General features: G+C 38.4%; 1 protein-coding gene and 1 pseudogene across 2 annotated transcripts; both read left to right on the forward strand.

Moving 5' to 3' along the window:
* The first annotated feature begins 19,875 nt into the window (after positions 1–19,875).
* MAN1A1 (mannosidase alpha class 1A member 1) lies at positions 19,876–188,219 on the forward strand. Of its 2 annotated transcripts, none has more exons than XM_007190772.3 (13): positions 19,876–20,015; positions 20,225–21,069; positions 65,701–65,797; positions 68,131–68,246; positions 80,567–80,647; positions 113,268–113,362; positions 153,992–154,115; positions 156,134–156,227; positions 164,381–164,496; positions 173,760–173,979; positions 174,740–174,912; positions 187,116–187,231; positions 187,632–188,219. In XM_007190772.3, the coding sequence occupies exons 2-13, from the start codon at positions 20,461–20,463 to the stop codon at positions 187,756–187,758; spliced, it is 1,968 nt and encodes a 655-aa protein (XP_007190834.2). In that variant the 5' UTR covers positions 19,876–20,015; positions 20,225–20,460; the 3' UTR covers positions 187,759–188,219. The 2 variants fall into 2 exon arrangements, with proteins under 2 accessions (XP_007190834.2, XP_057384090.1); XM_057528107.1 differs by having other exon boundaries at positions 19,889–20,024.
* A 72,506-nt stretch (positions 188,220–260,725) lies between these two features.
* LOC103005596 (histone deacetylase complex subunit SAP18-like) lies at positions 260,726–261,204 on the forward strand (annotated as a pseudogene).
* The last annotated feature ends 22,887 nt before the right edge of the window (positions 261,205–284,091 follow it).

Consider the following 284,091-nt stretch of genomic DNA (forward strand, 5'->3'; position numbering starts at 1 on the left):
AATGAAAAGTCAGCTGTCTAAAAGCCAGGAAGCAGGCCCTCACCAGAAATAACGTGTAATATGACCATATTTTACATTTAGAAAAAAATGGATTAGAGGAGGAAAAGAAAATTCAAGGAGACCAAAGAGGTTGTTATAGCCTGGGTGAGATATGATGGTGGCTTAGCCTAGGGTGTTGATATTGATGGTGGTAAAGCTGTAGAGAAGTGGACAGACTCAGGGGATATTTAGGAGGAAAAATCGATAAAATTTAGTGATGGATTAAATGTGGAGTTGGGAGACAGGGATTGTCAAGGATGTACCCCTGGCTATTGGCTTGTTCAGCTGGATAAATTATGGTGCCATTCACTGAGACAGGAAATATTAGAAGAGGACCAGGATTATGGAGGAAAGAAATTCCCATTTAAATTCTGTGTCTATTAGGATACATGTAACATACACAAGTAATACAAATGAACTCTATTTAAGCGCAAGAAAATGGAGAAGAAATGTTATCAGGAGCTCACTAAACCAAAAAATGCTGGACCACAAGCCCTGGAGACGAGGCAGGAATCAAAGCAGGTCCAGAAGTCCAAGAATCAGGGGCCATAACAAGTGTCTTTTGACAAGAATCATCTGACCAGAACACCCCGACACTGCAAGAATTATGCCATTATACTACCAAAGATGAATCCTCATCCTATCTTTATTTATGTCCTCTATATTCAAGCTTACAATCCGAGGTATCAGTGTCTAACTGGCTAGGTCATATGCCCAAGCCTGTCTTCCAAGGGCAGACAAAGAGAGGAGCTAGGATCTTCAGTATTAGTAGTGGGAGGTAAAGCACTTATCCTTTCCAAGACTATATTCACTGGGGAATGCCCCAAATAGAAATATGGTTAAATATGAGACAGAAATAAAATGAAAAATGTATGGTCCACACCTTTGGCAGACAAACATTCATTAATATCCTTCTTCCCAAAATTACACTTCCCCCACAATTGTTCTTCCTAATATAATGCGTTACTTGTACCATAAAAACACACTCCTTTTCCAAATGAAGACAGTCCCAAATCTCATGAGTTACTCTATCCAGTCACAAGTCTACAAACTCTGGGTAATGTCCCTTCCTCCTCTAGTTTCATTGTGATATGCATTCTGTAGCCTAAAAGATAAATTTTAGAGTTAACCACCATTAATAAGCCATATGTATTATACCCTAGTGTAGAGTGTAGAGAAAAGAACTCCACCAGACCTGCAGTTTGGGGCTAGAGAAATAAAAAGTGACCTTAACTGGTTATTCTTCTGTTTCAACCCCAAGGATTCCGTGACCAATTAGTCACTGGCAAAGATCCCTACAGTCAGCCCATTTCATTCCCTGCTGCCATTACAGAAACCAGACCCACCATTCCTCCAGTGGTGAGTGCCTATCCGTTTTCTGCCACCTTAGGGACTCAATGTTCCTACTGAAATCGGGAAACCCATTTCTATTTCAGCTTCTGCCACAGCCTCCAGAGAACAACCACTATACCACTTTTGTAATATACCAGAGCTTCAATCACAATGGATGTCTCAAAATCCTAGTGAATAGCATGTCTTCAGGGCCTGCTGAAGGAACATATTTATTGGATGAGTGGACAAGACACCTATAATAAATCAAATCCAGTATTCCAAACTCCCAATTCTTTGTATTATTTTCTTTATATTATTCTAAGACATTTCTGACATCTCAGGTTCATTTGTAAGTCTAGGATAGCGTTAACCAGCCCAGCTTTTTACCCTCACATGCCATCAGGAATCTCTGGCAAGTGAACTCATATCAATAAATTCAGTTTAATCTAAAATATATTTCTCCATCTTTGGTTATATACCTTAAATTTCTATCCTTATATGTGTTTTCCAAATTACTGCTAATATAAATTGGTGAAGTCCCACAATCTTTTGTGTGTGTGTGTGCCTCACACTGTTTGTTTGTTTTAAATTAATTTTTATTGGAGTATAGTTGATTTACAACGTTGTGTTAGTTTCTGCTGTACAGCAAAGTAGATCAGTTATACATATACACATATCCACTCTTTTTTAGATTCTTTCCCCATATAGGTCATTAAAGAGTATTGAATAGAGTTCCCTGTGCTATACAGTAGGTCCTTATTAGTTATCTATTTTATATATATTAGTGTGTATATGTCAATACCAATCTCCCAAATTATCCCTCCCCCTCCCTTCCCCCTTGGTAACCATAAGTTTGTTTTCTACATCTGTGACTCTATTTCTGTTTTGTAAATAAGTTCATGTGTACCATTTTTTTAGATTCCACATATAAACGATATATGACCCACAATCTTTTGATGTCTAAGCCTTCTCCTCCCAGATTTCACTTTTATAACTGGTTCCCTGGGGCTTTCTGGGTTTTAACTCTGGATACAAGTCTGCAAATAATTCTAGTTCCCACTAGCAGTACAACCGCCTCATTTAAGGGCTTAGTAGTCACACATTGATTCCATGAATCCTCTGTATCCTTCTAATAAATCCCTCCACTCTCCTTTATTGTTGGCTGAAGGAAACCAGTATTGCTTTCTGTTATTTGCAATCAAAAGCATCTAAACTAATAAAAGAATTTTGAACCAGGAAGTAGGGTGTTACAGAAAACGATGAAAGCCTTTTTAATATTATAGGAAGATAATCCAGAAGTTCATGGTATACAGTGACCAAAAAGTAATAAATTATCATCTTTGGTCACCTGCAGCAAGTACCCAATAGGGGTAAAGATCTGGGGGACAATGTTGCCACCACCAGTGAAGGATTCAACAAATTCAGCGACCATGGGTGGAAGTTAGTGCTTTTGACAGCATTAGAAGTCGTAAAGAAAGAGATGAGTAAATTCAAATACTTAAAGTTTTGGCTCACAGTATGAATTAAAACCTAGGAAATTCCAGTGACTATTCTGGAAGTGACTATTCTATTTCTGACTAACAAAACCTCTCATCTCTGGCAAAACCTAAGCCAAAATCAGACTTTCACCACTTCCAGCATGAATTCTTTTGGGTTTGCTACATTTCAATGTTAATCTATCCCACTCCAGTGTCAATCTATCTAGGTTTCACATGAAAATAAGAGTTGATTGTTCACAAGTGGTACCAAAAGAACTTGGATTACAACATAGAAAAGGACCTCCCCCAAATGCACCTTTGTCCTCAGAAGTAATCCCTACTTTTCTGACTGATCAGGCTTGGAAAATAGATAAGAACTGAGGTCACTCCAGAGGCCCTAGAACCACAAAGGACCGTAAACAGGAGGAACTATCTGGCCAGACATCAAAACCACTGCAGCAGAATACCATTATTGCCATCTAAGCTAGGGTCTATAAGCCTATTGTTTGAGCAGGGCTCACAGACTTGTGAGTTCATGGTTCTCACCAAACTAGTGTTTGTTTATGTATGTATTTATTATTATTATTATTATATATATTTTTGCCACACCACATGGCATGCAGGATCTTAGTTCCCAGACGAGGGATCAAACCCGTGCCCCCTGCAGTGGAAGCACAGAGTCTTAACCACTGGACCTCCAGGGAAGTCCCCAAACTAGCGTCTATTTAGACAAACTTTGCTGTGGATTCCCTATATAAAAACCAGATGAAGTTTTCCTTTCATCTTGTTCTAAGTGCTGAGAGTGTGGCTCTTTGACCAGTGAGAATATTCTCTCTGGTCTCCACCATTCGGAAGGTCGTGTACCAGTGTGCATCTGGGGGCCGGTTGAATAGACTGGGATTCTGAGACACAAGGTCACAAGCAGCCTTCTCTTTGTCTGGTTATGCTAGCTCTCAGGGGAGTTTGTCATAAGGGGTCCCAGTCCATAAGGGGCATTTGCCATCTCAACATTCGTTGCTTTGTTAGTACTGGAAAAGTCTCATCCCATTAGGACCTGCCTGGTATCAAAGATTAGCCGATGTGTAACTGGAGGTGTTTCCCATTCCCATGAGAGACCGGAGTCACTGTTTTCACTACACGATTCCTACTGCTTCTGACAACAAAGGTCTTTGCTTTCTTAGGCTAAATCTGAGAGTAAACTTTCTGGATGTTGTAAGGGCTGCATTTTTTGCAGCCTCTTTGGGGGCACCTCTTGCATCCTCGGTTAAACTATAAAGAGGCTTATTAGTTTGAGTTGCTATTGAGATTAACATAAGATCCTATTGTCAACGGCCAAATGATGGATCCTTTGATTATATTTGAAAGAGAAAAAGAAATTTTTTAGGGAGCTCTCATCCTAAACAATTGTCTTGATGATACCTGTAGAAAGACCAAGTTGAAAAATGAATACAGAGGAATATAACACTAGCCTGAGGGACTCCCTTAACAAGATGAAATAATAGAAATTAAAATTAAAACAAAATTAAAGTCCACATCCAATGTAAATCCCCCATTTCCTCAACTAATTCCCTTAACTCCCCAAATCTTCCACCTTCCTCAGAAAATTTCTTAAGCATCCAACTACTTATTTTAACTTTCCTTCTCCTGCAAGATTTACAGAGACCATTCTAGTCTCAAGGCCCAGTGTATATAAGTTACTCAGGTAAATGCTGGAAGCCAGTAAGTGAATTTAGCTGAAGCACCCAAGACAGACAATAAAACTTGCTTTGCTGTCTCTTAAAAACTCCTCCTACTTTCCAGGGCTCTATAATCAGGCTCTGCCAGCTTCAGGCCTTCCCAAGCAATGTCCTTCACAGATATGACCTAGATGCCCGCCCCACCCCTGCAAAGAGTTCATGTTGCCTAGACAACAACAAGTCTTTTGAATTATAAAGCCCTTTTACCTCCACTTTCAGAAGATCCTACCAAATTTAAAGAGGAATTAAAAAGATTAATAGCCATTTACAACCCCACGCACAGGGACCTTGTTTGGCTACTAAGGGGTATTCTTCCCACCCATGATTATACTGTAGCTATCAGACAAGCCAGATGGCCCCCTGGAAAAAACCCTCCTCACAGAGGAAACAGATGGCCAAAAATTCTCCCAGGCCCTCCTGCAAATGATCAGGAAATGGCTTAACTGCAAGCTGATATTCAAGGACAAATAGAAACATTGGTAGAGGTTTTCTGCACTAAGGTGAATTGGTTTAAGGTTAAACTGTGCACTCAAAAAGAAGAAGAGCATCCAAATGCCTTTGTTGAATGCTCTGTACAAACTTTTCAAAGACATACTGCGCTAAACCCTAAAGCTCCAGAACATAGAAATCCTCTAATTTCCACCTTGGTAGGAAATTTTCTCCCTGATATAAGATGACAAATTCAAAATAGTGTGGCTGGGTGGGCTAATCAACCTCTAAGTATTGTAATAAAAGCAGCTACCCAGTTCTTTGAAGGTAGATTGCAAGAGTACAACAGAAAAAAAGGGAGTTAAAGTCAATAATTCTTGATTTGACACTTGAATCTTTAGAGAAACAAAGGCATAACTCTGAGAGCAACTCAAACTCCACTCATACCCCTTCCTACTTGCCTTCAGACATTTGCAGATGTAAAAAATTGGGACATTGAAAGTACAATTGTCCCGCACAGAAGAAAAAAAAAGAAAAAATGTAAATAGTAATTGCCCTAGACTTCTGATATAGACAGACTCCAAAACTCCTAGGAAAAAACTTACATTCTTTCCCTATCCCATGAAGTTATAAATCTTACCAAGTCTTTGAAATAGTAACACCTCAGGAAATAAGTAAAACACAGGCTCCACTCGCCAGAGACTGAAAACAGAGGGGAGGCCTTTGAAAATACAGACTGCTGTAGAAGCTCCCTTGCCCAAAATTGAGTCCACAGCCTCCATTAAATTACTTGTCAAGGGCAAATATAAATCTTAAAAGCCTTCTTCCATAAATGTTAATAAAAAGCTTTAGCCATAGCTGATTCACTTCATTGTACAGCAGAAACTAACACAAAATTGTAAAGCAATTTTACTCCAATAAAAAAAAAAGAGGTATAATTTGAATTCAACGGTTATTTATAAACTAGCAAGTTTTATATTGTTATACTTGATTCATGGCTAAAATTTTAGAATAAAATTTTTAGATCTCTGTGTCTGTATGTTTATGCAGGTCTATGTATGTACATTATAGGTATGGTGTTTTTCTACCTCCAGATGATATTGCCAATTAATTTGTAAAACAGCTCTATTTAACTGGCTTAAAATTAAGTGTTTATGAACGAAGTATTTCTAAAACTCAGAAATATAGAAACTAACACAAATGTGTGTGTGTGTGTGTGTGTGTGTTTTAAGTTTCTGTGATCTGGGACAACCTTTAGTAAATAGAAGCTAATTTAAGTTTGTTGGTTTAATTAAAATAGACATGTCTTCAGAGTTATCAACATTAAATATAATGCAGACATACAATTTTTATTCTACCAGAGTTTACTAGTCAAATAAGTTCATGTTATTTTTTACAGAATTTATCAGGAAGGAAAATAGCTTAGGATGATGGCTGACTTTGTCCAATGTCTCAAGAAGTTTTTAAATGTAGTCTAAACATCATTGTTGGGAACAAATGATTTAGATATATGTAAGTGAGATAAAAGTTTATAGGTGAACTTTTCAGCATTAATTATGTTTCCTAAAAATTTGTGGTAACTTGAAGCTTTACTAAGTTAAATGATGGATATTTATTAAATATCTAGATCATTTCCAGATAAGATAAAATACTGAAACATTCATTACTGAATGTTTAACCACTTTTGGCTTCTTATTAAAGAGAAACTAAGATATTTGGATTTGTCAGTAATCATGTTTTGTGCCACATTTTAAAAATATGTACCGTGAGAAAGTATATGCTTCTAGGAATTATGAAATGTATTCATAAATTTGCCAGTTTTAAGAATGCTGATATAACAGTTCGCAATTTCTTACTTCTCAATTTTCACTAGATATTAAGGGTTTTAAGGGTTAAGAATTCTAATGTAATTAAAGCTATTAAAAAATAGTAAGAGAAACAACTCTGTATGCAAAGCAACTTAGTTGTGTTTTTTTGGCTAAGAACAGGTATGAGGTATGGAGATGCTTTTTTTTTTTTTTTAATTTTTGGCTGCACCTGACGGCATGTGGGATCTTAGTTCCCTGACCAGAGATCGAACCCATGCCCCCTGCATTGGAAGGCAGAGTCTTAACCATTGGACCACTGGAGAAGTCCCTGGAGATGCATTTTTTTGTTAAGGGAAAAATAAAGTAATTTTGTCCTAAAGTAAATCTGGTTATTTCAGAATAGGAGAGAGGAGAATAAAGAGGAGAGAGAGAAAAAAAGAGACAGAAAAGAATCTTGTGTGGTCAAGTTGGCTAAAGATTAAATTGTTATTACAAGAGTTTTTAAAATAAGCTTTAATACCAGTAATGTACTTATGCAAAACTAAAAGTTAATTTTTATATGCTAAAAGGATGTAGTTTTATTGAACTATTGGCTTACTCTTGATAAGATATTGTGAAAATTTTCTTAAACCTTTTTAAGTAGTCTTTCTAGAAAGCAAAGTTTTCGCGTTTTATCAAAGTAATCCACTGTGCATCATTATCTTTTATATCAAGTCTTTGATTACTTAGGTAAACCAAGTTTTCTTTTTTTTTTTTTTTTTTTTAATTTTTATTTATTATTTATTTATTATGTTTATTTTTGGCTGTGTTGGGTCTTCGTTTCTGTGTGAGGGCTTTCTCCAGTTGCGGCGAGTGGGGGCCACTCTTCATCGCGGTGCGCGGGCCTCTCACTATCGCGGCCTCTCTTGTTGCGGAGCAGAGGCTCCAGACGCTCAGGCTCAGTAGTTGTGGCTCACGGGCCCAGTTGCTCCGCAGCATGTGGGATCTTCCCAGACCAGGGCTCGAACCCGTGTCCCCTGCATTGGCAGGCAGACTCTCAACCACTGCGCCACCAGGGAAGCCCAACCAAGTTTTCTTGATATTAAAAGACCTAAGTTTGCTCAGGACTATGTAACCTTCTGTATTTGCCTTTGGAATCTTTTATTTTCATTTGGTTAAATGGATAATTATGTGTAGTTTCATAGTGATTTGTCATCCTTTTTAGTCAAATGTCCAAAACTTTTGGTATATTTTTTAACATCTTTATTGGAGTATAATTGCTTTACAATGGGGTGTTAGTTTCTGCTTTATAACAAAGTGCATCAGCTATACATATACATATATCCCTATATCACCTCCCTCTTGGCTCTCCCTCCCACCCTCCCTATCCCACCCCTCTAGGTGGTCACAAAGCACTGAGCTGATCTCCCTGTGCTATGTGGCTGCTTCCCACTAGCTAGCTATTTTACATTTGGTAGCATGTATAAGTCCATGCAACTCTCTCACTTTGTCCCAGCTTACCCTTCCCCCTCCCCGTGTCCTCAAGTCCATTCTCTACATCTGTGTCTTTATTCCTGTCCTGCTCCTAGGTTCTTCAGAACCGTTTTTTTTTTTTTTTTTTTTTTTTAGATTCCATATATATGCATTAGCATACGGTATTTGTTTTTCTCTTTCTCACTTACTTCACTCTGTATGACAGACTAGGTCCAACCACCTCACTACAAATAACTCAATTTTGTTTCTTTTTATGGCAGAGTAATATTCCATTGTATATATGTGTCACATCTTCTTTATCCATTCATCTGTCAATGGACACTTAGGTTGCTTCCATGTCCTGGCTATTGTAAATAGAGCTGCAATGAACATTGTGGTACATGACTCTTTTTGAATTATGGTTTTCTCAGGGTATATGCCCAGTAGTGGAATTGCTGGGTCATATGGTACCAAACTTTTGATATTTTTGACAAACTTCCCAAAATCAAATTCTAAATGAAGTTTTGTGGGTTTTTTGGGGTTTTTTTTTAACCTGGAAGTACCTTGGGATTTTCCAGAGGGATACTGGAACATCTCAAAAGATTTGTTCTCTCTCCTTATGAAAGAGAAATTTAATTTGATTAGTCTTATTTGATATGTTAAATTACATGGGAAACATTGTCAAATAAGAAGATAATACTAAGCCTTCTTTATGTTTTATATGTATAGGTATATGTCATAAGTGCTCCAGAAATTGTACAAAATACTTCAAAATCCAGTATGGGGCTTCCCTGGTGGTGCAGTGGTTGAGAATCTGCCTGCCAATGCAGGGGACACGGGTTCGAGCCCTGGTCTGGGAAGATCCCACATGCCACAGAGCAGGTAGGCCCGTGAGCCACAATTACTGAGCCTGCGCGTCTGGAGCCTGTGCTCTGCAACAAGAGAGGCCACGATAGTGAGAGGCCCACGCACCGCGATGAAGAGTGGCCCCCACTTGCCACAACTAGAGAAAGCCCTTTCACAGAAACGAAGACCCAACACAGCCATAAATAAATAAATAAAAATTTTAAAAAAAAGAAAAAAAAAACTCATTATATAAAAAAAAAAAAATCCAATATGTCCCAGCATGATGTTATCACTTATAACTCTAATTACTATCTTAAAATATATGTCACAGAAATAACTAAAATTTCCTTGTCAAGAACCTTGTGATGAGCTCTCATCAGATCTTTAATCATGGGCATTTTAAAGTCTTCTGCATTTATTATTTTACTCTGATGCTTTTGCAAAAGTGTTTCATCTTCAGAGATATTCATGGAAAGGACTCTGACAAGTACTGATAACTTTCTAATGGAGAAACTAACAGCTTCATAAAGCTGCTAACAAAAGATCAAGATCAACAAGAAATAATTACATGGGACTGAATGAACTGATAAGGATGATTATAATTTTCATGATTTTTTTGTTTGAAAAGTTGTTGGTTCTTTTATGTTTTATTTTTTCCAATTTAAGAAAATATTTTTCTGTTTTCTCTCAAGCTACCCCTAACTTAAAGCAGTTTGGTAAAGCATACCCTGTGAACAAAGATAAAGCAATTACTTTTTCTCCCTATGTGATCCCTCTAGAATTTGAAAACTCTCAGTGAGCATTCTTATTTTCATGGCAATACAGTTATTTGCATAAGTTCAGTAAGAATCTGTTCTCCTTGTAACAGGACAAAATTGAAAACATTAGTTATATTACCGAGGCTTTGACCGGAATGTCATACTTAAGAGAGGTGTGCATAGACTCGAATTTGACCAGACAGCTTTAAGAAACTAAGACTGAGTTTATGGAGTCAATAAACCCACTTGGAAAAACAACCTGGTATCTTGCCTATAGGGTTCCTAGCAGCCTTACCAGGTGAGTAAGGAAGGTCACTTCCCAGCAGTTGCAGGAACCTCAGGATTTGGGGGGACTCAAGAAGAGAGGAATGTACCCAAATCTATAGGTATTGCAGGCAAAGTCTAATGGCAAATTCTTGCCTTGCTTTCCTAGCCTCAAGAGGTTTTTTTAGAGTTCAGTCTGAGTCTTTTTATGAAAAGTTCCAGCAAAGCAGATTTGAAAAAGCCTATATGGTCATTCACCATTCTTGCTGCACGTATGTAAGCAAGCAGGTCAAGTTTATTAAACTAGACTTAATTTGCAAATAAATTAGCCTTATTGTGGTTATCTTTAATAGAAATGGGGGTGATTATATGGAGAAAAAATATGTTTCAGTAATATATCTTTGTGGATATCAAATTTCAGTGCTATTAATTGTCATTGCGGTTTGTTTCCTACCTGCAAACGGGACTGAATCCTGAATTCTAGTTTTCTCCAATATCTGGCTACAACTCTCCAAACTAATATTTCCAATTTTTCTCCCACCCTTCTGACTTGAAATCATTGAGAACTAAAACTGCATTTTTTCCTGATGTCATGCAAGCTAAAATAGGACAACTTGATATAAACTTCAGAGACATCACCACAACAGCTCATATATGGACAGTCTTTGCACCTGCTACTGTGTGGACCACTCAGATCATCAAATATATTCAATCCACAAACCAGGAAAATTTATCAAACTACCACTGCTTGCCCTCATCTATCTGAAGATGCTTCAAGCTTGATATTTAGAAATTCTTCCTTACTGGCTGTCTGCAGAACTCAGAAACTAGATGTATGGTCTACTCCAATCACTAATTATTGTTTTTCTTTTGTTTCCATAGAAATGCCTCTTATCAAATACCTGAGAGCTAGCACAATATAGGCCTAATTTTGGGATCCCATTTGCATCACCAGTTCCTGAAATGAGTTTATCTGAACCAACCTATTGTCAGGAATAGGAGACTGGTTCAATGAGATGGAACAATCTACCAACTCAACTTCTGGAGAGTGAAACTTCTTAGGAAAGTTTCAAAGGCAGGACTGAGGGTGAGCAAAATAGGCTACCTCAGAATATGCCTCTTTGGCACGTTGATTATTTTTAATTTACTGTTTTTTAAATTTACTTAATTTGTAAATTAAGTAAAATTAAATTATTTTTAATTTACTGTTACTTAAGAAACAGCCAGTGCAAGAATAATACTGACCCTCTTTGTCCCCCTGAATGCAGAAAATAAGTCTCCCATATGAAGGTATCCTCCCTATACCAGCATGTAGAAGGCATTCTTACCACCAGAGATAGGAAATTCAAGGCGGAGAAGGCTGTATAAACAAACTTTATTACTTCTTTATTAATTTGCAACCCAAGCCCAAACCCCTTTGTTTTGTCAAATCTTCACGAATAATAGTTTCTTTATCTAGAAGGTATAAAAGCTGCCTGAATTGGTTACTTCTTTGAGTCTCATATTTTTATGAACTCCCATAAATATGAAATTAAATTTGTTTTTCTCCTGTTAATCTTTCTCATGTCAAGTTAGTTATTCAACCAGCCAAAGAACCTAGAAGGGAAAAGTTTTCCTCTTCTACATAGGATATGTACAAAGGCATTATTGTGGTAAAAATTTTAAGATTTTTTTCTTTTCGTTGCCCATATCTTCTAAATTTTCTATAATATATACATATTATGTTTGTGATAAGCTTATAAAACTATAAAAACGCAAAAGGTAAAAAACAAGAGGAGAAAACATAAGGTTAATGTGTATATATGAATACTATATGAAAGCAGAAAAATATAAAATTTCTCAGGATGTCTGGTTTTTATTGTTTATTGAAGGTATGCAAAATATTGTTTTCTATTTTGGTAGAATTAACTGAACATAGAAGAGTCAGATATAGATTCTAGTATAAATTTTATAATATAGTCTATTAAATACTTCTGATTTCTTTAAAAAATAGAATAGTAGTCAATTGTTCAAAATATTTCAACTTTTTGAAATATTAAGTTAATTATCTTGGAGATAGATAGAAGATAGAAAAAAGAAGAAAAGATGAAAGAAAGAAAGAAAGAAATGATATAATAGATATAAAATTTTATCCCTTTAGTCTTATCAAAGATCATTGTGTTGGAATTCTGATGCTAGATTCTCCAAGTGCTTAATAATAATTATTATTGTTATTATTATTAATTAATATTAATATATAATGTTATTGTGTTAATAATATTATTATTAATAGTTATTATAATACCTTATAGTTGTAGAGCATCCTCTGATATATATATACGGTATCTAATTTGATCATCACAACAACCCTTTCAATTAGGAGTCCCCATTATTTCACAGAAAAAAAATGGAAGCTGAGTGTTTGAAAATCCACAGAAATCAGAGCTAGTTTTAAAAACAGGTCTTCTGATTCCTAATCCAACTCTCTTGCCCCTGCATCATTTTGCTTAGTATAAGGTGCTTACTCTAAGCAGTTAACTTCTCCTGGAAACATTTTGGTCACTACAGTTCTGTGAGGTACAGTTAATTTAATAGTCATTTTCCACACACACAAAAATTATGAATGATATTACTTGTCCACGTTTTACTTAATAGGAAAGAGTGTAGAGTGTAGAAGTGATACATAATTTTAAAACATTCCTTTGGTTTGACTACTCAATAAAAATATATATTTCTCAAGCTGAGAATTTGTAGCATTTTCCTCTGTGTTCTTGAAAATCTTTTTTGACTTTATACTCTCTACTTACTACTTTCAGACTTAAATATTTAATAATACCATTTTGTATGTCAACTTCATCTTGTTATTTTTACCATTTTTTGCTTAAGGTATTTCATTGTTCTTAAGAAAGATTCTTATAAATGAGTTCTGAAAGGAAAACATTCTTTTTGTAATAGCTTTACTCAAATATAGTTCACATACCATAAAAACCACCCACTTAGTGTGTACAATTGTAGTACATTCACAGAGTCATGCAACTATCATTACAATCAGTATCATAACATTTTTATTGTACCCCGAAAAGAAACCTTGTATCCTTCAGCAGTGACCCTTCTTTCCCCTAGGACCCCAGACCAAGGCAATCACTAACATACTTTCTGTCCCTATGTATTTACCCATTCTAGACATTTCTATATGTAGTCTTTTGTGACTGGCATCTTTAACTTAGCATAAAGTTTTTAAGCTTTATCCATGTCATAATATGTGTCAGCACTTCATTCCTTTTTATTACTGAATCATATTCCATTGTATGCATATTCCACGTTTTATCAGTTGATGGACATTTATGTTGTTTCCACCTTTGGCTACTGTGAATAATGCTGCTATGTATTATGAATATTGGTATTATGAAAAGTCATATACAGATTTTTATGTACACAGATATTTTCATTTCTCTTGCGTATATACCTAGTACTGGAATTGCTGGCTTATGTTGTAACTCTATATTTACCCTTTTAAAAAACTGCCGAAATGTACTCCAAAGCAGCTGCACTATTTTACATTCCCACCAGCAGTGTATGTGATTTAAAACATTTTTTTTTAAGGAGAGGGAAATAATGAAACTCTACATACAATAAAATGTACTTAATGGCACATTATGTATAGCTTATTAATTAATTGAAAAGTATCACAAATTTACATTTCCTAACTTTCTTCTTATAGTAATTTATTCTATCCTATAAACAGCTGTGGAATAAAAGAAAATAGCTCTACAGTTACTTAAGTAATCTAAATTCTCACTTTTAGAAACACTGAAATTAATTTCTTGATAGAGATATATATGGACTTTAATATTAATATTTTTTTAAATGAATGGCACTTTTAGGCACTTGATATTTTCATATCTTGCTGGGTACTGTTCAAGATATATCATAATAGTCGAATGCATTATACCCATTTAATATTTGGGAGAAACTGGAGAACCTAATGATCTCAGCAGATGCTCAAAAGCTGTTTATAATCTAAGAGCCAGAGTAAGTATCTCAAACTCAACACATTTTAAGCCTAGTTATTTGTAGAAACCCTATATGAGACCCAGCTAGTTCCAGACCATTAAGTCTAATAGATATATGGGTCACTGGTTTGGAATTCTTCCCTTCTCTTTTCCTATGTTAATTTCAGTATGTCCCTCCCATTCCCACAGTCCAGACCAGTATTAATTATACCAAACAATTAGACTACCAGTCACACATTCAGTATATATAATTTGTTCAGGTACTATCTGCAACACAGATCTGCTTTTACCTTAGCCCCTAAATGAAACTATATATTGCAGGGGAATGCTTCAAGTAAACTTGAAAATACGTTCTGTGGACAAAGAACCACAAGTGAATTCCTATTCATTTACAGAGACCCAGGGCTAAGAAAAAGTTGTGCCCTGAAGGACAGTATGAAAGACCAAACCTGTAGTGCAAACAGCACATTTATTCTGCAATAAAGTTGGGAAGCCAAGTGCTATCGTGTCATAGTTGTAGAGAGTTTCTCCAAAATAGGAACAAGCACATGTGGTTTCATTTCACTTTACTTCATGAAAAAATTTTCAATTGGGCAGAATAATGTATCATAATTTTTCTCTTTTTCTGTGTTCGTTTGGTTTTTCTGGAAAAGCATGTGATCTTTATGGGACAGAGAATGGAGAGAAAAAATACTTCTTTTTTTTTAAAAGAAAAGGCTATTTTTAAAAAATGAATCTAATGAATTTAAAATTAAGAAAAATTTTGTCTCTTTCTCTGGTCATAGGGAAAAAACTTTTTCCTTTAGTTTTACTCAGTTGAGATAGTATATTCTCTTCAAGTCATAAAATTCAAACATTTTATATACAAGGGCTCCGAAAGGTCATTGTTGGCATTCTCTGCCCAGCCTTTCTGCCCTGAATCCTTCTTTTCCTGATTCTTCAAGCACTGAGCAGTAAGTAGTATCATTCTCCTCACATGGAGACTTTGCCATCACTCACATTTTCTCAAGGCTTTAGGAAATATAAAGTTGATTGTTTGGTAAACTTTTTGGTCCTATTTATATAAAGAATGGGGAAACATTGTAGGACGCTCTCCCTACCAAACCTGGGGCTCTTTCCCTCACTTTTTCTCTAGTGGATATTATTTAAATAGAAAACAGAAGTTTAAAAGTGACAACCATGTGAAGAACCACGTAATCCAAAATTTCTTTCCTGCCACCCTTTTCTGGTTCTTGCTTATAAGAATCCTATAGACACTGTTCTTTCACCACTAGTGAAACCAGTGACATTAGTTCCCTTTTTAGGGGAGGAGAGAAATTGAATTTCTTGAATGCTGTTGTGCCAGACACATTAGTTATACCATTTAATCTAAGAGCCGCAGCAATGTTATAGATGAAGAATGAGAGATACAGAAGATAGGTGACTTATCACCCATGGTCACACAGCCAAGGACATGCATGTCCTCTATAATAAATTACTCTCTCATTCAAACCCTTGCCCAATTACCTCAGGAAAACCTCTCCAGGAACCTATTTACCTCTTTCAGTTCCTTTGTTAATCAAATCAAAACAAAACAGAAACAAAACACCCTAAGGGTAGCACTAGTGATACACTTGAAACCAAAAGAAATGTATACATGGTGAAGGAAAACTATACCTAAGAACTTCCATAAACCTTACTGACCTTGCAAGTTTGTTTAGAATCTTCCTGAAACAATCATTATATCTCTTCTTCCAAATAAATCTGTTTGTCCTCAGGCTCCACCAATCATGATAAATAAAACACCTACTAATTTAATGCTACTTTGATTACTAGCATTACAACACTATTTTTTTCCAACATTTTATTCTTCCCTAGGGTCTTATATATCTTTGCAGAGCAGACTAGCAACCAAAGCACCGTTTACAACTTTGTTTCTATGGAGAGAAATGCTCTAAAATTTCTGAAGAGCTAATGCACGAATACTTTGTGGATCACAATGTTTTTGGAGACTGCTAATATTTACGAAGTGAACGTTCAGAACAAAAACAGATCTTTCAACAGGCACATGCAGGTACAGAGAGGGCTCCTTGATTCAGTCTCTTACTCCCTGCCCACTGCCCCCAAGCACACACAAAGGTGATTGGAATTCTATAAAAATTATCTGCTACTCAAGCTGTTCCAAAGTAAATTGAGGAGGGGAAAAGAAAGAAGCAGAGATATAACTGTAACCCCTCAAATGACAAAGAATATTATTGATAGCTTATTTTACAACTTTGGTTAATTCTCATCTTAATACATTTCATGTAAAATTCAGCATTGCCCACTGAAGTATTGAAATTTCAAGATTAATGTTCACAATGAACAATTTTTTGCATATTATATTTTGTTTATTTAAAAATAAAAGTAGAAACCTACGCTGATCTGGAATTTAAAGACAATTAGAAAATCAGCTATAGGAAGATTTTTATCAGAAATCTAACTTGTTGGAGCATTTCAGTATTAATTATTACATATATATGTTAATTCTTTCATTAGATTACCTTTTATTTTTAAAGAACAAAGATTATCAAAAGGATTCTTCCATAAACCTAGTACTTTCTAGAAACTTCCTACTAAGAAATGTTTTTTGCAATTTAATTTTTGAGAATGTATAACTTTATAAAAACATTTATTCACCACAGTTTTCATAAAAATATTGTCACTTTTCCTTCTGTAATCCTGTTTATAATTATCATTATATTTAATTTTAGGCACGTCTATGTAAAAGTTAAATCTACCGTTTGTTAAATGTTATTCTAAAAACAGAGAAATTCAAGCAGTCAAATAAATTGGGGATTTCCTTGTACTTTGGTGGAGGGTGGGGAGATATCTCCAACCAAAACCAGGTTTTAAAAAAATTACTTGATTCTAAAGATTGTATCTTGAAACAAAAAATTTACAAATTGTCAAAGAAAGATACAGAGATATAAGCTTTGAAAAAGGAAAAAGTAAGAATTAAGTTGCAAGCAAACTTGCAAGAAGTACAAGGGAGTCGCTTCAGGACTGGCTGGCCACATAAGAAAACACAGCAAGTATTTAAACAGAAAAGCTGCACAGAATTGCTAAGGTTGCTAAGTTTACATTGACTATTCATAATGAGAAAACAGCAGCTTTTCACAATCACGGTAATCCCAAAGATCATGCTATGTCTTCAGGTAGGCAAGGTAGAGAGTCTAGATTTACAGGACATACTCAAGGTTTTATTATTTGGGGACCAGAACCAGTCCCCTTTATTTTTGCTTTATATGAGGATACAAACCGTTGTGTTTCCAACTGTAGAATATGTGCTTATGGAATGGAAATCAGGGCAAAGCCTCAGATTTTGCTTCTACAAAATGCACATTTACTTATTGAACATTCTGTACTCCTTCCTTACCATGAATACACATGGTTAGTTTTAACGGTTTTACGTGGTTAAAACCGTTAGTTGGTTTAATTTAGCTGGTATGTCTCTTCAAATACCTTCTCTGTTAATTTTTTTTAACTTGTTTTAGCCCAAATATGAGCATTCCCACATGTTTTTCATCCTACCTAACACAGACTGGCACCCTTTAATATGTATCCCATAATCAACCACCCATGCTAGCTTCTTGTTTAACAAGTCATTAAAGGCAGGCTTCACTCATAATAAATCTGTTTTATAAGAAAAACAGATAATAAGAAAGCAATCTTAAAATAAGCTACATAAAGGTAAACAGAAATAAACAGAACCGTCCCTTTAAAAGATTTTAACACAATATAGATGAGTCAAATTTGAAGTTTTTAGGAAAAAAAATCATCTTTAAGTCCATATGCTAAATTTTGAATGTTTCCACTACAGGATATAGGTTAAATGCTCAAACTGGTTTGATATCAAAATTAAAGAGTGCCAGAATAGCATTAGGTTTATAACCTCCTTTCATCACCACTCTAACATGCATTTATAAGTAGATTTTATTGCTTTTCTGGAATACTTAGTAATATTAATTTCAACATTTCTAAATATTTTGTGGTTACAAGAAATAATTCCATTCTTAAAACACAGTAGTTGAAATAATCATTCCAAAAGAGATGATCATAAAGCGATTGACCTTAATTCCCAGTGATTCAAACTCTTCAGCCTATCTACAAGTTGCAGTTTGAAACAAAAATTACCCTTCCATCATTAAAAACAAAAATCATTGTTTTCTTTTTCAGTCCTTCTAGACTTTGTTACCCTGCTTGGATATGCTGCACTCTTCTGGGCGTAGAATTTCATAGAAGTTATAAGAAAAAAAGACCAAGCCATACAGTTGGCTTTATCAAACAATTTCCCATTAACAGAAATTTTGGGTGTATGACTCATTTTACACAAAACAAATAATGATGGTTAAAATGAATACTTAAATGAAAACTGTAATAAGGATTTTAAATTTTATTTTATATTTTCTCACACAGTCTAACACCTGAAAACAACTACATTATGGGCACCTTCCTGAAAGGTGTCAGCTGTTTCCTTTTTTTAAAAAAAGACAACAAGCAGAAACAGAGCTCAAATCACGTTTCCAGAGAAAGGTGAGGGATATAGGATAAGGCTGCTACAAACTAGCTTTCAGAAGTGGGAAATGGGAAGTCAGTCAACTCTTTCCTCTCCGATAACCCTTTATTTGCAGAGCAACAGGGGAATTACGAACACATTTTGTAAAATAATGCTGTCTTGAAGACAATCTCTGGTGGACCAAGTCCTTACTTCCCTGGAAGTGGGCAAATCCAAGACTTAATTTCAACAGTGTTGAAATTTATTACTTGAAGCTATGGCAGCACAATACTGTCTTCTTTAAATGGAAAGTATGACCAACTTGCATGAGGTAAATTAATTTTGAAAGGGGGAGTGGGTGGGGGACCTACACAACTTTTTTTTTCTTTTAAAGGGGGTTGAGGATGAACACGAAGACTCCTAAGCAACCACAAAACCATTAAGTCTCCGGATGTAAAGGGATGTTCGACCGGACAGCCCAAAAGCTGAGCTCAAAAGGTCTCCAAATCACAGCTCCTCGCCGAGGGACTTTTGGGTTAACGGCTACCGAGCACTGGGGCAATCCCTGCCTTGGGTAAAAGGAGGATAACTGGAGAAAAGACGCGCGTCATAACAATCTGGCAATTCTCTGCAAGACCCTGTCCTTCTTGGCCCTCCTCCGGGCGGGCCCCGCACGGCCAGGCGCAGGTCCGAGGGGGCGGCGGGGAGGTCCCGCATCAGCCCAGGCGCCTCCCCCAGCAACTCGAGACCAACCGCCCCTGAGACCCGGGCCCGAGGCCGGAGCGGGATAAGCTCCCCAAACCCGGGCCCCGCCCGCCGCCTCCCGCCCTTGGCCTCCGCAGCGGGCTGGCCGCCCTCCCCGCCGCCACTCCCACCCGCCTCGCGCCTCCGGGCCCCGCTACCTCCCAGCCCCCGGCCGGGCCCCTGCGAGGCTGCGCTTCCCGTAAACTCCCCTCCCGGCGCTGCCTCCTCCCCTCTTCGGCCCCGCCCCCGCGGGACCCTGAGCCGCGCGTGATTGGCCCGGCCGCACCATCACTCTCGGGCCGCGTCACCGCCCTCGTTTCCGACCGCCCCGAGACCGGCAGTGGTGTTAGTGCTCGCGGAGCGGCGGCGGAGGGCTTCGTGCTGCCCCGCTCGCTCCTGCTCGCCCGCAGGTCGGCGCGCTAGCCCAGCTGAGCGGCGACCAGCGCTGCGGGGCGGCCGGGCTGCACGCGCACCCGCCAACTGGGAAGCGGAGACACAGCTAGTCCGAGCTTCGGGATGAGGAGCGGGCGAAGTTGACGAGCCCCCCACCCACGCTGCGCCTCTGCGGCGCGGAGGTGCGCTGCCCTCTCCAGGAGGTGCCCGCGCGTGGCTCTGCTCCAGGTGTGCACGGTACAGCCTGCCCCCGAGACCTGCAAACTTCACCCCAAGTCCAAAGTGTGGGCTCCGAGGGCGGTGCCGGGAGCCGGACTCCGGACTCCGTGCAGGGGGAGCTGTCCTGGCGGCTCTCGCGGCCGTCGGAGGGCGGAGACCGGTGGAAACTTTATCACCATCATCGTAGTTACTACGTTTTACTGTTTTTCTCCCCGCAGGGGCTGCAGCGAGCGCACTGTCGCGCCTGTTTGCCAAAGGAGCCGCCCCGGGGAGAAGACTCGGAGGGGAGTTGTCTCCCCAAGGGATACCTGCAGCCCAGGCGGGGGGTTTGGGCGGCCTGGATGCGCAGAACCCAGCCCCGCAGCCGCTGACGCCGGGCGGCGGCGAAGTTTGGCTGCTGAGCGGCGCGGCGCAAGGCCACTGGACAGCGGGCAGCCAGGCGGCAGCGGGAGCGATGCCGGCGGGGGGCCTGTTGCCGCTCTTCAGTAGTCCCGCGGGCAGCGGCCTGGGCGGCGGCCTGGGTGGGGGACTCGGCGGCGGCAGGAAGGGGTCCGGCCCCGCCGCCTTCCGCCTGACGGAGAAGTTCGTGCTGCTGTTGGTGTTCAGCGCCTTCATCACGCTCTGCTTCGGGGCGATCTTCTTCCTGCCCGACTCTTCCAAGCTGCTCAGCGGGGTCCTGTTCCACTCCAGCCCCGCCCTGCAGCCGCCCGCCGACCGCAAGCCCGGGCCCGGGGCGCGCGCCGAGGACGCGGCAGATGGGCGAGCCCGGCGCGGCGAGGAGGGCGCGCCCGGGGACCCCGCGGCCGCCGTGGAGGACAACTTGGCCAGGATCCGTGAAAACCACGAGCGGGCTCTGAGGGAAGCCAAGGAGACCCTGCAGAAGCTGCCCGAGGAGATCCAAAGAGACATCCTGATGGAGAAGGAGAAGGTGGCCCAGGACCAGCTGAGTAACAGGGTGGGGTTCAAGATGCTGCCCCCAGTGGACTTAGCACCCCTCGTTGGGGCGATTGACCGGGAGCCGGCCGACGCCGCCATCCGCGAGAAAAGGGAGAAGATCAAAGAGGTGAGTGCACCCGGCTAGAAATCCCTGCGGGCCCGCGGTGTTTTTCTGGGAGAAACGACAAACCTTTGAAACTCTTTAAGACTTTAACATTACAGTGTAGGGGGACATGACGGTAACATTACAGTGTGGGGAGACATCGTTTTCCACTTAGACCAGGTGCAGTGTCAAAGGCTCTTTGGTTTCCATTTCAGTGTCGAAGTAGATGGGACCAATTATGATGAGGTTGAATCCCGTTGTTCTTAACTTGCATGCTCCGGTGAGCATAAGCCACACGAGGTAGGTATTAAATACATGGGCAGGTGCTGTGCAAACCTCCTCTTTCACTGCCTGATACATGGTTAATCGTCCCTGAGAACAGTGACAGTGAAGGTTCCAAACAGCCTTCTAATGAGGCTTGGACGTGGCTTTGAAATGAAGCTTGCATGTAAACGCGAAGCGTCAATCACGCACGATAGAAATGTTCTAACAGCAAGCCAGCACACCGGGCGTTGGGTCATGTGGCCCCGTTCTGCCAGGTGGCATCCTGTGTGTACTTACAGACTATAAAGGTGAAACTCTAGAACTTCCTATCATAGGGGGCACACTGTTGTTTACTTTTCAAAAAATGAAAAATGTAAAAAGCCAGCCTACCGCCCCTTGCATTTCGGGTGTAGTCAGAAAAAGAGTATTCCATGTGATGCAACAGGTTTTCCTCCACAGCAGCACAATGATGACAAACTTCATCTAGGACAAACATGGACTTTGATAAGTCTTTCATAATTTCTTTCCTGTAATTTTCAGTTAGAACTTGTAACATGTGGTTAGTTCATGCCTAGCTTAAAGCTGAAGAGGACCTTACAAATCATTTAGGACTGTCATTTTAAAGATGAAAGTTGAAGGGCCCAGAGCCCCAGAACCAGTTAGTGATTGAGTCAGGACTTGAAGCCCGGACTTCCTCTTGTCACCAGGCTCTCTGTGGACATGCCTCCTTTTACAGCTACTCTCCCCTGTGAAACTATGCCAGCCTGGTTTTTTACACAATCCAAGAGCTGCAGGAACCATATTAAAAGCATTTCATCTCAAATCTTGATTCCAATTTCTAAAATACATTATGAATGGAAGTAATATATTTGCCATTTTTTAAGGTTCACAGAGTCTCTGAAAATAAATTTTGTGTTTTGACATCGGGCAGGTAATCAGGAAAGGAAGCTTCCTGATCCCCCCAATTTTCAGAGTAAAAAGAATTTTGAGGTTGTGAAGAGGTACTTAGCTTAAGTGCCTCTAGAATGGAGGCAGCTTGGTTGTTGTAGGATTTCTGATTTTAGTATAAAGACCAGATGAATTTGGTTAAGCTGTAATTGAGCAAGTTAAAGTGGATTTGGGTGCCTTTCAGTTTACCCTAGGCAGAATGCCTTGATTCATCCCTCCTGTGCAAGTAGCTTCTTCCACAGCCCATCAGCCTTTCTGCTTTGAGACCCTTCCTCAGGCATAGAACCCTCCTAGACTTCGGTGGTGGGGGGGAGGGTTGGAGTTTACTCCCTGTGACAACTTCTGTCTAGCAGTTTCCCTTCTCCATGGAATCCTGTCAGTGCTGCAAAACCAGGAAGGTGGAAAAAAGGCTCTGCTTTCACCACCCATCTCCCTCTCCTCTTCATCTCTCAGGCTCCTTGAAAATAGCCAACCAAAACCCATAGATAATTTAGCCCCAAATTTGTATCTGCCTATGTTTCTCTTAAGTTTGAAGCAATGTAATTCACACGTTTCATGCCTCTAAATTCCTATGCGCTGCCAGTTAGTGCAGATCACAGCTGTCCCAGGAAATTATTTTAAATGCTAAAGATGCATGAATGTGAAAAAGCTATCGGCACTGACCAGTAGTGATTAAAAGTGCATTTAGAGCAGAAGCACTAAGACAGTAGCAGTCAATTCGGGATAGCATATTGACAGTATGCATATCTGTCCTTATTAGATCCATGTTATCTATATCTCTAGATCAGAAGGTCTTAATTAACCACGTGAAGGAAATTTATGTAGCCTTCTATGTCCATGTGGTGCTAACATCTTCGCACCTAGACGTTTTGAAACTGCCCAGTCTTGCATAAAGTGGTTGAACTAAATGGGTTCTTTAAAATTTCATGTTGCCCTGAGAACCCGGGGGGCGGGGAAGCCAGCATGATTAGCTTCAGTATTTAGTCAAAGGCTAACGGGAAGAAATGGATTATGGATTTTCATCAGATTAGTTCAAGCAGATGTGTTCCTTCGTAAACCAAAAAAAAAAAAAAAAGTTACTCATGCTATTCTGAAAGTACACTGTAAATGTTCAGTTTTAGGGAGGAAAGAGTGGTTGCCTGCTGTGAATAAGGCTCTGGACTTTACACATTTAGATTCAGTTCAGGTACCACCATGTATGCCTTGTCATGGACCAACGGATCTTTGCCTTGATCTTGATTTTTATTGTTCCTGTATTTTCTAGTTCTCTTCATATACTTAGGTTCTCTATCACACCTGAATGTACTAACAGTTTTATGGGTAAAATTTAGAAGGTATAAGCAAGTCTAACGTGTTGGGAGCTTGGACTATAATATTTGAGCCAAACTTTCATTTTGTAAATTTGGTTTAAAGACAGCCAATGCTATTTTTATATTGCCAACACAGCTGTGTTACTGGTACCGTGGTAAATTTTTAACAAATTTGTGCTAAGGGGAAACACTTTCTCATTTCAAATAGGATATTTATTGCCTAGCACCCATCACAAAAAGGTGCTACGTGCTTCCCAGTACTGATATCTGATGGATGGTAAACATTTGATGTAAAACTTAAAGCCGAAATGAAGACAGTCCCCCACCCCATGAATACTTTGTAAATAAATTAACTCTGGGATTTCCCTGAAATTTACAATACACACATAGTGCATATTCTCACGAGATTGATCTTTTAAAAATTGTGCTCAAGTGGTCTTTAACTTTAAAAAACACTGGTAGACAAATGAAGCACAGAAGTTGAAGAGCACCACGGCATTTTTAGAAAAGTAGTCCATTTTTCCTTCTACCCCAACTCTTTTTTAAAATCAGGAAGCTTTTGCTGGGGGGGTCACTACAAAGAGCCTGCGCTGTCCTTTAGGATTAGAGCCCTAATTATCAAATTATCAGTGGGATTCCTCCCTTCTCAGACTGGAACCCCTACCAGTCTACATGGGGTGGGAGTGGGGAGGCTGACAGCCAGCTTTGGGCCTATCAGGTAAGGCTCTCAGACCAGTTAGCTGTAGGGTCACAGTTATCTTCCCTAGGTTTCTCCAAACAGGCTTTAGTTTTTATTTCCAGAACTATTTATGTAATAAAAAGTTGAAAGAAAATTTTCATATTGATGGCTAATGGTGAATATATATTTTTATGCCTTACACTACTAGCCTTAGATTGTTCTTGAGTTTATAATTTACGTTAACTACTGACGATTGACCCTTTTATTAAAGCTATTTGCATTTTATTAAAGGTCAGACATAGGAATAATCTACCTTGACATATGAAAACAAAGCATTTTTACTTTGAAACTTAACTTATTTGTGTGGGTAGTAGGGTGGAAAATAATATTTGCAAAATAATAAAGACCACAGTTTGAAGACCTGACTCTGAAGGAGCTTAGATGTCCTTGGGTTACCTTGCCTGTTCTGCTCACCCTGTTCTGAAACACACTGGACATTGAACATGGGCAAATGCAAGATTTCCCCACTTTTCGGACCTTTCCCAGAGCAGGTAGGTCATGGAGAGTTTGTAAAAGGCTTCTCTCTTTAACAAGTAAATAAATAAATTAAGGTTTCAACAGTGTATGTATTAGAGTAGATGCTGACTGTTGAACATTAATATACAAAAGCAGGAGAAGATTGTTAATGGATAATCAGTTATGCTCAACTTAATTTTCTGTAAGCTATTGATAATTTGTCTGGGAGGAGTATTCTGTCTTCCTCATATTGGGTAACTTAACGTTCTTAACATTCATATAAAGGAACTCTATATAGGACCTAGAACCTAGTTTAGGCTGTGGAAAAGAGGTTAAAAAAATGTATTTTTGAGTAAATGCATCTGCATCTCTTAGGTGAGCTAATAATCTAAACCACTTTGAGAAATTTATGCTAATATTTCTCATGTGTAAAAAGTGTCTTTGGATGAGATCTGAATTTGTTGGACTTCAGCTTAGTTAACTTATTTGTATTAAATTATTTAATAAGCTATGGTAATACAAATTCTTTATTAGAGAGCGTTTAAAGCATGTGTCTCAAGGTCAGAGGGGAGGAAACCCAACAGATCAGTGTGAGGGCTAAATATACATGGGTAGATCAGCACTGCACTGGACCCTGCTTATACCTCATAACCCAGTAGAGAACCTGTGGCCTTTTAAGTTCTTTATAACCTACAAAACCACAAAAATGTATGTGTTTGTCAAAGGTAAGTTTTGGTTGGTCAAAATAGGAGCAGCCCCCCTGTGGGCTCCAGGGATACTATGACATGCCTTTTCCCTAAGTAGGCAGAAATGGTACAGGAGAAGCCAGTGTTTGGTAGCTTAAGGAAGAGATTCTTTCTTTGGGGAACCTAAGTCTTGACTTTTCCCTCAGTGTTCTTTGTCTAGTACCTTGTTTAGTGTTAAATAATTGAACTACCTCTAGTCCCCCACCCTTTACTACTAAATATGTTTAAAGATCCTTTATACAAAGTCTGCAAAAATTTTTTTCTGTTACCAAAAATATGCCATAAAAATTATAACTCTCTGATTTTTAAAAGTAAACATATGCTCTAAGCCATAAAATATTGTATCTGAATGACACTTCAGAGATAGCTACAATAGAGGCAACTGAGACAAAGATTGTTCTGGAAATCACTTTGCTAGTTAGCGGTAGAGTTGAGAATAGAAACCCAATCCTGAATGAATGTTGCTTGTTATCCTGACACGGCTTGTCTCCTAAGTAAAATGCCAAAGAGGTATATAAATTGACTGCCTATATTTATTATTTGCAGACACTAATGTCAAGTGAGTACAAAACATGTACAATCCTGCAGTATTATAACTTTGACCTCGTATTAGTTAAGTTACATTAACTGTAGTAATTAAAAAAAAAAAACTAGGGGCATAATTCAGAAGGCCTCTTCTTTTTAAAGTGACCCAGGGAAAATTTGATGACATCTTTTTCTCCTTATAAAGATATCTGCAGGAAACAGAGGCATTAGTAATCATTCAATTGGTCATTCTTTACAAAGAGAGATGGGGGAGAAATAGGGAGAAAAAAAGAAAAGGTGTGGGCCAACGTCGAGGAGCTCTTTCAAACTATAAATGTACATGCTCTTCGGACATTGTGCAATGCGTAACAGAAGAATGGAAAGCTAATCTGAAGGAGTATGTGTTTTTCAAAGTGGACATATATTTAATGATATCACTTATCTGTGGAATCCATGAAATATGACAGACTAGCGAGTATAACAAAAATGAAGCAGACTCAAAGATATAGAGAACAAACTATTGGTTACCAGTGGGGAGAGAGAAAGCGGAGGGGGGCAATATAGGGATAGGGGAATAAGAGGTACAAACCATTAGGTATAAAATAAGCTGCAAGGGGATATTGTGTAACATGGGAATATAGCCAGTATTTTATAATAACAATAAATGGAGTATAACCTTTAATCACTGTACTATACATCTGTAACTTACATAATATGGTACAGCAACTATACTTACATTTAAAAAAAAAAAGCAGACATACATTTAAAAATCACACCAATCTGTGGTCTCTTCATTATAGGAGCACATAGTTCTCTTCACCCAAGTAGGTCCTGGAGATTCTCTGGATGCTTTTACCTGCCCCTGCTCCATTCATTTGTAACAACATGGTGTGGTGAGAAGGGCTTGTTTTGGGAGTCAGGTGACTTGGGTCTGAATGTGGCCTCTTCCATTTACTAGTTTTGTGACCTTAAGCAAATTGCTTAATCTGTCAGAGCTTCAGTTTTGTCATTTGTAAAATGGAGGTAATAAAAGTACCCACTTTGTTGGATTGGAAAGTTTAAATGTGATCATCCACACAAAGCACTTAGAATGGTATCAGGTATGCAGGGAGTGTATAGTAAATGTTGCTTGCTGTTATTACTGTTGCTAATCACTACCTAAAGCCATCAAGCCGAGATTACATTGTTTCAGATACTGTTTAATACATCAGGGAAGTGGGTAATCACGTTTCAAAGAGTTATCAAAAACAGTTTAAATTAGGTTTGCTTAAAGGGATACATTTCCAGTTCAGGATGATCATTCCAGACAGCTATGATTTTACTGTGCTACTGTCAACTCTTGATTTTCTCACATTCCTGCCAAATTCCAAAAAACTTTTGCTATCCTTAAAATTACATACTTTTCCAGCTTCTGTACTTCAAAATATGTGTTAAAGAATTAGTCTCTTTCTCACAGTCAGATGTGCTTGTTCCTGAAGTACCATCTTCTCAGAATGATCACATTTCTTGAGTTACCTCCTTAAGCATTGAAATTGTTCCCCAAAATAGAGAAAAAGAGGGATTAAGTAAAATGCATTTTAACCTGTTTTGTCTTTGGATGAATGTTTTTAAGAAGTGAGAAGAAAATTATTTTAGATTTAGCAAAAATTTATGTAATTGTGATCAATTCTATAATCAGAGCTCAGTCTGTCACCTGGTAGTCAAAATTCACATAAATCAGCTGTACTTCGTAACTCACAGATTTTGGCCTTTTTTGAGAGCTTTGAACTTAGATTTATTAAGGTATCAGGCCCAGAAGGACCTCAGAGATGCTTAACCCCGGTACTCATTTTACATATGAGAAACAGGGCCCTGTGAGCTGTGACTTCCTCCTGAGATTCCCCCAGTGCACTACCTACAGAGCTGGAAACTGCCTCTTAGCTCTCAGGCCCCGGCTTCGCCTGTGACATCTTGTCTCTAATGAGAACATACGCTTTGGAGGCTGGCTGGCCTGGCCCTCTCTCCTCCTCAGCCCTGAGTAGCAGGCCAGCAGCAAGAAGCCCACTGAGACCGTCCTAGAAGGAAAGCAACCCTGGCTAGTTCGTTTGCTCTGCAGAATGCAGCAGCACTACCCGCACCCCCCCCCCCCCCACCGCCCCACACACGGAGTCCTGATAAAGACTTCTGTGATCATTAGGTACTTGAAAGAAAACCAAATGAGATTAAGACTTAAGAGCATTGAAAAGTCACAGCCCTCATTCCTGTCATGAATACTCCGGCAGTTGCTTTAGGTACATTAGAGCCCAGCAGAGCTGCAGATAATCCAGAACAGAGATAATGAAATTAAAAAGCCCACGTAGCCTTTGTTATTTAGTTGACTTTCATAACTGAAATGTCGCCTCACTTCCTTTTTACTGCAGTCCGTTTGTCTCCCTCGCTCTTAAGCTTATCAAAGGCCCAGTCCCTCATTTGCTCCTGTACTCTCTGGTCACTCTTGTTCTACATCCTTTCATACAGTGACACGCAGGTCATATTATATTACCTTTGATTTGTTAATATTATTGACATTTATATTAACTTTCTATTTTTATATTAAGTATTATATAAATACTTTTTTATGTATTTATATATGTGGGTCTCCCATTGGATTGTCCTGTCTCCAGTGCCTAGTGTGAGGGTGCTTAGTATGAGAGAAGGACTGGAAGTGAGGAGATAAAAACCTGGTGCAGGGTGCCGAGCTCTGCAGGGGCGGCTTAATAATACAGCGCACACTACACACTGAAACAATCTTTGTTGCAACACTTGCCTAGGCCAGGAGTTTATGAGAAAAGGTGCAGTAATAATGATGTACATGGGCCTGTGAATGATTGTGGTTGAGACATGAACTTGGGCCATCCAAAGACCATGAGCTATTGCTGGAATCCTCATATCTGCCAAATCCTTTTTCATGGAAAGATCTTTTTGGGGGGCCCAGCTGTGTGGCTTGAGGCATCTTAGTTCCCTGACCAGGGATCGAACCCGCCCCCCTCCCCCCCGGCCCCGCAGTGGAAGCTTGGAGTCTTAACCACTGGACCGCCAGGGAGGTCCTGGAAAGGTCTTTTCAGAGTCCTATGAAGAGCACTTGATTCTTCTAAGGGACAAGAGGGTCCAGAGATAGGAGTCCAGGGCTCATGGTCCACGCTGGGGGTGGCCATGTCCAGCTTCCCTGAGCTGATGTTTGAGCCGTGATTGACTCTCGTTCCTCTTTCACAAGAATACGTGCTGCAACTACTAAAAGGTTGTGTTTCCTCACTGTATGTCTGTCTGTTGGGGCGCAGAACAAAAGGACAGACCTGTGGAAGGATGAAGGCAGCACGGGGTGTGTACCTAGTCTCAAAATCTCATTCCCAGCTGCCTGAAATTTCACCATCAGTGCCTCCCTTTTGTTGATGTATTGCTTCTTAAAGGCTGCTATTAAAACAATATCGCTAAAGTTGCCCAGCAGAAATTATTATACTTTGAGATTTATCTTAACAAGGGCGAGAATGGGTTTGTAAAAGAAGCAAGTATCTTTCACTGTGTTATTTCATTATAAAGTAACACTTGCTTAGGAAAGAACATTTTGAAAGTACACAAGAGTAGAAAAAAGAAAAAAAAAAATCCTTCACAGTTCAATCACTCAGTCACAAGCAGTGTCAACACTTCCTGCCCCAACATATAGGTTATTTTTTCCCCCAGTTATAACCACACTATGTATACATGTTTTTTTTTTTTCATTTTCTTTTAGTGTAATTTTATGGTAGCATAGTATATGAAACAGAAGCATCATAGTTTATTTAACCATCCCCTTGGACCTGAACATTTAGATTATTTCCAGTTTTTTGTTTTTATTTTAAAATGCTGAGATAAACACCTTTGTCCATTAAGATTCCAGCTCATTTTTCATTGCCACCCCCAACCCCATGAGTAGGATTTCCCCTTAAATTCCTAGTAGAGGAAATGAATAAGTCAAAGGATCGTAGTACATTTTGAGGGATGACTTTCCAAAAACAATGTATACTTCCACCTGTAATGTAATGAACCTAGTCTTGACTCTATAAGTTTCATGGGTGATGAAACAGTATCTTGTTTATTTAATTTACCTTTCTTTGAGCAGCATTTTCTCCTGTGTTGGGTGACTAGTTGGATTTCCTCACTCTGAATTGTATAGAACAAGGAGGCTTTTAAAGAAGCAGGATTGGGATGAAGGCAGAGCTTGGAGACTAAGAAGTGGGGTGTCAGAGAAGATGGATCTATCAGGCACATGGCTCCTAAAGGGGGCAAAGTCCTGAAAGGCAGTGGACAGCGTTGTCTACTAAAAACAGCAGCAAAATTTGCCTCTTCCCTGGGCTGGACCCCTAGGATTATAAGTGCCCTTTATTGATAGGAGTACCTACCAAGCATGTTGGAACAGCCTGCTTTCCCTCAGCCAAGACGCAGCCCACCAGCTTCCATCAGCTCATCTTCATTGTAAACGTTGGGTTTTTGCATCACATATTTGAGGAAGATGTTGGCCTCTCTGAAGATCTGGGAAAGGAGGGATGGAATCTTCTTTTTTAGAATTCATCAGGATGGCTTCCTAATACTTTAAGATCATAGTTGAAGCTCAGAAATGGTCCAAATAGAATTTCAGAAGTGGTTTTTTTTTGTTTTTTTTTAGTGGTGCCAGAAAATGGCAAGTCTGACAAAGCTGAATTCTTAAAGAAGAAAAATTAACCAAAAGGAAATTGTCAGTAAGGTTTCAAAGCAATATACATGTGTACGTTTGAAGGGGCAGGCTGATCTTTTGTATATTAGAGGCCTTTGGTGTCTTAAATAGGATAAATGTGCATTTTGTCTAAGGTATTTTATTTTAGAATAAAAGAAAAGCATGATTTATTTAGGAAGTTTAGGCTTTTTTTTTTTTTTTTTGGCTAACTCCAAATAAACGTGTTTTCAGTCATGCTTTTTTAAGATAGTGAGGAGCTGCACATTTCAAAATGTATTTATATTCTGACCTTGGTTAGTTCATAAAAGTCTGCCAAATGCCAGAACTGTTTAAATTTGGCTTTGAGACTGCATTAACATGGTGAATAATGATTGACATAAATGTACTATATTATTTTTATAAATTGTGGTTTGAGATGATAGTCATTTTAGAATATTTAGGATGCTGTTCTCTGAGACATGTTATTTTTGTAGTCAACTAGCAGTGTTGATTGTCATAACGTATCTAGTCAACTACAAGTTTTCATCTCATGATTAGAAGTGCCTCACCGTCCATGTTGTGATTTCAGGAGTTAGCCTGAGTCAATTTTATAAGGCATTCTTGGTAAGTGTAAAAGGAACTTTATGTAGTCAAAAACGTATTTTATAATTGGCATGTGTTTCATACATTGTATACGTTCACTCGTATTAAGCATTTTGGTTAGTCTTCATTATTTAATCCTCCTAGGGCTTGCTTAACTCAGAATGTGTGACGAAGAACTTAGCTTAAAAAAAAAAAAAAAAAGCAGGTGGGGTGGGCAGCTAATTGGAGGAGCATAAAAATGAAGATGATTTATTAACTACTGTTGAAAGCTGCTTTAGCAGTTACAGTGAATAAAAATTATGATTTATTAAGTGTTCTATCAGTAATAAGATAAAGCCACAGCAGAGGTAAGAAGTACTTCTGTTTTCGCTTACTCTGAGAGTACAGAATCTCTGTGATGTTGGTTCTTCAGAGTCATGAATCTGTTACAGGACTGTCACGTTAAGAGCAGGAGAAAGAGCTTCCCCTGTATTCGTCCACCGGAGCCGTAGCCCTGGGCCTCACCCATAATAGCACCCAGTAAATATTAGTTGAATGGAAACACCTTTTTAAACAAGCGTACCAGGAGGAATTACTTAGGTTAAGTGTGACACCCTCCCCCCTTTAAATAATCACATATTCCAAAAGTGGTGTCCACTCGTCTTTGGAACCCCTGCTACCTGTCCTCGTGGGCTACGGGCCATTGTCTTGGAGGGGAGACTTGATTTTTTGTTATAACAGTCAAGAGTCATTCAGAACCAGATCTAGTGAATAAAGAGATTCATCAATGTAGGAGACAGCTTTTCTAGTTTTAAAGTTGTTTTTAGAATGATTTATAAAGTGAAAAGCTGTATTCATTTTCTTACATGACTTGTAAACTGGCTGTGAAGGTGGTTCATAAAAAAAATCTTTGGAGCAGACGTAACATCACTGAAATAAATGTGGGTACTTGTGAGATTCTTTTGAAGGTCGACACTTACTTGAATATAAAAAGTCCTGTTTTGCTTAAAAGTAGTCTGCTTTATATTTACAGTCAGCATTTTGTTTTTCAGTTCTGTGATTTTTAAATTAGGTAGAGTCCTCATTCATTTCTGTTCATTATTATCTAGAGTTGTGGACTATATTTAATAAGAGTTGTCATTTTTCTTACATTTCAGTTTTGTACATGGTACACCCTAATTAAAGTTAGTGTGGGTTGTTTGTTTGTTTTTTTTTCCTATCCCAGCAAACATTTTTGGGAGACCGTGGTGTTTTTATAAATAGTGCTTACAATACCACAGTGAAATGAAAAGTCATAGGTTAGGTGTTATTTCCACTAGAGAAATTAGAATTTAATAAAAATTTTCTCTGTAAGAAGGTGTAATATTTTGAGAAAGAACCTTAGTCTTCTGTTTCCCAGTTTAATATTATATCTCTTGAAAAGTGTTGTCTCATATAAATAATTGCATGGTAGAGGCTCTGTGAATTTCATGAATTTGCACATGGTCCCTTTTCCAGTTCATTCTGCAGATTACTATTAGATTAATCTTCCAAAAATATCACTTCTCTCATGTTGCCCAACTCAGGTTTTAGTGGGCCTCGTTTCCTGTGGAGCACTGATTCAAACTTTGGCCAGCTTAAGAGTCACCTGGAGAGCACATTAGCACTCAGGTTGCAAGTTGCTGCTTCCAGAGTTTCTAATTCAGTAGGTCTGGGTGGGCCCCAGAAATTGCATTTTTAACATATTCCTGTGGGTGATGCTGATACCACTGGTCCAGTGACTAAAGTTTAAGAAGCATTGCTCTAGAACGCAGTCCCAACTCCTTAGGCTGCCATTCATTGTCTTGTACAAATCTGCCTCAGTTTGCTGGAGTCACATCCCTTAAATTAGGAAGGACTCTGTGCTTCAGCTAAACTTGCACAGGTACTGTCTCCAACACACACCTTATTTTATTCTTCACAAATGGAGTGTCTTCTCATTTGCTCAAACATCTATGCCTCCTTGAAGCCCTCTCTCACGTTCCCAGCCTTTACTGATCTCTCCCTTCTCCGAAGTCATGTGGCATTGATTGTTTGTGTCTTTGGCCTGTTTGTTGCTAAGTTCATGGGCATGGTTATCTTCCATCTAGAGTTCAGACCTCCTCAGTGTGGAGACACCTTTTTCTACTCCATAGGTTCATGGTCCAGAATTTAACAGTGGAGGGCAGTTTGTCTTAAATACAACCAAAATGAGAAACAATTTAAGTATGTCACCAAAATTCTTTACAACCTACTCAGACGGTGAGACAAGATGGCAGAGTAGAAACCCTCTGAGCCTCCCTTTCCATCTGTGAAATGGGGCTAATAATTCCCTTTTGCAGAGTTCTTGTAAGAATTAAAGTAGAAAATGTATGTGAATCTCTCTGCATGATTCCTGGTACATAGCATTATTCAGTAAATAGTATTTATTAGCAACTAGGGGTTGATTGGAGTAATAGGTTAAGAAAAGGGATTGTTGGTAAGAACTGGTTTTGAGAAGTCACTTCCAGGAAAGAAAAGGAAGTTTGGGCTGCAGTATTGCTGTGTTAACCAATAGTTGTATTTTCTGCTGTTACCTCCCTGCTTAGTTGTTGTTGCCAAAATTGCTGCTTCCTGTGGCAGGAAAGAAAGCATTCTTTTGCCTCTTCAATTGTTATCTCACAGAAGTGATGCTCGTCCTTAGGAAAACCAGGAGAGTGTGTCCATTCATCAGGGGCCAGTTACCTCTGGCTTCCCGGCCTGGTGTCACACAAACACTCAGATATGGGAGGAGGAAAGAAGTCAGAGGAGAAGAATGAAATGTAAAATACCTTAAGGGCATGGAAAGAAATGTTTTGTGAGCCGAAAAAGCTGAATATGTTTCATTCAGAGATAGCTACGGGTATAAATTTAGCTCAATAATTAGGCATACGGTGCTTTCATTTAGGAAGTATCTATACCCTTTGTGATAAGATCCGTTGATTATTAGAGCTGCTGCAGCTTTAACTACATCGGCAGCAGAGATTCCTAGTGCATTTAAAACAAGAATTGAAGAGTGAAATGGAAAACGGAATTAATAATTTGTTCTTGGTTGGTTTTAATCTGTTCTTTATTAACTTTGTAGTTTATGCCTGGAGGATTAGATTTGGAAACAGAACACCAACTAATGTTCTTAAAGTTTAATTTCTTTTATTGGAATATTATATTAAAGACTTTCTGAAGAATATTTTGGCTGAATTTAGTCTTAACATAAGAGGTGATATGTAAGTTCTTATGATTCAACCTAAAACAATAGAAAACTTTTGAGCTATGATATTTTTAATTTTTAAGTTTTTTCATGTTAGGTTTCAAAGTAGAATTTGTTTAATAAAAACCAATTAAGAAGTAAAGGTATTCTTGTTGGCCATGAGTATGTTTCATTTAGTCTCCTTTTGTTCTAGCTTTTTTTTTTTTAATGCCACAGCCCCCCAGCCCCATCTACTTTTTCCAATCTTAGAATTTAAATCTGTTTGCCATTGGTGGAAAGGAAAATAGGAAAAGTTAAAATCAAAGGGTATTTGTATTGCCATGCCTTGTCAAATGCTTCTAAAATTGAAAACAGACAGAGAGTTGTAATTATCTAAATCGGAAAGAGTCCTATTCCAAGATATAGCATGATGTGACAAGCTGAAATACAGAGGTTAAAAAACAGTTGCCCTTAGTGGAGTGGGGAAGAGAGACGCTGTTCATCTATTTCTTTCTTAATGCTTCGTTAATATAGTTTCATTAGAATATGCCTGTAAATCTGGGTTTCAGTGTATGTGTTTCTGTGGTTGTAGTTCTCCATCCACCTGTGATCTGGAGAATTACACTCTAGGTTTTCGTAAGGTAGAGGCACTAGAATTTGGGCATTTAGAAGGGACTTCTTTGGGGACTAGGAAGAAGTTTGATAAACTGTAATACCAGGACTGAGTTAACCAGTTGCAGATTCCTCATCAGGAAAACTATTCTTTGCATGTATGTGTTCTTGATAAGTGAAAGTTTTGACCTAAATACTCTACTTTGACTTGGATGTGGTAATAGAGGTTTAGGATTTTATGGCCAAATGCACCACATGTAATCAGGTATTAGTTTTAGCTGTCTTAATTTAGCTTAATGTAGCTGTATTTTTCTGTCATGCTTTTTACCCATGCTGTTAATCATCTTCCATCCTTTTCTGTTTTCTCTCAGAGAGAGGTGGTGCTGATGACACAAAAGTAGATAGCAGAGGGTAGCACAAGTGGGATTACATATATTACATGTCAGATCACTAGTCTCCTTAATAATCCAGAAGTGACTATACTTATCGGCAAGGACTGAGCAGCACTCTGGTTTCCTGCAACCTTAAGAGGTGGAGTCCAGACATTAGCACTGGCACACAGACAGATCACCTTTTCCCTGACTTGCAGGCACTCGCTGCTAGTTTTTAGAATTCCTGAGGGAGAAAGCTGTCCAGTTACATGATTGGTTAGCATATTTGTGGGCCTTTGGCTCTCAATGGAATTGCTTGAAAGCTATCTCAGAAAGGAATGCCTTTGATTGATTTGAAATCTGAGGCATCGCCATAGTGTTGCTAGGATTTTCCAAAACACTGGAGGATTTTTGAAGACAGCACTTTCAAGAGCTGATCTGAAGGTGTTAAACTAAACTGGCAGGGAGGGAAGCTTCTTTGTCTACCTCTAGGTGAGATTACTGCACCTATACTTCACTCTGGAGTATCCTGTCTTCACAAACCCCAGGGGCACAGAACACATTAGTGATCATAAAAGAGAGTGTCTGGATATAATGCACCCTAGTTTTCTGTCCTTATATAACAAGACCCCAAGTTAGCTATTTCTTTTATGAAACTGAATTTTGCCTTAATATTTAAAATAAGATTTTTATTCCTTAATTGATGCAAACCTTGGCTATTAGTTTCCAGGTATGTTTCATTTATGAATAACAACAACAATGACAACAATGCCTGATAATTTCCACTTTTTCTCTAGATTTAAAATTGCGGTAGCAGTCAAGACTAAATATTTAATTAAAAATACAGCTTCTCGGTTATAGTCTAAAATAGGCTCCCTTCTTTCTCCCAATAGAATGCATGTATTATTTTTCTTTTTCTGAAAATAGTCTCCTTAAGTGATTTTCTGTGTACCTTGACCTATATATAATTAAACAATAACTAGATTTTTACAATCTCATCTTTGTATAGGCTGTGTCCCCTTTATCTGTAATTTTAATTCTAGAGTGGTGAAAAGTATGAAAGTAATTACACCATACCATTTGTGGAGTATTTACTTCTAGTTAGGCACAGTGCTAACCACTCTTCATACATAAACTCATTTAATTCTCAGAATAACCCTGTGATTTGTATTATTTTCCCAGTTTCACACACAGGAAGTTGAGGCAGACAGGGTTCAGGCAAGTTGCCCAAGGTTACAGAGCTCCTGGGTCCTCACCTGGGATTTGACATGAGGTCATCTGGCCCTGGCACACATCCTACTCTCACTGTGCTCACCCCAGTGAATGCCCTTCAGCCTCCCCCCCACATCCATCATGCCTTGGGACCCTTTAGGATCTTACCCACCATGACTAAAGCACTGGGACGCCTGTCACAGAGTCACTCCTTTGCCTGAGAAGTAAAGGGGGGAAGCAGGAGCACAAAGCTTGACACTACTTTCATCTCAGCTTGTGGCAAACAACATGCTGAGGGTTATTTTATTTTGGTTTTTATTTTTACACTTAATTCTGAAAGTAAAACCCATGATCAGTTTGTTTGGAAAAGCTGCTCTTAAGAGAAATCTTGAGAGAAGCAAGAAGAACTACAGTCCTGCAGCCTGTGGAACAAAAACCACATTCACAGAAAGACAGACAAGATGAAAAGGCAGAGGGCTATGTACCAGATGAAGGAACAAGATAAAACCCCAGAAAAACAACTAAATGAAGTGGAGATAGGCAACCTTCCAGAAAAAGAATTCAGAATAATGATAGTGAACATGATCCAGGACCTTGGAAAAAGAATGGAGGCAAAGATAGAGAAGATGCAAGAAATGTTTAACAAAGACCTAGAAGAATTAAAGAACAAACAAAAAGAGATGAACAATACAATAACTGAAATGAAAACTACACTAGAAGGAATCAATAGCAGAATAACTGAGGCAGAAGAACGGATAAGTGACCTGGAAGACAGAATAGTGGAATTCACTGCTGTGGAACAGAATAAAGAAAAAAGGATGAAAAGAAATGAAGACAGCCTAAGAGACCTCTGGGACAACATTAAACACAACAACATTCGCATTATAGGGGTCCCAGAAGGAGAAGAGAGAGAGAAAGGACCAGAGAAAATATATATTTTTTTTTAATTTTATAGCTACTTTATTTATTTATTTATTTATTTATGGCTGTGTTAGGTCTTCGGTTCGTGCGAGGGCTTTCTCCGGTTACGGCAAGTGGGGGCCACTCTTCATCGCGGTGCGGGGACCGCTCTTCATCGCGGTGCGCGGGCCTTTCACTATCGCGGCCCCTCCCGCTGCGGGGCACAGGCTCCAGACGCGCAGGCTCAGCAGTTGTGGCTCACGGGCCCAGCTGCTCCGCGGCATGTGGGATCTTCCCAGACCAGGGCTCGAACCCGTGTCCCCTGCATTAGCAGGCAGATTCTCAACCACTGCGCCACCAGGGAAGCCCCAGAGAAAATATTTGAAGAGATTATAGTCGAAAACTTCCCTAACATGGGAAAGGAAATTGCCACCCAAGTCCAGGAAGCACAGAGAGTCCCATACAGGATAAAACCAAGGAGAAACACGCCGAGACACATAGTAATCAAATTGGCAAAAATTAAAGACAAAGAAAAATTATTGAAAGCAGCAAGGGAAAAATGACAAATAACATACAAGGGAACTCCCATAAGGTTAACAGCTGATTTCTCAGCAGAAACTCTACAAGCCAGAAGGGAGTGGCATGATATACTTAAAGTATATCATGAAAGGGAAGAACCTACAACCAAGATTACTCTACCCAGCAAGGATCTCATTCAGACTCAATGGAGAAATCAAAAGCTTTAGAGACAAGCAAAAGCTAAGAGAATTCAGCACCACCAAACCAGCTCTACAACAAATGCTAACGGAACTTCTCTGAGTGGGAAACACAAGAGAAGAAAAGGACCTACAAAAACAAACCCAAAACAATTAAGAAAATGGTCATAGGAACATACATATCGATAATTACCTTAAACGTGAATGGATTAAATGCTCCAACCAAAAGACACAGGCTTGCTGAATGGATACAAAAACAAGACCCATATATATGCTCTCTACAAAAGACCCACTTCAGATCTAGGGACACATACAGACTGAAAGTGAGGGGATGGAAAAAGATATTCCATGCAAATGGAAATCAAAAGAAAGCTGGAGTAGCAATTCCCATATCAGAAAAAATAGACTTTAAAATAAAGAATGTTACAAGAGACAAGGAAGGACACTACATAATGATCAAGGGATCAATCCAAGAAGAAGATATAGCAATTATAAATATATATGCATCCAACATAGGAGCACCTCAATACATAAGGCAACTGCTAACAGCTATAAAAGAGGAAATTGACAGTAACACAATAATAGTGGGGGACTTTAACACCTCACTTACACCAATGGACAGATCATCCAAAATGAAAATAAATAAGGAAACAGAAGCTTTAAATGACACAATAGACCAGATAGATTTAATTGATATTTATAGGACATTCCATCCAAAAACAGCAGATTACACTTTCTTCTCAAGTGAGCACGGAACATTCTCCAGGATAGATCACATCTTGGGTCACAAATCAAGCCTCAGTAAATTTAAGAAAATTGAAATCATATCAAGCATCTTTTCTGACCACAACACTATGAGATTAGAAATGAATTACAGGAAAAAAACCTAAAAAAGACAAACACATGGAGGCTAAACAATACGTTACTAAATAACCAAGAAATCACTGAAGAAATCAAAGAGGAAATCAAAAAATACCTAGAGACAAATGACAATGAAAACACGACAATCCAAAACCTATGGGATGCAGCAAAAGCAGTTCTGTGAGGGAAGTTTATAGCTATACAAGCCTACCTCAAGAAACAAGAAAAATCTCAAATAAACAATCTAAACTTACACCTAAAGGAGCTAGAGAAAGAAGAACAAACAAAACCCAAAGTTAGCAGAAGGAAAGAAATCATAAAGATCAGAGCAGAAATAAATGAAATAGAAACAAAGAAAACAATAGCAAAGATCAATTAAACTAAAAGCTTATTCTTTGAGAAGATAAACAGAATTGCTAAACCATTAGCCAGACTCATCAAGAAAAAGAGGGAGAGGACTCAAATCAATAAAATTAGAAGTGAAAAAGGAGAAGTTACAACAGACACCGCAGAAATACAAAGCATCCTAAGAGACTACTACAAGCAACTCTATGCCGATAAAATGGACAAGCTGGAAGAAATGGACAAATTCTTAGAAAGGTATACCCTTCCAAGACTGAACCAGGAAGAAATAGAAAATATGAACAGACCAATCACAAGTAATGAAATTGAAACTGTGATTAAAAATCTTCCAACAAAGAAAAGTCCAGGACCAGATGGCTTCACAGGTGAAGTCTATCAAATATTTAGAGAAGAACTAACACCCATCCTTCTCAAACTGTTCCAAAAATTGCAGAGGAAGGAACACTCCCAAACTCATTCTATGAGGCCACCATCACCCTGATACCAAAACCAGACAAAGATACTACAAAAAAGGAAAATTGCAGACCAAGATCACTGATGAACAAAGATGCAAAAATCCTCAACAAAATACTAGCAAACAATCCAACAACACATTAAAAGGATCATACACCATGATCAAGTGAGATTTATCCCAGGGATGCAAGGATTCTTCAATATATGCAAATCAATCAATGTGATACACCATATTAACAAATTGAATAAAAACCATATGATCATCTCAATTGATGCAGAAAAAGCTTTTGACAAAATTCAACACCCATTTATGATAAAAACTCTCCAGAAGGTGGGCATAGAGGGAACCTACCTCAACATAATAAAGGCCATATACGACAAACCCACAGCAAACATCATTCTCAATGGTGAAAGCCTGAAAGCATTTCCTTTAAGATCAGGAACAAGACAAGGATGTCCACTCTCACCACTATTATTCAACATAGTTTTGGAAGTCCTAGCCATAGCAATCAGAGAAGAAAAAGAAATAAAAGGAATACAAATTGGAAAAGAAGTAAAACTGTCACTGTTTGCAGGTGACATGATACTATACATAGAGAATCCTAAAGATGCCACCCAAAAAGTATGAGAGCTAGTCAATGAATTTGGTAAAGTTGCAGGATACAAAATTAATGCACAGAAATCTCTTGCATTCCTATACACTAATGATGAAAAATCTGAAAGAGAAATTAAGGAAACACTCCCATTTACCATTGCAACAAAAAGAATAAAATACCTAGGAATAAACCTACCTAGGGAGACAAAAGACCTGTATGCAGAAAGCTATAAGACACTGATGAAAAAAATTAAAGGTGATACCAACAGATGGAGAGATATACCATGTTCTTGGATTGAAAGATCAATATTGTGAAAATGACTCTACTACCCAAAGCAATCTACAGATTCAATGCAATCCCTATCAAACTACCACTGACATTTTTCACAGAACTAGAACAAAAAATTTCACAATTTGTATGGAGACACGAAAGACCCCAAATACCCAAAGCAGTCTTGAGGGAAAAAAAAACGGAGCTGGAGGAATCAGACTCCCTGACTTCAGACTATACTACAAAGCTACAGTCATCAAGACAATATGGTACTGGCACAAAAACAGAAACAGATCAATGGAACAAGATAGAAAGCCCAGAGATAAACCCATGCACCTATGGTCACCTTATCTTTGACAAAGGAGGCAAGGATATACAATGGAGAAAAGACAGTGTCTTCAATAAGTGGTACTGGGAAAACTGAACAGCTACATGTGAAAGAATGAAATTAGAACACTCCCTAACACCATACTCAAAAATAAACTCAAAATGGATTAGAGACCTAGATGGAAGACTGGACACTATAAAACTGTTAGAGGAAAACATAGGAAGAACACTCTTTGACATAAATCACAGCAAGATCTTTTTTCATCCACCTCCTAGAGTAATGGAAATAAAAACAAAAATAAACAAATGGGACCTAATGAAACTTAAAACCTTTTGCACAGCAAAGAAAACCATAAACAAGACGAAAAGACAGCCCTCAGAATGGGGGAAAATATTTGCAAACGAATCAACGGACAAAGGATTAATCTCAAAATATATAAACAGCTCATGCACCTCAATATTAAAAAAACAAACAACCCAATCCAAAAATGGGCAGAAGACCTAAATAGACATTTCTCCAAAGAAGACATACAGATGACCAAGAGGCACATGAAAAGCTGCTCAAGATCACTAATTATTAGGGAAATGCAAATCAAAACTACAATGAGTTATCACCTCATACCAGTTAGAATGAGTGTCATCAGAAAATCTACAAACAACAAATGCTGGAGAGGGTGTGGAGAAAAGGGAACCCTCTTGCATTGTTGGTGGGAATGTAAATTGATACAGCCACTATGGAGAACAGTATGGAGGTTCCTTAAAAAACTAAAAATAGAATTACCATATGACCCAGCAATCCCACTTCTGGATCTATACCCGGAGAAAACCATAATTAAAAAAGGCACATGTACCCCAATGTTCTTTGCAGAACTATTTACAATAGGCAGGTCATGGAAGCAACTTAAATGCCCATCAACAGATGAATGGATAAAGAAGATGTGGTACATATATGCAATGGAATATTACTCAGCCATAAAAAGGAACAAAATTGGGTCATTTGTAGAGACATGGATGGACCTAGAGACTGTCACACATGGTGAAGTAAATCAGAAAGAGAAAAACAAATATCGTATATTAAGGCATCTATGTGGAATCTAGAAAAATGGTACAGATCAAGTGGTTTGCAAGGCAGAAATAGAGACACAGATGTAGAGAACAAACGTATGGACACCAAGGAGAGAAAGTAGAGTGGGGGGGTGGGTGGGATGAATTGGGAGATTGGGATTGACATATATACACTAATATGTATAAAATAGATAACTAATAAGAACCTGCTGTATAAAAAATAAATAAAATTCAAAAAAAAAGGTGTACAAAGAAAACTAGAGTGTGGCACCCTGGAGCATTTTTGCATTTTTTCTGGTGAGTCTCAGCAGTGTCAAATGTGGCTGAGAGGCAAGAGAAGGACTAAGAACTGGCCTTTGGGTTTGGTAATAAGCAGGTAGAAGGCGACCCCGACTGGAGCATCTTCAGTGGCATATTTGCGGTGAGCGCCATGTTGTAGTGGAGGTAAGGAAGGACCGAGAGAACTCTTTCAAGAAGGCTGCCGTGAATGGGACTAGAGAGATGGGGTAGTAGCTGCAAGATGACAAGGGACAATGGGGAGATTGAACAGAGAAATAAGTAGCCTGCTGGGCCCTGCTGAGCACACATTTGGGGCTGGCGGCCATGGATTTGTGATGGCCCCATCTGCTCACTTGTTTGATTTTTCTCTTTAGCAGCATTCAGCAACTCTGCCATATTTGGAGAAGGCAAAGACTCAACTCCAAATTCCCAGAACAGGGAATCTGACCCAGCAGTAGTTAGGCGTCTAATCAGCTATGGCCAAGGGGTGGAGAATTGGTTTTTAGCACTGGTGCAGCCATGGCACAGAGCCTCCTGACTGTCGGGGAGGAGAGGGTTTCCTGGCTACACAGAGGTCTCCCACCATCTCTGCTGCACCCAGCTGCATTTTTCTTATTGAAAGTTTCTCTGTCGTAGGACTACTTGTTAGAGGCAGATTTTCTGTGGTTCTGCTATATGTTCAGTACAGAAAGTTCTCCTGTCATGAAATTGCAGTTTACCAGCATCAGCATTTTCATATTGTTCCAGTAACTATGATACAGGTTTACCTGAAAAATACCAGTTCATGAACCAAACCTGCCCTGAGATGTTCACTCTTTAAAACCTATCATATTGCTGCTTTGATTCCAAGTTTACGATAACAACAGCAAGTCCTGGCAATCATCATCTTTTGAAATCCTACCTGTCCATCAAAATACAACTTAAATGTTACCAGTTCCACAAATTCTTACCTGTTCCTATCCCCCTTCAGCAGAAAATCATTTGTCTTTCTGTGCTCTTATGGCTTGCTTTGTTTAATCCTCTACAATATATTTATTACAGTTTTACTGTTAAAGGCAGCACATGCAAAGGCAGTGAGATGAAAAAACTCATGGCTTTGTCACTTATGAACAGCCTTACCCTGTGTAAGTACACAATTCTTTGAGCCTTTCTCATCTGTAAAAAGGACAATAATGCTTACCTTTCATGGCTGTTGTTAGGAGCCAGTGAATGAGTGGACGCAAAACTATTTGCTTCCACTATGATGTAGATATCGATTATTTAAGGAAATAGTTTGGAGGTTGAAAGACCAGGTTTCTAAACCCATCTACCACTTGGTAATTTGTGCCATGGCAGTGGGTGAATTACTGTTCTTTCTTGTCTCAGGCATATTGTGTGCTGTTAGTTTTTATAGCTGCTGCAACAAATTATCACAAACATAGTAGCTTAAAACAATACAAATTAACGTCTCACAGTTCTGTAGGTCAGAGTCTGAGTGGGCTTGTTTTTTGGTTTCTCTGCACTGGGTCTCATAAGGCCAAAATCAAGGTGCCAGGCTCTTACCTGCAGGCTCTGGAGGAGGATCCTCTTAGAGTTTCTTTCAAATTGTTGCAAAATTCAGTTCCTTGTAACTGTAGGGCTGGCATCCCCACTTCCTTGCTGGCTGTCAGCCAGGAGGCTCTCAGCTCCTAGAGGCTGCGCGCATTCACGTTCACATAGCCCCTCCATCTTCAAATTGGCAACATAACATTGAGTGTGATGAATCTCTGACTTTCCCCTCTGCTGTATCTCTTCTGCCTCCAGCTAAAGAGTGTTCTCTGCTTCTAAGGGCTCAGGTGACTAGATTAGGTGTGCCTGAATAATACGGGCTTATCTCTGTATTTTAAGGTTGTCTTAATTATCCTCAAGTAACTTTCATTACATCTGCAAACTATCTTTTTCCATGTAAAATAACATATTCACAAGTCCAGGGAGTGGGCCTCTTTGGGGGGATTTCTACTTACCACTTGTGGGTACTATGTGTGATCCAGAATGTGGCACTAAGTGCAGTACAGTCCCTTACATACAAGAGTTACTCAGCAGCTATTGGTGAATTGTGTGGCCTGTTGCTGTGGTTTGTGATCAACCAACCTGTTATGCAGGAGGTATTTTGTACTTCAGATTACGGGTAGGGGAAACCACACCAAAAGAAGCCAGGTTTTATAGTAGTTCCTTTGTGTATAACTGACTCTAATTGCTGTATGCAGGTAAAGAGGAGAAAGAAACCAGAGATATATCCAGATGTAAAGAGTATCACTAAATAAGAAAAATATTCTACTCTTTATTCTTAGAGATTTTCCTGAGGCCTTTGATAAAGTATCTTATTTTAATTTCATTATCATTTTTATTTTACAGTGAGTATTCTGAACTCAGGGGTATGTAAGGCACCCGATGTTATAGACTATTAAAAATCTTGAATGAGAAATAATTCTGATTTGTGTCTATTCTCCATATATCATAGCAAGTGTAGTATAGAAGTTAGGAACACAAACTCTGGAACCAGACTCCTTGGGTTTGACTTCCCTGTTTGCCACTTATATGTCCAGTGACCTTGGGCAACTAACTTAACCTCTCTGTACCTCAGTTTCCTCATCTGTAAAATGGAGGTTAAAATAAGCCCTACTTCATAAAGTTGTCATTGAGCATCAAATTGAATCGTGCCTAGTACATGTGCTGTATAAGTATTAGGATTATTATTCTAATCAAGCAGTTTGTTTTAACCATGGCTTCTCAACCAGGGCTATTTTGCCCCACACCCCCCCACCCCCGAGGACATTTGGAAATGTCTGGAGACATTGGCTGTCACATCTGGGGTTATATGCTCTAAGCATCTAGTGGATAGAAGCCAGGGATCCTATTAAACATCCTGCAATGCACAGAAAATCCCCCTACGGCAAAGAATTATCCACCCAAAATGTCAGTAGTACAGAGGTTGAGAAACCCTGTTTTAAACCAGTGGTTTATGGTTTTAGTAACAACTTCATTTGCAAATAAGATATTCCTGTTTCATTAATGACTTTTAAACACTGAGGCTGTTCATGCTTGACAGCCATGGGGCTCTGAGTTCTACTGTAAAATAATAATAGTAGTAGTAGTAATAATAATTGTTTTCCAGTGTTTAAAAAAATCCTTGTCTATCTATTTATCTATTTTTATATGTAACACAGATTTCACAAGAATGTGCTTAACCTCTAGAATACACAATTAGGTGTTAGAAATACTCTGTTCTTGTGAAGAAATGAGCAGAATTTCTAATTTTCCAGTGAGCTTTCTTCGGGAGATCATAGGCAAGAAATTACTTGAATTTGGGAATTTGCTGTTACTATGTATGTTGAAACAGAGTAACAGTCAAGATAACTACCCACTCTAGTTACCAATTTAGAATTTACCTACATTGTAGTATATGGTCTAGAAAGGCCTGAAACATTTGTGCCAGTGTCATTTTTATTTCTGAATATTATATAAGGCTTGTGTGTTTACTGTCTTCATTCCCTCCCGTCCCTCTTACATGTATCAAATGATTTAGAGTATTCTTCACCCAGTCCTTCCTCTCCATTACCCCTCACCCCTGTTACCTCCACCTCAAGTTTAGCTATTTGAGTTGTCTTTCTCACTATCCAGGACTATATTTATCCATTCTCCCTTTTCATAGAATTTGTCCTTTTGATGATTGGGTCAGTTAGTCATCAATACCTGCACTGCCACTAGGGTGCAGAGAACTGGTTAGACTGTCATCCGGGAGGGAAAGCAAAGAATCTGGATGCATTCCCTTACCTTCCTCTCTGTCATCTCCCTGAAGGAACTGAGAACCACAAGACACAATCTGTAGCTGTAAATTATTATGGATTAAGCAGAACCTGGATATTCTGGGCACCAAGTAGGTGCTGAGAAATACTTGGTAATTGATTACATGATTACATGATACAGTTGCTAAGTATTGGTAAAATATGTGATTGTATATAATGGAAATAGATTTTTCTTGTATTTAACAGATTCTTGGCTTATACAAATATCAGCAAAAGGAGAGTGTTCATTGCAGTGAGGATGACATCCACTCTGTCCTTTTCAGGTCATTATGTACCTATAGAGGTTCAAAGAGAAACCCCCAGGCACTTCATTTAAAAGGAACAAACAAAATGTTTTTGGTAATGCACCATATCTGCCTTACTTTGTCTTCAGGGCCAGAAACTGGGAAAAGCAGTTTACAGTATAATTACATTTTTTAGTGTGGTCTTTTGTTAAGCTTCAAAACTTTGTTTTTGTGACACTCTTTAGAAAAGTGGTAGAACAGTGATAACTACTTCTTCACAGACTTCGTGATTAAGAGGGATTAGTTTTAAGAGTAATTGGCATCTTTCAAGGGTTTGGACAAAGTCCAGTTCATGTCCTGTGATCTCAGGCTGTTACAATGGAGAGTCTTGTCCATCAGCGACCACCTCGATATGGCTTGGTGGCATCTCTGAGCATTAAAAGATCAAGCTACATAGCAGTTGAAAACAAGTTAAGGCCTTCCTTCGATTTTGAAATGACTTACCCAAATTTTATTTTGCCACTTCATAATTTAGAGCCTTGTGATGAAGACTCAGAAAAACTCTTTAACAGCTTTACCAGTGAAACATAGGGAAATGCTTAAGTTTCTCCATCGAGAATAAGTTGATCTGGGAGAGAGGGACCTTGGATTGCAATGAATCGGCAGTTACACATGTTCTGCTATGGAAAGAACTTTGGTAAACAGGCTTAGCTCAGCAGCAATCACAGGACCATGCCTCTTGCCTGTGTAAACGTGTAGGATGGCATTTTTTTTTTTTTTTTTTTTATGGCTGTGTTGGGTCTTCGTTTCTGTGTGAGGGCTCTCTCTAGTTGCGGCGAGCGGGGGCCACTCTTCATCGCGGTGCACGGGCCTCTCACTATCGCGGCCTCTCTTGTTGCGGAGCACAGACTCCAGACGCACAGGCTCAGTAATTGTGGCTCACAGGCCCAGTTGCTCCGCGGCATGTGGACTCTTCCCAGACCAGGGCTCAAACCCGTGTCCCCTGCATTGGCAGGCAGATTCTCAACCACTGCGCCACCAGGGAAGCCCCATAGAATGGCATTTTATTGTGATGGACTGGGGCAGTGACTTGAGGGGACTGGGTTGAAGGTAGAAGTCATGCTAGGAAGACAGTTCCTGTACAAGAGCTGGTTGCCAGTAGTCCTGAGAATGGAGCTGAGGTGTGAGTCTGGGTTCCAAAGAATATCACCAGCAAGGCATATCACAGTAGTCCTGGGTCTAAGCTGAGTAGAGCCCAGGACCCAGAGGTCCAAGTCAGAGAGAGGAGAAAACACTGGAACCAGAATTACAGCACTTAGTAACACTGGTAAGACTTAATCACACAGACATACAGCCGTGCACAGGTTAGCCCCTTGTGGACAGAAAGTGAATGTAGCACAGGCCTTGTAGCTATAGGCACGCACATGTTCGTGAAAGGAATGAACAGTTCAGCCTGGCACAAAGGAACAGGTGGGAGTGAAGTTGGGAGTTGGAGTCCAGAGAGTCCAGTATGAGGACAGCAGAGCAATTGCACCCCACTGCCCCACTGAATCTGTTCTGGAATTTGCTCTCTGCCTGGCTGACAGGTTTCATCTGCTTCCTTCTGTGAGAGCATATCCTCCAGGAGCCGGCCAGTGTGTTGGAGGCTGAGCCTACTGCATCACCCTCATTATTGCCCAGGGTACACATTTGCAGGTTATGTATTTGATCTATTATTACATTTCAGGACCTCAGATCTTTGCCAGTAAAATTTTAAAATGAGTAGTTAGTTCCTGGGAGGATATCCTTCTGAGACAGGACTAAGGAAGCAGGCAGGAGGGACAGATCCCTCATAAATCCTGATAGAGCGTCCTGGGAGAAGGCAGAATATTCTCCTCCTTCTGAGAAGCATTTTAAACAAGGATATTCTAAATCAAGTTAGAGAGTCTTAAGCCAAGGACAGTATTTTATATTCAGGGCTAGGAAGGTATTTTCTGTTGACGGTAGAAGGTCATACTATTTGGAACAACAGTCTTGTGTTCAGAAATGAAGGATGTGGAATTCTAATATTGTTCAAACAATGAGGAGAAAATATGTAGTACAAAACAGTCAGTTTATATGGAAATCAGTAGTTGAAGATCACAAATATACTGACCTATTTTAAACAAGATTTGATGTAGTTATAATAAAACAGCAAAAAGTTGTGTTCTTTCATACATACACAGACACGCATTTTTTTTAACATCTTTATTGGAGCATAATTGCTTTACAATGTTGTGTTAGTATCTGCTGTATAACAAAGTGAATGAACTATGTGTATACATATATCCCCATATCCCCTCCCTCTTGCGTCTCCCTCCCACCCTCCCTATCCCACCCCTCTAGGGGGTCACAAAGCACCGAGCTGATCTCCCTGGGCTATGCAGCTGCTTCCCACTAGCTAGCTGTTTTACATTTGGTAGTGTATATATGTCCATGCCACTCTCTCACTTCATCCCAGCTTACCCTTCCCCCTCCCCGTGTCCTCAAGTCCATTCTTTATGTCTGCGTCTTTATTCCTGTCCTGCCCCTAGGTTCTTCAGAACCGTTTTTTTTTTTAGATTCCATATATATGTGTTAGCATACGGTATTTGTTTTTCTCTTCCTGACTTACTTCACTCTGTGTGACCGACTCTAGGTCCATCCACCTCACTACAAATAACTCAATTTCATTTCTTTTTATGGCTGAGTAATATTCCATTGTATATATGTGCCACATCTTCTTTATCCATTCATCTGTCGATGGACACTTAGGTTGCTTCCATGTCCTGGCTATTGTAAATAGTGCTGCAATGAACATTGTGGTACATGACTCTTTCTGAATTATGCTTTTCTCAGGGTATATGCCCAGTAGTGGGATTGCTGAGTCATATGGTAGTTCTATGTTTAGTTTTTTAAGGAACCTCCATACTGTTCTCCATAGTGGCTGTATCAGTTTACATTCCCACCGACAGTGCAAGAGGGTTCCCTTTTCTCCACACCCTCTCCAGCATTTATTGTTTGTAGATTTTTTGATGATGGCCATTCTGACTGGTGTGAGGTGATACCTCATTGTAGTTTTGATTTGCATTTCTCTAATGATTAGTGATGTTGAGCATCCTTTCATGTGTTTGTTGGCAATCTGTATATCTTCTTTGGAGAAATGTCTATTTAGGTCTCTTGCCCATTTTTTAATTGGGTTTCTTGTTTTTTGATATTGAGCTGCATGAGTTGCTTGTATATTTTGGAGATTAATCCGTTGTCAGTTGCTTCATTTGCAAATATTTTCTCCCATTCGGAGGGTTGTCTTTTCGTCTTGTTTATGGTTTCCTTTGCTGTGCAAAAGCTTTTAAGTTTCGTTAGGTCCCATTTGTTTATTTTTCTTTTTATTTCCATTTCTCTAGGAGGTGGGTCAAAAAGGATCTTGCTGTGACTTATGTCATAGAGTGTTCTGCCTATGTTTTCCTCTAAAAGTTTTATAGTGTCTGGCCTTACATTTAGGTCCTTAATCCATTTTGAGTTTATTTTTGTGTATGGTTTTAGGGAAGTGTTCTAATTTCATTCTTTTACACATAGCTGTTCAGTTTTCCCAGTACCACTTATTGAAGAGGCTGTCTTTTCTCCATTATATATTCTTGCCTCCCTTATCAAAGATAAGGTGACCATATGTGCATGGGTTTATCTCTGGGCTTTCTATCCTGTTACATTGATCTGTATTTCTGTTTTTGTGCCAGTACCACACTGTCTTGATTACTGTAGCTTTGTAGTATAGTCTGAAGTGCAGGAGCCTGATTCCTCCGGCTCTGTTTTTCTTTCTCAAGATTGCTTTGGCTATTCAGGGTCTTTTGTGTTTCCATACACATTGTGAAATTTTTTGTTCAAGTTCTGTGAAAAATGCCATTGGTAGTTTGATAGGGATTGCATTGAATCTGTAGATTGCTTTGAGTAGTATAGTCATTTTCACAATGCTGATTCTTCCAATCCAAGAACATGGTATATCTCTCCATCTGTTTGTATCATGTTTAATTTCTTTCATCGTGTCTTAGAGTTTTCAGCATACAGGTCTTTTGTCTCCTTAGGTAGGTTTATTCCTAGGTATTTTATTCTTTTTGTTACAATGGTAAATGGGACACACACATATTTGAGGGAGATAAATTTTACATTTGAGAGAAAGAAATTATAACTCAGCTATGATGCTCCATAAAAGTACATAAAGGGGCTTCCCTGGTGGCGCAGTGGTTGAGAGTCTGCCTGCCAGTGCAGGGGACATGGGTTCGAGCCCTGGTCTGGGAAGATCCCACATGCCGCGGAGCAGCTGGGCCCGTGAGCCACAGCTACTGAGCCTGTGCGTCTGGAGCCTGTGCTCCGCAACAGGAGAGGCCGCGATGGTGAGAGGCCCGCGTGCCGCGATGAAGAGCGGTCCCCGCTTGCCACAACTAGAGAAAGCCCTCACACAGAAACGAAGACCCAACACAGCCATAAATAAATAAATAAATATTAAAAAAAAAAGTACATAAAGATTAAACATTTCAACTCATATTGTTAGTTTTACTCCCCAGAAGCACAATATTTAGTAAGTACTATTTTATATATTTTTTTACCAGAGCCCTTTTCAGATAGCTTAACAAGAATGGGATGCAACTCTTAGGGTAATTCAGTTTTTACCAGCACTGTGGATAAGTTCTATTATAGAAGATGCCTGAACTAATATTTGAGATTTTCATTCAAAAATATAGCATAGTCTTCTTGTTCGATAACAATATTTACTTGAATATTTTATCCCATTTTGAACAAATATTTTACTTTTTTCAAGCAAGGTGGAGGAAAACAACTCAAATTGTCCCATGAAGTTACTGTTTTCTGGGTGAATCCAGGAATCCTGACTACATACTTTTTCTTTTTTTAATCATTTATGCCCATCCCCCTAACCCACACCGGTCTTTTAAAGCTTGAACAAAGGACTCAGCTACCATAATTTCTTTGATAAATCATACTATTTATTATTATACAACTGTTCTGATCAAACCTTTAGAGTAGTTTCAGCTGCCAAACAGTATTATGAAAAGAAATAATCCAGAGAAAAACTTCCTCTTTCCCCAGATTGGGGTATGGTATAAGTCCAATTTTGATCTGGTCACTCAGGTTTTTAAAAGACAACCAAAGGATAGCTACTCAAATGTTAAATTCATTAGTGACTGGTAATCAATGAGTTAAGTAATAAAATAACTGTAGTTTGAACTTATAACTGGGCAGGCTGTCACAGTCTCCTGCATCAGGATGATGCCTCTGTAGTTCTGGGTTTTCACTCATTTATGGTAGCAGAAGAGCCACTGTGACAGCACATCTACCTGTGTCACACCTCCATTCAAGGAAGAAAGAAGAGGGAGAACAGGGCTGTTGACAGACCTTGACAAACATCTCATTGGCGTGAGCTTTGCCACATAGCTACCTCTAGCTGTAGAGAGATTAGGGAAGCACACATTTGGCTTTTACGGCTTCTCTTCCAAGGACAGGCAAGGCAGAAGGAGATTTGGGTGCGGAGTGAATCAGTCTGCGACAGGTAGAATGTATATTCATAATTTTCCCATTTTTATTATTGTTTTGTAGCTTTATGTAGTCTTTCTGAATAGTGAAATAATTTGACCTCTGCTGATAAACTTGGCACTTTTTTTTCCCTTCTTAAATCTATGAAGGTCTTTGCCCAATTTTTAAGCCATGAAATAGCTGAACAAAACTGGAAGTCATTCCAAAGCTAATACTAAGTAATACCGTCTTCTTTTAACAGGTCACTGAATCTGGCATATATTTAATTCTGTGCACTTGCCATCCAGCAACTGTAGAATGAATGATGATTATCTCTTTCTACCAAAAAAAATCTAGCCTTATCAGAATTTAAAGTTCTAACAGAATGGTTAGAGTAATACATTTTCAAGCCTGGGAAATACTTGCCACCACTTACAAAACATCTCAGATTATCTTCAACCCATAGAAAATATGGCTTATAGGGCGGCAGTGATACAACCATACTAGGTATGATTCCTTGCCTGAACAGTGGTACCACATATAGTCCAAAATAATTGTTTGCCATCTTCAGTAATAACATTAGTAACATAGTAGGAGTCTAGATAAAACTATAGTAGAAAGAGCATTGAAAAATAATCAGTATTGCTATACTTTTTTGGTAGGTATTTAGAAAGAAATCTGATATTATTGCCAATGTTAGGGCAATTTATAGAATGCTGTTGACATTTAAACTCATATTGGCTAAAATGTCTTTTTGCAGTTGCCAAAAAACAAAATTATCGGTGTGTTTTCTTGGTGAAGAAGTGTCATATACTATGAAACCAAGAATAAAGATTATGATCTAACACTGTAGGATGCTCAAATGGAGATGAACTTCACTGGAAGGAAATTTTAGATGTTAAAATGTATGTAAAGCAAAATTCTTTTTCAATGTATGTAAGATATGTTTTTCCACAGGGTACCAGAAGCAAGAGATATTCTCATTTTCATTTTAGTTCCTTAATCTACCAGTATATTTAATGTTTCTCTCCTGTATCAGCAAAGTTTTCAAAAAGGGAAAGATTGGAAGGTGGTTTTGCAGGGCACATTTCTGAAGTCTCACTACTGAAAGTTGAGTTTATCCAAAATAATTAAATAGGTAATAGAAAGCATGCAAATATGTATATCAATAACATGAGTTAACAGTTTGTTTGGAGGCTTATTTGGAAGGCAGGTTCCCCCGATTGCATGGGTCACATCTTTAGCTCAGTACAGTGTACAGGCTTCAGAGTCAGCCTAAATTCAGAGACAACCTCCACCCCTGCTAAAGGGCTGACCTTGGGAAAATTATTTAGCCTCTTGATTTCTTCATCTGTGCAATGGGACTCTCAGTGGGGAGACTACTTTCCTTGTAAGATTGTTGTGAGGGACTGAGAGAATATGTAAATGCTTTACATATTTCCTGACATGTAAGTGTTCAATAAATGCTGGCCCTTTTTTTGTTGTTGTTTAAATTTATTTATTTATTTTTGGCGTGTTGGGTCTTCGTTTCTGTGCGAGGGCTTCCTCTAGTTGCGGCGAGCGGGGGCCACTCTTCATCGCGGTGCACGGGCCTCTCACTGTCGCGGCCTCTCTTGTTGCGGAGCACAGGCTCCAGACGCGCAGGCTCAGTAGTTGTGGCTCACGGGCCTAGTTGCTCCGCGCCATGTGGGATCTTCTCAGACCAGGGCTTGTACCCATGTCCCCTGCATTAGCAGGCAGATTCTCAACCACTGCGCCACCAGGGAAGCCCCTGGCCCTTTCTATTAAGGATAAGAAAGTACCTTTTTTGGGCTTCCCTGGTGGCGCAGTGGTTGAGAAGCTGCCTGCCAATGCAGGGGACACGGGTTCGAGCCCTGGTCTGGGAAGATCCCACATGTCACGGAGCAACTGGGTGCGTGAACCACAACTACTGAGCCTGCGCGTCTGGAGCCTGTGCTCCACAACAAGAGAGGCCGCGATAGTGAGAGGCCCGCGCACCGCGATGAAGAGTGGCCCCCGCTCGCCGCAACTAGAGGAAGCCCTCGCACAGAAACGAAGACCCAACACAGCCAAAAATAAATAAATAAATAAATAAATAAATAAATAAATTTATTAAAAAAAAAAAAAAGTACCTTTTTGTGACACACCAATTATGGATTTTAAGTCTTATAGAAGCACTACTTGCTACTCCAAGTTTATACTTAGGAACTAGCATTTTTGATATTTAGTATGCATAAATATTACATTTCATAGGTAATTTTCAAAATAGTACCTTTTATTAAACATTTTCATTATTGGTATTCTCTGATAATAATGTTTAAAACTGTGATCTGCAGTATACAAAAGGATTACTTTCATAATATAAAATTATGGAATCTCGAATGACAAGGAGTGCCCCAACTATTTACTAATAGTGGACAATTTTACGGGTAATCATTTCAGAAGTTTAAAAAAAATTTCCCTGTAATATGTGACATTTTATAACCAATATATTTTGTATGAATTTTACCTTCAAGAAGTAATAACTTACAAAATTATAATTTGTAACCCTTTAGTTAAGAAAATAGTGATTTCTGGTTTTAATTTGAAAAGGAAACACTCGTCCCTGCAACTCTCCTATTGATAACAGCTTTATTCATAATTGCCAAAACTTGGAAGCCACCAAGATGTCCTTCAGAAGGTAAATGGATAAATAAACTGTGAGACATGCAGACAATGGAATATTATTCAGTGCTAAAAAGAAATGAGCTACTAAGCCGTGAAAATTCAGACATAGAGGAACCTTAAGTACATATTTACTAAGTGAAAGAAGCCAGTCTGAAAAGGCTATGTACTATATGATTTCAACTATATGACATTCTGGACAAGGCAAAACTATGGAGGCAGTAAAAATATCAGTGGTTGTAGGGTGGGGTAGGGGAGAGGGAAGAAAAGAGGGAGCACAGAGGATTTTTAGGGCAGTGAAACTATTCTGTATGTTAATATAATGATGGATACAAGTCATTATACATTCACCAAAACCCATAGAATGTACAATAACAATCTTAATGTAAACTGTGGACTTCTGGTGATGGTGATGTGTCAGTGTAGGCTCACCAGTGTAACAAGTGTATCATTCTGGAACATGATATTAGTAGTAGGGGAGGTGGTACGGTGTGTGGGTAGGGGGTATATGAAAATCTCTGTACTTTCTGCTTAATTTTGCCATGAACCTAAAACTGCTATTAAAAAAAAAATAGAGTCTATTAAAAGAACATACACACAAAAGAAAAAAAGAAAAGAAATGCTGTATCCTGCAGCTCTCCTCTTGATAACTGAAGCAGAACACGTCTTGACTTTCTAGGGCTACTTTGCTTGCTTAAAAAAATAAGAAGAAAAGAACATAATTTTAAAAGGCAAATATCTCTAACTTTTGCTCATTAGCAATTTTTTTTAGAGAATTTTTGCTAATTCTTTTTTCATTTCTCATTAATTATGTTCTAACTTCATAGTATTTGTAATGTTTAAAAAAGGAATATTAAAAGAAAAATTTTAAGTTTATTAGTCTTCGTGAACTTGACAAATCTTATGAACAAATCCCTTAAAGGAGGGCATATTTGTTCTAAAACGTTATTGTGTCACTACTGCAAAAAAGATAAATGTAGTGAAAATTTGAAGCTGTAGAAATGACATGCATGAGTTAAAAGAATGTTTGGACTTGCTTTATTATTACAAATATTAAAACTAAAAAAACTATCTTTTGAGATAAGATACTCACTGATGAGGATAGTATTTGTTTCCTATGTGGATACTTTTTTTAGACTTTCTTCTTAGAGTAAAGGAAGTTTCATGATATCGCAGCAGGGGATATCATTTTCTCTTAACTGCCAGGAAAGATCTGTAGTTGAGGATGTTTCCCAGGTTTGGGAAGGCCCTGCTAAGTCTTTGCCTGGGGACTGGGCAGGGAAGATCAGCTGGCATCTGGCCTGCGAAGGCCCACTTGCTGGCCTGCTAGTTCTTACTTAGCAGGGGTAATCTAACAAAGGCAGTTTTAGATCAATTAAAAATCAACCAAACAAACAACAAAAACCCTGACGTTGAGTGTTTAAACTCGAGTGACAACTTCTGTGGAAAGAGACCACGATCATTAACTACAAGACAGATATTTTTGAGATGTAAATAACAGCAAGTCATAGACCCTTGGCTGATCGAGAGCTTCTCTATGTAAAGAAAACATTCTCACCAACAGTACTTCTTTCCAAAAAAGAAATATACTAGATAGTCACATATGAACAAGTGTTTTTCTAATGGCTAAGTTTTGAGATGTGAAATTACTATCTCTTCGAATATTTTAGAGTTATATACTTACATTTTAGTCAAGTTTTGGGGTTTTGAGGGGTGTCCTCTACCCTCTTCCATTTGGTAATAGCACAGAGTTTTATAAAATAATGTCAGAATTTGGTCACAAAGAACCATTAAATAGCATATAACCCAATTCTCTGAACTAGACCTAGAAAAACTGGCTTTTTCTTAGGAGTGTGAGATGATTCTTAGAAACAGGACAATCTGTCCTCTACAAGTGGCAATTAACTGGAATTCTCATTTTTTAAAACTGGCTTTATCAGGCATTCTGAGTCTTTTTCAAAAGAGATTACTGCTCTAACTGCTCTTTCAATTCATTGGGAACTAATGTTTATTAGCCCATTAGGGGTCATACAATACTAGCATTAAATAATTACTCCTTTATATATCTCCTGCTATCTTTAAAAAGAAAGTATACTAAATTGGCTGTGGGAGAATTCAGGACATCTCAATCTGAAGAAAATATGAATGCGTATCTATCCCCTCCTTGGTTATGAGGCAGCCTGGGGTGCGTGGTAACAAATTGCACACACAGAGACAAGAAAGAAGCAGTAGAGTAGTGGAGAAGAGGAAAGAAAAACTGGCCACCCTTAGCTCTGGTGGTGGTGATAAAGCTCAGGAAATACTGCAGCTGAAGAGAGCAGGTGTCAACACAGTCAGCGGCTTGGTGTGAAGGAGAGGGATTCACAGTTCTCCGTAAATCCAGGGACAGGCAGGGTCGGAGCAAGGCAGAGCCATCTTGTTTGCCCAAGTAGCCTGCACAGCCAGAGGAGAAGAGTTGGGAGACAGAGCTGGAGAGAGAGCTGGATTGGAGGGAAGGAGGGTCCTGAGGGTTAAAGGAGACAATGCAGGCAAGAAAAGCTGGTGCTGCCAGGTCCTGTCCTGGAGCCAGTTTACAAGCCCAACTCGGTGCGTGCCGTTTTGCTGCCAGGCCCAGCCGCGTCTCTTTGTACCCCAGGTAGGGCTGGCCCTGCGCACAGAGCAGCAGAAGAGTTCGGAGGCTGTGGGGGACTGTCTTAAGGTTTGCAAGCAGCAAAAAAGTCAAGGCATCCTAAGTGATGCAGGGAAAAGAATCAGAATGAGAGAGTTTGACGCCTCGCTCTTCCTTTGTGCTACGCTGGGCCTCTGCTCCCTCATCTGTAAAATGGAGTAGTAATACCCCAGAGGTATTAAGGAGGATTAAGTGTGTGGTAAATTGTTATCAGGTTCCCCTCCCAGCACCTTGCAGGTGCTGGACAAAGTTAAGGCACTTCCTCCTTTACAGCTTCTGCAGTTTCACTTGTAGAACAGTGTAGGATTTAGAATTATACATGCTTTCTGAAGTGTGAACCTACCACTCATTCAGCAGGAAGAGAATTGCTGAGAGGTGTGTGCATAATGCTTTGTACATCTCAGGTCTCAAGGACCTCCCTAATTCTTGGTAGAGTCAGCATTGATGTCCTGGCAGGCCCTGGATGGTCAAGAGCGGGCACAGAAGGCAGCCTGGGTCAGAAGTGGGCTGGGCGCTGCTCCCTGAGCTAGGGGAGAGGGCCAGAGGAAAGCGACATGCCCACAGGCCTACTAAGCACAGAGCAGTCAGGTCTAGACATGTGCCCATAAACCAGGGCTTGCAGTGCAGACGGCTGGTCTGTGGGCTATCTGTGGCTCGCGGATGTTTTTTCCCCTTAGCTGGCATACTGTTTTTTTTCTAGACCTCTGGAAAACCTGGCTCAAACCTTGAAAGCAAGCTTAGTATTTTTTTTTTAAGAATATATTTTTTTAAATGGCTTTAGCCAGGGCCTTCAGTCTTGTTTGGCCTCATTCCCCGTCATTTCCAGTTGCCCTAAACCTGGCCATTCTATTTCTGTCTGGCCCCTGAATTTTCAGTCCCTCTTTTGAGCCCAAGGCAGAGCAGGGCACAATCCAGGGAGCTGGCCCTGGACACAGAACCAAGGATTCAGTGTGTCCCATCCCTCTATACTAGGGCTGCTGGATGAAATACAGGACTCTGTTAAACTTGCATGTCAGATAAACATAAATGCTTTTTTAGTATAAGTGTGTCCCACGCAAGGTTTTTATTTCCTAAATCTGGCACCCTTACTCTGTCGTCTTTATAATTCACGCCCTGCCACCAATAAGTACTCAATAAGTAGTAATTGTCCTTGTGACTTTGGGAAAAAGAACCTTGGAAATAGAGTAGCTTAACAGCCTTGGGGAAGGGGAGAGAGAACTAATATATTTCAGCTTTCGAAAGAGATAAATTGAGCAAGGTGCTGAATGAGGGTTTTAATTTGATACGGGGTAAAATTGGAAACTATCACGGCTGGGAGGGGTTTTCTCCATTCTGGGTGAGGACAGATAGAAAGTGGCTGGACTCTGGGCTTGCCCAGGACACTGTGTTAAGGGGATGATCTTCCCAGTACTGTCTTAGGTGGCATCCTAATACCGTTTAGGGTAAGAGGATGCTAAACGCTGTAATTGTGGTAGACTCCAGGCGTGCAGTGTCTGGGAATGCAGGGTTATACCATGCTCTACGTTCTGTCACCTCTCAGTGACATTGACCTCTTTCCTACCCTGTTAATTTCTCTCTCCCTGAATTGCCCTGTCCGCTGTGAGTGTAGCACCGTGTCTGCTTTCCTTTGCGCTGCTCTCCCTTATCTCTGTTTAACTCCTGCACCTGGTGGGGCAGTGAGGTGGAGATGTGCATGAAGGCCAGGAACACTCTTTGGATGTCTCCCTCCAGCCAGACATTTATCAGATTTGATCTCCAGACCATGATGTGAGGAAGACAATGCTATTCTCTCCCTCTCTCTCTTTTTTGTTTTTTTTTTTTTGGATACAGACTTTAATTTTTAGAGCAGTTTTAGGTTCACAGCAAAATTGAGTGGAAAGTATGGAGCGTTCCCATATATCCCTGCCCCAACGCACCCTATCCTCCCCCACTGTTAACATCCTGCACCTCAGCGGGACGTTGGTTTCCTTCAGTTATTGTTTTTAAAGATGAGAAACTGAGAGTCTGAGAGATCAGACCCTTAGGCAGCCGGGCTCCGGCTCCCCCAGCTGAAGCCCACCTGCCTTGCTCCCTGAGATGGCATCCTCAGCACAGGGTCTCCTGCTGGCTCCGTGCTCCTTCTGGTCCTCTCAGTCTTCATTCCCACAGGGAAATATAGGGAGCAGGCCCACACCAGATAAGAGGGAGGGGCGGCAAGATTGTTGTCGCGTGTTCACATATCTAGAAATTTTTTTTCCAGTGGATAAGCGAGGGTTTGGTGAAGCTGTGACTTGATTCCCTGAAAATACTTCTTAATCTTGTTTCCTTTCTTCCATTTCCCTGTTCCACCAAAGATTAAAGGAAAGAAGATTGATACAGTGATCCTAAAAATGTTTTGTGTTGAGATTTTTATCTGGGCGTTTCAGACGTTACTTTCATGGGACAATCAAGTCATGTCAGACAAAGTTTGGTGGAAACTACTGACAGGCATTTCAAATCAGTGTTGTTCCAAGCATCCATTGTAAGTATAATTTTAAGAGCGAAGGCCACCAATCTCCACTTCAACAATCAGGGAGGTAGATTGACCCCTACCCTAGTCCTCGGCTGAACCAGGTACGGCTCCTTCATGTCCTCTAGAACAGCGGGAACGTGAGTGCCACGGGACTGGTAGTTTTATTTATTTACCTTTAATGGGTGTGGGAAGTGGGCTCAGAGAGATTAATTGTCTCACTTAGAGTCACACCGATGATGGCAGAGCTCAGATATGAACCCAGTTTGTTAGATGCCTGCTCCTGTGACCGCTCTTATACATTCCTCCTCAGTAAACAAGAGGATTTTCTATAAGGACACACAGGGAAGTAAGTAAACAGTCTCAGCAGGCAAAGAGCCGTGCCTCATGGAGGAGAGGAAGATAATTCATCAACATTCAGCATTCGGCAGCGTAGTTTGCTGCTGTACAGAGGCTCTACAAGCCTAACGTAATTCCCCTGGGGCACCATGTAAGTAACTGAGCACCCCATGCCCGCTTCCCAGTCCTTGCCTTCCGTCTTCCCTCATGGTTTCAACTGCTTCATGACTCTTTCTCATGGCTTTTTTTCTTTATGTATTTGTACTTCTCTGCTTCTGCATCATTCTCTGGCCTCCGGATTGTCTGTGACTGTCTCCGAGTTATACTCCCCTAGGTAGAGTAGATGATTGGGTTGGTCCATCCGTTGGAGAGAGCGTCACACTGCGGGTGCCTCAGCTCGAAGGCTCCTGGCTAGCCCTCAGTTGTCTCCCTGTGGGTCAGGCACCAGGCCCTGCGTCAGTCAGCTGGGGCCAGGGACCCAGATCACACTGTCAGACTATAGAGATTTTGTATAAGACCCCACAGGATGGCCCTGTAAGTGGGACTTGAACTTGTATGCTTTTTAAAAGAGGCAGTGAAAGCCCAAAATCCTCATCAGACCTGTCTGGGAAAAAAGAGTGAGATTTTCAAAAAAAAATTTTTTTTTTAATTTATTTTTGGCTGCGTTCAGTCCCCATTGCTGCGCGCAAGCCCTCTCTAGTTGCGGAGAGCCGGGGCCACTCCTCGTTGCTGTGCGCGGGCCCCTCACTGCGGTGGCCTCCCTTGCTGCGGGGCACGGGCTCTAGAGCGCAGGCTCAGTAGTTGTGGCTCACGGGCCCAGTTGCTCCGCAGCATATGGGATCTTCCCAGACCAGGGCTCGAACCCATGTCCCCTGCATTGGCAGGCAGATTCCCAACCACTGCGCCACCAGGGAAGTCCCTCAAAAAGATTTTTAATGTGCCTTATGAGTAACTTAAGATCATGTGATTAAAGAATCAGTAAATAAAAACATTTGCTAAGGGTAGTTCTTAGCAACAAAAACGTAGGTTATGAAATCTACACATACCTGGGGAAATTCAAGCATATTTTTCTTTATTCATGGCTTCCCATGCCCTTGATTAGGACATAAAATTGAAACAAACTGTTAGTTACAAATTTTTTTTTAATTGAAGTATATTTGATTTACAGTGTTGTGTTTCAGATGTACAGCAAAGTGATTCAGTTATATCACTTTAACTGAATCTTTTCAGATTCTTTTCCATTATACTTTATTTCAAGATACTGAATATCGTTCCCCGTGCTGTCCAGTAGGTCCTTGTTATCTGTTTTATATATGGTAGTGTGTATCTGTTAAGCCCAAACTCCTAATTTATCCCTGCCCGACCCTTCCCCTTTGGGAACCATAGGTTTGTTCTCAATGTCCATGACTCTGTTTCTGTTTTGTAAATAAGTTCATTTGTATCATTTTTTTAGATTCCATATATAATTGATATCATATGATACTTGTTTTTCTCTGACTTCACTTAGTAGGATAATTTCTGGGTCTATCCATGTTGCTGCAAATGGCATTACTTCTTTCTTAGGACTGAGTAATATTCCATTGTATATAATAACACATCTGCTTTATCTGTTCATCTTTTGATAGACACTTAGGTTTTTCCATGTCTTGGCTATTGTGAACAGTGCCACTGTAAACATTGGGGTTCATATATCTTTTCGAATTAAGAGTTTTCATCTTCCAGATATATGCCCAGGAGTGGGATTGCTAGATCATATGGTAGCTCTATTTTTAGTTTTTTAAGGAACCTCCATACTGTTCTCCATAGTGGTTGTATCAATTTACATTCCTACCAACAGTGCAAGAGGGTTCCCTTTTCTCCACACCCACTCCAGTGTTTATTGTTTATAGACTTTTTAATGATGGCCATTCTGACCAGTGTGAGATGATACCTCATTGTAGTTTTCATTTGCATTTCTCTAATGATTAGTGATGTTGAGCATCCTTTCATGGAGTTATGCACAACATTTAATTGCTTTTCTTATTGTTCTCATATTTATAAACATTTGTGAGTGTGTAAGAAGGGAAAACGTTAAACTTCCATCTTATCTATTAGATTATAAGCATGATAGACTCATGTACATTTTCCTGCTAGTCCTTTAGCATCTTATCACACATAGTGTAGCGGACACTCAATAAGTGGCACTAATTACTCAGCCCTGATGCCAATTGATAACAAAGTGCTAATCCAAGAATCTTTGATAGGCATAGAGTCAAGGAGAAGTCATGTTATTTTTTGGATATTTCGTGCCTAATTCCAGCTTCTCTGGGTCAAAACAAAGGATTACTATTACAAAATCTCATTTATTTCCCTTCACACTGTATGTGAGCTGTGTGACCAATGCAAATATGAATATTCAGGAAAAAATAAAATTCAAACAAAAATCTTTGGTTTGTTTTCAGTTTATCTTTTTTTTTCATTAGGGTTTCAGTATGGAGTTTGAAATCCTAATCAACATGGAATTTAGGCCTGTTTTAATCTTTCTACCTCGGATGTCAGGCTGTCTAACCCTAATTAAAGTGATGAAAGACTACAAAACAAAATGAAGGAGCCTGTGAAGGTGAAGGATTAATCCTATCTGTGCACATCTTTGTAGCTGAATTTTAAAAGTGACCTTCTTGTGCTGTCAGCTCATGAGCATACTGAGTCTGGAAAGAGTAAATGCTTTCATTCTCATGGTCCCTTAGCTGGCTAGTGGCTTAATACTGTAAAATTAGAGGCTAGTAGCATTTTGATGCTTTCAAATATCTGTATGTCGTAAATCTGAGTTACAAAGTTGATTTTATGTATGACCTGTGAATTTAATCTCATTGTTGTTCTACACACACACAGACACAAACACATACATGAAGTCTTATTTGGCTTTAAAGTGGTAAATCATTTCCAGAGGTGACCAACCACTGGAATCCATGAACAACATGGCTGTTCCTCATTTCACAGATTCTTGGAGAAACCACTCTTAGAGCTCCATACAGGGCAGTTTGACCACATTGTTTTCTTTTTCTTTTCTGACTTTGCACATAGAAATCCCGTGGGATGAGGAGCCCATTTTGAGAAATGGGTCACAGCAGCTTTTGAAATGCAGGCAGATAAACAATTGGTGTAAAATTTTCTCTTAGGGGGAAAAAGAGATAAGGAAAGTTAATATATACTACAGTGGTAACTCAGTGAGGTTCTGTTCTAGTGGTATGTTGTATAAATGATAATTTTTGACAACAGTCTTCTATAGGAAAGCTTTATGCTCTCTTTGAGATATTAATAGTACATGGCACTGGTTTCGATTCAGACATGGAGCTGAAACAAATCATCATAACATTTTTTTTTCTGTTCTTGCATCAGGTGTATTCCAAAAGCTTTTGAATTTATCCTTGGAATAGGAATGAAGAGTTTACCAAGTACAGTACATTTAATGGGAAAACCAAGTCAAACTGAGATGTAATCTCAAGGTGTTTTTATACCTAGTGTTCATGCACCTAGTCTTTTCAGAGGCTCATTGGTTTCTGTTTCTGTGATGTGAATTTAATTGATCTCAATATAGGCTTAAAATTCAATAAGCGTGTGATTATTCGCCATGTGTGCCGGGAGCCATCACACAGGCCAAGCTCGTGTAATCCTTACGTGCACCCTGTGAGGAATTATGATCCCAAGTTTTCAGATAAAGTCTCGCAAAACTGTGACTCATCCATGCTTATGAGACTAATTGGTGGTACGATAGGGATTATAAATCAGATTATTTTACCTTCAAACCTTTTATACTTTCCAACGAAATTAATTTATAAGAGAAAATCTCAAAAACATTACGATATACACAGTCTATTGATTGTTAGAAGATCAGCAATCTGATTCATCAAAGGAAGATTCTGTTGCCGACTCATTAAAGGAAGTTGATGCAGTGTATGGTTAATGCCGTTGGCTTTGGAGTCAGGCCAACACAGGGATGAACCCTGGCTCCACAGCTGTGGAGAAATGTCATGACTTTGAGTAAAGCTGTTTGTGTTTTCACTTCTAAAAGTCTCAGTTTCTTCATCTACCAAACAATGATAATACAATACATTTCATAACGTTATGACAAGAATTGAATACAATACTGATTTTAAAGCATTTAGTAGAGTACCCAGCAGATAGTACAGATTTTTTGGTAACTATTATTAGTAGCAGTACTGGTGAGATAGGAAGAAAATATACAAATTGATTAAAGAAAGATGTGCATTATTGTTTTCAGGGACATATGAAGACTTTCTTATTAATAAAATTGTATTGATCTCACTGAAGATTTTTAGTGATAAACAGCCTTTACATAGTATTTATAACTTTATGTGATGCTTTTTAAGATATTTTAAAATATGGAGCCAGATTAGAATATTTCCAGATTATGTCCATATTTTAATTACTGTTGCTAATGGATTGGGAATAGTGGCATGAATAAATTCTAGACAGGTGAGGAGTCCTCGACCCTTTTTAAAGTATGCAAAAATAATTATCTACAGTATATTCTTGGAGTCATTGAAAAAAATTTGTACAACTATTACACAATAGTTATACAAATTTTTGTATAACTTTGATAGGCTCTTAGAGAATAATTTCTCCCCTTGAAAATTATTCACTTTCTGCTAGAGTTAATATCTAGCACAATAGGTCAGAACTTAGTTTATAAGTCAGGAGAAATTGATTGGTTTTCATTATATGTAGATATATTAATTTGTTAAAATTAAAAAAGGTATACAACTAATTTATGGCAGAGAGTTTGGGACTTTAAAAACATTCCTGGTACAAGGAGTCTAGGTTGGGAATATATAGAATTAGTCTTCAGTTACATATGTGTACACAGATATGTATGCAATTAAAGATTAATTATATTAAGCTGAAGTTTTCCAAAATCTATGTATACCTGTAGAGTTTCTTTTTTTCATTTCCTATAGATATTTAAAAGTACTTCTCCATATAGACTTGGTCAAGATACATCAAAGTGTTTAAAGTCATAACTTTTGGATATTTGTCTATATACTAAGTACAGAGAACCTTATGCAAAAATGTGAATTTTAAGTATGCAGTCTTTGCAGATTTAATGCATCATGAGGATGAAATAGATAAATGTAAGAATGGTTCATCCTTTTATGATAAGCTAAGTTTCTGTTGCTGAGAACTGACTTTTGAAAATGATATGTATATGAAATAGGATTAAATGGATTAAAAAAATCTCCATTTGTAAACATAAAGGGATGATGTGTATTTGTGTGTTATGTGTGTGTTCCAGCTTATTCATACCCTTGTCACCCTTTTAATTATCATCCTTTTAACTAAGCAGTGAGTTTTAATGTTTTAACCTTTAGGTCTTCAATATATGATCTGTTTTGAAGCAAAAATATCTCAAATTCAAAATATAATCCCATTTTCATTTCTTTTCTCAGATGATGAAACATGCTTGGAATAATTATAAACGTTATGCCTGGGGAAAAAATGAACTGAAGCCTGTATCAAAAGGAGGCCATTCAAGCAGTTTGTTTGGTGAGTAGAATGTGCTTTGGCTCTTTACTGACAGTAACTTCTCTCCAATTGACTGAACTTGTGGGTGATGGAAAAAGTTTGTGTGATCCTCCAGACTGTGTTGCTAGGAAACTTGCATACCTGATGGAGTTGTCTGCAGGGAATGTGCATAGTGTGTCCTTCAGACAGAGCACTGGCTGCACTTTAGAACCACCTGCATCCCTTGAAAAAATACTGATGCCTGGGGCACACTTTCAGAGATCCTTATTTAATGGATATGGGCACAGTATCATGATTTTCAGCTCCCATGTGGTACCAAGCAGAGGAGCATTTGTTGGCTGCATTAACTGCTTCCTGTCAGGTAAAAGCTGTGTCTTTATCAATAAGCTGGCCAAGGCAGCCAGCCATGGTGACCTTCACTGTATCTCAGTGACTCTCAACTTTGGCTCTAAATTTCTCCTGTTTGTGCAGTGGAAGAGAAAGTGAGGATGGAGTCGTCAGTTATTTAAACTTCCATTTATCCACTTTGGCATCATTTTATTGCTTTTGGTCCTCACAGCATCCCTCTGTGATTAGTACTCTAGGTATTGATAACATTCCCATCGTGCAGGTGCAGAAGCTAGGTAACAGAAGTGTTAGGTAGATTCCTTGGGTCACAGAGCTACCCAGTGCCCTTCTCACTGAACTCAGTTCCTCTTCAGTTCCCACAACTTTATCTATAAGTAACAGGATGAGGAGCAGGGAACCTTGGTCTGATGCTTCTGAATTCACCATAGAAAAGGTGACTTTCTGTACTTTAACTAAAGGTGTTAAATAGTATCAAATCATATAACAACAGTATCAGCTGACACTATGTGCCACGTGCCATTTGTGCATCTTCTCATTTAACCTCATTATTATATGTATTTTATAGATGAGAAATATGAAGCTGAGAGAACAGCTTGCCCAGTGTTAGCCATCTACTAACTGGCTGAGCTGGGACTTGAACCCACATGTGGCCAAGGTCAGAGTCTGCTCCTAATCACCCCATTATGCGTTTCCATTTATTTAGGACCTTCCATGTGTTTGGCTCTCTTTCCAGCACTGGTGTTAATAAACACAATACAAGTCTTTGCAAAGTTCATGACCTAGTGCAGAAGACATATGTGTAGATAGTGAATTATCAAAACACTAGGTGGTTCAATAGATATTCATAGGAAGTTCTGAAGAACCATAGGCTCTCTGGTAGGGAGAAAGGCATTGCAGGAACGGTTAGGGAGAGCTGGAAGAGTGGGGAAAAGGCTGGTCTATCACAGTGACACACTTTAGAGATGAAAAGAGCCATACCTGGAGTCATGGCGGTACAAGTGATTTCAGATGTTACTAGAGTAGTGTTTTTTTTTTTTTTTTTTTTTTTAGGACACGGTGACTAGTTAACATGGGTGATGGGAGGTAGGAATTGAAGAGAGAAACTCAGAAAGTTCATGCAGACTCAAAGGTCTTAATTTTTTATTGTTTACTATAACTTTAAAAAAATTTTAATTCTATTTTTGCTTTTATCTCTATGAAAGTTGTTCATAGTATTAAGAAGTCAGTTTTGTGTAAATTTGCCATAGTCTTTATCAAAGAGATTACTTGGCTCTCTGTTAATACAGTGATGGTTTTTAAATTTATTATTAAGCCTTAAAAACATACTGAGTCTCTTAGTATGGAATGTGGAGGTGAATAAGACATGCCTTCTCTATTCTAAGGAAGTTTACAGACTAAAAGGAGATGCATATAAGTAGTTATAATGGAAGACAGAAAGTGGTGAGTGCAAGAGCAATGTAAAGTCTTCCTGCTGAGGGAGTTCAGAGGAAATAAATGAGAGTCAGGACTGGCTAGGAGGATGGGAGGAGAGGTTAGGATCAGTCAGGGCTGCAAAAAGAGGGGGTAGAATTCCATTTTTGAGTAATGGTTTCTTAGAGCTATCACTAAACAATTTTAGATCTAATTATATTTAAAGAGTTTTGCACAGGTGCACTTTGATGTAATTACATTAAAATTAATAAGTGTGTTGCTCCTTGGTTTCAGGTCTTTTTTTTTTTCTTGCTAGAGAATGAAATCCCAAATGAAATTTCTAAGAGATTTATTTTCTGCAACTCAGAAGAGACTTCAAAGATTAGTGTACCAGTCTATAGCCTGTGATAATTTTTAGTTTGGTTTTGATGCAACTTTTAAATTTTCTTTCACTGAAAGATGTTTAGACTGTGTTCAGTATTCTTGTTTACCAGTAAATTCAGTATTACCCACTTCCTTTCCAAGGTATGGTCAATGTGCATGTATGGATCTGTCAAAGGTGTTTTACTGAGTAAATATTTTTCTGATATTTTCAGGTAATATCCAAGGAGCAACAATAGTAGATGCCCTAGATACACTTTTTATTATGAAAATGAAAGATGAATTTGAAGAGGCAAAAGCATGGGTTGACGAAAATCTAAATTTTAATATGGTAAGTTAAAAACAGCTGCCAATTCAGTTCTTAAATCTCAGTTAACATAAATAAATTCTCTTGTGGGGCAGATTATTGTACTGTACCCTAGCAGAAACAAATAATGCAGTTTTAAGTAGTATCATACTATATTCTTAACTTGCCCTCCCTTACTACACAAATCCATGCCTTTGTTTTTTGGCAAACTAAGAGTAAGAAAAAAGAAATTAATATTTATTAAGACCTACATGTGCCAAGTATTCTTGTTCTAGTCTCACAACAACCCTGTGAGATGGGTATTATTTTCACACCTTTACAGATTAGAAATCGGAGCCTCAGAGGCTTATCTAGACCACACAGCTAGTTGTGTGTCAGGGCTGTGAGCCTAACACAGGTCTGTGTGACTCCAATGCTCATGCTTTTGCACTGCACCATGGTGCGTTATTGTGACTTTGTTAGATGAACATTTGTTAAATGGAGCCCAGGGTGCCATGGTGAGCTGCAGTTCAATGAAAGACCACAAAAGAAATTGAAACAGAGAAGTTTATTACTTAACAGGTCCTGAGAAGGTACATGACTCACCTGCAGGGGCCACACAGGGAGGTCAGTGCAGGGTACAGACAGACAGAAAGACAGGACCTGGGGCACATGCCGTTATTAGGGTGGGTGAAGTGCTTTGGGGTTCCAAAGCTAAGGCCAAATTGGTCAATTCAAACCAATTGGTAAGCTCCACAGTGGTCTTTTCTAAGGGGTGCACAAGTGGAAGGCCCTGGGAGATGGGGGAGACATGATCACAGAGGGAGTCCTATCAGGAACTGACATTTGCTTGGGACCTGGGGCTGTTAATCGAAGGCACACTCTTGCATGAGGGGCTAGTGTCCATTTAAAGCCCCTGCAAGCCACTTGGCCAAACAGAATGGCTGCCGAGGCAGTAATGCCATGAAGTAGCTCCTCTCAACGCTCCACAGGCATCCAGGAGCAGCTGCATCCACTTTCCCATAAATAAGGCTTTAACCTTTGTTGATTGTAGACCCTTATCAGCTTAAACTTTTTTTTTTTCTTTTGGCCACATCATGTGCATGAGGGATCTTAGTTCCCTGACCAGGGATTGAACCCATGCCCCCTGCAGTGGAAGCTCAGAGTCCTAACCACTGGACTGCCAGGGAATTTCCAGTATAACCTTTTGTCAATTTATATATGAAATATTTTTTTAAATTTCATATATGTACTATCATTTTTAACAAACCTCAATACCCACTGTACACCAAGGATAAGGTTCATAATTAAGGACAGTGGACTCTTCTAATACTACTTCTTGATAATTAAGGAGGACTACATCTTGTCAGAGCTAATCTAATTCCACAGTCATTGCTTTACGTTGTAATCAGGTTGACAGAGAGCTTGTTTTAAGAACAGGAAAAATTGACCCTGGTGTTTTTGAGTCATTCACTTATGTTTGCATTATTGGTGTTTTTTTTAAGTTCAGTCTGTGAGTCTATTTCTGTTTCATAAATAAGTTCATTTGTATCATTTTTTTAGATTCCACATATAAATGATATCATGTGATATTTGTCTTTCTCTGCCTCACTTATTTCACTATTGGTATTATTTTTAATCTGAGATTACTTTGCAGAAATTCTTGTAAGCCTCTTGTCTATCTGGTAAGCATTCAATAATATCTGTAAATCTCCATAACCAATCACAACTAACATGCTGTATGTTGAGTTGGACAAAGAAAGGGTGTTTCCCTGCTGACTCCTCTGCTTTGTGGAGCTCTTATTCTCCCACAGACCAAGTGAGAATACCAACATCGTTCAGAGTATAAAGGTAGCATAAAGCTGAGTCTTTTTCCTACCTCTTTGGATTAAAAACGTATATAAATTAAAAGTTTTAATATTTTGTTCCTACTCCTCTAATTAATTGCCATATGTACCCCATTTTGGAGATCACAGACTTAAAGTACAAGCAGATAAGTCTGTGTTTAATCTGCCTTATAATTGAATTTAGAATATAAAGGAGACAGTATTCCAATACAAAGGGACCTTGGAGATTGATGTGTTCAGTCTTTTTATTTTAAATATGAGAAAACAGGCCCAAGGAGCAAGTGATTTTGTAAGGTTCTACACCTCTGTGGTTGAATATGACGTCTGGTAGCTCGGATATTACCAATAGAGCTGAGTGTGAAAAATTAAGGCAATGAACAAAAAATTAGATTTCCTTCTGAGGGTTTATTGTTTCTTAATAATACTTTTTTCCTGCCTTGTTATTTTTGAGTAAGTTCAGCTACCTACCAGTAAATAATAATGAGCTTGTCTTCAGTTTATATATGGAGGAGAGAATGGAGAATGTGTTCCCTCCACCGCCCCTCGCCTCCAGAAAGGTAGGGGAATGAGAACTAGATTCTTCCAGAGTCTAATGGTGGAAGACGGGAAAGTAGACTTTAGTGACACTAGACCCGAATAGTGTCCAGGTCCCTTGTCTGGCACATATAGCATTGCTGCCCCAAACCTCCCCCATATACTGCAGCAGTTCTTTGCTTTCATGCCCAGTGGTAGTCTGAGAAACTCTGGAATCATTTATTTAAAAGGACTAAGCAAAAAGGCCTCTCAAGGTAATAGACAAGGTAACAGAAGGCAGTTGGCTGGCCTCAGACCATGACCGGGTGACATGAATGTATTCCATGGACCGTGGGGACCTATTAGGAAGCAGACGGAATCTAATAGAGGATATCAGAGTATTTATTTATTTATTTATTATAAATTTATTTATTTATTTTTGGCTGCATTGGGTCTTTGTTGCTGTGCGTGGGCTTTCTCTAGTTGCGGCGAGTGGGGGCTACTCTTCGTTGCAGTGCGCGGGCTTCTCATTGCGGTGGCTTTTCTTGTTGTGGAGCATGAGCTCTAGGCACACGGGCTTCAGTAGTTGTGGCACTTGGGCTCAGTAGTTGCGGCTCGCAGGCTCTAGAGTACAGGCTCAGTAGTTGTGGCACATGGGCTTAGTTGCTCTGAGGCATGCGGGATCTTCCTGGACCAGGGCTCAAACCTGTGTCCCCAGCATTGGCAGACGGATTCTTAACCACTGTGCCACCAGGGAAGCCCAGAGTATTTAGAAGAGAAGAAGAGCAAATTCTTTTGCTTCCTTACTTGTAAGATAAAGGGATTAGACTATAGGTTGAGTGATGGCTAAGATACTGAGCTTTGTTTCTTTAAAATTGTATTTTTGTATTTTTATAAGATTTTATTCAATGAGTTGAAAGATTTTTATGTAAAATATCATTTTAAAACTGTTATTGATAGTCTTGGGCTATAACCTTCAAAATATACTTTAAAAATATACTTTTAAAAGTCATAGTCATAGGTCTCGAATTTCTGTTTATTTTACTATTTCTAATTTGAAAGGTCTTGAAACATATTTGTTGCAGTTCTTTCTTTGGGTATTGCCATATTTTCCTTTAAAAATATAAAAGTTTATCAATAATATCCAAATGATAATACTTCCCATATCAAAATTAATAACAAATATAAACTCAGGACAGCTATCTTGATTTACTCTCCTAATCATTTTTTCTTTTTTTTTTTTTTTGGCTGCATTGGGTCTTCGTTGCTGCTCGCGGGCTTTCTCTAGTTGCGGCAAGCGGGCTCAGTAGTTGTGGCTCTTAGTTGCGGGTCGCATGCTTCTCATTGCGGTGGCTTCTCATTTTGGAGCACAGGCCCTAGGTGCGCGGGCTTCAGTAGCTGTGGCACATGGGCTTAGTTGCTCCGTGGCATGTGGGATCTTCCTGGACCAGGGATCAAACCCGTGTCCCCTGCATAGGCAGGCAGATTCTTAACCACTGTGCAACCGGGGAAGTCCCATCTCCTAATCATTTTAAAGTGCTTCAACTTACAGTTTTCTAGTTGGTTTTATTATGTCCCATTAGAGAATTTGTCTTATATTCACTCATTCTACCCACAGATTCAAGTGATTATGTCAACAATTAAACCGTTTTTTTTTGAAAACGTTGAAAATTTTTTCCCATTTATCCAAAGGAAGGAGAAATTGGAAAAGCTTAAACAGAGACAGAGAAAACTTATTTTTATGGATAACGTGTAGTATCATTCCAGCCTGGATAAATTATTGCTTGTTTTCAAATTAACGCTTTTTCCTGATAAAGTATTTTAATTGACAGTAGGAAGGTATTGCAAAAAAAAAAAAAAAAAGTTAATGCATCCAAATTTATTGCAAGGGAAAAAATGAGAACGAAACTGAAAAAGAGCCACTGTTGTTGAGTTGGTTTATCCTGTGGTGCTCCTGAGTATAAACAAATCTTAGAGTCAAGAATAAATTTATTTATATGTGAAATATTCAATTTGCATCACTTAAAGGTGTAAAGTAAATGTTTTTTATTGGTTTATACTGTCATTAACTAAAACTCATTTTCTTTTAATTAAGACATAGCAATTTGATTGAATTTGCATACTTGGTAGTACAGAGTTCAAATGGCTGTAATAGCTGACTTAAAATAGTCACTGGGGATAATATGTAGGAGCAAGGGCTTCAGGTGGAGCTTTGTATTTATTCCAAGTATCTAGAGGCACAGAGGTCTGGGCAGAAAACTCTAAGGGTAGACTCCAGTGGATGAGTTTTCTGGTTTTAATTCAAAGTAATCCTAGGACAAGGAATCTAAAACAGATCCTTGATTACTCATTATTCATTCATTAATTCATGCATGTATTAATTATATACTAAATAACTTTTAATTGTTAGGTACTTATCCTCATGGAGCTTATATAGCAGGAATAGTAGTCAGAATACCGAGCTCAGCCCACGTTTTTTAGGAATGAAGAAAGGACAAAGGAAATGGCTATTTAAAGAGTACTAAGACATACCAAGTATTATGCTAGGTGATTTTTTTCATAGGTTATCTGATTCAGTCTTTGTGACAAATTACAGAGGGTAAGTGGTGTTTTCCCTATTTTTATCAATGAAGAGGTAGTTAATTAATCTGCCCCAAATCATGCAGCAAGTAAGAGCTGTGTTTTGAATAAGGTCTGCCTAAGTCAATGACCCTGTTTTTAATGGAGAGGAAATGCAAAGAGTTGTGAAATATATAGGCAGCCAGAGAATTTGAGTCCCTCAAAGTTAGGCATGTAATCTAATATCTCAGTACTCATTAGGCTATGTTGTTCCATAGGTATTCAATAAAGATTAATTAAATGATTGAGAAGTTGTTATCTTGTCCTACTTCCTGACAAACTGTGCTAGACTCAGCTAGGAGACAAGCTGACAGAGTGCAAGGGTAGCTGCATTGTGTCATATTTTTATGTAGTTAGAAATGATCTGGAGTTCAGGTGCAGTTGATCTGCTTGTTTTCACCTAACCTTCCAGAACAGATATGTGGTAGTTCCTAATACAGGAAGATCACTAACATAAGAGCAAATGATCAAGAGTTTTATATTTGGGCATTTCCAAATTCAGTTCTGAGCTTCCTCCTCTTTACTGTGACTTTAAAGAAGTATTAATTACCTCGATCCTTCCATGAGAAATATTGAAAACTGTCTTCAGTAATGAATTTTATAGAATATATAGACATTTTTTCCAGATAACAATTTCTTACATAAACCTTCAGTAAAAATCAAAGCTATATGAAAATTAAAAAGCATTTTTCTCCATTGAGGTAAAGTGATATCTCTGTATGACAGACTGAGCTTTGAGAATGACAAAGCCTAGATGATTAGCTTGTTCCAGACACTAACTAGCAACACAATGAGACTGATCTTTAACAAGCACCAGGATTGTGCTTTTGATTGTAATGAACACCTTAGTTTTGGATAACAGAGGTATTGGTGGCAACAGTGACTTTATTTTTTAGTTTAAAGATCCAGATTGTTCTCTTATCCAACCAGAATGCCATCCTACTTTTCAGAAAAATAAGCTGTAGGGTTCTCTATCTGAAGGTTGTAAATTGACCTCAAAAAGCAACTTTGGATCTCTTTGAATGCCTGAATGAGTTCTTGGCTTAGGTCCAGAGCTCCATGCCATGGAGCATGAAAGAAGTGACATTTGCCTTAGTATTGCTTTTGTAAAAGCTCTGTTTTAGAGCAGCATTACATCCTAATGGCGCAGATAACTGAGTTAATTATCCTGTCGAATGGAGTTATTTAATATTTTCTATCCGAATGCTAATCAGTGCTGCCAAGGGTGATGATTTGGGTTTTGGCTATAAGGATACTGATCTGTTCCCTCTGACCATAATTAGTGATATATAGATTGAACTGCTACTTGAGGGTCCTTCTGGACCTTCGTGGTAAAACCAATCTACTGACAGAGAGAAGATGTTGATTTTGCCTATCTTTGTGGCCCAAAGAATTTGCACTTTGTTCATCTAAAGAGGTTTATCACGTTACTTAAATATGAAGTTAAAAGCTGCTCAGACATATGTTATACTAAGCTATAAAGTTTAATGTTGCAATTTAATCTGTTAAAAGGAGTTGTAATCCTCAGAATGTTAATACAACACATACTTTAAAGTACCATTTATAAATGAATGTGTATGCTAAGCCTAAACATAGGCAAGGCTTATAGGCAATAACCTGTCTTTAAGCAATGGGTTAGTAAAGTATCATGTTTCCACTGGTTCTCAGTAAGGTGAAGCATAGTTACCATATGTTAGTAGCGGAGCAATCGTTACTAAACAGTCATTGCATTGGTTTGTAGTGGGACAGTTGTTATTAATGCTTGCTTGTTCCTCGCTTATAGTTCATTGAGCAGAAAGCTGACAGGAAGTTTGGAGGAATAGCTAGCAAAGAAGTATTCTCTTATCTTAGGGCTCAGAGAAATACTCTTTAAAAAAAAAAAAACTCTAATAATTGGAACCAAACACTGAGAAGAGAATTAAGATATTTCTGAAAATGAAAGTTCTTTTCCAAGAAGTCTTTTTCAATTTAATGCAATCAATCAGACCTGCCCTGCTGTATGGAATCATAAGTTAAGAATTAAGGAGAATTCCTTAAACGTGATGCAGGTTTGATTCTAAATAATTATCATAAGGCCTGAAGGTGCAAAGAAACAATGTATCTATTCTTCAAGGAAAGTCTGCGCCTCTGTAGTTCTGCAGTCAAAAACTGTGGCTGAATCTGTTCTCCAACCTAAATTTGTTATTCAAATGGTCAAGCCCATTATTTCACTTACTAAAATCTACTAAAATCTATCATTTTATAGATAATTTTGGTAAATAAGTTGCTTATGAAAAATACAACCTAATTTCTCTGAGTTATTTAAAATACTATCTTGTAAGAGGTTGATCTCTTAGGCACTCAGGTTGAAACAGGGATTTTGAAGTGTTCACTTTCCCTCTTGTCCGGATATGGTTAGATTCTTCATGCCTGTGAGCTCCTGATCTGTTTACTTGAAGGACACCTTTCCCAGTAGAGAGATGGAAGATAACGTGAAGGATGGGGGCAGGGAGCCATACAAAATGGTTTATTGAATTAAACTTTTTTCCATTTTAGCAAGCTTTATCACTTTATCTCATAATTTTGCATATACATATAGTAAGCCAGAGGACAGCAATACTAAGGAAAGGGGTAAACTTAAGGTGGAAATTATCAAAGACACCTAAGGCAATATGAGAGATAAGTAGTGAAGCCTAGTTTTTCCATGATTTCACCTCTTGATTTTAGATGTAAACTTAATTATACCATATATTTTATTAAATTTATGTATGATTCTGGTTAAGTGTGTTCTTTGATTCAAAGGCTGTTGGTAGAGGAAACTCAAAGTGAAAGAGCAGTTTCTCCAGTCTGCATGGTTTTGTGGATAGGCCTTAAGCCAAAAATATCCACCTTCTACTTGCTCATCAGTTGTGATATTAACTAGCAGGTGCGTGCAGTTTAAACAAAGACTGGATCTGCTTCTCAAACTGGTGCTTACATACAGCTATGTACTAGACGCCATGGACCACATGGGGCATACTCCTGGAATGTGACCTTACTTAAAGATTTAAGGGATTTAATCTCATTTAAAACAAACACAGATTGAAGGAGACTACAAAATCTACATTGTTAAGATAAATACAAAAGATTTTAGTGTTGCAGGCTGTTTGGGGCTTCCCTCCTTTACATACTGTTCTCTGCCTGCCCTAACCCCTCTCCTGTCATTAGGGTAAGTCACTGGAGAAGTTTTAGAACATCTTAAAAAATGCTGCATGAATGTTAATAGGATGCATATCTTCATTTAGATTTAATACATTTATTTTAATGGAAATCAGAGTCAGAAGTTTATAAAATTGACCTCAAACCCTCAGATTGTAGAAGTTCACTTTTGAAAACCCAGATATCGTATAAATTAAATCAAGCCCTAAAGGAAGCTTGGTCAGGATACTGTATTTCAAAAGAGGATTTGAAACCTGACTCCCATGAGAGTCAGAGAAGGTGTATCAGTTTGCATTCTAGTATTTAGAAGATTGTGATTCTGGAGTTTCTGATTTTCCAAGAGCCCCTGAGGAAGCTAGGCCTTATTTGTTTACTAAAGCTGAGCTTTTGTGCAGTGGTAATGGCACTTATTTTATTGAGTACTTTACCTGTGGCAGGCATTGTGCATGGTGCTTTACATTCATGGACTTGGTAGCGCCTTGTAAGAAATGCACTGTCCCTTTTTACAAATGAGAAAACCAAGGCTCAGAGAGAATATGTGACTTGCCTGGGATCTTGCACTCAGTGGGCTCCTGAACCAACCTTCAGTCCCAGGTCTTTCTGACTCTAAGGTAGTGTTTTGATAGTCTGCTGCCCCCAGTCTAGCCAGCCAATTTATGTTTTTATCTTCTTAGTGTTTTTCATCAAAGGATCTGTAAAGAGTGACCTAAAGTGTATAAATTTCAGTCTTCTGACCTAAAACATAATATAACCCAAAATGTTAAGAGCTCTCAAATTAAGGTTTCTAAATAATTTAGATATAACTTTGAAAAAAAAAAAGTAGAAAAAATTATATGCTGGGAATTCAAATGTAATTTTGGTTTTCAAAAGAAGGTAGGTATGATGACTATTGAATACAACTAATGGTGATATGACTTCCTGAGCGAGATCTTTAAAGACAAGAACACAAGTAACTGGGAACCTGTATGGATTCACTAACAAGCCAGATTTTCTTCTTGGATAGGCTCACCAAACTGTTAGGTCCGAGAAATTCAAAAGACAGAGCACTGAGCTTGAGCGTGGCACTTTGCAAAACCGTCTCTCAATATCTTACAGACAGCGGAAGATAAATAGAATTTAGGTTCTAGAATACATTGCTGGATCAATAACTGGTTGTACCCAGTAGGTGACTGATGTCTTGCTGAAGATGTATTTATGATGGTGTTTGACATGACTCAGTCTTCTACCATGCAATAATTTTCATCAGATGTTTATATAAAAGTCCTGATTGTCCAAAATTTTCATACGAGGAAAAGAGAATGTATATCAAATGAAGCCAAAGCTAGAATAAGAATATAAAATCATCTTAACAGACTTCAGTAGGCAGAAATGTGGAGGACTATTCTTAGGTTTAAAAACTGAAAAACACAAGTACAAATTGAGAGTGATAGGATTTGAGGGTTTTATTTATTAGATTTTATTATTAGACATTGTTACCTTTAGACATAAGAAGTATAGCTGTGTGAGCCAAAACAAATTAACGATTTGCTTCCTCTTTCCTTTTCAGTAATTTTGTGGAATATTAAAGCTTTTACCAATATTTATGTAATACTCATTCAGAGTAATACACATCACAGATAAATTGTTCCCATGTAAAGTACTTTAATCAAATTGTATTAGGTGCATACTACAAATTATGAAATACAATTGAACGAACTCACCAGAGTCTTATATTATGATGCTTTTGCCTAACTCTGGCCTAGTATGTGTCTCTCCCAAGTAATATTCATGACCTTCCTTTTGCAAGAAATTTTTTGAAAATTTTTTTTAACTTAAACAATTATTTAGCTTTAATTTGTTAGATCCTTATACCTTTTTAGAGAGAGCATGTGGAAATTAAAGAAAATATACCTCTTTTTTTTCCTTCTGGAATTGTTTTCGCCCACTAAAATGTAGACTCCATGAGTTTGAGGACCTTATGAGTCTTCATTGCCCTGTCCCTAGAACCTAGGACAGTGCCTGACACATAGTAGTTGCTTAATAAATGTTTGTTAAAGGAAATAATGTCTCAGATGATTGTGACTAAGCTCATCTGCTGGATATGTGACTCCATGTATTAGTTTGCTGTTAGCCCCTGTGATTTCAGCGAATTGTTTGATACCAGGCCAAAGCGAACAGTTACTGGGTAGGCCTAATGAACATGAAAAGAAGCTAACAAACGCTTGAAGCTGAAACCATACACAAGCCCCTGTGTCCCTATCCTCTGAAGCAAAAGGCTTTTTCTTTAGTCTTCTAGGCGTCCCCTGAGCCTCAAAAGGTTGGCTGAAGAGTTAATGATCAGGAAATATGAAGATGTAGAAACAAAGAATAGCTGTTGGGCCAGGAAACTGGTAACAATTTAGACTATAAATCTGCCACATCGCAGAATCACCGAGCTCCCAGTCCCCTGAAAGATATACATAAAGGCCTGGCACACATTCCTATGTTGTTTTTACAGGAAGCAAGCCCACACCAGATGAGAACTGCTGACCACAAGCACATAGACCCTAGACCATTTGAAACCAGAAGGTTGATGACGCTTGAAATTTCACCTTGATGCCAACCAATCCGAGAATGGTGCACGAGCTGATCACACACCCTGCAGCCCCTCCCTCACACTGCCTTTAAAACCCCTCCCCTGAAAGCCATCGAGAATTCCGGTCTTTTGAGCACGCGCTGCTCATTCTTGTTGCTTAGTGCCCTGCAGTAAACGTTGTACTCTCCTTTACCACACACAACATGGTGTCAGTAGATTGGCTTTAGTGTGTGTGGGCAAGCGGACCCAAGTTTGGTTCGGAAACAAAGTGTACCTACCATCTATTGTAGGTTAGCTGTGCTAAATTATCTAGTAATAGAATGTAGGACAGATCCATGTAGTAGTCAAATATTGTAAAATAATAGAAGTATTGGCAATAATTACTAATTACATGCCACAATTATATGACCATTAATAAAGATACTTGATGCATTATCATGTGAGGTGATATAGGAGTCAGGATAACAGAGCCCTAGACCAGGAATCGGAGTAGTCAAGTTTAAATCCTGATTCAACCACTTACTAGTTGTCTGACCTTAAAAAAGTCATAGTAACTGCTGTAAATCTCAGTTTCTCCATTTGTAAAATGGATGTAAGAATAGCAATTATTTCACACGGTTGATATAGGACTAAATGACATATTCCATGTAGAGATTAGCACAGGATATAGAGCTTTGTAAATAATAATAAAAGCAAGCTATTATTGATATATATAAGAGCTGTTTTAACAAGGTACAACATATATTATTATAATCTCCTTTATGCAAAGATGAAATTTCTTCTCAGAGAAATGTGATCATCCCAGACCACAGACAGAAAATTTGGGAACCAGCACTAGAACCCAAGTCACTCCAACTTCAAATCCTATTTGCATTCTAGCTGTGCTACTTTAAAATGATGTGGGAAGAATTCTAGAATAATGTTGAACTACCAGCAAAAGTATAAACTACCAGCAAAAGTATAAAGAGTCTGAATGGTCTTTCGGGAAGAAAAACAGACAAATGAATAAAATAAAAGAACACAGAATAGAAAAGTAGAATGTCCTGGGCCTGTCGCATCTGCACAAAGAATACTGAGTATTGTATCTAGTGTTGAATAGAGGGAGGAAATAACTTCATTTTATAATTTTTTTTTTAATATTTATTTATTTATTTATTTATTTATTTATGGCTGTGTTGGGTCTTCGTTTCTGTGCGAGGGCTTTCTCCAGTTGCGGCAAGTGGGGGCCACTCTTCATCACGGTGCGCGGGCCTCTCACTACCGCGGCCTCTCTTGTTGCGGAGCACAGGCTCCAGACGCGCAGGCTCAGTAATTGTGGCTCACGGGCCCAGTCGCTCGCGGCATGTGGGATCTTCCCAGACCAGGGCTCGAACCCGTGTCCCCTGCATTGGCAGGCAGATTCTCAACCACTGCACCACCAGGGAAGCCCTATAAATATTTTTATAATTGTTATTTTAAGAGTCAAAATTATTTATCTATTTACATGTGTTTTGACACTTAGAAGACAGGGCTATTCCCTCTTGTGTATAAATTTCTCTGGGCAAGCATATAGGATTGAACAAAATTTAAATATTTCATGCACTTTATCATGGTGATATTTTTCTCAATTGTGTACTACCATTTATATATGAACCTCCTTTATTTTGTTTCCACAGAATGCTGAAGTTTCTGTTTTTGAAGTAAATATACGCTTTGTCGGCGGACTAATCTCAGCTTACTACCTGTCTGGAGAAGAGGTAAGATGAAAAGTGACATATAAATGGGAATTATGAAGTGTCTTAAAATGATATTCTGCAAGTAAAGTATGCTTTTTGTGGTATCCATTAAATTTTCACGTTTTGACGGGCCTCTAGCATATACCGAATTTCTTATAATATGTACTAATTAAATGAGCACACTGGGAAAGTCTGACAGAGCATGTTGTCAGGAAATGTTAGGCAATGCCTTTAAAGAAGCCTGGCTCCATTATGTTATGTATGGTGTGATTAAAACTACAAATTATGTGTGCCTGTGGACAAAGGAAAGAGGTTTAGTATCGTGGCAGGTTTGTGGATTTCTTTCTTTAAAAATTATTTTAATGTTAGTATAATATTAGCTTAATAAAAACTTTTTTGAAATAAAGCTTGGCAAATAGATATAAAAATTAGAGTATTTAAGAAATTGAGGGGGTGAGTGAGATACTCAGCTTCCCAGTTAGAAGTCCTGTAGGCCAGTAACCCTACATAAAGTGCTTTGCAGCTCCTCCTAGGTTGGGGCTTAATTAATTATTGCTGCTCAGAACAAAGAAGGCATTTTTAATTTAGCTGCCTTTTATTGATAGATTAAGAAAGGATTTTTGTATCATGCTCATGAAGAGCAGATGCTATTTTCCTGAAAGGTTTTGGACAGCTTTATGAATAACAACGTAAGAGTCCACTAAGAGTCATTAGAATGGACCTCACCTTTAATTTCAACAGTGTTAAAACCTGACATCAGGAAAAACAGTCACGTATTTTAATTGCATATCAATCAGATTTGTGTTAGCCTCAGCAATCTGGCTGGGGGGAAGAGTGGATCTTACCTAGTGTACTAGTTCATGTATTTCTATGCTCCTTCAAACAAATTTAAGCAGAGCAATATATGCTTAATGAGAAAGACTGCTTTACTTTGTTTCTGTCTCTCAGATGCTTTCCTAGTCATAACAAAACACCCTGTACAATCTTAACATTCTCCTTCTTTTTAGGTTTTATTCTACCATAGAGATTTTCAAAGTATATAGATGGCTTCTATATTCCCCTGTATCTGTCCTGTTTGTGATAAACCCTGTTCTTCATTATCCCTCGTCTTCCCTTTTTCCAGTCGCAAATAACTTCATTTGTTCATTTTGGGGTAGGATGTTCTAAACGCTAAGCCTGGGAATCCATATTTTTAAAAACTCATAGCTAAAATTAATTACTGTTTTTTTACTAAAGAAGTTTCTGCTTTTAGAATATTTGTCTTTGTGTATCCAGTGCCTGTGTATTCTCATTGTTTTTGACGTGACATACTTAGGATGACCTTGGTTTTAACTTCCTTCATCATTTCTGTGGCTTGAGACAATTTGGAGGAAATAAGGACTTCTTCATTGTATCTGGGCTCAGATGGGGTAATGGAGCATGCAAAGAGAAACAATTATGTATTTCTTCTAAATATGCATCATGTAGATTAGGATACTTTTTTACTCATAACAGTGTCTTAAGTTTATATGGCTGTGTTTGTTTCTATATGTGTGTATGCTTACTAGAGACATATATGTTTATATACTGATATAAATATAATACAGATATAGCTTGCCTACAGATAAAATCATCTGCCTAAGACATTGTAAGGATATTTTTAAATTCTATACTTAGCTAACTTTAGTCAGCAAAGGACTACAAAGAACACCTCCATTGAAAATAATTATTCTTTTAGTATATATGCTTTGTCCTTATCCCTGTGCAAAACATTCATTGTGTTAATTATATCTATATTTTCTGTATTTTAATTTTATGATAAAAGTTACCGTAGGTATTTCCTTTCTTGTATATCAATACTTTTCTTTGTTTCTATAGAATCCATTTTAATTTTAGTTCTTAAAGATTCATCTTCTCAGCATAGTTTTTGCTAACTATTCCCTAAACATTAGACAGTTGGGTTGTTTCCAATATTCCTATAATTTGAATAACGTAGCTATAATCAACCAATAAATATATTTATCCTCTAAAGTGGGATTGCCAAGTGAGAAGCGATTAGTATAAGACTGTTTTACCATCATCTCCTGTTTCTTCCTCCCAATTATTACCTCATCACTGACGGTTGCCTTTCATTTGACCAATGCACTCAGGAGAATTAGCTGTCAGGAATGTGATCAAGGAAAATTATTTTACCCTAAGTCTGAGCTTGATCTATTTGTCTCCATATCAAAATGAAAAATTGGGCATTCATTTAATAGAAAGAACATCAACATGGCCACATTATGGATTAGTTGGTTTTAGATTGTTGATAAAGTTCTATGCTACACAGTCTTTTATAGATCAAGGTATTACTAAGATAGTATAGGAAAATTCATCTTCTTAAATTATCTCGTAGAGGGACTACTAAATCACCATAATTTAACATTCTCATTTCATCGCTGAGGCTCAGGAGTATTCTGAGAACATCTTATAAATCACCATCAGAAGTATATAGGCCCACATTGATGTAAGTTCAAGATTCTTAAATTTATGTTACAAAAACAGAAGAGGAAATACCACTGACTTGTGTTACCTGCTTCAGGAAAATTACAATTAGAAACACTGAACAATAATTGAGAATGTCAATGGACCTCTAAACCTACGAAAAGAACAATAGGAACATGAAATACCTGTTGACATATACTTTGATTACAGGGACATATTCAAAAACTTGAAATGCCCTAGCTCAGTTAAACTATTTTGTAGTATTATTTTTTTTTAAAAAGCCGAGCCACAAGATTTCCAGAGTCTATATAAGAAATGCAGATAACCACAAGAATTACAAACGGATGGGATAAAAATAAGATGAATACCAAATACTAAATGATCAGTAATAAAAATAAATAAAAGAGATAGCATTGCTCTATTATAAGCTCAACGGAAACTAAAGTCCTCATTGGAGACAGTAAATAGCAGCATCTAGAATATCATTACCCAAATTATGTTCTGCAGACCACTAGTTTCTTTAGATATGGCAGGATAAATCTGTATCTGTATACATACTAAAAATAAATTTGGAAAAAGTTACATCCTATATTCTTTCTTAGAAATTCACAATTCACAGAAAAAGAAACTAATTTTATTTATCCCTGTATTTCCATACTTACTTAACTATAACCCCCCTCTTTTTTTTTTTTTTTTTTTTTTTAATGTAACATCTGCTAACACTGAGTTACAAACATTGTTTCCCAGAACAAATTTTGGGAAATATTACTGTAGAGTAAGAGTAACCAAAGCAAAAGTGATATTGAAAATCGGCAAATGCAAAACAAGACACTTCAAGAGAAGATGGTACACGTAGAAAATAGCATGTATGACTATACCACATATTATTATTTGTTTTACAACAGAAATCAGTGGCTGTATTGAGCAGAAAGTAAACTTAGTGGGATATAGTGATGCCACAGACTCATAGAGAAGGCTGAAGAAATTGGAACTAGCACTCTCAAGTTGCCACAGAGGCTCTCTATGGCTCAACAATCTCTCTGGGTCACCCTAGAATTAATAAACATGCACTAATTTTTTCCTACCCTTGTCAAGACACAAAGTTCCAGAAGAAAGAGGTCAATTGGCAGTTTTATTTAATGTGGTCCCTTAAGGATCTTAGGAAATGAAAGAGAGGATATGATAAAAAGTCTTCCACAGGGTTTGAATTCAGTATCCCATGAGGACCAAGTATAGATAATTCCTGAATAGGAAATTGAAGGCCCTATTGGAAGGGTAGGAAGAAAAGATGTTTGGGAGTCAAAAAAAAGACATAATTCCACTATGATGAATACGGGTGTCAGAGGAAATAGACAAGCTGTATGGAAACTGATAATTTAATAAAATACTACTTAGGAAAGCTTTTCCTGATTTGAAAAACTACTTTATTCTGTAAATTGAGAGAGAACATTTAGAACTGACAAGGTATTTAATCCTCGAAGGAAACATTCAAGTAATATGTTTTAAGTATGTGAACTAGAAAAAGTCAACTCATCAAAGCTAAAAAGATTGAAGAATGAGCTTTCAGTGAATAAAGGCAACAAGGGCATCTGATCCAAGACTGGGGAAACACATATAATAGATTTTTACATTAGATCAGTTTACTCTGCCAAGGTAGCCTTCATTCTGAAGGCAGCAAAAGAACGTTTTCCCAAATTAACCAAAAAAATCCACTGCTCCAGACACACCAGTACAAAAGATTGCCGAAGGACTTACTGAAAAAGAGAAGTAGCTAATACCTCTAATTTTAAAAATATCAAGGGGGAAAACATAACGGAAGGGGGTAGGATTGTGGAGTGGGGAGGAGAGAAATAAGATTGAGAATGTGAGTGTAGTGGTAGAAAGATCTGTTTTTCTCTCATAATAGGATTCAGGCATTTGGGGTGCCAGACATCAATCTTGTAGAGTTTAGTGATGATCCTTATATATACTTTAGATACTAATTTACTGTTTAGCATTCATTATTGAAACTTTTATAAAATAAAGGAATATGGTAAACTGAATAGGTAATATTTTCATTTTAAAAGGTTTAACTTAGCAAAATGATATTAGATTACAGTAATTTTGCTTAAATTTGTAATTGTTTCCATGGTTAATGAGTTAAATTGTCTCATGTTGAATATTTTATTAAGATTGGAAGTTTATTTTGTACTTTAAAAGGGATTTAGGAGTACATGGAATCGATTCTGAAATAATGTACACTTTCGTCAAATGAAAGTGCTACCTTTTTTTGGCCTGCATTGAATTACAGAAGTCATACCTACTCCTTAATTTAGGTTTTCTATGTGTCTCACTCTGTACAAAGCTCTATCTTGTATTTATAATTGTTTTTAGAAGCACAGAAGTTTTATTAGCCATAAGAACTTTATCTCAGTAATTCATGAAAGCAGTTCTACAGTTTGCCAAGAATTTCAGCTCCAAAACCTATTCATGGCTAAGGTGTAAATGGCAGAAGCTGGTATAGATTTGCATCTGATTGATAAATGTGGTAGACCAAATGAGAGGGCTTGGCACCTAAAGGAGAGGGAAACTCAGAAAATTAACTTGTTTCTTAATGAAATATGTGTATCCCTTTTAGTTTAGCACAGTACTTTGCATATAGTAAGTGGACTACAAATTCATATCAGTGAGAATAGACCTATTATGATGAAGTAACAACTTCAAACTCTCAATGGTTTAAGACAATACGCTCTACACACTCTTTGTGTTTTGCCCATGCTGCGTGCTCTGCCCACAACTCTGCTTCTCATCATCCTCCCTCCAGAGCCCAGACCGGTGCAGCAGCTGCCATCGGAGTCATTTCCATTTGCCAAGGCAGGAGGCAGGGTGTTGAGGTGGCAAAAGAAAACCTGGAAAATCACACACTGGCTTTTAAAAATGTCTATCAAAAAGACACCTGTTAACTTGAGCTCTCATCTTATTGGCGAAAGCAAGTCACATGGTCACTGTAACTTAAAGGGTTGTGGGACAGGATGCAATGTTACCACCACATGGCTGGGAGTAAATAGTGTTACTGACTGCCACAGTAGCCACTGATATGGGTTAAACTGTATAGCCTTCCCAGCTGCCAGGAGAAGCAGAAGATAGGAATTTGTGAAAAGAGGGGAATTTTTTCAAGGGTCCCCAAACTGGAATTAGTCTGCACCACAAGGAAAAGACTTCCATCCTGTGGCCCTAGGTTAGTAAGTAGAGAGTCATGCCTTGGGATAGGAAAACATATTCACTGACTTGTCAAGTAAAAGGCTACTCTTCTAGCACTTGTCTACAAAATTCTGTTTCTGCAAGAAACATCTCCTATTTTAGACTTCTCCTCTAACCTTCCAAATTTCAAACAGTAAAGTTGAGAAACCCAGGTAAACTATGCTATAAAAAAGGAATGCCTGTCATCAGTACTGCAGTTGTCTAGTGGGGGAGCTAATCATTGCTCTTTGGCAGCACCGTACTGTGTTGAGCAGACCTTGTGGACCTGGTGCCTTTCCTCCAACCACTTTCTCTTTGATTTAAGTGTTTGCTCAGGCCAGGAACTTGTTGTTTTGCAAAACCTAATGTAAAAGATGAGGTAATATGTTTACATTTAGATTTATGGTGAATCATTTCATAATTTACAATGTCTGTTAAAACCAATATTTAAGTCATTTTTATTGTCTGAATCATATTGGCATAGATTTCTAATACTAAATTTGTGTGCGTATGTATGTGTGTGATTTAAACAAAAGCTGTACTTTTCTAGTAATATTTCTGTATATTTTTTTTCTTTGAAATTATTGCAGTGTCCTTTAGGAAGGTATCATGAGGTACCTATAGCAAGGAATTTAAAATTTAATGGGACTAGTAGAAAATTCCTGAGAATTGTGATAATTTACCATCTGGTAAGTTCATTTATTTAGTGGATCAGCATATGCTTATTGAATACCTGCACTGAAGCACTGACTGCACTTGGTGCTGCAGAAACAATGAACAAGAGAAACAGTCTCCACTGACAAATATTGATTCATTTAGATGTTATAACAACCCTGTAAAGTAGGAGTAGATATTGTTTTTATCCTCATTTTACATAGGGAAAAACAGAGCACTGAGTGTTAAGTAACTTACCCAAGGGCATACAAAGCAGCAGAGCTGGCCTTCAAAGTTGGACAGTCTAGCTACAAGACAGCAAGTAGCAACCAGACATTAGGGATCTCAAACATAGAGGATAGAAGTAGGCTATAGGCTTGAACTTGTGAGTCATCAACAGCTAAATGATAATAGAAGGGATAGAAGAGAATGGGGCTGCTGAGAATGCATATAGATTGAAAAAAGGGAGGCTTAACATTTAGGCTTTGGTGAGAGGAAGGAGCTAGAAAAGGAGACTAAGAAGTGGTAATCCCAGAAGTAAGAGGAAAACCAATAAATGTGATTATCACAGAAGCAAAGGGAAAATAGTATTTTGAAAAATGAGGAAGTATTCAGTTGTGTCAAAGGTTGCTGCTAGGGCAAGATGTTTAAGGACTGAAAATATCTTTGGACGTAGCAATATGGAGGTCACAGATGACTTTACTGAAAGTACTTTTAATAGAATAATAGCATATAATCCAAATTGTTTTTGATTGAAGAGGAGAAGGTCTTTTAGAAGGTAGGGGAGGGTAGGATTCAGAGGACAGATAGCCTTAGGAAGTGGTCCCTCCTCCACTGCAGTATGAGAGAGTAGAGGAGAAAATGGGCACACATGTCAGTGACTTGGTAGATTTAGTGGCAAAGATATGAGATGTTTGCTATGCGATGGCCCCTGTTAACTGTATGAAGAAACATCAGACAAGGACATCTGCTGAGGTTCACGGGGAGAGAATAGACATTTCAGATGAGTGTGTATAATTTGAAATTGTCATTCTAGAGAGGGTTGTGACTAGAGATACATGGTAGAATTTCTGGACAGTATCTACATGGGTGACCATGAATTCATGGTGGCATCAATCCTCAGGTGTATGATATTTCTTTATCCAGTAGTGCTCAGCAGTTCAGATACAAGCATGGAGAAGGTAGTTGGTTTGTTTTCCTTGAGTTTTGCTAGACAGATGAGACAGAGACACCAAAAGCATGGATTTTATGGTATTGGCAAAAAATTTCATTAAAATTATAGACCATAAAGTCCAAGAATGAGTATAAGACAGTATGAAAAAAAACAGGTGAGCAATGGTTAGAGAGAAAATGGACTGGTTAAATTGCCTGATGTTTAGTTGAAGTAGGATAGTAGAAATAGCAGTAATTTAGCAGATGACTAGAAGCTGTGGAAGTTAAGGCTATATAGTGGAATGTATGAATAAGAGATTTAAAAAATAGGGAAGTCTTGAATGATGTCATAATCCAGGATAACATCACAAGACTGAGTGATTAAGGAGGGATTTTGCCAGAAGCTATCTGCATAGCTTACTGTGCAATATATTTTAATTGAAAAAAAAAAAATTTGTCTTAAAAAAAAAAACTTTCAAGCATCAGTGAACTTATTTTTAAATTTGCTAAGATATAAACACTTTACATAATATTCATAAATCCATATGAAAATATGTACGGAACAAAGGTTGCTGCTTAAAAAAGAGAAAAATATTCATGCAGTATGAAATTTAAATATATGATTGTTGGACAAACATTCATGACTCTAGAGCCTTAAGAAGTCAGTACGGATGATTAGAGTTGGCAGTAGAAATGTAAACAAAATGCATATTAACTAATTAGATTAAATGCAACTATGTACCTATGCAGAGCTGTTTCTTTTAAGCTATAACTAGATGAAATTGTATCTACAATAAATTTAGTAAATTTGATGGTAGTAATGTGAATTTGTTTTGAATTCCCTTTAGTCCGTTCAAGCTGCTGTATGCTATAGTAGAATACCATAGACTGGGTGGTTTATAAACAATGAACATTTATTTCTCATAGTTATGGAGGCTGGGAAATCCAAGATTAAGGTGCCAGAAGATTTGGTGTCTCATGAAGGCCAATTTCTTGTTTCATAGATGTCCATCTTTTCTATATGTCCTCACATGGCAGAAGGGGTGAGAGAGCTCTCTAGGGTATCTTTTATAAAGGCACTAATTTCATTCATGGGAGCTCCACCCTCATGACCTAAACACCTCAGAAAGCCTCCACCTCCAAATTATCATCACATTGGGGATTAGCATTTCACATATGAATTTTGGGAGGACAGAAACATTCAGTCTATAGTAGGTGCCTTCTAAAGTATGTCTTCTAAAGATTTCATTTACAAAGCTTTCTTGTGTTACCATTTTATGATGTAGATTTATAGTTTATGTATTTCTTTAAAGTTTTTTTCTTTAAAATGTTTTAGAAGATAATTCATTGACAAATCTTAGGGTTAACTATTCTAGTAACTTAAGCCATTTCTGATACATTATGAAGTGTTTCTCCAAGAGAGATCTGCTGATATATCTGGATATACAACCATTAGTTTTGCATTTGGAAGTTCATCTTATAATTTAGCTGGAAATTCTTTTACATTGATAATAAAGTGGACCTAAGCCTTGAGGGTAATGTTTGTTTTTAACTTAATAATTGATCTTTATTTTAATTTGACGTATCCCATTCCTCTGAAGCAGTACAAATACTGAGTAATTCCAGGGTCCTGCAAAATGAGGAAATCCAAGAGGTTTAATGATATGGGCATAGAACACAAGAATTTTTTCACAGCTCTTTATTATAAACACTTTTGTTTTTCATTCATGCCATTAGATAGAAGGTTAGGGTTAGACCAGATAAGCAAAAGAGATTGTCACGTTTGTCTTATAAGTCCCATTTGGTTGATGCATTTATTTGTTTAATCTTATTTTAACAGATATTTTTAAGTTCTTCATATAATAATCGCCACAATTGCTCTAATTTATAAATTGCTGCTAACTTCTGTGTTTCAATTCTTATAGCTAACTTGGTATTAAAATTATTAAATAGTGGCTTCTTACTTTAGTCTTCTGTCATGCACTTCCTCTAGTCAGGTAGAAAGTAGACTTATTATTCAATTTAGATTTAACTATTAATTCAAATAACAACCGTAGCATGTGTGTTGAGTTTTGTTTTTTTTTAATATCTTTATTGGAGTATAATTGCTTTACAATGTTGTGTTAGTTTCTGCTGTACAACAAACAAAGTAAATCAGCTATATGTATACATATATCCCCATATCCCCTCCCTCTTAAGCCTCCCTCCCACCCTCCCTATCCCACCCCTCTAGGTCATCACAAAGCATCGAGCTGATCTCCCTGTGCTATGCAGCAGCTTCCCACTAGCCATCCATTTTACATTTCGTAGTGTATATATGTCAATGCTACTCTTTCATTTCATCCCAGCTTCCCCTTCCCCCACTGTGTCCTCAAGTCTGTTCTCTACGTCTGTGTCTTTATTCCTGCCCTGCCACTAGGTTCATCAGTACCATTCTTTTAGATTCCATATATGTGCGTTAGCATACGGTATTTGTTTTCCTCTTTCTGACTTCACTCTGTATGACAGTGTGTTGAGTTTCTGCTGTCTAATCTTTATGACTATATAATGCTTTATGACTAGACTTAGAATAATATTAACCAGGAGTTTAACTCTGACGAATTAGGTATAGTGGACCTTAAAGCTCTATCATTTTGTCAGGCTTGCAGTTGTTAACCTGTTTAATTGCTTATGATTCACACCTTTATTCAGCAAATATTATGTGCCAGCTATGATAATTTTGAGCATCTATTATGTGCCAGGCTGTGTTCTTGTCTCTGGAGGATTCAGTGATGAAAAAACTATACGAAGTCTCTGTTCTCATGAAATGTACATGCTAGTGAGATAAAATATTAAAGAAGTTCACAGTATAATTTCAGATAGCAGTAAGTGCTGTGAAGAAAATACAATGCAATCATGTGATAAAGAGTGACAGAGAGAGGGGTAGGAAGAGGGGTAGGAATTCACTACTTTAGGGTGAATTTAGGGAGCTCAGATTGGAATGACACCATTGAAGATTTGGAGAAAATAACATTCTAAACAGAGGAACCCAAGAGTTCTGAGTTTATGGTAGATTTCTTTCTTTTCTTTGGGACAAAGAAGAGGAGGAGGAATGTGATGGTGATGATAATGGTGATAGTAAGACCATTTTTTGAGGGTTTATTGTGTGCCAGGTGTACAGTATTAATACTGGAGAGATTTCATAATTTCCATGTTGTAGTTACACTGAAGCTCGGACTGGCTGATTCCTGAGTCATGTAGGAATTGGTAGAACTGGAATTAGACCCTGCTCTGTCTGCGCCATAACCCTGTCCACATATTATTCCCAAAGCCAACAGGGTTAGTACCACAATCTTTCTTATTTACTTGCTCATCAGTTCAATATCTAACCCTCATGTAATGAGCTAGCTGCAATCTTCTATAACCCATGAAATCTTCCACTTCCTAAGCAACAAAGAATAACTGATATTTGAAAACTAAACTATGATATGTTAACACTTATGAGTTTATAACAGATTTTTATTCCAGTTGTATTTGAAATTATTTATTCATCACATTCATGTCTTTTTCCAAAACAAAGTTTTCCTTGAATTTTTCCAAATTGTTCTTTGAGTTGCAAGCATTCTCATTTTCCTTCTCTGTGTTTTTATTCTTCATTCCCTCACCCTCTTCATCAGAATAAAATGCATATTGAGGACAGTAGTAATTGATAGCACTGAATGATGTAGATGTATGCAATTTAGAAAAAAGAATAGTATTTTCAAGTTTTGAATCATATTTTCTGATAAAGAAATATGAAGGAAAAAGGTAATACATTGTCATTTCAAATGAAATTAAAATAGTTTGGTTTTATTAATAGACATAAATTGTGAAGGTTTACCAATACAATTGGAATGCTTTTATGTAATTAGAGAATTCCAAAAAGAACTTAGAAAAGCTCATAAATCTACCATATGTTGACAGCACTTTAATAAATTTCTCTGACTATGAATAAAAATTTGGAATCCAGTTGCCTACTTGCTTTTTATATTTTATTCACTTAGACAAAGAGAAGGAAAGCTCATATTTATTGTCACGTATCATAGTAGTAACTGCAAAAAAATGATTAAAATATCTACTTCTCATAGTCATTAAAAATTTGCAGTCAACCATTTTCTAGTATGTTTTCCTTCCATTATGTTAACTGTTGTCAAAAGACAAGACTCAAAACCAGGGCCTTGGGTTAAACTAAGATTAGATCCAGTGACCTGGCATTCCTCCAGAAGTTTTTCCATTGTGGAATTTCAAGATGCTACCTAAATAATGGGGTTTAGTTAGTACTCAGATAAATGGGTAGTTGCCACACTTTCAAGGATTACCAGTCTCATGTCACCACTGCCTGGAGTGCACTTCCCACTAGTTTTACTTATCCATTCAATGTATTCGCCTCATCCCCGTGTCCAGACAGATGCAGAATAATCACTGACTCTCCTTATAAATACTCAAAGTTAAATACCAACACTTTGACTTCTTTCTCTCCCTCTTCCCTGTCAAATTAGCAAAGACTAAAAACCATGTTAATACCCAGTTTGGTGAGAGTAGGGCAAAAATTTGCGCAGACATTGCTGAAGGGAATGTAATTCGATACAGTTGCTTCGAAAAGCTATTAAGTACTATATATATAAAAGAAGATCCTTAATAAAGGTATTCATTTAGTTCCAGTTATTCAACACTGGGGAATCTAGCCAAAGGAAATAATCCAAAATGTAATCATATTATGCCTAAAGCAATTAATGAATATATTTTATATACTCAGCAAATAGGAAGAGACATCTCAAATATCCAACAGTAAAAGAATAGTGGAGCAGATCATGGAATGCCCACATAATGGCATGTTGTACAACCATTAAAATTTATGCTTGTTTATTTACTGACATGGGCAAATATTGATAAGTAAAGCAAGATATAAAATTTAATATGTATATGATTATTTTTGACCTCCTTCACCCATTTCTCCCACCCTTGACCCCCCCCCCATTTCTGGCAACTACCATTCTGTTCTCTGTATCTACGAACTTAGTATTTTTGTTTGTTTCTTTGTTTTCAGCTACAGAAAACAGAATAACTACATAGGAAATTATTCTTAAATGTAAGCAATATTTGCTTATAATTGGTATATGATCTTTCCCCTGTCTTTTTATTTCTCTATACTTAGGTTTTTCACAGTGAACTAGTGCTAATCTTATGATCAGAAAAATATTAAAGGAAAAATTGCAAAAAACTTGAAAATAATCCTTACCAAACTTTTGCCCCTAGGCTTCCTGAGGATTTAGTTGTTCTAGCCTTTTTTAAGGTTTGAATTTTTTTAACTTTTCTTACAAGAATCCAGCTTGTGAAGTCTTGAAAGTCAACTTTCTCCCTTTCTCTACTTTATCTGTTTCATAAAGAAAATGGCTTTACTCAGTGATAATTGAATTTCCTTCTTTATAGTCAATTTATAGATTTCCATTTCAGATGGTGGGTTTGTTTACAACAACATCTATTAGATGTTAATATCATCCTCAGTTCACATGGAAATGGAGGTGACACAAAGCTTAAGTAAACAGATTGGTCATAAATCCTTGCAGTCTCAGATCTAACTACTTAGTCTTTGTATTTTCAAGAGCAGTTTAAAAAGACAAAAGCTAATTATAGTAACAAGATTTTTTTGTTACACACACACACCTATCTAAAGTGTGATACAAAACAGTATGTAGAGTATTTCATACCCTTAAAAAAAATATGTTCATTGGAAATCTCTTTGCATTTTCCATCCTCAACCATTTAAAAGCCGAAAGAGTGGAATTATTTGTGATTATTTTTATAGACTTAATAATAAAGTTTATGTCCATTACTAACATAGAAGGAAATCTGGGAGTACTGAGGCATTTGGCACAATCTGTGACTTTGTCTTTCTCTACAGGATCTAATTGAAAGAAGGTATTAGGAAAGACATAGCAGAGAGCCTTTTTCCTGTTGTTACAGCAGTAAATATCCCTTAAGAAACTTCAAAAGCATGCATGCTTGCTTGAAGAAGAAGAGAGTAAGAGAAAAGCTGTTCAGTAATGAGCCAGGGAAAAAAGAAAACCTTGTCTGAGATATAAAGGAGGTAACTATAAAGAGGGGAACATATAGTCTACCAGACACTCGTGAGGCTTCTCAAAGTCTAGATTCGCTTTATGATGGAAACCCAAGGTAATTAGAAACTGTATTTTTAAAAATTTGTAATATTTTCCTTTATATTTTAAAATCTAAAGCAAATATGGCTATATGGCTACATGATATGAATTGCTAGAGCTTGCTTATGGGTACATAGACATTGGAAATTTCTATATTTTGAAATACTTTATTTTTAAAAACTGGGGGAACCCATAGATGTGATGAAAAGCCAAGTGTCTTCTTTCACTGCACTCTCTTCTCACCCTAAAGCTCTGCCTCTCCTTCCATTTATGAGGATTAGCTACTTACCTGTGATCCTGTAATTGGAGTAGATGTCTGTGTAATAATCTGAGGCTCTCACTACTTAAAATTGTATTTCTAAGGAAAGTTGCCATATTTTGGACCTATAGGTAAACCACCTGAAACAGATGTCTACTTGAAATATTCATCATATTGGAGACATCTACCTAGTGAACTTAAGTAGCTCTTATGGAGTAGAAGGAACATTGCTCTTAGAATCTAGAATCCTGGCTTCTCAGACCCTGTTTAGTGGTTGACTCACTGCATTACCTTGAGCGAGCCATTTTATCACTTTTCAGATTTTTTTCATTAAAGTAATGGAATATGAAATAAATGTCTTTTAAGCATCTGCTAAATTCAGTGTTCTAGAGCTATGATACACTGATTTTCAAGTTCACAGAATGTTATAAATTGGAAGAGCAGTGTGTGGGAGAAGTTTCCTCCTCATAACTCAAAACTTCTTAACTTACTTTTGGGTGTAAACACAGTGACTCCTTCTGATGAAATGTAGATTGGTGCTTCATGCTATATGATGTTTAGGTAGCCCAGATACGTAAATACCTGGAGTGAAAATGTAGTAAGAAAGTTGGGCATCTTTATGCTCTGGAAAAACCTTGTGTCCTATGGAAGAGAAATTGGATGGTTGATAGTGGAAGGGAGATGCTAAAAATTAGAGAAACACTGCAAAGAAAACAATAAACTGCTATAGACACAGAAACAATTAGGAACATGCACTGATTCTTTACTTATGAATACCTACAGTCTTAACTCCTTCCTTACCCAAAATGTGAACGCAGATTGCTTCCATTATAATCAGATCTCCCATTTTTTAATGACAAACTCAACAAGAATTTTGGCAGCAGTAGCAAGAATGAAAAACAAGGATTTATATACAGCAAAGCTGGCTTTCAGGTATAAAGGACACAGGCAGACAATTATCTGCATGCAAGAGCTTGGAGAATATTGTTTCCAAGAGCTCTTCCTGATGAATATACCAAGCAACAAGCTTCAGACAACCAGAAGACCCCATATCGTGTGAGTCCATTTTTATGAAACGTCCAAAATAGGCAAATCTATAGAGACAGAAAGTAGATTAGAGGTTGCCTAGTACTGAAGTGATTGGAGGAAATGAGGAGTGACTGCTAATGAACATGGTGTTCCTTTTGGTGGGATGATAAAAATGTTCTAAAATTTATTGTGAGAATCAATTTAGTATGACTATACTAAAACCAGCGAAATGTATACTTATGGGTAAATTGTATGATGAAAGTGTTAAGAAGAAAAACATTGTAGCTCTGAATTTTAATTGAAAATATTAGTAAAAACTTATGAGATATTTTATCTTAAAATATATAAATATGCATGTGTATCTCTGTGTGTGTGTGTGTGTGTGTGTGTGTGTGTGTGTGTGTGTGTGTCTCCCCTGAAAAGGACTAGAAACAATGAAGCATCCCTAGCACCCAGATTGGGTCTTGAATTCCTATTTCTTACTAACCACGGTTTCCTGGAGAAATGGCTGAAATAGAAAATTTACAAGATTATTCAGAAACATCTTATCAAATCAGGTAACAAAGATGCTGACAAAGACTACTAGAGTAATGTAAAAAGGACACAAGGGCCAACTTAAAAGAGCCTTCCTCCAGCAAAAGATGAGCATTTTGAGTTTCAGTAAAAATAAGAAATGTAACAGATTAACACCCATTAAGTATGTTTAAGTTGGTAACTTCTTAATGATATTAAAAAGCAAAAACAATTGGTCACCTTCAAAGAATGACAGGGAAGCAATTTATTACCTTGAAAATTGAATCAAACCTTTGACTATGTGAACTGTATCACTGGAAACCAAGTAATAGATAAGCCAAGTATATGTTAATAAAATTATTTCTGTTAATAAACGAAAGTGAAATGATAAAAGTAGAAGCTCACCCATTTTTACAACCCCTGATGAGTTAATGGATCCAGGCCATGATTATCAAAGCTGCTGACTTCTCAAAAGGAAAGCAAACCGCACGTGTGCCTCCTGATAAAAGAACATATCACCCGGAGTCTTGTCAAAGGGATCAAGTCTCTGGATCCAGCTTCCAATTTGTCAAAAATACGGTGAGAAGAATGTGTTGAACTGCACTACACATGTGCAGAATGAGGCTCCTAAAGTTCAAATGACTTAAATTTGTCCAGATAGATTATAAAGAAATGAAAGGGGAAAAGGGGGAGCCTGTGGTTTAAAAAGGGCTTAGAAGTAGTTTTTGTTGTTGTTATTTTTAAAATGGGCAAGACTATCTGTAGTGTCTAAGGATGTGCTGTTGGTTGATAAAGAAATATAAGAGAATAAATGCCAGGACATGGTTACTTTTGGAGAGAGGGAAGGAGTAACGACTGGGACGAGGCACACAGAGGGCTTCTAGCAGGGCTGATGAAGTCCTGTTTTTTGACCTGGATGGTAATTACTAGGATGTGTGTCTTTACACTAGGCTATGCATTCTGTAAGCATGTGTGTCGTGGGTGAGAGGATCTATATCTCTGTGTGTCTTTAGAATTTAAATATGTTTTTAAATAAATCAGTAATAAAAGTGATTACCCAGAACAACAGTCAAGCTTGGTGAAATGAATTTTGGATCTTGGGATGTATTTTGGATCTCTTTCTCTCTCTAAAAGAATATTTAATGCATTTGCATTGGCGTGATGTGTATAAATTAGAGATCATATTTCACATGTAAAACAAGCATAATATAAAGTACATGTAAATATTCTACATGTCTTAAAGTTCTGGTTGAACAGGTATTTTAACTTACAGCATTCATCTGTTTACTTTATGAAACAGATTACCCAAATAACTTGAAACACATTTACCACTTTTAGTAAATTTTCAAGTCATAGACATACTATATACTTAATAGGATGTACTATGATATGACATATATTTTATAGACAACACTAAACAATTTTTTCATTAATTCATTCTCACTTTACAACAAATGTTACTTTTGTTCAGAGTTGTTCCAAAACTTGGTTTCAGCAGTGTGGAGTAGTGGTCAAGACCACGGACTCTAGCACCAGCCTGTGGCATTCAAATCCCAGCTCTGCTTCTTGGCTGGCATTGTGTGAACATAATTAGGGGTGATAACCTTTCCAACCTCAGAAGCTTGGTAGAAGGATTAAGTGACTTAGTAAATGAAGACAGAAGAGTCACTGGAATATATTGAATGCTATATAAGCATCAGCTATTTATTACTTGGCCAAAGTCATTTATGCATTTCAGTCTTTGGGAAATTATATGGCTGAAAGCCTACTTAAACATTCTCATTCCTAGCATCCCTGAACTTGGGCGTTCTTACTAAATGACTGTGTTTTCTCAGAGGTTCTCATCCTATTTAAGCAGCTTAGTATGGGACAGTAGTATAAACAAAGCACGTTGTTCACATTTTATAGTTTATGTCTGAATATTCGCTTTCAAGTACAGTTAGCTATGTTCTTTTTATCTTGAAATGTTATCAGTTCACGGTATAAGTGTATATTATTGCAAGAGCTATAAAAGAGGAAGATGTTTAGGAAAGGAGGAAGGGAGGCAAGAAAGAAAAGAAAGAAGGAAGGGGGGGAAGAAAGAAAGAAAAAACCTCATGGGGAAAAGGAGTGGCCTTGAAATATTTGATTTGCAATCCAGTTTAACGAGATGCGTGTGGTCTGTGATTATAATTAGCTGTGTGATTATTTTATTCAGCTATATTTGTATTTCTTAGTGAAAAATCTTTATCATGACATTTCAAATGTAAAAAGTTACTCAACCAGCACAAAACCAGTATGTTGATCCCCTCCACCCCAATTCTAGATTCTAACCAATCATTGATAAACAAAGCTTAGCCTGTGTGGAGTTTGGAAAGGCCTTAGGAAACTTAAAAATGTTTATGTATTTAATTTTTCCAAGTTTTCTGAGGAATCTAGACATCAAGAAATATTTACATATATCCACTAGTTTCCATTTCTTTCCTGTTGATTTCCTTATTAAGAACTTTAATGAAAAAAAGCCCAAAATATAGCCTAAGAAAGTTGTACATAAATCTTCTTCACAGTATTAATACAAACCATGCCTCATTTTACAGATATTTCTCAATTACATTATTTCAAATCTACAGTATTGACCTAACTCTCACAGTTGAAAAATAATTGTTTTATTGTTTTTTAATGTGTTTAACCTTGTATGACCAGTCTTATGCTAAAACAGGATAATTTTACCTGTGAACTACCAAAAATAGATACAAGAACTACTTTACATATAAATGGCCCTTTAAAACAATACTATTGTGTGCTGATTTGCCACAGAGTCTGTATGAAGAGAGAAAAAACTAATAAATGTCATGTTGTGCACCAATAATTAGATTCTCAGTGTGGTGTAAAGTACTCACAGGAGGTTCGTTCTTGGCCTCATAAATTTGACTGTATCTTTCCATTCTAATGCTATTAAGTGACTTAGAGACATGACTTAACAGCAAAATCAGCTCCTAAGCCACAGTGGCAAGCACGTAAGACTGAAATTATGCAGTGATGACTGCTACTCATTTAGGAATTGGCTGTCCCACTTGCTCTTAAATATCAGGCGAGCAGCAAATAGAGAGTTGGCGGTTAAACTGCAAATTCAGCATCACGTGGCTTAATACTTCTTGTGCTATTTGTGAAACTTGAAGATTATTAAAGATTTTTTGCTTAGTTCACTACAGAAACAGTATACATTATACCTGTGGCAATAAATATTTTTATTATTCTTTCCAATCAATTTATTTCCCATTCATATTGAATCACCTGAGTTCACCTAGTTCAGTGCTTCTCAAACTGTGATGTGTATCGGATTTCCCGGGAAGGCTTATTAAAACACAGATTTATGGGCCCCACTATCAGGGTTTCTGATTCTGTAGATCTCAATTGGGGCCTGATAATTTGCATTTCTTATTTCTTACAAGTTCCCAGGTGATCTGATGCTGCTGGTTTGAGAACCACTGACCTAATACCATGAGTCCCTCCTCTTGCAATTAACAGGATTCCTTTTTTTAAAAAAGTGAACTAAGAAAATAGACATCCAGATTTGGCTCTCACCATTGTTTGCAAAACCATGTCATAATTTGCTAGATCAAAAATTGAGGGAAACATTTTCTCTATTGGGAATTATAATAAAGCTCTTTAAAATCTGACAAATGTATCAAATTGAGCATAAGCTATTTGGGGTTTCATTTATATGAAGGACAACTCCAGTTAAATAGAGTTGCCCTGCAAATAGAAGAGTCCTGTCATAATCCCTGAGGAATATGTGACACAAACTTCTATCATTACTCTAATATATGATGAAGATTTTTTAAGAGCCTTTTGAAATCTTATTTTCCCAAAGTCCAAGATCCACGCTGGACTTGACCAGAATTTTTGTTTTTCTTTTTCTATCCCTAAAAAAAAAAGAGATAGTTTCTGTTTTCTAACCCTTAAAAAGAGATAGTTGCTTTTTCCCAGGGTCTTCAGTCGTTGTCTTCAACGGTACTGTCTGTAGTGATAAAATGAGGGCCAAAGTAAGAATACCCCACTCTTATTCTATTTTGTTAACAGATGAAATTTTCAGTGTTCATGTCAAGTTTTAATCCAGTGCATTGCTGTTTGTTTATTGTTAAAAGAACTTGACTCCATTTCCTTTGCATCTTGATTCTGTGGGTCTGCTGCCTGGCCCTTCAGCTGGATTATGGGCTGCAGTGCGCCCTCCATTACTTCTGATTACTCCCCTTTTATCCGTGATTGCCATGTCTTCTACTTGTTTTCCAGTTTCTTTGAGATATAACTGACATATAACATTGTGTAAGTTCAAGATGTGCAAAGTGTTGATTTGATCACTTATGTATTGCAAAATTATTACCACAATAGGGTTAGTTAACACCTCCATCACCTCACATAATTATCATTTCTTTTTTGTGGTAAGAATATTTAAGATCTACTCTCTTAGCAACTTTTAAGTATATAATATATTATTGTTAACTATAGTCACCGTGCCATACATTAGATCTCTAGAACTTACTCATCTTCTGTACCCTTTGATCAACATCTTCCCACTTTCCCCATTGTTCGCACCTGCCCCCCTCCTCTGGCAACCATAATTCTACTCTGTTTGTATGAGTTCAGCTTTGTAAAATTCCACATATAAGTGATATCATACAGTATTTGTCTTTCTCTGTCCATGAGTTTTTTTAAAAGACTATTCCAGTGCTTTCTGTTGGAGCTGGTTCTTTTTACAGATCTAATTGGTCAGTTCTTAACTACTGTAGGTGATTCCCATCTGAATGATAACCTTCAAGATGTTGACTAGTCACACACACACACACACACACACACACATACACACGCAAATGTACATTTTATTTACATAAATCATATTAGGGTAAGCCTGCTTGGTCTAAAGTTGAATTTGAGATCTTCAAAAACACCTAAATGATAACTTTCTCTACAGTTTTGTACAATTGTTTTCCCATATATCTGATACCTTTGCCAATTTTACATGGTCAGACTAATGGCAAGGATTTGTCTGATTACCTTGTGAAGTACTACAACATTATTGTATTTGTCTTCATTTTCTTTTTGGAGAAGAAATGGAAGTTATTACCTGAGCCTTCCCTGTATATCATAAAATACTACTCTGTGAATGTTTTTCTGTTGTCACACTTCAAAAATAAGTGTTATTAGGAATCACTGACCACAACTCTCTCGTTTACTTATGTATTCCAGGTGCCTTGTGCAACTTAGCATGTAGTTCATAGGCACTCAATAAATATCTGTTGAATAAATGAATTGACTTCTCTAAAAGGTCAAAATTACAGAACAGTTTCCTTTTTGAAAGCTTATAATTTAGAAAGTTTAAACTATGTTAAGGTGTGTGTGTGTGTGTAAGTGTGTATGTGTGTAATCGCTTTAAAATGCATTCAGATAGTACAAGAGTGGCCACAATTGACAAGATAAACTATGTTTCATATTAGTTATTATTTATGCTCATATTTTCAAGAGGAATTGCCTCCCAAATTATTTCAATTGATATATTCAAAACTCTTCTAATAGGAAAAGTATTGAGTTATGTGACATTTTGTATTCTGATGATGATCATTATTAATAAAAGGCATTGTTCCATTGAATTGCTTATGGTACTGTAAGAATATAACACTTATCTATTAAAAACATAGTAGTGCTATCGTGAAATAGGATATGTGAATATATTTTAAAACCTCTTCATTTAAATGAAAAATATTTAAGATGCTTTCAGTCAAGTTAGTGTAATCCAGGGGTTCGCAAACTACAGATGTGCTCATTCATTTACATTTTGTATGTGGCTGCTTTGACCCTACAACTATAATTAGTGAGTGAGTGAATGAGCGAATGCCCTCTGACCAGAAATTCCACTTTCAAACATTCAACCTGAGGAAATAGTCATGAATACAGATAAGTATGTACAGAGATATTTATTCACTGCTGTTTGCAACATCAACACAGTGGAAACCTAAGTGTCAAATAATAGGGGACTGGTATCTAAGTTCTGACATATCCATACATTGGTATACTATATAGCTGTTTTAAAAAAGATGTTACAGAAATCTATCCATTGACGTAAAACAGGAGTCAACATCCGATAGCACAAATTCAGTCTGAGACCTGTTTTTATACTACCAGAGTTAAGAATGGTTTTACATTTTAAAAGATTATAAAAGAAAATAGTTTTAAAACCATGAAATATAGAGAATGTGCCTGGCAAAGCCTGAGATAATTACTATCTGACCCTCTACAGAAAATGTTTGCTGACCTCTGATGTAGAATGATGTATTTAATGTAGATTAAGTTGCTGGGGATGAATTTAAAACATTACAAAATAGTATATATGGGAAGATGCCATTTTTCAAAAGAAATGCAATCAATACCATTTAGAAGATAGATAATTAAGATATTAACAATAATTGTGTTTGGGTGGATAGGATTGATGGGGCTCTATATTTTTTGTCTATTTGTCTGATTTTATGATTTTTCAATAATGAGAATATATTCATAGTATAATAAGAAAATTAAAATTTTTAATTTTGGCATAGGGAAAAGAGAAATTCTCTGAGTTCTAGAATGCAAAGGTATATTTCTCTATTCTGTAGATGAGGAAGCTGAGGCTGAGAGAGATTAATCAACTTGCTTTGGGGCACACAAACATAAGACAGAAATAGCCCTGCTTCCAAATTTTATGTCCAGCAGCATCACCCTTTGATAACTTAAAATGTTCATCCATCAACTGACATATGAAATTATGAACTCTGTGCCCAGAGGCACTTTGGAGGTATCCATGTATAATAAATAAATAAAGGAGGGTGATGCAGAAATCAAAAAACACCAGTTAAATGGGAATAGATGCACAACCAGATAAGTTTATATTTGCTTAGATAGAATGAAAAAAGAGTGGCTAACATTTTGCATTTTTTTAAAAAACAAACAAAACCTATGTAGACATAGGTATTTAGTTTACTTTGTAAACTTAGAAACTATTACTCCTAAATAACATACTAATTAGTTGCTTTTTCATACCTATAGAGTTAGTAGTTCAAATGTAGTCATCTGACAAAAAAGAGGGCACATTTCCTGAAGCTCACACCCTGCACTGCAAAATAGACACAGAAGAGACATTTGACTTATCCTGAGGCCCTGGTACAGACAACTGTTTACAGAATTAGGCCGCAACTTAGAAGCAGAGCAAATACACTACAGCAATGAGAAGTCTTCATTGTAATTAATGGATAGCTAATAACAGAAGGAAACAGTAGGATTATAGAAAGCAGACGTAAAAGCTCAGCAGTTTCTGGACCATTTAGTGTGTGGACAAAAAGCCTAATATGCTTAAATTATTCCTGACGGAACCAGGATCTTACAGCGAAGAACAATGATCATGATAACTATTATGCTCTTTTAAAAGCACTTGTGCATTTAATCACAATTAATCATCTTGTGATTTGGAAGAATGATCCCTATTCACATATTTAGAAACTGAGGCAAAGAGGGTGTTAAGTGAGTTCTCAAGATTGTACAGCCCAGTCATCTGATGACCAGGAACTAGATCTTCTAGCCTCAACTCAGTGTTGGCATGTGATGCTGATGCTGAGTCATCAAGACAGGATTCATGTAATTGCACTAAATCAAAAGAACAGATAAACATGTTTATAAAACCTAGACAAATAAAAAGGTTAAGCTATAAATATTTTGATGCTCTTTAGAAGTGAGATTCAGTATCTGGAAAAATTCACTAGCAGAGAATGCCTCAAAACTCAAAAATGCCAGAAAATCACAATATATTTGCGTAGATGAGGCTGTTTTCTTTCATTTTCTTCCTCTTTCTTTTGAACAAAGGTTTCTAAGCCTGGATTTTGTATATTTCAAACGATTTGTGATGTTTACCTACAAATGTAATAGTAAACAAAGCAGTCCCCATTTTAACACTATGATATCACATATTAACAACCTTTGTGTGGTAGTTTCCACAAATTCTGTTAGAAATAATAGCCAGATAGGGTACATGTTTTCATAATTCTCTGTCTCTTTAGCAGGCATTATGTTTTCTTAAAAAAAAAAAAAAAAAAGAAGAAGAAAGAAAGATGTTTTCTTTTTGGTGTAAGATGTATGTTCAGGAACTATGTGGCATACGTACCTAATATTAAATATTATTAACAATAGACTGCATATTTTCAAAACATTATGTTGGCAACTTGCCCATTTTTTTAAACTTAAATTGAGGTGGAAAAATCGGCTCAAAAATCCATCTTTAAGCCCTGTGTGATGACTTGAACTATTATGCTGTTATTTACTGTTCTTGGGCCAGTGCTTTAGGAGTTAGAACATCTAAGATAACAGTGTGCAGTACACCTAACGATAATTCTAAGAGTGAGAGCTATCTAGCCATTGGTTTTCCTCTCCTTTTCTGTGCATTTTTAACTTCCATATCGAATGTATGTTAGAAGAAGGACATACAACTTTCTATTACCATACTATTCCTTTTCCCCAGCCCCACCTCTGCCCCATTTATCTCTACAGCACATGTAGAGAAATTTTCTTCTTGAGGAAACATTATTTTAAAGGACCCTAATTATTTCTCAAGGTCTTTCCTTCAGGCAGCCATTGTAATGTTTCTTGGTGTTGTCATTTATGTATCTTTGCCGTTACAACTCAGAAAATTTCCATAACCAATGAGAACCACTGCCTTTCTCCCTGTCCCATCTCTCAGAATCCTGATAATTGAGAAATCCTTCCACTTGTAAATGGGAGGCACCAAGATTGTAAGTGTTGGGACTTTCTTGACCCAACTGATGTGCTCTTTTAACCAACCCTTTAACTTGATAGTTAAGGTCATTAGCTTGCCTTCTTTCCTCTGTTTCTTTCTTATCATTTTCTAGAACCTATTAATCTACCTCTCTCCCCTGCTGTCAGTCAGGCTCCTTCTTCTCCCCTTCTGCTTTATCTCCTGTCCTCCACCACATTAACCCAGAGTGTGCACAAACATCTACATACTCACCCCCAAGTAAACACACATCTGCACCCACAGAAGTTTTGCTCTCCCCTATCACCTAACTCAATCTCTCTTTTTGTTTTATTTCCCTAGTTATAGCCTATATCACTGTTTATTCTCTTCTTATATGTTGCTTCATATTGTTTTTTCTGCTGTATATTTTATGTTTATGTAGTTTTATATGGCTGATTTGCCTTCCTGGTTGTAAGCTCCTTGAGATCAGGGATCTTATTTTTTCTGGTATATCTCCCTTACCACACTGGGAAACATGTAGTTAAGTGCTTCTTAAGTCTGAAAACCACTTCCTATGGAGCAGAAAAGTACCTTAGAAAGTGTCTTATCTAGTGCCCTCATATTACAAGAGAGAAAATGAGACACGTGAAATGACTCATCTTTATTGTGGCAGAACAGGTGAGTAGTAGACCCTGAACTAGAACTCGGGCCCTGTTCTGCGTGTCTGTTACCAAGCCACCTTGACTCTGGCTTACGCTCAGGGAAAGCACTGGACCACTTCCAGGAGTAGGTGGCATTGGCTTCTGCCCACATGGATGCTAGTGATGTCTACCTTGAACAATAGCCTGAAGTTCTTCCCGGTATTTCTCCCCATTTTTCATCTTGTCCTCTTAACTTTATGAAATCTTCCCCACTTGGGAGCTAGAGAATGAAATTGAACCCTCAGGAAAAAAATAGTATCAGGATGCAATTTTATTAATTCATTTATCAACATTTATTCATTTTGACTAGGGGATAGTATAAAAGCAAACTTTAAAAAAGTTTCACTAGCTGTTAATTTTTTTTTTTTTTTTTTTTTTTAACATGGGCTCTAGGCACGCGGGCTCAGTAGTTGTGGCTCAGGGGCTCCAGAGCGCAGGCTCAGCAGTTGTGGCACACGGCCCTAGCCGCTCCGCAGCACGCGGGGTCCTCCCGGACCAAGGCCCGAACCCGCGTCCCCCGCACCGGCAGGCGGATTCCCAACCACTGTGCCACCAGGGAAGCCCACTAGCTGTTAATTTTTTCATGAGAATAAATATCTTTAAAAAGCTAGCTAAGTCTAAAACGCCTGTTCACTAAGAACATTCTACATCTAGATTTTTTGAGTTATATTTATCAGAAGTTTTTTCTTTCACTTAAACTTTGTGCTTTCATACATTAGAAACTCAAGTCTAAGGTACAGTTATATTGATTCTTCTTGGTTATAACCTATGATTACTGGCAGGTTAGCATGCATGTCCTTGTTATTTTGAATAAACAAGTTGGGGAGATTTTAATGCTTTAATTTTTCAGAAAAGTGAAGAATACTCTCTTCATCTAATGGCCTAGAGGCTAAAAATTGAATTGTACTGAATCACAGGGAAGAAAAACAAAACAGCTGACAAAAGTTCTCATCTAATTAAATTTATAAATTTTAAAAATGAAGTTCATAATGCAGTTTGACAAATACAACAAATCATTTAATTTAGAGAAACTTCAGTTTAGGGTTTTGATTAATTAAAGAGAATGCACAAGTTAGAAAGAGGCAGTGAAAGATGTGTACACACTTACATATAAGGGACTCACAGGGGAGATCCCTCCAGATCAAAAGAATTACGTGTATCTGAGATGGTATGAATCTGGCATTCACTTGGCTATAGCTGTCATCAAACCGTCCCACATCAGAGCATTTAATTAGGGGAATAGGGCCTCTCTGAACTTCAGTTTCCTCATCTGTAAACCAAGGTTATATAACTAGATGACCTTTGATGTCCCTTCCAGCTCTAAATTTCTCCTGGATTAACTATTTTTATATCTTTATTCAAATATTTAAAACTTTTAAGGTTCCACTCGAAATTGAAAAGCCAGAGTAGCTCAATAAGTACTTATTGGTTGAGTGATTAAATTTGGCCCATATTACGTGTGTTAATCAACTCAGCTAATGATATGTGGGTTATTTCAGTTATTTTCAGCCAAAGATATTTATCAGATCGACGGCATTTTGTGCTGAAAGCTTTATGTAGCAAAAATGAGTAAAAGGTAAACTCTGCTTGTACTAATGGGGAATTAGTGTTTGATCTTTTAACAGTGAAGTTTTCAGCATGAGCATTTGAAGAAAGGCTTTGATATTAATTGTACATTTCAAACCGAAGCATGTCTGAACTGAAACTGGTTCTTTCCAGAACCATCTGTTCTTATTCATTTCTTCTTTCCTTACTCTTTGCTCTGGTGTGTAAATATTCTTGTACAGTTCTTCGGGGATCTGCAAACTAGAAAGGCAAAGAAAGCCATACATCTTGTTTACAGCCTTGTCTAATCCTATCTGTAAGGGTAAAGTAAAAAGATAAAAGTTTTTATTTGGTAGGTTCTAAAATCTGAAGTTTTTTTAAACTTTTGATCAAAAACAGCAATAAGACTGTGATGATGTTATTTAAGTATAATGAAAAGATACAGTTTAGGTATAGTCATTTTGAAACTCTTAACTTCAGACCATAAAAGTTTTTATTTAAACCTATTTATTCATTACATGCTTGAAAGATTATTTAGAAGCTATTTCATAACATTTTACCACGCTTCTTTCAGCAAATTTTATTAGTTTTGATTTTTTCTGTGAATGTAATCAGAATCTCCATAATGCGGAATCTTTTTGAAGATTCCTTTTGGGTCATTAGATGTCTGCCCATTTCAAACTGATTGGTACAAGTTGCCCAAAAACCCTATTTAGTTTTAATGGTCATTTTTTTAAAAAAAGAGTATGTCTTCTATTATCAGCACAGATTACATTTTATTACCTGTCATTTTTCATCTTGCCCTCTTAACTTTACAAAACCCACCCGCCAAATATAAGTACCAACAAACCCTGGAAACCAAGATTGACTAAGAATTGGGTGGCAAATTAACACTTTCTATCTAAAACATTATGATAGTTTTGCTTTTTTGCCAGTCTCATTTTAGTACTAGCTTTGTGACTTCTGATACTAGTTTTTTCAGGAATAAATCAAAACTAGAAATTATCAGCCCTGCTCTCCCATTTCACTGGGGAAGCTGAGAACCAGAAAAGTTAAGTGATGGTCCCAGGCCTCCCACTGAACTGTAGTAGAGCCAATCCTAGGATCCCAGTGCTGGCCTGGGTCCAGTGCTCCCTCCAGCATGCCTGCCCCATTTGAAGGGGCAGTGAAGTACCATTAGTGTGCTTTTTGTGGTCATTTACTTTTGAGCACATTATCTAAGATGTGCTAGTTAAAACTTAACTGCTCTTTAGAATGATTTGTGACATTTCTCCTTCATTCTTTTAACAATATTAACTTTGTTAGCTAGTTTGGAGTTTTATTACTCACCATTTTGGGTAGAAAGATGTTCTCTTTGAGAATCTGGATTCCTCCTCCAAGTAACTAACCTCTTCGTGTCTCAAGAGGAGGTAACAAATCAAATATTAAGAATTGAAATTGATTTAGGCCAACATATGATTTCATTTAAAGCATCAATAGGTTAATTAATGTTTTCATCCAAAAACTATTTTGTAATTGTGCCCAAGGTTGAGACTGCAGAATACTTGATATATTTATTTGCAGACAATAGAAACTCGTGGAATAGAATAGAACACTTTGCAAATACTAGAATATTAGTGGTTTCTCATTACAGTGCTCCAGATATATTTATTAATATTTGATTGATTCATTCATTTATTAGATGAACATTTATTGAGTACCAGCTACTTTGCTGGATGCTAGAACAAGACAAAATCCTGCCCTCATGAAGCTTACATCTAGTGTGGTTGTCAAACAATCTAACAAGCAAGCAAATAAGATAATTAGGATGTGATAAATAGTGGGATGGAAATAAGCAAGGTGATATATGATAAACAATAAATGAGAATGGCCAACTTTATGTGGGGTTGTTAAGAAAGACCTCTCTTAAAAGGGGACTTTTAAGCGGATTCCTGAAGTTAAGAATGAACCAGGCATGCAAAGAGCTAGGGAAAGGGCATTGTAGCCAGAGGAAACAGCAAAGGCAAAAACCTCAAGATGGAAAGGGTTGCTGTTTCCTTCCTGTCTGTTAACTGAGATTATAAAAACTTCCCACCTACCACTCATAGGAATAATGTGGTGATATCAATAAATTTAATACAAAATGACCAAATTTGGGTTGGATATGTATAATAGACAATGAAGGAGAAATGGAGATTTTTTTCTCTACTTTTAAAGAAAAGAAAATTATTTGAGGATACAAGAGAATAACACGAGAAAACACTGAGAGATTTGGCACTGAGAGATTTGGATCTTGCCTTCTGTAATCAAATGCTGCATTTTGTGATGCCAGTTGTCAGTGTAGAAGTTCACAGAAGATAAAGATCTTGGCCTGGGGTTGGGACTTGACCTGGGCCTTGGAGAATGAGTGAATTTGGATTGGCCAACAGGAGGCAGAACAGCGTGTTTCAGGATGAGAGAACTATGTAAATAAGTATACTAAGATGGCATGATACATGCACACAAAAGATAATTATGCAAGAAGATGGAAGTGTTAACTGACCTTGTTGTGGTAATCATTTCACAATATCTACATGTATCAAATTGTCATGTGTTACACCTTAAACTTACACAATGTTATATGTCAATTATATCTCAATAGATCTGAGGGGAAAAACATTTTTTAACAAAGATACTGCGGTAGACTGAACTTGAATGAGTACTTGAAACCCTGAAGACTCAAGCTTCAGCCAGGATGGTCTTTGAAAAAATAGAAGATAATAGATGGTCTGATTCATAGAGGTCATTGAAAAGTCAGTAGATCATTTTTGACTTGACATTTCATACAACAGAGGGAATTATTATGGTTTCTTGAATAAGAAAGTAGTATGGTAAAAAGAGAAATCAGATAACATAGATACAGATCAATGGAAACAGGAGGGGAAATCCTGGAGAATGGGAAACCAGGTAAGAGGACCTTCTTTGCTGTCATGCCCTTCATTGTACCTGGTGATGAAAATATGAATGGACTATGCTCGTATCACAGAAAGGGAATGGGCTGTATATGCGATGTTGCCAAGAACTTTAATGTTGATGCTTAATAACTGAAGAGAGAAATCAGAAGTCAAAATGCGTGCTCTCTTGAGCCCCAGGGACTGGCTGACCAGTAGTGTCAGTGATGGAACTAGGGACATTTGCCTTGGACATTAAATGATTGATTTCACCTTGGATACCTTAAGTTCCAAAAGACAACAGGGCGCCCAGATTGTGATGTGAGCACAGAAGTAGAAGTGCAGAGCTAGAGTCAAGATGGAAAGTTGAATTTGGGAATGCAGTGATGAGAACTAAAGGCATAGCTCTTGAGAATGAATGCTTTTGATGAAGAGTGTGTGTTTGGGGGTGGGGGAGGCATACATGTGCACGCACACACACACACACACACACACACACACACACACATATGTATTGGGTTGGCCAAAAAGTTCGTTTGGGTTTTTCCAGAACATCTTATGGAAAAATCCGAACGAACTTTTTGGCCAACCCAGTATATTTGTCTATAAAAATATATATTCACGCACACAGAGAACCCAAGTAGAACGTACCAAAACAGCAGTTGGATTAAAGACAAGAAAGAATTTCAGGCAGTAAATAGGGAAAGTTCTTGGGGAAATACCTTTATCATTTTACCATAAAAACTGCCACTAACCTTTTAGAGTGATGACTGTGTGTCCTAAGGTCTTTAAATATAATAGTTCATTCAGTTTCTTTCCACAGCCTTTAAAAGAGCAAATGCTATTGTTATCCCCATTTTATAGTTGAGGAAGTTTAGGCACAGGTAGATTAAGCAATTTGCCCAAGATTATACCCAATTTGAGGAAGTAGAGCTGAGATTCCAATATAGGCATTGTGTTTTCAAAGCCTGAGCCCTTAACTCTCATGCCATATGGCTATAATATTCATGATGGTGTTTTAATTACAAGTCTGACTTCTGTCTTATGTAAGTTTCTTGAAAAGGAGTTAATTAATTAACAGTTTTAAAAGTTGGGTGGAAACTAGAAAGTCAGCAGATGGCTGGGCAGTGATTGGATAATCCCTTATGGCAGAAGAGACCTTGGAATTCTCTAGGGTATGACAGAGACAGGAAAGGAAGAATATACCTTTTGGCTTATTTTCTTTCTCCTCTTCTTCCATTCACCATTTGCTGTTGAAACAGGAAATTGTCCACTTCAAAAAGAGTTATAATAATAATTTGCGGGGAAAAAAATGGTATCTTTATTTTTTAGTGCCTTATATACTACAAATGTCTGTGTCCTCATTTGTATTCCAGGAATGCTAGTTTATCTGAATTGACTGCCAGCCAAATTCTTACATTAAAACTCATTATTTCCTCAACTTTCATTACAAAGTAAGAGTTAGAGTCCAAAAGAGTAGGGTTTCAGAAACAGCGTCAATATCAGTATTACTGAATTCTCCTCAGCCCAGAAGCCCCGTGCCTGGATTTCTCTGTGGGGAGGCTCGGGTCTTAAAGCAGGAGTTAAGGACTGAAACTCCTTCCTCTGGAAAAGCCACACAAGGCTTCTTTGACAGTGGCTTTAATGAATGCTTTCCCTTGCTGGGAGAGGACTTTGCTTTCATTCTCCATGCTTTTCAGGGTTTCCCCAACCTTTCTCACATCTCCCTTGTTAGAGGAAGAGGCAGAGGAAATAGTAAGTTCCCAGCCCACCACGCTCAGTCGTACAGTATGGCAAGGAGAAGGGACAAGGCAACTGCTTGCTGCCATAGCTATAACGGGGAAAGCTGTAGCAGTCCTTCCTTCAATGAGTAAATTAACTTAGTGCTTTTCTTTGGACCTAAAACTGTGAAGGGATGTCATCTAGTTAATCTTCCTAAAGCACAGTTCTGCTCAAGTGAACTGGCTGCTCAAAAACTTTCAATAGGACTTCCCTGGTGGTGCAGTGGTTGAGAGTCTGCCTGCCAGTGCAGGGGACATGGGTTCGAGCCCTGGTCTGGGAAGATCCCACATGCCGCGGAGCAACTGGGCCCGTGAGCCACAACTGCTGAGCCTGCGCGTCTGGAGCCTGTGCTCCGCAACAGGAGAGGCCACGATAGTGAGAGGCACGCGCACCGCGATGAAGAGTGGCCCCCGCTTGTCACAACTAGACAAAGCCCTCGCACAGAAACAAAGACCCAACACGGTCATAAATAAATTAATTAATTAATTAAAAAAAAAAAACTTTCAATATTTTTCCATTTTAACAGGATAAAATTCTTAGCCTTACATTTATGAGCCTTCATGATTTGGGCCTATGCTATGTATACCTGACCTTATTTACCAGTATTCCCCCTTTTTGTGGACAGGGAAGCTGACTTGTTCCATTTTCTTCTGCAGGCCCCCGCTTGCCTGTGTCTGTGCTTACATTGATACCTTCAGGCATGCCCCTCCAGTCCCCCCATCTCAGCCTGTCTCTAGCATCATTAGCCCCCATTACACGCTGCATACGATCCTCATCTAAATGCCATCTCCACCATACAGCCTTACTGAACTCATCTGAACTCCTAGGTGATTTTATGTTATGCAGTCATTTTATCTGTGTTCCAGATATTTATGTGCATATATTGCCTTCTTTACTAAATTATTGGCAGAAATTTGTATCAAATTTAACTTTGTATCTTCCATATCACATAACACTTAACATAAGAGGAAGTTAAAACCGCACAGGGCTGAGAGGATGTATAGATTACTTGTAATAATATGTCTTTTTACAACTTATCCTTTCTCTGTGCCCTAGTAAATAAGTGAAGCCAGAACAGGACCAGAGCTCCTGATTTTCAATCCAAGACTTATTCACCAGCAACAGTGGTTCTCCCCCCTGGCTTGCACATTGGAATCACTTGACACCACCTGTGGTGCTTTAAAAAATTCTCACCTGGGAGCCCCAAGCCATAGAAATTAGAATCGTAAGAGTGCTACCCAGACATCAGTATTATTCAAATCTCCCCACATGATTCTTCGTGCAACCAAGATTGGTAATAAATACTGCACAGCACAATGGCCCCTGTGGACCATTCTTACTTTCCTAGGTAATTCTATTAATTTGGGAAACTTTTATTTTTTCATATCAAAAAAATTTTAAGTAGAAACATGCTCAGTGTGAGATAGTAGAATAACACATTTTGTTTTTCTTTCAACAGTAGCTCACTTAATTGTTTAACTTTTCAGATATTTCGAAAGAAAGCAGTGGAACTTGGGGTAAAATTGCTACCTGCATTTCATACTCCCTCTGGAATACCTTGGGCATTGCTGAATATAAAAAGGTAAAACTCTTCATTTTCGACAACATGTTTTAAGTTGACATATTCAAGATTGTGGTCTAACAGACACCGGATGGATAATTACTTGAATGATGTTGGTGACTAACACCATTGGGAGTCTTGGTGTCTGTCTTTGTGTTGGAAGTTATTAGTGTTTTCCAGTGTTCCGTGGCTTTAGATGGGTTCCCATCATGGGATCGAATGACCTCAAGAGAGTCATGCACACAAGACATGATTCAAGGTTTTCACTGTTTCATGGTGATGTTGCATACTGTCTCCATAAATTCCAAGAGCATCCCATTATCTTTAAAATTGTCATCAAAGCATTTCACTTTCAAAGAAGTCAGTTCCTAAGATCACTTCCCTTCAGTTAAGCTGCTGGTCAGAGATATTGCAGAGATACAACATTTGGACTAATCAGGTCTCCCACACAACAAGTTGGTGTAACTGAGACTGGAGCACCTGACGCTGCTCACCCACAGTTGTAAGGAGGGAAGGGGACTGCTCCATTGGCCCAGATCAACCCATCCTTCTCATCCCATTTGGGTGGAGAACCCCTGGCATGCCAAGTCCATGGCAATGTGGCCCCAAGAAACACCTGGGCCGAATAGACTTTCTGGTATTCTCCCAAGAAGTAGTTTGAATTTTCATGATAGCTTGAGCATTTTGTTAATAAACAATTTTATCTTAAGCTTCCTTCTTAACTCCTTCTTCTCCATAACTAATTATTTGCATATATGTCTCTTTGTGATGATGGTGAGGATGACAATGATGACAGCTATTTTGTCATCATAAAATATGAAGGTTTATTCTAGGTACTTTACCCATATTACCACATTTAATCCTCACAACAACCCAGTAAGGTCAGTACTGCTGTTATCTCTGTTTTACTAATCAGGAACTTGAGTCACAGAGAGACTAAGTCATTTGCCTAAAATCATACCATATGTAAACAGTAGAGCTACAATATGTACTTGGATATTTATACACACATTGATTCATAGGCACAAGTTAAATGGCTTTCTCATTTTAGAAATGGCAAGAGGATGCACAGGGTGACTTGGCAAGATTAATGCACAGTTCTTCCTAATTATTTATTTTAGTGACAGTCCTTCCTAAAATTAATCATGAAAAATCCTGAAATTAATTGGCTAATAAATCAGTTAAATTCATGCTTTGTTTTCATTTGTATGTTACATACCTATACCTTGAAATCACGCTGTACCTGTCTATAATTTTATATATGTATGTGTGTCTCTGTGTGTGTGTGTGTGTGTGTGTGTGTGTGTGTGTGTGTGTGTGGGGCAGAGGCAGGGGTGTTGAGGCAGTGAGCCAGGGAGAGTTCAAACCCCTGGGCCATGTTAAACTGAGGTAGTTCTCTATTGCATAATGTGATAGCTCAGGATCCATTCTTCCCTTTGGACTCCTACGGCTTTCTCTGTCAGCTTGGAGATCAATGGCACGTGCTGTGCTGTCTTAAGGTGAAAGTGGGCATATATGTTTGGCTTGGAGGCAGCACGGTGTTGGGGGATCCATGAGGGTTTTTTTGGGCTCATGTAGATCACCTGTATTGCCTTCCGTATCTTCAGACTTTGTATTTATAGGTAGTATTCTGACCTAGAAACTCCTCTGTTACTTGAGATAAGATCCAGTTACGAAAACACTGTGCATATTTAATACATATTTTTCCTACTTACCCTCTGAGAAGAATGATATGGGCATAATAGTACACTGAGTTAATTGGTTATCAAGAGACCTGGTTCTAGGTATTTTATAGCTATTCTAGGTTTGTCTTTAGAGCAATCATTTTAACTCTCCAGACTTATTTGTAAACTGGAAGTTAGGCTACTTAACTAGTTTTTTTGTACCTTTTCATGTTATAGCCCACTTTGAAATTCTGATGAACCACGGCCTTCTCCTCATAAAATGCATGTTCCTGAGGACACATACTTTTACTCAGTTTCCAAAAGCTAACAGTACCATTGGAGTCCACCTAGGACCTAAGGGCCCCCCCAGGTTTAAAATACTGGAGTGAATGATCACTCCAGCCCTCTACTCTAAAATGCTGTGGAGCTAGTTCTTATTGCTTCCTGGAAGGTAATGGAATTAGATAAAGGCCTCTGAAAACTAATAGAGGTGTGGGCCTACCTCTTTGCAAAAGTTCAGTTAGTTATTGTAAGGTGCTCATATCAATTAATTCTAGCCTCTCTTGAAATCATCATAAGAAATTAGATTGTTTTAAAGCATATTTAACGTAGTGTTTATTTTTTACAGCCAAGAGGATTTTTTCCTTAGTTACATCTATCCTTTGTGTACAGTGGAGATATTTTTCAGTACATAAAGGAATACTTCTAAAAACTATTCAGTATTGAATCTGCTGTTATCTTTTTTATCTGTATCTCCTGAAAATTCATTAACTAGGGCTTTAGCTTTTTCTTAAGACCTTATTTTGGATTTACAGTATAGTATTTTACATTATTTTACATTAGAACTTTTAATTTCAAATATTACAGGAAAATTATTTTGGGTCCAAAATAATGTGCCATTTCATTTATGTATTCTCTGATGTTTTCATGTTAAACTAGAGGAAATTAGGTGACCATTTTACAACTGACAGGAACACTTTTAACTTCTTCCTGGCAACCTGTATGAATTTTTTATTATATATTTTAGCCACTCTCAATTCCATTTACTAAATAGCAGTGGCTTACCCAAATTTATACAATAAACCTTGGCAAAATTAATAGTAATATCAACCCACTAAAATTCATCCTATCCCTTTGCCCAATCAAGTACTCTCATGGAATCCTTTCTTCTTCCATCTGTGAAACTGATTTATCATCTTGAAGAATTTTCTCTAGGGAACAAAAACAGTGTTTCATATTTAACTGCAATAATTGGATTTCAGGATGTGCTGTTGATGTCAGCCTGTACATATATGCTGTTTTCTCTGAATCTCTGTATTTTCACAGTATGGGCCAGGGGACAAGGGACAGCTGGCATAGAGCTTATTTTCTAGTTTTCTGAAGCCTGTCACCAGTAGAAGTTTCAAAGGAGATGGGGAAAAATATGTCTGGCAAAATTATATTTTAATTAACTTCTCAGAATAAGGGAGTATCTATAGAAGGATGCCCAAGAGAAAAAAGTGCTCAAGGGTGCTTTTTAGAATAGCTCCGTATTCACTGTTGACTGGCTTTGAAACTCTTGGCAATAATTATGATGGGGGAGGCAAATATGCTGTGTGTAATATCATAATTCTGCTCTTCCGCCTCAATTTTGAAAATAGTTATGGAGGCTACTCTTTGCCAACACCTATATGTTAACAAAAATGTGAACTTACTGGTATTATCAGTTCACATTCCTCTAGTATTCAGGTTTTTGCCTAAAGATAATTGGTTTCTTTACCTTTTCTTTGTTTAAAAAAAAAAAAAAAAAAGCATTTATTTTAGTCCCTGCTGTGATGAAGTTTCTATGCTAGGTCCAGGTAAGATTTTCTGCTTCTTTTCACTTCATTTAAAAAGATAACAGACATGGTCTTCCTCTCAGGGTATTCATATTTACAGCCTGGTTAGTAAAGCAGAATATATATTTTGTATGTTATACACTCACTCATGTAATTGACAAATGTAAGGTAGTCTGTGCCAAGGAGAGATAATAAGTACTCACCAGGTTGAATTTAAAGCAAGCAGTATTTTGAATTGGGGAGGTTTATGTATTTGGAGCCAAAACACCAATAAGCCAAATTAGATTTCAGTATTTGTGCAAACTGAGAATAGCAGAGAACCTAAATAATTTACTCATATCCTGCATTAGAAAGTCTGTCCCAAAATCTGTTCAGAAAAAAATGTTATAACTATCTCTTCTGCTCCATCTATAGTAAATTCTCAATTCAAGAGATGCTATATTAAGTTGTAAGTTAATTGAAATTATGAGTTGATAACAAGTGGTAATTTGACTGAACAAACACCTGGGTGTTATACACAGTACCTGATTAGAGCAACGTGCTTGCTTCACCAATACGACAGTAGAATGAAGATGCGTAAGTTACGTAACACCTCTGCTAAAAGGAAAACATTGCCTAGATTTAACAGATTAGATTTTGGTAGAACTCAATTTCTCTAATGTGAAAATGTTAAAATTTGATGTCTGATCTTGTTACTACTATTAGCAAGAGACCCTATGCATTTTTATTTCTCCAACCTAAAGAAGAAAAATCACTTCTGTGGTTTGTAAAATCAAACATTTCACCACTTCCATATTTCTAGGTATAATTTAAGCCTAAGTAGAATATATGTACTAATTTGGGGTTTTCTAAAGTATGTTCTTAATTTAAAATAATATGGTTAATATTCCCATTACTCATTTATATCACAGGGCATATAGTCTGGGCATTCCTAGTAATTATTCTGTCTTTACTATGAGTTAGTTTTAGCTTATACTGCTTTATCACTTGTTTCTCTTCGTGTATTTCTCTGAACTGACACCTACCTGGTGGTTATATTAGGTTAGTGGATCTGTCTACAGCACGTGATTTTATTGCACACATCAAGGAACGTGCTGGGAAGTGACTGATCGCTATTCCAGCTCTCATTAGTAAGCAAGGAGATGAATGAACCACAACTCCCTCACCTGTTGTTTTTTTTTTTTTTTTTTTTTTTATGAGGATCTTGAATCAGATGCGTATGTTTGATTGATTGATTGATTGATTGATTTTGGCTGTGTTGGGTCTTCGTTTCTGTGCGAGGGCTTTCTCCAGTTGTGGCAAGCGGGGGCCACTCTTCATCGCGATGCGCGGGCCTCTCTCGTTGCGGAGCACAGGCTCCAGACGCGCAGGCTCAGCAGTTGTGGCTCACGGGCCCAGCCGCTCTGCGGCATGTGGGATCTTCCCAGGCCAGGGCTCGAACCCGTGTCCCCTGCATTAGCAGGCAGATTCTCAACCACTGCGCCACCAGGGAAGCCCCCTCACCTGTTTTTATTTCCTGCTTTGTAAAGCTTTATTTACCGAATACTCTCATTATCCAATGCAAATGCATACTATGTCATTAGTTACTTTGCAGTGTGTATTATTATAATTAAATTGCAAATTGCTTTACTTTATCTGAAATGGGGCCTTAATTAAGAATAGTACACAGCTTAATGTTTTCTAATAGTGAAAGATTATCCTGTATGAAGCATGTAGTATGTATATTGTAACAAACCCCCTTTTTGTGTTTCGTAATACTTTGGTGGTGTAAAATGCTTGACTATTAAATTATAGTTGGAGAGTTTTAATAGACACAAAGTATGAAAGACAGTCTAATTAGGTTAAATTTTTTTAAAAGTATTTTCCATATATCTCCCTGCGTATTTACTTGACAGTTGAAATATAAACTTCTACATTTTTAAATTTGCTGTCTTTTAAAGTACCTGGTTTCAGATTTGAAAGAGGTGTATTATGTTTTAAAATGAAGCAGAATACAGTTCTATACTTTAACATCATAAGAATAATATAAAAATTATCAAGAAACAAATCTTCTGATATGAGCAGATCGAACTTTAATGATTTGCTAATATTCTAAGAAGTAAAATAGTACTTAGTTATCCTAAAAATGTTCTGTAGCAGTTATATAGCCCAAGTATAAAATCAGAGCTGCATCTTACAATTTATCTTTTATTTATATGTTTTATGGCTCTGTTAAGAATTCAAAGATAAGTTCTACCAACTCTAGAAAAGTAAAAAAGAAGTTACAGTCTTTCCAAGTATTTTAAGCGAAACTGCTTTATGTGTTTATTTTTTCTGATTGGATACTTTATTATATTGGGTTTCCCTCTTTTATCTATTTTAATTCATTTGGCCATTTATATTCTTCTGGAAATAAAAATAACCATACTTTGAGGTTTTAAAACTGACATGCACTAAATTACTAATATCAGACATCAAAATATTATTACCACAGTTAAAGCTGCTACTTATTAACATTGTCAGTATAGCTCTTGGCCTTGGATAATTCACTTAATTAAGTTTGTCTTCTCATAAGTAAAACTAAAATAACAACAATGATAGTATCTATTCTGATGACCTCATGAGGCATTTTTGTGGAAATCTAATGAATTAATATGTAAAAGAAGATTAATCATTGCAAAGTGCTATGAAATAAATGTAAATTGGAATTATTATTAATTTATGGTTTTGTGCTCAATTTTCATTATGAAATTGTGTGTGTGTGTGTGTATAAAACAGTAAAATAGGACATAGCTAAAACTGACTTGGTTTTGATACCTTTTTATGGTAATCTTCTGTTTTTAAGCCACTCAGTGCTTCTAATCCATTCTCAAACTCGAGTCCCATTTTCCTCTGTCAGGAAGGAAGATGGTATTAGTAGAACCAGCTAGAAGTGTGGAGAGAATGTATCCCCATAGCCCATATAGGATCGTGGTGGCTTCATGCTCCAACATATATTATTTTTAAAATTATTTTGGAATAAGCCTATAGGATCAAAACTCAGATTCCTCTCTCAAATTATATTTATTGGTGACTTATCTCTTCTAGAAATAAGAACTGTTCAACCCATGAGGTTTAAGGAGAGTATGAGACAATAAAATGTAATGTTATTTTCCCAAGTCCCGCATGCCAGCTAGTGCTTAATTAATATGACACAAACCTAGTCTATGAAAATGTAAATATATATTCTTGCCAGAAACATCCACATAGCCCTGTTTTCTAGTTCCTAGGCTGTCCTACTTCTATTAAGAGTCTGACTGCTGTGGTTATTTTCTATCAGTGATTCTTAGCCTTCCCGGTGCTTTAGAATAACTGGTGCATTTTTAAAATATCATCGCTGCCTCTCTACCCTACGCTCTGTTTCATTTGGCTTGGAGTAAGGTCCTGGTATTTTTTTAAGCCTGTTCAGCCATTCCAGTATTCATCTAGGGTTGAGAATCACTGCTATGAATCTAGTATTTTTATCCTAAGGATAGCTGCATTTCTCTTCTCAGTTACCTTTGAAAACTTTTCACTCCCCATTGATGGTCAGTTTAATTCTTGAAGTATAGAAATATATTAGGCAATTGGTTTGAAAATACCCAGCTTTAATAGAACAGTGGTTCCCAACCTTTTAGAGTATGTAAGAATTGCCTAGAGGGCTTGTTAAAACACTTATTGCTGGGCCCCTCCCACAGAGTTTCTGATTGGGCAGATTTTTGGTCAGCCTTGATAATTTGCATTTCTTACCAGATCCCAGGTGATGCAGAGGCTGATTGATGCTTCTGGTTCAGGGGTCACACTATGAGAACCATTGTAATAGAAGAAATGACTGAGACATCCGAGCTGTTTAGATTCTTAAATCTCGGAGCTGCTCAGAGAGGCAGCCAACTCCAAACATCCATGAGGTGGAGGTGGGGGGTTAGGGGGTCAGTTTCTGTGATTAATTTACTTTTGTTAATAATTACCCAACATTTTCACTTATCCCTAAGCAGTTTGTTGCTTCTTCTAGAAAACAGCTAATTCCAGACCTTGATTACCAAAAAAGAGTTTACATCTCCTTTTTTCCCTTGCAATATGTAGTTTTTAATCTAGTAAGATTAGAAAGCAAGGTTTGGGTCATTTTAGCATAGAAGGAGAAAAAAGGCATTTTTCATTAAGGACTTCGGGGTGACTGTTAAAAAGAAGAGCTATTTCCATAAAGCCATTCTTGTTGCTTCAAGCAAAGCGACTTTATTAACAGCAGCTGGTGACCTGTTTTGTATCTGAGGACATTCCACGGCCCATGAAAAGAGGCTAAGGTTATCCTTCCACCAGAGGAAAAGAGAACCTAAGCTTCTTCAGAATCATTTAATCCTCTCACCAAGCTACTGATCACTGCGTCCATGCCAGGCACTTAGTAGCTTGACCAAACTAAAGGCATTTATTTATTGCAAGTGGACAATAAGGATGGCAACAGTTAATTTAAATGTATTTTGTGTATAGCCTCCTTTATTAAGACTTAAGGGACAAGTAATTCTGACAAAGGATGCTTTGCTGTTTCTTAGTCATGCGTTTTGAGGCAGAAGGAATTTGAAGAGCCTAAGGGCAGATGAACTGTTCCCTTTCTTCCCACTCCTCTGGTCATAATTGAACTTAATACCCAGGTAAATGGGGTTTTCAGTGTCCTTTGTTCCCTGGATGAAGAAGCAGATCTAATCTGTTTCTGAACACAGGCTCTAAGAGTCCTCATAAGTTCTCCACACCACCCACTCTCTTTCTGCATGAATCTCCATCTGCCACAGACCGCTTCTGCTGTGCTTCTGGTAGGGCAGTGGCAGAAAAGTGATGTGTGAATAGAGTAAACTGGTTATTTTACTCAACCATGGATTAGATATTGAAAAATATTTTTTTATATTTTCGTAAGGTCCTGCCTTTATGGCTCAATTACAGCAAATGCGTAATTAAAGTGCAGTAATGTATCAAAGGTGATGTGTAGGCAATTGAGAGACAATCTATCCCAAGACGATTGGTTAAAGCCTTTAAAAAATGACTTGTGGTGTATGGGAAGTCTCTTAAGAGGCCTTCCTCACTCTTCAATTTTTGGCAGATAGATTCTTGGTACAAAATCCATGGGATTGGATTGTTAAATATGACCGTGACTTTCCCCATAGCATCCCCACTGTTTAAGTGGTTAACTCACCAGGAAAATTTTGTTTAAGGACGCGTAGTTATTTGAATGCAACAAACTCAAAGTGCCTTTCATCCCAAGATTTTCAAACGCACAGAACTAATGTTTTACAGATTCAGCTTTGTTCACTGTGTTCACACAGTTGGGGGCAAATCAGCCTTGGCAATTTGAAATGTATTCTGTGTACAGAACTTAGATTAGGAACAAGTCAAAACACATAATTCATACAGTGCCTTTACAGGTCAGCAGTGGAATAATCTTTTCAAGGAGTTACAATCCCAGGTTTTTAATGAAGCAGCAATCAGTTTTCCTGTGATGAATCTCAAGACCAGGCTCACGTTGTTAGTGTGGGGCAGACCTTTCAAATATCTAATAAAGTTTAATCTAAAAGTTATGAAATTGTTTGAATAGGTGTTTGAAAATCAGCCTAGGTCTCAAGGCACTTTCTCAGCCTTTATAATTGTTAATCATTGTAAATATTCAACTAACTACATTGAATCTTTGAGTCGGAATTGGAAGGTCAATATAAAATATTTATGCTACAGCCAATAATTTTTAAAGACCTCACAGTCTCATTGGGTACGTGAACCACTCATGTTTCCTGCTTATGTAGTAATAGCTGTAGTTGAACTGTTCTGAAAGCTGGGATGAACAATTATTGATTGCAGTCTCTTTTATTAACTGGAAAAAGAAAAGTGATGGAGCAGTAGTAAGAATTAATTGTAAATTACTAACCTGGAAATTAATATGCAGCTGGGCATGAGTAGAGGCAGTGCAATCTGGTGATTTAGCAGTCATGACAAATTATCTTCATCTGTAAGATGCAGCGTTGCTAGCTTTCCACTATTTGATTTTTAGTACCAGACCCAGTTTTAGGAAGACTTTATCTGAATGCCCATGTTGCCCTTGTATCCTGGAAATGTCACTTGCAGTTTGGCATTATTAATTAACTCTCACTCTCCCTCTTTGGCATGTCATGCTATAGTTTCTATGGAACATTTGTACAAAACAGTGATTACTGGTAATTGACCTGCATATGTTGAATAATCTTAAGATGCTACTGAGAGTTTAATGTACCTTGTAAATTGAGAGGCTTCCAATTAAGTTGAGTTCTTAAAGATAATCACTTTCAAAACTAATCAAGTAATAGGACATTAGTAAAGCTGTTATTGACTTAATTGTGACAAATTAATAAACAGACCCAATGCAATTACTATAATGGCTTTATCAGTGAGCAGTTTTCCAAAATTTAAGCATGTCTATTCTACTCCCTGGAAGTACAATAAAAGTTGCATAAGCTGTTTTAAGGTGCATATCATTCCTAATGGCTATGTGTGTGTACATTATACAAAGAGCTTGGATTTTTTGTGTTTCTTTCTTTTAAAATATGATTACATTTATTTCAAAGGTCAGTAAATCTACCTGCCAAACCCTTAAAGCATATGATTTTATAAATGATATTCTATGTGGGTTGGACAAAACTATTACACATTCTTGTGTTCTCTTACCTCTGCTTTTCTGTGCCTGTGCCCTTGGGTTGTTGCCCTCTCTCCTCAGGGAGCTACGGAATGTCCTGTCCCACTCTCTCTGTTCCAAACTGCTGTCAGCATAGTGATTTTTTATACCTGGTTGGCATTCTGCAAATGGACTTTGGAAAATAAATGAGTTCTGAATTACAGATTTGCCATAATTTTTTTAATATCCGACAGTGCCAATTCCTATAACTTTGCTGATTGTAAGTATGTAAGAAAATGGCAGCAGAAAGAACAGGAATATAAGTCCTGCTTCCACTACCTTAAGAATAGTGTGACAAATACATATATATTTCTCAAAATACATCAAACCATGTGTTTAAGATGCTGCGTTTTACTGAATATAACAATATTGAAAAATAATATGATCACGTCTCTTCTTTCTCTCAGCCTTGGTTTCCTCGTTTGTTAAAGTGAGATTAATAAATAGTATCAATTTTACAAGGATAAAGTTTATGACAGACCTTTAGAAATTCGAGAAGGTGGGGGTCTTTTAGATGCAAAAGAGCAGATCACTATGGAATTTCAGGAACCCGACATCATTGTGGTAGCCATCCATATCACCTCTGTTTAAGTTAGGAGGGAAGAATGGATTTTCAAGTAAAGAATTGTGTGTGTGTTTATGTGTGTGTGTGTAATATATATACACACATCTGTAATTCTAACAAGCCTCCTATGTGTTCAGTTTATAACTCATAGTCTTCCTCAAACAAGGGAAACATTATAGAGGCCTCAGTAATTGTCATCATCTGGAACAACAAAGGGACGTACACAGTGGAACTGCCCAGCTGAAGAAGGGTTATTTTTAAATTATTGGGATACCATAAAATAAGGACTAAAATTGTGGCAATTTCATTCATTATGAGGTATAAAAATTATGGTTCCTGAACTTAACAGGAAGAATTAATGTTAACACTGTATAAATGCATCACTTTTAGCCATTTATTTACATGCAATTACCATAGCTAGTTGCATGATAGAATTTTGTACTGCACAATTATATCAGGACAAGTCCATGGTTTTTAAGCATTTTTGCTGTCTTATCAGTAAAATATTTTTGAGCACTTACCCCAGAACATGTATTTTTATTAATAAATTATATATATATGTACTACTGTATTAATATGTCATGATCATTTTAAAACACTCAAAAAATTGTAAAAGGATAAGATATAGATGAGGAAATAAAATTTTATTAAGAGTAAATGAATCATATTTTTAGTGTGAGCTGTATTTTTTTTTAATTTCATTTTAATACTTGTGATACAGTAAGTGATTCCAAGGTCTTGTTCTGTGTTTATTTCAAAACTTGGTTTGAATTTTGTCCAGGTGGAAAAGATAAAAAGTTGTGTTGATGAGAGGAGTGTGGTATTGGCTGATCTTCTTAAAACATGATGCTTGCTTTAAATCCTATTCTTTAATTATGCAAAGAATATTCTTGTAACTCTGCTAGAAAATTTCAGTCTTTCCTGATATCATCATTTCTTCTTACAAACTAATAGAAAATAAGAAAAGCCTCTGGAACTCTTCCTTTGGAAGATTTTAAAACAGGATAGAAAATTCCATTCTCAAGTTTGATACAAATATGAATTTTAAAGGTGAACCACATTCATGCATATTTTCATAAACATCCAATTTCAAAACGATCTTTTCTTAGAGTTTCTTTCGAACTCAGATTTTTTTTTTAATTCTTCTTAAATTGTTACCTTTATCTTCAAGTGATGGGTTAAGCATGCTTTCTTTCTATTTCTTTTCTTCTATTTTTCTTTTTTTGAATTATCTGGTAGGTAGCATCGTACAAACAGCCACTTGTACCAGAATACATCAGCAAATAGGGACACGTTTCTTTTGTGAAATGTCAACTCTTAATTAAATACTTTGCCTCAGGACAATCAGAAAAATCTCTGTTCAGTGCAGAATATTTGTGTAGTCACTCTCCATCCCTTTACAAAGTGTTATAATATTGTAATTTTTCTACTGTGTAGAGGTATTGGATTTTTTTTTTAATTTTATTTATTTATTTATGGCTGTGTTGGGTCTTCGTTTCTGTGCGAGGGCTTTCTCCAGTTGCGGCAAGCGGGGGCCACTCTTCATCGCGGTGCGCGGGCCTCTCACTATCGCGGCCTCTCTTGTTGCGGAGCACAGGCTCCAGACGCGCAGGCTCAGTAGTTGTGGCTCACGGGCCTAGTTGCTCCGCGGCATGTGGGATCTTCCCAGACCAGGGCACGAACCCGTGTTCCCTGCATTGGCAGGCAGATTCTCAACCACTGTGCCACCAGGGAAGCCCAAAGTCTTGGATTTTTAAGTTAAGTACATCAGTGACATTCTGTGCTCATAAACCCCAATATATCCGAAGTCGCTGAAAGCTATAGAACAAGTGAGGGTTCCACTGCCGACCTCTCCTCACTGTGTAGTCTCTACAGGAACCTCTGGGTGTGTCATATGAAACGTTTTACATAAGCACCAAGGGAGGGGAGCAGTGTATATCTGAATATTTAATTTAATAAATCTTTTTTCTTTTAGATAAAAAATTTAGAAATAGCAGCTTTGATAGTTTCTTCCTGCACTCTAATTAAGAGTCTTGCATTCTGTCTCAAAGGCTACTGCCATAAACAATAAATATCTAAATGTCATTTGCCTTTATCAAGCCTGGACCAATGTCTTATCATTTGGTAGTTTATAATGGGCATGTTGTCTTATTATATTTAGTGGACTTTGATCCTGTTTAGATTACTCTTGAGAATATTTTTTAAATTGGTTTCGAGGGAAGTTCTAAATTACTTTTAACTAGATATAAATATTATAAGACTACATAATCTTGTGGTATTAATTTTCTCCACTTTAAAGTGGGCCAACTGTGGAAGTTTGCCTAAAAAAGTTGTTAATTAGATCAAGAGCTTTTTTTAGGTGAGTTATTGGTTTTAAGATGAAATAGGTCAGAAAGTGCTTAAAGACATTAATCTTTAATATTGATTGGGTATGCAGTAAAATGGCTGAGGGTGTTAGTCTATACTGGAAGAGTGGTATTTTAAAATGAACACCATATTTGGTGCTAGTATCCTAAATTTTTGCTAGATTCAAAAGACTTCAAATTACAGAATTCGCTAATCTATGTTTCTGAGGCTTATGACAAAGAGATGGTGATTTCATATTTATATTTTAAAAAGAAGTTTCAAAAACTGGAATTTATAGATCTATAAGAATAATAAACTTGCTTTTCAAGTTTTTCTAAAGACAGTAAAACCTAGGGTCTCTTTTCCAACTAAAGATGCTACAAAATACATTTATTATTATGTTGATCCTAAAGGAAAAGATGTAAAGGGGAGGAGATGGGAAGCAAGAGGAATTATGAGTGCACAAGCTACAGGCAGCCAGACAAGTTAATATTAATGCCTTATGCTTCTGCAATTCTCTGTAGTCCACAAAGGAGTTCCAAATATATGTGTATTTCAAATTTTTCATTAATTTGATTTAATCTAGTCTGGCACAGACATAAATATCCAATTCTGTAATTCAGATTTCCTTTTGAAATAGTTTGGAACAGTTGCAATGAAAAGAAATAATTTTATGCTTTAAAATTTTTCTGATCCCTGGCAGAAAAACAGGGAAGAGAAAACTGTCCTAATATTTTACTGCCATTATAGGCTATCACCATGTTTGTCTCTTTGTACTATATCGATCATTCAGCACTTCCAGGTTATTAAAAGTGTTTTAAATGAGTATGGTTGAATTCCACATACCTCCCAGAATGAAATTTCACCAGTACCCTTCGGTTAGAACTATACCTTTTGTTAAACCCACTTTCACTAAAGATAAAAATAAATGTAAACAAATAGACCCTCCTTTCTAAAGGGTTAAAAATGGAAAATTATGTGCATAGCATCTTTCTTATCTGGGTGAAAGAGCTAGGATTATGTATAAATCTTCCCTCTATTCTCTCTTTTAGAATAAAGAACCTGAATTCCTTTTTCTTCTTTGTTTGAAAAAAAAAAAAAAGATTTATTTTGCAAGTAGGATCAAATGAAAAACAGTTACTTTGATAAAAATTACAGATTGTATTTTTAAGCCTTTCATGTAGAACCTGAATTCTTTTAAACCTTTTTTGTTAGAAACAATTTTTCTTCTTTCCTACCATCTTAGTTACTCTTCTACTTCTATATTTTCTCCTCATCTTTGTGATAATGTCAAAGTGATCAAAATTTGAAACTGTATTCATTAAGCGTCTTAGTGGTATAGGAAAGAGTGAAAGCGTTTTTCTGTGGTTCAGTCTCCCCCTGCTTCCTTTAGTACCGTGGCCAAGCCCTCAGTTCAGTGAGAGAGGCCTTTGTATCCTCTCTTGTCTTGTCTTGACTCTTCAAGACATCAGTCCTTCTCTCTTCATCTTTCACACAACCTACTTATCACACCTCATCCTCCCCACTCTGCAGAGATGTTAAGATATTCTCCTATGAGCCTCCTCTAGATAGAAACATCTGGGTATTCTACTGTTAAGTCCTACATTTGTGGCAGTAACCACCCTTTAATCCAAATCTCTAACCCAGTCCTCACTACAGAATGTACTCCCTATATCCTGCTGAGTGCCAGATAGCTCCTAAACTGAACCTGTCAAAAGTCATCTGCATGATTTTAATCCCCAAACCAGTGTCCCTTCCAGACTGACCTTTTGTTACACCAGTAACCTCAGTTCCTCCCAAGGACATTTTGAAATACTTTTCCTGATAGCTAGTCTGTCATCAGATCCTATGTACTTCATTCCCATAATATTTCTGACTCCTCTCACAGCCAGGCTTCTTTCCCATTCTCATTTCATCCCCCGGTTCTAGCCCCTGTCAGTTCAGTTCTGGTCTGGAGCAGTAGCTTTGGAAATAGCCTCCCGGCCGCCAATTTCTCTACCCTCCAATTTGACTACATGCATGTATCTATTATAGCTAGAGTAATCTTCTCAAAACATTATCCTTCTGCTGTCCACACTTTCTCCCCTTAGTCAAGAATCTTTAACAGCTTCCCAAGAGCTATAGGGCTTTTCTTCAAATAGGCACTGTGCTCTCAAACCCCCATGTTCATGCATATTCATTCAGCCCCTGTGCCTGGAAGGGCCCTCTTACCCCCAACAAAACTCTGCCATTTAAAAAAAAAAACTGTATTGAAGTATAGTTGATTAACAACGTTGTGTTAATTTCTGCTGTACAGTGAAGTGACTCAGTTATACACACACATATATATATATTCTTTTTCATATTCTTTTCCATTATGGTTTATTGGAGGATATTGAATATAGTTCCCTGTGCTATACAGTAGGACCTTGTTGTTTATCCATTCTATATATACTAGTTTGCATCTGCTAATCCCAAACTCCCAATTCATCCCTCCCCCACCTCCCCTCCCCCTTGGCAGCAACACATCTGTTCTCTATGTCTGTGAGTCTGTTTCTATTTCATAGATGTGTTCATTTGTGTCGTATTTTAGATTCCACATATAAGTGCTATCATATGGTATTTGTCTTTCTCTTTCTGACTTACTTCGCTTAGTATGATAATCTCTAGGTCCATCCACCTTGCTGCAAATGGCATTATTTCATTCTTTTTTATGGCTGAGTAATATTCCATTGTATATATGTACTGCATCTTCTTTATCCATTCATCTGTTGATGGACATTTAGGTTGTTTCCAAGTCTTGGCTATTGTAAATAGTGCTGCTATGAACATAGGGGCGCATGTATCTTTTTGAATTATAGTTTGTCTAGGTATATGCCCAGGAGTGGGATTGCTGGATCATATGTCTGCAGTTTTTAAAGGTCCAGTTATGTCACCTATTCTGTGAAAGATTTTCTTCAATTCCGTTCTCTCTACCTTGTCCCTTCCCCACCCTAGACAAGTTTAATCACCTTCCTTTCTTTGTTCTCCTAACATTTTGTTTCCTTCTACAAATATAAGCTATACCACTGAGTTGTGGGATTTCTAAAAGTTCTGCATAACTGTGTGCTGAATTCATGGAGATGAAAGCTCCTGAGTGAATTAAGAAGTAATATGATCATTTATTTTTCCCCTCTAAAACAAAAAACGATGCATAGAGGTATAATTAAACTGTCTTTTTGGTCAATCTCTATTGTGTAAATATGACATTAATTTGTAGTGAAAAATAATGTAGGCAGCTTTTTACAAAGTGGTGTTTCTTTTTTTTTTAATTTTTATTGGAATATAGTTGATTTACAATGTTGTGTTAGTTTCAGGTGTACAGCAAAGTAAATCAGTTATACATATACATATATCCACTCTTTTTTAGATTGTTTTCCCATATAGGTCATTACAGAGTATTGAATAGTGTTCCCTGTGCTATACAGTAGGTCCTTATTAGTTATCTGTTTTATATACATTAGAGTGTATATGTCAATCCCAATCTCCCAATTTATCCCTCCCTCCCCCTTTCCCCCCTAGTAACCATAAATTTGTTTTCTACATCTGTGACTCTATTTCTGTTTTGTAAATAAGTTCATTTGTATCATTTTTTTAGATTCCACATAAAAGCAGTATCATATGGTATTTGTCTTTGACTTACTTCACTCAGTATGACAGTCTCTAGGTCCATCCATGTCACTGCAAATGGCATTATTTCATTCTTTTTTTATGGCTGAGTAATATTCCATTGTATATATGTAACAAAGTGGTGTTCCATCTTTTGCTCTTTTTCCTGTTTTACATAGCTAGAGAAGAGATTGAGGCTCCCGCATCATATAAACCTTAAAAACTGGTATACCAAGTCCAGTGATTTATCTAAACAATGTTTAGATTCTTTTATTCTGGCATGATAAGAAAACAAGACTTCCAAATGTGTGAATCATAGGAAGGATTTAAATTATATCTGGATACTTTAAGAAGGATGTAAGAAGAATGGGATAGAAGGTGTTTGGTTCAGGTAGGCTGATTTTAAAAGTAGAGAGACCACTTTGGGAAAACATTTTCATAATTTGCTAGTATGAAAGCATTTTAATTAGAAGATGAGGTAGAAAGTAAGTTCAATTAAGAATATGTAAATGCATGAATCTTTGGTCCGTTGTATCTGGAATGATAAAAGTGGAATATCACAGTGTAGTGTGGCAGATGCTCCCCATTAATCACTGACCTACTGCCCAGACCGTGGCCCAACAGTACATTTCTCTTGCCTTTGCCTTTTTTTTTTTTTTAAATATTTATTTATTTGGCTGCGTCAGGTCTTAGTTGCGGCACACGGGATCTTTCCTTGCAGCACGCAGGCTTCTCTAGTTGTGGCGCACTGGCTCTAGAGTGTGCAGGCTCGGTAGTTGCGGCACACGGGCTTAGTTGCCCCACAGCATGTGGAATCTTAGTTCCCCGACCTGGGATTGAACCCACGTCCCCTGCATTGGAAGGTGGATTCTTAACCACTGGACCACCAGGCAAGTCCCAGCCTTTGCCTTTTAAACTCTGGGTAGATTCCTTTTGTGTGAAAAATTGTTTAAGACTCAAAAATACAGCTTTATTTCTTTACCCAATAAGAGTCTACTTTTCATGAGCATTTTGATAAGCTGTTTCAAGGGTTAATGATAGGGTAAAACAAGTTTCAGTAATGCTTTGGCAAGACAAGAAAGCAAGTAGGCTGGTGTAGAGCAAGCATAGAACTGTACAATCAGCAGAAGGAACATGTGGTCCAAAACATATTCTGTGCTTGTTATCTGAGGTCCAGTTATGTATTTGTCATAGTCGCTGCAGTTATATTAAATAGGGGAAGTGCTGGCACAGAGAAGCTGCTCCGGGAAAGTGGTCTGGGAACTAGACCTGTGCTTCCATTGCAGTGAGTTAAAGGAACCTGTTCACTTATTCAGCAATCATCAGGTGACCACCCTCCTCATTCTAGATCCTGGGCTAGGTGCCGGGGATAAACTGGTAAACACAAACACTTTCTTGGTGACTCTTATGGAATTTACAGTCTATGGGAGAGACAGACATTAATTAATCACAAAAACATATCAAATTTCAGGGAGGTCAGAGACAGCTCTCCTGAAGAAGTGATTTTCAAGGCGAGATCAAGGGGATGTGTAGGTGAGATCTAGGTGAAGAGGAAAGAGTGGACTATCCAGGCATTGGGGCCCATGAAGGAGAATTTCTGTGTCAGAAAGGAGCAGGGTAAGGCTGAGATGCAGAACAAAGGCAAGGCTGCCAGGGGCCCAGAGCAGCATCTGGAGAGGAGCAAGAACAGACTCCTGGTAGGAGTTTCATAGCTCTCTTGACGTCAGTGGGAAGTCATTGACGATTTTAAGCAGCATGAGTAACATGATCGGGCTTCAGTTTAGTTAGGTTTACTGCTCATCCCTGTCTCGAAAGCCAAAAAACATACGACCAAATCATGCCCACTCTCAGGAGCTGATGATTTTAGATCTCTGTATTTTACTTCTTTCATATTTAACTTTTCCCCAGAACACAAGCCTATGAAGTCCTGCATGTGGAAGTTCACAGTGAATTAGGTCATCAAAATGCTGGGTCCAGTTTTAAATTTGGTCTTCTGCCACTGATTTAGCCATCAAGCAGCAATCTCGAAGATTTCCATTCAGCTGAAATGATCTCTGAAATCAGATTGTTTGACAAGGGACTGCTACCAAAAAAAAGACCTAACTTAGGAGAAAAAGCCTGTGATTTATACCAGTAGCAAGTTTGTATTTTTCAGTTTTGTTTACTTGTTTTGGTTAGTCAAAAATGAAGACTGAAAAAAAGGAACCTGATCATTTAATTTGGAGAAGAGAACACCATGTAAAATGGATTCAGGTTCAAAATTGCTACAGCTTGAGATGAGTCCCACCACGAAAATCCTGAACTCAGAAAGTACAGGTATAAAGCCTATCTTTATCAGTTTATTTTATATATGTTTAAAATAGAGAAGAGGGCATTACATTAGTCGAGAATGTGACAGAGGAAGTAGCACTGCAGAAAAACAAGAGAAAGGTTCATGAAAGATGTAGCATTCTACTCTTGTATTGGTAAAGCATTTATCCTCATAGGACGTAAGTGTGTGCCGTTGATTATCAATCAAAAATGCTTGCAACTCAACTGCATGTGTGAAATATATACTTTTTAAACCAGCATAGCAGAATTTATAGATAAGTTATATTTCCCAAGTTGTGTTTCATAGAATATTATGTCCATGAGATATTAATAGGTGATCTATGGAAAGAAAATAGCCCTGTAGGTAAATGTGAACACTGGGTTACAAAGGTTTCCTCACTGTAGGCTTCTCAGAGCAATTAACTGGCCAATGTCAATGTGCAGAGTGCATTGCTAATCTCTGGAATAGAGCTTTTTCACAACATTGTTTTCCAGACTTCTTTCACATGGAACCTCTTTTAGCCAGAACAGCTATTGCCATTTCTTATCTACATTTCTTGTCTCCAGAATACACTTTCATAAATTACTGGTTCAGATGAATGCCGTTACATGTCCTCCAAAGAAGTCATCTTAGTAAATATATCATTATTCTAGTAATAAACTTATTACCCAGAATATATTTGAAAATGAATTGAGCTGTCATGTATTATTCATTTATGTTAGTTACTAATGAGAATACCATGTGTTTCGCAATATGAAATCTTAATCTCAAAAAGTACCCACTGTAGAGAATTAGCATTATTGCTTATTTTTATGATTCTTTTTAATTGAAAAAGAGCGAACTTACATGTTTGCCCTCAGTGAGAGGTTTGAAATCTGAAGTTTAAGTAGCAGGAGTAGTGGTAGAGTTATACATAGTTGCTATGTGATGCTTTGTTATGGGCCAGTATGAGGGCCCACACTTTTTATTTCTATATTTTGTAATTTTTAAAAGGTATAAGATTGACACAAACTATAACTATTCATTTTCATCTATGGACAGGCAAAGCATCTGTATTTCTATTTAGAAAAAATTTAGTATTGCCTCCATGTTTGTTTTTTAAAGTTTTTTAGATTCATTCTCAATTTCCAGTAATCCTGTTACTAAGACATTAGTTTAGCAATTAGTTTCCTAAGAGTCTGAGCTTCCCAAAAAAGTCTGACTTATTTTATTTTGTAAGAAAAAGTTAAGGTGTATAGTTACAGAACTCTTATTTTTCTGAATTACAGGTACCTTTCGTGTGCTAACAATTTATTCCATGATGCATTTTTGAATGGCCAGTCAAGATGGTTGAAGTTTCTCAGCAAAAAAAAAAAAAAATTGTTAAAAGAATCATTAAAAAATGTTTGGGAATTATCAATATATATTAAAGAAAATCCTAAGTCAATATGATAATATCATGATATTTGCAAAGTGTGATCATTTTTATTGACCAAAGCTTTGGATTCATCATAAACACATTAAATACCAGTAGGGTTAGAATGAAGTTAATCAGATTCTTTGCTTCTGGACTAATGGTAAAACTTTCTTCAATTAAGTTATCAAGGAATAAATATGCTGGTGAACATCAATAAATAATTACCACAAAGCTATATTACAAGGGTCTCTCTGAACCACGTCACTTACGCAAGTCTAGTAAGTTTAGTATTCCAGCATTGTTTAGCATTCAGTTGAATATGTTAACCTAAGAGCTAGAAAATCAAGCAGTTTTTTCTTGTCTCCTTTTTCACTCCAGTAGGTATTTTGCATATTTAGAAAATGTTTGGTTTTCTAAGCATCAGTGTAGAGCAATGAAATACTATGGGTGTATTTCTCTCTAGATAACGAATTTTTTAATAATTTTAATGAGTAAAATAGTCTTTGGTAAGCTATTGTTTTTAGTAAAATTTATAGTTTCTTTTTCTCTTATTATAAAAGAAACTATATTGGTAAAAATATGAAAATGTAGAAAACAAAAAGAAGAAAATAATCACTCACAATTTCAATACCGTGTAAACACTTTATATATCATTCAGTGCTCATTTTCAAGGAGTCAACAATGAAATCATATACTTTTTTCCCATGCTTTTTTTTCCTTTTCGTCTACTTTATTGGGATATAATTTACAGGCAAAAATGCACCCATTTTAAATGTAAATTTCAATGAATTTTGACAAATGTATTAATATATACTTTGTAACCACCACAATCAGGTATACAGCATTTCATCACTCACCAAACTTTGCTTGTGACTTTTACAATCATCACTCCCCTTCAGCTGACTCCCAGTGACCACTGATATGTTGCTGTCACCATAGATGACTTTTGCCCTTTCTAGAATTTTATACAAAGGGAATCGTACAGTAAATGTTCTTTTCTGTCTGGTTTCTTTCATACAGCATAGTGTTTGAGGTTCATTAATATTTTTCTGTGTATAATAGTTAATTCCTTCTGATTGCTGAGTAATACTTTATTTTATGGATATACCATGGTTTATCCATTCTTTTGTTTATGGACATTTGTGTTATTTCCAAAATTTGGTCATCATGGATAAAGCTGTTTATGAAAAGTACAAGTTTTTATGTGGACGTGTTATGTATTCGGTTCTCTTAGGGTAAATACCTAGGAGTGAAATTGCTGAATCATACCAGTTTTTGTTCCTGACTCTCTTTTCAAAGATGTTTTAAACAGCCTCTGAAGATAAAATACCTAACATGGCTTCTAGGGCAGTGGGCAGTTCTGTTTTGTATTGTTTTGTTGTGGTTTTTTGCTGTCCAAGATAATAAAGATAATGTCCCATCCTGGAGCAAAAGTTGGGCAAGCTTGTTAGCAGCTCCTTTAAAAGATTAAGGTTCCTCGACTGTAATACAAAGCAACCACATGTGTAGCGTCCACCCAGGTCACTGTAGCTCACCCCTGTGTGATGTGAAGGCAGAGGAACTGATGTACCTATGAAGCTCATGCTGCCTGCTGTTCCTCTTTTTTCTCCTTTCCTGTATTATTAAATAAGAACATATATTTTTACATATTGGTATATAATCTATATATCTAGATATAATGTATAGTTGTTCTAAGGATTACAATCTACTTTGAGTTAATATTCTATTTCAGGTAAAATACAGGAACTTTACAACTGTAAGCAGTCAACCCTTGGTATCCGAGAGGGATATGTTTCAGGACCCCCTCAGATACCAAAATCCAAGGATGCTCAGGTCCCCTATATAAAATAAAATGACATCGTATAGTTGGCCCTTTGTATTTACGGAGTATTAGTATTAGTTTTTTTGTTTGTTTGTTTGCTACTGGTAACAAATAATCTCAGTTTCTTGCTTATCTGAAAATACCTATTTCCCTTTTACCTTTGGAGGAAGGCTTCATCAGATACAGAATTTTTAGCTTTCAGATCTTTTATCAACATTCTGAATATGTCATTCCTTCAGCTTGTGGCCTCCATTGATTCTGATAAGTCAGCTGTTACCTTGTCATTATTTCCCTGTATGTGATTTGCTGTTTATTTTCTGGCTGTTTTCAAATTTTTCTCATTATCTTTGGCTATCAGAAGTTTGACTCTAATATACCTAGCTAGGTGTGGGTGTCTTTGTATTTATCCTGCTTGTGTTTACTGCATTTTTTAGATTAGCAAATTCATGCTTTTCAGAAAAGTTGGGAAGTTTTCAACCATTATTTCTTCAGATATTTTTTCCACCGCTTTCTCCTTCTCTCCTGGAATTTCAGTTACACTTCTGTTGGACCTCTAAATGTTCTCCTCAGGACTCTGAAGCTCTATTCATTATGTTTAAACTGTCTTCTTTCTGTTCTTCAAATGTGATCATTTTTATTAATAGCTTCAAGTTTACTGTTTATTCTGCCCACTTCTTTGGCAAGTTCCTCTTTAATTCTTTGAATGTATTTAAGTAGTTGCTTTGGAGTCATTGCTAAATCCAGCCTCTAGATCCATTCAGAGTCAGTTTCTGTTTAACTGTCCTTCTTCCTGAGTATGAGTCACATTTTCCTGTTTCTTTGCATATCTAGTCATTTTTGGTTAAAAACTAGATACTGTGGATATGTTTGGCAACCTTTGATGTTCTGTGTTCTTCTGAGGATGATTTTGTTGTTTAGTAAGCAGTTCACTCCTTTGGATTCAAACCATAAGCTCTGCCTCCCCTGCAGTGTGTGAAAGCTCCGTTCTTTTAGCTTCCAGCTACTGTTTTTAATCTGGCCTCCTGGGGAACTTTCTCATACCTGTGCAGTTTAGCATTCTGTCAAGGTTTGGGGCAAAGTTTGTGTTAGCATTAGCAAGCTCTGTCCTCTTACACTTGAAATCAGTAAGGCTTTAGCTTTCTGCCTTCTGAGTTAGGCCTGGATTCAGGAGTAACCTGAGTCAGACAAAGCCGCAAACTCACAAATCTCATAGGGTGCAGTTCTGCCTTTCAGAGGTAAGTGTTCCTCTGGTTTCTGTCAGCTGTTTTCCTGGTGACCCAATGGTATCTTATTTAGTGGTCCTCCAGGGATTTGGGCAGAGAGTATACTCAGATTTTTAGTCCCACTCCTTCTATGGCTTCTATGGACTCCCGCCCCCCCCCCCCCCACGTACATTTTCAGCTACTCTGCCAACCTTTAACTCTGGCTAAAGTAAGATTGAAATTTTGTGAGATCAGGGGAAAAGTCACTAACTCGAACTCTTAACTCATTGCAGTGGCTGTCTTTCAGTGGTCAGTGCTTTTTTTTTTAGATTAAGCCTGATTTTGGTCACTTTCTAGTGCTTTTAAAAGATAGATAGATAGATACCTGATATTATAATTGTTACTTACTGGAGGATTTGCCAACCAATTCCCTTCACCATTACTGGAAGCCAGAAGTCCCTTCATTTTTAAAAAAGTATTAGAAAGAATCCTCCATGTTGTTAAACATTTTCTTACAACATGGCTGCATACTATAAGATCTTCTAAATGGGCCAGAATTTTTAAACTTTCTCTTATCGTTAGATAGCCAAGCTCTTTTCAGTCTTACATTATAATACCCTAATGTACAAGTCATTTATTTATACTTGGAAATATAAGTGTTTATACTTGGTAATAGAATTAAATTATTTCTTCAGGATAAATTTCTGGAAAATGGAATTATTAAGTTAGTCTGAATATTATTAATATTTTAGATATATTTTGGCAAACACCCCTGCAGAATGGTTGTACCAGTTGTCAGTGTTACCTATGAAAATGAGGTTACTTATTTCCCTTCAAGTCACATAACTTTAAATTTATTATGAGTTTTTTTTTTACTTAAAGGATTATTTGGTTTTTGTGTTTTTTTGGATTATTTGGTTTTTATAAAGCAAAAAATTATTCCTGACTATACTTTTTAATAAACTGTCTCCACATACTAACATTTGCAAGAGTCACAGTTGTAATATGGTTACATAATCAAAATAGTAGAATAAATAGGAACTTTAGTTCATTTAGTTTAATTATTAGGCTTTTTTTTTTCTTTTTTCAGTGCTAAGAACACATAGAAAATATTTAAATTTCACTTTAGTGAACTAATTCTAAGATATTTTAGAATGAGTTTTATATGTATTCCCTCTCTTTTTAAAACTGCATTATTGAGATATAATTCACATACCATACAATTCACCCATTTAAAGTGTAAAATTCAAAGGTTTTTAGTATATTCACAGAGCTGTGCAGCCATCACCACCACTGATATCCCTTCATTTTAAATAATAAATTGAGAATACTAGATAGAGTCCTGGCAAGGTCAGTGAGTAGAGAGTTTGTGGAACAGAGAGAAGAAAGATTCTGCCACTAGGGGAGCTGGACTTTCTCCTCTCCATTTCCTAACTCTGCTCAGGATGTTAGCTATAATTATATAAATAACACTTTTTGGGCAATTTTGTGCATGTCAAACTGTGGAAAGCTAAACATGGTGAGGAAAGTTTCCTATGCCAATGTCAAAGTAAAGTTTAGACAGTATTTTTTTGATAGAGATGAAAGGTGCTAATAAAAATAACATGACAACAACCAAAATGAAAAATAAGCACTGTAAACTTCTGGTATTAGATGAAGCCTGTACTATTTCTCTTATGCTGGCAGTACTACAGCCAAAAAGAGCTCTGTAAAAAGTAATGGTTCTTTACATTTTAGGGTCAGTTAGTTGATGAGATTGGATAATGACTAGGTATTACATGATTTGAAGAAATTATTAATGTTCTTTGGTACCATATGATATTGTGGTTATATAGGAAAATGTCCCGATTCTTTGGAGATGAATACTGAAATATTTCGTGACTAGATAGCTATAATTTCATTAAAATAATTCCTCAATGGATAAAGAAGATGTGGCACATATATACAATGGAATATTACTCAGCCATAAAAAGAAATGAAATTGAGTTATTTGTAGTGAGGTGGATGGACCTAGAGACTGTCATACAGAGTGAAGTAAGTCAGAAAGAGAAAAACAAATACCATATGCTAACATATGTATGGAATCTTAAAAAAAAAAAAAAACGGTTCTGAAGAACCTAGGGGCAGGACAGGAATAAAGACGCAGAGGTAGAGAATGGACTTGAGGACATGGGGAGGGAGAAGGGTAAGCTGGTACAAAGTGAGAGAGTGACATTGACATATATACACTACCAAATGTAAAATAGGTAGCTAGTGGGAAGCAGCCGCATAGCACAGGGAGATCAGCTCGGTGCTTTGTGACCACCTAGAGGGGTGGGAGGGAGATGCAAGAGGGAGGAGATATGGGGATATATGTATATGTATAGCTGATTCACTTTGTTATACAGCAGAAACTAACACAGCATTGTAAAGCAATTATACTCCAATAAAGATGTTAAAAAAATAATAATGATAATTCCTCAAAAGAATACTAATATGCTTACATATAGGTATGTAGATGAAGCAAATATGGCAATATAAATATTACTAGTTATTAAATCTAAGTGGTGGGTATATGGGTAAATCTAGGTGTTTATTGAACTTTTGCTTTACTTTGTCTATGTATTTGAAATTTTTTATTAAAAATAAAGTTTATAAAAGTGGATCTGTGAATATTCTAAATATGAAACAAGAATATGGTCTTAACAGTGTTTAGTCTGCTATTTATGTAAAAAGGGATGGATATTTATTCATATTTGTTAGCATATGCAAAAAAATTTATCTTTGAAAAGTGATTCAAGAGACAATAATGATTCTCTGTGGGAAGAGGGAATAGGAAAATAGAGGATGAGGTAGAAATTGGAAGTAAAACTTTACTTTTTTAATGCTTTTTAATATTTTGAAACATATCTAACAAAAACATGCATTATAGGAGAATATGGCCCTAAATTACCATTAAGAACTGGATCCTAAAAAAAATAGAAAAATAATTTTTGCATGCCCAAAAGACTTTTCAGATCTTGGTAAAGCATTAGGCTTGTGTGGATCTAGTAACTATTGTTGACCTGGACATTTAGAGTTCATTTTGGGGACACTAAAAAACTGAACTTGCTTTATTTTGTTGCAAGATTTCAGCATCAGTTTTCTTGTTATCTCTATAGCATGTTTGCACTGGGGAGTTTTATTTTTTTAAAAAAGTATGTTATGAGTCAGTCTTATATATATATTATTTTCTTCTTTTTTAAAACACCATCTTGTTTCAAATAATGAATACTGATTGGTCGTATCTAAGTTTTCACTGCTAATAAATTCCTTTTGCTCTCCTAGACTCAGGTAGTTGGCTTATTTTCATGGCCCTACCATATTTAGCAGCATAAAAAGTGGCATGATGTAGTATGTGAAAAGAGTTAGAGCTCACATTCTAGAAATAGACCTAGCATGGAACCCCACCCCATTCCTGCCATTTAACTGAAGACCTTAGGGAAGTCACCTGACCTTGCTAAATCCCAGTTTCCTTTGTTAAATAGTAAGGTAATATTACCTATGCAGTTGTTGTGAAGATTAATTGACTTATATAAACAGCCTCCTACCTGTCATGCTCTCATTTAAAAGAGGCATCCATTGCCTATTTTTAAAGTGTGAATTACCAATAAGTCTGTGAAGGACTATGATTTTTGGCATTGGTTATTACATTGCTTCATTATTTATAGGTAATTCTAACAAGAATGAAATTTAAACTATTTCCCTTGCAAACAAAACCTTATATGAAAGTAAGTTTAGGACTTCCCTGGTAGTCCAGTGGTTAAGAATCCGCCTGCCAATGCAGGGGACAGGGGTTTGAGCCCTGGTCTGGGAAGATCCCACATGCTGGGGGCAACTAAGCCCATGCGCCACAACTACTGAAGCCCACGCACTCTGGGGCCCGCGTGCCGCAGCTACTGAGCCCGTGCTCCACAACAAGAGAAACCACCACAATGAGAAGCCTGCGCACCCCTATGAAGAGTAGCCCCCGCTTGCAGCAACCAGAGAAAGCCCACGCGCAGCGACGAAGACCCAGCAAAGCCAAAAAAAAAAAAGCTTAATTAAATTTAAAATTTAGGTTAATTTCAAGAAATTATTTGCACCAATGTCTACTCAAACTTGCCAAGTAAAATACATTTTTGAGTTATCAACTCTTTACCCTTTAGAATTAAGCTTTAAACTTCCTATTGGGTTTAACCCATTGGTTCACAGTTGATTGGATCAGCAGCTTTGGAAATCATAATGTCCTTTATAAACGTTACATATTTACTATAGTAAAGTAGTTGGCATAATGATCAAGTTTGAGCCTAAGAAAGAGTTCTGTGATAGTCTTTTGGAAATCATTCTAAAATGGATATTGTTGTGTAAGTCCTCTTTCAGCAGGGGATAATTTACGAGAATAATCTTTAATAATTTGCTATGTATATGGATATTTATAAGTATGTGAATTTTTTAAATGATGATTCATTAAAGACTCATAGTTGATTATTTAGCCACCTTGAAGAAAGGATATACTGTACCTGTCCAGAACAAATTAAGATTTCTTACCTCTGGCTAGGATGGGGAGAGGGGGAGGGGAATCCCTGGGCAGGATTTTCATACTCTTCCTAATTAGTATGTCATCAGTCTGTGCAGCTGTCCCTTACTACTAGAATTTTTTTTTAATTTATTTATTTATTTTTGGCTGCCTTGGGTCTTCGTTGCTGCACACGGGCTTTCTCTAGTTGCGTCAAGTGCGGGCTACTCTTCATTGAGGTGCGCGGGCCTCCCATTGTGGTGGCTTCTCTTGTTGCGGAGCATGGGTTCTAGGAGCGTGGGCTTCAGTAGTTGTGGCATGCGGGCTCAGTAGTTGTGGCGCACGGGCTTAGTTGCTCCGCGGCATGTGGGATCTTCCCAGACTGGGGATTGAACCAAACCCGTGTGCCCTGTATTGGCAGGCAGATTCTTAACCACTGCGCCACTAGGGAAGTCCCTAGGAATATTTTTTGAATTACCGTTTTCTAGGGGACTTGCAAGACATATAAGAGCTTTCTTAAAGTGCTGCATATTTGGTAGCTTTACAGCAATTAAATTGCTTTAAGGAAGTTGGCTGTTAATGGTAGCAATTTGTTACATTTTTAAAACTTGGGAATGCCTTACTTTGTTTCCTTATTACTTGTGATATAATTTCTACCTCCAAGTGAACATTTGGTTAATTTATTTTTATTGAGCAGATATCTCTAAAATTGAAGAGAAAAAAACCAAAACCAGATTTCTTTTGGTTAGCTAAATGTCAGTTGCTTAATGCAAAAGATAAAAATACTTTTCTGGACTAAACTCTTTATATTTTCAAAGCACTTTCATGTGTATTATCCCATTTGATCCTGCTAAAATAGTAGGAGGTGGGTTGCATAGGTGTTACTTTGTTTTAAAGATAAGGAGATGGATGCCTTAGAGAGTTTAAAGGACTTGCCCAAGGTCACACCTAAAAATTCTCTAAATGCATAAATAATCTTTAAAGATTATGCAGCCCATTCTCTGATTTACCTGTAGCCTCTCTGTTGTCTTTTTGGATAAAATGTTCTCCATTATTGTTTAAATGCAACTTTTTTTCTCCTCCATTAATGGGGAAGTATTGATGAAACTATTAAATCTCTACAGGGAAGAAATAAATCAGTAAATTTGCAGTAGGATCAAAAAGAAATACTGAGAGAAATTAACTTTAGAATACTTAAATATTCAACAGCTATAATTAGCTAAGCTATTGAACAGGTGCGCTTAATACAGTTTTTTAAAGTGTTACATGGGGGCTTCCCTGGTGGCGCAGTGGTTGAGAATCTGCCTGCCAATGCAGGGGACACGGGTTCGAGCCCTGGTCTGGGAGGATCCCACATGCTGCGGAGCAGCTGGGCCCGTGAGCCACAATTACTGAGCTTGCGCATGTGGAGCCTGTGCTCCGCAACAAGAGAGGCCGCGATAGTGAGAGGCCCGCGCACCGCGATGAAGAGTGGCCCCCGCTTGCCGCAACTAGAGAAAGCCCTCGCACAGAAACGAAGACCCAACACAGCCATAAATAAATAAATAAATAAATAAAAATTAAAAAAATAAATAAAGAAAGAAAATTATCCTGTATTAAAAAAAAAATAATAAAGTGTTACATGACTTGAGAAGCAAAATACTTATAGTTAAAAATGTAAATTTTATGCTTATTATATACAATAATACTTTGATTTTCACTGTTGAATCTAACTTTTAAAAGAAGAAGTTATTGCCCAGATTTTCAGGATTTTTAAAGCATAATCTTGGGTGAGGGGAGAAGACTTTGTAAATAGGACACAGAACCCCGAACATATATAGGGAAAAAATTGTAAATTTTTACCAAATAAAAATTAATATAGCCGCAAAAAATGGCTAAAATCAAATGACAAACAGCAGCTTGGGAAAAAATTGGCAAAACCCATGATGGATAAAAGGCAAGTTTTCTTAATGTATAAAAATCTCTTTCTAAAAGCATTAGTATGAATATGGATGGTTAATATGGCATGACTATAGTATTTAAAAATTAGAAGAGATCTACCTGTTTATCAATAGAGGATTGGCTTAATGAAATGTGATTATCCATTTTATGGAATATTATTATGCAGCTGTTAAAGATGATTATCCTAGAAAGTGTCTCTGATGAGCTGCTAATTGAGAGAGGTACCTTACAAAAGTAATGGATATAATGTAATGTCTTTTGTTGGAAAGAACAAATCCTTGAGATATTTACCTATATAGATATGTATCTGTATGTTTGTATGCATATGGGTGGAAAACATTGGTTAACTAGGATTTACAGATGAGAGACATTACAAGGGGTTAAGGATTCAATATTCAGCTGTTTCTCAGTTCATCTTTACATTGTTTCATTTATAACAATGTGTATACATTACTTATATAATTTTTTTAATTTATAAAAAGTAATAGAAGTGGGAGAGGCAGTAACACCAATACATAAATGAGACGGTTTCATAAACATGTACTTCTCAGAAAAAGATGCACATTGGCCATTGAACATCAGAAGCTCATAAATAAATACAAATTAAAATAGCATTAGGATGTTATTTTTCACCTAGCAAACTCACCAAGTTTTAAAAATTTGATAAATACCCAGAGTTAGTAGCTAGAATGTTCTCATGGACACTCAGTTTGTGTTTGCACACAAACTCCTTAGAAGGTAATTGAGTGGTGTTTATTAAATTTTAAATACATACTTTATGACCTTGAAATTCCACTTGTAGGATTTTATCCTAGAGACCTACTCATGAATGTGCAACATTGTTTATAATAGCAAAACTTGAGAACAGAGATAAATGATTAAGTCAGGGTACACCCACACACTGAACTACTATGCAGCTATAATGCAGTAGAGCACCAAGGTACTTAACTCTTTCATGAAACACAGTATATGGTAATATGTATAGCATACTTCCATTTCTATTTTTAAAAGTTCTGTCTAGTGACCATGTACTAGGAAATTTCAGAAGAGATTTCAGTAAATTATTGATGGTGTTTACTCTGAAAAATATTAGGATCTAGAGTATGAGAAGAAAAAGATTTCTTCAAACTGAAAATTCCCTCAAATTGAATAAATTGATGTTTATTAAAAAAACTAAAAAAGGAAAATTAAAATGATCAAATTTGACTTTGTCCTTGTAATTATAAATGATAGTTATTATAGCAGAATCTGAAAGAGAGAACTCATGCTTTTCTTTATCATGCCTGCTCCTGTGTCAGTCTTTTGCGTCTTCTTAAGTAGCATCAATACCCACCCAGCTGCTAAAGCCAAAAAAACTAGAAATCATCCTTGATTCCGGTCTTCCCTCATCTCCAAATCCGGTTCTTCCTCCAGACCTAGCCTGAATCCCTCCATGTCTGTCCATCTCCACAATTAGCACCTAGTCCAGGCCATCATCTGCCTCTTGCCTAGATACCTGCCTGCTTGCTTACTTCCAGGTCTTGCTCTCACATAGTGCATTCTTACCACAGTGTCCAGAGTGGACTTTCATAAAGCAAATCAGATTTTATCACCTCCTATTTAAAACCCTAGAGTGAGTTCCCGTTGCACTTAGAATAAATCAAATGCTTGCTCTGGCCTACCAGTCCTGGGTGATCTGCCCCTTTATCAGCTCTCCAGTGTCCCTGTCACTACAGCCACACAGCCAGCCTCTGTTTTCACACTTTTCAGAGTCATGACCCCTTAGGGCACTTGCGGGAACCATTCCCAGGTCCTCACTGACGGTTTCATTTTTATCTTGCTTGGCTCAGCTTGAAACTCTCCTCTTTAACATGATCTTCCCAACAAACCCATCTAAAGAAGCTCCCTGTCAGACTCTGTCACATCAGCCTGTTCTAGTCTCTTCTTAGTGCTTAACATTACATGATAATTGTGCCATTTTTCACATTGGCATCCTACTATTAACTGAAGTAGGTAATCTTAAATTCCAAGAAAGCACATTTTCCTCAAGGACCCAAGAGAGCATTTCCATTTTGAATGGGGGAGGGGGAGAGTAGCCCATAAACATTGTTACTGTTCTTAAATTGGCATTCATGGAGCAAGAAGACACTCATCAGAGCTGTAAGATTTATTTTGTACCAAGACTAGCCCCAATCCATGAAACCCTGGAATCCTCCTACTAGTTCATTGCTTTATTTCACAGCAGCTCATTTCAGACCAGATCTTTCTGGAAAGTCTGGTCTTACCTTAGTCTAGTATAGTTTGTCCTAAGCCTAGCCTCTCCCCTTTCATTCCAGATTCCTCTGTCTCTTAGAGATTCTTCTCATAATATCACCAAACTCTATCCTAAGTGGGTTAAGAACAGCAGTGTTCGGGGCCTAATAATTACATAAAATTCTCTGAGCCAGCAAGTTTGCACTGAACCTTAAATGAAATATAAAGCCCAACCTCCGTTAGCAGAGGGTAAAGAAGGAAGGGTTTTTTTTCTCTTCCTTTTCCTTACAGGTAAAATGAGAGTGGTTATTATTTTCTAATTTCAAAATACTATTTTGATGTTTTCATTTTAGCACTTTATAATGTTTTCTAACAAAGTTACCAAAAGCTACATTTTTGTGTCAGCACTCATTTATCTGATTATTTCCTTAAAGGTAAAATAAGTATGATTGTATGGTCTCAAAGTACTATACTCATGTATTCACTTTGGCATTTTACAGCGCTAACACACATTAAATAAAGATTTTTTTAAAGTTAGTTATGTTTGTCAGTGCTCATATTTTGAATATTCTACTAGGAAATAGGTAGTTTTACTATCAAAGTTCCACCAACCATTTTGCTTAGTATTTTGAAACATTTTTCGAATGTTCATATCAGCATTAGGAGGCTACCAAAAGTTCAGACCATGTAAACTACCCATTTTGATTATTCTCACTTTGTGAAAGCTGTTAGGGGGTTAGTTACATTTTTTTTTAGTATTTTTTCCTATAGTATAAAGAATCTTAATTACTGAAAATATATAAACATGTAAGTTAAAGGTAAACAATTGAAAGTGTCTATACATGTAAAATATCTTAACTATAAGTAGTAAACCTTAGACTACTTTCTGAATTTTATAGAAAAAAAATATGATTTACAGTAATATTAGAAATGGATTGGTTGCTGAAATATATAAAATGCATCAGTCATCAACTTATGGCATTTACTATGTGAATATCTATTTTAAGGGGCGGTGGTGGTAAAAGAAACAATTGTATCTCCACCTTTAGGTCTTATTCTCAGGTTACAGAGATGAATTTCAGCATGTGGAAAGATAAATAACAGAGAAGACATCACAAGGCAGCATATAGCTAATTATACACAGATGATCCTTTAGCACTGACTATATTTTATATAAGGATGTCAGTGAGAGCCAAAACAGAACAGTCGTTGATTTCATCATAGTAGCTCAATGTTCTGTTGAGGACACCTGTCTTTATTGTTGAGTTTTCCTCAACAGTTTATTCTTCCTCTCTATTCTTCATTCTCGATTGTCCTCTTTATTCTTGTGTCATGATTTTTCCTAATCTTTATGTTTTTAAAACTTTCGTTGCCACACTGTTTCATAACACAGTTTTCCACAGTCTCGGAACCATACGTTGTAGGCAGAAGGCAGAAAAATGAGAATGCAATAGCTTGGTGGTAGCTTTATTCTCCAGCATCTGTTCAGAGTAATCCCTGAATCTGTTTGTTCTTCCCACAAGCTATGCACACATTTTTGTTTGCATGATCCTTATGTAAAAGTTCAAAACTAATGCTACCATTTCAAATGATAAGGTGGTTTAACTAACCATCTAGTTTCTTTTGGCTGATTAGATGATAAGAGAAATATCTAAATTTACATAACACAGCTTAAAAGAATGCCCTAGTTATTAGCCCTGATTACATATATATATCATCTATTTTCTTGAACTTTCTTGCTGATTCATCATTGGGAATTTGAATAGCATTTAGCTACATTTTCCCACTACAGATTCCTTGATTTAGCATTTATTTTACTGATCTTGCCTTAAAAACAATTTATTGCCCACCCTGAAGTATAATGATAACTAATTTATTAATCATTTGGGAATGTCTAATGCCCTAGACTTTGGGATTACACAGGTGCATAAAGCAGAATCTGTGTCCCTGAGGATCTTAGAATCTAGTGGAAAGGAGAAATCCTGGCCATTCTGGTTGTGGAAAGAGACTATTGTATACCATTTGGAAAATTAAAAGCCTGGGATCTGTACTGATTTCATTTATCTTGATCTGTAGATGAGCCATAGACCCATAGAATGAAAGGCAGAAAAAGAGATGAATAAACATAGCCAAATCTGACTGTAGTCTTGGATCTTAAGTAATGTTTTGGAATGATGTTATGTGTTAAACTCTTACAATAGTGGAATAATTGTATCTAAAAGGAAGGGAAGTTCTGGCAAACTATTATTAGTGAATTACCATTTGGAAGATGGACTATACTATGCTTCTATTCCCTCCTGAGGTTTATTAGAAAAGTGGATATAGATCCTTGTCTGTAACTTCCACCTCTCCAGTTTTAAAGGACTTAATGTGATTTCAACAAATGGATTTGAGCTGTCCCAGGAGTTCTAGAGGCTACCAAATGTGGTGGGATACAATAGGCCCACTTTGTAAAGAGAAATAACTCTGTAAATAGTGGACATTTATGTCTCCAATACACACTCTGAAATCCATCCTCATTATCAGTTTAGACAATTCAACTAACATCTTCCAGCTGGAATCAACGTAGGCATTTTTATTAAGAAATAAGTTAGCTTTATAAAAGGTCCAGACATACCACTAAATTGTTTACAGTGGGGAAAAAAAACTTAAAAATAAAAAATAAATTAGCTTCAGTGTCCATCAGTAGCGGTATGTTTAAGTAAATTAGAATATATCCATTCAGTCAGATACTATGCACTCAACACTCAACAACAACGATGATGTACATTGATTGACATGGGAAATGTCCATGAAAAATGTAATGCATATTTAAAACAACAGGTAGAATATGATTTTTTTTAAGTGCGATAAAGTAAATGTATGTGCATGCCCACACATCCTAAGGGCACTGAAATGCTTTCTCATCAGTACTGCCTTTTGGTGGTGTTCTCTGACCTAATGATAGGCTATCCCAGTTTGCCCAATAACTGGGCAGAAACTACATTCAACTTATTTTCAGTCTGTTGAAAGTGGTTTGGTTAGCAAGGGGGTCTTACCCAAAGGACAGCTGGAAAACAGAATTTTAGCATCTTTGAACCTTAGGAGCAGGTTAGTTATGGAATTAGAGAGGACTTCTCATCATCTCAGTCTTTGTAGCCCCCAGCCTATCCTCCAATCCAAGATAGTCAAATACAAGGACAGCAGTATTGACTGTGAGAATAAACTAAAATAATAAATATTCAGTTTCGATTCTGTCTAAACTAAATACCTACAATGTGGGACAAGATATGGATAATTTTAAAAAATTATTTGGGCCCTTGCTTAAAAAACTTAAGTATGAAAATTCTTTGGAGATATAAACCACATGCTGCTGTTCAGAAGCAGTAAGTATTGGATTATGAATTAATTCAGTCAAGTGGCTACCCTTTATTAGCCAGCTTTCCCTGATAGGATAGCCCTCAGGAGACTAGTGCTCCCCAGTCAAAATTTCTGTGCATGAGCTACAGTAGAATCTTGACTAGTCTTAGAATGCCAGTCCCTGGAATTGTTAGTCCAAGTCTTAATGAGGTCTTAGGCTACAAACTTGAAAGATTGGCACTGTGCAAGCCTTTGCAGGAAGGAAGCATTTGTAATAAGTGAAGCTGAAATTGCTTAATCTCAAAATCAGTTAGCTTTGGGAATACATTTAAACGAAACAATCATCATGAACTTTCCAATTATTTTTTTCCTAATCTATGCTAAAATCCAAAAGGAATATTATTGGATTATCTTCTCTTTTGAATTAAATATCCCTGTGTGCCCCATCATTTGCAAACATAAGTAAAGCTTTACCATGCTATATAGAATGTGGGAAATTTTTTTCTTCCAAAACTTGTTAACTCCATAGCCCCAAGGAATAAGCTGTATTTTGGACTATGAACTTGAGAGGAGTTTGTTTACTGATCAGCTAATCAGAAATTATTCAGACAAGAATCCTCAAGAAATTTCTTTATTGGCCCATTTCCCATTTCGCAGAGAAGAGCAAGCAGCAAGGAAGAGTAAATTGAAAGTCTATAGCTAATCAAGACTTTAGAACTATTTAATGTTTTGCTTACATATTCATCTGGCAATTTTTTAGAATTGTTTCAGTTCTGTAAATTCTTTATTTGTTGCATTTGATTATATTAAGTAAATAAATGTATTTGTTAATATTCCAAATTGTATCTGGGGAGTAACTATAGCATATAACTTCAGGTACCTAGATTTAAGATTATTTTGAAGGCGTATACCATCAATCCAGAGCAATCCTCCAGCTACTTGATTCATTACAAGCTCTGGCAAAAGAGCAGCTCTCCCACAGGATTCCAACATGCGTAGAATAACATCATTAGTACTGTACTTCCTTCCTCTGGAGCTATTAACCATTCCCAGGAGAGAGAAGGGAAAACACATAACACCCATTGCTTATCAGAGTTATGAGTTCAGTAAATAATTATACCTTCTTGCTTTTGAGTGCAGTAGAATGAGGAAGTATATTACGGCTGCTAATAAACCACATTCAAATTACAGTCTCTAGAGCAACAACACAGTAATCCACATTTTCAAAAGAATCATAGCAACTCAATTTTTTAAAAGACATGTTTCTAATTGCAATTGCCATAATCAGTTATTTTCTGATGTGATGTTTTACTTTCAAAGAATTATTACCTTTGTAGAATAGTGAAGTTTTAAATTAAATTAAAAGTTGAGACACATGTATTAAATAATACTCCAATTTAAAATGGAAGAACTGGAGATTGGAGGAAACCGAAATAAATGAAATTAGAATGATAGCAAAGTTTGAAGTTCTATTCCAGGATTCTTTGAACCAAACACTTGACATCTCCCCAGTCATGTTAATTGCCTTTTTGTGTCCGTATATATTTCCATATGCTGAGTCGTCATTTTGGCTTAAAATGCAGTCATTATAACAATATTGGCAATATTTGGCTTAAAATGCAGTCATTATAACAATATTGGCAATATTTAAATGTTCTTCCCTTTCATGCCTGCCTTATGGAACATACAGTTTCTGAACACAAACTGTTATTTTGTCTTTAAAATATTTTTCTAAAATATTATTAGTGCTTGTAAAATAAAGATAGATAAAGAACATGATTGCCTTTAAAATACTGTGATAGCAGAACTAAAGTTAAAGACATTTAAAATCCCTTATTCTCTCACATTAAATTCATTTTGAGCCAGAGGTCTAGAAAGCTTAGCCTTTGGTATCGTGGGATGCCCAGGGCACCCTGACTCCCAGACCAAGGGAGCAGAATCTTTCTTGACTCATTTCCCTTTATCACAAACTCACCATATTCATGTCAAATGCCCACTGTCCATATATATTATTTTAGAAATTACAGCCATGTAAGGGTGGGGGAGGGATAGGTAGGGAGTTTGGGATTGACGTGTACACACTGCTGTATTTAAAATGGATAACCAACAAGAACCTACTGTATAGCACAGGGAACTCTGCTCAATATTATGTAACAATCTAAATGGGAAAAGAATTTGAAAAACAGTAGATGCATGTATATGTATACCTGAATCACTTTGCTGTACACCTGAAACTAACACAACATTGTTAATCAACTATACTGGGATATAAAATAAAAAGTTAAAAAAATTAAAAAATAAAAATACCAAAAAAAAAGAAATTAGAGCCATATAAATATATAGATTTTTCAGTAGACTCGTAGAATTTAGAGACAAAAAAGACTTAGAAATTGTTCTGTGAGTGACCAACACTTGGTTCTGACTCACTACACATTTGCTGTGCAAGGAGGCAGCCGCTTCCCCGACACACAGGTATTGCAGCTGTGATGGCCCATGGCATGTGCCTCATGCTTTCCAGGCCAATCTCCATGTCTTTGCAGCTTTGCCTAAGAAAAGGCAAATGACCTTATTTAATATCTAGATATAATGATGCCCTATCTGATTTCCTGAAACCCTTCCCTGATTTACATTTAAGAGCCAGTGTAACCATTGATCTTATAATTTTACTGAAACACGTTAATTTTGTAGATTGAAAGAATGGCAACCAAAGCTATACTTTCATATAAACATAGGTATTCGAAACCCAGCTTCCTTTCTGTTCACATGACATATCCTTTGCTAGTGCTTTTAATGTTTTGCTCCCTATATAATTAGTGATACAGTGCTGTTTTCCTTCTGATATGAATGTGTGCAAAGACAAAGAGATTATATATATATATATATATATATATATATATATAAACCTTTTTAAATCTTTTTTTTAACATACTGAAATTTTTTCAGTGTATCTCTGATTTTCTCTTGATTAACCACATTAATAGCAGAGAACAAATGCCTGCATACAAAAGTAATTTGAATTTTATTTAGTACATATACTGCTTAAGTTTCACATCTGAGTGTGCTGCCACAGCCTCTAACACCCTGAACTTGAATAGAACCAGTCCCTGAAGATCTGGAAACTGGGTTGGGCTCCTCGGCATGCCATCCTCTTCCTTCTCCCGGATGAAGTCATCATTCCCTCTTGCCCTGATATTGTGGCTTTTATAGTTTCTCTGGAACATAGAAATTTGGAGTTTTGCTAAATAGGTTAATTGACTTTGGTCAGTGATAGAATGATTGGAATAAAAAAATAACATGTCATGGCAGCAAATTAGTGACCAATTACTGTATGCATTTGCCATATGTTAATAAAATTTGAAAGTACCTGTTCATCCTATTTGGATGATTGGATATTCCTTTTATCTAAGCCAACGATGAAAATAAAAACTGACTCTCAGTCCCAGAAGTTAATAAATGTAAGGCATTTTCTAAAATAAATGAATATGTGGTTTTCAGATCTCTGTCTTTTATTTCTGTTTATTTTTTATTAGGTTTACTATAAATCCGTGTTTGGGAGCAAAATCTAGATTTTACTCCAAAAAGAAACAGGGAGTAAGAGGGTGGCAGCCTACAATGTCAGATACCAGATTGTCATCATGTTTTCCTTTTCATCAGCATCCTCAGCATGCCTGTGGCAGAAGCAGTGACAGAACTGGAAGGGTTTACCCAGGGTTGTGAATGCGTAAAATGAAAAACAAAGGGAATAGGAAACTTAGGGGACACTAAGAGCAGTATGTCAATGGGGCCAACTTAGAAAGAGAGGAAAGTGAGAAATCCACAAGCCTGCAAGGTTTGGCTTCAACTGAACCTTGCAGCCTTCTCTTCTGCCACCTTCCCTTCCCTCCACTCACCAGTCTCAGGAGCTACCTCAGGTTCCTGGCTAGCCCTTCTGCTGTGTGTCTCTCTGTGTCCAGATTCTCCTTCTCTCCATTCTTCCCTCACTACTTGTTATTTACCCTTCAAGAATCTACTCAGGACTCGCCTCGAAGAAGCCTTCTGTGATCCCTTCCATGTTGGATTGCATGTCCTGGCCTTAGGTGCTCAGAACACTTCACACATTTAACTTGGCACTTACTCTATGTGATTGGAATTATTTACGCTTAGGTCTTTCTTTCCCATTACGCTATAAGGTCCTTAAGAGTGATTTATTCATTATAAGGATCCTTGTAACCCCGTGCCCTGCATAGTCCCTGGCAAAGTGTAGGCATGCAGAAAACGTGAGTCTGAATGAAAACCAAAATGTGGGTTTTCAGCTTTCTGGAAGAGAATTTATTGGTCAGGAGAATCATTGACTTTATTCTTTATTGGAATTATCACCTGTGTTTGACATTTTAAGTAGCTCTCCAGAAAGAAACTGTACCCAAGGGTATGACCATGTCTCAAGAGCCACTTTATGTGTATTTGTGTCAGTGTATGTTTAGGACTAACTCTTTTTAAAAAGCATTTCACTAAGATGAGCCACAAGGCAATAATTTTTTAAGCTTATTCCTTTGACCTCTTTCAGATTTGAATTACATAATTTTGTTGAAGTTCTTGAGCGTAGATTAAATAGGTCATGGAATACATGAGTGCCTTAGAAAGTAGGTAAAACTGTGTGAAGGGAAACATAAGAAAGGAAGTCTAGTAAATGGGGAGGAAGTTTAAAGCAGGTTGGAATGAGTATATAACTAATAAATCTTTGAAATATATCTTATATCCAAGAAAAATGTTGTATATAATGTGAATGTCTATAAAAGTCCCCGGACTCTCAGACTGAAATTAATTAAAATGGTGAAAATGTTGAAAGGCTTAATATGGGATATGGAGCATGATGGGGGTGTTTTGGTCTGATTTTGTTTTATATTCTACTTGGAATGGGTGTGTATCTCTTTTTGGCACCTGTACCTTCTAAAATATGTGTTCATCAGCAGCAAGCACATAACAACTTCTTTCTGACTTAAGTCAAAAGTAATTTTCCATTTGAAGATAGGAATCAAAGCCTGAAACCCGTAGCCGAAGAAAGCGACACTGGATATTTTAAAATACACAGAGCGAACTATTAGCTGAGGTGCCATTATTCAAAAGCTGTCTCTCTCACTTCTACTACTTAGAGCTGCAAAACAAAACGGAATCATTCTGACCCATAACTCTTCACTCTCTTCTCTTCTTTAGTGGGATTGGAAGGAATTGGCCCTGGGCCTCAGGAGGCAGCAGTATTTTGGCAGAATTTGGAACTCTGCATTTGGAGTTTATACACTTGAGCTACTTATCAGGAAACCCCATCTTTGCTGATAAGGTGAGATTCTCCAATATACCTTGCACTGCAAAAAAAGTACTTGTAGGAAACAATATCCCTCTCTGGGGAGATTTAGTAATACGGAATGTGGAAAAGGACCACCGATTTTAATGTAGCCCTTTATGAAGTTTTGTTACGTGCAGCATCTCATTTAACCGAACTGTAAACCATTCTTTTCACGGCACCGTTCTAACTCAGTGCAAGAGGGCCTCGCTTACATGTCTGATTCTCTACACCTCAAGCAAGTAACTTTACGTCTCTGAATTTTTTCCCTTATCTAAAACTATAATGTTTTGTGGACTCTGTGAACCATATACATGGAAGACATTTTAAACTCAAAGTGTTTTCCAAATGCAAAGTAGCAATTGAATCAATTTCTCATTTTCAAGAAACACACCCATCACCCCACCACTCTGCCCTTAGCTTTCACCCCACTTGTCAGCTCCCCTTTACAGCAGAATTCTTTGGAAGAGTTGTCTGTGTTTGTTATCTTCTCTTCTTGACTCCCACTCCCTTGAATGCTCTCCTGCTGGGCTTTTCCGCCAGCCACACCAGTGAGGCCTGTGTTGCCAGATCCAATGGTCATTCTCACCTCCCCCTCCCTCTCTCCCTCCCTCTCCCTCCCTCTGCCTCCTTCTCCTTCTCCCTCTTCCTCCCCCTCTCAGCATCAGCACACTTGATCACTTCCTTCTCCCTCTCCTTCTCCCTCTCAGCATTGGCACACTAGATCACTTCCTTCTCCATGGGCATTCTCTGCCCCTGGCTTGCCTCTGTCTTTGCCAGGTGCTCCTTCTCAGTCTCCTCTATTGGATCTTCTTCATCACCCCAACCTCTAAACATTGGAAAACCCCAGGACTCAAACCGGGGCCTCTTCTTTTCACATTCACTCTCTCCATTATTTCATTCAATCTCATGACTTTACATAGTATCTGTAGGCTGTTAACTCCACATTTGTAATTCCAATTCCAACCTGTCCCCTGAACTCCAGGCTCTATAGCTAAGTACCTATTCAGCATTTCCACTGAAAGGTCTATCAGCCAACTCCCACTTAAAATGTCTCAGACTCAGCCCCTACACTGGCTTTTACTCTAGTCTTCATTATCTGGGTAAAGACGCCTCAGTTTACCCAATGGCTCAGACCAGAAATCTTGAGGTCGTCCTGGTTCCTCTCTTTTTGGTAAACCTGAGATCCAATCCATCAAGAAATCCTTTGTATCCCGTTACCTGTGCTGCTGCCCTAGTCCAGGGATCCATCATCTCTTACCTGGACTGTGCAGTAGCCATCTGACTACCACTTCCTCCCTTGCCCCCTCAGTCACACTGATCCTGTAAAAACACAAGTTTTCAATAGCTTTGCGTCACACTCAGTAAGATGAGCCCACATTATGGTCTGTGAGGCCTGCAAGATGTGGGCCCTGGCCACCTCTAGGCTCTCTGACATTCTCCCCTTTGCTTCCTCACCTCCACCCTTGGTGGTCTTGCCAGACCCACCCTTTTCTCAGGGCTTTTTTGTACTTGCTCTTCCTTCTGCCCACGTGCTCTTCCTCCATTGCTCTGCATGACTTACTCCTTCATTCCTTTAAATTTCTGCTGAAACACTCTCCCAGTAGCCTCCCCAGACCACCCTGACTAACAGAGTACACCCTCACCACCTCACATCACTCTGTCCCATTAGTCTTTTGTATTGTTTTCATAGCATTTATTACCACCTGATATATTTATTTGTTTGTTAGCTGTCTCACTCCACTGGATGCAAATTCCAAAATGGTAATGACTTCGTTTATCCACTGATACATCCTAGTTCCTTCTATGGTGTCTGCCATATGGTAGATCAGTGTGACTATATTCACTTACAGTTATTATTTTTGTAAGCTGGTGGCAACTCTCTTTGCTCTAATTCTGCCTCATTTAAATCAACTTTTTTTTTTCTAACATGGAAAAATGGAATCAAGAAAGAGAAGAATGGCACCAAACTTGTTCTTCATATGTTCATAGTAACATTCCATTTTCTATTGTAGGTAATGAATATTCGAACAGTACTGAACAACCTGGAAAAACCACAAGGCCTTTATCCTAACTATCTGAATCCCAATAGTGGACAATGGGCTCAATGTAAGTCAAAAGTTAAGCATTGTTGATACAGATGAACTTATTTGCAAAGCAGAAGTAGAGACACAGACGTAGAGGATGGAAGTATGGATACCAGAGGTGGGGGGTGGATGGTGGTGTGATGAACTGGGAGATTGGGATTGACATATATACACTACTATGTATAAAATAGATAACTAATGAGAACCTACTGTATAGCACAGGGAACTCTACTCAGTGCTCTGTGATGACCTAAATGAGAAGGAAATCCAAAAGAGGGGGTATAGCGACTTCCCTGGTGGTTCAGTGGTAAAGAATCCGCCTTCCAATGCAGGGGACCCAGCTTCGATCTCTGGTAGGGGAACTAAGATCCCGCATGGCGTGGGGCAACTAAGCCCATGCGCCGCAACTACTGAGCTCGTGCGCCTCAACTAGAGAGCCCAAGTGCTGCAAACTACAGAGCCCACGCACTCTGGAGCCCCTGTGCCACAACTAGAGAGAGAAAACCCACATGCCACAACTAGAGAGAAGCCTGCACACCACAACTGGAGAGAAGCCCGCGTGCCACAAGGAAAAATCCCAATGCCTCAACGAAGATCCCATGTGCCGCAACTAAGACGCGACACGGCCAAAAAAATATAAATAATTAATTAAATTTAATTTAAATTAAATGAAAAAGAGATGGGATACACATATATGTATAGCTGATTCACTTTTCTGCACAACAGAAACTAACAACATTGTAAAGCAACTATACTCCAATAATTAATAATAAAAAAAAGTTAAGCATTGTTTTAGCTCTTTATGATACCCAGCACTGTTCTAGTAACAGAGAGAAGGAACACCAAGAAAAGCACAAATCTTGTTGGAGAATCTTTAGAAAAGGGGAAAGGGAGCATGGTTCCTTTAATAAATAGGCTTCTGTCATAAGACAGACTGTAAATGTTACCGGGGAGCTAGATTGTTTATTTTTCATGCATAACTGTGAGCATGATGGTCTGTAAGCACATTTAAAGCTGTTAATCAGAAAGGGAATATCTGGTCAGGGTACTGTGGGGATGCTAGCCTATAATAAACTGGTTATATAGATAAGAAAATTGTTCCTTTGTGCTAATGACTAGCAAGGTTTACCCAGACTGACTAGAGTATTCTATTTTGTAACATTTTCTCTTTCTGTTTGGCTACTGGATGGGAGAGGAGCCTGAGTCTTTAAGGGTTGAGAAATTTTAAGAGCAAACAGGGTACTTTAGTCAATTTTAAGCCAGCAGATAAAGGCTTCCTGCCAGGAGAGGTAACTTTACTGTAGAAGAAAGTATTGTGCTAGAAGCCCTCACTTCAGATCCTTAGGGACTTTGGCCAGGCATATAAAGATTCAGAGTAGCTGAGAGAAATGTTCTCAAGCTGATTTGGAAAAACAGTGGTAGATTAAGCAGCACCTGAGAGCAAATGAAAAATCCTAAGTGAGATGTCTAGCTGTGCCGTGGATGTTAGCAACGTCTTGAAATTTTACTCTAATTTGAGTTTTTTTCTTTATATTTAAATATGATATTCCTAGATGATTATGCCTCACTGTTACTTTAGAAGTATTTTTCTTAAAGAATAATGTAGTAGAAAAAATGTGCTAAAATCTATGTCTGTGTTAGTAATGTCTATGGAAGGCCCTAGCATTGAGACCACAACACCATGGTCAAGGTTGCCACTTAACCTAAGTGTGGTCTGCAGATCACTAGATGTCCCTGAAATCTCTCAGGGGATCTACAAAATCAAAGCTATTTTTATAATAACACTAAGACTTTCTGCCTTTTTTACTGTGCTGACAGTTGCAGTTACATTGCAAAAGCAATGGTGGACAAAACTGCTGAAGCCATAGTGATAGCCATGGCAGAGATACTAGATAGTACTAACACCAGGCATACCTCAGAAACATTGTGGGTTCAGTTCCAGGCCACTGCGATAAATCAAATATCACAATAAAGCTAGTCACACATTCTTTTTTATTTCCCAGTGCATATAAAAGTTATGTTTACCCTATACTGTAGTCCATTAAGTATGCAGTAGTAGTATGTCTAAAAAACACTGTATATACTTTAATGTAAAAATACTTTATTGCTAAAAGATGCTAGCCATCTTCTGAGCCTTCAGTAAGTCATAGTAATATCAAAGGTCACTGATCACATATGACCATAAAAAAATAATAGTAATGAAAAAGAAATATCGTGAAAATTTTCAAACTGTGACACAGAGACACAAAGTGAGCAAATTGTGTTGGGAAAATGATGCTGATAGACTTGCTCAATGCAGGGTTGTCACAAACTTTCAATTTTTATAAAACGAAGTATCTGCAAAGGGCAATAAAATGAGATATACCTGTGGTCATATCCTTCACTGCAGATAACAAATAAAAAGATGCCAGTTTCACTCATGAATGCTCTTAATGAAGCAAAAAATTTACTGATTCTAGTAAATCTCAATCATTGAGTGCACATCATTGTAATATTCTGTATGATTAAATGGAAAGGACGCTTAAGGTGTTTCTGCTGCATGATGAAAAATAGTGGTTGCCTCATAGAAAAGCACTCGTGTGATTGAGTTGCAAGCTGAACTAGCCGCATGTTGTTTCACAAATCACCATTTTTACTTGAAAGAACTACCGAAGACAAACTGGTTATTCAGATGGGTAATTGATAGACGTGGTCGCAAAAATGAGCACGTTGCTTCCAGGAAAACTAACAGTATCTGTGCCAAAGGTAAAACTTGAGCTTCTAAATGAAAATTAGAATTTTGAAAAACTTGCACATTGCCACCATAAGCTTAATGTCTTTCACCAACACTAAAAGACTCTTCTGCTGAGATTGGTGATGATATTAACAAATATGGTTTTTCAATGTTGTATAATCAAATGTATCAACATCTGGAAGATGTGCATAATTCAGTGAACCAATATTTTCCAAATGACCAATGCATGCTGCTATAAAATCATGTGTGAGAAAAAGTGCATTCAAAGTGCAAGATGGCCCAGTGGATTTTAATGTAATAGTACAAAAATTAATCGATGTGGTTTCTAACTCCACATTGCAACTGTCAAAAAACTTTGATCACTTGTCAAGTTTTGTTGTAGTACCAAAGAAAAATTACCCACAATTATCTGAAAAGACTATCAGAATACTCTTTGCTTTCCAACTGTATAAATGTGTGAGGCTGAATTTTCTTCATATGTTTCAGCCAGAACAACATATAGCAGCAGATTGAATGTAGAGCAGATATGAAAATCCAATTGTCTTCTAGTACAGCAAACATTAAAGAGATTTGCAAAAATGTAAAATGGTATCAGTCTTCCCACTAATTATTTTTGTTTTGTAAAATGTAACATATTCTTATGAAAAATCTATATATTAATATAATGGGTATATTATTACTTTAAATAAATTAATAAAATATTTTAAATTCTGTTTTAATTTCCAATATGGTAAATATTGATGGATATTACATAAACAAGTTCTTTAGGGTGCTTATTCGTTTTTGAGAGTGTAAAAGGGTGCTGAGGCTAAAAAGTGTGAGGGCCACTATAGTATTTGGGATAAAATAGAACCTGAGTAGCTTTCTGAGTTCAAGATAACTAGATACGATTCTCTGAAAGGACAAGCGTTTTTAGAGTTCTCCTTCTCACGAAAGATTTCAAAAGTTGAAAAAAAGTCTCTATGATTTACTTTTTTCTTCCTGTGATATAGGATTTAGAAGTCACTATGAAGAGGGACAAAAAGAGTCAGTTGTTCTGGAACATGCCAGCTTCACCTTCTGGGTCACCAATACACTACGTATTTGGCCATGCTTCCTGGTACAAAGGGCCCTTTGTAATTGGATTGTTTATGGGCCAATTCCTGATGGAAAAACAAATAGGGTTCATGAGTCCCCCGTCTCTCTTCCCCCACCCCCATCCTGTGTTCCAGCCACAAGGAAGACACACTTTTTTTTATTCTTTAATCAAGGTCTGCTTGGCCATATCCAGGTCTTGGCTTGTGCTGTTTCCTCAGCCCTTTTACTGCACTTCTAACTCTACCAAGAACCAGCTCAATCTCCATTTCTTCTAGGTGGCTTTCTTGAAGACACTGGTTGGAAATTGTTAGCACCCACTCCTCCTCTGCCCGCCCCCTTCTTCCTCTTCTGTCCCAACACTTTGTGTACGTTCCTATCACAGTCTTTTCCTAATGATTCATATACATACCCATCTTCCTATGGATCCAAAACTTTTGAGGACAGTGACTTCGCCATATTTGTTAACTCAGCACATAGTATCTTCCAGCTAGTAGGAGCTTACTTGAATTTTGTGAATACTCATGCAGTCCGTATCCAATCTGACTTTTTCTGCCTCTGCTTTTAATAATGGTTCTGTTTTTCCTCTCTGAACAATTTGTCTCCTGCTCCTCAATTGTGGCTGAGAGGCAACATCCGGTCCTGGTCAATGATAATATCTCTTGACTGTTGAGGCCAAATATGGGGCTCCATGTCTTATAAACAGAACAATTATCACCCTTCTTCAGTTAACATAGCAACGTTATGTGTGTGTGTGTGTATCTATAAAATATGGTGGTACTAGTATCATTGGGGGATTGCTTTGAGGAGAGAAGTTCAGATTCAGATGAAGTCTATAAAATTAAAAAGTGAAGATGCTGAGTATTTAATCCTTTTTGTCTTGATTCTTTTGATATTTTTTTTCTCTTTTTAAGTATTAGGAATCCTTTTATGTGACCTAATCCTACTGAAAAGAAAAGAATACATTACCCCTTTTATAGAAAAGAAAAGAATACATTACCCCTTTTATAAAAGAACATAATATTTGAGTAGCTATTATACACATTATGTTTAGAGCATTTGGGAATAAGAATACCACATATGTTCTTTCTAGAAGTAGACAGTCCTTTCCTGCTGATAAAATCAGGCATGTTCTCTCTTACAGCCACTGAGATATTTACACAGGACTTTGTTGCCAACACAAATAGTCATCCAGACATGGGAGAAGCTTAGTGAGTGATATGCTAAATTATCAAAAAGACCTTTTCTTGTTTCTCCTTTATGTTCTTTGGTGTTCCTTTATTTTGATTCTTTCCAAATATAAAAATTTTATAGGTAGGAAAATAGAAAATTAACCAGCACTTAGCAACATTAATTAAAACAAATATGTAAACCCTTTTCCTTTTTTAAAAAATCACCAAATGCCCGAGCTTGCTTCTTCCTTCATTATAGAATCATAACCCAAGGGAGAAGAAAATGAAGCTGCTTCTGGCTGTTAGTTTTCAACTCTCATTGCTTTAACTCTAAAGGACATGTCTGGAGCATGGCCATCATTTCCTATTACTTATTTAGTCCCCGTTATTTTGACAGTAACTGGACGTGATTTGCTTTACCACACATCTCTTGCATTTGTCTCCTGCAGTCATGTTTGTAACAACAGGGCTTATTATCGATGGGATAGTACTTAGTCTATTTAGTTTGTAAATGTCAGAGGTTTCTGTGGCCATTTATTTAGGAAATTGTAAAGGTCACTTCAAACTGCTCTTTTAAGGATCAGCCTTACAATTATAAAAATACTAATTTTACATTAAAATTAAAACTGTAATTCTGGACTTCCTGCAAAAGAAAATCACATATTTACTTAAAAATATAGCCCTTCTGGGCTTCATAGGTGTAGTCCTTAATAAGACTGACTTAAAAGAATTTTGCTTTGTTCATCAGTTTTTTACTGAGTACCTACTATGTGCAAGATGCTTTTTAGGAGCTGATGTGGACTGGGAAACATCATAGGTCTGGTCCCTGCCCTCCTGGATCATAATCTTATGAAGGAGACAAAAAAAATTTCACCATCTTATGAAAGTGCAGGTGAGGTGTGGTACACGCGTGCGATCAGAAAGTGTATAATGAGAGAACTTAGTGGGCATCAGATATGAAATATGAGTCAGGATTACTAAATGAAGGGGTAAGGAATCAGGGAGCGCGCTTCAGACAGAGAGAACAATGCCTTTAGAATCCCTGAGGTGGGAAGGAGCCTGATGGTTTTGAGAAACCAAAAGAGGGACCATATAGCAAGAGGGCAGAGAGCAAATAGAGCAGAACTGATAATATAGAGAAGATTGAGGTCATACAGGGCCTCCCAGGTCTCCAGAGACCCAGGCTTTGAGTCTCCATCATTGAAGCCTTCAAGTAAGGGCTGATCTGATTCCCATGTTAAAAGGGTTGCTCTGGCATTCATTAATGTGGGAAATAGATTGGAGTGGCACTGCCATCAGAACTTCGTGTGATGATGGAAATGTTCTGTATCTTCCCTCTTCAGTGCAGTAGCCACAGGCCACATGTATGAGCACTAGTGTGGCTGAGGAACTGATTTTTTTTTTAATTTTAATAAGTTTAAATAGCAAGATGCTATCACAGTGCAGGAGACCAGATAATTTGCCATTGCAGACTCAGGCAGGGCACAGTGGTAGCTTGGGCCAGAATCACATTAGTGAGGACAGGAAGGAGTAGATGCACTTAAGAGATACATTGGCGGTAAAATGAGTAGAGTTCAGTAACTCATTGAATATGGGAGTGAAGGAGAGAAGAGGTAAAGAATGACTATTTGATGTCTGACTTGTGCAGACTTGGCAGGATAATGGCGCCACTGGTGAGATAGGGACCAAGGCTAAGATAAGGTTGAGGAGGAAAAGATAATGCATTCACTTTTAACCTGTGTTCAATTTTAGGTCCCCATGTCCAAGTGGAGTTGTTGGGTGGGACTCAGGAGAAAATTGTCTTGATAGTACTATAAAAACCAATTTACTTTTGTGTAACTAAATCAACTAATAAAGGTTTTATTTTTTTAATAGATACATAAAGTTAGTTTCGAGTTATGAAACTTCAAATGCAAATTTCCCAAATAAGACTACCTTATTAACGCACAAATTCTCTATGAATTCTAGGAATGATATTTCAAAGAGAGTATGTCTCTGTTTTTGTAGGTAAATATGCTTGAAAAGTAAACAGTATTGATTCAAGCAGTAGGCAAAAGAATATGTACATTTAGTGTTATATGTTAGGGAGCAAGTGATTCCAAGTTTGAGACCCTGTGTGGGCTGAAGAGTTAGCTGGCACCTACCAATGTTATAATCTCATTTAGCCCCTCTAAACCTCAGTTTTCTCACTTTTAATGAGGATTACCTACCTATAAGTCAAAGACTGTTTGTATAGCAGTAATATAAATATGTAGTGGATCTGGCATAATAAATGACAGAGGAGGGGGACTGTAGGAATGGAGTATATTGATTCCTCTCTATCTGCAGGGGATTGGTTCCAGGACCCCAGGGATACCAAAATTCATGTATGCTCAAGTCCCTTATGTAAAATGGCCTAGTATTTGCATATAACCTATGCATATCCTCCAGATACTTTAAATCATCTCTAGATTATTTATAATACCTAATACAGTGTAAATGCTCTGTAAATACAATGTAAATGCCATGTAAATAGAATTTGGCTGTGCATGGCAAGTTGAATTTTTGCTTTTTGGAACTTCCTTGAATTTTTTTATCATATTTTCAATCCACAGTTGATTGAATCTACTGATGGGGAACCTACAGATATGGAGGGGTGACTGTATTAAAAAGAAAAACTTCTCCTGCCCTGTCTTCTTTCTTACCTCTCTCAAAGGATTTTGACCCTTCAGATTGATAACACTACAAAACCTATCAAATAATAAAAATTATAATACAAGAAGCTGAGGAGCTTCTGGTTATATTGCAAGCCAGTTTTTTTTTTTTTAAAGATTTGATGATACTCATAGCTTTGACATAGTTTATTATTGAGAGATAAAGCAATTAAAAATATATTTGAATATATATGGTAAAACATTTTAATTTGGTATTTTTACTAAAGAAACAGTAAAAATAGAATTAGGGTTGATTATATATTTTTTATCTCCATGTTTACAATACTACATTGGTAATTATTTAAAGTATATCACATTAGTTAACAGCACATCTGCTCATTTCAGAATATCTTTCTGAAAACAAGAGATTTGTTGGAATTTAAATGTAACATTGAGTTGCAGTTGACTTAACGGTTTTGCATCCTAGTTACTAATATGATTTTACTGCATTATCTGAATTAAAGTCTGAATCAGTCTAAAATTCATTTCCCTCTCTTTGCAGATCATGTATCAGTTGGAGGACTTGGAGACAGCTTTTATGAATATTTGCTAAAGGCATGGTTAATGTCTGACAAGACAGATCTACAAGCTAAGAAGATGTATTTCGATGCTATTAAGGTAAACCCAAATTTAAATCATCGTTGCCACTCAACTAACTTATAACTTGCATATTAATCAAGCTTTAATGAAAAAAATGGAATACTGCCTGAGTGGGTTACAAAATGTTTCCAGTTAGGTAGAGTTCAATATGTGCTAATATAATTATAACAATAATAATCATACTTGATAATGTTTAGTTCTAATAGGGCAGTTAAAAGTTTTTTTCATGGTTCAAACCTCAGTTAAGATTCACACGTCTGAAAAAGAGGTATTTTTCTTCAACAAGTATGAGTTTCCTATTAGAGTCACACTTAAAATTATGGAGAGGAAAAAATCCTGAATATATTATATATTCTAAAAATTGAGGAAGTTAAAATTGCCCAAGATTACAGACAATCCTAATGGCTACCTCCCTTTGAAGTAAACTTACCTCCAGAGATAAATAGTACTTTCAAATAAATATCTGAACTAACCAAACTAATATTTAATCGAAGATTATTAATAGTTTTCAAAGGTCCTTTGTGATGGAGGAGGAATGAGAGTGAACAAATATTTGAATTACCTTCTGTGTACTAAGTAGTGTGTTAGATAGATACTTTATGTAGTGTTTGTTTCCTTAACTAGTTTTTAAAAAAATTTTTTTTTATATTAACAATGTTGTGTTAGTTTAAATAGTTTTTTTTTAAGTGAAATGTAGTTGATGTATGATATTATGTTAGTTTCAGGTATACTATATAGTGATCTGACATTTGTATATGTTATGAAATTATCACCACAATGAGTCTAGTAACCATCTGTCCCCATACAAAGTTATTACAATATTATTGACCATATTCCTTATGCTGTATATTGCATCCCTGTGGCTTATTTTATAATTGGAGGTTTGTACCTCTTAATCCTCTTCACTTATTTCTCCTGCTCCCTCATCCCCCTCCCCTCTGGCAACCACCCATTTGAACACTCAGGTTGCTTCTATATCTTGGCCAGGGGGAAAAAATGCAGCAGTGAACATGCAGGTGCATATATCTTTCCAGATTAGTGTTTTTGTTTTCTTCAGATAAATACCCTAAAGTGAAATCACTGGATCGTATGGCAGTTTTATAGTGGCTGCACCAATTTACAATCCCAAAATAGTGCACAAGGATTCCCTTTTCTTCATATCCTCACCAACACATGTTATTTGTTGTCTGTGATGATAGCCATTCTGACAGGTATGAGATGTTATCTCATTGTGATTTTCATTTGCATTTCCCTGATGATTAGTGATCTTGAGCATCTTTTCATGTGTCTGTTAGCCATCTCTCTGCCTTCCATCTTCTTTGGAAAAATGTCTATTCAGGTCTTCTGTCCATTTTAATCTGGTTATTTGTTGAGTTGTATGAGTTCTTTGTGTATTTTGGATATTAATCCCTTATCAGATATATCAGATATATATATCAGATATATTTTCAAATATCTTCTCCCATTTAGTAGGTGGCCTTTTCACTTTTTTTTTTTGTTAGTTTCCTTCACTGTGCAAAAGCTTTTTAGTTTGTTGTAATCTCACTTGTTTATTTTTTATTTTATTTTCCATCCCTGAGGAGACAGATCAAAAAATATATAGATATATGTATCTATAGATAGATATATATAGATATATATATACACACATATAGATATATATATATTGCTAAGACCAATGTCAAAAGAGTGCACTGCCAGTGTTTTCTTGTAGGAGTTTTATAGTTTCAGGTCTACACTTAAATCTTTAATCAATTTTGAATTTATTTTTATATATGGTGTGAAAAAGTAGTCCAGTTTGATTCTCTTGCATGTAGCTGTGCAGTTTTCCCATCACCATTTATTGAAGAGGCTATCTTTTTCTCACTGTATATTCTTTCCTCCTTTATCATAGATTAATTGATCATATAAGCATGGGTTTATTTCTGGGCTCTCTATTCTGTTCCATTGATCTATGTGTCTGTTTTTCTGACTGTACTGTATGGTTTTTATTACTGTAGCTTTGTAGTATAGTTTGAAAGCAGAGAGACTAATACCTCCAGCTTTGTTCTTCTTTCTCAAGATTGGTTTGATTATTTGGGATCTTTTGTGGTTCTATACAAATTTTAGAATTATTTGTTCTGGTTCTATAAGAAATGTCTTTGGTATTTTGATAGGGATTGCATTGAATCTGTTGATTGCCTTGGGTAGTCTGGTCATTTTAACAATATTTATTCTTCCAATCCATGACCATGGTATATCTTCTCATTTGTGTTGTCTTCAGTTTCTTTCATTGATGTCTTATACTTTTCAGAGTACAAGTCTTTTACCTCTTTGGTTAGATATATTCCTAGGTATTTTACACATTTTATGCAGTAAATGGGATTGTTTTATTAATTTATCTTTCTTATAGTCTGTTATTAGTGTATAGAAATGCAACAGATACCTGTGTATTAATTTTGTATCCTGCAATTTTAATGAATTTATTTATTAGTCCTACTACTTTGGTAGTGTCTGTAGGATTTTTCTGTATATAGTATGTCATCTGCAAACAGTGACAGTTTTACTTTTTCCTTTCCAATTTGGACTTCTTTTATTCTTTTTCTTGTCTATTTGCTGTGGCTAGGCCTTCCAAAACTATGTTGAATAAAAGTGACAGGAGTGGGCATCCTTGCCTTGTTCCTGATTTTGTTGCTTTCAGCTTTTTATCATTTATTATGACGTTGGCTATAGGTTTGTCATATATGGGCTTAATTATCTTGAGGTATATCCCCTCTGTATCTACTTTGTTGAGAGTTTTTATCATAAATGGATGTTGAATTTTGTCAAAAGCTTTTTCTACATCTATTGAGATGATCATATGAGTTTTATTCTCCAATTTGTTAATGTAGTATAGCACATTGATTGATTTGCAGATACTACACCATCCTCGCATCCCTGAGATAAATCCCACTTGATCATGGTGTATGATCCATTTCATTTATTGTTGAATTTGGTTTGCTAATATTTTGTTGAGGATTTTATCATCTATGTTTATCACTGATATTGGCCTGTATTTTTTTTTTTTTTTTTTTGGTTTTGGTATCAGGGTAAAACTGGCCTTATAGAATTTCAGAAGCATTCCTTCCTCTTCAGTTTTTTGGAATAGTTTGAGAAGAATAGGTGTTAACTCTTCTCTAAATGTTTGGTAGAATTCACCCATGAAGCCAACTGATTCCAAACTTTTGTTTGTTGGAACTTTTTTTTTATTACTGATTCAATTTTTTTACTGGTAATTGGTCTATTAATATTTTCTATTGATATTTCCAGTTCCATCTTAGGAGATTATATATTTCTAGGAATTTTTTCATTTCTTCTAGGTTGTCCATTTTATTGACATATAAATGTTCATAGTAATCTCTTATGATCCTTTTTATTTCCATGGTATCATTTTAACTTCTCCTCTTTCATTTCTGATTTATTTATTTGGGCCCTCTCTTTTTTTCTTGATGAGTCTGGCTAAAGGTTTATCAATTTTGTTTATCTTTTCAAAGAACCAGATCTTAGTTTCTTTGATCTTTTCTATTGTTATTGTGGTTTTTTGGTCTCTATTTTATTTATTTCTGCTCTACTAACTTTGGGTTTTGTTTGTTCTTTTTCTGTTTCCTTTGGACACCCAAAGGTTGTTTAGGTTGTTTATTTGAGATTTTTCTTGTCTCCTGATGTAGGCTTGTATTGCTATAAACTTCCCTCTTAGAACTGCTTTTTCTGTGTCCCATAGATTTTAGATCAATGTGATTACATTTTCACTTGTCTCCAGGTATTTTTTTATTTCTTCTTTGATTTCTTCAGTGATCCACTGGTTGTTAATAGTGTATTGTTTAGCCTCCACATGTTTGTTTTTTGCATTTTTTCTTGTAGTTTATTTATAGTCTCATAGCATTGTGGCGAGAAAAGTTGCTTGATACGATCTCAGTTTTCTTAAATTATCTATTTATTAAGTCTATTTGGTCTAATGTGTCATTTAAGGTCAGTGTTTCCTTATTTTCTTTCTGGATGACCTGCCTATTGATGTGAGTGGGGTGTTTAAGTCCCTTACTATTATTGTGTTACTGTCAATTTCTCCTTTTATGTCTGTTAATATTTGCTTATGTATTTAAGTGGTCTTATGTTGGGAGCATATATATTTACAATTATTATATCTTCATCTTGGATTGATCCCTTGATCATTACGTAATGTCCTTTTTTGTTTCTTTTTACAGTCTTTGTTTCAATTCTATTTTGTCTGATATGGTATTGCTTCCAGATTTCTTTCCATTTCCATTTGCATGGAATAACCTTTTTTATCTATCAGTCTGTGTGCCTTTAGATCTGAAATGAGTCTCTTGTAGGCAGCATATATATGGGTCTTGATTTTTCCATTTATATGGGCCTTGATTTTTCATCCATTCAGCCACTCTGTGTCTTTTGATAAGAGCATTTAGTCCATTTACACTTGAAATAATTATTATACGTATGTACTTTTTGCCATTTTGTTCATTGTTTTCATAGTTCTTTTTCGTTTCTTTCTTATTCTTTTGCTCTCTTCCCTTGTGATTTGATTACAATCTTTAGCTTTATGTTGTGTTCCTTCCTCTTTTTTGAGTGTGTGTATCTATTATAGGTTTTTGGTTTGTAATTACCAAGAGGTTCATATTGAACATCATTCATATGTATATATGATTATTTTAAGTTGATGATCTCTTAAGCTTGAATACGTTCTAACCACTCTACATTTTTATTTCCCCCACCACGTGTAATGTTTTTGATGTCATATTTTACATCTTTTTGTTTTGTGTATCCATACTACTTATTATGGATATATATGCTTTTACTACTTTTGTCTTTTAACCTTCTTACTAGCTTTATGTGGTGGATCAACTACCTTTACTATCTGTTTGTCTTTACCAGTGATGTTTTTCCTCTCATAATTTTCATATTTCTAGTTGTGGCCTTTTCTTTTCTACTTAGAGGAGTCCCTTTAACATTTCTTATAAAGCCAGTTTAGTGGTGCTAAATTCTTTCAACTTTTGCTTGTTTGTAAAACTCTTTATCTCTCTTTCAAATCTGAATGATAACTTTGCTAAGAAGAGTATTCCTTGTTATAGGCTTTTCCCTTTCATCACTTTAGATATATTGTGCCACTCCTTTCTGGCCTGCAGTGTTTCTGCTGAGGTGACATCTGATAGTTTCATGAGAGTTTTCTTGTAGGTAACTAGTTGCCCTTCTCTTGCTGCTTTTAAGAGTCTTTATCTTTAATTTTTACCATTTTAATTATGATGTGCCTTGGTGTGTCTTGTTTGTGACTTTCTTTGCTTCCTGGGCCTGGATGTTTGTTTCCTTTCCCAGGTTAGGTAAGTTTTTAGCTGTTGTTTCTTCAGATAAGTTCCCTGTCCCTTCCTGTCCCTCTTCTCCTCCTTGGACCCTGTAATGCAAATGTTAGTATGCTTGATGTTGTGCCAGAGATCTCTTAGATTAACCTCATTTTTTTAATTTCTTTTTTTATCTCCTTTCTGTTCAACTTTTTGTGATTTCTATTACTCTGTCTTCCAGATCACTAATTCATTCCTCTGTATTATCTAACGTACTGTTTATTCCTTCTAGTATATTTTTTAAATTTCCGTTATTGTATTCCTCAGCTCTGTTTCTTCCTTATATTTTCTAACTCTTTGTTGTTGAAATTCTCACTGTATTTATCCATTCTTCTCTTGAGTTCAGTGAGCATCTTTATGATCATTACCTTGAACTCTTTATCAGGTATATTGCTTATCTCTACTTTGTTTTGTTCTTTTTCTGAGGCTATGTCTTGTTCCTTCATTTGGATCATATTTCTCTGTCTCCCCCTTTTCCCAGTTCTCTATGTTTATTTCTGTGTGTTAGGTAGGTAACTTACATATCCTAATCTTAGAGAAGTGGCCTTATGTGGGAGATGTCCTGTTGGGCTCAGCCTCTTACATAGTTTAGATATGAAATTAGAAATTTTTTAATAATAATAATAATAATAATTCATAGGGGAAAAAATGGATATTTGTAATTCCAATGATGTTGCCATTGTTCTAAAATCAGTGTCCCTAAAAGGAATTCTGGGTGATTTCACAATAGACCAACTTATTTGTTTAAATATAAATACAACTTGCACTGCTCTAGTTGACTGGATTTAATATTACATTGGTTCCCTCCAAGGTCAATAGTGAACTTCACTAAGTAGAGCAGACACAACTCTTTACTTTTTCACATATAGGAACCAGACACCTTAGTTAGAACATTGGCCTTCATTTCGCACAGCCTTTAAAGGACATGATAAACATTAAAAGCATACTAGGATATGGTCCATATGGCCTCTTCAGGTTTATTTTTCTTCATTCCTATGAGGTTTCAGGTTTTAAACCAGGGAGTTCTCCATACAGTATGGTTTGCATTATGTCATTTTTAATTACAGTCCTGGCAGACATTTTAATTATTCTAATTTTAAAGTGGCCCCCTAAGATCTTGATGTTCCAGGAAAGGCAACTTTAAAATACTCTTTGAAATAATTTTCCTCCAGTTTTGAGAACTATACCCACACAGCTTTTAGCATATTGTATTTAGACAAACCATTGACAGGAAAATCCATTAAGAGCAAATGAAGTCAAAGTGTTTCCTCTTTCTCTTAATAGTAAAAACACTTTCAATCCATTGTGTGTTTTCAACATAGAAAGCAAAGCTAGAACAGTTATACTTCTGATTTTAAGAAGTAGTCATGTGTTACATAGTAAAGTTTCTTTGTATTGCTTGTACTTTAAAATATCATTATTATGAAAGAGAGGATCCCTTACAATACTGTTCCAGACAGTTGAGTTACTGGAGATGTAGTCCATCAGTTTTAGCTTCCAGTGCATTTTGGAAATCATTTAATCCCAGAGTGGCATGCTTTCTTTCGTTGTGTTAATAACGAAATACTTTGAGTTTTCAACTGGCTGTTATGGCCTCATCTGGAGGCCATACTAAGAATCCATAGTGGTGGATGCTCATGCTGCAAGAAAGTCCATTGGAGTGAATGATACCTGGGCAGGTGATGTATTAGGCATTTAGGATTCTATAGGCACAGCCAACTAATTTTTTTCAAATGTAGAAGGATGAAATCACAAAATATACAGTACTCTTTTTTCCTAATCAATTCTCTGTTGGCTTGACACAACAATTTTTAGAGCCACTAAAGACTATTTTTTCCTCCTTTATATTTATTTACATTTTCCCCTTGCCACACAAACATTGTTTTAAAAGTCTTGGAACTTCTTTGTAATTTATTTTGAGAGATAGCAACTTGGTCAGAATCATGCCAAAAATAATATAGTACTTTATTCAGGATCTGTAACAGGGTAATAATGTTTCTCTAATGCATGCTCAAAAGCTATTACTCTTGCCATGTAGAAAGAATAATTTCTTGGGTGATGAACAAGTATCTGCTTGAAGGACTTTATTGCAATTTGTGCTATGAGAAGTATAAATAGCTAAGATGTTCAGTTGCATTAAATAAGAATGAAATATTAATGTAATAACTAGACCATCAATAAAATTAGCTTAACCACAGTTAATGAGCACAGTAGTGCGTTCATTTATTTCTTACCATCTTGGTTTCATTTGTTTATTTCCAGTAAAGGTAGGAGAGGTTTTATCTACCTATGCATTCATTTTCATTCATTCTTCTGTATCACAAGTAGTCTGTATCTACTACAGGCATGCCTCAGAGATATTGTGGGTTCAGTTCCAGACCACTGCAATAAAGTGAATAACACAGTAGAGCAAGTCACATGAAATTTTTGGTTGCCCCGTGCATATAAAGTTAATATTTACACTATACTCTAGACTGTTTAATGTACAATAGCAGTATGTCTAAAAAAACAATGTACTTACCTTAGTTAAAAAATGCTAACCATCATCTGAGTCTTCAGTGAGTTGTAATAGTAATGTTAAAGATCACTGATACAGATCACCATAACAAATATAATAATAATGAAAAAGTTTGAAGTATTGCAGATTATCAAAATGTGACACTGAGACATGAAAAGAGCAAATGCTGTTGGAAAAACAGCACTGATAGACTTGCTTGACGCAGGGTCACTGCAAAACTTCAATTTGTGAAAAATGCAATATCTGCAAAGCACAATAAAGCAAGGCTCAATAAAATGAGCTATGCCTGTATTCCCAAATGTGATTCCTAAAATCCTCTCTTTTTTTATAACTGTATAACAGTTATAGCCACAATCATAGCCCTTCTCCTTCCAAGAAGTAATTGGGGGTGTAGAGGACCATTTCCTGTTAAAGTAATTAAAAATAGTAATTCCAAGCATTTACACTACAATTTTGGGGTTTTTTTTAAAAAAAGCTTATTTTATTTTGTTTATTCAAAAGAATATCAACAGTCCTGGGGCAGAAATAAAAGGTGTTTAACAAGCCACTTTTGTAAACATCATTTCTCCCAAATTTACAGACCTTTATTCTTTTTAAAAAAAAAAATACTTATTCATTGTGGATTAATGTCCTTTTTAAAAGAATTATTAGGGAGGAATTTAATTCAAGTGTTACCATAATGGAGATGTGATGATGATAAATGACCTTTATCAAGTGCTAATCACAGTACTGACTGCTTTATAAGCAAAATGTTGCAGTTTTCTCAGTGGATACTACTATTCCCATTTTATGCCTATGGACACTGAGATTTAAAGATACAGTAAGCAAATTACCCACAGAGTTTACAGATAGTAAGTGTCAGAGCTGGAATTTGAAGCCAAGCAATCTGATTGACTCAAGAACAGCTCCTTTTTCTGTTTTGCTACCCCTCCAAGCCTAAGAGAGAGAAAGGAGGGGTAATACCACCAGCCTGGATTTTATACACAAATATGGTCTGTTCACCATTCATGGCAGAGCCTGTGCTTTGTGTTGTTTCTCCATTTGTGAAAATGGAAATGCACTAAAGCAGCTCTTACCACTATACCAGTGGCCTATCTTTGAAAAGGAAACAGCTTTTTCAGTATGAGGACTACAAGTGTTTGGTCATGGAACCAAGCAAAACCTACTGGGCTGGCCCAACAGTGTTAATTCTAACTAACCAAACTAATAAGGCGTAGACTAGAGGACATATACAGAGAGCAATAACATGAAATTTCAGGTTGAATTGGATTTGTAGTAACAAACTCAAATCGTGAGTGATGTTTTATCTTTTTTTATTTTTTTTAATGTTGTGGTGTTTTTGGTATAAATCTGAGAAGAGATTACAAAATGTTGAAAATAAGTATTATTTTCAGGCAATTGAGACTCACTTGATCCGGAAGTCACGTAACGGACTGACTTACATCGCAGAGTGGAAAGGGGGCCTCCTGGAACACAAGATGGGCCACCTGACCTGCTTTGCGGGAGGCATGTTTGCCCTCGGGGCAGACAACGCTCCTGAAGGCCTGACCCAACACTACCTTCAACTCGGGGCTGAAATTGCCCGTACCTGTCATGAATCTTACAATCGCACATGTGAGTACCTGTTACTCTTCATACACAATCTGTGTGCTTTTTATTTCATTCAGTAAGGAACTTTGTCCATTTTGTCCATTTGTTGCCATCAAAAGAACATCCACCATGCCTGATGAAACTTGATGATCATGATTAATATCTTAAATGAATCTATTTTTACTTCAAGAAGCATTGCTCTTCTATATAAAAATATTTACCTTTAGTTTACCAAGAAACAAAAATCCAGGCCATAAAGGGTTAAGTCTGTCTAACTTATTGGCCCTGCTTTAGGTAAATAACATTGGGTGAGAGTCTCTGTCCCAGTACAAAAGAAACTTGGTATGTTATAAACCATTATTAATCTTCCCAGAATCTCCATGAAATATATGATGAGTCTGGCGGCCTTCTTATAAAATAGGAGTTTGATGTACAAATACTAAATAACCTTCATGACATAATGACTTATAATTCTCAACCACTGATTTTCTAGCTCACTAATAAGGTGGTGCTTTGCACCTACCCAGTAGGTGCTCAGTAAATGGTGGTTAAATGAAAGAAAATAAGGGATCATTACCATTTTCTAAAATGGACTCTTTTCGATGAATAAATTATAAAGGTATATTGAATATTGCTTATTATAGAGTGTTTATAATTATTGCTTAAAATGATTGTTTTGGCACCTCTCTTGAATCTTGTAAGGTACTTTCTAGTTTCACTTAAGTTATAGACACTAAACATTGTCTAGGACAATAACCCTTGTCCTCCATTGCATCTCCTTTAGTTGCGAAACTGGGACCAGAAGCCTTCAGATTCGATGGCGGTGTTGAAGCCATTGCTACGAGGCAAAATGAAAAATACTACATCCTACGGCCAGAAGTTGTTGAGACTTACATGTACATGTGGCGACTGACTCATGATCCAAAATACAGGAAATGGGCCTGGGAAGCTGTAGAGGTGACGTTTTAGCTTGCTCAAGTTTCTTATAGAAAAATGTCTGTGGAAAAAATGTTCAGTGATACCTATAAATCTAGCATATCAACTTTTCTATGATTTTTAAAACTTAAAGTTTTGACCAGCCATCTTTCCATTCAAGACTGAGTGTTTTCAGTTAAGTCATCCTATATCCCTGGCTTCAGCTTTGCTTTACGTAACAGTGATATAAATATACCTACTCTGGTGTTGAAGGAGAAATCTAGAAAGGCATATTATAAAATTAAGTTCTCATGACTATAAAAATGCTGATCGGTTAATTCCACAAAGGATTACAGGCAGCTTGGGAATAGTTAGCCCAAACTGCTCTCTGTTTCAAGAAACCACTATGTGATTGCTTCTTTTAGTCTTTGGGCATGAAAATGATAAAATATGCTTTTAGTTAGAGTAAATTAGCTACTTAGAGCTAAATTTTAGAAAGTACCTATAGAAGAACTACTTTGTACAAGAATATTCCAACACTAGTCTCAGGATTCTCCAAATATCTATAAGCTTCCTATCTGTCCAGTGTGTTATTTGAATTGTCTTTGTCACTTCTTGGGTCTCTTCCTGCTGAATATGGTGTATCATCTTCCTAAACTAATCGGTTGAACACTTTGTGTGCCGAATGCCAGCAGAGGTGCCCTTCAGGATATGCATCAAACAACGTCTAATTTTAAGAGCTATCATTCCAAAAGGAGTGAGAGGGAATTCAGGGAATAAGAACAAGCAAATGCTTTAATTACATTCTCTTATTGTCTAGCACTCTTTGTTAGAAAGTTAGCTGTCTTTTTTTTTTAGTTATTTATTTATTTATTTATTATTTATTTTTGGTTGCGTTGGGTCTTCATTTCTGTGCGAGGGCTTTCTCTAGTTGTGGCAAGCGGGGGCCACTCTTCATCGCTGTGCGCGGGCCTCTCACTATCGCGGCCTCTCTTGTTGCAGAGCACAGGCTCCAGACGCGCAGGCTCAGTAGTTGTGGCTCACGGGCCTAGTTGCTCTGCGGCATGTGGGATCCTCCCAGACCAGGGCTCGAACCCGTGTCCCCTGCATTGGCAGGCAGACTCTCAACCACTGCGCCACCAGGGAAGCCCAGAAAGTTAGCTGTCTTTTAAAACCATTAGGAATAACTCCTCTCGGGAAATCTGAAATGAATATTGCCTTTGTGTAAAATTTAACTGATATCTTAGGAAGCCATTGATGAATCTTGCTTATTACCCTCTTCATTTAATGTGTGTCTTATAACCAGTTATCAATCATTTTAAGTAATAACAATTTTTTAGGCCTCTTTTTTTTGCATAATTTTCTAATTATGGTTAGTTGTAATTTCAGTTTCTTTAAGTTTATGTTTTTTCCTCTGAAAAAAGTATATTAAAATTGAGGTTCATCTAAGCCTTGGTGATTGGGAATTATTTTGGTCTTCAATAGGCCAGCAAAGAAATTAAGGTTAATACTCACCTTGCAAATATCAGTTTAAATTGAAAATATCAGAAATAACATTTCATCAAATATAAAACACCATAATTGATAAGAAACACCATTTTATATACCATTAAGAAAGCACAACACTACCAATTAAATTATGACATTGCCAATTTTAGAGACGTTAAAGTGTGAAAAATATATAACAGAATTGATCAAAAGTGGAAGAAGTAAGTAAATACTGTCATGTGGGCAGGAAGCTTCCATTTGCTTGGTTCTTTGTGGGGGGGTGCAAGGTTTGTTTGTAGGGTAATAAGGCTGGTTTGATGTGTTACGATTTTTATCCATTAACCTCTTTTAGTGTAGCATATGATGTCAAATTGTTAACTTGTCACAACACAGGAATTCCCCTTGTTTTTGCCAGTAGTACCAATAACTTCTGTTAGAACTTGAGGTGTAGTGGGGAGGGAGGAGTGAGTGCTAGGGGCTCTTGGTCTTTCGTAAAGCACGAAGACCATAGACTTAGGAGGTATGGCAGCCCTTTTTTTTCCTTTTTTCCTGTGTCCCATCTCCTCAGCCCACCCTATGTCTCAGCTACGGCTCCAGTGGGCGGCACCCTGACCTGCGGGCAGCATGACTTCCAGCGCCCAGTCTTGTCAGCTGTGCTGACTCAGAGCCCCTTCACAGGCAGCTGGCTGTGGTCTGGGAAGCGTGGGAGAGTCTGCAACCCCAGGGGCAGCCCTCAGCCAGTGAGGTTTTAGAGTTGATGGATAACTATCCAGTCTTACTCCTCTGAAGAATAATTCTGAGATGCATTCTAGATGGTTCCTCACAGGGTTTCCAGCGGGAGCAACCCCCCCCCCCATGCACACAGCAGTGACCTGCTCAACGTGTATTTCACTGGCCCTTCTCCCTTCCTTGTTTCATTCGCCCCACTCACTCGCTCACTTCCTGATATCACCTCCCCCAAAATCTCCCTGCATCCAATCCTTGTCTCATGTTCTGTTTTTAGAGGAACTCTTGCCCAGAGGCTGAGAGCCCCAAGAACACACTGTGGTGAAATGATGTTCTGATCAGACTAAGCGGCCTGGTTACATAGCCACTTCCACTGTGGAAAAACTGTAAAACCAGGGCCTCTTACAGGGGGCCCAGGAGAGCTGCTTGTCCCCAGCTTCACATCCCTAAAGTCTTAAAATTTAGACTTGACATGAAGGTTTTTCATTTTTTGAAAGTTAAAGATGCCTCTTCAGCATCCTCCCCCCTTTTTTCTTCTTAACTTACCAAAAGCCTCAAAAAATAAAAATAGCTAGGCCTCTCTAAACACCTGAAAGGCCCCTGTCACTGTGCTAAGTGTGGCTTCATCTTGAGTTTTATTTGTTTTTTTTTAAACATCTTTATTGGAGTATAATTGCTTTACAATGTTGTGTTAGTTTCTGCTGTATAGCAAAGTGAATCAGTTATATGTATACATATATCCCCATATCTCCGCCCTCTTGCATCTCCTTCCCATCCTCCTTATCCCACCCATCTAGGTGGTCACAGAGCACCAAGCTGATCTCCCCGTGCCATGGAGCTGCTTCCCAGTAGCTATATATTTTACATTTGTTAGTGTATATATGTCAATGCTACTCTCTCACTTCGTCCCAGCTTACCCTTCCCCCTCCCCGTGTCCTCAAGTCCATTCTCTACATCTGCCTCTTTATTCCTGTCCTGCCCCTAGGTTCTTCAGAACCATTTTTTTTTTTTAGATTCCATACATATGTAGTAGCATATGGTATTTGTTTTTCTCCTTCTGACTTACTTCACTCTGCATTACAGACTCTAGGTCCATCCACCTCACTGCAAATAACTCAATTTCATTTCTTTTTATGGCTGAGTAATATTCCATTGTATATATGTGCCACATCTTCTTTATCCATTCATCTGTTGATGGACACTTAGGTTGCTTCCATGTCCTGGCTATTGTAACTAGTGCTGCAGTGAACATTGTGGTACATGACTCTTTTTGAATTATGGTTTTCTCTGGGTATATGCCCAGTAGTTGGACTGCTGGGTCATATGGTAGTTCTATTTTTAGTTTTTTAAGGAACCTCCATACTGTTCTCCATAGTGGCTATATCAATTTACATTCCCACCAACAGTGCAGGAGAGTTCCCTTTTCGCAAACCCTCTCCAGCATTTATTGTTTGCAGATTTTTTGATGATGGCCATTCTGACTGGTGTGAGGTGATACTTCATTGTAGTTTTGATTTGCATTTCTCTAATGATTAGTGATGTTGAGCATCCTTTCATGTGTTCGTTGGCAATCTGTATATCTTCTTTGGAGAAATGTCTATTTAGGTCTTCTGCCCATTTGTGGATTGGGTTGTTTGTTTTTTTGATATTGAGCTGCATGAGCTGCTTGTATATTTTGGAGATTAATCCTTTGTCAGTAGCTTCGTTTGCAAATATTTTCTCTCTTTCTAAGTGTTGTCTTCTCGTCTTGTTTATGGTTTCCTTTGCTGTGCAAAAGCTTTTAAGTTTCATTAGGTCCCATTTGTTTATTTTTGTTTTTATTTCCATTCCTCTAGGAGGTGGGTCAAAAAGAATCTTGCTGTGATTTATGTCATAGAGTGTTCTACCTATGTTTTCCTCTGAGAGTTTTATACTGTCTGGCCTTACATTTAGGTCTTTAATCCATTTTGATTTTATTTTTGTGTGTGGTGTTAGGGAGTGTTCTAATTTCATTCTTTTACATGTAGCTGTCCAGTTTTCACAGCACCACTTATAGAAGAGGCTGTCTTTTCTCCATTGTACATTCTTGCCTCCTTTATCAAAAATAAGGTGACCATATATGCGTGGGTTTATCTCTGGGCTTTCTATCCTGTTCCATTGATCTATATTTCTGTTTTTGTGCCAGTACCATACTGTCTTGATGACTGTAGCTTTGTAGTATAGTCTGAAGTCGGGGAGCCTGATTCCTCCAGCTCCGTTTTTCTTTCCCAAGATTGCTTTGGCTATTCAGGGTCTTTTGTGTTTCCATACAAATTGTGCAATTTTTTCTTCTAGTTCTGTGAAAAATGCCATTGGTAGTCTGATAGGGATTGCCTTGAATCTGTAGATTGCTTTGAGTAGTATAGTCATTTTCACAATATTGATTCTTCCAATCCAAGAACATGGTATATACATCTCTCCATCTGTTTGTATCATCTTTAATTTCTTTCATCAGTGTCTTATTGTTTTCAGCATACGGGTCTTTTGTCTCCTTAGGTAGGTTTATTCTTGGGTATATTGTTCTTTTTGTTGCAATGGTAAATGGGAGTGTTTCCTTAATTTCTCTTTCAGATTTTTCATCATTAGTGTATAGGAAGACAAGAGACTTCTGTGCATTAATTTTGTATCCTGCTACTTTACCAAATTCATTGATTAGCTCTAGTAGTTTTCTAGTAGCATCTTTAGGATTCTCTATGTATAGTATCATGTCATCTGCAAACAGTGACAGTTTTACTTCTTCTTTTCCGATTTGGATTCCTTTTATTTCTTTTTCTTCTCTGATTGCTGTGGCTAAAACTTCCAAAACTATGTTGAATAATAGAAGTGAGAGTGGACAACCTTGTCTTGTTCCTGGTCTTAGTGGAAATTGTTTCAGTTTTTTACCATTGAGAATGATGTTGGCTGTGGGTTTGTCATATATGGCCTTTATTATGTTGACATAAGTTCCCTCTATGCCTGCTTTCTGGAGGGTTTTTATCATAAATGGATGTTGAATTTTGCTGAAAGCTTTTTCTGCAGCTATTGAGATGATCATATGGTTTTTCTCCTTCAATTTGTTAATATGATGTATGACATTGATTGATTTGCGTATATTGAAGAATCCTTGCATTCCTGAGATAAAACCCAATTGATCATGGTGTTTAATCCTTTTAATGTGCTGTTGGATTCTGTTTGCTAGTATTCTGTTGAGGATTTTTGCATCTATGTTCATCAGTGATATTGGCCTATAGTTTTCTTTTTTTGTGACATCTTTGTCTGGTTTTGGTATCAGGGTGATGGTGGCCTTGTAGAATGAGTTTGGGGTGTTCCTCCCTCTGCTATATTTTGGAAGAGTTTGAGAAGGATAGGTGTTAGCTCTTCTCTAAATGTTTGATAGAATTCACCTGTGAAGCCATCTGGTCCTGGGCTTTTGTTTGTTGGAAGATTTTTAATCAGGGTTTCAATTTCATTGCTTGTGATTGATCTGTTTATACTTTCTGTTTCTTCCTGGTTCAGTCTCGGAAGGTTGTGCTTTTCTAAGAATTTGTCCATTTCTTCCAGTTTGTCCATTTTATTGCCATATAGTTGCTTGTAGTAATCTCTCATGATCGTTTGTATTTCTGCAGTGTCCGTTGTTACTTCTCCTTTTTCATTTCTAATTCTATTGGTTTGAGTCTTCTCCCTTTTTTTCTTGATGAGTCTGGCTAATGGTTTATCAATTTTATCTTCTCAAAGAACCAGCTTTTAGTTTTATTGATCTTTGCTATTGTTTCCTTCATTTCTTTTTCATTTATTTCTGATCTGATCTTTATGATTTCTTTCCTTCTGCTAACTTTGGGGGGTTTTTTGTTCTTCTTTCTCTAATTTCTTTAGGTGTAAGTTTAGGTTGTTTATTTGAGATTTTTCTTGTTTCTTGAGGTAGGATTGTATTGCTATAAACTTCCCTTTTAGAGCTGCTTTTGCTGCATCCCATAGGTTTTGGGTCGTTGTGTTTTCGTTGTCATTTGTTTCTGAGTATTTTTTTATTTCCTCTTTGATTTCTTCAGTGATCTCTTGGTTATTTAGTAGCATATTGTTTAGCCTCCAAGTGTTTTTATTTTTTACAGTTTTTTTCCTGTAATTGACATCTAGTCTCATAGCATTGTGGTCAGAAAAGATACTTGATATGATTTCAATTTTCTTAAATTTACCAAGGCTTGATCTGTGACCCAAGATATGATCTATCCTGGAGAATGTTCCATGAGCACTTTGAGAAGAAAGTGTATTCTGTTGTTTTTGGATGGAATGTCCTATAAATATCAGTTAAGTCCATCTTGTTTAATGTGTCATTTAATCCTTGTGTTTCCTTATTTATTTTCATTTTGGATGATCTGTCCATTGGTGGAAGTGGGGTGTTAAAGTCCCCTACTATTACTGTGTTACTGTCGATTTCCTCTTTTATGGCTGTTAGCATTTGCCTTATGTATTGAGGTTCTCCTATGTTGGGTGCATAAATATTTACAATTGTTATATCTTCTTTTTGGATTGATCCCTTCATCATTATGTAGTGTCCTTCTTTGTCTCTTATAATAGTCTTTATTTTAAAGTTGATTTTGTCTGATATGAGAATTGCTACTCTAGCTTTCTTTTGATTTCCATTTGCATGGAATATCTTTTTCCATCCCCTCAGTTTCAGCCTGTATGTGTCCCTAGGTCTGAAGTGGGTCTCTTGTAGACAGCATATATACAGGTCTTATTTTTGTATCCATTCAGCCAGTCTATGTCTTTTGGTTGGAGCATTTAATCCATTTACTTTTAAGGTAGTTATCGATATGTATGTTCCTATTACCATTTTCTTAATTGTTTGGGGTTTGTTTTTGTAGATCTTTTCCTTCTCTTGTGTTTCCTGCCTAGAGAAGTTCCTTTAGCGTTTGTTGTAATGCTGGTTTGGTGGTGCTGAATTCTCTTAACTTTTGCTTGTCTATAAAGGTTTTAATTTCTCTGTGGAATCTGAATGAGATCCTTACTGGGTAGAGTACTCTTGGTTGTAGGTTTTTCCCTTTTATCACTTTAAATATGTCCTGCCACACCCTTCTTGCTTGCAGAGTTTCTGCTGAAAGATCAGCTGTTAACGTTATGGAGATTCCCTTGTATGTTATTTGTTGTTTTTCCCTTGCTGCTTTTAATATTTTTTCTTTGTATTTAATTTTTGATAGTTTGATTAATATGTGTCTTGGTGTGTTTCTCCTTGGATTTATCCTGTATGGGACTCTCTGCACTTCCTGGACTTGATTGACTATTTCCTTTCCCATATTAGGGAAGTTTTCAACTATAATCTCTTCAAATATTTTCTCAGTCCCTTTCTTTTTCTCTTCTTCTTCTGGAACCCCTATAATTCGAATGTTGGTGTGTTTAATGTTGTCCCAGAGGTCTCTGAGACTGTCCTCAATTCTTTTGTCTTTATTCTGCTCTGCAGTAGTTATTTCCACTATTTTATCTTCCAGGTCACTTATCCGTTCTTCTGCCTCAGTTATTCTGCTATCGATTTCTTCTAGAGAATTTTTAATTTCATTTATTGTATTGTTCATCATTGTTTGTTTGCTCTTTATTTCTTCTAGGTCCTTGTTAAACATTTCTTTTATTTTCTCCATTCTGTTTCCAAGATTTTGGATCATCTTTACTATCATAACTCTGAATTCTTTTTCAGGTAGACTGCCTATGTCCTCTTCATTTGTTTGGTCTGGTGGGTTTTTACCTTGCTCCTTCATCTGCTGCATATTTCTCTTGCTTCCCGTTTTGCTTAACTTACTGTGTTTGGGGTCTCCTTTTCACAGGCTGCAGGTTCGTAGTTCCTGTTGTTTTTGGTGTCTGCCCCCAGTGGGTAAGGTTGGTTCAGTGGGTTGTGTAGGCTTCCTGGTAGAGGGGACTCGCGCCTGTGTTCTGGTGGGTGGGGCTGGATATTGTCTTTTGGGTAGACAGGGCTGCATCCAGTGGTGTGTTTTGGGGTGTCTGTGACCTTATTATGATTTTAGGCAGCCTCTCTGCTAATGGGTGGGTTTGTGTTCCTCTCTTGCTAGTTGTTTGGCATGGGGCGTCCAGCACTGGAGCTTGCTGGCTGTTGGGTAGAGCTGGGTCTTAGCATTGAGACGGAGATCTCTGGGAGAGCTCTCGCTGATTGATATTATGTGGGGCCTGGAGGTCTCTGGTGGTCCACTGTCCTGAACTCGTCTCTCCCACCTCAGAGGCTCAGACCTGACACCCAGCCAGAGCACCAAGACCCTGTTAGCCATGTGGCTAGAAGAAAAGAGAGGAAAAAAAGAAAGAAAAAATAATAATAATAATAAATAAAATAAAATTTAAAAATTAAGTAAAAAAAAAAAAGAGAGAGCAACCAAACCAATAAACAAATCCACCAATGATAACAAGCACTAAAAACTATACTAAGATAAACATAAAAATCAGAAACAAGTCAGTCACAGACAGCAAACCCCAAGTCTACAGTTGCTCCCAAAGTCCACCGCCTCAATTTTGGGTTCATTTGTTGTCTATTCAGATATTCCACAGATGCAGGATAGCTCAAGTTGATTGTGGAGATTTAATCCACTGCTCCTGAGGCTGCTGGGAGAGATTTCCCTTTCTCTACTTTGTTCGCACAGCTCCTGGGGTTCAGCTTTGAGTTTGGCCCTGCCTCTCTGTGTAGATTGCCCTCAGGCGTCTGTTCTTCTCTCAGACAGGACGGGGTTAAAGCAGCGGGTGATTAGGAGACTCTGGCTCACTCAGGCCAGGGGGAGGGAGGAGTACAGAATGCGGGGCGAGCCTGCGGTGGCAGAGGCCGACATGGCGTTGCAACAGCCTGAGGCGCGCAGTGTGTTCTCCCCGGGGAAGTTGTCCCTGGATCACAGGACCCTGGCAGGGGCGGGCTGCACAGGGTCCTGGGAAGGGAGGTGTGGATAGTGACCTGTGCTTGCACACAGGCTTCTTGGTGGCTGCAGCAGCCGCATTAGCATTTAAGCCCATCTCTGGTGTCTGAGTTGATAGCTGCAGCTCGTGCCCGTCTCTGGAGCTTCTTTAGGCAGTGCTCTGCCTTCTGTGGACAGACAGGGAAGGAATCCCCTCTCCTCATGCACCCCAAAACAGTGGTCTCTTGCCTCTTAGGCAGTTCCAGACTTTTTCCCGGACTCTCTCCCAGCTAGCTGTGGTGCACTAGCCCCCTTCAGGCTGTGCTCACGCAGCCAACCCCAGTCCTCTCCCTGGGATCTGACCTCCGAAGTCTGAGCCTCAGCTCCCAGCCCCTGCCCACCCCGGCGGGTGAGCAGACAAGCCTCTCAGGCTGGTGAGTGCCGGTTGGCACCGATCCTCTGTGGGGAATCTCTCCGCTTTGCCCTCTGCACCCTTATTGCTGCGCTCTCCTCCGTGGCTCCGAAGCTTCCGCCCGGCCAACCCCCGTCTCTGCCAGTGAAGGGGCTTCCTAGTGTGTGGAAATTTTTCCTCCTTCACAGCTCCCTCCCAGAGGTGCAGGTCCCGTCCCTATTCTTTTGTCTCTGTTTTTTCTTTTTTCTTTTGCCCTACCCAGGTACATGGGGAGTTTCTTGCCTTTTGGGAAGTCTGAGGTCTTCTGCCAGCATTCAGTAGGTGTTCTGTAGGAGTTGTTCCACATGTAGATGTATCTTTGATGTATTTGTGGGGAGGAAGGTGATCTCCACATCTTACTCCTCCGCCATCTTCTGGACTAGTCTTGAGTTTTATTCTCAGGACAACCTCATGTTGAGAAAAGGCATGCTGCCTGGGTCCAGGAAACTGAGGCCACAGCTAGGGAGTCTGGAGCTTGGATTTGGTCCCCACCTCTAAAACGTTAGATTGTCTTCTTGACTACTCTGGTTCACCACATCAGGATTGGGGGAGAAAAAGAATGAGTGGAGGTGAACTGAAAAGATGAACAACGTTTGGGCAGTGCCTACCCCAAAAACAACTCTTTTTTCTATAATAAAAGAAGGAGCTTTTAGAAATTTCTACGGGAGGGAGGGTTAGCTGTTTATCATGCCTGGCCCTCTCTTTAGCTTATTTCTTTATTACCAAAGAACTTCAAGGGGCAAACCAAGAAAAACTTCTGTGGATAAAATCTTTTTTTTAAGGAGATGTCTAGAAATAGGATTTCCTTATGTTCAGTAATAACAAATTTACCCATGTCTTCTAAATCTTGGGGTTTTTTTCCTTTTTTACAAATAATTTTTGGCCTACTCCATGTATCTGGTATTTGACTTTTTGTCAAAAAGAACTGTTATCAAAAAAGAAGGAAGGAAAAATATAATAGAAACTGAAAGTTCCTTTCTTCAGGCTTTTCCCCCACTTAGCTCTTTGTCTGAAACTAAGAATAGAATCAAAGCTTTTTTTTAAGTTAATTGTTCTTATATTCCCCAGGGCTTTTAAACAGTACCAAACGAGGAGATGGGTGTTTTTTATTCACATAGCCTGCCAGTTAGATTTTCTTTCACCTGGTAATTAAATGCTTCTCCTCCGGGCCCCATGCTCTCTCCCTTCTGCCCTCCAGCCCTAGGGTGCAGAATCAATATCCTCATTATCAGTGTCTGCAGATGGAAGCTGAGCGCTCAGCACCACATTCCTGCTCCCTGCCTTTGCCTTCCATCTCACGTTTTCTGGGCTCCGCATGCTTAGAGCCGTGCTTTCCTCCAAAGCCCTTTTCTAGCCAATGAAGATTTTTCTCAACTAACATGGCAAGATCTATGCCATATCTTCTTGGTAGTTGAGCTAAATGGGAGGAAAATATGATGTAATTATGCACATAAAAAAAGAGGAACAGGGTTGTGATCTGTAAAAGAAAACTGAAAAATAAATGAATAATGACATGAGAACCTAAGAGTAACATTTTTTTCATGTTTCTTGTGTTTTCTTTATCTCATTAAAAATTTTAAGGGGTTTAGGCTTACACTTTATTATTTTTGTCCACATTCTATGAATTAGAACCAGATTTCCAATGGCAGTTTGTATACAGTGGAAATCTTTATTTGACCATATAGTTATTAGAATTAATAGGATGTGGTGAATAGAAAATAACTTTCCTGGAGATGACTATGCCTGGTAACCAGCAAAGCAAACCAGTGTAATTTCCAAATACAAAGAGCGGTCAGGTTAGCAGCAGCTGACAGAATGGAAGGCAAGTTATTTTAGGTGTTACCTAAATTTTCGTTCCCACACTGCCCAACCCGTGTCTTTTCCCATCTCTGACTGTAGTACTCGTTGTAGTCAGGCAGCTGTAGAAATGTAGGCTCATTTCTCTCTTGGTAGTTACCAGTGGTTTCATCCCATCTTTCTTCCATCTCAGACTAAAGAAAAGAAAAATGTATTTCAGAAATAGATACCGAGCATGTTTTTTTCACTGCTTTCCATTTTCTCTTTTATATCTGTCGGTCACCAATATCACTCAGTACTCCACAATCAATTTTTTTTTAAATAAGATATTCTGATGATAGTAGCAGCTGTTTTTGGTCCAGTACACTTTCTCAACCAGCGGTTTAGAATCCCAGTTGACATGAACAATCTCTCTAGACCAGGGGTCAGCAAACTTTTTCTGTAAGGGCCAGAGAGAATTAGGCTTGGGGGCCCTATGCATTTACTCAACTCTGCCATTGTAGTGAAAAAACAGAGCCACACACAATATGTAAACAAGTGAGTGTGGCTGTGGTTCAATAATACTTTACTTACAAAACAAAAAGCAGGCTGGATATAGCTTGTGGTCTGTAGTTTGATGCATCCTGCTCTAGACCATAAAAAGAAATGGTAAAAATCACTGAAATTCCAGAACTAAATGTAGAAGTGTTTCCAATTAGATGAGATATACCGTCCGTATGTCCTTTAACTTTTCATACTTTATTTGCATTTACATGTTATGGTGTTTTAAATTTTCACCTGAAACTATTGCAATCTATCATTCCATTTGAATCCTTATTTTATTTAAATGTGACAATCTAATGGTAAAAATTTGTGACAGTCAGTTTACTGGAATGTGACCATTTTTTTCCCTCCTCTTTGTGATTTAGGCCTTGGAGAAACACTGCAGAGTGAAAGGAGGCTATTCAGGCCTCAGGGATGTTTACTTCCATAAGGAGAGCTATGATGATGTGCAGCAGAGTTTCTTCCTGGCAGAAACACTAAAGTAAGTAAAAATTATTCTGGATGTATGTGACTAAGATACCTGAAGAGATCTTCTTTCTAGTTGTCTTTATCATGAACACATTCAAATAACATCAAGCGTGACTGCTTCCGAATGCCATTCTACATGCATGGCAGTAATTGCAGGTGTGTTTTCATCATCATGTAAGTTCAATGACTTGGGACTGCTTCGTATGGTTCTCGTACACAGGGACCAAAGCACAGAGCAGCTTCTTTCTTCGGCATTAATGAGTATACCCCTTAAGGTTTTGCTATACTTGACGGTTGTCCATGATTCTCCATAAGATGAATGGAGACATTGATGTGTTTTTTTTCTGTCTCTTTGTGGTTTCACTGGCTGACAGGGTCTCTCAGGCCTCACATACCCATGTTTCTCTCTCCAGATATTTGTACTTAATATTTTCTGATGATGATCTCCTTCCACTGGAACACTGGATCTTCAATACCGAGGCACATCTTCTCCCTGTACTCTCTAGGGATATAAAGAAAGTTGAAGTCAATGAGAAATAAAAAGACATTTTATATTTTACTCTCCTCCATTCCCTTCACTGCATACCTTAATAATTCTTTTTCCGGTGATCAGGCATATGATGAATTTTTATTAATAGGTCTGTGATCATTCTAAGTTTTAAAATTGTTTTGCAGTCTTTTATGTTTATTATCATAGACATAGATGGACCTAAATTCCTTATTGTAGCCTTTATTATTCATTCAGTGAATCACATGGTTTTTTGTTTGTTTGTTTGTTTTAAGTAATCTTTTATCTCTGGAGTTCATGAAGGTGTAGTATCATTTTTATTAAACTGAATAGAATGGTATACCAATGACCTCTTAATCACAATTTTGATTTGACTGCAAAAATTTTTCCTCCTCTATGAGGAGATGATGTCTGCTTTAAGCTGTAATGTTTTGCCATGTTGCAAAAAGCCATAATAATAAATTAAATAATAAAAAAGCTTTTTCCTTTTCAATTTCGTGTTAATCTGGTTTGTCTATCCACCAGAGACAGATCTTATAACTGTGACAAGCCTCCTTATGCAGGTCTATCATTATTTGATAGAATGTCTTCTAAAATACTTTACTCACATTTTAATTCAAATTAGAATGTCATCCCAAAAGGATCATCTCCTCTTGACCTCATTTCATTGGATCCACGGTATATTTTTGTTGGTTACTTATATTAGTGTTTCCTAATTTGGGAATTAGTTCTCAGGGTTTACTTTAAATGCCCTGTGTCATCTCTGGATCATGTACTGGTTAATTTCTTCCATTCTCTACCACACAGTGAAGTGAGCTTTCCAGTTTTTCAGAGCTCTGCTGTTACCGAATTATATTTTTTAAAAGGAAATTGTATAACTTTTAGTGTGTTAGCTTTTGCTTTCATCTGAATATATGAAGAAATTGGGGCTCTCTCCGAAGAGAGGGTGAGTATTTCATATGGTTTTTTGTTTGCATTTCATCTTTAATTTTTTTTTTCTCAAAAAAAAGAAACCATTACATTTCTTTCAGGTTTTTCAGATTTGAAAAGAGCACTTTCTCAAATGTAGTAAATTATTTCATTTCAGTTTATGAAAGCAGGATTTAACTCTGAAAGAATTTTTGCCAATGTGTCTATTCATGGTCAATTGAGGAAAATCTAGTAAACTTTTAGGCCAAATTAGGATATAGTGTATTTTGTCTGGTTAAATTCAACATAGCAATTTCCGCTTAGAAGTAATATGTAGGAATGGATACTCCCAATCCCCTACAATCCTGTAGCAGATCAAAATAATTATGATTATATGACTCTTCAAAGCATTTTTTTGAGATATGAATGGTTTTCCCAAAAATAGATCTGGTGACACCTCGTGTTTTCTTATCATATTTGTTCATATTTTATATATATTCCCATGGAAGGGCTAATATGATGCATATACTGAGGTACAAAGATTTTGACCACCTGCATTTTCAGCTACAGTGGTCAAATAGATCAGTGCAACCCCATGGATTAGGCTGAAGCGCGTGAAATTGAGGCATTTCTAGTTTAAAGATTGTTCAGTATCAGCAATTTCATGTGATTCAACCTAATATTTTTTAAGACAATTATTTTCTTAGATCTCAATAGACTTAGTTGTTTTAGCTATTTCAGCTTTTGAAAGTGTTTCAAAAGATTTCCTTTGTCTGAAAGGACCACCTTGTGTGACCTGCCCTCTTTTTCAATATTATTCATTCAAACAATAAATCAACAAAATTAGTAAGTGAAAAAGATCCCTTAGTACGTCATGATTGCTATTCCCAAGACTTAAAGGCAAAACATAGAAGATTCTTGTTAAAATTGGGCCCTATGTATTTAGATTATAATTTTCACATGAATGTCCTTGGACTAGCAATTTAAATTAATTTATTTTCTTTGCTTTTCAATCTGATTTGAAAGAGCACAAGCTGATAGGTATTTCTGCAGCAGATAGGATATTAAAATCAGGTTGTATGTACACACTGCACTGTGACGTACCTTTTGTATTCTGGAATAAATAGGCAAGAAGATTGTACTACGTGTTGCTCAGCCAGTGGCAAGAACAAAGTTATTTCGATTCTAGAACTTGGATATTTTAACAAAACCCAAAACACCAAAAATGTAAACAAGATAAGAGATTTATATTATGGTGATGTAATTTAATTAAAGTTATATTTTGCATTAATTATTTTAAACAACTGAAGTCCTTAGGTAAATGCTGTCTTTCATTCATTTTCAGCAAAAACTGTGCAATTAAGTTTACATATGTTTTCACATCCCAAAAGGTGAATAATAAAAATAGCACTTAATTTTGTGTTTCTGCATTTGTTTTGGGATACGTCGTGCAATTAATATTACACATATAAGTTGTATGGCAGTTTACAGAACTCAGTGATGTTTGTCATGACGCCTTCATATGTACTACCAGTTCTTTCCATTGATTGTTTTTGATTTGTACTTAAATCCATTCTGTCATTTCCAACTTTATATAAATCTCTAATGTTATGGGAAACGATAGATCGACACATAATTTTTAAAAACTATATTTGTAAAATTTCTCTATTGTAAATAAAGCCTTTTAATATATCTCCTCATTTGTTGGTTTTTTTTTTCCTTTTAAGGAAGCTTTTGAATATGTTGGGATGAGTGTGTACAGTTGCAAATGGAAATATTAGATCCTAACAGTGATTCCATACCACACCCAGAGAATTGTGACAAGGAAATATTTCCCATTAAAAACTTTAAATTGCAAATAATGTTGCATAACCACCTTTAGTTAATCAAACAGTTTTATTAAGAATCTAGGGGCTTCCCTGGTGGCTCAGTGGTTAAGAATCTGCCTGCCAATGCAGGGGACACGGGTTCAAGCCCTGGGCCGGGAAGATCCCACATGCCGCGGAGCTTATGTGCCACAACTACTGAGCCTGTGCTCTAGAGCCCACGTGCCACAACTACTGAAGCCCACGCACCTGGAGCCCGTGCTCCGCAACAAGAGAGGCCACTGCAATGAGAAGCCCACGCACCGCAAGGAAGAGTAGCCCCCGCTGGTCACAGCTAGAGAAAGCCCACACTCAGCAACGAAGACCCAACACAGGCAAAAATAAATATAAATAAAATAAATAATTTAAAAAAAAAAAAAAAAGAATCTAACATATGGTGAACACCAGGGCAGGTAGGGTAGAGGCAGGGAGTTGGAGTTAGAAATAACATTAAGAGTACGGCCCTTGCTCTTAAGTTTACAGTCCAATCGAGGAGATCAAACTCCCCCACCACCACCACCGCTGAAACAAAACAAAACAGCATTTCGTTGTGTTAAATGAGAAGTTAATTCTGCTGTAGATGGTCAGGTGGGCAGGAGGTCACTAGGATTTGAGTGGTCAAAGAGGCTTAGTAGAAAACAGACAACGTAAGCTACAAGAGAGCCAACAATATTTTTTTAAAAGCGTAGATTTTTCAAATTCAGGTGGTACTTTTTAAAATGTTTCAGACATTTGGGTTGCTCTTCTCTCTGCCTGGAACTCTCTTTCCTAGATGTTTTTCTGGCTCATTCCTCACCTTATTCAGGCCTCTGCTCAGTTGGCACCTTATCAGAGTAGCTTTCTTGACAAATCAATATAAAATTCCCCATCACCCTTTGCCCCGACTCTATTTTACTTTCTATTTAACATTTGTTATATAACATATATGTTTCCTTAAGTGTCTGTTGTATGTCTAACCTCTTAGAATTTAAGCCCTATGCAAACAGAAAGTTACTTTTTTGGGTCTTTCTCTCCCTGCCATGTTCAGTGCCTAGAGTGGCATCTCACACTTGGTAGTACACAGTGAATGTTTGGTTAACAGATGAATGAATGAATGAGATTCTACCTTATATTCATAGGCTTTGCTACAGCTATTTGCAAATATCTTAAAAGCAGTACATTTTTTAAAAATATTAAGTACCAGTATTATATAACATGCTGTTGTTTTAAATAATCTTAAGAATGGGTAATTTTTTATTGCTACTTATAGTAGTTTTAGGGAAATATAGAGTAAATTAGTATTTATGACTGGAATCAACCCTCAACCAACAGATTTTTTTTTACGCCATTTATATCATTAAGGTACCATGTATGGCCTTGTGTAATAAAAATACACACCAAAATAATTAAGTCATGATTTCTTTAATACTGAGTTTTTTCATTGTTTCTGTTTGAATAGCCTACTATTGTTTTCTGTAACTTAATCTCACAGTCCCTATATCATATAAAAAAAACTATTTCAATAGCATGAAGCAAAGAAATTGGTTTTTCACTTAATGTAGAGTTAGTCAGATGAGAACCTTCTGAATTCAATTATTTGTAACACAAATGATGTTGGTTGTGTTTTACTCTGTTGGTGACAGGATTATTTTAAAAGATTCTAAGCATGATTTTTATTCATACTAATTGTCAACCATCCACACAGTGATGGCAACTTGACAATCAATACATCTAATTTCTGATAATTATATGTAGATAGTTGCTTAAATTTCTAGGAAAACAATATAGATCTTTTTTTATTCAAGCACAGAGTTCATTTTCTAATTGCCCTTCTAGCTCCTTAGGTTGGGGCTGAGGGGAAATCTTATCATCTTTTTAACTGATTTAATGACCCAAAGACTGATCTCTGTTTTTTCCTGGCTCATTCCGTCTGCATTGGCCAACACATGAGTCATAATCTTTACAAAATATTTGCCAGGCATCAGATATGCATATAAACTATTAGAACTACATAGGAGTCTAGACAGCATTTAGTCCAACTCTCTTATTTTAAATATGAGGAAACTGGGAAATTTTCCCAAGGTCAGGAACTCTTTTCTGTCCTGGCTGTGGGCTACCAGACACAGGGATTTGGTAAGATTTATGCTCATAAGAAAGAACAATATATGAGAGCATATGTTATATCCAACCAGCCACTCCAACATAAAGGTGTAAACTCAGAGTTCACCCTTGGAAATTTGTCTAAGGCTATATTTCTCAAGGTGTGGGCTACAGTTCACCTGTATCAGAACCTCTTGTAGGTCTTGGTAAAATGCAGATTCCAGAGCATTACCCTAAATTGAGCAAATCAAAATTGGGGGGTGGCCTGGAATATCCACGTTTAATGAGCTCTTTCTGTTATTCCTATGCATACTAAAGTCGAGAGCCACAGTTTTAAGTTATAGGTAAGTGGAAGTCCTGAGATAGCAGAAGAAATCGTGAATTAATTAGCAAGTCATGACAAGCATATGTACCTTTTTCTGAATTTTTATTTCTACTTCAAGGTTTAAGCACAGCAACAACTTGAAACATAATTTGGATCATTTTGGAAAACGTAGATTCATCCTTTCACAAAAGCATTTCTGAACAGTAAGCCGTACACCTAAATCTTTAAGAAACAGATTTACATTGGATGTTTAAACAACTCTTTCTTATTGAGGTAATCTTAAAAGTATTAACTTCAATCACTCCTTTGTTTCATTTGCTTTCTTCTCCCAATAGCTGCTTTTAAAGTCAGTTCTTAAATTGTTTCTTCTTGTTGAATTTTAACATGACTGTCACTTGCACAGACTACACAGAATTCCTAGTTTGGCCACGCGCCATGTAAATATATAAGATATTCTTGGAAATGACCTCTGAAAAGGACCTTCATTTCCACCCACACCCACCTACGCCCCCCCACCCCTGCCGCGTTTTTACATTCATCGCAATGCTAATCGCCAAAGATTTTTTGACTTATGATCACTTTGAATCTCCTTAAGATATGCCGTTACTTACTAATAAATTAACGTAATTTTGTGTTACAGATCCATTTGATTCCCCAGCGAATGCAAATTACCATGAAAGCTTAGAGAACAGTCATAGATGCATAGCAACTTTTCTGCATCCTGGGATATTTTGGCCTTAGGCTATGAACACATATTAATTCATAATTCTGCAAAAAGGGCCATAAAATGTACTGATTTTCAAATAGCATTTTCCAGAAAATGACTAACACCTGAGAGCTCTTTGGTTTGTTTGTTTTATTTTGTTCTGTTTTTTAACTCTTCTAGGAGAAATAAGTGATGATTCTCATTCACAGAATCTTTAAGAACTTTGTTCCTGACTTTCAGTTTTTATAGTTGTTGGTGGAAAGTAGAAACACATAGCTTTGAATCACTGCTTAGAACCAGGATGGGAGGTCACCATATCAACTTCTTAAGGCAAGCACAGTGCTATTGGTCCCATTTCATGGACATGACAGCTTTGGCTTGTTGGGACCCAAGACCTCTATTTAGTAAGTGACAGAAGGAGAAGCAGACTAAGTCTCTTCCTTCTTTGTGCAAAACCTCATCACCACCCTGCCAGTCAATACAATACTTTAACCTCACTAGTTAAATAAATCCTAAGTAAATTTCACTGCTATTCACACTGCTATCTGCTATTTCCAGATTTATAACTTTGTGACTTAATGTAGTCTTAGCGAGGAGCTGCAAAATTTTATATGTTTTAAATGCCACCATTAAAATAAAATCCCTCTAGTCTCTTTTCTCTATATGATGCTGTAGAGAAGGGGTAGAAAGTAGGTACAGTTGGGCCAATGGGAAGCAGACTTCACTGAGAAGACAACTGAGTTCCAAACGTGGCTCTATTATTAACTTCCTGCGTGATTTGGAACAAGCCCTTGAAGTCTTTACGTCTCAGTTTCCTCATCTGTAAAATGAGAGGAGTGACCAGCCCATGTGGAGCAGCTAGGCTATGCCTTCAGTGATGTCTGTTGTGGATGCTGGAGCAGGAAACAGCAGTACACAAGCCAGGAATGTTCCATCCATGGACTAGAGGCCACCACGCCCAAATTACAAGACATCAAAACCTTCATTTTCTCATCTGTAAAATGGGAATAATAACACCTACATCGTGAGGACTAAAGTAGCTAATATATGTACATGTTCTTAGCTCTATACCTGGCAGGATTATGCCTTCAATCCCTGAATCCCAGCCCCTATTTCTAGCTCTGTAAGAAAGAGCTAGAAAAGAATCATCTCTCCTCTACCTTGGGAAGCCTCCAGCTTGTTTTGTTATGAGAACACATTTGCTATTATTTTGCTTGCCATTTCCAAATACCCTAGGCTTTTTTGGATGCTGTCCTTCAATCAGACTGCTTCAAACACACATTATTGCTCATTTTCCAAGGTCAGAGTTTAGCTCTTATTTTCTGACATGAGAACAGAAATATCCAGTTCTGTCTTCACACTAGTATGATGCACTAATTGAAGACTTTTCCACATATTTTTTTATTGAAGAACAGGAGGTTTTCTTTTAACATTTGTAGAAGAAAAGAAATAGGGTTCAACCCACCTGATTGCTGCTCTGGTAAGAGCATTATTATCAATTGTGTCATTGATGTATTCAAATAATCCCATGAAAATAAAACAGTGACTGCAAGTTAAGAACTGCTTTTAAAATTGAAGTATAGTTTTGTTTTCATCCCAGAGTAGCTTTGGAAACCAACAAATTCAATTTTATGAACTAGGAAAGATTGATGAAATAACTTCTGAGGGAACAAGTATTGCTTCCAAAATCAGCTTACATGTTTGAAAAGCACTTACAGTGACTTAAAATAATCATATCCAAAGAAGAATGCATAAAGTGGTTTTGATTGAGAATCCCCTTACCTGTCCCCCTCCTCCAAAACAAACAAACAAACAAACCCTTAGTTTCCACAGCAGTGGAGACACGCATTAGGTGAGAGTGACACTTGCCTTTTCTTCTGGTACTTCCCACCCCCTACCGCACCCCCACTCCCACCCCCATTGACAGAAGACTGTTCACTCCTGAAGAGGGGCTTGCAGTTCTGCCCCAGATTCTGCCTGACAAAGTACACACAGTTCCCCTCCCTCCCGCAGCCACACCCTTGCTGACTTTCACTTTTCTGGACTCTACCTGAAGTGGCCCTCCCTGTCTTCTACTCTTCTTGAAAAATGTCTACTTTTCCTTTAAGTCTCAGTTTACATGTTTGTGACCTGTCTGCCTCTCTCTTCCCCCAATTTGTTCTTGCTTCTTCTGACTCTCTAAAGGACTTTATGCAAACTCCTATTCACATGCATCACACTCCAGTGTCATTATTTGTTTACTCATTCATTCATTCCACAAATGTTTATTAAGCACCCAGAGTATATCAGACAGTATCCTAGGTCCTAGGGATTCAGCAGAGAGCAAGTTACACTTGCTTCTTGTCTGCACAGAGCTGAAGACTAGAAAAAGGGCAAATATGCAAAAATACATAAAATTTTAAAAGGAAGGTGCCATGGCTTATTAATTAATATAAATATAAGACTTAATATGGCATCTGGCATATATTTGTTTTCAGTCTGGTTACACCCATCCTGCACTAGGAGGCACTCAGAGAGCATTTGGTAAAGAGTGAACAAGGTGTTAAGAATGAAGAAAAAGTCTCAAACTTTTCTTCAAAAAAATATAAACAGAATTTTCATCTTAAGTTTGACTGCAACAGAATACAGCCTCTGCTAGGCCCTACTAACTCGAAGTGGTACTTCTATCTGAAAAACTGAATGCAGATTCTATTTTTAGTGGGTAATCTAGTGTTTACCTTAACTGTGAGATACCTAATTACAAGCTGTCATTAGAAAATATTCATCACTGTACTTGCAAAAGCAAACTCACCAAAAATAGGACAATTTTCTTATCTTTTAGTATGTTCAAAATATATCAACTGTCTCAGGGAAAACCCACAGGAGTCCAAACTGTATTCCTGCATTTTAATTGCTTCTGGACTACACACCGCTGGTAAGGTCAACAGACACACCGGAGACTCTCTTGCCATTAGGGTTAGGCTTGTTTGTTTAATTTGTTTCGGGGGGATGAGGGGTTGTTTGTTCATTTGAGCCATCATAGATAAAGGCTGCTCACACATCTGAGACTGGCTTCTTCTGGTCGATGAAACACACGAGGGGCACTGTCAGTGATGTAAAGGAGAAAGAACTCCTCTGTAGTTACTGCAGCCTTTTTGTAATCCTCTCGTAATAGGACCAAGGATTTTAGGACTCAAGCAAATCCATTAATAATTACATTGTTATTTTCTTCCTAATAAGTTCAGCTTCCTTTTCCCAAGCTGGCCTTTCTTCAACCATTCTAACGGTGACAAAAATGACTGATTAGAATTTTCACTCTCATCCACCTTATCTTCTTGCCTCTAACTTCTAGCGGAAGTGCTAATATAAATGAGCAAATAACAGAGAGGGAGAAAAACAAGGGCTCTCAGAGAGATTAATCGGTCCCTGAAAATCTGAAAGTGACTTCTGTCATTATTACAAATCAATATACAGGATTTCTTTAAACACTAGATAAAAACCATATAATATGTCAAAACCATGATTAAAAGGTAAATAAAAATAATGAATTTTCACAAGATCTTGGATTTATTTTTCTATTTTAAAAAAGGTATACAATAGATGGTTTTCTTCTTTCCCTCTCCTCATATAATGATGATTGCATTAAGGAGAAGTTTCAACATTTCCACATTGTGTATCGGGGCTTTTAACCTCTCCCAAAGATCAGATAAAGACTGCCAAACCAAAAAGCATTCTTGGCTCATGTACACAGCTCATTCTTTAAACAGGAGATTCAGCATGTCCGAGCAAGAGCAAAGACTTCTCCAGGGTCTTTATCTATTGATTAAAACTGTACAGGCTATTCTGCTTAAAATGAGTCTTGAATACTCTCTAAAATAAATGTTTTATTCTATTTTGGAATAAAAGGTGTAAAGGGAAAAATGAGACATACATACCCTCCGACCCTGCAAAAATATGCTATATTACATTTTTTGCCCATGATATTTCTATAAAAAGCTAGAAGCAAGAAAAAAAAAATCTATTTGGCAATGAGATTGTAGTTTATCTCCTGAGAGGAAAATTCAAGACCAAGTGCCAATTACTACTCCACTGGACAGAGGTTACTTGGCAGTTCCCCAATACAATTAGGAACTGCCCTGAGACCTTTGTTTAAACTACCGATATGCCCCCACGTCTCAAAGGAAGTTGGAGAAACCTTTTTTCTGTGATTCTAATAGTTACAATACCAAGATTCCTAGATTCTCAGGAGCAGGCATCACACTGTGAACAGATTTGTCTAAATTGAGAATTCCTCCAGTTTCTTTTTTGGTCATTAGCTTTGTAATTATTACAAGTGGTATATCAGCCAGGGAAACAGAAACCACTCAGTCTCAGAAAGAAGAAATTTAACACAAAGAATTAGTTACATCGGTGATAGAAGAGCTGAGACGCCAAACAGTGGATGGTGAATTCTGCTGGCAATTCAGCAATTAGCAACTGCAGGATGCCACTATCTGGAGCAGACGCGGGAGAGACACAAGGTGGAGGTGATGCTACCAGAGAGCAGAAGTGATCAGAGCATGAGCTAGATCAACAGTGGAGGACTTAACAGCAGAAACTGAGACCACAGAGGGAAGGAATAGTCCAAGAGGAGCTAGAATCATGAAGGTGATACAGCAACTGCTAGAGACACCACTAGAAGCACAATGAATAAGAGAAATACACTGGCTTCTTCCTTTCCCCTACCTTACAGTCTTTTACCAATGCTTCTGTTGGTCAAGACTACCAGGAAAACAGAGCAAAGAAGTCTGGGAAATGTAGTTCCCTGAGATGCAGAGCCAAGCTGAGGAAGTTCAGGGAATAGATATGAGAGGAAACAGGTAAACGTCACAAAAGTAGCTATAGCTAGACTCACCATTTGGAACCTCTGCTTAGCTTGAGAGGTCTTCATTGAAAAAACAAGCCTTAAGGCTACCAGCTGCTAGAAACTAACAGATTGAGAACCTTGATTGCAAGGATCCATGAGTCCTCCCGGAGCTGTAGAGCAAAAATATTGAACATATTTTTGAGCCTTCATATCTCAGTGATGAACTTGCTGGTGAGAAGCCACATTTGCCCATCCGTGAAAAATCCAAAAAGTTTAACAAGTGCTTTCAGTCAAAGAATAGACTTCAGAGAAGGAAATCTGTGAGTCCATGAAGCGCTTGTTCTCAGAGAATAGGACAGATAAGACTAAAATAAAACCTGAAGAAGGTATAGCCATCAAAATGATCGTTTTAGATGTCAGTGATTAAACTTTGGTCACCCTGCTTTGGATCACAATTGATCTTAACTCCAAATTTTCACATGACTGGTAGTAGCACTTTTCTAAGTCTTTATCTGCCAACCCAAATACATCAGCCTAGTTTTATACCCCACTTAGTGGAACATAAAAATGATGAAAGCTAAATGGTCTTCCGAGAGAGAACTTAGATTTTTTTTAAAAACACTGACTCTATTAGTTTAATAATACTCATCAGCATAGAATCCTGATTTTTTTTAAAAAAATTACTTAAAGACATTTTGGAGTATTTTTCTCTGCATTGTTCACTGGGTTTAGATGGAAATGCCTACTCTTCTAAGCCCAGTTCAAATGTCACCCATGAACCTCTCCCAGTCTTCCTCCTTTTTGCTGTGTTAGCATCTTGGATAAGCCTAAATGGGTGTACTTATTACATTATATTGCAATTATTTGTTGCCAGTCTCTCTCTCTCTACTAGTGATTTAGACCAAAACAACCTATCAAAAGCAATTTAACTTCATAAATTGGACAAATATAAGGCCGGTCTGCACTATAATTTGGTCAAAAATTAATATCCTCAGTCACTGTTGCCAAGTTTGATCACTTTGTTATAGAATAGTGTTGTTTTGCAACAATTTGTGGGTCCAGAATTTAAGCATTTTTGTCATTTATTTCAAAATTGGGAGCAGAGCTTTTCTCATTTTGCTAAATTATTTTTTTCAGCTAGTCGTTGCTACTCTATGTTATTTGTAAAAGTTGAAACAACCAAATTATTCAATTTGGGAGATTGGTTGAAACAAATGTCTAGTACTAGGTGACAAATTGGAACAACTTTGAAGTCCAAAATTGATTGCTAGAAAACAATATTTAAGATATATTTTCCTTTTTATAGAAAATATTATAATAATGCCTATTCATCTTTGACTCTAGCTCATAGTATATAATAAGCATGTAATAAATGAGTATGTGCTATAGACTGAATGTTTGTGTCCTCCAAATTCATATGTTGAAACCTAATTCCCAAAGTGATGGTATTTGGAGGAAGAGCTTTGGGAGGTGATTAGGTCAAAAGGGTGGAGCCCTCATGAATAGGGTCAGTGTCCTTATAAGAAGAGATCCCAGACCCCAGAGAGCTTCCTCATCCCTTCCGCCAAGGGAGGACACAGCAATAAGACAGTCATCTGTGAACCAGGAAGAGGGCCCTCATAAGACTTCGAATCTGCAGCATCTTGATCTTGGACTTCCCAGCCTCCAGAACTGTCAGAAACAAATGTTTGTTGTTTATAAGCCACTCCGTCTATGGTATTCTGTTATAGCAGCCCAAATGGACTAACAGTATAAATGTAATTTTGTTCTTTTTCCTTCTGAGTTCAATCCATATCGATAGACGGCACCCACTCTTTCAGGCATTCAACAAATGTATATATTGAGAGATCCTTCTTTGTCAAAGATTTTGCGTGAGTCTATTAGTTCAAATTTGATTCTACTGAGCTGAGATGCTATTTTTCAAAATGGGAAATAAACGTTTCTCTCCCTACTCTTCTCTCAGTGTATTTCTCCAATTCCCAGCTCCCCCCATTCCCTACTCCTCCTCCCCAGTTAAGCAAAAGTCCATAAACCATATGCTGGAACAAAGTTATCACTCTCATAAGTTATTTTCCGCCCCACTGTAAGAATTTCATTTAGACAACACTCCTGAGGGCTCTCCATATCAGAGCTGTATATTACCGCTACAGGCAAGGAGAGAAAAAAAAAGAATTAGCATGCTCATAAATTGTTCTTGAGTGGTTATCTACTTCTAAAATTACACAGGAGAGTGTGATTGCAACAGGCATTCTTTTTAACTGATCCTGTCAAAGTGTGGACTGGTGTCATTTCCAGTGTATAATGCAGAAGATGTGAAATCTAATTTGGTATATTAATGAACATTAATGGTCTATAATCAGTTTATGACAAGAAATCAGTTAAACAAACAAGCAATTGACTTGCTCAAAATGTAATTAATAAAATTACTAATTCAGGTCAGAATTAAATTGTTTTCGGCAGGACCTTTGTCGGAGTTACAGTAAGGTGCAAGCCCATCAGAGTACTACAGAGAAGTGGTTTTTTCACAGAATGAAAAGGACTTCACGTACAGTATACACCGCAAAGTACATGTCCCACAAAGACTGGTGAGTGGGTGTGCTGTGATTTTTTTAAAAGATTTATTAGAATGAAATAAGAATAAAGAGGCAGTTTGGATTATAAGAATGTAAAGGTCATATTTTAAAGCAATTTCCATAAAAGAAATTATTTGCTGCAACATCGACCAAAAGTTTTAGTGCTGAATTTTTAAATGGCCAATGCAAATAATAATAATAGCAACAATAATATCAACATTCTCATATTTGGCTTTTTATGACATCTTTTCATACATTATTTCATTTATTCATTCTAATAGAGAAAATGTCACATATATTTGTGTATGTGTGTAGTGTGTGTACCTGTTTCAGTATAAACAGCGAATCTGGGCACATTTCTAGAGAGCACACCAAAGAACATAAACAGAAGAAACTTCTGGCATGGTGTCAGATGAGGGATTGTTGACCTAGAAGTCTATGAATGGGGCCTGTGAGTGTACAGGGTTCCTCACTGTCTGAAAAGCCTTCCGTAAGCCGAAATGGAAGAAGCAATTACCTTAGGACACATCTTGCTAACAGATGCACAAAATAAATTGAGATAGAGCCCAGATGCTCACAGACACATTTCAAAGCTGTGGTGCCTGGATGCTGAGATGCTGAGCGTAGTTCCCAGGGAAGGAGCTTGGTGGTGACATTGTCGCTGCTTAAGGTGTGAGCTGCCTCTATAACGGCTCACTGCAAGACACATGCTGAACACTATTTTCACTTTTTGCCTTTTTTGTAAAATCGAAATTCCTCCTTGGACTTCTTTTGGTTAGCGAAAACAAGTACTAATGTAGGTCTTTGGTAAAGTGGCATAAAGTGAACTTTCGAAAAGTGAACTTTCGAAAATCAGGGCATACCTCTATGTGCATTTTTCAGGAATGAGGACCTAAAACTTTAACCAGACTTCCAAAGTGGGAGGAAGAGAGTCTGTAACCTGAAAAAGATTGGAAACCACTGTTGTAGCTAGAGGCTACAGTTAACAAGTTAAAAACTGTAGCTCAGTTAACCTAGGAGTTCTCCAAATGTAGGTTCATTGCACCATTTAGATCTAGAGAATTCTGCTAAAATTGCTCATTTTTCTTCTGTGATCCCAGTTAACATATGGTGAAGAAGTTGAGGCTCTTTTTTATTCATTTGGGAGATTTTATTAGAATACGAAGGAAGAGATGCACATGTGAAAAAGGATGTTGCTACTGTGTGTGGCATCCTGTGTATTTTCTGCCAGACCAGGCAATCTGGGGCCAGAGGCAAACTGCATCCTGGTGAGCTATACACTTTGGGAAGCCAAGCGGATTTTCTCAAGTCGCCAGGATGCTGTTTTTAAAAACTGTTTTATTTATTTGTTAGGTCATCAAAAAGTGACAGTCTCAATCCTGAGACACACTTCTGTTACAAAGCAACTCATGAACAGAAAGTGTATATCCATTGGGAGCAAAACTAAATCACCCAGAATCACCCAGAATTAACTGAAACATTGCCGCACTCGTTCCAACTACTGAGATTAGCCGCAGATAATCAGCTTCTCACAATGGGAAATCATACAGAGGTGATTTATTTTCATTAAGTCCGTTTTCTAAATGCTGTTCCTGAGAACATGTATCGGTTGCCTGTATGTCATCAGCCAGGACCTGATGTGTGCTTGTGTTCTGATTTTCCTCATCATAATATTTCCCCCAGTACTCTGTGTTATAGTTATATGTGCAATCGATCCCTATATAGGAATTTATGTTGAAATAGATACCACAAGCTAGGAAATGCTAAATGAATTCCATTACTCTCTTTTGTGGGGAAGAAAATGCTTGTTGTTGACCAAATACCAGCCTAACTGGCAGCTCTCTGACTGGGTTAATATGTTCCAGAATGGTGTTCCTAGCAGTTGGAGTGTTCATTAAAACATGAATTCTGGGTCTATCCTAGAAACACTAACATAGTGAGCCAGTAAGTATGAGAATAAATACGAATGTTCCCTTTCACCAAGAATCCAAACCATGTGTAACTTTCTATTACCAAGCCTTTGAGATTAGGAAGAAAATTGTCCTTAATGCCAACATAAACAAGGTCAGCTAATAACAGGAATAAAAACAAGAAAAACAAAACAGAAACCAGAACCACAAGCATAACAAGTAAAAGGACCGGGTAAATGGAGTTCAGGGGAGAATCTGTTGTGAGGAAACAGATTATGAAATGAGCAGTGAAATGTCTGCATCCTTCAAGCCAGTGGACCCCAATTGACCCAATTCTGCCCTCACATTATAGAGTTCTTCACAGTATCTCCATCCCCAGACCCTAATTAAAAACAAAAATGACAAGACCACTGCAGCAGCCTAACCCACTGGGGCTCAGCTGCCTTTCTGCCCGGAGAGCAGCCACTCAGGTAATAAATACCTGGTGCCCCTGCTCCACTGGCTTCTCCTCACATCCCCTCAGGCTCTGTGCTGCCCTGGTACCTCCAGCTCATGCCTTACAAGCCCCAGCTCTTTCCATCCATCATTTCCTAGAGAGCAAATCCTTCGAGCAAGGCTGGGAGCCAATTCTGAATGTGACAGGTGTCTGACTTGGAGAGATCTCAAGCTTGTGTCTTGAGCACTCAGCATGGGCCCAACAGCTTGTGTTGCTTTCAAGGAGAGCTCATTCAGGACATTCCTAAGTACCACAGAGCTTGGTGCCCTGTGACCTGGAGCATGCCACCTCATCCGGATGCCAGCAAACCTGTCAACCAGGAAAAACAAGGCAAGGCCCTGTGTTCACGGACATTAACTCTGGTATCCCTGCTGTGAGGGGGCAGCAGTCTGTGGGGGAAATCTAATTAACAGGCATCTCTTGAGCAGCCAGTGCTGTGCTCTCCACCTGGACAGGCCGTGGGTTCTGAGATGGGAGAGCAAGATGGCCAGCTTTAGAGTTTGAATCCAGCTCTGTCTCTTGCTAGATCCAGGCTAAGGTGACCTTTCACTAAATTGATTCCTCAGCTATTGATTGAGTGCCTGCCACCTGCCAGTCATGATTCCAGGTGCTTCAGAGACAGCAGTGGACAAACAGGCCACTTAAATTCTAGCAGAAGACAACAAATTTCATAAATAAGGAAACTATATCTATGTTAGAAGATGAGAAGTACAGGAAAATATAGAAGTGGGACAGGGTGAGACAATCACAAGAGCCGGGGATGGTACCTGCTGTACATGTTGCAGTATGAAGATCAGGTGGTCAGGGTGGACCACCGTGGAGAACAGGAGATTGGCAGAAAGGCATGAAGGATAGGAAGAATTAGGCAGGGAGTTATTTGGGTCATCCAGGGGAAGAGTGTGCCAGGCAGAGAGACTGGCTAGAGCAAAGGATTTAAGACACAATGGGGCATGGAGGTCAAGGAACAGTGAGGAGACAGGGCAGGAGTGGAGTGGGTGAGGGCATAAGTGAGAGGAGAGGAGGGCGGGAGGGGGGCACGGGGGCCACCGTGAGGAGCAAGCCCCCCGTCTCGGCTCTCGTCTCCTCCTGGGTACCATGGATATAAAACGCCTTCTGCGAGGGGCTGTGAGAACATGATAATAGGTGTGAAAGGCTCTGCAGAGCACAAAGCAGAGCCTACATAAAGATCAGAAAAATTTCCCTCCACCTCTTTAACCTCAGATGGCATAACTAGTGCAAATGAGCCCAAAATCAGAGCTGGGAAATGGAAGCTGTGTCCCACAACAGAGTAGCAGGGGGCAAACATTTTAAAACAAGGTGTCTTTTTTACAACAAATTTGAGCCTTTTCACCCCCGTCCATACCCACCCCCCAGCCAGCAGTCCAAGCTCTTGGCCACCAAAGCCCCCCCTGGAGATCCAGGGTCAAGGGAGGGAGTCAGAGACGCAGGAACGTTTTTTGGTTTTTTTTTTTACATCTTTATTGGAGTATAATTGCTTTAAAATGTTGTGTTTGTTTCTGCTGTACAACAAACAAAGTGAATTAGCTATAGGTATACATATATCCCCATATCCCCTCCCTCTTGCATCTCCCTCCCTCCCACCCTCCCTACCCCACCCCTCTAGGTGGTCACAAAGCACCGAGCTGATCTCCCTGTGCTATGCAGCTGCTTCCCACTAGCTATCGGTTTTACATTTGGTAATGTATATATGTCCACGCCACTCTCTCACTTCATCCCAATTTCCCCTTCCCCCCGCTGTGTCCTCAAGTCTGTTCTCTAGGTCAGACGCAGGAACTTTTGTTCACAAGGGGGTCCCCTTCCCCAGCCTGATCTCCCCTCCCCCATCCCACTTCCATGCCTTTGGGGTCCTATCTTGCAGTACAGTGTCATGTGGACCCCCTTGGGGTGTGCCGCTGGGTACAACTAAGAGTCCCCCATTTCACTGAAGAGCAAAACATGTGTGGACCAGCAGGTTCTTGGGAAGGAGGGGGGCAGACTGATGAAGGGACAGCAAGCAGCCGGGGGCCTTTCCGGGAGAGAAATGCTTGGTGCCAGGGAGTCTGGAGGGCTGCCCCTCTCTGGCGCCTCCTGGGGGTGGGAGAAGCTAGTCGCCACTTCTCTGGCTGGGGTTTCACCTCCCTCTCTCATTGCCAATAAGAGGTAGTAAAATGCTGACATGAAAAGAGACCAATCCCCCCCTTCCTACCTTGGAGGTGCAGGTGCTTGGACGGACATCCACTACAGCCAGACTTCCCAAAGCCAGACCATTTCTTGCAGCAAATACCTCTTTCCTTCACACAGACCTCCCTTCCCAGGGAGGAGGCCAACACAGTGAAGTGCTGTGGATTCCTTGCCAGCAGGACCATAGGCTGTGGTTTCCTTTCTAGCCCTGCCCTTACAGCCTGGAAGGAGGAGAGAAGATGACAAATGACAAGAAGGGGCAGGAGCCCTCGTGGCCACCCTAGGATCTGTTCCACTGGTGTGTGATTGAGTTCCAGGAATTGTTCACCCTAGTTGTCTGCCAGCAGCTACCTCATTCCTCTTCCTCTACCGAGAACGAGCTGTCCCTCCCTGTTCCACACAGGTCACAGCTAAAAGAGCTGGGTCTTAGGTCAGAGACCCAATACCTGAATCCCAGCAAAAGCTCGCCCTCGTCTATGTTTACTAAGATGGGGCTTCAAAAAGAAAAGTTAGGCAGGGACCCTGGCCTCAATGCTTTCTTAAATGAGTTGGGGAGAACAAAACTGACACAAGAGAGCTTTGGAAGAAAGTGTATAATTAATGTGTGATAAACAATGATCAAGAAGGAGGAGAGCCAGGAGACCTGGAAGATTCTATGGAAGCTGAAGAATCTAATAAGGGCAACAGGGCAACCAGACTGAGGATGGGATGTTAAGGACGAGTACAAAACAAATTGCATAAGCAGGGTGAGGCCAGGCTAAGTAGGATGTTGAAAGCAGGGGGAAAAGTTTAAAATTCTCCATTGAGAAATTCTCCATTAAGAAATGCGGGGTCACTGAAGGCTTCATGCATGAGGCTGACGCTGCTGAGGAAAGGGCAGCTGCACATCCCACGTGAAGCCCCCTCCAGACAGCACATCACACGCTCAGTTCATCACCAGGAACAAATGCTGCCCTGGTGCCGGTGAGCGGGCAGCCACAGACAACGTTCTTCTTGAGTGGATCAGATCTCTGGGGAAGCTCCTCGACCCCGAGACTCTATTTCTGGCAGCCAAAGAAGGCTGCCAGGGTATGGGAAGTTCTGCATATGAAAATAATGTCAGCTGCCTCTGGAGGGGAGGCTGGAAGCAAAATCACTCTGAAAACTCACAGATGGCAAGCACAGACGGCACTGCTTTGGCATCCTCCATTTTTGTTCTTTTATTCTGCATTTCCAGGTTCCAGCCACAGTGGACCGGGAAATGTTTCATCACAGACAGAGCGCTGGGTTGGGTAGAGGGAGGGGGAGAGTGAGGAGGGGCTCCAGGGTCCCTGACTACTTGAAAGAATCCTCTCCTGAGGCTGTTGCCAAAGCCTCACCTACCAGCAACAGATGGTGGCCGGGACTCTCACAGCTGACCCCTCACCCTCCACGTCATGTCCTCTGTCACTTCGAAATCCACCCACGAAGGAAGGAGCTCTCTCTTCTCCCTTTTCCATCTGGCAAGGACTTCCCTCGGGTCAGGGCTTCTTCGTTCCCTACTCGGTCATCACAGCTTAGTTGGAGGCTGGGCTGGGGAGGATGGTTGCTGCTGTGAATAGAACCACTGCTTGTATGAAAAATACATCCTCTTTCTCTCTCTCTTAATGTTATCCACGGTTGACAGCGCTGATGTCTTCTTTCAGTGAATAGTTAGGGCACACGTACTCTGCGCTCCACGGCAAGTGCTAGATGCTTATGTTGATGGTCTGTGTGGATGCTGAACCCCAATAACTCTCGGTGCCTTCACCCAACTCCGGTCTGCCCATCTTCACCAGCGCTCTGGGAGACCACGTGCTACACAACAAGGCAAGAGCCAACTCTGCAGAGAACCTCTGAAAAAAGTCAGATGTAAAGAACCCATCTGCCCACTTAGCAGCCTCTCAGCTCTAATCTGGTTTTGCTACCAGTCAAATCGTTGCCAAACTCACAGGCCTCTGTGTCTCCTGGTACTAAACTACAGACTGAACCATGGCTTCCTCATTATGCAACTTGGCTAAATGTCAGAGAATCAAGAGGAGCTCCGGTCAGGCAGGCAGGCAGGAAGTCAGCCCCACTGGGAGTGCATTGGCGAGGGGGGCATCTATTAAGGCAGCAGCTGGCCTGGCCTGGCCACGGATGCGGTGAACATTTGGAGGATGCTGGGCCTGTTTGGAGGTCGATGATCTCAAGGAGACCTGCTCCAGGCTCCTACAAGTGGAGCTCCAGCCAGCGCTGAGATTGGCTCTTGGAAAAGATTGCTGGCGCTCTACCGAGCAACACACGCTGAGGCAAAGGTTAGGCTGGGAGAAGTTCCCAGCTCTAGTTATGAGATACATTCTCGGGCTTTTAAAAGACAAACCCCAGGTCTTGGCTTCCCTGCCTCTGAATAAGATGTCTCACTCAGCCTAACTCTACGCCCACCTACCATTAAAGGTAGGGAGGTGAGGTGCTCAGCACGAGGGCTGGATCCCACCAATACATCCTGGCTCCCACTGCACGTTCCTGAGTTATAGGGGTTGCTCCCCTGGTATCTAGTCTTTCACAAATACATGGTGTTGTGCTCTGTACCACGATATTCCAGAGTAGTTTGCCTCAGCATCACAGAGTGTTGGCAGTATTAACCGCCTTGTAAAAATATATTGGCAAGGGTTGCTGGCCACGTGATATATTTTTTTAAACCGCAGTGTTTTGGCTACAGTTAAGTGTGTATCACTTGTTTAAAATTCATGCTATTAATTAATAAATGTCTGCTTTAATCCTGCCCATCATCTATTTCGAGACCAAGTGTTCCTTTCATTCTAAAACCAGAAATCCCAAGAATGAAGTATATGGCTATGGGACTTGGGCATGTTGACAGTTACCTGCAGCCTCCCTCTAGCACCTTTCCTACCCTGTCCTTGCCTCTGTGCTCATCTCATACCTGGGATATGCAGCTTTCCAACACATGACTCCAGTTGCCCTGACTTTCTAAGGATTTCCTTTCTTCTGGAACAGCCAACCTCTCAGGGAACGGTAACCCATAAAATGTCTAAAAGCAGAGGTGGGCACTTGGCATCCTAACCCTCTTGACCCTCTTCTGAGCCACATGACCATCTTGAGGGCCATCCTGTGCCATTAGCTGTGGCTTATTATGCAGTCCACTAAGGCTCTATCCCCGTGGCAGCTGGAGATCATAGGCCAGCAGCCATAGGGATCTACACAGGAACCTCCCCAGTGCAGAGCTGGGGACCAGAACCAGCTCTGTGTCTTTAGCCTCATGGCAATTTCTATTCAGCCCAGTTTAAAATCTACTGTATCCACTTAGGTCTTAGCCATGAAAAGGCTACCTCTGGACAGTCAAGGTAAGCTGTCTGTCCTGCTGTGGAGACTGGCATTCTTTATGTAGTGTGTTGGGCTAAAGTACACCCATCTCCTCTTCTAATGAGATCTGCTGCCACACACTGTGTTTATAGAATCAGCAGGTCCTTGAGTTTGCATTAGAGTCCAGAGTAGTCTTCAGAGGGTTACAAGGGGCATAAGCTCAGGAGGTTGGTTAGGCCAGTAGGTGTTCAGGGTGACTGAAGGCTACCATAAAAATGCACTTACCTTTATCCTTTCCACGTAAAGAGCACACTCCTGAATGGACCCCATCAATCTCAGCTTTTTCAAAACCCTTCTTTGGGTGTCAGGGAAATGTCCAGGGCATTCAGACAGCCCAGGTGGGGTGGGGGAGGGGCGGGGGGCATTGTAAACCTGGCTGAGGTAATGATGCAATTCAGTAGGTAGTCACAAGGCTAGAGGAGTAGGAATTATTGGGTCTCTATCTTTAAAAAAGGGCCATCAGCAAACTAATAGCTGGTAACAATGTTTGCCTTTACCCAAAGTCACTAATGAAAGGCAAAAAGTACCAGTGTTCACTCAGATATACTGCCCTGAACAACTTGGGAAAAAAAAGATTTTTAGAAATTGATTCTAAGCACACAATCAGAAATGCAAACAGAAATTTATATTTGATTTTCACTGCAGTGTTATTTATAATAGTGAAAAATCAAAACTGACCTACATTAGGATAAGAGAAATAGCTAAATAAAATGAAGGCACATAAGTAAGTCAGAATATTGTATAGCCATTGCAAAGGATGTTAACCAAAAAGATTCAACACTGTAGGAAAATATTTATGATTAAAAAAAAGCAGAATAAAAAATTATGTGTGTGTATACACTACCAAATGTAAAATAGATAGCTAGTGGGAAGCAGCCGCATAGCACAAGGAGATCAGCTCTGTGCTTTGTGACCACCTAGAGGGGTGGGGTAGGGAGGGTGGGAGGGAGACACAGAGGGAGGGGATATGGGGATATATGTATACGTATAGCTGAGTCACTTTGTTATACAGCAGAAACTAACACACCATTGTAAAGCAATTATACCCCAATAAGGATGTTTAAAAAAAAATTATGTGTGCAGTATGAGTAAGGCTATATTAACTGTTCTTAATTTTATGTGGGAAGGTTCTGTGTCATTTTTAATGTCTGTGTTTTCTAGATTTTCTGTCAGGGACACGTATTACTTGTATAATCAGGACCTCACTGCACCACATGCTGATGGGGCTAAGGACATTCAAGTTCCACACACCATCTCTTAAAAGACCTACTCTTCTCTCTGATCATAAAAATCATGCTGATGGGGCCAAGGACGTTCAAGTTCCACACGTCATCTCTTAAAAGACCTACTCTTCTCTCTGATCATAAAAATCATATAACTGATTCTTAACCCTTGAACTTTCAAGAATCTCAGTCATATTTAAAGCTTAATTACAGGGACTTGCCTGGCAGTCCAGTGGTTAGGACTCCGAGCTTCCACTGCAGGGGGCACGGGTTTGATCCCTGGTCAGGGAACTAAGGTCCCACATGCCATGCAGCCAAAAAAATATATATATATATGTAATAAAATAAATAACTAAAGCTTCATCACAGAAACTGGGTAGCCCAGCCCAGCCCACCCCCCAAGATGTTTTTCCTAACTTAGTCTTGACTTTCTGCTATTGTATGTAATATCCTTGTTCCTGGTTCCTTGATTTTATTTTACCATTATTTTCTTGTATCATACCTGTGGTCAGCAGATAAAAATCTTGCTTGGTGAAAAGCTGAGTATTTATCAACAGCTACATGAAAATGTGATCTTCAGCAGTAGTCCTGGGAAATAGTTATCTCCATGCTGGGTCTTGGTTTTCCAAATGCAGAAACTAAGGTGAAGATGTGTCAAGTTGTGTACTGTTGTGTTACCTTGAGTATTTGCATGTTGAAAGAGGGTGGTGCTTTAAGATAGACGTGAATTACAGAGTGGAATTTCTAACATCAGTAGGGGAGAGCTTTGCCCTTTTCATATACCAATAAGCATAGTTCTGTCAAGTGATGTCATGCTCTTCTTACAGAAATATATAGCTAAATGATTTTAAAAAAAAGAAAGAAAAAAAGATGGAAAAAGAATTATCAGGTGATGTAGAAAGTAGTGTTTGGCCTCCAAGGGGACACAGACAGGAGGACCAGGTAAAGAATGAAAAGAGAAAGGGGTGAGGGAAAGCTGAGCAGCTTCAAATGAAAAATTAAATTAATTTTAAAATCTAATTTAAAGCAAAATAGAGCAGCAGATGTGGAGGGAGTTAAAACCCCTCGTTGGATTGTATTCCCTAAACTTTCCTGTTCTTTCATTCAGCTTGAGCATCATCCTACTTACACCAAATAGCAAAACTGGATTAATTAAGAAATAAAATACTCCAGACAGTTCATTTCTAGGGATTGTTTGTACACTGCATGTATGAGAGGAAGAGAATGCTTGTAATTTTAATTTCTCCAGAAAGAAAAACCACCGACACTTTCTACCTGAAACTTTTAAAGCATGTTTCCTGTGAGACCATCCTAATGATCTTTAAGGTCAAGAACCAAGTATTAGTAAAATACATATTTATTTTTGCAGTCCATTTGTTCTTTCAACACATACGTATTGTTGAATAGCTTCTGTGATTCAGAAGCTGTGTGAGCTTCTGTGCTGTGTTTTAGAGACAATTCGAATGCCAAGATACAAAATCAAGTCACAGGTCAGATCGGTCAAGACTTCTGAGTAGTTGTCATCAGCAAGACAGGTCACACCAAGAAATGAGAGAATAAAACTGCTTCTATTGTGCTGTTACAGGACAAGTGTAAAATAAAGCAGCCACTGAGGAGCCCCGCTAGGAATCTTGTGCTTTTCATGAGGTGAACTTCCACTCCCTAGAAATGTGTGACTAGCAAGTCAGGATGCCCCATCCTCCCCCTCAGAGCTGCTGATTTGTCTCCTGCTGGCCACGGGCCTGACACCTGCCAGAATACCTCACAATTTAATCAGGGATGTTTTCTGGTTCCACCCTCACCTTGTATAAAATCATTCTTTATACACTGGGCTTTCTATTTATTGAAAGCTCTGTTGAAGGTGTTTAAATGTTTTAAAAATCCGAACAACAGCTTGATTGAAATCTGCTTTCGTATATTCCTTTCTGTACGTGTTTAAGCATCACAGTAAAATGCATGTTCTAGTAACCAAGCAGGAGAGACCAGCTGGGAATATTTGTGTGCAAAGGAACTAGTGTTAGAAAAGGTGAGAAATCTCACTAGCCGACAGCAACAGCAATAAAACTAACATTTATTGAATGCTTACTAGGTGCCAACCACTGGGTTAGTGCATCCACGCTGTGTTAGTTTTGGGGGGCTGCCGTAACAAAGTACCACAAACTGGGTGGCTTAACAGAAATTTATCATCTCACAGCTCTGGAGGCTAGAAGTTTGAGATCAAGGTCTCAGCAGGGTTGGTTCCTTTCCTGGGCTATGAGGAAGAATCTCTTCATGCCTCTCTCCTAGCTCCTGGTGGTTTGTTGACAATCTTTGGCATTCCTTGACTTGTAGGTGCATCACCCCGATCTCTTCCTTCATCTTCACATGCTGTTCTCCCATTGTGAGTGTCTTTCTGTGTCCAAATTTCCTCTTTTTGTAAGAATACCAGTTGTTATGGATTAAAGCCCACCCTAATGACCTCATCTTAATTTGACCATCTGCAAAGTCCCTATTACTAAATAAGGTCACCTTTGCAGGTACTGGGGATTAGAACTTCAGCATCTTTGGGGGGAACACAATTCAACCCACAATATGTGTATTGTCTCGTTCAATGTTATAATGGCTATGATTGTCACCATTACAAACTGGGACTCTGAGGCTTGGAAATGGAAGAACCAAGGTTTGAACCCAGACTATTTGACTCAAAAGATCATGCTCTTCATCACCACATGGGGTCTCCAGAGGAGCATGAGACACTCTCCTGACCTTTCAGCCACTTGACTATAGGTTACACTCTGTGATCATCCAGTCTAATCACAGGAATACTAGCTATGAATGATTGAGCACCTCCTATGCATATTTGCCTTATCTCATTTAATCCCACCAAACAACTTTGGAAGTCAAATACTCTTTACCCAGTTCACAGATAAGCAAATTAAAGGTCAAAGAAGCTGAGAATATTTGGCAAAGGTCACAAAGTAAAGGTTGAGCCAGGATTCAGTCCATTCTCCTCACCACCTAGATCCTGAAGATGTGTCTCTCCCCACTGTGTTTTGCTGTCTTTGACACAGAGCTCAGAGAACATTAGGCTATCATTCGGTCACATTAAAAAATAAGAAGTCCAAGTAAATCTCACCAGTGCTGTTTTTAAAAGCGTGCACAAAACAAATCTCAATTCCTAAGAATTTGAATCAGCCAGGAAAGATACAGGAAAATAGCCAATGTTTGTATGATTACTTGGGCAACCTTGCCTGTGTTATGTAAATATGTAATGACTAATCAGCCAGGGCAGCAGAGGGATTTTTCTAGATGTGGGCAGTTTTCATTTGTGCATGTTTGCCCAGCTATGTGTGTAGAAATAGAAAAGACTTCTAACTATTTAGCATAATCATGAACCAAAACAAAAGGAGATAGCATTTCACTCACGCTTAGGTAAGAAATTTTAATCTTTCTTATATCTCTGTGAGTGTATTTTTGGGTTCATAGCAACTGACAGACTATTTAGAACAGAAAGGTATTGAGTGCAAAGAGAAGAGAGCCTTGGGCAGTGGGGATGTGTGCTGAAGAAGGACAGCTGACGTTTGGCAAGTGTCAAACACCAATAGCCATTGATTAGGAAGAGTCCTTGGCAAAACAATATTAAGATTTTCTGGAGGTTGTTGACCATTACCCGTTTTCAGTTTTCTGACATTCACAAAAACAGAAAAGCACAGATCCTGACTCCCTGGAGCTTTGCAGTTTGCCAACTCTGTGAGAGCATTGGCAGCTTTATAGTGCCATCGTGTGGCCACTTCTCAGTCTGTTCCAAAATTCAGCTAGAGCCAAGCCTGGCAGGGAGACTGACTGATAGACAACCATGTTGGGCTTGTGAGAATAGGGCTGGCTAGTCCTCTATCTGATACAGGCAGCAATAGTGTGTGTGCTGGGGGTGGGGATAGTCAGGGCTGAGAAGATCCCTGGAGACAGAGCAGGGGTGGGACAAGAGACTCCAAGCAGCTGGACTTGGCCATGTAGACAGGCAGCAGAGGAGAGGAAATCTACCCACTGGGAGTCATGATATTTGCTGTCTTAGTCAGGATTGGATGAGGAACCTGGAAGAAACTTAAGCTTCAGGAGAAGGAGGAGGAAGTAGCAGTGGTGATGGTAATGGTGGTGGTAGTGGTGGTGGTGATAATGGTGGTGGTGGTGGTGGTGGTGGTGGTAATGGTGGTGGTGATGATGGTGGTGGTGGTGATGGTGGTGATGGTGGTGATGATGGTGATGGTGGTGATGATGATGATGGTGGTGATGATGGTGATGGTGGTGGTGATGATGATGGTGGTGGTGGTGATGGTGGTGATGGTGGTGGCGGTGGTGGTGGTGACGGTGGTGGCGATGGTGGTGGTGGTGGTGATGGTGGTGGTGGTGGTGTGGGTGGTAATGGTGGCGGTGGTGGTGGTAATGGTGGTGGTAATTGTGGTGGTGGTAATTGTGGTGGTAGTGGTGGTGGTACTGGTGGTGGTGGTGGTGGTGGTAATTGTGGTGGTGGTGCTGGTGGTAATGGTGATGATGGTGGTGGTAATGGTGGTGGTAATGGTGGTGGTGGTGGTAACGATGGTGGTGGTGGTAGGGTGGCCCATTTTGTGGGCAGCTGGGGGAAGCAAGAGACGTGAAACAGAGCCTGCCACTGTTCCATGGGGTGTCTTAGTTCCTCTAATTAGAGTTTGGGGACCTTGCCCTATCCTGGTAAAAAACTATATTTGATTTCCTAGAAATGCAATGGCCGTGATTTGGAAAGGGCAGGTCTGCTGCAAATGCAAGGCTGGGGTGTCAGATCCCTGGGCTTGAAGTCTAACTGTAAAATCCTAAGCACATTTTTAGCCTCTCTAAGTTCGGTTTCTTCATTGTACATTAGAGTGTTTGCTTCATGGAGCCGTTGTGGGGATTCAAGGAGACCATACAGAAAAGATTTAGCATAATGCCCAACATATTATAAATGGTAATGTTACTATTACTGTTATTAATATTAGGCTTTTGGACTAGGGCACCAGTGTGTAGCTCCTCCTCATAGCTGGTCCTCGAAACATCCACACTGATCTGTGGACTGGAATCATGGCCATAGTATACAGAAGGTGGATGTCTTTTTGATAAGACTTGCAGACTACTAAAAATAAAAAGCCACAGGATCTAGTCAATGCAGCTGTTGGGCCTTTCATGTTAAAAGTTCCAGTCAGTAAGTCAGCGAACCTAAGTATATCCATCAACTTTTGATTTGCATTTTTTTTTTTTAATTTTTTTTTTTTTTTTTATAGCTACTTTTATTTATTTATTTATTTATTTTTGGCTGTGTTGGGTCTTCGGTTCGTGCGAGGGCTTTCTCTGGTTACGGCAAGTGGGGGCCACTCTTCATCGCGGTGCGGGGACCGCTCTTCATCGCGGTGCGCGGGCCTTTCACTATCGCGGCCCCTCCCGTTGCGGGGCACAGGCTCCAGACGCGCAGGCTCAGTAGTTGTGGCTCACGGGCCCAGCTGCTCCGTGGCATGTGGGATCTTCCCAGACCAGGGCTCGAACCCGTGTCCCCTGCATTAACAGGCAGATTCTCAACCACTGCGCCACCAGGGAAGCCCTGATTTGCATTTTTTATATTGCCTGTCCTTTCCCAACCCCTTGGTTCTCTGTGATAATATTTTTTTTCTCCTGACACTCACTGTATCAGTCAGAGTCTCAGCAGGAATCAGATGGTACCCAGAGGAGGAATGGAAGAGACTAGGAATAGAGCTCTTTACGGAGGTGTACCTGTACTTTCATATACCTGTAACGCAGTATATCTGGTCATCCAATCCCCAAATGCCAAGCCAACTCTGGGCTCTATACTTATTTCCTTACCCCTTGACCTTTCTACATAAGGTCAGATGTGCAACCCCAGTCAATCATGCCCTGTTTCCCAGTTGCCGTTTCTAACGCTCTATAAAGCTGGCTGTTTCTTAAATTCCCTAGGGAAGAATGCGCCACTGTTTGTGAGGCACTGTACCCACCCCCACCCCCCATCCCCCCAGTCCATGGACTGCTTCCCCTTGAATATAGGACATCAAACTCGTGACTAAAATGTTTCAGCTTTGTCATTAGGAGGAAGCTGTGGCTGAAACTCTGGGAGCTCCAAAGCCAGCAGGGGCCACTCCACTCCGCCCCAACAGGACCTGCAGGCTTAGTGGAGGAATTCAGCCACGGGCCAGCAGCGAGGGAGCAGAGAGAAGACCTACCATGAATGGACTCTCCCCCTGCCTGTCGTCCCCTGCCAGTGCCTCCCAGGGGCTGAGCCCAGTTGGAAGCCAGAGGGCAAGGGGAGCACTGGACATGTCATCCTTAGAGGTCAGCAGAAGAGTGTGGGGAATAGATGGGGAAGGCCAGATGCAGAGGGACCAACACATTCACATAACATTATGATGCTTATCCATCCATGCGGTCCCTTTGCGCCCTTTAAACTCTCGAAAGAAGGGGTTGTAAATCTCAAATGAATCAGACCATAAATGCGTATGTCAATGACACAAGCACAGGTGAAGGCGCAGACAAAATAGAGGCATGTACCACCCATCTAGAGCGCCCACCAAGACAGCGCACCCTGCAGGCCAGGGGCCACCGCACTGGAGCTTCCAGCAGCTCAACCCTCAGCTCCCATCCAGGAAATAGCACTGAGGCCATCTCTTAGCTGGTGGGCCACAGCTCTGTTATCAGGGAGTGTGACTTTGGAGGTGAAAGGAATAGTCCATGGAAGGGACCCCCATGCCTCCCTTCTTCACCACAAGCCAGCAAGATCAGGAAGCAGAGCAATGAAAATCGCTCTCCTACTAACAAATGGAGGATGCGTTCCCCAAGTCTTTGGAGAGAAGAACGCAGCAAGGTAAGTCTCGGGGGCAGATGCCCAGCGCCTGGGCCAGGCTGCCTGGAGCAGCATTTTGGGGTGAGAGTGTGTGCTGGCCTGCAGGGCGAGGCCAGCACTGTCAGAGGGTGGGCCCCCTCCCCCTGGAGGAAGGCAGGTGGCCCTCCTTCTTTGAAGGCTTCCATAGCGTGCAAGTCCCAGGCAGGTGGAAGCAATATTTTCTTGAGTGAGGAAACCAGCCCTTCCAATCTGGCTGTGCCTTCTCAGAGCAAAGCCAACCTAACAATCATGTTAGCAGAACAGGCTACTTCCATGCCTCCCTAACCCTAACCCTGACCCTCCGTATCTCTCTCTCCTTTTTAAATTGTGGTAAAATACACGTAAAATTTATCATATAATCGCTGTTAAGTGTATAGTTCAACAGTGTTGAGTGCATTTACGTTGCTGTGAAACCAGTCTCCAGAACTCTATCCATCTTGCAAAACTGAACTCTATACCCATTAAACAATTCCCTACTGCTTCCTCTCCTCAGCCGCTCTACTTTCTGTCTCTAGGGATCCGACTACTCTAGATCCCCTCATATAAGTGGGATCAGACAGTATTTGTCTTTCTGTGACCGGCTTATTTCTGTTAGCAAAATGTCCTCCAGGTTCATCCATGTCGTAGCATGAGTCAGAATTCCCTTCCATTCTAAGGCTGAATAATATTCCATTGTATATATATTCCACATTTTGTTTATCCATTCATCCATCGATGGACATTACGGTTGCTTTCACCTTTTAGCCATCGTGAATAATGCTGCTATAAATACGGGTGTACAAATATCTCTTCGAGACCCTGCTTTCAATACTTTTGAGTGTATACCCAGAAATGAAATTTCTGCACATCTCTTCTTTATTCACCTCCATGTCAACTGTTTTCAAGGCCATGGTGGGGAAAGAGCCTAGGATTTGAAGTCACAGCTCTGGGTTTTAAGTCTCCATACTAACCTCCTACTGGCTATAGAATGTTGGGTGAGTTTCTTAACATTTCTGAAACCTGGGTTTTTCTTTCATACAGTTGGAAATAGATCATCCACAGTATTAGTTTTTTAGGGATGCCATAACACAGTACTGCAAACTAGATGCCTTAAAACCGCAGAAATGTATCCTTTCACAATTTTTGAGGCTAAAAGTCCAAAATCAAGGTATCAGCAAGTTTGGTTCCTTCTTGGAAGCTCAGAGGGAGAATCTATTCCGTGCCTGTCCCCTAGCTCCTGGTGGTTGCTGGCAATACTGGCATCCTTGGCTTTCAGCTGCAACCATTGTCACATGGCTCCATTGTCACCTGGCTGTCTTGCCTTGTGTATCTGTCTTCACATGGCATTCGCTCCTCTATGTGTGTCTAAATTTTCCCCATTTTACGAGGACACCAGTCACTGGAATAGGGCCCATTCTAATCCAGTATGACTTCATCTTAAGTTGATTACATCTGCAAAGACCCTATTTCTAAATAAGGTCCCATTCATGGGTACTGGGGTTAGGACTTCAACATTACTTTCAGTAAGACATAATTCAACCCACAATAGCTACCCTCCAGGATCTCTGTGAGCATTAAATGCATTTTGTAAATGCCGAAGCATCACACTGGATGGGAGTAAAGATCACATCTAAGCTGACATTTAGCTTGTGTGCCTTCTGACTGCAAGGACTTCCTTCTCCCTTTGCTGCTTGTTCTGGAGTGTTAAGTCCATTCTTGCTTATTGAGTGCCCCTGTGGTTCTCACTGGGACTGCATTTGCTGTGTGTTGTTAAATGTTCAATGCCATCTTCATCCCTGGGAGAAGGAAGAACATTAAGCATGGACTTCAATAGATCAAGTCAGCTCCTTACACTATTTTTTGTTGCTTTTGGTCTCTGAAGAACGCCCCCTCTGCTGCCCTGCATTACCCACCTTGTCCCAGAGGACAGGCAGAAATGTTGTGCCTGGACGCTGTTGGGAAGTGAAACCATCAGGGCTGCAAGGTCATCTCATCCTTCCCTGACTTATTCAATTGTCGCCACCTCCTTAAATACCGCACCCCAGAGAGGCCCAGGCTGCCTAGCTGATATATTGTCTTCAGATGTTTGTCCGTGTCCTCCGTAACGTTCTTCAAGCTGGGACACACAAAACAGATTTGCTGAGAGTGGGGACAGAAATTATTCACTCTCAGTACTTTAACTATATTGCTGCTAAATGGCTTACTTACCCCTGAACGCTGTTCTCTAGAGGAATAACCATTTTCCAACATACGAAAATCAGCACTTCTAGAAGAAGTAAAATTAACAGATGATTATTTGTGTTTAAAAAGGATTTGTTATGTGATTCCTTAAATGAGACTATAATAACCATAATAATAATATAAGATTTCACTTAAAATTTTTCTGAGCTCATCTATTGAAAAACAAACAAACAAAAACAAAAAAGGTGTTACTGATTATCACATAGACTCTTCCAGATATACAACTCTGGGACCCTGAGATGGACTTTTAAAGGAGTTCAGCTGATCTCCCCCATTCAACAGCTCGACAACCCTACAACCAGGACGCTAGCTGGTATTTGTGCCTACCCTGCACCTGACTGTTGAAACTGCAGGCAGCCAGCAGAAGTGACAGACATGTTGACACAAATTTCTCAGATGCTTGGACAGAGCCACCTGGTGATTTATTTACAGAGGCAGCTTTGCTTTAAGAGCAACACCAGGACAATTTGACTAGGCAGGTTGCTAAACCCTAAGGCAAAGTCAGAGTTTAAAAGCGTGTTATTTTTATGCTCTCTGTGTGTAGTTAGTCTTAATGAGCTACGGCTTTCTAGTGAAAGAATTAAAGAGCAATTCCTCATAGGAACAAATCCAAGCAGGAGATCAGAGACACAGACAGCCACATTCTCCTCTGGCCCTGACACCTATTCGAGGCCATGTGAAATAGCCCTGGACTTCACACATCTAGACAGACGGAACATCAAGGTAGCTTATCTCCAGTTGTAAAAGCCTGCTTAATGCTACTAATAGTGTAAGTAATTTTGCTGGGAAGCCTGGGGAGGATTCTTCCATTTATTACCTAGTGAATCAATTCTAGCTTTAATGGGAAAGACCTGGGCTGTAGCCCACAATGCACAATGAAGTGCTGCATGGAAATCCTAGCAGGGTTTTGATGCCAGGGTTTTGAAAGGGAAAGAGAGGCCTTTCCTCACCTCCCTTTCACCCCTTTTCCTGCTTGGAGTGTGGGAAAGGGGACGCAGAGCTAGCGTCTGTTCTTCAGCCGATGCCCTTGAGAGCCGAGACTGCCTTGCAGGGAACTGAGACCAGCGAGCCGGGTTGCAGGCATTGTGTTGCCGGCCACGGAAAGGTGTGGATGAGATGATGCTGATTACAAGGACTGAAAGAAAGCAGAGAGCAGGGTTTGGAAAATGGCTGAGAAAGGAAGAAAGAAGTGCACTGTGCGTCTAGGAAAGTGGATAGTGCAGATTGGGTGCCTCTTGTGCATTTGTCCTTCAGAGACGAGGCCCGTCCCGCCTGAAGTTCATTTGGCTGCTGCTTCCAGTGGCCTTCTCAGAGGCCGGGGAAAATGGAGAGTCATTTCCGCTGAAGAAGCAAATCTGACCTGAGGACCCATGAGCGTGGTGTATGGCAGGCGATAAAGACACGGGGCCAGAAAGCATATTGTCCTGCCCCCTTTCTCAGCGCAGCTTTCCACTGTCAGCTCCTGTCCCTGTCACACCAGGGGCAACTCACGAGGGCAGAGTGCACTGTTTTCCTGCCGGATAACAGCCTTGACTTCTGCAACGCTCTAGTATCCATCCTCCCTCTCAAGCCCATTTTCATCCACGTATTTGAAACCACACTCCGCGGCCTGGCCCTCTCACACACAGGGGCCGGAGGTCCAAACCAAACGTGCCCGTCCCCGCAAAGTGCAGCCAAGGACCCGCCAGGCACTGCAGCAGCCCCAGGCCTCACTCCCACCTCACACAATGTGTGCATCTGAAGGGGGTGGGTTTTCACTTGCTGTTACTGAGTTGGCAGTTTCTTACCTAGAATCAGAAAACCCTAGTCATTTTCTTGAAGGAAAAAAGAGGACTTGAACTTAACCTTTATTAACTTAACCCTTTATTTCCTTTTCAGAGCTGCTCCTCTAGAGCAGCCATGGGAAAGATGTACAAAACTGCAGCCTGGTCCCTGACGATGAAATGCCAGTAAATTTAGTTTTAAAGGGGTCACTAAAAATCCCCAGTGGTGTTTTTCTCATCCCTTAATAACAGCATTGGACTTCCCTGGTGGCGCGGTGGTTAAGAATCCGCCTGCCAATGCAGGGGACACGGGTTCGAGCCCTGGTCCGGGAAGATCCCACATGCCGCGGAGCAACTAAGCCCGTGTGCCACAACTACTGAAACCCGTGCGCCTAGAGCGCATGCTCCACAACAAGAGAAGCCACCGCAATGAAAAGCCCACACACCGCAATGAAGAGTAGCCCCCGCTCGCCGCAACTAGAGAAAGCCCGTGCACAGCAATGAAGACCCAACGCAGCCAAAATAAATAAATTAAAATTAAAATTAAAAGAAAAATAACAGCATTATGGGAAAGTGTAATTCTTTAAGGAATTGCTTAGAATCGTTTCCCCCGTAAGGAAACAAGTTCCAGATCTTCTCTTATTGACCTGAATCTTTTCCTACCCCTATGCTATAAAATGTGTCAGGGGATATTCTTTAAAGTGTCATTTTTTTCCCCACTAGTAACCCTGTAGGTAGGACATCATGCTCGACAGAGCGCTCATGGTTAAAGATTTCCAGATACTGGCTGGAATATTCTGAGAACATGGAGGCGGCTGTGATAAGCAGGAACCACCCACTCAGCTCCCTTCCCCAGCAGCACCGGGCCAGACCTGTGGTTCTGACACTAGACCCTCTTATAAAGAGGGAGTCCTCTAGGATTCTCTTAAAACCTCTCAGACACAGGAAAAAGAGACTGAACCAACTTGGTTGTCTCTGTGATTCACGTTACTGCTCTGTGACACCCTGGGGAGGTCACCAAAAAGAGAAAATTTGATTCCATGTCATGATTTGGACAGACTAAACCTGCACTGGGGAATGGGGTCAGCAGAATAATACCCACCCCCAAAAGTGTCCATGTCCTGGCCCCCAGAACCTGTAGATGCGTTACCTTACATGGTAAAAGGGACTTTGCATATGTGATTAAGTGAAGGATCTTCAGACGGAGCGAGTTTCCTGGATTATCCAGGTGGGCCCAATGCAATCACAGGAATCCTTATAAGTCAAAGAGAGAGGAAGGAGGGTGAGTGCCAGAGGGATGGGGTGTGAGAAAGACGTGACTGGCAGTTGCTGGCTCTGAAGATGGACGGGCCTGAGCCAAGAATGCAAGCAGCTTCTAGAAGCGAGAAAAGCCAAGGAAACAGATTCTCCCCAAGAGTCTCCAGAAGGAATGCAGCCCTGCCTTGATTTTAGCCCACTGAGATCCACCTCAGATCTCCGACCTCCAGAACTGAAGGTAACATATCTGTGGTGTTTTAAGCCATTAAGTTTGTGGTAATTTGTTACAGCTGCCACAGGAAACTAATAGAGGGAGGAAGCTGAAAACGAGTATTCTCTAGAAATCAGTGAACTAGAGATCCCAAGGTCACATTTGGGTAATTTACGTATCTCATTTGACCCTTCAACTACCCCACTAGAATGTAAGCCATTTCACTAGCAAATAAGCTGTGTGAGGGGAAATTCTGTGTTTTGTTTACTGCTATATCCTCAGCACCTAGAGAAGTGTCTGGTTCGATAAATGTTGAATGCATTCATCACTCAGTAAACATCACTCTGGGCCAATCAGGTAGGTTTAATATAATCTGCAGCCATAGTAATCTTGGTTAGAAATGACTAATATGTTTACCTCTACTCTCCCCATTCTATTCCAAACCACCGTCCTCCCCAGCCGCTTCACTGATCTAGCCTCAGCCGTCCCTCCTCCTCCCTCAGTACTCCTCCATATTCTAGTCTGAGTGATCTTTTGAAAACACACACTGGAGCAAGTCTCCGTTACTCCTATCCCAGGTCCTGGGACAGAGAACAAAATCGACGACAGGTCTGACAACGGTCTGCTCTTACCCCTGCCTCCCTGCCCAGCCTCACCTTACATCACTCTTGCTGTGCCTCTCTGATCCAGCCAGAAGCTCAATGTGCCAAGTCACTCCTACCTCAGGGCCTGTACACACGCTGGGCCCCCTGTCTTGAAGGTGTTTCCTCCCCCAGTCTGCCCCCACTCTACTCCTAGGTAACTCCTGCTCATCCTTCATTTTCCTTATCAAAGGTCATCTCCTCCAGAAAGCCTTCCGCGACCTACACGCCAGATTCATTGCTGGTTCCTCACCCTCCTCACATGCTCTCACAGCATCCTACATTTTCCTTCGTAGCATGTATCACTGACTTCTCAACTCCTAGCCCCAAATTTGCAAGTAAGAAAGCAATGCACATTTGTGGCATAGATGAATTTACTGAAGGTAAATGATTTCCCTAAAGTCCCACAGCTTGAGGTACTGGAGCTAGGGATAGAACATAGGTGTTCTGACACCTTTCCACAATTCCACATGGCCTCGCTAAGCAATTCCTGTTGGGGTGTCTGAAAAACAGGAGAGGAAACACTACCAAGACTGGAGCAGAGAGTGTTCCAGAGCTGAAATGCAGAAAAGTAATGGACTCGGACAAGCCAGCCTGGCACATGGACATCAGACACGAGCCTCTGGCTTTGAGCACAGTATTTCCTGGTCCAGGAGGCAGAGAGGTAGGGCTCCCCACAGAGCGTGACAAACCCCGGACAGATTACTTAGAAAACAACACACATTCTCCAGAATTTGCAATCAACTTTGTGCATGAGGACAAGAAGACTGTCAAAAGTAAGTTAGCAAATTGTGAATCCCATAGTGGTATCTGCCATGAACGGAACTGTGTCTCCACAAAATTTATATGTTGAAGCCCCAAACCCTCAGTATGACTCTATTTGGAGACAGGACTTTTAAGACATAATTATGGTTAAATGAAATCATAAGGGTGGGGTCCTAATCTGATAGGACTGGTGGCATTAAGAAAAAGAGACAGGAAAGATCATGTGAGGACACAGGGAGAAGATGACCATCTGCAAACAGGAAGAGGGGTCTCACCAGAACCCACCCATGTGGCACCCTGATCTCAGACTTCCAACCTCCAAAACTGTGAGAAAATAAATTTCTGTCGTGTAAGCCTCCCAATCTATTGGATTTAGTTATGGCAGTCCAAGCCGACTAAGACAATGCCCAAATGTTTGTAGCATTAATTTAAATTGTGCAATGGTTCTGGATAAGAAGATTACAGCAAAATTAATTTCTGCTAAGAGGGTTATAGTGGATATCTGCTATTTTGCCAGCTCAATGTCAATACCCCCTATTCTTTTAGTAACAGCACCTGATTTTACTTTGGAGAATACTGGATCTTTTCCCGTTACCACCCCAAATCTATCACTGCAGCAGTCTGAGTAGAATTGTCAATTATGCCATACCCTTCCTCTTGCCAAGAAGTGGCCCAGGCCAGACTGTCACAGGAATTTGAAAACTGAGCACAGTGACACAAGAATTGAAAGATACTGGAGCTAATTTATTTTGATGATAGTACCTAGGAAAAAAATACTGCCTAATGAGTTCTACTATCTAGATTCCTGAAGCTACCCTAATTCCTGCCCTTTCCAAAGTCTGCTTGGTCAGTTGTTTCTTCGCTTTGGTGAGACACCCCATATTCTCAAAATAAATTATTTTCTAGTTTTAATCACATTTGGTGTTTGGTACTTGCAACCAAAGAACTCTGACTGATCCGTGGGTCTGTCAAATCTGTGCTATTGATCTTTTCTTAATGCCAATGAATTATTTTTATATGATTATGCAACTAAAATGCATATACACTATTGAAAGCTATTTATGATTTGGAAACTCTTAAAAAGAGTTTAGTGATTAACATACTGTAGAAAAATGTACTATATTTCTGGAAATATTCTTCTGATTTTTTTTTTTATCAGTAAGAGAACCCTAATATTTAGGGCCATCTTGGTAACTCATCTGGACTTGATGAGATTTCTCTTCTGAACCATTTACAGAGCAATGAGGAAAATAAAGAGGATAATATATGTTTTAACATTAACATGACATGATGTCACAGACCTGAGGAAGAATAGAATTCACCTAGCAAATCAATTTGAGTCAAATTCTAATTTTTCTTTTGCATGAAGTTGGGGTTGGGTTTATTATTCTCAGCCTATTTTAGCTGTTCTGAAAATCCACATCAAAGATGTGGAGCCAGACAATGAATCAGACAGAGCTCTGAGGGCAAATTACCATGACTTTTGTGGTAGCATTTGTGAATTGAAGAAACTCGACTCGCTTTTCTAGGCTTGGTACATTTATACTTTTCTCTTTTGATGAAGAGGAATGGAGGATGGGGAGATGCTTGATGTGTAATGATGAATATTTAAGAAAAATTCGTTTGCTCACTGAAATAGCCCTGACATTTAAAATTACTTTTTAAGAACATTTTATTTGCATTTTTTTATTGTGAAGCATATTCTTTTCACAAAAAGACTGTATAAAATGTATCAGTAGTATTTAAAGAACCATGGCATTTGAAAAATAGAACATTACCAGTGCTCCTTTCCAATTACTTCCTGATCCCTCTCCCACAGAAGTAGTTACCAGCCTACATTTTGTATTGATCATTTATTCTCTTGCTTTTTTTTTACAGTTTTATCTCATGTATGGTCTCTAAAGAATATATTGTGCATATTCCTTTGTGATTTGCATCTTTTGTTCAACATTGTTTTTTAGATTACTTAAGATTGAAGCATGTACCTTAGTTCATTCATTTTGCATTACTATATAGTTTTCTACTTGATAAGTACACCATAATTAGTTTATCCATTAATGGATTATTTATAAATTTTTGCTCTTAAAAGTAAGGCTTCTGTAAACATGTTTTTCTATTGCACATGTGCAAAACTGTCTTTAAAATATATATTGGGAGTGGAATTGCTAGATCATGGGTTGTGCAAAAGTTCAACTCTCCTAGGAAATGCAAATATTTTTGACATGTCTATACCAGTTTATCTTCCCATGTGCAGGCAGGTGACAGTCTTTATTGCTCTATACTCTTGGATTGAGAGAGACAGCATGGCTCAATGGCCCTAGCGCCTCTCTCTCACCAGAAGGATGACAAGAGGATAGGGGACCCACACAACATAGTTAGCTCTTCTGTCTTGAGTTTTCCCCTGTGGTCCTAGTGAGTGTAATTGTGTCTTTTTCATGACAGGGAGTGGTAGACTTTTAAAATGTTGTCAGTCTGTTACATGTGCAACGGTAGCTATGGTAGCTTGTATCCAAGATGGTTCTCAGTGAATCTTGCTTCTTAACATTCACCTCCTGATACACTGCACTCCCACAATAAATACAGCTGATCTGCATAAACAATAAGATATTGCAGAAATGATGGACTATGGTTTCTGAGGCGAGATTACAAAGGACAGCACAGCTTTGCCTGACTTTCTTTTAGATCACTTGCTCTGAGAGAAGCCAGCTGCCATATTGTAAGGATATTCAAGCAGTTTCTCCATGTGGCAACAGCCAACAGCCAATATCAACTTGCTAGCCATGTGAGTGAGCCATCTTGGAAGCAGATCTTCCAGTGCTAGTGAAGCCTTTAGAAGACTACAGCTCATCTACCTTCATTTTTCCTTCTTTTTTTAAATTGAAGTATGGTTGATTTACAAAGTTTTGTAAGTTTCAGGTGTACAACATAGTGATTCACAATTTTTAAAGATTATAATCCATTTATAGTTATTATAAAATATTGGCTATATTCCCTGTGCTGTACAGTATATCCTTGTCTCCACTAACTTCTTGAGTGCAACCTCATGAGACATCCTGGGCAACAATCACCCAGCTAAGCCACTCTCAAATTCCTGACCCACAGGAACTATTAGATAATAAATGTTTGCTGGCAAAGGAAATGTATGGGGGCAAAGGAAAACATAACTTACAAGGCTTATTTTGGTTTTGGTTTGCATTTCCTTGATTGCTAATGAGGTTAACACCTTTTCCTATGGTTATGGACTTTTTGTGTTCCTCTTTTGTAAGGATCTGGCTCCTGTGTTTTCTCCATTTTTGTGTTGGTTTGTCTTTCCTTATTGATTTTTCAAAGTTTTTATATATTCCAGATACTAATCTTTGTTGATAATAAGGGTTGCAAATATCATCTCTCAGTTTTCGTGTTGTTTCTTTATTCTTGTTACTGTGTCTTTTGACAATCTGAATTCTCAGTTTTAATGTACTTGAGTGTATTCATCTTTCCCTGCATAATTTGCACTTTTGTGTCTTCTTTAAGAAACTCTCCCTTACTCAAGATTTTGAAGCTATTCCCTATATGCTATTTCTAAAACTGTATGCTTGTGCCTTTCACCTTAAGTCTATAACACCTAGATTGACTTTTGTTTATGATATAAAGTTAGGATCTATTTTCAGGTTTTTAAAAATATATGGGGGGGCTTCCCTGGTGGCGCAGTGGTTCAGAATCTGCCTGCCAATGCAGGGGACACGGGTTCGAGCCCTGGTCTGGGAAGATCCCACATGCCACGGAGCAACTAGGCCTGTGAGCCACAACTACTGAGCCTGCGCGTCTGGAGCCTGTGTTCCACAACAAGAGAGGCTGTGATAGTGAAAGGCCCACACGCCGCAGTGAAGAGTGGCCCCCGCTTGCTGCAGCTGGAGAAAGCCCTCACACAGAAATGAAGATCCAACACAGCCAAAAATAAATAAATTAATTAATTAATTAATTAATAAAAACTATATATATATATATATATATATATATATATATAGGAACCAAATTGTCCTTAAGCCATTTACAAAATAGTCTCCTTTTTCCAATGATCTGTGAAAATCCAGCTTCCATATATGCATATATGGGGATTTCTTTCTGGGCTCTCTTCTGTTCTATTCACTTGTCAATTTGTCTCATCCTGTATCAGCATCATGTTCTTAATAATATAATCTGATAATAAGTCATCTTATCCAGTATTGCAAGTTTTTTCACTTTTCTTCTTCCTTGGTCTTTTATTCTTCCATATAAATTTTCAAATCAGCTTGTCAAATTCCACAAAAACCGGGCTTCCCTGGTGGCACAGTGGTTAAGAATCCGCCTGCCAATGCAGGGGACTTGGGTTTGAGCCCTGGTCCGGGAAGATCCCACATGCCACGGAGCAATGAGGCCCGTGCACCACAACTACTGAGCCTGCACTCTAGAGCCCGCTGTGCCACAACTCCTGAAGCCCCCGTGCCTAGAGGCCATGCTCCACAACAAGAGAAGCCACTGCAATGAGAAGCCTGTGCACCGCAGCAAAGAGTAGCCCCCATTCTCCACAACTAGAGGAACCCCGTGTGCAGCAACAAAGACCAGACACAGCCAAAAATAAATAAATGAAATTCCACAAAAACCGCAGTGGTACTTTTGTTTATTGGCGTTTCATCATATCTATAGATCAATTTGGGTAGAATTGATATCTTTATAGAACAGAGTTCTATCCATAAACATCATATATTTCCCATTTATTTAACATATTCTTTAATATTTTTCAATACAATTTTATCGTTTTCTCCAAAAAGGGATCACACGTTTTTGTTAATTTATTTCAAGTTATTATATTTCTATGCCATTGTAAATAGTATTTTAGAATAAGGTTTTCTAAATAACTATTTATAAAAATACAATTGACAGACATATGTATACACATACCTATATACATTTACCTTGCATACAGCAACTCTGACAAATTTGTTTATTGTAATAATTTATTTGTAAATTATCTTCTTCATAGACAATCATAGCACCTGCAAATCATATTCATTTTGTTTGCATTTTAATCCTTAAACCTTTTGTTTGTCCTGTCTCAGCACACAGTGCTAAATAGAAGTGGTGATAATGGGCTTCCTGGTCTTGATTCTAATCTTGAAGGGAATGGTTTCCACACTTTAACATTAACTGTGACATCTGCTGTAGGATTTTTGTACAGACTTGTAACAGACACTCTGACGTGCCTCTGGGGTCCCCCTTGGGAGCTGAAGTAATTCTTCCAGCAGCTGGGAGTGCTGCTGGCAGACAGCCCTTGACTGTCAGCCTTCTTTAGCTAAAGAGAGTCAACCTGCCCACCTCACATCCACTTCCTGGGGCAGCTCACCTCGGGTTGACATGAGATATAAAGGCCCAATCTACTCACCCCAAGTCAAGCCAACTGCAAAGGGCTACCCTCATTTCAGAGCTCTCTTTAGGGTTGGCTGAAGCTTTCCCTGAGTCTACAGTGCAGCCCAACTTCTCCCCCCTCTGCCCAGTCCTACTTCCTTCTTTCTCTTCCATAGATGCTAACACCAGGAACACCCCCTAGTCAGCTGCCTGCACGTTAACCCCCATCTCAGGTTCTTCTTCTTGAGGAACTCAAGCTATGACAATGACTATTCTCACTTTACCAAGAATTTTTCTAATCTAAGTGAATGTTGAGTTTTTCTAATTTTTTTCTGAATCTGTTGGAATAATCACCTGATTTTTCTCTATTTATGAGGTGGTATACAATTTAAAAGTAAACCAATATTACATTTGTGGGATGAAGGCAATCTGATCATAATGTACTGTCTTTTTATGCATTTTCAATTTGCTAATATAAATTTTGTTCAGAATTTTTATCTATGTTCATGTTTGAGATTGGCCTATTTCAGGGTATTCTGGGTTTTGGATTTGCTTGTAATGTCTTTGTCTAGATTTGACATCAAGGTAATGTTGGCTTCATAAAATAAGTTGGGGATTATTTCCCTCTATTTCTGCTCTCTGAAAGTGTTTGTGTAAGACTGGAATTATCTGAAGATCAAAATTTCTTTGTGCAAAAATTTTTAACCATTTCTTTAATGGTTATAAGACTATTCAGGTTCTCTATTTCTTCTTGAGATTTAACAAGTTGTATTTTCATAAGAATGTATTCATCTAGATTGTAAAACAATTGACTTTTTTTTCATGACTTTGACATCTTTAGTCATATCACTCTTTTTGTTCATGACGTTTATTTGAGAATACTCTCCCTTTTTACCTTAATTTCCCCAGAGGTTTGTTCTTTTTTTAGTTTTTTTCAAAGAATCAGTTTGGGACTATGTTGCTCTCTCTATTCTATTTTTGTTTTCTATTTCATTATTTTCTGCTCAAATTGCATTACTTTTTTTCTTTTACTTTCTTTGTGTTTATTCTCCTTTCTCTAACTTCTTAAGTTAGATACTTATTAATTTTGAGCCTTTATTCTTTCTGATATAAATTTTCCCTAAGTACCACTTTATCTGAATCCCCAAAAATTTGATGGGGAGTATTTTTATTGTTCAGATTAAGATTTTCTGATTTTCTCTGACTCGTTTCTTTGACCCTTAGACATGTGTGGTTTTTGGAATAGCTAAATGTGTAGGATTTTCTTAGTTATGTTTGTTTAATGATCTCTAATTTAGTTGCGTTGTGTTAGAGAAGCGATCTATATGATACCAGTCCTTTGACTTGAGGCTTTATACAGAGTGCCTGTGGAAGCTTAATGTCAAGTTTCATAGTGTCAGTTTTCATAATGTTTCATCTGTGTTTCAAAAAAATGTGCATACTCCAACTTGGGAGATTAAGTTTGTTGATTTTGCTCTTTAAATCTTCTTTATCCTTACAGATATTTTGTCTGCCTTATCTATAATTTACTATGAGAGATATTTATTTACTATGAGGGATATTTAATATTTCCCCCATGCTTGCAGATTTATCAATTTATGTTTGCAGTTCTGTATTTGGTTTATATATTTTGAGACTTCATTAAGTGCATACAAGTTTTGACTTGTTATATCATCCTGATGAATTTAACTTTTTCCGTCATAAAATGACTTCATTTTTTTTTTTTTAAGAAATTCACGTTCTTATTTATTGATTGATTGCTGTGTTGGGTCTTCGTTTCTGTGTGAGGGCTTTCTCTAGTTGTGGCAAGCGGGGACCACTCTCCATCGCATTGCACGGGCCTCTCACTATCGCGGCCTCTCTTGTTGCGGAGCACAGGCTCCAGACGCGCAGGCTCAGTAGTTGTGGTGCACAGGCTTAGTTGCTCCGCAGCATGTGGGATCTTCCCAGACCAGGGCTCGAACCCGTGTCCCCTGCATTGGCAGGCAGATTCTCAACCACTGCGCCACCAGGGAAGCCCGTGACTTCATATTTAACCTTTAATTATATTTTGTCCAGTAGCAATTCCACTATACCAGTTTTCATTTAGGTGTTGCCTCAATATCTTTTCAATCATTTGACTTTCAATCTTTCTGTGTTTTTATGTTTATGTATATCTGTTATAGAGAACATACAGAGGATTTTATTTATTTTGACGAAACTTGTCTTTAGAGAGTTGTTGTGATTATTTATATATTTGGATTTATTTCTAGCACTGTATCATGTACTTTCTCTTTGTCTTAACTTTCTGGGTTTTTTTCTTCCTAGCTTTCTTGCCTTCTTTTAGACTGATTAAAATTATGTTTTTCCCATCTCATTTTTTCTTCTCTATTTCTTTGAGAGTTATACTATTCCTAGCCTTTTAATGGCAATCCAAGCTATTTTAATACACATACCTGAAAAAGTATAGTTAATATCTTTATTCCCCTCCTGAATAACATAAGAACCTTAAAAAACTTAACTCCTTTCCTCTCTACACCTTACAAGCTTATTGCTATCTAGTCTTTTGGTTTACCTTATTTTTTTCCCACAGATAAAACATTATTATTGTTTTATACAGTATGTGTTTATATCTATCCACATATTTAGCAGTATTTTTGCTCCCCATTCCTTCTTGCATCTCAGACCTTCCTTCTCCTCAAAGTACATGGAAACTTCAGAGTTTCCTCTAATGAGGATCATTTCATGGGAACTTTCCATTTTTCTTTGTAGCCTGAATCTCTCCAGAGGGGATTTGTGTTTGCTTCTGCCAGTCATCCAGGGGCACCACCAACCTGAAACCACTTCAAATTACATTCTACACATAAGGCTTTTTGTGGCCACATGGGTAGGATGAATTCAGAACACACAGCCACTTGAGATCAGCATAGAGTTAGGAATTCTCTACAGAGTTGTTCCTTGCCCTTCCCTTGGTGCCAAGGTCAAGACAGGTTTTCTCACTTTCCCCTTCAAGGCAGGGGGTTTCACTTCTTATTCACCCGGAGACTGAGGGTGTAGCTCTTTGGGGTCTCAGCTGTATGTGAATGCCTAGCATCAGTTTTTTCACTTGGAGGAGGCCCTAGGTTTCACCTCCTGCCCCCTACTCCCTGCATTGATCAAACAGATCTCAAGGTCTCCAAGGTTTGTCAGAAACCTCAGAGTGATGGTTGGTTTGAACTTGCTTACCTTCCAGAATTCTTCTTTTCTCTTCTGTTTGGGAGGTTTTTGGTTTTCTTACTTTCAATGTCAGTTTACCAATGCAGGTGGGAAGGAAAGGAGACTTTAAAAAACTATCTAAAATTTGACTGTTTCAAATAGGAAAGTTATGCTGGATAGATATCTACCACATTATCTTTCTAACATTTTTTAATCAATTAAGATAATTCAGAATAAATTAGTAAAACAATCCAGAATAAATTAAAACTCATATGAAAAAGCCTGTATAGGAACTGAGCTGTAGAATGCAGTTGGCGACAACCAATTAGAGTTTACTTATTTGCCAAATACTTGCCGAGATTTCTCCTCTGAACACAGGTTCCCTCCTGAGAATTTACTAATTCTCAAACCTCTGATGAGATTATCACTCATTGGTCACACAAAAATATCCACAACTGAGCATAAACAAGCACAATCAAACAAGATTTATGTCACCCAGTTTCTCAACTCAGTGAGAAGTCTCAGGCCAGTAATATTTATGAACAAAGTCTGTCCTTATTGCCCGGTTTGGCTTTTTGTCCCCTTATATTTTCAACACTAAGTGTTGATTAAAATGAAGGGACCATTATGTGAGCATCTGGGTCCCAGTTCAACCCATCCTCTAAGCTCCTTACTACCAAGGGAAAAGCTAATTGGAACCTAATGTTTCTGAAAGGTATAACTTAAAGCCAAGGTAGTAAATAGATTTCACCTCAAGTGCCAGCTTCCAATAATTGTAGGAACTATGGATCACTGTGCTGGATTACAGGACTATATCCCCATTCCGAGGAAGAAAGAGCTGTAATCCATTAAATGTGTCTCAGGGGTGGGATAGGTAGGGCAGGAACAGAAAGTGGTTAACATGTTAAAAAAAAAAAAAAAATCAGAGATTGAGTAAATAAGAAATTTGCAAATGAATGAAAAGTGGCATTTACAATTAGAATTACCTTTCTCTTCAAAAATGTAGGTTTGGTATACGCAAGTTATTGAACCTGGGACCTAGGTAGCTGCTGCAGACCAGCTGACAATTTTAATGATCTCGTGACATTGAAGCTGTATCAGAACCTCAAACAAGAGTTCTTGTCCTCTAGCCAAGCCAGCCTAGTAGGAATTACCGGGGTTTGCAGCCAACTAACTTACTGTAAATTGTATTGCATTTGCAACCGAAGGCTGATAAGAGAAAAATATTTAGCAGGTAGGGGCAGACAGGGGACTGAAATTCATTCTGCAGTCATTAGGGACTGAATAACATTGTAAATGTATTCTTTTTTTTTTTTTTTTTTTTATTTATTTATATTTATTTTTTTTGGTTGTGTTGGGTCTTTGTTTCTGTGTGAGGGCTTTCTCTAGTTGCGGCAAGCGGGGGTCACTCTTCACCGCGGTGCGCGGGCCTCTCACTATCGCTCCCTCTCTTGTTGCGGAGCACAGGCTCCAGACGCGCAGGCTCAGTAGTTGTGGCTCACGGGCCCAGTTGCTCCGCAGCATGTGGGATCTTCCCAGACCAGGGGTCAAACCCGTGTCCCCTGCATTGGCAGGCAGATTCTCAACCACTGCACCACCAGGGAAGCTCTGTAAATGTATTCTTTATTATGAGAAAAATGACATATAGTCTGATGTTCAATATCATTAAAATCCATAGGGAACTTGGCATTTGTTATTTTAAAACAGAAAAAAAAGAATATTTTTATAGGGAAAAAAACTTTAAAATTTTATTCTCAAAATGGGACATGATTATGTAGGGAAGGATATATAATCAAGTTAGCTAGAAATGGAATTTTATTCATTTGCATGATTTACTCAGAAGAGTCAAGTGTAAATTACTGAATTGTTCTCCATCTCATAACCTCCTTTCCAAATACTAGTCTGAGAATAAATTATAGGAGTAAATTTATTCCTCTTTAACTCCCCCACCTCATCTCCCACTCCTCTACTGTTTTTCTGTTTTGAAATACATCTACAACATAAAACATAATACAGGGTTATATTTTATGATTGAGTAGATTAGGTTATAAAAGTATATGAGGGCCCTCCTTACAGAGGAAACAAACCTTTGAAGAAAGAATAATGAAGAACTCTGAGATTGCAGCCAACCTGCCCAGATTTCTCAGGCAGCAGTGTAAAGGGAAGAATCTTGTTTCCACACTTATCAGGGTCCATTGGGCTAATTGGGCCTTGCAACTCTTTAAAATTATTGTTTTATTTAATTCATCCAGAACAATCTTTGAGGAAAAATATTTCAAATTTGACTGTGCTCAGAATCTTTGTTTTTAGATTGAGCCAAAAGGAGGCATGCCCTTTCACCTTTGGCTTAGGAAATACATCAGCATCAGGAAATATAATTCTGACCCTGAGATTGTAGCAAATACCCAGTTAGGGTGGACCTTGGTGGGGTGGGATAGAGCATTGTTCTGTGTTTTTATCTGATATTCAAATTAGGTTTCAGAGACCTGTTATAAAGACCAGCTCTTATCACAAGGATTCTGGCTATTTGATGTTGATTTAAACAAATAAATTTGTAAATTTCCACAAGGCCAGCAGCATCCAAAGGGGCTAGATTGCTAATTTTCTTCATACCATTTGGGTTTTCTAACACACTTTCCTAAAAATCAATCCGAGTACTTTCATTTTATTTTAAACTGCTATTTATGGGGACAGAATTTATTAAATTCTCTCCATGATGATCCATGTGCCCTCTTTTCTTTCTTCAATTTTTTAAGCTGCTTGTGTCTTTGGGCCAGTGTGCCAGATTGTGTTGGATACTATGGAGACATCTGGGTCAGATGGCCATCGAATCTAAGGCATTTATTTCTATTCCCTGGGTAAGATGCACAGGAATCTGGCAGTATTTCATGAAATGTTTATTTCAGAAACAACATACTCTTTCCTGAGTTGAGGGTTCCCTAAAATCTCATTTCTGGAGCTTGGAAGTCTCACTCTAATGGTAATTCTCAGATTGTCCTCTGACTCTATGTAAATCATATAGATTCTATTTAACAGTTGAAATTGTTTAATTGGAAAAAATATATGACCCATATTCTAAATATTGACAATCTCAAGTGTTTAATTTCTATATAGTTTTTTAATATTTAAATCCTTGTGAGCCTTTGTTCCTACACCCTGCTGTGTATGCTACATAAAGTTCAGTGTGTTCCTGCCCCTGTTTTTGGCTTTAAGCTTGTATAATTAAATACATTTTTTACAAAGGCAGGCATTCTACCAACCCTTACAATAGAGATTCCTCAACCCCAAAGCTTCTGATGTTATAGATCTGGCGCAGGGCCTGGAAATCAATCAATACATATTTTTTAATACTCCCCTTCAGCTCAGTTTTGCTGTGAACCTAAAATTGCTCTTAAAAAGTCTATTTTTTTAATGCAAATGAGTTTAAAAAGCAAAAATAAAAAACATCGCCCAGTGATTCTGATAGTAAGCCCACTTTGAAAACCCCTGGAGATTTCTGTAATACGGATACTAAGAACCTTAGGTAAAGCTTGTTTGCGCCAATGTCTAAATCCCTCTGGCTCCCTCTAGTGGATTAAAATAAAATGCACTTTCTACAATTCATCTAAGCAATTGTACGAGTGAAATTAGATTAAAATGCGCATAAAGACAAATTATGAGATGCATTTACAAAAAGGCGATATATATCCAGTGACATGAGTCTGGGTCCTAAAAGGGTGGAAAATCTCCATCATATCTGCTTCATGGCTGGTTTTGCTGCGGGGAGCCTGGGGGTAGGTAAGCCACAGACAGAACTTTCCCATTGCCATCCCCAGCAGATTGCATTCAGGCATCTCCGCCCAGGCACAGAGCTCCACTGCTGATTGGAATCTCTGAGGACAGAGCAAAATGAAGTTTATAAAATGCAGTACATTTTATGTTGAATTCATGTCATTCACTGTACTCAATGCATATTCTTCCACTGAGAAATGAGAAATTAAAAGGAAATTGACTGTGATGAAATACCCGCATGTGCTCAAGGTACATAACCCTGCCATGTGACATGTTGGGCAACTTTCAGAGGTATCAGGCTATGAAGCCAAATTTACAGGCATGACTGTCTCTGGCTACTACCTTTGCATTACTCCTGGGACTGGAGGAGTACAAAAGTTCTTCCTTTGGGGTGGCCCTTGATGCAAATGTGCACTTTGCTCAGGGTACTGCCAATTCCGCTACTACTGCAGCCAGCAACTCCGGCCAGCCTGGGAGGAAACCAGAGTGAGACCAGTGCCTCTGATTAGCTCCCCTGGGGTCAGGAGGGTCAGCCCTAGAATCAGTCTCTGAGGTTTGCAATTCACCCCCCTCATTGAGCAGATAAGGAAATAAGGCATTGGAATCCAGATCTTCTATATCTCGCTTAAAAACTTATTCCCAGTGGAATATTCCAAACCAATGGAGTAAGTATCCCGAAAGGATAAAGAAGGTCTGCTGTCTTGTTGCAACCTAAAAATCTTGTGAATGGAGAAGACACATCTTGAATAGTATAAAGGGGCAACTGTGAGTTAAAATACATGCAGTCACATTTAATCCTATAACTCCTGTAATTGGTGTGATATACAAATCATCCCTCAAATCCAACCAACCACTCTGCATCTCTTCCAAATCTGCCTTCTTCTCTCCGTGCCCATGGACACCATCCTGGCCCTGGCCAACTGCAGTCACCTCCCTGACTCTGCTACAGACACCCTCTTCACTATATTTTTCAAACTATAGCCCAGGTGCTATTTTTTAAATGCCAATCTCTTCAAGTCACTCTTGCCTAAAACCTTTCAATGCCTTCCCATTGTGCTTAGCAAAAATATTCAGACTCAGCGTGATTTGTACAGCTGGCTATGTACCAGCTGGACATGTACCAATTCAGGTCATAGTGGGCTAATTATAGTTCCTTAAATGTGCCTTAGTCATTTAAGCTTCCATCCTTCATAAATACTCTTTCCTTGCCTGAAACAGTCCCCACCTTCCTCGCTTTGTTGCTTTTCCACCCTCTTCTCTTAGCTAATGCCTACTCCTTAAGCATCAGTTCCTCAAAAAGGACCCCTGCTCTCAACCCCCTTAGCACCCTGTGGTTCCCCTCTCAGTAACATTCAGCATCTTGCACTCACTTGCCTCTGTGTCCCTGACTGGACAGTAAGCAGAGAGCCTGTCTGCTTTATTCTCTCTCATTTCCTCCCTGTGTGTTTGGCACAAAGTAGGTGGTCTTACATGAATATTTGTGGAATGAATGGATGGATGAGGGAATGACTTAAGGAACAATTCCACACTGCACGTGCTCATCACCCTTCCTTGTCAACCTTTCCCTTCCACCTCTCAGAACTGTGACAACATCTTGGGAAAGAAGGGGACATACTTGGTTTGAAAGATCCCCCCAGGTGACTTCAGGGTAGCTGCCTCATTCTTGCTCTCCTGCCTCGTTGGAAATTCCTGATCTGTTCAACCCCCTAAGTTCTAGACCTGCAGAAGTTAAGTGATCTGGCCAAGATGACATGGCTACTTAGTGGCAGGGTCAGGTTTCCTAATTCCTGGGCTAAGTCCTCTTCTGTGAAGTTCAATGACACTGCTAGATACCCAGAACATGCCCTCTCATAGCCTGCATGAGCTTAGATATTTTTCTAAAGAGCAGAGAACAGTCTGAGCTACCAGTTTCCCTTGTCAGTTCCTAGATTCTGTCCTCCCACTGTTACCCCCACCCCACCCCGTTCCTAACCGTGGTAGGCAGAATTCCATAGTACTCCACTATCACCGGTGTGCACATACCTTTTCCCAATTATTCAGTGAAACCCTAGCCTAGGTGCTACACTGAATGGATCTTGCAGGTGTGACTTAGGTCCCAAATAAGTGACTTTCAGATAGGGAGATTATCCTTAGTGAGCTTGACCTAATCAGGTAAATCGTTAAAGAGATTGGACTCTTCCTGGAAAGAGAGTCAAACATGAGGGAGATGTGATGCAAAGGAGAGTCTCCAATGCTGACTTTGACAATGGAGGAGCCATGTGGCAGGGAACAGTAGGTAGCCCCTGGGAGCTAAGAGCAATGCCACCAGCAGAAGTTGGAACCTCAGACCTGCAACCACAAGGAACCATATTCTGCCAACAACCTGAATAAGTTTGGAAGATGACTGCAAGCCTCACATGAGAATCACAGCCCTGGCCGACACTTAATTTCAGTCTTGGGAGATGCTGAGCAGAGAACCTAGCCATGGCATGCCCAGACTTCTGATCTATAGAACTGTGAGCTAATAAGTGATTGTTCTTTTAAGCCTTTAAGTTAACGGCAACTTGTTATGCAGCAAAAGAAAACTAGTATACTCTCTACACTGAAACGGCAAAAGATCACATTCAGGAAAATTCTGTGTGGCAATATGTTGTGGCACTTAAGTGCACAGGCTCTGATACAAGACACTTAGATTCAGATATGGGCTACTTTCCTGACTAGCCGTGTGAATTTGAACAAGTCACATGGCTTATCTGCGCCTCAGTTTCTTAAACCATAAATTGGAAATAGTACTTATCTCATAGAATTGTTATAAAGATTAAATGAGATTTACGTTATGTTAGGTGCTTCGAACCGGGCTTGGTATGGAATCAGCAATCAAAAAAATACTAGCTGCTATTACCTGGTCCACCTCACCAATGGTGTAGGGAGACAAAACTTTACCTCTACCTGACTTAGGTTTTCAGCTGGGACTCTTTAACAAAAAGATAGATTAACAAGACAAAAACACTTTATTAACACATGCAGCACATATCACACAGGAGAAACCTAAATCAAAAGCAGCTCAAAGCGGTGGCTTAGAATTTCGGCTTCCATAGCATATTCAACAAAGAACAATAAATTTGTAGAGAAATAACAGGAAAAAGTTAAGCAGTTTTAGGCTTCCAAGGATGGCAAACTGTAGGAAGGTAAATATATGGGAGACAAATATAATGGAGTAAGTTTTGTTTATAGATTCCTCTGGTGTCTTCTCTGAGCTGGTAAGATTCTGTCTCCAGTAGAAGGAGAATTTATATCCTGCTTTTAGGCAAAACAGGAAACTTCTTCTGCATTTGCTGCGTCTTAATTGCCTTCAGCTCAAAATAATTTTTATGTCAAAGAGGCATATTTGGTGGTGACCTATTCTGGTTTCCTTCCATGACTACCTTAAAATTAATTTATATCACATTTTTCTTTTCTTCAACAACACAACAACAAAAAAGTTACTTATCATTTACTATATTCCATGCATTGTGCTAAGTGCTAGAGGTATAGAAAAGGTAGAGATGGAAAAACAGAGTCCTTGCCCTGGTCTGGTAGGAGAGGTAGTCAGACGTAATGTCAACCTTTAGAATAAAAAGGTAAGCAGTTTAGCCAGCAAAATCAAGTTTATTTGGGAATAGCAGAAGAATTGCAATTCGGGACATGCAAACTACTATGAGCTATAAGTAAGTCCATAGAAAAAAGGAGAGGAGCATTCTTTTATAGAGGAAAGGAGGAATTGGGAGAGGTTGTTTTGAATGAAAGTGTATTGGAGGAGAGTGAGAGTTCAGGGAGTCTCATTGGTTGAGTTGCAGCAGTTTCTCATTGGCTGGGCTGTTGCTGGGCAAGGAGAAAATGTTCCTTCTTCCTGCTGGGGTATGTAAAGTAAGTGGTATGAGTGGTATGTGTGTGAGAGCTCCACCTTCAGGGCTTCTCTACTCCATTTTGAGTAAGGTTTTCCTTTATTCATTTTCACATTTTCCCCTTACTATCAAGCTCTTTCCTCAAAAACATCACTTATCAAAAATCAGGTTTTCTGTATTTAGTAGTTTTGTCCCTTGATGCCAGGAAGGACGTTTCCTGGCTGTCATGTCCCACATCGGAGGGAAAGTGTACAGACTGGAAACCATTGAGGCCACACTTTAGTAACAAGGAAGGGTAGGAAGGAGAACTCTCAGGAATTTCCCATCTAAACTCTGTCTTATTAAGGTCATAAGCATTGGAGATCATCTCAGCATGTTGAGCTAGCATTATCTTATTGGGTATGTCATTTCTACAAGGGTTTGACATGCAATAGGTACAAAGTTTAAAAATAATTATGCAAACAAAATTTTTTTGAACGTAATATGACAAATCCAATTTGCATGATGTTCCTAGACCAGGACCCTAGACTTGAAGGTAGCCAACTGAACAAGTGAAAGGACCATGGAGAGTCAAGTGAAATTTGTTGTAACCAATAGGCTTGTTCCTTGATCTTGTGTAATTGAGTTTCTACCTCTACAGAGGCATTTATCCTTGTTCAGCAAGTAGGTAATCAAGGGCTATGTAGTTGTCCAAAACCTCTTTAGCCAATGAGTCAAATGATCATTGCTGTGCTGCTAATGCTTTGGCTGTAGAATGGGCTAGCTCTTCTAATGTTAGGGAGAGACTTTTGATCATGCATTTACTTCTGATCTCTTGCATTTACTCTGACACAAGGGAGACAGACTCACTCTACAGAGGCAAACCCAGAGTCATATATGACTCCTGGAATTTCTCATTTAAGGCAGCCATAGAGGCTTAATGGGGTGGACCAATGGGAAGCTTCTGGTTTGTTATGGATTTTAACAGGGACAGTTAAATGTCCCAATAAGCTTTGACCTCCAAGTCACCAGTTGTCTAAATGGCCATGTAAATGCCATCCACCACAGACAAAAATGAAACCAGGTGGAGTGCAGAAAACTCCAGCTAAGGTCTAGTTATTGACAGATCCATTAGCTGGAATTTCTTGATTGACCTTTTCAAGCCAGTGATCAGAGGAATTGGGATGACATTCTGGGAGGTACTGTCTCATCCTTTAAAAAATCTTTCCAAAAAGCCTGGCAAAGAGGAGTTCGCCTATTTGTATCTCCCTTGGGTGCAGGGAGACAAATCATATTTAGATAAGGAAAAGAATGTTAGGAGCAAAGGTCATACAATTGGCAAAGATGGAGGTATTTAGTTGAGCAAGTACAATTATGACTGGGGAAATGTTGAAAGAAGGTATGGGAAAACACCTGGTTGTAACAGCCTAACCCTATAGGTAACATACATAGGTTTGTGTGTATAATCAGTTGTGACATTTGGGATTAAAGAGAAATTGGTTACAGGTAAGAACAAGGGGTCTCCAACATCATGAACAGATTGGAGTTTCCTGTGACAGGTCCAATGGTCAGAAAGGTTTTCCACTTTTGCAGTAGATTGGAAAATATGGATAAAAGCATTGTCTTTCCAAGAAAGAGAGGGATAAAATAAGGTAAGAAGCAACAGCAAAAAAAAGTATACAGGCCTGGTCTAGTCATCTTGGGAAAGCTATCTCCTTCAGCTATCATCTGCTTCAATTCCTGGAAATCTTTATTTCCAGGTCACCACCTGGTATACAGGTGAAGTCAGGGCTTGATGCTTTCTTTAGATATGACACAAGAATCCAAGTTTACTCCTTGGATTTTGGTGGCACAAGGATTGGTTAATAGTACCTGATAGGGGCCTTTCCAATGGGGTTGAAGAGAGTCTTTCTGGAGATGTCTTTTCTAAGAGACAGCATCTTCAGGCTGCAAATTGTGGTGTTGGAGGTCTTCATCTCCCGGGAGTGCTCTGTGAAAAGACTGCTCTACTAGAGCATGATTATTTTCAATGGATGTAATTAGACCTTTTCAACACTGAGGTATATCTCCTTTTATTGGTTGAAGATCAAAAGAGTTGAAAGATAGATGCATGGGGGCAGCCAGCAATTATTTGAAAGGATGAGAGTTTATGAATTTCAAAGGAATAGATCTGAGACTTTAAAGCAATGCTTTTGAGCAAGGTATTTGAAGGGTTTCCACAAATTTTGCCAATTGGGTTTTTTTTTTTTAATAAATTTATTTCTTTTATTTATTTATTTTTGGTTGTGTTGGGTGTTCGTTGCTGCGTGCGGGCTTTTTCTAGTTGCGGAGAGCGGGGGCTACTCTTTGTTGCAGTTCGCGGGCTTCTCATTGCAGTGGCTTCTCTTGTTGTGGAGCACGGGCTGTAGGCACGTGGGCTTCCATAGTTGCAGCACATGGGCTCAGTAGTTGTGGCTCACAGGCTCTAGAGCACAGGCTCAGTAGGTGTGGCGCACGGGCTTAGTTGCTCCATGGCACGTGGGATCTTCCCATACCAGGGCTCGAACCCATGTCCCCTGCATTGGCAGGCAGATTCTCAACCACTGCGCCACCAGGGAAACCCCTGCCAATTGGGTTTTGATGATGCTATTAGTTTGTTCAACTAGTCCTGAAGACTGAGGGTGATAAGCACAGTGAAAATGCTGTAGGACTGTCCAAACAGCACAGACTTGCTGTAGTACTTGACCAGTAAAATGGATTCCCCAGTTGCTATGGAGGTCAAGAGGGGTTCCCCAGGTAGGGATAATTTTTTCTAATAGTATTTTAGCCACTGAAGAGGCAGTAGCTTGTCTACATGGAAAGGCCTCAAACCAGTGGGAAAACATACAAACCATGACTAAAACATATTTATATCCATGAGACAAAGGAGGCTGAATAAATTCCACTTGCCAAACCTTGAACAGTTCACTGAGTGATTTAAAGAGTCTGGAAGCAGTGCAGACTGGTTTCCCTGGATTATACTTTGAACAGGTAAGGCAAACAAAGTTGGCGCTTCTTGCAGTCTTATTAATATTCCCCTACCAGTATTGATTCATAGACTTTATTATTTTGTCTGCAGACCAATGGTTTAATGTATGTGCAGTAGTCAGTAATGGGAATTTTAGAGTCTATGGCAGGACTGGATTGATATTTGGCCTATACCAAAGTTCTCTCTTTCTTCTGAACCAACAGTTATTAGATTTCCAATATTGTTTTTTTTTTCCTTTTCTGGGGTCAAGTTTTGGGCACCTGTAATCAATTTTTCTAGATCACCATTTGGGGGAGCATCCCTCCAGACCATGAAAAAGGTGGGTTGTTGACTCCTTTGAGAGCAGTGTTCTTGGTAGAAATATCAGTGAGGTAGTTTCCTTTAGTCTCCAGGGAGTTAAGTTTGGAATGCCCAGGGACCTTAGTAATAGCCAAAGTGGCTGGTAGGAGTAAGGCATCTAATAAATTTTGAACATAAGAGCCATTTTTAATTTTATCCCCATTAGAGGTAAAGAAACCTCACTGTTTCCATAGCATTCCAAAGTCACGGGCTACCCCTAAGGTATACCATCAGTATAAATGTTTGTAGTTTTGCCCGTGGCTAGAGTACCAGTCCGAGTGAGAGAGTATAATTCAGCTCACTGGGCCGAGGTAGCCAGAGGCAAAGGTGCCACCTCGATGGCTTCAAATGGAGTTGCAACTGCATATCCAGCACAATATTTACCATTTTAATCCTTTAAATAAAAACCATGGGTAAACCATGAAAACTCAAGAATGGTTAGGGAAGTTTCCTGTAAATCATTGCAAGGGGTCAAAAGGTGATTTGCTAGAGTTGAACAATCATGAGGAATATCATCAGTAGAGAAGGCAAGAATTGTGACAGGGTCAAAGTTATTACAGAGTGAAAGAATTATAAGAGAGGAACAGTTAGCAAGAAGATTTCATAGGAGGTGAGACAACTGGCCAAAAGTTGTTGAGTGTGATGAGAATTTGGAAGAGCGTCTACAGCATGGGGTACAAAAATGGTTAGAGAGAATCCAGTGACTATTTCTTCATTGGCCTTAACTAAAGGGACAGAGTGACAGGAATAGCTTTGAGGCAAGAGTGGGGGATCCTTGTGCCACAGGGTGATACCCTTTGAGGCAATAGTCATCTCCACGTTTTGGGGTAAGTACTCCAAGAGCACTTCCCTCCCTCTCATATATGAAGAGGAAAAAGGGAAGTTGATAATTAGGGTATCCAAGGGCAGGGAGCATTTATCAAACTTTCCTTTCTGGTATTAAAATTAGGTCATTCTGATCCTTCCAAGTAATAGGGTCAGGTCTGGTGTTCTTTATAGTAAGGCATATAACAGCAAGGCCATGAGATAAAATTCAGAATCCAGGTCTGACAATAGCCAGCCAACCCAAGAAAACCTCATAGTAGGTGTTAGGTTTTGAGTTTTGGGAAGTTCAGGATGCCACAAAGCCTATCCGGATCTAGGGGCAGGCCTTGTTCTGAGATCAGGTGCCCCAAACAACAGACTTGGGTTTGAACAAACTGCAATTTCTCCTTAGAAACTTTATGTCCCTTAGCAGCTAAAAGCTTTAACAGGTGGATGCTGTTTTCCTGTAAGGAGACCTGGGAAGGGGAGCAGAGAAGCAAGTTAACTGCATATTGTAATAAACTAGAGGCCGCAGGAAATTTTATATTATCTTTTATAGTCTCTTAAATAAGCTTTTAAGGTGAGGAGTAAAAAGGGCTTTTGGTGACCCTGGGACATCACTTCCAGGTGTACTGTTTTCCTTCCCAAATAAAGGCAAAGAAATATTGACTAGCTTTATGCACGGGGATGCTGAAGAAGGAGCTACATAAATCAATCAAATGTGCTTTCAGTGGGGATGAAGGCTTATAAAGTAAGGGGACTGAGAACAAAATGCTGATGCGGGATAACAATATTGTTTACAGTTCAGAGGTCTTGGACAAATCTCCAGCCTTAGCCACCAGGTTTCTTTACAGGTAAAATAGGGGTGTGGCAGGGTCTAGTGAAGGGAATAAGGAAGCCCTGGGCCTTATAGTCTTCCATTATCAGCTTAATGCCCTGCAGGGCCTCTTTATTTATAAGGTATTATTTAATTCTGGGGAGAAGCTTTGAGGGATCTATTTGGACCTCAATAGAAGGTGCACTCTACCAATATCAGTTAAGGATTTTGCCAATAAGGAAGGTGGTAACTGGTCCAACAGGGACAAATTATTAGTGTCCCTAAACTTAGCTCTAGTGTCATCAGAGGCAGAGGAAATAGAGGATGTTGAAGGGTCATTTGCCTTGCTTATTTGGCTATTTTGGTTGCTGCTATCAAGTTCTAGGATTATTTCCCCATTTCGGGAGAAAGATATTCCAGCATGATATATTTCTAAGAAATCTCTCCCCAATAAATAAATAGAGGTGGAGGAACTAAGGAGAAAAGGGTAAGTATCTCTTAGAGGGCCTAAACCAAAGGGGATGGGCTTAGAAAGAGGAACTTGTTGAAGTTTATGTAAGACCCCTACTATTTGAACCATTTTAGTACTTGAGGCAGAGGCTTTAATAACAGTGGGGTTGAGCACCAAGAGTATAGCTCCAGTGTCAGTAAAGACGGAGAAAGATTCATTCCCAGTTTCTCCAAGTTGACTAAGAAGGATTGGGAAAGGATTGGGAAGAACCCCTATAGTTACTCAGAGTCCCATCACTGGGGGTCAGGAGGGCGTTGAAAAGTCTGAAGGTACCTGAAGCACTTAAGCTTCTAAGAGTCCTTCTTCCAGTGTCCTGGATTTTTGCAATAATGGCAGAGGCTAAGAGGGTTTTGGTTTTGTTTAGGGGCCTCCATTTGTTGGAGTTGAAAATTAAGGACTTTAGTGGTCTTCCTTTTGGTCTGATCACCTAGGGTGCAGGTGAGCTCGTTTACTAAATTAATTAAATCTGGACTAGACATAGTTTCCCATTCCATCCTGCTCCTTTTAACTAGAAGAAAAAGATCTCCATTCAGCCTGTCAATGAACATAAAGTCTTCCCAAGTAGATTCAACATTCACAAACAGACCAGAGTTTTCAGTTTGGAGCTGGCTATAATAATCATCCATGGGCTCACTGGGGTTCTCAGTAAAAGCCTGAATTTTATTCCAATCAACTGGCTTTGGGAAAGCCCTAGGAATTGCCAAATGGAGTCACCTAGCAATTCCCCATGCCTGATCATGTAATGAAGCAGCAGGAATTTCTTTGTCTCCAGGACGTAATTCTAAAGACTTCTCAGGATCATCCCAATTAGCAGTTTTCATCCACGGTTGGGCCTGGCCTTCACATACAAGCATATGAACTAGCTGATGTAAATCAGAAAAACCAGGTTGATAAGCTTAAATGACTATATTAAATTCCTCTGCAAATCCGTGGGGATCCTCAGTTACTTTGGGAAAATCTTTGAACATGGCTCATAGTTCAGGTTTAGTCCAGGGAACATAAGAAATTAGGGGTTTAGCCTTTATATCCTCAGAGGGTCTGATTTTTAAAGGGGCCGGTTTTAATAGCTTCATGGGAGGAAGAAGCAGGGAGAGGTTCAGATAAAAAGGAAACAACGGAAAAATTTTCTGCCCCTCTAGTATTTTGCCATAATTTTTTAAATGCCATCCATGATTGAAAAAGGTGAGATTTCAAACATCTAGCTTCCAGGTTGAGGACTGTCTGGAGAACATTCCCTTTGCCCGAAGAGCCACTCTCCCCCATTGTCTGTTATCACTCTCTGCCCCAGGAGGCTGGCCAGAGGGATTTTTATTGGTTCTTGCTAAAAGAGATCAGAGGTGGGAGGAGAGTGACAGAGAGATACTTACCTCCTTGGCTCCCTCCTAGGGAGGCCACCCTGGGCTGGTGTGTCCCTGGACAGAGGTGACCTGCTTTCCATCACTCTTTCCCTTCCAGCTTCTAGTAACCTCTTCCTTGTCATGGCCCCTCAGACCTAGGGGTGGTGACAGTCCCAGTTAGTGGCCCCAGGTTCCTGCACTATTGTAATAATCTCCCTACCCCACCCACATTTTTGTAATTATCTCTTTGTAAATGGACCCTTCTCAAATTATCCTAATTTGAGTGTGCCATCCGTTTCTTGTTGGGACGCTGAGTGATACACTAACTACTCAGAAACTCTTTCTTCAAGGTAGCGTCCTAACATCCACTGTCAAACTTCCCCCTGGCTGGCACGCTACTGGAAAAAATCTCCTACTTGCTGGCTTGCTTTTGCTACTTCCCTGAGGTGCATGTTATGAGCAAGACTCTAAAAAACTCCTCCTCACAGAATGTTAACCTATGGACACCCTGTGGAATTAGACCCAGCTCCTTGGGAATTCGAAAGTAGTCTGCCAACTCTTTGGGAATTCAAAAGTTGTTTGCCAGTTGTGGGTGCAAAGTTGTAGACATGTAATTTATATGCCAGAAAATGCAAACTCTCCAACACTGAGGAGCAAATCGGTGTGTCCGTCTAGGTTTATAACTAGAATGTAAGGGAATAAACCTGAAGAAAAAGGCAATAATATTTCACGTTATTTGACTTCTTAAAGATGGCCACACAGTAATTGTTAACCATACATTTGCTGATTGATTGATTGATTAATAAAGCTGGCTCAAGTCTGAGACCAGACTTGTATGCAAATTTTCTGAAAGCTTATCCTAAGAAAATATTAATAAATGTTATGGCCTGGATATGAATTAAAATTTCTGAATATCAAGCCACAACAATGTTTATAAAGAGTAATTTATAAATAATACCTTTCAAAGCATTAGTAAAATTAACTTAATTACAATTAATATTTTCTCTGAGACTAACAGAACAGGATTTTTAGAGATCTATGGATCCCAGGAATTTTTATGTAAAATTAGGTGTGAACATATGCATTCTCCTGGGCCAAAGTGTTCATCACTTTCCTCAGATACATAACCCCCAGAAAGCTAAAAAAACTACAGTACTCTAGAGGTTCTGAGGTTGTATTTGTTTGGAATATACAGGTTAGTAATTGTTACCAAAAGTACTTTAAAGGCGCAAAATAAAATAAGCCATTAGGGTCATGGTTTATTTGATGTTCTAATTAGGCTATTAGTTTGTTCATGACTTAACATCTTTTCAAGTATCATTAGATTCGCCAGATGGAAAAAAGACCTCTACTACCAGAGCGTAACCTACTTTTTTGTACCCATTATCGCTTAGATGGACCCTTTGTAAGCAATGATTTCAGCATGACTCATTTTAATAGCATATAAAGCTATCTTCTTTTTAATAGAGTATGAGAAGCTTTTTTCACAACCCCAGGTAAAGCTTCATAAATAAATGTAGATTTTTAAAATTATGATTACAATTACTGGCATAAAGTTAAAGCCAATGAACTAGTTATAATCATTTTTGCCTTGATTTAAAAATTCAAGAGATGCTATCATAAGTTTCAACATAACTTAATTCTAAAAATTACATAAAATGTTGCCAATTAATAAAAGATGTTGAACTTGTAAGATGAACTTTGATACTGTAAAGCTCTTGCATAATTAATATACATATATAAAAAGTCTTTAAGGCAGTGGCTAAGAACTGGAGTTATACAAACTCTGCCAGAATTTAAGTTGTTTATAGGCCAGGTAATTAAACCAAATGAAAAAGAAAAGAATCTTTTGAATTAAAAAATTTCTTTGACTGTCATCTTTAACTCCATAAACACTGATTCGCTGAGGCTATGAATAGCCAAGAACATCTTTTTTTAGAGTATAATTTCTTTACAATGTTGTGTTAGTTTCTGCTGTACAATGAAGTGAAACAGCTATGTGTATACACATATCCCCTCCCTCTTGGACCTCCCTCCCCCCCACCCCGCATCCCACCCATCTAGGTCATCACAGAGCACTGAGCTGAGCTCCCTGTGCTATACAGCAGGTTCCCACTAACTATCTATTTTACACATGGTAGTGTATATATGTCAATCCTAGTCTCCCAATTCATCCCATCCTCCCCTTCCCCCCTTGTGTCCACATGTCCGTTCTCTACGTTTGCATCTCTATTCCTGCCCTGGAAATAGGTTCATCTGTACCATTTTTCTAGATTCCACATATATGTGTTAGCATACGGTATTTGTTTTTCTCTTTCTGACTTACACTCTGTATGACAGACTCTAGGTCCAGCCACATCTCCACAAATGACCCAATGTCGTTCCTTTTTATGGCTGAGTAATATTCCATTGTATATATGTACCACATCTTCTTTATTAGTTCAGCTGTTTTTGGACATTTAGGTTGTTTCCATGTCCTGGCTATTGTAAATAGTGCTGCAGTGAACATTGGGGTACATGTGTCATTTTGAATTATGGTTTTCTCTGGGTATATGCCCAGTAGTGGGATTGCTGGGTCATATGGTAGTTCTATTTTTAGCTTTTTAAGGAACCTCCATACTGTTCTCCATAGTGGCTGTATCAATTTACATTCCCACCAACAATGCAAGAGGGTTCCCTTTTCTCCACACCCTCTTCAGTATTTATCGTTTGTAGATTTTTTGATGATGGCCATTCTGACCAGTGTGAGGTGCTACCTCATAATAAAATGAAAATTTTAAAGGCGAATTTTACTTATCAGTAACATGGGGTTCCATAGATAGTAATTGATAGTGAATATGCTTTGGGGGTGTTCTTTGTAAATGTTTGTGTCTGAAGATCTATCTGTACCTGCATATTACAACTGTAATGTAACCCCACAAAAAATGGGTGACTCAGACAGACAGAATTAAAAATAGAATAGGGAGGAAACAAATGTCTCCAGATATATTTCTCTACAATTTTAAAATATAACCGCCTAGATTTATTTCCTAAATATCTATCTGTCTCACCAAAGATTATGTGACCAAAATAGCTATACATACTGCAAATAGCGTGAACAGCAATCAACTTGTCAACATAAATAGCAGAGGTTTAACAAAGGAGCTAGTTCCTGTTAGACCAGCAATACATGAATTCCCCTAGAAGCCCTCTTTATGCAGGACATGCCCTTCGGAGACCTCTTCCCACTTCTCTTTGACCACTGAGGCTGGATTTTCCTGTACAGGGAGGGCTGACCATCTGGTGCTTCTGTAAAGATCCACAACCCTACACAGAAGAGCAGTAGTCCTACTAGAGGATGGGTCAATTAATTAACTCTCAAAGAAAAAAAGTTGCACTAAAATGTGACAAATAGTCTACTTAAAAAAGGGTAATAAATAGAGCCAAATTTTGTTAGGGACTGCATCAATTTCTTAGCAAAGCAGAGTATACCACTGTTCAGTTTCATCGACATTTCAGATCTTCATGCCTTTTTGAGAAATCACTTTGCCTTATTCTCACTCCACTTAGCCTTCTAATCGATTTAGCATGAAGCCAGGTGTAAGTGATACAGCTGATGAGTTAATTTACACTTAAATATCAAATAATCACTCAACTAAGAGCAACTATCTTAGAGGTCTGCACTAGAAAGTTGGTGCGGCAAAAACATTTCATAAAGTGTAGATGCCACTCCAGATTTTCTAACATCACTGATTTTTGTAAATTCTGCATCAAGCAATTTCAGGGACTATTTAAAATTAACAATTGAAACTTACACACTGCTTATATATCTAAGGTTCTGATTTTAAAAAAATAATTCTCCATTAAAAATGTAATGCATTTCTCCACTCAGATAGCAACAACTCCACATTGAGATACCACTTCACACCCACTGGGATGGCTATTAAAAAAAAAAACAACCAGACTATAACAAGAGTTGGTAAAGACAAACTTGGAGAAATTTGTATCCTCGTTGCTGGGATTATAAAATAGTGTGGCCACTTTAAAAAACTGTTTGGAAGTTCTTAAAAATGTTAAACATAGAGTTACCACATGACAAAGCAATTCCACTACTAGGCATATACCCAAGAGAATTGAAAACATTTTCACACACTTGAAAAATAATGTTAATAGCAGCCCAGTAGCCAAAAAGTGGAAACAACTCAAATGTCCATCAACTGTTGAATGGATAAACAAAGTGTTGTATGTTCATACAATGGAATATTATTTGACTATAAAAAGTAATGAAGTACTGATACATGCTAAAATACGCATGAAACCTATTTTGAGCAAAACAATATGTTAAGCGAAAAAAGCCGGACACAGAAGGCCACACAATATATGATTCCATTTCTATGAAATGTCCAGAATAGGCAAATCCATAGAGATAGAAAGTAGATTAATGGTTGCCAGGGGCTGGGACAAGCAAGGGAATAGGGAGTGACAATTAATGGGTATAGGGTTTCTTCTTGTGATGATGAAACATTCCAGAATTAGATAGTGGTGATACTTACACAGCTCTCTGTATATACCAAAAACCACTGAACTGTATACTTTAAAAGGGTGGATTCTAGGGTATGAAAGTTATATCTCAATAAAGCTTTTTTTTTAAATAGCAACAACACCAAAAACTGTTAGAAGTAATAAATGAATTCAGTAAATTTACAGGATACAAAATCAATATACAAAAATCAGTTGCAGTTCTATACAAAACAAACTACCAGAAAGAGAAATTAAGAGAACAATCCCATTTATAATAGAATCAAAAAGAATAAAATATTTAGGAATAAATTTAACCAAGGAGGTGAAAGCTCTGTACACTGAAAACCATAAAACATTGGGCAAAAAACTGAACACACAAATAAATGGAAAGATATTCTGTGTTCATGGGTTGGAAAAATTAATATTGTTAAAATGTTGATACTACCCAAAGTGATCTATAGATTCAATGCAATCTCTATCAAAATCCCTATGGCATTTTTCACAGAAATGGAAACAATCCTAAAATTCATGTGGAACCACAAAAGACCCTAAATAGCCAAAGCAATCTTGAAAAAGAAGAACAAAGCTGAAGGTATCACACTTCCTGATTTCAAACTATATTACAAAGCTATAGTAATCAAAACAGTATAGTATTGGCATAAACACATACAACCAATGGAATAGAATTGAAATCCCAGAAATAAACTAATTTTCAACAAAGGAACCAAGAACGAGGAAAAGATAGTCTCTTCAGTAAATGGTGTTGGGGAAACCAAATATCCACATGCAACATATGATTCTTAGACAGCTGAACACAAAGTACAACAAAGGATACTGTTCATAATGCTTCTCTTCTACATACAGGCTCTTTACAGGGGTCTGAGGGCTTTTCAATGTAAAAATATAAAACTAAAAAAACAAAGTAAAAAAAATTCCTCAATCTGCCATTCCAACATAACTCTTTTCATCTTTAATGTAACTTAAATTCTTATTTATATTAATATACATTTTCACATTAGAAATTTCAGTGTATATTTAATTATATATTAAATTGCAACATATATATTAATTACATAGTCTACTATTTTCACATATCAGATCATAAGCATTAGTCCATTGTTATACATAATCCACATGTTTATTATTTTAAGGGATCCATAATTTTCCATTATATTCATCTATTTTTATTTTCTAAGGTTAAACAATCTTTGGAAGGGGGGGAAGGATTTGTGTTATTCATTTTATTTTATTTATTGTATTAATTTTTATTGGAGTATAGTTGATTTACAATGTTGTGTTAGTTCCTGCTGTCCAGCAAAGTGAATCAGCTATACATATACATATATCCACTCTTTTTTCTTTTTTTCATTTATTTTTTTTGGCTGTGCTACGTGGCATGTGGGATCTTAGTTTCCCAGACCAGGAATTGAACACGCACCTCCTGCATTGGAAGCACAGAGGTTTAACCACTGGACCACCAGGGAAGTCCTCCACTCTTTTTTAGATTCTATACCCATTTAGGTCATTACAGAGTATTGAGTAGATTTCCCTGTGCTGTACAGTAGGTTCTTATTAGTTATCTATTTTATATATAGTACTGTGTATATGTCAATCCCAATCTCCCAATTTATCCCTCCCTCCTTCCTTTCCCCATTGGTAACCGTAAGTCTGTTTTCTACATCTGTGACTCTATTTCTGTTTTGTAAATAAGTTTATTTGTACCATTTTTTTAGATTCCACATATAAGCTATGTCATATGATATTTGTTTTTCTCTGACTTGTTTCACTCAGCATGACTATCTCTAAGTCCATCCATGTTGTTGCAAATGGCATTATTTCATTCTTTTTTATGGCTGAGTAATATTCCATCGTATATATATACCACATCTTCTTTATCCATTCCTCCGTCAATGGACATTTCGGTTGCTTCCACATCCTGGCTATTGTAAATAGTGCTGCAGTGAACATTGGGGTGCGTGTATCTTTTCAAATTATGGTTTTCTCTGGATATAGGCCCAGGAGTGGGATTGCTGGATCATATGGTAGCTCCATTTTTAGTTTTTTAAGGAACCTCCATACTGTTCTCCATAGTGGCTGCACCAATTTACATTCCCACCAACAGTGTAGGAGAGTTCCCTTTTCTCCACTAGGCTCTCCCTGTACTGGCCTCCTTGCTGGGTCTTGAAAACACAAACACATTTCTGCCTTAGAGCATTTGAACTTCCTAGATGCTTTCCCCCTAGATTTCTGCACAGCAAACTATCCACCTCTTTTAACTCACTAATAAATTGTCACCTTCTTCCCAACATAATGACCAAATCTGGAGTTGCCACTCACCTCCCCAGCATTCCCAAACCCCCCTACCCTACTCTACTTCTTATCTATACCATTGCATTCATTTGAACCTAGTATTAAACTTATTGCTTATTAATGTTCTTCTGTCACCAGAATATAAATTTCATGAGGCAGGAATTTTCTTAAATTAATTATTTATTTATTTATTTATGGCTGTGTTGGGTCTTCGTTTCTGTGTGAGGGCTTTCTCTAGTTGCTGCAAGTGGGGGCCACTCTTCATCGCAGTGCGCGGGCCTCTCACTATCGCAGCCTCTCTTGTTGCGGAGCACAGGCTCCAGACACACAGGCTCAGTAATTGTGGCTCACAGGCCTAGTTGCTCCGCGGCATGTGGGATCTTCCCAGACCAGGGCTCGAACCCGTGTCCCCTGCATTGGCAGGCAGATTCTCAACCACTGTGCCACCAGGGAAGCCCATGAGGCAGGAATTATTTCCTGTGGTGTTTACTTTTGTACCCCAAGTGTTTAAAAACCATATTTACCATATAGTATAGGCTCAACAAATAGCTTTAGAATCATGACACGTGGTGAGGTATTTGGATTATATTCCAAGTGAAATTGAAGCCATTGAGAGTCTCAAGTAGGTGACTGATGTTATCTGATTTACTTTTTAAAAGATAACTTTGGTTGCTATTGGTGAATGGACTATAAAACAAAAAAAGACAAGTTGGGAGGTTATTGCTGGAGCATACTTGATGTGTTGTCAGTGGAGATGGAAAATGGATTCAGTGTATCTTTTGAAGACAAAGCTGACAGTACTTGCCCCTTTATTGAAGGAGCTTAGTGAAAGAATGGAGAGAATCAAGAAAAAGTCTAAGGTTTCTGGCTGGGAAAAAATGTGTTGGATGAGTTGTGGATCTACTGAAAAAGGGAAACTAAGAGAGTGTATTGCGCTGCTATGGACTGAATGTTTCTGTTCCCCCAAAATTCGTATGTTGAAGTCTAATACCCAATGTGATGGTATTAGGAAGTAGGACTTTTGGGTGGTGCTTAGGGCATGAGGGTGGAGCCCTATAAACAGGATTAGTGCCCTTATCAGAAGAAACATGAGAGTATGCTTCCTCTCTCTCTGTTCACCATGTTAGGACACAAGAGGAAGATGGCCATCTGCAAACCAGAAAAAGTGTTCTCACCAGACACCAGATCTACCTGTCCCTTGATCTTGGAATTCCCAGGCTCAAGACTGTGAGAAAAATATGTTTGTCATTTAAATCACCAGTCTGTGGTATTCCGTAACAGCAGCCAAAACTGACTAAGACATGGGCATAGGTCCCCTCAGCCTTACCTGTCTCCTGAACCTTCTGATATTGTGTCCTGCCTCAGCCACACTGTGGGCTGACAATATTCTGCCCTGAGGTTGACTAACCAGCCACACACGTGGGTCTCTGTCTGCTCCTATCACTTTGACAGTGGGAAATAGGAAAAGGAGGGAGTGGTCAGATAATTACCCCTCTCCCAATGATGGCCAATGATGGCCTCTTCCCAGGCATGCATTCTCCATCCGGTTTGCCCAAAGAACTGCACATGGTCAAGCTTCTCACGGTGGCCAGGGCAGTAGGACATCACCTTGCATGGCTTCCCATGGCCCCCTGCCTCGCTTTCCTTTCTGTCATCTCATACCATTAACATTACACCTTGCCCATTAAACGGGCTCTGTTTTCTTGTGGATTCTGACTAAGATGAGGAGAAATAGATTTGTGGACAAAATTCAAGAATCATTTTGGAGTGAGTGTAGATAACAATTTAAGAAAGAAGTGAGATCAGTGAATTAGAGGTCTCAATACGGAGAAGGTTCTAGAACAAGATCAGCAAACTCTATAGAGTACTAGATAGTAAATATTTTAAGCTTTGTGATTCACTTCCAGTCTCTGTCACATATTCTTTTTTGTTTTTTAAGTTTACTACTCTTTAAAAACGTAAAAACTATTCTTATCTCACAAGCTGTCTTTGGGCTGAATGTGGGCTGTGGGTCATAGTTTGCCAAATCCTGTTCCTCTTCTAGAGTGTGTAAGCTAGAACACTAGAAGGCAAACGTCAAAAAGTGCATGTTTTAAACTGAGATTTGGAGGAGGTCAAGTTTCTGAGCGTGACTATAGAAGTGGCTGTTAACGTGTAGTAGAAGGAAAGATCATTAGAGGTTAGGAGGCTGGTAACCAGAGGCCAGTGTTAGCAGAATTATCCACATGGATATTGAAACACTGAAACTGATGAGGGAAGTAAGGGAGGAGAGAGAGTTGCCAAATAAAAAATTGTGTGTTGTTTGTCAGAAAATCAGATTTAATGGGTGTCCTGTATTTTTATTTGCTGAATCTGACAGCGCTGGGTGGAGAGAAATACTGAGCTGGAAGCTAAAGTCTTCGGTGAATAAGAGATGATAGCAACACGGTAGAGCTATATGACGTGAGCTCCAAAGGACCGTGATTGGGGCTGGGGGTGGAAAGAAAGGAAGAGAAATGGTTTCCGAAGTGTGACTGGGAATGAGGAGGGTTCTTATCCCATATCCTGGCACTGAGCCTAATGGGAGCTCAAGAAGGCTGCAGGAGAATCAGAGACCTCAGGATGCAACCAGGTCTCATTACAGCAGTGAAGGGGAAGGATGTTGAGAATTCAGAGATTTGGGGGAATTTATAGCAGCTTGGATATATGTGACAGTTTGTTGATCACAGTTCTAGAATTTCAAAGAATACAGTGAGAGTGTTTAAAAGGAAAGTGTTGAGTGAAATAAGCTGGAAATGAGTGATGTGGGGAGTGGGGCTTTGAGGCTGCCTGGGGTGACTAGGAAAGCGAGGCCTGCTGCCTGGGTCTGCTCTTCTATCAGAGGAAGGGTGGATTCAAGCATTATTGTCCTGAATACTTAGCTTGGTAAATTGGTGTGTTTCTTGGTGTGTAAACTGGGACTTCTGAGAAGCTGATGCAAAGACAGATTAGATGTGCAAGAGACTTATTAGGGGAAGTGCTTCTAAAGGATAATGGGGATAAAGCAGGAGTAGAAGAGGAGAGGCTTCAGACAGCAATGCAGGTCTGACACCTGTGAAAGAAGGTGGGAAAGAATTAGAATTGTGTAGGAGCCTCAGACTGCAGCCCAGTTCTAAGAAACTTTGCCCAGGCTGGTGTGGAATCCACTAGCCAAAGCTGCCCATGAGAGCAGGGCCCCATCCACAGGAACTGTACCTCTGCCAGGCGAAGTTATTGGCTGGAGTAACCCTGGGGACATGTGGACCCAGAAGGGACAGCAGCGGGACTGTCCATCAACTATGCTCCCCTCTGCCAAGATAGACAGGTAAAGCTTCCACCTCTTTTATCCCAAACAGCTCCACTCAGCATTGCGAATAAGGAAATATGTATTGTAAGTGGCCTTTTATGGTAGTTAGTAATTTTGTTGCTGTTCTTTGCAAAAGTCATTCTTCCTCTGTCCCACACACATAAATCTTCCATGGATGCCCTGGATTCTGCGTCTTTTTTCATTTTTTTCTGATATTTCAAATATCTTTCTCAATTCAGTTTTTATCTTTTCTACATGTATTTCCTTTAAAAAAAAAAATAGTGTGACCATCTCAAGTAATGAAAAAGGACAGCAGACAATTTCCTAATTTTATTCCTAAAAGAATAAAATTCAGTTTCTTTTTAGAGTGACAGCTGTCTGGTGGGCCACTCTTCATGGGTATAAGGGGTAACAGCTTCTGGCGATCTGAATCACAAGTGTTTGAAGGGAAACCCAATAAGCTGAAAGAGGAAAAAAATAAGGAGACTGCTTTATGTAGAACCCATTAAACTTTCAATGACCAGAAAACTAAAAATATTACATTAAAAGTTTTTTTTAATGATTTAAACATAACCTGGGTGGAAGCCATTACATATGACATGTTCAATTTGAAATATGACCATTCAGAAACCCTATGTAATAGGCCATTTCATGAACCTAGGCGGTCCTCACCTGCTTTCTTTCCAGAATAAATAAAATTCAGGGATTATATAGTTTTTAACAGTTAAAATAATATACACATAGGCATAGTCTTGTTCTTTTGCTATGTTCTAAAACTACCAAAAAACTATTGAAATGATTTTTTTTTAAATTTTCAACAGCTGTTTAACATCCAAAAACTAATTCTTTTTTTTTATTTATTTATTTTTGGCTGTGTTGGGTCTTCTTTGCTGCCCACGGGCTTTCTCTAGTTGTGGAGAGCGGGGGCTACTCTTTGTTGTGGTGCATGAGCTTCTCATTGCAGTGGCTTCTCTTGTTGCAGAGCACAGGCTCTAGGCACGCAGGCTTCAGTAGTTGTGGCCTGCAGGCTCAGTAGTTGTGGCTCATGGGCTCTAGAGCGCAGGCTCAGTAGTTGTGGTGCACAGGCTTAGTTGCTCCGCGGCACATGGGATCTTCCCGGACCAGGGACTGAACCTGTGTCCCCTGCATTGACAGGCGGATTCTTAACCACTGCACCACCAGGGAAGTCCCCAAAAACTAATTCTTGTAATGAAAATATTCAGCTCCATATACCAATAGATTGCTTTTTCAGAGATATATGAATTGCCCAAATTACCCTTATTTGCCTTCTTCCCTGAAGTTGAATCTGATACATGCTTTTTCATAGTATTGGGCTGACCAAAAAGTTCGTTCAGTAATGAACTTTTTGGCCAACCCAATACATTAAATTGCTGCATCCCTGACACAGCCAAAACAATTTGCATAGCATTAGAACTTGACAGTCTCTTCATCAACAGGCAAGGGACCTACTTTTTCAGGACCAGAAGGAACCCAAAAGACTTAGTATCAAGTTGTTACTACATGGTAATATAAATTAGAGTATGTGCAGTTCTGTATTCTACAGAATCAGCTTCCCTGGAAATTCAATATTTTAAAAATTGTTTTTATTGTGGTAAAATATACATAACATAAAATTTACCATTTCAACCATTTTTAAGTGTACGGTTCTGTGGCATTAAGTACATTCACATCATTGTGCAACCATCATCACCTTCCATCTCCAGAAATGTTTAATCTTCCTCCAAATGAAAATCTGCACAAATTAAACACTAGCTCCCCATTCCCCCATTCCCCCATCCTCTGACAACTGCCCTTAGACTTTGTGTCTCTAGGAACCTCAGATAACTGGAATCATCCAGTATTTGTCCTTTTGTGACTGGCTTATTTAATTTAGCAAAATGTCTTCAAAGACACTCATTATGTTGTAGCGTGTGTCAAAATTTCCTTCTTTTTAAACGCTAAACAATATTCTATGATGTGTATATACCACATTTTGTTAATCCAATCATCCATCAGTGGACACCTGGGTTGCTGCTACCTTGTGGCTGTTGTACATAATGCCGCTGTGAACATAGTGTGCAAATAAGAAATTCAATTTTGAGTAAGCATATGGCTGCAGCAGTGACAAAGATACTCTTCATGCAATTTTCTTCTTTCTTTTCACTTCCTGGGTCAACGTGCTCCAGTTACAGGTAACGACCAGAGTGAATATCAAATTTAAACTGCAGGTGGCAGCAAATATCAATAAACTAGGCATAACGCTTGACAAAAGCATAGCTGTTTTTTCCTGTGTTTAGTTTTGACCCTTCAAACAGAGTAGGATCAATATTTTTCCTTAGGTCTCCTACGTTCAATATAAGGAACTCTTGAAGCATTTATTTGGGTTTAACTAATGAGGCATACTGTAATTGAGTAATATAAAAGACTAATGAATCAGTGGAAGCAGTATCTGAGGGCTTGATATTTGGCTCAAAGCTTTTGACAATCTTCCCTGAAATGTCTCAGCCAACCACGCATACATTATAATCTCTTTGCCACATCTTGGAACTTTCAAAGTAGGTTAAATCGTTTATGAGTGATTTGCCTCTGGCTTTTTTGTGATAAGACACAGCTAGTTGTTTACCCAATATCTTTCTCACCATCTTCCCTAATAATAAAAACCCCAATTTTTTGTTAGGCTGGCAGTGTACCCAACTAAAAAAAACTACAGTTCCTTACCTCCACTGCAGCCAGAGATCACATGACACAGTTCTGTCCTTGACAGGTAAGCTCCTCTGCTGCAGATCAAAAGTTTTATTCTCCTGAAAGAGGCTCTTCCTCCTTCCTTGTTGTTTTTTGTTGTTGTTGTTCTCTTTGTTGTTTTATTTTTGTTTGTTTGATTTGTTTGCTTCCTACCTAAAACTTGGAAGGGAAACAGAATGTGGGGCAGCTATACTGTAACCATGAGACTATCAAGAAAACAAAAGGCACATGTTCAACATTGCAAAGTAGAAAAAGGAGCCTGGAGAAGATGACCCAGGTGAGGTGCTAACCATCCCTGGGCTCCCCACGTCTAGCTGGATTACTTACTTTCCAGTAGGACTTCCTATTTCCTGTTATGTGAGAAAAATATTCCCCTATTTGCTTCAATCACCATAGTCAGGTTTATGGTGGTGAAGCAGACCCAATCCCTTAGTCAGATAGATAGACATTCTGAGATGGGTAGATGAATTAAAGGTGTGTTTAGAGACAGAAATAATAAATATACTTGTTTTTTTCAATTGAGAAAGGGTGCCTAAAATATAGTGCAGAATTACATTTTAATCAGATGTGCCTCTAGGAAAAATTAACTAAGGCAGACATTGTGCAACATTAAAAGTAACGAGTTAGTAGGCCTTTAGATAAATGAAGGAGTGGCACTTAGGAGTGAAAATAGTAGGAGAGAATGACTTTTTAAATAATAAAAGTAGAGTTGAGTTTATTAATATTTCTCATAAAGATCATCATGAATGTGGGAGTCCCTATTCAATAAAGAGTTCAATTTATCAGATTTTACCACATGCTATAATAACTCATTTGTGAGATGCCACAAGGATAAGATAATGCAGTTCCCATCCATATCCTATTATATTTTATGAGAACATTTGGTGGTCTCTGTACATAACTAATATATTTATCCTGTGAAATGAACATTCATCAACATCCAAGAGAGAGAGAGAAAGAGAAGGAGTCATTTAAAAAGTAAGATAGGGGCCGCAGGAGGAAGATGGTGGTGGAGTCCTGCGTTACCCAGGAGGAAATTAAGAAGGAGCCCGAGAAGCCCATCGATCGGGAGAAGACCTGCCCGCTGTTGCTGCGCGTCTTCACCACCACCTACGGCCGCCACCGCCACCACCGCCTGCACGAGTTCTCCCGCGGAAACGTGCCGTCCAGCGAGCTGCAGATCTACACTTGGATGGATGCAACCTTGAAAGAATTGACTAGGTTAGTAAAAGAAGTCTACCCAGAAGCCAGAAAGAAGGGCACACACCTCAGTTTTGCAATTGTTTTTACGGATCCTAAAAGGCCTGGCTATTGAGTAAAGGAGATTGGCAGCACCGTGTCTGGGAGAAGGGGACAGACGACGACTCCATGACGCTGCAGTCGCAGAAGTTCCAAATAGGGGACTGTCTGGACATAGCAATCACTCCTCCAAATCGGGCACCACCTCCTTCAGGGCGCATGAGGCCATATTAAATTTTATTTACTATCTCTTGAATTTATTTTCCATTCAGTTATGTAAAATAAACTTTCGCTTCTTCCTACCCCCTTGTTGCCATTAAGCCTTTAAACTCTAAACAAATTGTAATGCATCTATTTAGGAGTTCGATTTGGCTTTGCTATGGTATGAATATTAATAGAAAGTCCATATGTTTCAAGTTCTGTAAAATATGAAAAGTGCTCTTAGCATTCCATGTAAAACTATATTGTTAAACATATGTTGCAATCACCTTGAGTGTGAAAGTTAATGGAGCATGGGTTCAGGGTTTAATTTAGTACTGGGGGTTTATGCTAAGTCGTGGAGTTGGTATGTTTAAGCCCAAATGGGGCAGAACAAGAAAGCCATGAGATTGTATTAAATAGTGCAGGAGTTTGTCACCCAGAAGGTTGTATGGAGTTGTGAAGAAGACCTTTGGGAAGGTGCAGGGCAGGGCAGCTGAGACGTTTTGGAACAGTCTGAGCTGAGGCAAGTTGAAGAAGCTGTCTGTGTTTGAAGGGAGAGGCCTGCCTGAATCAAGGTGTGATGGCAATTTAGAGAAAAGGAGAATGGGTGCCACAGTGAGGCCTTTTTATGTTTTGAAAAGAGGGAGAATGGGGCCTTCTGAGGGCAGGAAGTAGTATAGAGGAGCAAGGGTTAGAACTTAGGATAAGGATGGAAAGGTTTACCTTGAAGATCTGAAAATTCAGGGAGGAATGAAAGAAGAATCTTAGATCAAGGGAGAAGGTCAGGGATGAGGTCAAGTTAAGTAGGGGATGTTCACATGCCCTGTTTAGCGCTGGGGCTGACTCGTGTCTGATTTGAGAGGCAGTATGCATAGTGGTTATAAGCAGCTGGACTGAACATTTAAATCCTGGTTACACTAATAGCAACCTTGGACAAGTTACTTGGACCTGTTTTTTTTCTGTTTGTTTAAAATTTGTAAAATGGAGGTAACAGCCCACAGGATTGTGAAGACTAATTAAATGTTTGCAAAGGGCTTAGAATAGTGCCTGACAAGTAAGAAACAAAGTTAGCCATAGAGTTCAGTCAGAACGGGTGCCGTCTCTTTCATGGCACTGTTACAGTCTCATTTTGAAGTTTATAAACAGTGTGCAGTATGTGATAAGGCCTATTACCTTTAATCTATTGCAGTAGAAAATTTTGAAAATGTGTATTCCAAAATTTGAAAAAATGTACTACCAAAGTAAAATTGCAGTAATTTGATCTTGTACATACAAAAGCAGCCTTTTAAAATCTAATGATTGTAGGATTGGGGTCCCTGGTGCAGTCAACAGGTGACAGATACAAGCCTGGAACCCCAATCTAGGGCCTCTTCTCCACTGAAGTTTGCCCCAAACCCTTAGACTCTTTATTCATTCATACTAGATAGGCTTGAGCTCCTTAAGTCAGACAATTAACTTAAACCTAATTTTTTGGAGAAGAGGAGCCATGATTACCTTCCTGTCTGTAGAGAAGATACTGATGTACTGTGCAGATTAAGAAGGCAGGAACTCGTTAAAGGACTTTGTAAGCCAACTTTTCATAACAGTGTGAACTCCTGCAATGGGGGCTCGCCTGTAATTCCAGGTTATTCTCCCACTAGTTGAAAATAAAGTGGTTTATTTGCTTGGTTCCAAAAAATAAAATACATAAATAAATATACAAAATAAATAAATTAATTAAAAGATAAGTCAACTATACTCCAATAAAAAAATTAATTTTTAAAAAAGTAAGATAAGAGAGTTTAGAGAAAATATTCCAGAATCAGAGCACCTGGTAGAATAGAACTAAATAGGAGGAGGGGCAGAGGCTCAAGTGCTAAAACCAGTTCTAAATCTATGACCTTAATTTCTTTTCTCTACTAAGAGCAGGCTTTTGCATTTATAAAGTGAGAGATGTAAAAAATCTCATGACACTTATAATTTAATTTGGAGACTAGAAAATCTAAGACACATTAACACTAGAGCAAATAATGTGGCACAACATGTAGTTAATGGCTAAATCATATGGTTCAGAGGATAAGTGCTACAGAGATTGAGAATATAAGACCGAGAATATAAGACCAAGGATATTTGAGAAAGATTTTATGGAGGAGATGGGAAAAGGGAGAAATTATGAAGGGAGAAGTTAAAAAAAAAAAAAGAACTTTCCAATAGAAAGGAAGGAAAGGCAAGGAGGTATGAACACAATCAACTTCTTTGTGGGATGCAGAGGAAAGCTTGTGTTTTTTTGTTTTTTTTGTTTTTTTTGTTTTTTTTTTAAAGATTTATTGATTGATTGATTGATTGCTATGTTGGGTCTTCGTTTCTCTGCTAGGGCTTTCTCTAGTTGTGGCAAGCGGGGGCCACTCTTCATCGCGGTGCGCGGGCCTCTCACTATCGTGGCCTCTCTTGTTGGGGAGCACAGGCTCCAGACGCGCAGACTCAGCAGTTGTGGCTCACGGGCCCAGTTGCTCCGCGGCATGTGGGATCTTCCCAGACCAGGGCGCGAACCCGTGTCCCCTGCATTAGCAGGCAGACTCTCAACCACTGCACCACCAGGGAAGCCCGGAAAGCTTGTTTTGGAAAATATGTGAGAAATAGATATAGATTTGTGGTATTGGGTCAACTCATAGGTGCCCTCAAAAGCTAGGAAGAAAAAGTTTTGAAGCTGAGTAGGAGAAAGCAATCCTATTTCCTAGAGAACAGAGATTGTTGGTTCTAGCATTTCCAGCTCCACTCAGACACTTGATGATTGGAAAACCTAGCAGCATCCCAAGGTGCCCAAACTTGTACTGAGTCTCAGCTTGTACTGATCAGCAGCTCTCTTCACTCTCCATCAAACCATCCATCCATCGAAGCCTGGCTGATTCCTTCCAAAATAGAAGTCAACCCAACCTCCAGAGGGCAATGTCATTTCCAATCCATGGTGAGAGTCTGGGAAACCAGCTAGTTTCTGCAATTTGAAGAGAAGTATACAATTTGAAAAGGTAGATGGAGAATCCTAAAAAAAATTCAAGAAAAAATTCTCAACCTGGGTGGGGTATAGAGCATTTAACAGTGTTTCAGAAGAAAGAAGAGACCCTAGGTCCCTGGCTATGGTTCTACTCTGCTCTAGGCAAGCTCTCCAGTTCCTCCCACTTCTACATCCTCATTCGACAAAAGTAACTATTTAGTAAGGGTGTCAAGGGAAATTCACCCGTCCTGTATCAAGGCATCAAAAGGTCTAGATGAGCTACCTATATTAACCACAAATAAGAGGAAAAGGAATGTTATGGCAATCATGCAAAAACTCTGCATGAAAAATTACCATCATCATCGTCATATCATCATCGTTAGTGCTTCTCAAACTTTAGAATACACGGAATTATAAGGAGAGCTCATTAAAACATAGATCTGGACCTTATTCCCAGAACTCCTGATTCTGGTCTCTGGAGAACCTGGCCTGACTGACCTTTTATTCCAATTCAGTTTATATTTGTAATGAATGTTGCTACCTAATGAATTGTCTTAAATTTCCTCAGACTATTAATAGCAGGAAAAAATCAATGCCTTTTTAATTTATATCACAAACTCAAAAGAAGACAAGTTTGGAGATTCTCTAGTCCATCATCCTTCTTAATACAGAAATTCCATCTATGACATCCTTTTAAAAATATGCCCATCAAATTTATCCTTGTAGCCTGCAGCGATGGAATGTTACATTTCACATTTCAGCCCAGCACTTTTGGGGAAGCTATAAAATTGCTATAAAATCCCCCCCAGAGATGCTAGTCTTATCTTCCCCTGGAGAGATTTATATATATTTCAAAAGGTAAGAGCAAGAACCTAGGATCCTTCTCAAGGAAAAAAAGGTTTTTGTCCCCATCTTTCAGGATAGGAGGAGAGACAGCAGTCCCTTTCTACATAAACGCCCAGATTTATATTTTCAGGGTGCTTAACCATATTACAAACGGATATGTGTGGGATGATGCCAGATCTACCTCTTATCATGTTGCTGTATGGTTAAGAATTGGGACAAAAGGGAACTGGCACAGTTATTTGCTGTAAGCAAATATTAATCTGCTCTGCTTCAGAAACCTTGAGTTCACATTTGGGTTAATATTAATAAACCATGACGACCTAGGAAAGTAGTATGAACATGAGTATCTATGAGAGAAGTTACAGGCTTTAGCAAATTAAGATCATGCAGTATTTTTCATATGAAGTTTATACATTTAATGTTTACTATATGTTAAGTGGTATTTTCAATTAATTATTTATATTAATTATTTTTAAATTTTATTTATTTATTTATTTATTTATGGCTGTGTTGGGTCCTCATTGCTGTGCGCGGGCTTTCTCTAGATGTGGCAAGTGGGGACTACTCTTTGTTGCAGTGTGCAGGATTCTCATTGTGGTGGCTTCTCTTGTTGTGGAGCACGGGATCTAGGCACATGGGCTCAGTAGTTGTGGCTCGCGGGCTCTAGAGCACAGGCTCAGTAGTTGTGGCTCATGGGCTTAGTTGCTCCACGGCATGTGGGATCCTCCCGGACCAGGGAGTGAACCTGTGTCCCCTGCATTGGCAGGCGGATTCTTAACCACCGTGCCACCAGGGAAGTCCCTATTAATTATCTTTTATTACAAGTTTAGGATAAAAGATTTAACCCCAAATTTTGATATTCCCTTGAGAGCTGGGAAAGGAATATATGGCCTACAGAAACATTTCATAAAGTGAGTAACCTGGATAAATTAGTATAACAAATGTAAATGGGTTTTTTCCCCATTTTTGGCAAAAGTTACTCCCAGTTACTAATCTTTCCTCTTACAGAATCTTTCCCATTCACCATAACTTCTGAGATTTTTTTCAGTGAATGTTTTTATTTACAAAGAACTTTTAGTACTCTGAAAAATAACTTACCTACCATATAATTTTCATGCCTTATTACTTTACTTATCGTCATGACAACTTTGTGTCATATGAGATAATTACTAGCCATCATTCTTAGAGATGAGAAAACTGAGACACAAAAAGATTAAGTAATTTACCAAAGTTCATCCAGTTAATTAGTTTTAAAGCTAGTAAGAGCCAAGCAATTATGTAAATTGCTTGAGTTTACTCTGAATATTTCATATGACCTCTAATTATAAAAGTTGAACTAGTAAAAAAACCTAATGGCATTGTCAGTACTTGGCTTCCTATTTTCCAAAATCATAAGAAAACAGACGAGAAGACAAAAGGTAACATTCTGAGTAATAGCTATACAACAGTAGCTATTATTATATAATAAGTTGTTTTTTAAAATAAGTCAGTTTGATTTTTTAAATAGCATTTCTCTTCCTGGTAATATCCAATTCACAAATGATAGTTTATAGAAAGCATGCCAAAAATCCAAGACAATTCTCTGACCTTGGATAGTGGTACAGTTTCTTTAATCATAGAATTGGTAACTTACTAACACTTGGCTGTTCATGATTGATGCCTTTAGGTTAGTTACACATAGTTAATTAAAATTAATGTTTACCAACTAACTTACTATGCATCTTGGCAATAAATGTGCTTGATATTTACTGTCAAACTACAGATTATTATTAATTTCTGTGATGTGAATATGCTTCTATGTGTATTTCTATTACTGGAAGGGCAAAAACAGCTTTGTATGAGATGGAAATTATGGAAAAACAGGAAACTAGAAAGCTAATATTTCTGTTTTGACTATTTGTAGCCTATATATTTTTAAAATAAATTTTTTTGAACTATTTTAGGTTTACATGAAAATTGTGAAGATAGTACAGAGAGTTCCCAATATTCCATGCCCAGTTTCCTCTGTTATTAACATTAATGTATGGTACATTACTATTAACTAAAGTCCATAGTTTATTCAGTTTTCCTTAGTTTTTACCTAATGTCAGTAGTCTGTTCCAGGATTTCATTCAGGATACCATGTTACATTTAATAGATATGTCTCCTTAGGCTCTTCTTGGCTGTGACAGTTTCTCAGACTTCCCTTGTTTTTTATGACCTTGACAGTTTTGAGGAGTACTTGTGAGTATTTTGTAGAATATCTCTCTACTGAGTTTTGCCTTACATTTGTCTCGTAATTATCCTGGGCTTATGAGTTTTAGGGAGGAGAATCACAGAGCTAAAGTGCCACTTCATCACATTGTATCAATGGTACATGCTATCAAAATGACGTGTCACTGTTGATATTCACCTTGATCATCTGGCTAAGGTAGTGTTTGTCAGTTTCTGCACTCTAAAGTTATTCTTTTCCCTTCTTTCCATAGTACTCTTTTGGAAGAAGTGTGCACTCCACACTTGAGTGGAGACCTATATACTTTTTACAAGTGAATAAAATGGAATTCATAATTTTGAAAGCATGCACCGTTAAAAAATGAAATAATGAAAGTCCTGGTGAGTTTTAGCATCTTGAAACTTTGAACAGTTAAGATTCTATTCTTGGAAACTTTGTAGGAATACTCTCTGTGTGATACCATTTGGATACTCTCTGTAGGTAACTAAATTTTCCCAGTTTTTTAATTTTTAAAAAAATATTTATTTATTTGGCTATGCCGGGTCTTAGTTGCGGCATGCTGGATCTTCGTTGTGGCACGTGGGCTCTTAGTTGTGGCATGCAGGGTCTAGTTCCCTGACCAGGGATGGAACCTGGGCCCCCTACATTGGGAGTGCAGGGAAGTCCTCCACCAGGGAAGTCCTCCTAGTTTTTTAGATTATTTGACAACCGCTTATTTATTAGGCACTATGCTGAACTCTGGGAATACAAATCTGAGACATCATCCTTGCCCTCAAGAGGTTTAAGTCCCATCATAGATTCCACGTCCTGAAAGCCAATACTTTCCTCATTTCTCTTGCTATGGTATCTAGAATATTTGCAAATTCAAATTAATCTTCCAAAACTAACTATCCTCATGCCCCCAGCTAACATCATATCAAATGGTGAAAGGTTGGAAGCTTTTTCTCTAAGGTTATGAACAAGACAAGGTTGCCTAATCTCACCACTCTTATTCAACATAATACTGAAAGTCCAGGCTTCCCTGGTGGCGCAATGGTTAAGAATCTGCCTGCCAATGCAGGAGACATGGGTTCAAGCCCTGGTCCAGGAAGATCCCACATGCCACGGAGCAACTAGGCCCGTGAGCCACAACTACTGAGCCTGTGCTCTAGAGCCCACGAGCCACAGCTACTGAAGCCCCTGCGCCTAGAGCCCATGCTCCACAACGAGAAGCCACCACAATGAGAAGCCCGCACACCACAAAGAAGAGTAGCCCCCCCTCTCTGCAACTAGAGAAAGCCTGCGTACAACAACGAAGACCCAAAGCAGCCAAAAATAAATAAATTAATTAATTATTTTTAAAAAAGAGAAAAGAATCAAAATCAAATTAAATTAAAATTAAAAAAAAAATACTGAAAGTCCTAGCCAGAGCAATCAGGCAAAAAAAGAAATAAAAGTATCCAAATCAGAAATGAAGAATAAATTAAATTGTCTCTTTTTGCAGATGACATGGTCTCATGTATAGAAAATCCTAAAGACTCCGTCAAAAAACAAAAATACGCAACTCTGACATCAATGCCCTGCTCACATCCCCTCAGCTCACCCCAGAGGTCAGCTGTGTTTGGGTAGACAATTTGCTTACCTCCAGCGACTCCTTACCTTAAGTATTTCTCTGCCTGAGGGCTCCTAGGGAGTTAATGTCCCAGGAGCATCTTCAACCATTAATGAGTGGCTATTGATGGGAAAATACTCCCACTTCCTTGTCCTTTGTTGGGACTATTTCAGCTGTGTTTTACACAGCCTTCCAGAGAGTCCACAGTGGTAGTGAAGGCCAGTTGCTCACCCCAGTAACCTTTGCAGTAACAATGCACCATCTTGCCCTGTCTCTTTCCATTTTCTGTCTCACTTCCCCCCTCTCTCACCCTGCTTCCTGTGATCACTCCCCAAATAAACTCCTTGTACCCAAATCCTTAATGCAGAATCTGCTTTTGGATGAAACTCAAAGGAAGACATCTCAGTTTTCCATTTTCTAAATTCAGTGTCAATATGTGAAACTTGTTTTACAGGCGTTCGTTGTGATGGCTCTCATTTTGTTTCAGTCTTTGCTTTTAATTGCTCTTTTTATAAAGGTAGCCTGAGAAACTGGAGAGTAAGACAGGAAGAAGAAAGAGGAAAAGAGGTGAAGAATTGAAAGCTAAGCTCTTTTACCTAAGTGAATACGCTTTTTTGAAAAAGGAAGTAGCACTTTTCAAGTTGTAAATAAAATCAGTCATGAGGCAGAGGTGTGAGAGAACAGTGTGAACAAGTGGATGGAAAGGATGGAAGATAATGTCATCATTGTTCTGACCCAGATATTCCTTTAAATATAATTTCTCCAAATCTGGACTCTTCTCATTATTTTCTCTTCTGGCCCCTACTCTTTGTACTCCCTTCATTCCTTCTTTTTAATTCTGTTTCTCATCCCGCTAGGGTGACACATCAACTCTTCAAATGAGAAAAGAGAGGGAGCTTTGAGTAGTACGTGCCAAAATCTACTGCTTTGTCTCTAAGCTGTGAACTTGGATGGGCTGCCTGGAGACCAGCCCATATCTACCAATGCCAAGGATGGGCCAGGACCTGAGAGGAGCAAGTGTGGGGGAGAGAGGGAGATAAATATGTATCCAAACATTTACCCAAAGTGCTGTCTCTCCCGCACTGAATCTCAGCCAAGATTCAGACACGATGCTAATGATACTCTTAAACACTACCCTTTTCTTTCTTCCTATTCTTCCCATTTTCTGGAAGGACGGAATATGGGCCAGAAGTTCACCAAACAATAGAAAAACCTATATTCTTTCTCATCTAGATATTTTAATATCTTCTCTGGGAAAGGCCCTCCCAGAGACTGTCATGAAAAGTGAAGCAAAATTCTATCTCCTGGACACTGGATTTTTGAGCCTGGAGCAAGAGATTGGACAACTGATAATCTGCTTAATGCTCTTCCCCCAATATCTTAACACAGGTTAACACACACACACACACACACACCTGACAGGAAGTCACACAATCACACAACTCCTAGGAGCAAGGATCTTTCCTGACTTCAGCACTAACTTTATAAAATGTACATAGATTGTTTCTTCTCTCACTCAGTGCCTTTGAGGAGACAAAGGTTATTCTGGTAAGAATGGATGGGGCTTATGAAACTGAAATATTAATTCAAGGAGACTAGGAGACCACTTACTGGTGTATGGAACTGGCTTTGGTGATGAAGCAAATGCTCTTAGTAACCTGCGCTATGTCCACTCAGCCCACCTTTGATTTTCGCTGCAGGAGTAGTGGATTTTCCGATGCGTGCTGACAGAGTCCCATCCCAAGTGCCCTCTTCATCTCTCTGGCTTTCTTTCCCAAGTCTTTCTCTGAAGCAGAGGGAGCTTATACAGCTGTGTGCAGGAAAAGCTCAAAATGTAAGGAAGAAATGCCCCCCAGGTATGCTTCAACCAACGGGGCATGGAAGCCAGGGGATAAATGCTTCAGCCTCCCATTCATTGGAGGAATAATTCTGAGGTGGATTCCACAAGGTTCTTCAGAGGACCCTCAGAAACTTGAGCTCTGTTCCCCTCGGTGGTAGTTAGCTCAATAACACAGCTTTCACTGACTTTACCCAGTCTTTCTTTCTCTTTCTTTCTTTCTTTCTTCCCTTCCTTCTTTTATTTCTTCCTCCTTCCTTCCTTCCTTCCTTCCTTCCCTCCCTCCCTCCTTCCTTCCTTCCTTCCTTCCTTTCTTTCTTTCTTTCTTTTTACTGATGTATAATTGACATACAACATTATATTACTTTCAGGTGTGCAACATGGTTCACTATTTGTATATATTTCAACATGATCACCACAATAAGCCTAGTTAACACCTGTCACCATACATAGTTACAAATTTTTTTCTTGTGATGAGAACTGTTGAGAATTACTCTCTTAGAAACGTTCTTTTTTTTTTACAGTGTAATAAACATAATTTATTTCATCAAAAATTACTATATCATAATAAACATCATTTATTTCACCATATGTTCTTGGGTATACCATGGGTTGTCCTGATAGTTGCATTAGACTCTTCATACCTCAAGGAAACAGTAACACCATTGAAGGTTTCTGGATGATACCCAGGTCTTTCACTGTTCAGTTTAATTTACTGACCTTTTAAAATAATAACTTTTTAATCCTGTTCCACCTCATAGCAATTAATAGTTGATGAATGTTTAAGTGTACATAAAGTCAGGTGACATGACTTGCGAAACTTATCCTTATGAAGAGTTATTGAAATCTATCCAGGCTTTCTTTAAGCCCAGTAGTAGTTAATTCATAAATGTGAGATTTGGTGAGATATACCAGGTATATATACAATACTGATGATTATGGAATGAGATAGCTCAAGAAGATTCATATGAGGCCAAGAAAATTTGCGACATATATGTTTATAGAATGGATTCTTGAGGGAGATTGACCTTTATGAGGTTTCTATAGTTCTCCAACTCAAATTCTTTTCTTATTGCTTTTCTAGCACCCTTGCCTATAACAAAATACTCACTAGGGTTGTTAAGAGTTAAAGCTGGGTATGAAATGATAGATTTGGCTTATTTTACTGACTTGATGCTTTTAGAGTACAGGAAAATTGTAAAAAAGACTTTGAGATAAAGAATATGCTATGCTTTTTAAAAAATATGTTAACTTATTCCAGGTATATAATAATAGAAGCCAGTAGGGGAAATAAGATTTGATATATAATTATTAGCTTTTTCTGCTGAGAATTAATATAATATGTAAAATTGGGTCATTCTATGTGCCTTTTTTAAAAAATACTTAACACCTAAGTGCTACATGTATGTTTAAGATTCTTAGAGGTTTTTGGTTTGGTAGCAAGACAAAAATTCTTCTTTCACTTATTGTGTGTCAGAGATCTTGGAGAAACATGGACTTGAGAAGCCAATTTCATTTGTTAAAAACACTCAGTCTAGCTCAGAAGGGGCATGCAAGCTGATGGTTAGATTGACCAGGCACACTGGTTGGAAGTAATAAACAAAATTAATTGATAATTGTATATGAATAAAAATAAGTACTGCTCTTTTTCTTTTTTTAAACTTCTTTGGGTTATAATTGACCAAAAATAAATTGCACATATTTAAAGTATAGAATCTGATGTTTTGATATATATATGTACCTATGAAAGCATCACCTCAGTCAAGATAATGAACATATCTGTCACTCCTAAAAGCTATCGCTCATTTATAATCCCCTCCCTCCTCCTGCTTCTCCCCGTCACACCCCCATCCCCTCCCCAGGCTACCACTGATCTATTTTCTGTCCCTACATATTACTTTGCATTTCCTAGAATTTTATGTAAATGGAGTAATGTAGTACACACTTTTTTTGGCTTCTTTCACTCAGCATAATTATTTTGTGATTCATTCATGTTGTATCACGGATCAATCGTTTCTTCCATTTTATTTCTCTCACCAACTTTAAAACGTGTAATACAAATAGTATTATTAAACGTAGTCACCAAGCTGTACATTACATCTCCATGACTTATTTATTTTATAACTGGAAGTTTGTACCTTTTCACCCCCTTCACCCATTTTGCCCACCCCTACCCCTCACCTCTGGCAATCACCAATCTGTTCTCTGTATCTATTAGCTTGTTTATTTTATTTTTTTAGAATCGAAGTGAGATCATATGGTATTTGTCTATGTCTGACTTATTTTACTTAGCATAATGCCCTCAAGATCCATCCATGTTGTTACAAATAGCATGATTTCATTCTTTTTTTATGGCTGAATAGTATTATGTTACATTTTCTTTATCTGTTCATCATTTGATTTACACTTAGGTTGTTTCCATGTCTTGGCTAGTGTAAATAATGCTGCAGTGAACATAGGGTGCATATATCTTTTAAAGTTAGTATTTTTGTTTTCTTTGGATAAATACCCAGAAGTGGAATTGCTGGATCATATGGTAGTTCTATTTTTAAATTTTTGAGGAAACGCCATACTGTCTTCCACAATGACTGCACCAGTTTACATTCCCACCAACAATGTGCAAGGGTTTCCTTTTCTCCACATCCTGGACAACATTTGTTATCTCTTGTTTTTCTGAAAATAGCCATCCTAAGAAGTGTAAGGTGATATCTCACTGTGGTTTTGATTTGCATTTCCCTGATGATTAGTGATGTTGAGCAACTTTTCATGTTGCTGTTGGCCACCTGCATGTCTTATTTGTAAAAATGTCTATTCAGATCCTCTGCCCATTTTTTAAATTGAATTGGTTTGTTTTTGCTTTTTTATTTTTAACTTCTGAGTTGTATGAGCTTTTTTAAAAAATATATTTTGGATATTAACCCCTTATCAGATATATGATTAGTAAATATTTTCTCCCATTCACTGATTTTTTCATCTTCCTGCTCTCAATAAGCTTACTCACTTCCCTCCTATTTTCTGGAGTCATCCAGAAAATTAATTACCTAAACTCAAGTCCTTACTTCAGGCTCTGCTTTTGAGGGACCCCCAAACTAAGACAGTAATACCAGATAAAACCCTAGAAAGCAGACCTCAGGATAGTATTCTGAAAATGGTTTATTCACCAGTTAGATGGAAACAAAAACTCCATTGCTGGTGGTAATTGTAATGTCCATACCTCTGGCATAAATACCAAACTCTCAACTGTGGTGGATAGGATGTAGAAGAAGAGGGAGCTTTGCTTATCCAGTGTCTCTAATACTGGCATGAAAAGGGGCAATGGTAATTACACATGGAGTGGAATTGGATGGCTTTTGTAAACTGCCTTAGAAGCCTTGAAGAATGATTGAAAGGAAAAGAGAGATAAGTTCAGTCCAGCCAACTATCAACTCATGACATTCTGTGAAAATCAGAGTCCTCCATGACAGACAGTAAGGAGATCCTGTGGCAAAAGGGCAGGCTGTGCTGAAAGCCAGGTTCCAAATTTCATATTAAGAGTGACACAATGGCAAAGGAGACTGAACATGAGGGTCTCCCTGCTCAAGTGACAGCTTTGACAGAAAAAGACCGGGACCCCAACACTTGGAATGAAAGCATCAGTGAGGAAATGTATGCGGACCTTAAACCCTGGATGCTCTTGAGTCATGGAGGCTGTAGAAGCCAGTCTCTTCCCCCCTCACTAGAGGACAGCAGTCTCCCCTTGCCTCAAGAGGATAAACACCTCCCTGAGAGGAAGGACTTACGAGGTGATGCCGTCCTCCTTGGGGTCCCCTCCACTGACTCCTCCAGTTGCTTTCAGATTGATAATGTGAGCCAGGGCCTAGAATACGGTAAGAGGGAGGTACATTCTCTGCTATGGGAAGAAATAACTTAATGAAAGAATTACAGTATCTGGTTAGTATGTACTGACAGGAAAGAGGGAAAGATCTATGGGAATAGATTAAAAAGTGTTAAATTGAATAGTGAGTGGGATATAAGGGTCAATAGGGGAGAGTTTATTGGAAAATATAATATGACACAGGATTTAACATCCTTTCAATTGTCCCTGGAGCTTGTCCCAACACACTGCTAAGATGGTGCTTTGAAGCTTGGACAAGACAATGATGTAGAGATGCCAGAACTGCCATCAGAGTATAAAGGAACAGGTCAGAAGGCTCAAGGAGGTAACACATTAGAATGAGCTTTTTATGTGAGACCCACTCTTTGACTATGTTTCCCAGAATACTCCCTTCACTAGGGCAATAAGAAATGCACTAGCATTTTTTAAAATCTCAGTGTCATTGTTGTCTATGAACCAGGGTTCATGGAATAAAAGGCTGCCACAGAATTGGGTTCCCTAGAGTCAATGGGATTGAAAAAATTCCATGATATTAAAGGCCAAGTAGCTGTACTTAAACATCAAAGGCATAATCACTGTAATAGGCAATAAGATTAGAAGGGTAACCAGGGTGCCTGGACCCAGGGATTTGGAGTAATTACTAATAGACCTTTATGTTCCTAGGGATAAGATAGATAGTCAGCCTGCAAAAGTATTACTTGACTTTCATATTCAGAAAAAATTAAAAGCAGGTGAGCAGCATGCTAAGATCAGCAACCATAATAGAAAATCATAATCCTTTGTTGAGTTTCCATATCTGAGATAGTTCTCAGGCCCAGACCCACTGCCTGAGGGGGAAGCCTGATCCTTCTTGAGGAAAGACCCTGAAACTCCATTATAAATATATACATTAACTCTTCAGTTCTTCCCCTAAAAAAGCCTATGACCTTTTACCCAAACCTTTCAAGGGCTGTTAGATACAGAATTTAAGGTGACACTGATAACAGGGAACCTAAATGCCAACATGGTCCCATCAGTAAAGTGGGAGCTTAAGGAGGCCAGGGGATAAATGCAGTCCTGGTACAAGGCATCTCCAGTAGGCTTGGAGGCCATCTTATGGTTACTCTCCCAATATCCGAGTGCATAACTAGGATGGATATACTTAGTTATTGAACTTTGTACTGCTAACATTTAGAAAGAGGTACAGCACAAATGTGGTCCTTAATTTTGGAGGCAGCAGATACCACGTGGGTTATACTGTTCCAAACCATTTATTGAGTGACTCAGAAATTTTCCAATTACAAGTAGGGTCCAAAGCAAGAGAAGACTCTACGGCAGGTTCAGGCAGTGGTGCAAGCTTCCTTGTATCCAGGACTACATGACCCGACAGATTCAGTGATGCTAGAGATATTTAACAAAAGAGTGGCAACTCAGAGATCTGAGATTCTGAGTCAAGATATGACTTCTGCTACAGGGAACCACCCAGTGTTTGAAAAACAGTTTCTGGTATATTCCAGCGTCCTAGTAGAGACTGAAAACATGACCATGTGACATCAAGTGACTGCAACTGGAAATGTCAAAACATTTAAGTTACAAGGTGAGCTTGCACAGCAGCAATTCATCATATGATAGAAATGGTACCTACAGGATGGGGCCTGAGAAAGTCCAGAAGGCACAAGTAAATTTTATAAACAGGTAGTCAGATTCTCATGTCACTACCCTCTGTTGCATCAGTGAGTCTCTATCAGTCCACACCCATGGCTTCATGGGATGTTCCCTGTAACCAAGTGATAGAGGAAGAAAAAAATCTGAGCCTATTTTAAAGACATATTGGCTCAATATGTTGGTACAGGTGCAAATGGTCTGCTATTGCACTATACCCCATTCACAGGTAGCCCTAAAAGACAGTGATGAGGAGAAATTCTCACAGTTCTCAGAGCATGGTATAGGCACTTGGTGTATGGAGGAAGAACTAGCCTGACATAAGGTTATATATGCTCTCTTGTGCAGTGGTGAATTATTAGGCTGATTTGTCGGAGGCCTAGAATGAGCAAGATTATAATATTTAGTATAAAGAGATTTGAGTCACTTTGTTATAAAGCAGAAACTAACACACCATTGTAAAGCAATTATACTCCAATAAAGATGTTTAAAAAATAGGACTAAGAATACTGCCAATCCTCGAAAAAAAAGAGATTTGAGGAAAAGGCATATGTAAGTAGCTAAAGGAGTAGAAACAAATATGCACAGCTATATGTGTCACACTAACGTCTATCATAAAGCATCTATCACTGAGTAGGCTCTTAAAAACCAGGCAGACAGGATTCTCCTCAGGTAAATATCAGCCAGCCTCTATTCTTTTCTTTTTTTATTAAGTTTTATTGGAGTACGGTTGCTTTACAATGTTGTGTTAGCCTCCACTGCACAACAAAGTGAATCAGCCATACACATACAGATATCCCCTCCCTTTTGGACTTTCCTCCCATTTAGGTTAAGCCAGCTTCTATTCTTGACACCTCAGTGCTAGTGCAATGAACCCATGAATATAGTAGCCTTGTTGGCAGGTATAGAGACTATACATGGCCCTAATAGTATTGGCTCATTCTCACCAAACTGACATAGCTACTGCTTCTGCAGAAGTTCTGACTTGTCAGCGACAAAGACCAGTACTAAGCATTGGGAAGGGTACCAGTCCTCAAGGACACAGCCAGGCACTTAGTGGCAAGTTTATTACATCTGATCTCCCCACCCCCACCCCACAGAGGAGGAAGCAGTTCATCCCTACAGGAAGCATCTCCTATTCTGAATATGTGCTTGGCTTCCTTGCTTATAGTATATCTTTCAGGATTATTATCTGAGAGCTAAGATTAGTTTGGGACAATATCCCACATGGTTGAGAGTTGTCCTACGGGATGTGGTATATGCATTTAGCCAATGACCGATATAGGGTGCTGTGTACTCAACAGCTAAAATACATGAGTCTGGAAACCAAGGAGGGGAAGTAGGAATGGCTCCTCTCACCATCAAACCCAGTAACAGAAATACTTGCAGAATTTGTGCTTCCTATTCCCATGTCCCTAGGCTCTGTGAGATTTTTAGGTCTTGGTTACTGCTAAAGTTGGGAGAAAGAAAATCACTTCCAGTAGGGGACACAGTAAGAGTCTCACAAAACCTATAGCTATGACTACCACCTGTTCACTTTGGCTCTTTATTCCAGAAGATCAGCACTTAAAGAAAGGCACTTTTTATACTGGCAGGGTAATTGATCCAATTATCATGAGCACCTAGGATTTTTGCTAAATAATGGAGAAAAGGAGGAGTATTTCTAGATCTCAACAGATTCATTGGGATTCACCTTATCCTTCCATGCTTGGTGATAGCACTGAATGAAAAATTTTAGCAACCTCAGCCTGACATGGGTAAAGCTTAAACTCCTCAAGGTTGAAGGCCTGGGTCTCCCCACCAAGCAAATAACTTAGACCAGCAGAAGTGTTTGCTAAGGGTAAGGAATGTAAAATGGGTGGTGGAGAAGGGACCTGATGAATGTGTTATGGCCTTTGGACCAGTTGCAGCAAGGGACATCTGCTTGCTACACTAACTCTCTTGCCTTAACGCCTTTTGAAAATTAGCAGCTGGCCATGACCTTAAAGAACTGGTGGTAGAATGGACTTTACGTAGGGCAAAAAATGGATCTGAAAGGTGCAAGTCATAGACTACAGCAGATGCTTTTGGTGTCCTGTGCCACTTCCTTTGATTTCAGCTGCAGAGGTGCTGGACAGTTCCTACACAGGCCACGGTACCCCTCAAGTGCCTGCTGCTAACTCACAGCTCTCTCCAAAGCCCCAGGAGCTAAACCCATACTGAATGACCAGACACACAGGGAAGTTAATTCCCCTGAGAGCCACCCTCAACCAATGAGTGAAAGGATATAGTGGATAAATGTGTCAGCCTTCTGTCCGAGCAGGGAAAATTTTGATATGCATTCTACACAGTTCCTCAGAGTCCTTAGTGAGATTGAGTCCCAATTGATCAAAGTGGTAGTCAGATCAATAATATATCTTCTAATGGCTTTTCCTTCTTATCTTTGTCAGTTTCTCTGGCTCCCACAATCACCTACCAGGTAAACTACCTGATTCAGTCTCTGCTTTCAGAGAAACTCACACAAAGCAGGTTGATAAACCAGTTAGCTGCCGGTTGATCATGATGTTTATAGAAAAATTTGGCTTTGTTAATAAAGGAAAAACTAATAATATTTTTGGTGGATGAAGTCAACTAAAATTCATAAACAGTTATTAAACATTTGTTATGGATTGTGCATTTTAGAAGGTATTCAATACTATTTTCAATTGATTGATGTGACAGAGATGAGTTTTCTGAGCTCATGGGGAAGGAACAAAAAAATAACAAAGAGGTTAAAAAGAGAAGGAAGCACATAGCAAGACATCAATGAAAGACAAACTCATTTATGGTGATGTCTACCAGCTTGTAGCCATCTGGATTTATCTGGACAGATTTGACACCTGACTTAGGATTATACTGTGTACCATGCTTTGGGTGTGTTAAAAGGTGAAAGTGAAGGTTGGGACATGATTAATTTGTGGTATATCCAAATAAATGTAACAAAATTATGTTCTAAAAATACGAGATAATTCACCATGTAATATGTGAGAAATATAAGAAACCCTCAAGATCATTTGGGCAATGTCTTTGCTTTAAAGATGAAAAAAAAAGATTGTAGCTTAGTGGCACAACCAGGCTTGGACTATCAGGATTCTGATACTCTTTCCAATTATACTTGGAGCCTTGCATTAAGAGAATAGTGGTCTGGGCTTCCCTGGTGGCGCAGTGGTTGGGAGTCTGCCTGCTAATGCAGGGGACACGGGTTCGAGCCCTGGTCTGGGAGGATCCCACATGCCGCGGAGCAACTGGGCCCGTGAGCCACGGCTGCTGAGCCTGCGCGTCTGGAGCCTGTGCCCCGCAATGGGAGGGGCCGCGATAGTGAAAGGCCCGCGCACCGCGATGAAGAGTGGCCTCCGCTTGCCACAGCTAGAGAAAGCCTTCGCACAGAGACGAAGACCCAACACAGACAAAAATAAATAAATAAATAAAGTAGCTATTAAATTTAAAAAAAAATAGATTACTTCATATTAAAAAAAAAAGAGAGAATAGTGGTCATTTGAAAAATGTTTAATGAAAAATATTTTCTGTATTTGTGTGAAGTCTTACACAGATCCACTGTGTTTATTGATTCCACTGGAGTTCAGTTGCTGGTAGACAGTATCTATTGATTCTGAGTCCATTATGCAACTAAGCCTTGTTGCATGACCTTAGATTAAGTCCCATTCAAGTACTGAATGTTCCTAAGAGGCTTAACAATGTGATGCAGATGAGAACAAAAGGTTCCTTAGAGATCACCTGGCCACCCCCACTTGTCATGCATTTTTGTAGATATTTAATACCATTCTTAATTGACTGGCTGACTTGATCTCTGTGACTCTTCTGGCACAAGTCGGATGGAGGAGAAAAGAAAAAAGACGAACATTTCCTCACTTCTTCCTTCTTTCAAACCTCAAATCCAGATGTTCCCTATAGTTAATGACGACCTGGGGTAGAAAATGACTGTTTCACCTCCACAAAGGAAGCATTCAAAAAATGCTTGTTGGTTGATGGAACAGCATTCTCTCGTTGTTCTCTAAAATGGATTTCCCATAAGTAGCAAGGATGTCTTTCACTGAAGAAATCAGTGTCCAATTTTTTTTCTATTGTGGTAAAACATGCATAACATAAAATTTACCATTTTAATCATTCTTAAGAGTACAATTCAGTGCATTAAGTTATTTACATTGCTGTGCAATCATCACCACCATCCACCTCTGGAACTTTTTCAACTTCCCAACCTGAAGTTCCATGCCCATGAAATAATAACTCCTCATTCTCACCTCCTTCCAGGCCTGGCAACCACCATCCTACTTTCTTTTTTTAAAATTGAGATATAATTGATATATAACTTTTATATAGGAATATAAAAAAGTAGGAGATAGCCTACTTCCTGTATCTATGAATTTGACTACTCTAGGTACCTCATATAAATGGAATCATACAGTATTTGTCCTTTTGTGACTGGTTTATTTCACTTAGTATACTGTCTTCAAGGTTCATCCATATTGTAGCATGTAGAATTTTCATCCTTTTTAAGGCTAATATGCCTTTGTATATATATATATACCACATTTTATTTATTCATTCATCTGTTGATGGACACTTGGGTGGCTTCCACGTTTTGGCTACTGTTAATAATGCTCCTGTGAATATTGGTGTACAAATATTTACAAATAAGTCTTTGAGTCTTTGCTTTCAATTATTTTTGATACATACTCAGAAGTGGAATTGCTGGATCATATGTTAATTCTAAGTTTAATTTCTTGAGGAACTGCTATACTGTTTTCCACAGTAGCTGCACCATTTTACACTCTTACCAGTGACGCACAAGGGTCCCAAATTTCTTCATATAACACTTGTTACTTTGTTTTGTTTGTTTTTATAATAACCATTCTAATGAGTGTAAAGCAGTATCTCATTGTGGTTTTGATTTGCATTTCCCTAGTGGTAAGTAGTCTTGAGCATCTTTTCATGTGCTTAGTGACCATTTGTATATATTCTTTGGAGAAATGTCTATTCAAGTCCTCTGCCTATTTTGCAGTTGTGTTGTTTTGTTATTGTTACTGTTGAGTTATAGGAGTTCTTCATAAGTTCTGCATATTAATCCCTTACCAGATATATAATTTGCAAATATTTTCTCTATGGGTTGCCTTTTCACCCTGTTGGTAAAGTCCTTTCATGCACAAAAGTTTTTAATTTTGATGAAGTCCAATTTACCTGTTCTTTCTTTGTTGCCTGGGCTTTTGGTCCACTAACTTTTGAGTACGCATCTTGATACTCATTTTTAAAAAAATTTTGTTTACCATTTAAAAAATTTGAAGTATATCTAATTTACAATGTTGTGTTAGTTTCAGGTATACAGCAAAGTGATTCAGTTATACATATATATAAAATACATATGAAATTCTTCTGAAAAATAATATGTATATATTTAGATTCTTTTCCATTTTATAATTCCATAGGTTATTACAAAATATTGAAGATAGTTCCTTGCACTATACAGTAGGTCCTTGTTGTTTACCTATTTTATATATAGTAGTGTGCATATGTTAATCCGAAACTCCTAATTTATCCCTCCCCCCCCCCCCCCCCACTATCCCCTTTGGGAACCATAAATTTGTTTTCTATGTCTGTGAGTCTGTTTCTGTTTCATAAATAAGTTCATTTGTATCATTGTTTTAGATTCCACATACAAGTGATATCATATGATATTTGTCTTTCTCTGTCTTACTTCACATAATATGATAATCTCTAGGTCCGTCCATGCTGCTGCAAATGGCATTATTTCATTCTTTTTTATGGTTGAGTAATAGTCCATTGTACGAAATATTCCATTCCAGTCCTCATTTTAATTCTTAACTTTAGGTACTGCTGCCTGGGGTTAATCTAGGTTTTCTGGAGCCTGAAGTATACACAATTTGGGAAGTTTAATGGAAAAATACAAAAAATGTTATCTTTATAAACTTTTACTAAATTTTATAATCATGTTATCACTCCTGAGGACACCTCCTGGAAGGAATCACATGAGCCTCATTAGTTTCATCATTAATTGGTCTTTACAGTGACCACTACCACTTTCTTCTTCCCTCCTCCCACCATTTCTAACAATTCAGAAAGTGTGTAGGGGATTTGCAAGCCTGTGCGACATCATTGCAAATATAAATCATAATTGGAAGATCAGTGTATGGAAATATTAGCATAAGAAATGTCTAGTTAAAGAATACCAGAACAGAGATTCTCTGATAATCAGCTTTAAACTATTGTTCGGTAAACCAGAGAGAACTGGGGTTTAAAATATCTAGGTCATAATTCTAGCTCTAACTGGTTTTTAAAATCTGTGCAACTCAACCTTTCTAATCTTTAATATGTGTAAAATAAGAGACTTGAAGTTCTGTTCCAGCTCTAATCCTCACAATTATTTTTACTTCCAGCTCATTCCTCTACTTGCTTTCAGTGACTATACCCCTGCATCAGCCTCTACTCCTGCTGTGCCCAAATTCTGCATTAAAAGCCCACTTCTCAGGTATCATGCCCTTGGGCCTGATGCTTCCATCTATGGATTACAACTACTTCTCAAGGATAAGTTCTATCATGTCATAGATGACAACCCACCTAGACAGATGCTTCTTTTCACATACCGATGGCTTCTGGTCTTCTCATGTAAGCAATACTTACCTTCTCTTGTATTCAAATTTGATTATTCTTTTTTTTCAACATCTTTATTGGAGTATAATTGCTTTACAATGGTGTGTTAGTTTCTGCTTTATAACAAAGTGAATCAGCTATACATATACATATATCCCCGTATCTCCTCCCTTTTGCGTCTCCCTCCCACCCTCCCTATCCCACTCCTCTAGGTGGTCACAAAGCACCGAGCTGATCTCCCTGTGCTAAATTTGATTACTCTTATTACCTCTCCTATTCTATATTCAATTGCAACTGAATATCTCCACTTAGGTGTCCCACAGGAATCTCAAAGATAACACGTTCTACCTTGAATTTATCACCTTCCCCCACCTCTTCCTCCTTCTCCAGTCCCTGTCTCAGGGGGAGCCCCTGACTACTCTCTCCTCCTCAGCCCCAGTGTCCTTTCTATTTTAACCTATGGTTGTTTCAGATCCATCCATTTCTTTTATTCTCACTGCCATATTTTAGGTCACTGGTCCATCCTCTCTTACCTGAGTAAGTGCAATAGCCTCCCAACGAACTAGTCTCCATGTCTACAAAGTTGCCCATGTAACCCATTTTCCACAGTCACAAGAGTTATGTTACTAAACTGCGAATGTGATTATTTCAGTCACCTGCTTAGAGCCCTTCAGTGGCTCTTTATTGCCTTTAGAATAAAGTCCCAACCTCTTTATCAAGGCAAATAAGTTCACCCTCCCGAATAATCTTGCTACATACTCTGCCTCGTATTTTGACACCCCATCAAACCCTTTGCTTCAGCCATATCACACCACTTGCTGTTCCCTAAATGGGTTATGCTCTCTCTCATCCCCAGGGCTTTGCCCTTGCTGTCCTCAGAGCCAGCAGTCCACATCTACTATCTCTCTTAATCCGAAGAACTCATCCTTCAGGAGTCCATTCAGACATGACCTTTTCACATGTGTGAAGCCTTCTCAACACTCCAAGGCTGGGTTAAGGGCCCCTCTTGTGAGTTCCTTTAATTAACACTTACCACATTGTATTGCGCCTTATTACTTGTCTGTCTTTCCCACTAGGCTGCTAACAGAGACTGATTCTTAGTCATCACTGCAGCCTCAGCACCTGGCACACAATAGGCTTTTGAGAAATATTTCTGCATAAACCATCTCACGGGAGATACAGGTGCTAAACAAAGATTTCTTACCTAACTAGCTTTTCCTCTTTTCTCTCTTATTGCACAACTTCTTCACTGAATTTTTTAAAAGTGTAATTCTGAGTGATGGGATTATGAGTGTTTATATTAGAC

This window comes from Balaenoptera acutorostrata, chromosome 14, assembly GCF_949987535.1.
Source record: "Balaenoptera acutorostrata chromosome 14, mBalAcu1.1, whole genome shotgun sequence".
In the NCBI taxonomy this organism is placed as follows: Eukaryota; Metazoa; Chordata; class Mammalia; order Artiodactyla; family Balaenopteridae; genus Balaenoptera; species Balaenoptera acutorostrata.

What these genes read in the sequence shown, in the direction of transcription:
- MAN1A1 (XM_007190772.3), top strand. Translation starts at nt 20,461, where the DNA reads ATGCCGGCGGGGGGCCTGTTGCCGCTCTTCAGTAGTCCCGCGGGCAGC. An exon ending in AAAGGGAGAAGATCAAAGAG is followed by an intron (nt 21,070 to 65,700) that starts GTGAGTGCACCC and finishes TTCTTTTCTCAG; the next exon opens with ATGATGAAACATGCTTGGAA. An exon ending in TAGTGGACAATGGGCTCAAT is followed by an intron (nt 156,228 to 164,380) that starts GTAAGTCAAAAG and finishes CTCTCTTTGCAG; the next exon opens with ATCATGTATCAGTTGGAGGA.